A 288,358-nucleotide genomic window follows, 5' to 3' on the forward strand; every position below is an offset into this window, starting at 1 on the left:
AATGTCATCAAAATTCTAGGCCCTGAGATGGAGGCATTGAAGATACAAAGATGAAATAAGACACTGGCCCTACCCACTGGGAATTCATAATCCAGTTTATATGCAAACATTCTTAGAAATTATTACAATATAATGTGATAAGTGCTACCTAAAAAGATAGGCCACACAAGAGTATCATGTGTGAGGCAAGAGAAAACTATATCTGCTAATTGTGGGAACTGTAGGAGTGAAGGAATCAGAAATGGTTTCCAAAGGAAGTTGTGTTTATCATGAGGCTTGGAAATAAGTAGGGAGAAAATTTGTTAAAGGGTACTCTCAAGAAGAGAAAATAGTGTGTGTGAAAGTACAGAGAAACATTTTATAAATACTCGACCAAGAATACTTCTTTAAGTTCTCTTGTTAATGCATTTTACATAGAAAAAAGTGAAATAGCCTAAATTTGGGCCAAAGGATAAGCAAATAATGTATCTTGCGTGTCACATGAGTGAGATCAAGCCAAGAAGTAATGAGCCAATGATGCAGGTCAGTGTAGGGGTAGACAGAGCAGGAAGTTAAATATGATAGAAGTCAGCTTCTCTCGTTTCTCCTCAATCAAAGGCTAAGCCTCTTTATTAGTGGAGGATGTCATGTAAGTGTAGTAAGTAGTCTGCTATATAGTGTGGTCTGGGGACACCAGAGCAACATTTCCAAGATTAAAGCAACTCTCTTTGTCCTACTGATACTTCCTAAAGTTTCATAAGAATTTCTCCATGCTACTTTTGTAAAACTCTACAATGAAGGACTGGACATGAAAACATCAATATATCAGTATAAATGCATTTTGCTTAGGATACTTTCTTGTAGTTTGCTAAGTTCAGGGCACCAGGAAAAAGCAGTTTCCAAGGGGGTGGAGCAGGTCATTTAGGACTCTGGAGTATCGTTGGAGGGGGAGTCTTGGGTAGACTCCCACACTGGATGATTTTGTGCTTCCAGAAGAAAGCAGGAGAGAACTGAGTAAGAGATGGGGGATAGAATAGGAGAAATTATTGCAGTATAGAGATACAAGGAGGTTTTTCACAACTGTAAAATATACTTTGATGTTTGTGTCTGTTGATGGCCCTCATACATAGTCAAACAGAATCCTGAGAAAAAGTTAAATGAATCTATTGACTTCTTTCAGATTGCATAAAAATAAAGATAAAGAAATCATAAATTCCAAAATATCCTGGAAAGGATTTTAACAAAGATTTGATAATGAGAGGGAAGGGGAATGAGGGGGAACTGCCACATCTCAATACATATTTTGAATTTAAAAAGATTAACTAAAATTGTTTGCTTCATTCAATTATGTTAAAGGGAATAAAAATGAGAGACAGGTAGTCATCTCATTGGATGATAACAGTTAATTTTTAGTTGCCTATTTTAATGAGCCTCTGTCACCAGTCTGAGTTAGGTGAGTGTGAAAAAAATCAAGATTTTGATATTCCTCTTAAAAATAACAGGGCTGAAATTTACAATTTATTCTTTCTGACTACCTTAATTGGTGAGTAGGCTTTTACCTTTTACCACCTAGTTTGCATGGGGCCAGTCTTTTTATGGACTCACAAATCAGTAGCTTTCTAATAAATGGTGACTACCTTAAGTTTCTTTTGAAGTAAAGAAGGGCATAAACAAATAGTTGGTGAATCAATTAAGTCAGGTCCAAATGAAATTGATCTAAAGAGAGATTTCATCAAGATGGTGGCATAGGCAGACTCTGAACTCACCTCCTCCCACAAACACAACCAGGTTACAACTATTCTTAGGAAACTCAACCTGGAGAGAAAAATGAAAACTACATAAGAAGAACCCCCACAACAAGGGACAGTCCTGACTGAGGTGGAAGAGGGAGAAATTCCTTCTGGAGAGAAAAAAAGCCATCTTCACGAGCAGCAAAGCTTCACAACCAGCCAAGTGGGAGCCCGCCTAAGGTATGCAGCATTCCCTGGAGAAGTGGGGACCTTAGCAGCAGCACAATACTTCTATAAGCTTACTTCAGATCCAGCACAACTGAGACGAGTGTCCTATTATTGGGCTTCACAGCTTATTAACTGCAATGGGGGAATACCCCCAGAAAAGCTATCAGACAAAAGCTGAAGAAACCTGGCTTTTAAAGAGCTCATGCACAAATTCATCCATCTCACAGAGCAACCTAAAATCACCAACTAGAAGCTGCACAGTCCTTTGGTGAAAAGAGACAAACCTGATACACTCTGGGTGTATCTCAGTGAGAGGTAAGACCTCTCCAGAGACTGAGACTTTGGTGTGGTCATTGTTGTGACGTAGTACAGGTGTGCTGACACAGACCCCGGCAGATGCCATTGAAGTTCTTCCCCTGGCCTGATAGCCCAGGGGTCTGCCACATCCACTAGAGTGCAGATTTAATCCAGTTCAACCAGGGCAGCCAGCCCACCTTAGGGATTAGCCACACCCAACATGAAGCCCTCAGGCTACTTGTTGGCCTGCTTAGAATGGGTGCCTTGATCCTCTATGGGCAGGTGAGTGTGTCTGCCTCTCTGGTGCAAGCCCTGTGTGACGACCAGATAAACTGTGGGATTTGTTGGTGGAGAGGTGGGGGCCTCTGCAGTGAGGCAACAGGGCATGCTCTAGGGGGTTGGGAAGTGTGCATGGACCAAGGCTGCATTGATGATGTGTATGGACCTGTGGGGTGTGAGGCTTATCAGTGGCAGAAGACCTGTGCTTCACAAACAGCCAAAAATGGGAGCAGCCCCACCTTCCAAAGCCTGAAACAATTGGGTGCTCCCATGCATAGAGCCAGCCCCATTCAGCTGCAATCCTAAGAGAGATGACAACAGACTTGTAGGCCAGAGGCCTATGACAACTGTAAGTCCCTGAGCCCAGCAACCACCTAGACTGGGTACATACTCAATTAACAAGAAAACTGCAACAGGAATATGCTATTAGACCTTGTAGCCAGTGGTGCTGGGGCTCCCCAAACCCGTTTTACCAACAGTCAGCCAGGGAGGGAAAGACTAGACTCCCTGGGTACCTGCAGTAAGAGCAGCCCTGCCACAGCAAAAGGACACAAATAACAAAACTCCTGGGTCACTTGGACTGGTGACAAGAGGAAGGAACACCTCTAGGCCTCAAAAGTATCTCTTACATAAGGCCACTTCTCCAAGATCAGGAAACATAGCTGACTCACCTAATACATACATCAAAGCACAGGGAAAGAGGCATACTGAGGAGGCAAAGGAATACATTCCAAGCGAGGTAACAGAAAAAAATCCCAGAAAAAGAACTAAATGAAACAAAAATAAGGAATCTACCTGACAGAGAGTTCAAACAAAAGCTCATAAGGATGCTCACTGATATTAGGAGAAGACTGGATGAACACAGTGATAACGTCAATAAAGAATTGGAAAATATAAAAAAGAACCAATCAGAAATGAAGAATAAACTGGAAATGATAAATTCACTAAAGGGGCTCAATAGCAGAGTAGATGATACAGAAGAATGGATCAGCGAGCTTTCTAGATAAATGGATCTAGAAAGAGTAGAGGAAATTACCCAAGTTGAACAGATAGAAGAAAAAGAATTAGACAGAATGAGAACAGTCTGAGGAAACTCTGGGACAATATCAAGCATGCTAACATTCATATTATAGGTGTTCCAGAAGGAGAAGAGAGAGACAAAGGGGCATAGAATCTATTTGAAGAAATAATAGCTGAAAACTTTCCTAACCTAAGGAAGGAGACAGACATCCATGTACTGGAAGCACAGAGAGCGCCAAATAAGATAAGCCCAAAGAGGCCCACACCAAGATACATTATAATAAAACATCCAAAATTAAAGATAAAGAGATAATCCTAAAAGCAGAAAGAAATGGCAACAAGTAACATACAAAGGAAAGCCCATAAAGTTATCGGCGGACTTCTCAGTCAAAACTCTAGAGGTTAGAAGAGAGTGGCATGACATATTTAAAGTGCTGAAAGGAAGAAACATACAGCGATGAATACTCTAGCCATCAAGGTTGTCATTCAGAATGGAAGGAGAAATAAAGAGCTTCCCAGACAATCAAAAATTAGAGGAGTCTATTGCCAAGAAACCAGTTTTACAAGAAATGCCGAAGGCACTTATTTAAGTGGGAAAGAGAAGAGCACAAATAGGGATAAGAAAATTATCAAAAGAAAATCCAGACCATAAAAGCACTGGTAAAGGCAAAAATATTGTAAGGGTAGCAGATCAATTACCTGTGAAGATAATATAAAGGTTAAAAGACAAAAGTACTAATATTACATATTTCAATGATAAGAGGGTAACGGACAGACACACAAAACGTATTTGAAATGATTTCAAAAACATAACATGTGGGAGAAGGGGAGTAAAAGAGTAGAGCTTTTAGAAAGAGGTCAAGCTAAAGAGATTATCAACTCAATATAGATTGCTATATATGTAGAATATTATATAGGAATCGTACGGTAACCAGAAACCAGAAACCTATAAAAAGTAAACAAGTAAGAAGAAAGAAATCAAACATATTACTAAAGAAGGCCATCAAACCACAAAGGAAGAGAACGAGAGAAGAAGAAAGGAACAGAGAAGAAGTAATAAAACACCCGTAAAAAAAGTAATAAAATGCTTTGAAAGCTTAAAATGCCATAATGCTTGATGCATAATACTTAAAATTGTCATTTGGAATGCAAAATGGCCATAAATACATATTTATCAATAACCACTTTAAATGTAAATGGACTAAATGCTCCAATCAAAAGACATAGGGTGGCCAATTGGATGAAAAAACAAGACTCATATATATGCTGCATACAAGAGACACAATTCAGACCTAAAGACACTCACAAAATGAAAGTTAAAGGATGGAAAAAGATACTCCATGCAAATGGCAAAGAAAAGAAAGGGGGAGTGCCAATACTTATATCAGACAAAATACACTTTAAATCAAATACAGTAACAAGACATGAAGAAGGCACCACATAATAATAAAGGGAACAATCCAACAAGAGAATATAACACTTGTAAATATCTATGCACCCAACATAGGAGCACCTAAATGTATAAAGCAATTATTAACAGACATAAAAGGAGAAATAGACAGTAACAATAATAATAGGGGGCTTTAACACTCCACTTACACCAATGGATAGATCATCCAAACAGTAAGGGAACATTGGCCTTAAACAACACATTAGACCAGCTGGACTTAGTAGGTATATATGTAGAACATTCCATCCAACAACTGCAGAATACATATTCTTTTCAAATGCACATGGAACATTCTCCAGGATTGATCACATATTAGGCCACAAAACAAGCCACAATAAATTTAAGATCAAAATAATACCAACCATCTTTTCTGACCACAAAGGTATGAAACTAGAAATCAACTATAGGAACAAGATCAGAAAAGCCACCAAAATGTGGAGATTAAACAAAATGATCCTTAACAACAATTGGGTCAATGAAGAAATCAAAGGAGAAATAAAAAATATCTGGAGACAAATGAAAATGAAAATACGACATGCCAAAATCTACAGGAAACAGCAAAAGCGGTTCTAAGAGGGAAGTTTATAGCAATTCAGGCCTACCTCAACAAACAAGAAAAATCCCAAGTAAACAATCTAACAGTGCATCTAAAGGAACTGGAAAAAGAAGAACAAACAAATCCCAAAATCAGCAGAAGGAAGGAAATAATAAAAATCAGGGTAGAAATAAATGAAATAGAAACTAAATAAACAATAGAAAAGATTAATGAAACCAAGACCTGGTTGTTTGAAAACATTAAAAAAAAAATTGACAAAACTTTCACTAGACTCACCAAGCAAAAAGAGAGAGGATTCAAATAAATATAATGAGAAGTGAAGTAGGAGTAATTATTAGAATCATACAACCTCCCAAAACTGAATCAAGAAGAAGTAGAAAATTTGAATGGACCAATCACCAGTAAGGAGATCAAAACACTAATTAAAAATTTCCCAAAAAATAAAAGTCCAGGACCAGACAGCTTCCCTGGTGAATTCTACCAAATATTCAAAAAAGACTTAATACCTATCCTTCTCAAACTGTTCCAAAAAATTGAAAAGCAGGGTGGTCTTCCAGAGTCATTCTATGGAGCCGACATTATCCTGCTACCAAAACCAGACAAGAACAACACAAAACCCAACATCACTGATGAACATCGATGCAAAAATCCACAACAAACTACTAGCAAATCGAATAAGACAGTACATTAAAAAGATCATACATAATGATCAAGTGGGTTTCATTTGAAGGATGCAGGGATGGTTCAACATCCACAAATCAATCAACATTATACACCATATTAACAAAATAAAGAATAAAAACTACATGATCATCTCAATAGATGCAGAGAAAGCATTTGACAATATACAGCATTCATTTATGATAAAAACTCTAAATAAAATCAGTGTAGAAGGAAAATACCTCAACATAATAAAGGCTTTATATGACAAACCCACATCTAATCTTGTTCTCAACAGAGAAAAACTGAAAGCTATCCCTCTAAGAACAGCAACCAGACAAGGATGCCCACCCACAACTCTCATTTAAGATAGTATTGGAAGTCCTAGACAGAGCAATCAAGCAAGAAAAAGAAATAAAAGGGAACCAAATTGGAAAAGAAGTGTAACTGTCACTATCTGTAGACGACATGACTTTATATCTAGAAAACCCTAAAGAATCCACTAAAAAACTTTTAGAAATAATAAATGAATACAGTCAAATTGCAGGATACAAAATCAACATACAAAAATCAGTTGCATTTCTATACGATGAGAACAATGCAGCAGAAGAGGAAATTAAGAATACAATCCCATTTACAATTGCAACAAAAAGAATAAAATACCTAGGAATAAACTTAACCGAAGAGGTGAAAGGTCTGTACACTGAACACTATAAAACATCGTTGAAAAAAATTGAAGAAGGCACAAAGAAATGGAAAGATATTCCGTGCTCTTGGAAGAATCAACATAGTTAAAATGTTCATACTTCCTAAAGCAGTCTATGGATTCAACCCAATCTCTATGAAAGTTCCAACAACATTTTTCACAGAAATAGAACAAAGAATGCTAAAATTTATATGGAACAAGAAAAGACCCCGAATAGCCAAAGGAATCCTGAGGAAAAAGAACAAAGCTGGAGGTATCACACTCCCTGATTTCAAAATATACTGCAAAGCCATAGTAACCAAAATAGCATGGAACTGGCACAAAAACAGACACACAGATCAATGGAACAGGATCCCGAGCCCAGATATAAATCCACACATCTATGGACAGCTAATTATTGACAAGGGAGCCAAGAATATACAATAGAGAGAGAAGAGTCTCTTCAATAAATGGCATTGGGAAAACTGGACAGCCACATGTAAAAGAATGAAAGTAGACCATTATTTTACACCATGCACAAAAATCAACTCAAAATGGACTAAGAACTTGAATGTAAGACCAAAAACCATGAAACTTCTACAAGAGTACATATGCAGTACGCTCCTTGACATCAGTCTTTGCAGAATTTTCTCAAATACCTTGTCTGACCATGCAAGGGAACCAATGGAAAAAATAAACAAATGGGACTACATCAAACTAAAAAGCTTCTGCACAGCAAAGGAAACCATCAACAAAACCAAAAGACAACCTAATAATTGGGAGAAGATATTTGCAATCCATATATCAGATAAGAGGTTAATATCCAAATTATACAAAGAACTCACACAGCTCAACAACAAAAAACCCAACAGCCCAATTAATAAATGGGCAAAAGATCTGAACAGAGATTTCTCCAAAGAAAATATACGGATGGCCAATGGGCACAGGAAAAGATGTTCAACATCATCAGCTATCAGGGAAATGCAAATCAAAACTACAATGAGATATCATCTCACTCTGGTCAGAATGGCTATAATTAACAAGACAGGAAACAAGTGTTGGAGAGGATGTGGAGAGAAGGGAACCCTCGTACACTGCTGGTGGGAGTGCAAACTAGTGCAGCCACTATGGAAAGCAGTATGGAGTATCCTCAGAAAATTAAGAGTGGATCCACCACATGATACATCTATTCCATTGCTGAGTATTTATCCAAAGAACTTGAAAATGCAAATGCATGAACATACATGCATCCCTATGTTCATCACAGCCTTATTCACAATAGCCAAGACTTGGAAGCAATCTACATGCCCATAAAGGAACGAATGGATAAAGAAGTTGTGGTATATACACACAATGGAATACTACTCAGCCATAAGAAATTATGAAATCCGGCCATTTGTGACAACATGGATGGACCTTGAAGGTATTGTGCTTAGTGAAATAAGTCAGAGGGAGAAAGTTAAATACCATATGATCTCACTCATAAGTAGAAGATAAAAACAATGACAAACAAACACATAGCAACAGAGATTGGATTAGTGTTTACCAGAGGGGAAGTGGGGAGGCAGGAGAGTGAAAGGGATGATTAGGCACGTGTGTGGTGATGGATTGTAATTAGTCTTTGGGTGGTGAATATGATGTAATCTACACAGAATTCAAAATATGTTATGATGTACACCTGAAAGTTATATAATCTTATAATCCAATGTTTCTGAAATAAAAAATAATAAAAAACTAAAAACTAAAATCTAAAAAGATATTGTCCCTATGCTTTAAGAATGCACGCTCTAACCAGAAAGGCAAAGAAAAGGGAAAGTCATGCAAGAATTGTGTTAGATATTATGGTTATAGTAAAGCGCTGGGCTTCACAGGAGCACAGAAGAAAATTATTACCAGTTAGCATTTTTTGGCAGCAAGTGACCAAAACTAATTCTGTCCACTTTAAACAGAAAAGAAATTTATTGAAATGATATTAAATAAGAGAAGCTTAAATAACTAGGCTTAGAAATGAGAAGAACCAGGACAAGGAAGGAGTCTAGGTAATGAGAACTAACCAACAATCTCACCAGGAAACTACAACTGGAAAAGATTAGCACCATTAATTTTTTAATAGTGTGTCACTCTCTTCAAGATTCAAAGTTATGGGGGAAGATTATCTGATTGCTTCATGTGCACATCTTTTGGCCAGAAAAGGCAGGTTAGTGTGGTCTTATGGAAAATAGTATACCGTGGAGAAGAGGTACTTCTTCAAAAGGAAATTGTGGTGTGTTACCAGAAAAGGGGGAAATTGATGTTGGCTGGTCTCTAAATAGGCAATGTCCATCACGGTATCTAACCCAGACGAGAGGATAGGTGGTCAGGGAAGCCTTCTAAATAATAAATATTTCTAAATGACAAAAATATAAATAACCCAATTAAAATGGGCAAAGGATACAAATAGACATCTGTCTAAAACTATACAGATAGTCAATAAGCACATGAAAAGGTGTTCAACATTATTAGCCACCAGGGAGATGCAAATCAAAACCACAATAACATACCACTTCATGCCTTATAGGATAGCTATAATTTAAAAAATGGAAAGTAAGTCTTGGCAAGGATGTGGAGAAATTGGAATCATCATATATTTCTGATGGGAATGTAAAATAGTATGGTCACTTTGGAAAACATTTTGGCAGTTCCTGAAAAAGCTAAATGTAGAATTACCATATGACCCAGCAATTCCATTCCTAAGTATATACTCAGTACAAATGACAATATATGTTTATGGAAAAACTTGTACATGAATGTTCATAGTAGCAATATTCATGATAGGCAAAAAGTGAAAGCAACTCAAATGTTCCTCAACTGGAGAATGGATAAACAAAAAGTAGCATACTCATATAATAGTATACTGTTGAGCCATGAAAAGCAATGAAGTACTGATGCATGCTACAACATGGATGAACCTTAGAAACATTAAGTGAAAGAAGACAGACACAAAAGGCCACATATTATATGGTTCTATTTGTATGAAATATCCAGAACAGGCAAATCCATGGAGACATAAATTCAGTTAGTCATTACCTAGGTGGGGAGTTGCAGAGACAGAGAGAGTGATTGCTAACAGGTGTGGGGTTCTTTTTGGGCTGGGGGAAAATGTTCTAAAATTGATTGTGGTAATGGTTTCACAACTCAGTGAATATACTAAAAAGCATTGAATTGTACTTTAAATGGCTAAATTGTATGCTATGTGAATTGTATATCAATAATGCTGTTACAAACAAAGGAATGCTTACATCTTTATCTGAAGCATCTGCATTTGGTTCAGTTTTTTTTCTAGTATTTGTCTTACATATGTGTAAGGACCTCAAGTTATTTCATATCTTCACTGACTTAAACCAAACTATTAGCCACACCTCAAAGAGCAGTTTTCTTGCTAAACCCAAATAGTAAAAGAAGGGTAGAGAGAGGCAAGAGAGGAGAGGAGAGGGGATAGAGGGGAAAAGAGCTGAATGAACAAATGCATGCACTCTGGAGTTACAGACCTGTGCTTTTGAAAGCATAATGTTAAATCCAAGATAGAGCAATATCTCTGAGCTCTAATTGTACTTATTCTTACAAATCTGAACATTTTTATTTTATAGGAATCTCATTTGTCTTTTGAAATTTCAATAAATTAAACCGATGTTACTATTTCACCTTAAGGACATTTCTTAGATAGAAACAGGTGATTCAGAACAGTAAAACTTAGCTGTAAGGAAGGCAGGATTTTTCAAATTTTTCCATTCAAGTAGCCTTAAAGGCAAAAGAGAATCTACACAGATCTCTTGAAAGGAGGTAACCTAAAATAGAATATCTACAAGCACAAAATTTCTTTGAATCTTTGGTTTTACCTTTAAAATTTTTTCAAGTTTTATGGTTTAGTTCATAACACATCCATCTTTGTTATGAAATTTAAAATCTTATTCTCAAATCTTCTATACTTCTACAGGAAATAATGCCATATTTACCTCTTTAAGTATATGCAAGATATTCTGAAGTGTTAACCTAGTAATTTGGACACAAAGAGTAATGACAGAGAGGGATGAAGTGGGAAAATGCAACTACTGGTACACACTGTTGATAAGCAAGCTAAATCCTCTTCTAATTTCACTTACTTTCTCAGTAGCTCCACAATAAGTCTGAAAGACTGTGAGGTCCATTCTTAACCTTGGAGTTGAGGGGTAAAATCTAAGGCAGTCTAATGAAGAAAATATGTGGTAAGACTGAGTTAAAGTCATTTCAGCCAATTTAAGACATTCTTCTCATCTCTATTCAATTGCCCACTCCTCCTCCTTGTACTTAAAACACTGTTATCCACTTATTTTAATCTGCAGTGCAAATAAATGGCTTACAGCATAATAGAATTGAAAGATTTGGAAACTGAGGCAACAACTTTTTGCAGGCCTTCCATTGCAAATAGAACCATTGTACCCTGGAGGGAATGGGACCAATGTCTAATTCAGCTGCAGTCAGGGGTAGCATGCTGCTCTTAATCCTCATCCTAGATGCTTTTCTCACAGCCAACGTGATAATTTTCCTTCAAAGCTGGCATCTTAGCTCTAAGTTATCAGCTAATCTTTGCTGAGATGATAGTTGGTTGTGGGAGCCCCTCTCCTTAGTAGAGTAACCAGGTAAAATACAAGACATCCAGCCAAATTCGAACTTCAGATAACAAGGAGACATTCTAAAAAATCATTTATTGTTTATCTGAAATACAAATTTAAATGGGCATCCTCTATTTTTATTTGCTATATCTGGCAATACTTCCTAGAAGAGGTAGGCATGTGTTTAAAGTTTAACAGAGAACTCTGGGATACTGAGAAACCTTCAAGACCAAAATGAATCAATTCCTAAGGTGACATTTCAGAAATGGTAGCAGACAGTGGGAGAAATATTTGGGGCAGCCATACCCTCTTCAACACCCTCGAATGCCACTGAGCAGCTACTAACTATTTTGCTGACCACATTTTTTTTACTAGATTTGTCAAATTTTTGCTGCATTAATACATTTGTTGGCCACATTAACTCCTTCCTCTTAATTTCTCTCTTTCTCTATACCCCTTGCAAAGTAGAGTCACTAGCTTAGTTTGTCCTTCCTCCCTTTTCAAATAACTCTCCTCCTGGTTGGTCTCCACTGAGTTTTTGCAACTGAATCCACACATCACTCTATATTCTCTAGGAGAAACATTTTTTCTTATACAGCCAATGTTATAATATTATAATACATAGTTTAATGTAACAAGCCCTCAATATTGTTCAAGGGAAGTGCTTTATTCTGCTAGACAGAGAGGAAAAGTTTTCTGAGAGACTGTTATTTCTTAATCTCTCTTTTAGCCTGCTAAAAAATCATTGTTTGGGGGTTCCCTGAATCTCTAGGTATTTATTCTCTCAAGTCCTCTGTGAAAGTGATTCACAAACTTTTGGATTTAAAAAGAAAGTGAAAACTCTCAAGGAACTGCCTGCTTGGGTTTCTCAGTTATCTCCCTTCAATACTGTAAAATGCAATTATTTGTTTGCTCCTAGGAAAGTACACTCACAGCTGTAGGGCTCAGCTGCTAGTGGTCATATGACGTCAATCAGAGCAACAGAAAAAACCTCATGGCTCGGTAGATCGGCTGCCAGGTTCCACCTGCAATGAAAAATGTTTTCCCTCCCCATTAAGTGTATACATCACAAATCCCAATAGATTAAAGGCACAGTTGTAGGTAAAATGTTCCACTTGGAAAACTCACTTCTTGAGGCTTCTAAGACTTCGAGTTTTATTTCTTATATATGGAAACATCTATTCCTGTTGCTCTGCCTGAAGGCAAATTCTGAACATTTTCACAAAAAAAGATTAGTTGGGTTTCAAACAACAATGTAAAATTGCTGGAACAAAGTATTCTTTTACACCAGGTACAGCCATGCACTACAATACAGTCAAAATCTTCCTTTTCACTTTTCTTAGAACCTGGAAAGAAGGGCACAAAGAGCAGGAAAGTGTAAAATGAAAGAAATTCATAAAAAGCACATCCCTGAATGGGGGTGAGGGTGGGGAACACCCTTCTGATTTCAGACACTTGATGGCAGTAGACTGGGTCCACTCTAGTTTAGGAAATTTTCTGAGCCTGTAGACTGTGTTTGTGACTTTTATCAAGTTACTTTAACCTCTCTGGGCTCAATCACCTCATCTGTACAATGGTGATAATAATATGTACCACACCAAGGTTGCTCCAGAGATTAAGACAGACAAATAGGAATGTGCCTAGCACAGTGCCTGGCAGGTGACTAGTACTCATTACATATTAGATATAATTATTTGACTATTGTTAAGAAAAATTATTTAGATCTTGGAAATAAAATCAAAAAAATACTGCCTTTCAAAGTTATATTAGAACATTGTTAACCAGTTTTTAAAGCAACTTTGCATTTTATGCCACTGTTTTCCACTGATTATATACATGCATACATATATGTGTGTGTGTAATTATTTCACCCTCCTTTGAACCAGCTTTGCCACCCTGTTGATTTCTTCTTTAATGACTTAAATATACTTTTTGTTTGAGATCACTATACATATTACATATTTTTATATGAGTCATGTTTTAACTTTTTGACAAGTATATTTTGACAGTACTCCTCTCTTGATCACCTCACTCTACATTTAATAACCTTTGATGCCTCCCATTACCTACAAGATAAAGTCCAAAACTTTAAGTCACCATTTGGTTCTAACATACCATTCTCAACTTTGACCCTGCAGCCACACTGAACTACTTCCTGGATACCAAACACACCATACTTTTTCACTCCTCTATGCCTTTGCTCATGTAATTCCTGCTATCTGTCCTTTCCTTCCTCCACCCTCAATTTATCCTTTAAGACCAAGATCAAAGTTTGCTGTCTTAATTCCCCTATTCAGAATAAATGTCTCCTTCCTTTACAATCTTTTCCTCAATAGAGCCTTTGCTTGTGACTCTAGTGTAGTACTGGTGGTGAGTGTGCCTTATATTAGAAAAATTTGTATGATTGTCTCAACCACTAGACCTAAAGTTTCTTCCTCTCAGAGATGGTGTCTTACTTATTTTTGAACCCTTGATGATGCTTAACACAGTTATTTGCCCACAGAAGGTCTTCAGTGTTTGCTGAATCAAGTAAATATTACTCGTGATCATTTAATGCCATAAATAGTTATATTTATTTTCCCCAAAAGGAAACATGGTCTTTTTAATCCCAGTTAACCTGCATTGCTTTGTTAGAGGACAGATTACTAACCTGGATTAGTCCCAGTCAAGAAAGCATTTTTATGGGTTTCATCATCTACACTGTATGTGGAATGGATCTGGGGATCCTGGACATCTCCAGAGATAGTATTGAACTTAATATGAGATCCTCTTTAGGAATTTGGGTTTATTTTCTCCACAAAGGAGATATTTTCCAGGTATTTCTGAGCAAGGCCTACAAATAATACAGTATAAGGAGAATAAAATCAGCATGTTGGCAACACTGAAAATACAGCAAGCCCAGGGGAAGAGTATGAATTGTGAGAAAATAAAAATGCCAATAACCTAAATCAGTGATTTTATTTTATGGCAAATCTGCACTATACTCTTCTTTATTCTGTGATGAAAATACAAGTACAAGGCAAGCAAGACAAATTCTTTATACTTCCCAGACATGTCTGTGTAGTCTGGCAGATTCAATAGATGAATATGGCAAATGGAAGATTTGATTTTTGACTTAAGCTCTTTTACTCTATTTGCACATTCAGGTTATGAGAACAAACTTGTGAAATGCAAGTTATATTGAAGCGAATGAAATGGAAAAGAGGCAGGGGGGAAGAAAGACTTATTTTGTTGCCGTTAATTGGGTGTCTAGATTGTTCCAATTTAAATCTCTTTGTCTGGTGCATTTGTGAGAGTCAGCCCCACTCACCCAGGGAAAAGTAAGAGAAAAGCAGTACACAAAATTTCTAGAGATATATTATCACAGTTACAGTTTTTCAGGAAGATGAGTGGAATGGAAGGCTCATTCCCAACTTTCTATAGATTAACAATGAATTAAGCATCCAAATAGGTGATTTCTGAGTTAACCAGAGATAAAGCAAAAGTCAGCTGCTGAGCTTTATTAAAACTTTTTTGCCCTGTTAAATGAGTAGAAGATGATCTGGTAGGGAACAAAGAGAGGTATTAGAGGAAATAACATACTTGTTGGCATCTAGCACATGTACCTTTAATTCCCTTGTCTATGAATACTGTCTGACTGAACAAGTGACAATCTCTCAGAGCCTTAGTTTCCTCACCTGTACAATGGAGGAAATCAAAATATGTACTTCAAGGAGTTTCTATTATGAAACTAACACACAGCATGCAATAAATGAGACATTCTTTCCTCTTCCGTTATTTTGTTCAGTTTGACCCACACAGGAAGGATAATTCAAAGGCTGCGTATTCCTGGGAAGCCGCCCTTCACAGGAAACACTGAAAAGCAGTATCTGAGAAAGGACATAAAACTACATTTCCCTTCTTTATGGAGGAAGTAAAACACTCACTGTGAGGGAGGTTTCTTAAATTTGCCTCTGCATCTCTATCTCTCCAATCTTTTGTACTATTTTCCTGCTGATATGCATCTCCTTTAGCAACAATGAAAATTCTTCAGGCCCATGGGAAGAGTAGGAACTGTGAGAAACTGCAAATGCCAATAATCTCAATAAGAGTTTTTTTTTGGCATGCCAAATATACACTATTTACCTCTTTATTCTGTAATGCTGAAGCCAATGAGTGACACCAAAGTGCTTAACTGAATATCAGTCAAGAAGGTTGGGAATTTGGGGCATGTTAGAGAGAACAAAAGAGGGAGAGAGTGAGATAGAAATAGACAGCATGTGATCTGTTAGGTGAAAAGCCACTTGTAGACACTGTTAAAGAGTGGAGTGACATTTTAGGCTCTCTTTAGATGTCAGAAATCTTTGGTTCTATTCCCATCTTTGTCACCACTTAGGTGGACAATCTTGGGTAAATCAAAGGGCCAGGACTAGGGTGAGGTGAGTGAGACATTCACTTTCAGGTGCAAAATTTAAGGAGGCTCCAAAAAATTCAGTAATCAAGATAGATAATACCTTAATGCAATATTTCTAAAAATCAAAATTTATGCAAAATTCCATGATGAACAAATATCAAAATTTTAAATAAAGACAGGATCAATATTACTAATGTTCCCTTTTGCCTCAAGCTCCAACATAGCCCAGCACAGCACTGGTAAGTCATGTTCCCTCTCTGGGATCCACCTTTCCTCTGTTAATTTGGGTTTTGGACAAAATGATCTTTCTATTACTGTCGGTTCTATGATGCTGATATTGTGTCTTTATTTGGCATGCTCAGTGTTATGGTTTGAGTGTTTGTGTCTGCCCCATATTTATATGTTGAAATCCTAACCCCTAAAAATTATGGTATTAGAAGGTGAGGTCTTTGGGAAGTGATTCAGTCATGAGAGTGGAACCGTCATGAATGAGATTAGCACCCTTAAAAAAGAGACCCAACAGAAATCCCTACCCTTCTACCATGTGAGGTCACAGGAAGAAGGTGCCAGCTATGAACCAGGAAGAGGGACCTCACCCAACAATGATGGCACCTTGATCTTGGATTTCCCAGTCTCCAGAACTGTGAGAAATACATTTCCGTTATTTATGAGCTACCCAGTTAGTGGTATTTTGTCATAGCAGCCTAAATGGACCAAGAAATTCAGAGTACTACTTTATAGTTAACAAGTGTTAGGCATCCTTGGGGGGGGGGGGGGGCGGTGAGGAAGGAAGGGATATTGCTTGCAAATTCCATGTAGTTCATAAAGCACAAACAAAACTGTATTTTGTAGTTTCTTGGCCTTTGAACATTGAGACAAAGGATTAAGGCAAGACTGTTCCTGTCCTGTCCCACTTGGGGCTTTACCAATGAGAGAGTTCTACCGAGAATTATCTGCCAAGGAAGTGGTCTTCAAAGTGGGGAATGGGAGAAAGGGATATGGGAATTATTGCTCAATGGGTACGAAGTGTTTGTTATACAAGAAGAGTAAGTGCCAGAGATATACTGTACGACACCTTGCCTGTAGTTAACCATAAGGTATTGTGTACTTAAAAATTTGTTAAGAGACTTAGTCTAGCAGATGGAAGCATAAGAAGTCTCTGAAACCATCTCCTCCCACGAACACAACCAGATTACAACTATTTTTGGAAACATTACCCTTGAAAGAAAATGGAAAACTGGATAAAAAGAACCCCCACAACAAGGGACAGTCCTAACTAAGGCGGAAGAGGCAGAAATTCCTACTGGAGAGAAAAAAAAGCCACCTTTGGGAGCAGCAGAGCTTCTCAGCTGGCCAGACTGCAGCCACCCTAAGGTACACAGCCCTCCCTGAAGGAGTGAGGTCTGGAGCGGGGGACGACATGGCTCTAAGCATACTGCAGACTCAGCCCAGCTGAGACGAGGGTCTTACTGTCTGGTTTCAGTGGCTATTAACTGCAGTGAGGAGACCCCCAGAAAAACTATCAGATGAAAGCTGAAAAGACCCGGGTCTTAAAGGGCCCACACACAAACTCACTCATTGCAGCAACCTAAAATCACCAGAGAGAAGGATGACAGTCCATTGGTGAAACGAAACTCACCTGGTGGGCTCTGGGGGCATCTTGGTGAGAGGGACCTCTCTGGAGACTGAGACATTGGTGGGGGCCATTGTTCTGACCTGGTCCAGGAATGCTGACACAGACCCGGGTGGGCACCATTGAGGCCCTTTCCTTGGCCTGTTAGACACACCCACTAGAGCAAAGATTTAATCCAGTTCAGCGAGGGCAGGCAGCCCACCCTAGGGATCAGCCCCACCAAACAGCAAGCCCTCAGGCTACTTTTCAGCCTGCATTGACTGGGTGCCTTGATCCTCTAGAGGCCGGTGAGTGTGTCCACCTCTGTGGGGCAGGGCCTGTGTGAGGACCAGGTGAACCATGGGGGGCATCGATGGAGAGGTGGGGGTCTCTGCAGTGTGGCATTGGGGTACGCTCCAGGAGGTTGAGAAGTGTTCATGGACCAGGACTGTGTTGACTGTGGTGTATGTGGTCCTGTGGGGGTGAGGCTTATCAGTGACAAAAGACCTGTGCTTCACAAATAGCCATAAAAAGGATCAGCCCCAGCTTCCAAAGCCTGAAACAATTGAGTGCTCCCATTCCTAGGGCCAGCCACACACAGCTGCAATCCTAAGAGAACTGACAACAGCCTTGTAGGCCTGAGGTCTATCACAACTTTAAGCCCCTGGGCCTAGCAACCAGCTACACTGGGTACCAACCCAATTAATAGGAAAACTGCAACAGGAGTATGCTGATAGACTTTGTAGCCAATGGTGTTGAGGCTCCCCAAACTGGATTTACAAACAGCTGGCAAGGGAAGGAAACACTACACTCCCTGGGTACCTGCAGTAAGATCAACCCTGACACAGCAGAAGGACACAAGTAGCCCACAAAGGGGTCACTCCTGGATCATTTGGACTCGTGACAGGAGGGAAGCACACTGCTGGGCCTCATAAGGCATCTCATAGGGGACAGAGCTGACTCACTTAATACATATAAATAAGCACAGAGAAAGAGGTATAATGAGGAGACAAAGGAATATTTTCTAAGCAGAAGAATAGGACAAAACCCCAGAAAAAGGACTAAATGAAACAGAAATAAGTGGCCTATTCGACAAATAGTTCAAAGAAAATCTCATAAGGATACTCACAGATATTGGGAGAAGACTGGATGAACACAGTGAGCTCATCAGCAAAGAACTGGAAAATATAAAAAAGAACCAATCAGAAATGAAGACTACAATACAGGAAATGAAAAATTCACTAGAGGGACTCAATAGCAGAGTAGAGGATACAGAAGAATGGATCAGCGAGCTAGATGAAAGACTAGAGGAAATCACCCAAGCTGAATAGAAAAAAGAAAAAGGAATTAGACAGAATGAGAACAGTCTAAGGGAACTCTGGGACAATGGGCTCAATTCGGATTATAGATGTCCCAGAAGGAGAAGAGAGAGATAAAGGGGCAGAAGATTTACTTGAAGAAATCATAGATGAAAATTTTCCTAACCTAAGGAAGAAAACAGACATCCAAGTACTGGAAGCACAGAGAGCTCCAAACGAGATAAGCCCAAAGAGGCCCATACCAAGACATATTATAATTAAAATGTCCAAAGTTAAAGATAAAGAGAGGATCCTAAAAGCAGCAAGAGAAAGGCCACAAGTGACATACAAAGGAAAGCCAATAAGGCTATCAGTGGACTTCTCAGCTGAGACACTACAGGTGAAAAGAGAATAGCACAACATACGTAAAGTGCTAAAAGGAAAAAATCTACAGCCAAGAACTCTATCCATCAAGGTTGTCATTCAGAATGGAAGTAGAGATAAAGAGCTTCCCAGACAAGCAAAAATTAAAGGAGTTTATCACCAAGAAACCAGTTCTACAAGAAATGCTGAAGGGACTTATTTAAGTGGGAAAGTGATAACCACAAATAGAGATTAAAAAATTATCAAAAAAAAACAGGCAATAAAATCACTTGTAAAAATATAGTAAAGGTAGCAGTTCAACCACCTTGAAGATAATATGAAGATTAAAGGACAAATGTATGAGGGGCTGGCCCAGTGGCTGAGTGGTTAAGTTCGCGTGCTCCGCTGCAGGCACCCCAGTGTTTCGTTGGTTCAAATCCTGGGTGCAGACATGGCACTGCTCATCAAACCATGCTGAAGCAGCGTCCCACATGCCACAACTAGAAGGACCCACAATGAAGAATATACAACTATGTACTGGGGAGCTTTGTGGAGAAAAAGGAAAAAAATAAAATCTTTAAAGAAAAGACAAATGTATCAATATCACCTATTTCAATGATAAGAGGGTAACAGATAGACAAACACTAAACAAGAGACTATATGTATGAAAAACATAAAATGTGGGAGGAGGGGAGTGAAAAAGTAGAGCTTTTAGAAAGATGTCAAGCTAAAGAGTCTATCAACTTGATATAGACTGTTATATACATAGAATATTAAATAGGATCCTCATGGTAATCACACATCAGAAAAATACAATAAGTAAGCAAAAAAGTAACACAAAAGAAATCAAACATATTACTAAAGAAAGCCATCAAGCCAAAAGGGAAGACAGCAAGAGAAAAAGAAAAGAACAGAGAAGAGCTACTAAAACACCAGGAAAAAAAGCAACAAAATGGCAATAAATACATATTTATCAATAGCTACTTTAAATGTCAATGGACTAAATGCTCCAATCAAATGCCATAGGGTGGCCAGTTGGATAAAAACACAAGTCCTATATATATACCGCATACAAGAGAGACACTTCAGACCTAAAGGAACTCACAAACTGAAAGTGAAAGGATGGAAAAAGATATTCCATGCAAATGGCAAAGAAAAGAAAGCTGGGGTAGTGATTCTTATATCAGACAAAATAGACTTTAAAATAAAAACTGTAACAAGAGAGAGTTTGTACTGTCTACTAAAGACAGGCACTACATAATGATAAATGGAACAATCCAACAAAAAACATAACACTTGTAAATATCTATGCACCCAACATAGGAGCACCTAAATATATAATGCAATTATTAACAGACGTAAAAGGAGAAACAGACAAGAACAGAATAAAAGTAGGGGACTTTAACACTCCACTTACAACAATGGATAGATCATCCAAACAGAAGATCAATAAGGAAACACTGACCTTAAATGACACATTAGAATAGATGGACTGAGTAGATATATATATAGGACGTTCCATCCAAAACCCACAGAATACACGTTGTATTCAAACGCACATGGAACATTCTCCAGGATTGATCACATATTAGGATACAAAACAAGTCTCAATAAATTCAACAAGATCGAAATAATACCATGTATTTTCTGACCAAAAAGGTATGAAAGTAGAAATCAACTACAGGAAAAATCCCAGAAAAGCCACTAAAATGTGGAGATTAAACAAAATGCGGCTGAACAACGATTGGGTCAATGAAGAAATCAAAGGAGAAATCTAAGAATTCTTGGAGACAAATGAAGATGAAAATATGACATGCTAAAATCTACGGGAAACAGCAAAAGTGGTTCTAAGAGGGAAGTTTATAGAAATTCGGGCTTACCTCAACAAACAGGAAAAATCCCAAATGAATAATCTAAAAGTGCATCTAAAGGTCTTGGAGAAAGAAGAACAAACAAAGCCCGAAATCAGCAGAAGGAATGAAATAATAAAAATCAGAGCAGAAATAAATGACATAGAGACTAAAAAACAACAGAAAAAACTAATGAAACCAAGAGCTGGTTCTTTGAAATGATAAACAAAATTGACAATCCCTCAGCTAGACTCACCAAGAAAAAAGACAGCAGGTTCAACTAAATAAAATCAGAAATGAAAGAGGAGAGATTACAACGGACATCTCAGAAATACAAAAGATAATAAGAGAATACTATGAAAAGATATATGCCAACAAATTGGATAATCTAGAAGAAATGGATAAATTCTTGGAAACATGCAACCTTCTGAAACTGGACCAAGAAGAAGTAGAGAATTTAAATAGACTGATCACCAGTAAGGAGATTGAAACAGCAATCAAAAACCTCCCCAAAAATAAAAGTCCAGGACCAGATGGCTTCCCTGGTGAATTCTACCAAACATTCAAAGAAGACTTTATACTATCCTTCTCAAACTCTTCCCAAAAATTGAAGAGGAGGGAAGGCTTCCTAATACATTCTATGAAGCCAACATTATCCTGATACCAAAACCAGACAAGGACAACACAAAAAAAGAAAATTACAGGCCAACATCACTGCTGAACATTGCTGCAAATTCCTCAACAAAATACTAGCAAATCAAATACAATGATACAATAAAAAGATCATACATCATGATCAAGTGGGTTTCATTCCGGGGATGCAGGGATGGTTCAACATCCACAAATCTATCAACGTGATACACCACATTAACGAAATGAAGAATAAAAATCAAATGATCATCTCAATAGATGCAGAGAAAGCACTTGAGAAGATACAGCATCCATTATGATAAAAACTCTAAATAAAATGGGGATAGAAGGAAAATACCTCAACATAATAAAGGTCATAGATGACAAACCCACAGCAAATATCATTCTCAACGGAGAAAATGGAAAGCTATCCCTTTAATAACATGAACCAGACAAGGATGCCCACTGTTACCACTCTTATTTAACATAGTATTGGAAGTCCTAGCCAGAGCAATCAGGCAAGAAAAAGAAATAATAGGGATACATATTAGAGAAGAAGAAGTGAAACTGTCACTCTTTGCAGATAACATGATTTTTATATGTAGAAAACCCTAAAGAATGCACCAAAAAACTTTTAGAAATCATAAATGAATACAGTCAAGTAGCAGGATACAAAATCAATGTACAAAAATTGGTTGTGTTTCTATACACTAACAAGGAAGTAGCAGAAAGAGAAATTAAGAATACAATCCTATTTACAATTGCAACAAAAAGAATAAAATACATAGGAATAAACTTAACGAAAGAGGTGAAAGACCTGTACACTGAAAATGATAAAACATTGTTGAAAGAAATCGAAGAAGACACAAAGAAATGGAAAGATATTCCGTGCTCTTGGATTGGAAGTATTAACATAATTAAAATGTCCATACTTCCTAAAGCAATCTATAGATTCAATGCAATCCCTATCAAAGTTCCAACAACATTTTTCACACACATAGAGTAAAGGATCCTAAAATTTATATGGAACAACAAAAGACCCCAAATAGCCAAAGGATTCCTGAGAAAAAAGAACAAAGCTGGAGGTATCACACTCCCTGATTTCAAAATATACTACAAAGCCATAGTAACCAAAACAGCATGGTACTGGCACAAAAACAGACACACAGATCAATGGAACAGAATCAAAAGCCCAGAAAAAAACCCGCACTTTTATGGACAGCTAATATTCGACAAGGAAGCCAAGTGCATACAATGGAGAAAGGAGAGTCTCTTCAATAAATGGTGTTGGGAAAACTGGACAGACACATGCAAAAGAATGAAAGTAGACCATTCCCTTACACAATGCACAAAAATCAACTCAAAATGGATTAAAGACTTGGATGTAAGACCCAAAACCATGAAACTTCTAGCAGAAAACATAGGCAGTACGCTCTTTGACATCAGTCTTAACAGCATGTTTTCAACTACCATGTCTGACCGAGCCAGGGAAACAAAAGAAAAAACGAACAAATGGGACTACATCAAACTAAAAAGCTTCTGCACAGCAAAGGAAACCATCAACAAAATGAAAAGACAACCTAACAATTGGGAGAAGATATTTGCAAACCATAGATCACATAAGGGGTTAATATCCAAAATATACAAAGAACTCGTATAGCTCAACAACAAAAACACCAACAACCCAATTAAAAAATGGGCAAAAGATGTGAACAGAGATTTCTCCAAAGAAGATATACAGAGGGCCAACAGGAATGTGAAAAGATGCTCAACATCATTAGGTATCAGGGAAATGCAAATTAAAACTATGATGAGATATCACCCCACTCCAGTCACTATGGCTATAATTAAAAAGACAGGGAACAACACTTTTTGGAGAGGATGTGAGAGAAGGGAACCGTCGTACACTGCTGGTGGGAGTGAAAACTGGCACAGCCACTATGGAAAGCAGTATAGAACATCCTCAGAAAATTAAGAATAGATCTACCATATGATCCAGGTATCCCACCGCTGGGTATTTATCCAAAGAACTTGAAAATGCAAAAGCATAAAGATACATGCCCCCCTATGTTCATTACAGCATTATACACAATAGCCAAGACTTGGAAGCAGCCTAGGTGCCCATCAAGAGACAAAGGTATAAAGAAAATGTGGTGTATTTATACAGAATGGAATACTACTCAGCCATAAGAAATGATGAAATCTGGCCATTTGGGACAACATGGATGGACCTTGAGGGTATTACGTGGAGTGAAAGTAGTCAGAAGGAGAAAGTCAAATACCGTATGATCTCACTCATAAGTAGATGAAAGAAACAATGGCAAACACATAGCAACATAAATTGGATTGGTGGTTACCATAGGGGAAGGGGGGAGGGCAAAAGGGTTGATTAGGCTCACATGTGAGGGGATGGACTATAATTAGTTTTTGGGTGGTGAACATAATATAATCTACACAGAATTCAAAATATATTATGATGTACATCTTAAAGTTATATAATGTTATAATCCAATGTTACTGCAATTAAAAAATTAAAAAAATTGATTAAAAGACAAAACATAGTGGGGGCAGTAAACAAAACTCAGATTTTCTGAGCTAGGGCAGACCACCGTAACCTAAGTTTTGAAAACACACTGAATGATGTCAGAGACCCAAGGCTGCACAAGTGAGCAATAATGACAATCTCTCTCTGTTTAACACCTGTGCTAAGTGGTTGCAAACTCTAGTGGCAGGTGCAACCTGTGACAAAGGGATCATGAACCACAAAAGGGCTGGTGATCCAGGCCCCAGTTGTGGCACCTCTGGCACCAGCTCTACCAGCACTGGGGGCTGCTTACAAGTCCCTGGGCCCCCAGCAGAGACAGCAACATTTTTGAATCCAGTGCCCCTGGCAGCAGTGCAACCAGAACCCACAGAAAACCCGGGAGCAGCCATGCAGGTGGTCTATGGGGCAAAAGCATCAGACCCTGTGGAGAGCCAGTGAGGAACATGAGACCCAGGCAACCCTGGAAGCAGAAGTTCTTGCATCCTGGTCACCATAGTGGTGACATCTGAGACTGCAGTGACCTCATAAGCAGCAAGAAACCAACAACTTGACTGACAGGTTTTGTCTTTCAGTATTTTGACTATATCATTCCACTGTCTCAGAGGCACAAGTAGCATAAGGAGGGCACTGAGATGGCTCTAGCAGAGGCAGTGGAGGGTGGAAAGTGTAGGCTCTTAAAAACAACCAGAAGCAACTCAGAACCAAAGTAACCAAAGACATATATAAATAAGAAAGGTAGTTAAACCACAAACGCACTGGCAGAGAACAAAGTCATCAAGTACCATGAAAAATTACAGTAACACAGTAGCACAGAAAGAAAATGACAACTCTCCAGAAACTGAACTTGAAGTCACAGAACATTACAGTCTAAATCACAGAGAACTAAAAAAAAAAAAAACTACCATGAAGAAACTCAATAAGTTACAAGAAAACTCAGAAATACAGTTCAATGAGCTCAGAAATAAAATTAATGAACAGAAGGAGCACTTCATCAAAGAGATTAAAACACCACCAAAAAAGAAATCAGAGATTCTGGAGATTAAGATCCCAATTAATGACATGAAAAATAAATTATAAAGCAGACCAACTGGAAGAGAGGATTGTGAGTTCAAAGATAGAAATCTAGAAATGATCCAGGTGGAGGAGGAGAGAGAACTAAGATTTTTAAAAAATGAACAAATTCTATGAGAAATATCTGACTTTATTAGGGAAATGTTTAAGCATAACAGGTGTCCCAGAAGGAGAAGAGAAGGAGAAAGTAGCAGAGAGCTTATTTAAAGAAATAATGGCTGAGAACTTCCCAAACGTGGAGAAGGAACTGGATGTACAATTACACGAAGCTAATAGAACTCCTAATAGTCTCAACACGAAAAGGCCTTCTCCAAGGTGTATATTAAAGCTGTAAAAGTCAATGACAAAAAAAAAAATACTAAGGGCAGCCAGGGAGATGACAATAACCTGTAAAGGAACCTCCATCAGCCTTTCAGCAGATTTCCCAGCAGAACCCCTATAGGCTAGGAGACAGTGGAATGATATAGTCAAAATACTGAAAGACAAAACCTGTCAGTCAAGAATATTCTAGAGAAATAAAATCTTTCCCAGACAAACAAAAACTGAAGGAGTTCATTGCCACTAGAGCTACCTTATAAGAAATGTTGAAAGAAGACCTCCTACCTGTAATAAAAAGGTAAAGGTTTACAAATCTTTGAGCAAGGTGATAAATGAACAGACAGAATCAGAAAACTGCAACACTATATATAAGAACACATAAATAAACACTTAATTATAACAAAAGAGATAAAAGGAAAGAAAGTATCAAAAATAACTATAACCACTTCTGTTTGGTCACAAAATTACAACACAAAAAAAGAATAATTTGTGGCACCAAAAACATAGAATAGGAAGAGGAAAAAGATAGAACCCGCATATGCTAATGGAGATAAGGTGGTATCAGCAAGAAAAAGGACTATCTCATTTATAAAATCTTTTAAACAAAGCTCATGGTAAGCACAAAACAAAAAATCAGAGCATAATCACAAATAATAAAGAGAAAATTGAGGAAAAACATCACAGAAAAAAATGAAATGACAGACAAAAACGCATACAAGGAAAAATAAACAATGGAAATACAGAACAACCATAGAACAAATGATAGAATTGCAATATTAAGACTTCGTATATCAATAATCACTCTAAATGTCAACGGATTGAATTCACCAATCAAAAGACACAGAGTGACTGGAGGGCTTATAAAACAAGACACAACAATATGCTTCCTCCAGGAGACATATCTCAGCTCTAAAGACAAACATAGGCTCAGAGTGAAGGGATAGAAGATGATACTCCAAGCAAATGGCAAACAAAGGAAAGTGGGTGTAGTTATACTTATATCAGACAAAACAGACTTCAACAAAAAAGATAAGAGAAAAAAATGGCCATTATATAATGATAAAAGGGACACTACACCAAGAAGCCATAACACTTAAATGCACCTAACACAGGAGGACCGAAGTGTATAAAGCAACTATTAACAGACCTAACAGGAGAAATTGACAGCAACACAATAATAGCAAGAGACTTTGACACCCCACTTACATCAATGGTTAGATCATCCAGACAGAAAGTTGACAAGGAAACACTGGCCACAAATGAAACACTAGACAAGATGGACTTAATAGATATATATAGAACATTCCATCCAAAGCCCCAGAGGACACATTCCTTGCAAGTGCATATGGAACATTTTCAAAGATAGACCATGTGTTGGAAAACAAAGCAAGTCAAAATAAATTTAAGAAGATTGAAAATACATCAAGCATCTTTTCCAACCATAATGGTATGAACTAGAAATCAACTACCAAAAAATGCTGGAAAAGTCACAAATATTTGGAGAAAAAACAACATGCTACTGAACAACTACTGGATAAATAAAGAAATCAAAGGAGAAATCAAAAATACCTGGAGAGAAGTGAAAATGAAAACACAACATACCAAAACTTATGGGACGCAGCAAAAGTGGTACTAAGAGGGAAGTTTGTAGTAATACAGGCCTATCTCAAGAAACAAAAGAAAATCTCAAATATCCAATTTAACACTACACCTAAAAGAACTTATAAAAGAACAAACAAAGCCCAAAGTCAGTAGAAGGAAGAAAATAATAAAACTCAGAACAGAAATAAACAAAATAGAGGCTAAAAAATCAATAGAATGGATCAAAGAAACTAAGAGCTGCTTCTTTAAAAAGATAAACAAAATTGACAGACACTTAATCAGATCACTAAGCAAAAAAGAGAAAGCTCAAATAAATCAAGTCAGAATTGAAACAGGAGAAATTACAATGGATACCACAGAAATAGAAAGGATTATAGGAGAATACTATGAAAAGCTATAGGACAACAAATGAGATAACCTAGAAGAAATGTGTAAATTCTTAGAATCATACGCCCTCCCAAAATTGAATCAAGAAGAAATAGAGAATCTGAATAGACCAATCAGAAGAAAAGACATTGAAACAGTAATCAAAAACCTTCCAAAAACCAAAAGTCCAGGGTCAGATAGCTTTTCTGGTAAATTCTACCAAACACTCAAAGATTTAATATCTATCCTTCTCAAACTTTTCCAAAATATCGAAGAGGATGGGATGCTTCCTAACCCAGTCTATGAGGCCAACATTACCCTGATACCAAAACCGGACAAGGATAATACAAAAAAGGAAAATCACAGGCCAGTATCGCTGATGAACATAGATGCAAAAATCCTCAACACAATATTAGCAAATTGAACACAAGGATACATGAAAAGGGTCATACACCATGGTGAAGTGTGATTTGTTCCAGGGATGCACAGATGGTTCAACATCTGCAAATCAATCAGTGTGATACACCACATTAATAAAATGAAGAATAAAAGTCATGATCATCTCATTAGATGCAAAGAAAACTTTTGACAAGATCCAACATCCATTTATGATAAAACCTCTCAATAAAATGGGTATAGAAGGAAAGTGCCTCAACATAATAAAGGCCATACATGACAAACCCACAGGCAACATCATACTCAATGGTGAAAAACTGAAATCTATTCCTCTAAGAACAGAAACAGGAGAATGCCCACTCTTGCCACTTTTATTCAACATAGTATTGGAAATTTTAGCCAGAGCAATGAGGCAAGAAAAAGAAATAAAAGGCATCCAAATTGGAAAGGAAGAAGAAAAACTGTCACTATTTGCAGGTGACATGATTCTATATATAGAAAACCCTAAAAAATCCAGCCAAAAACTATTAGAAATAATTCACAAATACAGTCAAGTTGCAGGGTGCGTAATCCACACGCAAAAATCAATTGCATTTCTATACACTAATAACAAACTTACAGAAAGAGAAATCAAGAATGTAATCCCATTTTTGATCACAACTAACACAATGAAAAACCTAGGAATGAATTTAACCAAGGAGGTGAAAGACTTATACACTGAAAACTATAAGACATTATTGAAAGAAATTGAAGAAGACACAAAGAAATGGAAAGATATTCTGTGCTCATGGATTGGAAGAATAAACATACTCAAAATGCCCATATTACCTAAAGCAATCTACAGATGAGATGTGATACCTATCAAAATCCCAATTACATTTTTCATGGAAATAGAACAAAGAGTGCTAAAATTTATATGGTACAACAAAAGAATGCAAATATCCAAAGCAATCCTGAGAAAAAAGAACAAAGCTGGAGGTATCACACTCCCTGAATTCAAAATATACCACAAAGCTATAGTAATCAAAATAGCATGGTACTAGCAAAAAAATAGACACACAGATCAATGGAACAGAATTGAGAGCCCAGAAATAAAACCACACATCTATGGACAGCTAATCTTCGAGACAGGAGCCAAGAACATACAATGGAAAAAGGAAACTCTCTTCAATTAATGGTGTTGGGATAACTAGATAGCCACATGCAAAAGAATGAAAGTCGACCACTATTTTACACCATACACAAAAATTAACTCAAAATGGATCAAAGACTTGAATGTAAGACCTGAAACCATAAAAATCCTAGAAGAAAGCATAAGAAGCATGCTCTTTGATATCTGTTTTAGCAGTATCTTTTTTACCACCATGTCTCCTCAGGCAAGGGAAACAAAAGAAAGAATAAACAAATGGGACTACATCAGACTAAAGTGCTTCTGCACAGCAAAGGAAACCATCAACAAAATAAAAACACAGTCCACCAACTGGGAGAAAATATTTGCAAATCATATATCTGACAAGGGGTTAATTTCCAAAACGTATAAAGAACTCATACAGCTCAAGAACAAAAAACTTAACAACCCAATAAAAGTGGGCAGAAAATCTGAACAGACATTTTTCCAAGGAAGATATACAGATGGTCAACAGGCACATGAAATGATGCTCAGCATCACTAATTATCAGGGAAATGCAAATCAAAAGTACAATGAGATATCATCTCACTCCCATGACAATACTAAAATGACAGGAAATGACAAGTGTTGGAATGGATGAAATGAAAACAGAAGCTTCATACACTGCTGGTGGGAATGCAAACTGGTACAGCCACTAGGGAAAACAGTAGGGAGATGTCTCAAAAAGTCAAAAATAGAAATAGCATATGATCCAGCTATCCTACTTCTGAGTAACCATCCAAAGAACGTGAAAACACTAATTCAAAAAGATACATGCACCCTTATGTTCATAGCAGCATTATTCACAATAGCCAAGACATGCACGCAACCCAAGTGCCCATCAATGGATGAGTGGATAAACAAGAGGTGGCAAATATATACAATGGAATACTACTCATCCATAGAAAAAGACAAAATCATGCCACTTGTGACAACACGGATGGACCTTGAGGGTATTATGCTAAGTGAAATAAGTTAGACAGAGAAAGACAAATACCATATGATTTCACTCATATGTGGAAGATAAACACATAAATATGGAGCACAGATTGTTGGTTACCAGAGGTGAAGGGAGTGGGGGAGGGCAAAATGGATGAACGGGCACATATGTATGGTGATGGATTAAAAACTAGACTATTGATGGTGAACATGATGCAGTCTATATAGAAGCTGAAATATAATAATGTACACCTGAAATTTACACAGTTATAAATCAATGTGACCTCAATAAAATATAAAAATAAATGAAATTAAAGAATAACATCAATCCTTCTTAAACACCTGTAAAATATTTAAGAAGAGAGAATACTTAAAAACTCATTTTATGAAGCTAGTATTAGCCTGATATCAAAGCCAGTCAAAAACACTACAAGAGAAGAAATCTATAGACCAATGTCCCTGATGAACTTTGATATGAAAATCTTCAACAAGATACCAGCAAAGTGAATTCAATAGCACATCAGAAAGATTACCAAAATGACCAAATGGGATTTATCCCTGGGATGCAAGGATGGTTCAACATGTGAAAATCAATTAATGTTATATACCACAGTAATAGAATAAGGGATAAAAATCAAGTAATCATTTCAATAGACACAAAAAGATTTTTGATAAAGTTCTACACCATTTCATTATTATAACTTTCAACAAATTTGATATAGAATTTATGGACCTCAGCATAAGAAAGCTATATATGACATGCCCCAGATAACATTATACTCAACAGTAAAAAGCTGAAAGCTTTTCTTCTGAGATCAGGAACAAGACAAGGGTGCCCATTTTCACCACTTCTGTTCAACATAGTACTGGAAGTCCTAGCCAAAACAATTAGGTAAGAGAAAATATAAAAGGCATTCAAATAGAAAAAGGAAAAGGAAAATTATGTTTATAGGTGACCATGATCTTATATGTAGAAAACCATAAAGACTCCACAAAAAACTGTCAGAATAAACAATTTCAATAAAGTTGCGGGATACAAAATCAACATACAAAAATCAGTTGCACTTCTATACACTAATAATTAACTATCTGAAAAGGAAAATAACAAAACAATCTCAGTTATAATGGCACCAAACAGAACAAAATACTTAGGAATAAACTTAACCAAGGAAGCAAAAGACCTACACAACGAAAATTACAAAACGCTACTGAAAGAAATTAAAGAAGACACAAAGAAATGAAAAGGCATCTTGTGTTCATAAATTGGAAGACGTAATATTGTTAAAATGTTCATATTACAAAAAGTGATCAACAGATGCAATTCCATCCTTACCAAACTCCCAATGCATTCTCTTTAAGAAATATAAAAAAATTCAAAGCTTATATAGAATCACAAAAGACCCCAAATAGCCAAAGCAATCTTGAGAAAGAAGAACAAAACTGAAGCCACCACATTTCCTAATTTCAAATATATTACAAAGCTGTACTAATCAAAACAGTATGATATTTTCATGAAAACAGAAATTTAGACCAATGGAACAAAATAGAGTACCCAGAAATAAATACATTCATATGCAGATAACTAATCTTCACCAAAGGTGCCATAAATGGAGAAAGGATAGTCTCTTCAACAAATAGTGCTGGAAAAACTGGATATCCACATGCAAAGGAATGAAAGTGAACCCTTATCTTACAACATACACAAAAATCAACTAAAATGAATTAAAATTCAAATATAAGATCTGAAACTATAAAACTCCTGGAACAAGACATGTGGGCAAAGCTTCATTACATTAGTCTATGCGTTGATTTCCTGGATATGATACTAAAAGCACAAGCAATAAAATCAAAAATAGACTAGGGGGATTACAACAAACCAAAAATCTTCTGCACAGCAAAGGAAATAATCAACATAGTGAACAGGCAACCTATGGAATGAGAGAAAATATTTGCAAACCATATATCTGATAAGGAATTAATATCCAAATTATATAAGAATGTCCTACAACTCTAGCAAAAAAAAACCCCAGAGAATAAATAACCCAATTTAAAAATGGGCAAAAGACAGGAATAGACACTTCTCCAAAAAAGACATATAAATGGCCAATAAGTATACGAAAAGATGCTCAATATCACTAATTATCAGGGAAATGCAAATCAAAACCACAATGAGCTATGGAGCCAGTCCAGTGGCATAGTGGCTAAGTTCACATGTTCCACTTTGGCAGCCTGGGGTTTGCCAGTTCTGATCCCAGGTCCAGACCCATGCACCACTTATCAAGCCATGCTGTGGCTGGCATCCCACATACAAATGGAGGAAGATGGGCACAGATGTTTGCTCAGGGCCAATATTCCTCAGCAAAAAGAGGAGGATTGATGGTGGATGTTAGCTCAGAGCTAACCTTCCTCAAAAAGGAAAAAAAGAAAAAAGTACAAAAACCCACAATGAGTTATCGCCTCACATCTCTTTGAGTGACTATTATCAAAAATTAAAACAAAAGATAAGTGTTGGCTAGGATGAGGAGAAATTGGAGCTCTTATACATTGTTGAGAATGTAAAATAGTTCAGCCTCTATGGTAAACAGTATGGAGGTTCTTCAAAATATTAAAAATGAAACTATTTGATCTAGCATTCCCTCTTTTAGGTATATATCCAAAACAATTTAAATCAGGATCTCGAAGAGGTATCTGCACTCTCACATTCATTACTGCATTATTCACAATAGCCAACATATGGTAACAAACTAAATTCCCATCAATAGATTAATGGGTAAAGAAAATGTGGTATATACATATAATGGAATAGTATTCAGCCTTAAAGAGAATGAAATTCTGCCACATGTGTCAACATGGATGAAACTGGAGGACCTTGTGCTAAGTGAAAAAGGCTAGTCACAAAAGGACAAATACTGCACAATTCCACTTATGAGGTTTCTAAAATAGTCAAACTCATAGAAACAGAGGGTAGAATGGTTGTTGACAGAGATTGGGAGAAGGAGGAAATGGGTAGTGGCTGCTCAACAAGTATATAGTTTCAGTTATGTGAGATGAATGGGTTTTAGAGATCTGCTGTACAACACTGCGCCTATAGTTAACAATATTGTATTTTACACTTAAAAATTTGTTAAGAAGGAAGATATGTTGTGTTCTTACTATAATAATGATAATAAACAATATGAAAACAAACAGCCCAATTAAATAATGGGACAAGATCTGAACATATTCCTGACCAAAGAAGATCTACACATGGCAAATAAGCATATGAAAATATGCTCGACAACATATGCCATTAGAGAATTGCTAATTAATACAATGAAATACAAATACACAGCTATTAGAATGGTGGAAATCTAAAACACTGAGAATTCCAAATTCTGGTAAGGAAGTGGAACAGCAGGAACTCCCACTCATTGCCGATTAGAGTGCAAAATGGTACAACCACTTTGGAAGTCAGTCTGGTAGTTTCTTACAAAGTTACATATAGTCTTGCCGTATTATCCAGTAATTACATTCCTTGGTATTTACCCAAATGAATTGAAAACTATGTCCACACTAAAATCTTTACAAGAATGTTCATAGGAGCTTTATTCATAATTGCCAAAACTTGGAAGCAAGCAACATGTCCTTGAATACGTGAATAGATAAACTATGGTACATCCATACTATTAGAATATTATTTGGCAATAAAAATAAAGAAGCATTTAAACCATGAAAATAATAAAATTGGGACCCTTACCTCTCACAAAAATTAATCTAAATATACAAAGTACCTAAATATAAGAGATAAAACTATAAAAATCTTAGAAGAAAATATATATGTAAATTTATGAGACCCTGGATTTGATAGTGGATTCTTAGGTATAACCTTAAAACCACAAGAAACAAGAAACAAAAAATAAATAAATTGGACATAAAAATTAAAAACCTTGTGCATCAAAGGACACTATCAAGAAGGCAAAAATACAACCCACAGAATGGGAGAAAATATTTGAAAGTCACATATCTGATGTAATAGTCTAATATCCAAAATAAATAAAGAAATCTTATCATTAAACAACAAAATGACAAACACTCCAATTACAGAAATGGGTAAAAGACTTGAATAGACATTTATTCAAAGGTGTACTAATGGCCAATAAGCAAATGAAAAAACGTTCAACATCAGTCATTAGGCAAAGGCAAATCAAATTACAATGAGACACCACTTCACACTCACTGGAATGACTATAATTTTAAGAAATAGAAGGGATTGATGTCATCAAGATTGTGACATAGGTCATTCTCAACTTCAGCTCCCCACAAGAAGACCAACTAGCAACTATCCATAGACAAGACACCATTGTGAAAATCCCAGAACCTGAAGGAGAGGTTGAAGCACGCCCCTAGGCAACAGAGACTGAGAAGGACCACATTATAAGGGTAAGAGGAGCAGTTTCATGTTGACTGCATCACCTCTCCCCCAGGCTGCGACAACGTTGCCCCAAGAGGACCCCGGGACTAAGTTTTCTTCAGTGGGAAAAAGAGAATCCAAGGTGAACTTTCAACTTACTCAGCATTGTAGGACACTTTCGTGAATGCTCATTCTGGACTCACTTTACAGGGATCACTGGGAGAATATATGGGGCTTGACCACTGGGGATTTAAGAAAGACCAAGAAGGGGGTGGGGCTTATAGAAACCTGCTCTCAGATATTGGTAGGCTGCATTCCTACTTGCAGCAGCACCTGAGCAGAGATCCCAGCCAGCAGCTCTACTCATCTGTGGAGCCAAGCCAGTGGCCCCATCTGGACAGGGATATTAGTTGGAAGTTCTGCCTGATTTGGACCCCCAGTCAATGGGCTATACCAGCTATGGAGTCCATTCTACTTTTCTGCCCAAGTACAGGAGAAAATTCCCAGTCCTGCTCAGCTGCTCCACATAGCCTCCAGTCCCATGCCTCCAGAAAGCATAGCCACAGACACCTAGCAGCTGTGAAGCACACCCTATGGCACACCTTGGCAGGGAGCCAAGCCGGCAACCCTGGCTGCTCAACAGTTGAGCATGGCCTCTGGCCCTGCATAACCAGGGACCCTGAAGAGTGACCCTAAGCAGCCTCAGAGCCCAGCTTACAGCCCCATCCAGCAGCAAAGCCTAGCCTATATCCCTACCCAATTGCTATAAAAAGAACAAACCAAACTCAAAGTTAGCAGAAGCAAAGAAATAATATGATTAGAACAGAAATAAATGAAATAGAAAATAAGAGAACAATAGAAAAGATTAACAAAACTAAGAGTAGGTTCTTTGAAAAAATAAACAAAATTGAGAAACTTTTAGCTAGGCTAGCCAAGAAAAAAAAGGACACTTGAATAAAATTATAAATTAAAGAGGAGAAACTACAGTAGATACCACAGAAATACAAAGAAACTTATAGAATACTACAAATAATTATATACTGAAACATTGGACAACATAGAAGAAATTGATAAATTCCTAGAAACATGCAGCCTACCAATTGAATCACGAAGATATAGAAAATCTAAACAGTCCAATAATGAGTATGGAGATGGAGTCAGTAATCAAAAACTCCCCAAGAAAGAAAATCCCAGGACAAGATGGTTTCATTGGTAAATGCCACCAAACATTTAAAGAATAATTAATGCCAATCCTTCTCAAATGTTTCCAAAAAATTGAAGAAGAGGAAACACTCCCAAACTCATTCCGCAAGGCCATCATTACCCCATTACCAACGCTAGAGAAGAATACTACAAGAGAAGAAAACTACAGGCCAATATCTCTGATGAATATAGATGCAAAAATTCTCAAAAAAATGCTAGCAAACTGAATTCATCAGCCCACTGAAAAGATCATACATCATGATCAAGTGGGATTCATACCTGGAATGTAAGGATGGTGTGACATATGTAAATCAATAAATGTGATAGATCTTATTAATAGACTGAAAGATAAAAAATCATATTACCATCTTAATAGATGCAGAAAAAAGCATTTGACAAAATAAATTATCCTTTCATGATAAAACCTCTCAATAAATTGGTTATAGAAGGAATGTACTTCAACATCATAAAGGCCATATACGACAAGCCAACAGCTAACATAATACTCAACAGTGAATGGTAAAAAGCTTTTCCTTCTAGGATCAAGAATGAGATAAGGATTCCCACTCCTATTTAACATAGCACTGGAAATCCTAGCTTAAGCATTCAAATAAGAAAATGAAATAAAAGGCATCCAATTCATAAAGGAAGAAGTAAAATTAGCTCTGTTTTCAGATGACATGATCATGCATATAAAAAACACTAAAGACTCCAACAAAAAATGGTTAGAACTAATCAACTAATTCAGTGAAGTTGCAGGATACAAAATCAACATATGAAAATCATTGCAATGAGATTAGGAAAAAGATACATGAGCAAAGTGAATTGTTTACAAAAGAAATAGAAACCACAAAAAAAGAAACAAACAAACAGAAATGCCAGAGTTGAAGAATTCAATCAATAAGAAAAATACAATAGAGAGTATCTGTACTAGGGCAGAGGATATGGAAGAAAGAATGAGTTAGTTAGAGGATAGAAATTTTGAAATAACACAGTTACAAGGGAACAAAAGTAAAAGAGTGAAGAAAGTCAGCATGATTTATGGAACTTGATAAAAAAAAAGCCAAATATAAGAATAATTGGGATTCTTGAAGGGAAAGAGGGGAAGAAGGGGGCAAAAATTAATTTAAACAAATAATAGCTGAAAACTTCCCAAGCCTGGGGAAGGGATTGGCCATCAAAGTTCAAGAAACTAATAGATCACCCTATTATCTCAATGCCAAAAGCCCTTATCAAAGACAGATTATAATGAAATTATCAAAAATCAAAGATAAAGAAAGAGGACAAAAGGCTCCAGGAAATAAAAAAGTGTACTCTGCAAGGGAATCCCCATTAGTCTATCAGCAGATTTCTCAGCAGAAACCCTACAGGCCAGAAGAGAGTGGAATGACATATTCAAAGCACTGAAAGATAAAAATTGCCAGCCAAGAATACCACTCACAAAAATTAACTCAAAATGAATCAAAGACTTAAACATAAGACTTGATACCATAAAACTTCTGAAATAAAATGTAGAGAAGAAGCTCCTCAACATCAGTCATGGCAATGATTTTTGTGATATGACACCAAAAGCACAAACAACAAAAGCAAAAGTCAACAAGTGGGACTACATCAAACTTCAAAGCTTCTGCACAGCAAAAGAAACAACCAACAAAATGAAAATGCAACCTACAGAACGTGAAAAAAATTTTTCCAAACTGCATATCTGATAAGGTTTTAATATTAAAAGATATATAAGGGACTCATATAGCTCAACAGCAGAAAAACAAAATAAAAGCAAATAATCAAATTAAAAAATTGTTAAAGGACCTCAATAGACGTTTTTCCAAAGAAGATATGCAAATAGCCAACAGGTACATAGAAAGATGCTCAACATCACTAATCATCAGGGAAACACAAATTAAAGTTACAATGAGATACCACCTCTCACCTGTTAGAAGGGCTATCATCAAGAAGACAAGAGATAACAAGTGTTGGCAAGGATGTGGTGAAAAGGGAACCCTTGTACTCTGTTGGTGGGAATGTAAATTGGTGCAGCCACTATGGAAAACAGTATGGAGGTCCCTCAATAAATTAAAAATAAAACTACTGTATGATCTAGCAATTTCACTTCTGGGTATAAAGCCCCAAAAAATAAAATCAGGATATCAAAAGGGTATCTGTACTGCCATGTTTATTTTAGCATTATACACAATAGCCCAGATATGGAAACAACCTGAGCATCCATCAACAGATTGGACATCTGTTGTCCAATGGATATCTGTCCATAAACAGATGAATGGATAAAGAAAATGTGATATATATATATATATATACATATATATATATATATATATATATATATATATAATGGAATATTATTTAGCTATAAAAAAGAAGAAAATTCTGCCATTTATGAAAAACTGGATGAACCTGGTAGGCATTATCTTAAGTGAAATAAGACAGAAAAAGAAATACTATGTGATCTCATTTATATGTGGAATCTAAAGAATAAAAACAGAATTAACAGCAACAAAGAGTAGCTGATCGTTTCTAGGCTCAGGGGGATGAGAGAAATGAATGAAGATGGTCAAAGGGTACAAATTTACAGTTATAAGATGAATTAGTTCTGGGGAGCTAATGTACAATACGATGACTACAGTAAGTTATCAATACTTATTGTATACTTAAAATTTCTAAAAGAGTAGATCTTAAAACTTCTCACCACACACATAAAAGATCACTATGTGAGGTAATGATATGTTAACTAATTTTATTGTGGTAATCATCTTGCAATATATACATATATCAAATCATCGTATAGTACACTTTAAGCTTACAAAATGTTATATGTCAATTATATCTCAATAAACCTGAATAAATATCAAAAAAAAGAAAAGTAGGGTTGACAAGGATGTGGAGAAATTGGAGTTCTCATATATTGCTGTTTGAAATGTAAAATGGTACAGCCACTGTGAAAAACATTTTGATAGTTCCTCAAAAATTTAGATATATTACTATATGACACAGCAATTCTACTCTTAGGTATATACCAAGAAGAATTAAAAACAGGTGTTCAAACAAAAACTTGGACATGATTGTTCATAGCAGCATTATTTCTAATAGCCAAAAAGTGGAAACAATGCAAATATTCACCAACTGATGAATGAATAAGCAAAATATAGATATACACATGCAATGTAAAATCATTTAGCAATAAAAAGAATTGAAGTACTGTATATGCTATAAAATGGATGAACTTTGAAAACATTATGGTAAGTAAAAGAAGCCAGACACAAAAAGTCAAATGATTCCATTTATATGAAGTGTCCAGAATAGCTAAATCCATAGAGACAGAAAGCAAAGTAGTGGTTGCCAAGTGCAGAGGGGAGAGGAAAATAAGTGGAGAGTGACTAATTAACTCACAGGCTTTATTTTGGGGGTAATAAAAAATGTTCTAGGATTAGTAGAGATGGTTGTGTACTTCTGGAAGCTTCTGAATTGTAAACTTTAAAATATTTTAAATTGTTTTATGTTATGTAACTTTCCCTCAATAAAAAAATAAGAAAAATCTCAAGGCAATAACCTAGCCTTCCATGTTAAAACACTGGTAAAGGAAGAACAAACTAAATCCAAAGCAAGAAGTGGAGTGGAAATAATAAGCATTAGAGGGGAAATTAATAAAAGAGAAAATTGACAAAATGAAAAGGTGGTTCTTAGGCAAGTCAACACAATTGAGAAACTTTTTGCTAGATTTACCAAGAATAAAATGAGAGTAGATGCTAATTATTAAAATTAGGAATAAAAAAGGGGACATTAGTACCAAGTTTACAGAAATAAAAAGGATTATAAGGGAATACTTTGAACAAGAGTATGTCGACAAATTAGATAACTTACATAAAGTGGATAAATTTCTACAAAGACACATAGAATGTATGAGCAAATCTATAACAAGAAAAGAGAGTGAATTAGAAATATAAATACCACAAAGTAAAGAGCTGGCCCAGATGCTTCACTGGTAATTTCTGGAAAACATTTAAAGGATAGCCAATACTAATTTTTCACAAATTCTTTCAAAAAATAGAAAGGAGGAAACACTTTTCAAGTCATCCTGTGAGGCCAGTACTACCCTGACACCAAAATCAAAGGATGTCACAAAAAAAGAAAACTACAAACCAATATCTCTTATAAATATAGACGCAAATATCCCAAACAAAATACTAGCAAACCAAATCCTGCCCTATATGAAAAGGATTGTACACCCTAATCAAGTAGAATTTATCCCAGGAAGCAAGATTGGTTTTACATCTGTATGTCAATCAATGTAATACATCATATCAATAGACTAATGGACAAAAACTACATTATCATTTCAATAGATGCAGAAAAAGCATTTGACAAAATTCAATACCCTATCATGATAAAAGCAAGAAACAGAAAAAAAGGGAATTTCCTCAATGTGATTAAGAGTCTCTATGAAAAACTTACAGGTTGAATCATACTTAATGATGAAAGAGAACTGATGAATGGATAAATGAATAAATGTAGTCATATACATACAATGAGATATTAATAGGCAATAAAAAGAAATGAAGTACTGCTACATACCAACAGTGTGGATGCACCTTGAAAAGGTTATGCTAATGAAAGAAGCCAGAGACAAAATATCACACTTTTGTATGATTCCATTTACCTAAAATGTTCAGAGTAGGCAAATGTTTAGAAACAGCAATTTATCTAGGGCTCATAGTGGTTTGGCAGTGTGGGTTGCGGGTAAATGGGGAGTGACTGCTAATAGGTACTGGGTTTCTTTGGGAAATAATGAAAATGTTCTAAAATTGATTGTGGTGATTGTTGCACAACTCTGTGAATATACTAAAAACCATTGAATTATATGCTTTAAATGGTTGAATTGTATGTTATGTGAATTATATCTCAAAGATATTAAAAAGGCTAAAATAATAATTATATCACAATAAAGCTGTTACTTTTTAAATGGATGAACATAGTCTTCTGAAAAACAATCTTCAGATATAACGTCATAATCCTGAGGCAATATTTACCACAAATATTCCAAGAATATAGTTAGAATATACCAAGAATATATTGAAAATATGAAGTAAATAGATTCTATAAGTCTGGAGTAGGCCTTAAACATTCGTATATTAGTAAAATTCCACAGGTAATCATATGATGTGACTCTTCAGTTGGAAACTACTGATATAGAAGTTGCTAGATTCAAATTGAAGAATTAAAGCTGTGATAAAGCTAACATTTTTTAAAAATCTGAAGTTATGACTGATAACACTATACTATTATTGTCTAATTACTGGCAAAGCAGCACAAACCAGGACTCTGATAAATAGAAACATATCATTGACAGTGAAGGCATTAACAAATCTCTAGGAACTTCCTATACAGCACACAATTTCTAAAATATTTATACCAATAACATTTACCTATACCAATTTAACCTAGAAAAGTCTAAGCATCTCTACTAATTTGAAAACTCTTGCTGTGCAACTCATCAATCATTACATAGCAAATAAGCCTAATTATTATTAGCACCTCTCTTTTAACAAGGTAAAAAAAAAAATCCTTTGTGATTTTCCAGGGGCTCTCTAGGAAATCTCAAAGACAGTTTTAGGTGCAAGAGATCCTAGAATTCAATTTGGGGATAGTAAAAGATCAGAAGTTGTCAGATTTGAACACTTAATTAAGATAGGATTATGGGCTGCTGAGAAACAATATTTGGATACCTATTTAACCACAGTGACAATAAAAGATTTTAAAAGGAAACATGGGAATTAACATGATTGTAAAGAATCTTACTTCTTTCCTAAGTGAGCAACTTTGGTTCTCTTAAATTATCAAGGGCATAATAAAGTCAACAAAAGCCGTAGAATCTTTGCTATCTAGGCATATCATGCAGAATAAAGAATAACCCTCTACAACTTTTGTTAAGAGCGAAATAATAAATTTTGTCAGTTTAACAGAGAGGAAAAGTAAATTCTAGTTCTGCATCTATGTAATATTTGATATTAAAGGAAACACAGCTCTTTTTGAAAATCTTATGAAGAGATCGAACAAATCTTAGCCAGCTTTGTTCATGGTAAATAATATTTCCTTTCCATGAACCTTCTACAACTTTCTATTTCCACTCAGGTTTTGTGTTACACTTTGCTCTTTTTCATTTTGGAGAAACTATTTTACTCTAGGACAAACTGCTCTATTTTTCCCTCAACAAAAACACATCCTGCGAGCCAGCCCTGATGGTCTCGTGGTTAAAGTTCTGCACTCTCACTGCTTCAGCAGCCCAGGTTTGTTTCCCAGTCACAGAACCACACCAGCCATCTGTCAGTTGCCATTCTGTGGCGGCGCCTCATACAGAAGAACTAGAAGGACTCACAATTAGGAATATACAACTGTGATCTGGATTTTTGGTGAGAAAAAAAACACATCCTGCATACCTTACATACAAAATTGTACCTCTCTGCCACTGTTGCTCCCAGTAGAGTCTTATCTGTGTATACTGATTATAATTTTTAAAAAGTAATGTCTATTTTGCAGAAAAAAACTAGAAGGCAGACAATTGTGACCTGTCACACACCAGCATTTTTCAGCAGACTAGCACAGCTCACAAATACACATAACTTAGCTTTATATAGCCACACATATCCTTTATACAACTTCTCACAGTGGCAAAAATGAACATTTTCATTAACAGACTTAAAGATATAGCTTCTCTGTAGAACATAAAAATAAAAACCAAAGTATATAAACTTAAATTTTGCTTAGTAATCAATGTTTCTGCACTCTTCTTACTTGCAAATGATATAACTATCCAATGACTATTAATCAATCAAGTTAATATTAGTACTTTTTTTCCTTCTTCTCCCCAAAGGCCCCCAGTATATAGTTGTGTATTTTAGTTGTGGGTCCTTCTAGTTGTAAATTTTTAAGTTACCTAAAGATCTTGGAAATTATCTTTTAGGTAACACACTACAAAACATAATTATTGTTGAAATAAAGTTTGTCAGAATAATAATTTAATTTGGTTAAACATAAATTTACGTTTTTCATAATCTTAAACATTTAGTAGAACTAATGATAGTTTATTCAATCAGTAAACCTGCATAAGTCTAGGAAGAACATCACATGTTATATTTATCACTGATTATCAGAGAAGACATGGGGTTTTTATTAAACCAAAAATATTAAACTAATATCATTTGCCTAAGATTTACCTAAATTATGTGTACTCGAGTTCTTAAAACATTTCTGAATTTGTTTCTGTAAGTTTATTTTTTATTTTTTAACACACTGAAAATATTGGAAGTTAATGCCCTTATTTTCTGGGAATTTTAGGAATATCCCTTTTATATAAGTACTTATTTATCTCTAAACCAATCAGAGTAGATCTGTAAGATTTTTTACAACCTAATTTGGTAATACCATATGGAGGTAGGAGAATATTACAAACTTGCACAATGAGAGGTGAGAAACTTTCTGAATTACAGACACATAAACAAACACATAAGGGGTAGAAATCATATTGCTTCAATTCTACTTCATCCCTGAGTCAAGAATAAACACAAAATTACAAAACTCACCAACCTTTATCAAAGAGCCATTCTCTTCTCAGTGGATAAGAACCTTTACTTGTTTTGAGCTGAAAATAATTGAGAAACATAAAAAGAAAAGACTAACAAAGCAGATTCCCTGCCATCTTTCACTCAAGAGACAAGATCTCTATAAATAATTAATCAATTTACAGAGATCACTGAATGGTCAGACAAAGAAAACAAAAAGAAGCTGGCACCAAAAATAAAGTGAGTATTTAGAAACAATCAAATCCTTATTGAGCTACCATGGGACAAGAGTCTGAAACACAGGACCAAGAATCAGACTCACCATTGGACATCCAGATCACTAGTCAGGAATAGTATATAAAAGAGCTCTGAGGGGCCAGGCTGGTGGTGTAGTGGGTAAGTTTGCAAGCTCCGCTTTGGCAGCCTGGGGTTCCCAGGTTCAGATCCTGTGTGCAGACCTATACACAGCTCGTCAAGCCATGCTTTGGCAGCATCCCACATACAAAACAGAAGAAGATTGGCACAGATGTTAGCTCAGGGACAATCTTCCTCAAACAAAAAGGAAGATTTGCAACAGAAGTTAGTTCAGGGCCAATCTTCCTCGTGAAAAAAATGGGGCTCTGAGATGGCTGGTTACCTGGGTGGAATAAAGAGGGATCCAAACCAAGGTGGAATCCCATCAGAGTCGTGGCACTAACCTGTCTAAGACGCAATGCACTGGACAACTAAGGACTTGATTTTATTCAGGCTATTTCAACAGAGAGAACATTCATGAATGAGGAACATGTCAAAGAAAAGGAAGTAAGTCTGACATTTTATACAGGCAGGTAGACAAATGAGTCATGAAGAGGGTGGACAGAGAGGCATATCTGAAGGTTGGAGGCAGTTAGATCTCAGAATACACCAGGGCAGGGTGGCCCTTTATGGTTAACTGTTTAGAACATAAAAGGGTAGGGGGACTTCTCAACTGTCACTGCTTTCTGGGAGCACAGGGCTCCGATAAAGTTCAATAATGCCACATAACATGCTATCTTTCTCCTTTTTAGGGTGAGGTGGAAAGGGGGGCTCAATTTCACAAAGCATCAAAAAAAAAAAAACAAAGATACAGAGACATGTTCAAAGACAAACTACTTATACACCCAGCAATGCCAGAGAAAGAGACAGAGCTATTTCAGTTTTCCAAAATGTGTTATTAATGTTTATTTTCCCAGCAACTTCTAGAATTACCTCATAATCTGGAGTGAATGTAGATTTAATAAAAAAATCAAATGACAATCATTTACTCACTCTTGCCTCCTCATTTTTGAATCCACTAGTAACTCTATATCTTCCAAGCAAGTACACAAACTTTATTATATTTCCCTCAGTTAAACTCAACAAACAATGTTCTCTCAGCCAATACCTCATACAACCTTGAAGAAGGTGATTAGCCCCAAAGAAAAGTAAAGACATTTTCACTTGGTGGCAAGTTGTCAATCACACCTCTCAGCTCTGTGCATATGTTCATGCTGTTCTCCAGTCAAATATTGTGATAATTAAATCCATTACATTGTCCAAATATCTGTTGTGTAATTAATTTGTTGAAATAAAATATATAAAAACTTAAACATTTTCCCCCAGCCGGAAGAATTCCCAGAGCATATGACAGGAGAATGTGGATATAGAAGAAATTAAACAGATGTAATCATCACTCTGGCTTGAAATTCCTTTCTTCTTTTTTTTAAAGAACATTTTCATTTTCATCTCAAATTTGAAACATCATAAAAACAGATCCTGAATGGATGGAAAACATTTGCTCATATAGTTGCGTGTCTTGAAAGATTTTGTGGGTTTTGGTAATGACAAAAACAGAGGAAAGAAGCAGAGTGCTTTCCTAAAAAATACCACGATATAAACAAAAGCCATATGTAGTCTTCAAGGCATATCAAACTCTAAGTTTATTAAAATTTCTATTTTGTACAGTGGTTAGAACAATATATATTCTGTCATGTACCTGACTTGTCTTTTTCCCAGTGGTGACATTACCTTCTACCATAGTGACATTTCCTAGGGAAGATAGTTTCACACAGACTTCAGAAGGACACCAGAGCCTAGAATCTCAGGTCCAGGAATTTTAACCCAGCTCTGATTAAAGTTTCTCTACCCTTACCAGCTCCTTGAGTAGTCACCCACATACTCTGATCTAGGCTTAGAATCAAAGACCTTAGACAGCAGGTAAATCCTTTTTTTTTTTTTTCAGAAAGTGTATTTGTTGACAGAAGCTGAATGGTTAAAGAAAAGATCAGTATATTAAGCGCTGGACATTATTACACTTTGAAGAATTGGCTTGATACACCATAAAGGTATGTATCAGTATAAAGAATTGGATTTACTACTACAGCCAGAGCATATTTAATAGTGCTTTGCAGGAAGGGTCATGGTACTGCTCAATATAGGGAGAGGAAGGAATCCATATCTAGTGTGGATTCCAATCAGATAATGATACTTCACAACCAAAGGAGAAGAATAAATAAAATTTATAACTATCTCACTTGACTCCAGACCACTCCATTCCCACAGCATTTTAATAGCAGAGACAAAAGAACACTCACTGTTTGAGAGGAACTTAGGTAGGAAGTTAGGTTAGATGGAGAGTTGCAGAACCAATGAATAAAGACCTGAGCTGTTTCCCTAGTTAACAAGGAAAGGAGAAAACAAGGATTTTGCAGAAGATATTGAAAGGAAAAAATCTCTTGTGGAAACCTAATGATAAAAAATGTGCTTAAAGAGAACTTTGAGGAATTATCTAAGTAAAGTCTGAGAATAATTTGCAAATTATCTGAGTAATTCTAACACAAATCTTTGAGAAACATGAAATTCAGGGACATGTAAAAGGTTCAGGAGAATCAGGATGAAAAAGATTCCGGACTGGACCAGACAGGCCTTATTCTCTAATTATACAGGCTTAGATTCTCACCAGATCCTTAGTGACGAGGCACTCGAAGCCCATCTCAAAACTCTGCTCAGCATCTTTATAGTGATTATAATTATACCTATTTAGTCTAGTTGGAATAAATTGTATCTAATCCTCACTTAAAAGTTTTAAGGAATTCTTTGAATTCTTGTATTGCCTTCATAAAATCTCAAATTAAAAAAGTTCCTTCAGGCATTATCATATATAGGCACCTGGGACAGGTGGGTCCTACCAAATTATACAAAGGTGAAAATTATAGCACTCAGAATGGATAAAAGTAGGTAACCAGTCCCTGTTCAACCACACCCCACCCCATCACATCTTTCAGAATGCTGTCTTAAAGAGACTAATTTCTTGCTAGATGTGCTCTGATAACCCAGACAGTCTTTATGTTGTGAACATCCTGCTTATAATTTTTTCTTACACAGTGCTTTTTCCTCTCCCATCCATTCAGAATCTGTTTTTGTAAAGTAGCGGTACTACTCTGATAATTTAGTACACTTATGGAAAGTGAAGAATGCTTTCTTTCTAGGCATATTCTTTTTCTCCAACCTGATCATACACACATTTTATTTCTTCTTTTACCTCTACCTTTAAGCTCACTGTTGTATTAATTCCAGCTTTGGCAACCCCTTTCCCACTTGTCCACATGAATCCCTTTTAGCCACTGAGCATAGTGCTTGTCATAGAGTAGGTACTTAATAACTTATTTTCTCTCCCTTTTCTTTCTCTCTCTTTTCCATATCTTTCCCAGTTCCTGGCTTTAGAAAATCTCTCCCTCTTTCTCCTTTCTATTGCTTCACTTGTAGGTTAAAAAACACCTGAATCAGATATTATATGCATAATTACATTGTAGAATTTCAACAATAGTATCTCAGGCCTCATACTCCACTAATTAAATCTGCTCTTAACTGCTGATGGACATAAGGTTCATTTCTAGTTTAGGCTATGATGAATAAAACTGCTATGAACATTACTGTGCATGTCTTTTGTTAGATATATACATTTATGTCTCTTGGGTATATACATAGGAATTGGATAAGGATTGTGGGGTAGGCATGATCAAAGTTACCTTAAAGCATCTATCTGGTAACTCCAATATCTAGATAATTTGTTTATACGTTTCTATTGTGTGTTTTTATCTCTTGGTTTTCTCTTATTTGGTCTTGAAATATGAATGATTTTAGATTACATGTTGGACATTGTACATAAAAACTTGTTTGGGATCTGGATGTTATCTTATTCTAGGTAGAATTTAATTTTTTATGGCTTGCAGTTAGGGTAGGGACAGAACACCTTAGTTCAATGAGAGACTGAGATGGTTCTAGGCTTGTTACCTAGTATTTTGAAGGATAGTCTATTTCTGGTTTGCCCTTACTCATATGGTGAAACCCTTCAAGGATCTCAGCTGCAATCCCAGGGGTTTTCTGTGGCCCCCTCCCCTTTGGCAAGCCCTGAATTTTAATTTTTGTTTTTCCTGTTTTGTGATAGTGTTGAAAGTTCTGCTTAATTTCTTAGCATATGCTTTTTTTGCTTGATTTCTTGACTCTCGCCAATTCCCATTCCCATCTCACTGGTCATACAGCTAACTTCCCTGCAATTCACTCTTCTCCTTAAGTTTTTAACTTTGATTTTTGTCTCCCTAGCCTCATGAGATTACAGAAAACTTTATGCTAATTTTTGTTCAGCTTCCATAGCCCACACCAGGTATAAGCAAATGTCCCAAAATAAAAAGGATCAGATATGGTTTACCTCACTTCAGTATGTTTCCCTCTCTCTGGGATTTTGGCCTCTCAAATCCCAAATGCCTTGATTGCTCTGTGAAGCTTTCAAACAAGCAAGGTATTTTAAAAAATTTTATCCTGTATTTATAATTGTTCTTAGTGGGAGGGTTAATCTGATACAAATTACAACATCATAGACAGAAGTGGAAGTCCTTGGCTTCTACTCATTCTTTTCTTCTGCCATCTTAATTCAACTTTTTCTCTATGTTACATTTAATTATCCAGGTCATGACAAAGTCCAAGATGTGACCATCGTAATGAGAAAAATCAAGAGGTCTACATCTGGACATGTAACATTAACTAACGAAGAACCATTGTACTTTCCTATTATGCATTCCAGATTTCTGGCTCCATGAGAGGGTATGAATAATATCACTTGCCAATTATTTAGACCAAATAGTAGTTGAGTTAGAGTTTTTTAAATGTATTTACCCAAAGAATTCCATCATTTTTCTTTCCCAAGTTTCACTAGCATGGCTGAAGAAGTAGGTATTTTAAAAGGCTATGATGAATAGGAGTCTGGTTTCTCATATCATATTACAGTAGTTAAGAACATGGGTTCTGGAGTCAGATCGCCCAGATTAGCATCTAAGCTTTTTTAAAAATCTAAGGTTTTAACCTGCTGCTTGCATGACTTTGGCAAAGTTACTTAACAGCCCTGTGCCTCATTTTCCTTACTCCTCACCTATAAAATGGGAATCACAATCGTACCAACCTCTTTGAGGATTACATGTTAGTGTATTTAAATTTCTTAGAACTGTACCCAGCACACTGAAAAACATCATTAAATGTTAGCTATTATTTTCTGTTCTATACTCCCACTGGAATGGAATAACTTACACTCTGCTCATCTCTTTCTTTTTTTTATTCTTTAGCTTCTCTTTCTTTCTCAGTTTGTGATGTCTTCTTATTTCCATTCTTTCACTAAAATATAATTTTATTTTCTTCTGGAATAATTTTTGACAATTTTTTGTTTTATATATTTTTTCACCATTTTAATCATACACACAGATGTTCAAACTGTGAGTAATTTGTGTCCAAAGCCTCTGAAACAGAAGAAAAATATCCTGCCACAAGATAAGAAAAAAAATTATAGACACAGACACTCCAAATAATTCTTCAGATCGATAGCTCACAAAATCTTGTTCTCTTTAAAATTTGTGTTTTTATCATATCATGCACATTCATTCCTTTCTATGATTGAAGAAAATTCCCCCAAACTCCACCTCCCGCTATACTTGCAATATAATTAAATAAAAATAAAGTGCAAGTAAGACTGACTCTGACTTTCTAATCCCAAAGGACAATTGTTTTCATTTTATCCACATCAAGCCATTAATCTTCCATTTAGGGTGGGAATTGGATGGGTATCAGTCAGACCTTTCATAAGTAAGACAAATGAACTGGTGTAACCAAAGCCCTGGGTTGAATTTGTTCTTGAACCCATGACAGGAGGCATCCAAAAGTGTTAATGACACAAAGCCAGTTTTGGAGTTCATTTCATGTCAGTAAGCACAAAATGAAGAGTGTGCCATGTCGTATTCACCATCAGCCCCTGCTTTACCTCCAAGCTGGTACTGGTCACAGTTGGGTAAATCAATCTGCTCAAAAGCTCTTTCAATGAATTAGAGGTGTGGCACATTTCTCAAACAGTGCATGACGAAGATCACTTCTGTTATTTGGGACAGATTTACCCTTTCGCCTTCTTTTAGGTCCACACATTAGCATCAATGTTTCAGGCAAGGCTTTCACCCTGAAGTTAGCCTCAGAAGGACTCTAATCTTCCATTCCTTCTTCTTCCTTTTGTCACCTAACTTTGGGCAGCCTCCTGTTAAGCCTCCAACAACGCTAGAAAGGTCAGAGAAAGTAGGTCAAACACCAGGCAAGGCACTTGATTATTCTTAGCTGTTTTGGAACAGATTCAACTGGGGAGAAGTTCTGGATTAACTATGGCTTGCAAGTAGCCATATTTGCTTTGTTCTTTGTTACTAGGGATAATTTAAAGTTAGTGGTACTTCACAAATTTTTTCTTTCATTTCAAGTAAAAAGAAGATCTAATACAACCAAATGGTAATTAGAAGAAGAATCTATGAGACAATTTTGAAAGAAATCTGTAAGTTTACAAATCATTGAGTTTTGTCTCAGGCAAGCAATCCAAAACAACCAACACCAGATAGAGATTTAAGCCATCAGGATAAATATAGCTTAGGCAGGGAAGACAACTGAATGTTTTATTTACCATGACCTAACTTTGCCTAATACACAACTTATATTTGCTGTATCAACTGGAACTCTTTCTTAGTACATTTTAGTTAATTATGGGCAGATGTATATTTGTCATCTTTGGTGTCTAGTTAATGAGATAGGCTTCCATGCAAACAAATTTTTAAAATGTTTTCCCTCCATCCAAGAACAAATATTTCTTTTCATTGTTCATTTACTTGTTCTCAGAGAGCAAGAAATGAATTAAAATGCCTCCCTTTCCCTAAAAATGTATATGGATTCAGCAGCCAAGAGCAGGAACATTGGCTGGAACATTTTTGCTGTTGAGGGGACCATCAGCAACTATTATCTCTTACTTTCTTTTTATCTTCCCTCTCTAACCTATTCCATTCTGTGGAATAAATGCATATCGCTACTCCCCAGTAAACAAGGTCATATTCACAGCTCAAATTATATACAGGCAAAAAAGGTAACTACCCCCTGTATATGAAGGGCTCCCATAAATTTTGTACCCAAATGTCTCCCCCTTTCGTCCCCTGACAAAATACCTGGAATTATTCCCTTTCAGATTTATTCCTTTGAGTATAAATTCTCTGTTAAACTACAACTCCCTCTTCTCTCTCTGGGGAACACGCTAAGCTATTCTCAGCCACTACCACTGTTGTGACTCAGTACTTAAGACTAGTCAGTTATTTGTTGGAATTGAGGGAATGGGACAACAGATGGATAGGCTTTGATGGGAGAGTGACAGGTTCAGACAGAAAAAGCTATGGAAACAAGACCAGCCTGGGTAGATAATGGAGCCTTGAGTCCTTAAGAAGGAGGTAGAAGAAGATATGGGCAATTTCACAATATCTTCAAAGCCTGGGACTGGGGATAGCAATCCCTTCCTGCTCTACCACTAAATTCTGATTTAATTAGTCTAGAGAAGGGCCCAGCCCCCTGTAGTTTTTTAACACTCTCCAGGTGATTCAAAGTGCAGTCAGGTTTCAGAATCATTGCTCTAAATAGAACTGCAGAGGAAGCAGATCTGAATCTCAGAAGAGTGTAAGCATATCCCTCTTCTTTTTGGGGCCTTAGAGCATTATATGAACGTATCTTCAGAATTCTGCAATCTTGTTTCACATGAAGCTTAACTCTGTGCAGGAAACAGTGGTCCAAAGCATTCTATTCTTATTCACCCAGCTCTGAGAGTTTGTAGAAAACTAGCATCAGTGCATTGATGGTCATCCAGATGTTCCAAAGCAGTCATCACCTCTTAGAATTGCAGTTAGTTATCTTTTATATCTATTAAAGAATCATAAATGAGCCAACAGAACTTTACTGTTTATAAGCTAGAAAATCTTGTTGTCCAAATAGCTACATTGACATGGAAAGCAAACAGCTTTCCAACTTACTGGAGTCTAACAATTTTTTTTCACCTGTTTTAAAATTTATAAGTTCTATTTTTATCATATACTCTTGAAATTTTACTATGTATTCCTAACTTAAAATATCTAAAAGTAATATCTTAACCTGCTTCTCAAAAAACCTTAAACACTTTTACTCCAATTGCACACTGTCTAAATTATTGATTTTCTGTGATTTTAAAATCCCATAAATTAGACATCATTCTTAATTTTACAGACTGCTTATTTAGATTTATCTATCTGTTTGCCAGATTCTTTGATTCTTATTTCTTTTTGCAGTACTGTCCAAACTTCTGGGATTACCTTTTCTCTACCTGGGATATATTCTTTAGAAGTTCCTTTAGTAAAGGTCTATTAAGGTAAATTATTCATAGGTCTTTATTTCACACTTGTCCTTAAAACATAATTTTGTTGTTTACACAATTCTATGTTGAAACTTATTCCCTCTCAGCACTTCGAATATATAATTTACCTTCTGTCTTCCCTTGTTGCTTTAAGATGCTGGCTATTGGTTTAATTGCTTTCCATTGTACATGATCTATCTTCCCTCTCTGACTTCTTTTAAAAATTTCCTCTTGTTTTAAGAATGTCACAAACTGTCTGGATATGTATTTTTTAATTGACATATAACATTATACTAGTTTCAGGTGTACAACATAATCATTCAATATTTGTATATATTGTTAGATGATAACCACAATGTCTAGTTAACATACATCACCTTCATAGTTACAAATTTTTTTCCCTGTGATGAGAACTTTTAAGATCTACTCTCTTAGCAACTTTCAAATATGCAATACAGTAATATTAATTATAGTCACCATGTTGTACATTATATCCCCATGACTAATTTATTTTATAACTGGAAATTTGTACCTTTCGAACCCCTTCATCTATTTTGCCTACTCCTGATCCCCCACCTCTGGCATCCAACAATCTGTTCTCTGTATCTATGAGCTCATTTTTTTAGATTCAACATATAAGTGAAATCATTTGGTACTTTTCTATCTTGACTTATTTCATTTAGCATAATGCCCTCAAGGTCCATCCATATTGTCACAAATGGGAAGATTTTATTCTTTCTTATGGCTGAATACTACTTCATTGTGTGTGTGTGTGTATATATATGTGTGTATATGTGTATATATACATATATATACACACATATATCTCACATTTTCTTTATCCATTCATCTGTCAGTGGACACCTAGGCTGTTTCCATATCTTGGCTATTAAGAATGCTGCAATACACATTGGGGTGCATATATCTTTTCAAAATAGTGTTTTTGTTTTCCTCCGATAAATACCCAGAAGTAGATTGCTGGATCATATGGTACTTCTATTTCTAGGTTTTTGAGGAATCTCCATACTGTTTTACATAGCGGTTGCACCAACTTACATTCCCACCAACAGTGCACAAGGTTTCCCTTTTCTCCATATCCTCACTAACACTTATTTCTTGTCTTTTTGATGTAGCCATACTAACAGGTGTGAGGTAATATCTTATTGTGGTTTCAATTTGCATTTCCATGATAATTAGTGATGCTGAGCATCTTTTCATGTAACTGTTGGTCATCTGTATGTCTTCTTTGGAAAAATATCTAATCATACCCTCTTCCCATTTTTTAACAGGATTTTCTTTTTGTTATTTAATTGTATGAGTTCTTTATGTATTTTGGGTATTAACTCCCTATCAGATGTATGAGTTGCACATATTGTCTCCCATTCAGTAGGTTGCCTTTTCATTTTGTTGATGGTTTCTTTTGCTTTTCAGCAGCTTTTTAGTTTGATGCAGTTTCACTTGTTTATTTTTACTTTTGTTGCCTTTGCTTGTGGTGTCAGATCCAAAAAATCATCACCAATACTGATGTCAAGGTCTTTACCGCATACGTTTTCTTCCAGAAGTCTTATGATTTCAAGTCTTTAATCCGTTTTGAGTTAATTTTATGTATAGTGTAAGACAGTAGTCCAGTTTCATTCTTTTGCATGTGGCTGTCCAGTTTTCCCAACAGCATTTATTGAAGAGATTGTCCTTTCCCCACTTTGTATATTCTTGGCTGCTTTGTCATAAATTAATTGACCATATATGTTTGGGTATATTTCTTGGCTCTATATTCTGTTCCATTGATCTATGTGTCTGTTTTTATAATACCATGCAGTTGTATTATTATAACTTTTTAAAAATATAGTTTGAAATCAGGGAGCATGGTGCCTCCATCTTTGTTCTTTCTCAAGTTATCTTTGGCAATTCAAAATCTTTTGTGGTTCCATACAAATTTTAGGATTCTCTGTTCTGTTTTTGTGAAAAATGCCATTGGAATTTTTATAGGTATTGCATTAAATTTATAGATTATTTTGGGTAGTATGGGCATTTTAACAATATTAATTCTTCCAACCCATGAGCACGGAATATCTTCCCATTTATTTGTGTCTTCTTCAATTTCTTTCATCAATGTTTTACAGTTTTCAGTGTACAGCTCTTTCACCTCCTTGGTTAAATTACTTTCTAAATATTTTACTCTTGTTGATGCAATTGTAAATGGGATTGTTTTCTTAATTTCTCTTTCTGAAAGTTGTAGAGAAATCAACTGTAGAGAAATTAGTGTAGAGAAATCAACTAATTTTTGTATATTGATTTTCTATCCTGCAACTTTACTGAATTCATTTATTAGTTCTAACAGTTTTTCGGTGGAGTATTTTGGGTTTTCTATATATAATATCATGTCACCTGAAAATAGTTACAGTTTTACTTCTTCCTTTCCAATTTGGATGTCTTTTATTTCTTTTTCTTGCTGAATTGCTCTGGTGAGGACTTCCAATATGATGTTGATTAACATGGCAAGAGAGGACATCCTTGTCTTCTTCCTGATCTTAGAGAAAAGCTTTTAGCTTTTCACTGTTGAGCATGATGTTAGCTGTGAGTTTGTCATATATGGCCTTTATTATGTTGAGGTATGTTCCCTTTATACACACTTTGTTGAAATTTTATCATAAATCATAAATGTTGAATTTTGTCAAATGTTTTTACTGCATCTATTGAGATGATCTTATAAATTTTATCCTTCATTTTGTTAGTGTTGTGTCACATTGATTGACTTGCAGATGGTTAATCATCCTTGCATCCCTGGAATAAATTCCACTTGATTATGGTTTATGATCCTTTGAATGTATCATTGAATTCAGTTTGGTATTATTTTGTTGAAGATTTTTGCATCTATGTTCATCAGGGATATTGGCCTGTAATTTTCTTTGTTGTAGTATCTTTGTTGGGTTTTGGAATCAGGGTAGTGCTGTCCTCATAAAAAGAGTTTGGAAGTGTTTCGTCCTCTTCTATGTTTTGGAAGAGTTTGAGAAGGATTGGTATTCATTCATCTTTGAATGTTTGGTGGAATTTACCAGTGAAGTCATCTGGTGCCAGACTTTTTTTGTCGGGAGGTTATTGATTACTGATTCAATCTCCTTATTAGCAATTTGTCTATTCAGATTTTCTATTTTTTCATGATTCACTGTTGGTAGGTTGTGTGTTTCTAGCAATTTATCAATTTCTTCTAGGTTGTCAAATTTGTTGCCATATAATTGTTCATAGTAGTCTCTTACGATTCTTTATATTTCTGTGGTATCAGTTGTAACATGCTCTCTTTCATTTCTGATTTTATTTATTTGAGTCTGCTCTCTTTTTTCTTTGTGAGTCTAGCTAAGAGTCTGTCAGTTTTGTTTATCTTTTCAAAGAAGCAGCTCCTAGTTTTATTGATCTCTTCTATTGTGTTTTTTTTAGTGTCTATTTCATTTATTTCCATTCTGATCTTTGTTATTTACTTCCTTCTACTCACTTTGGGCATTGTTTGTCCTTCTTTTTCTAGTTCCTTGAGGTGTAAAGTTAGGTTGTTCATTTGAGATTTTTTAAACTTCTTGATGTAGGCATTTATTGCCATGAATTTCCCTCTTAGACTTGCTTTTGCTGCATCCCATAAGTTTTGGTACGTTCTACTTCCATTTTCTTTCTTTTTTTTTTTTTTTTAAGATTGTATTTTTCCTTTTTCTCCCCAAAGCTCCCTGGTACATAGTTGTGTATTTTTAGTTGTGGGTCCCTCTAGTTGTACCATGTGGGATGCCACCTCAGTGTGGCTTGATGAGCGGTGCCATGTCCACGCCCAGGACTTGAGCCGGCGAAACCCTGGGCCACCAAAGCAGAGTGTGCAAACTTAGTCACTCAGCCACGGGGCCGGTCCTCTACTTCCATTTTCATTTGTCTCAGATATTTTTTTGATTCTTTCTTTGACCCATTGGTTGTTCAGTAGTCCACGTATTTATGAATTTTTCAGTTTTCTTCTTGTAATTGATTTCTAGTTTCATACCATTGTTGGAAAAGATGCTAGATGTGATTTCAATTTTCTTAAATTTATTGACTTGTTTTGTGGCCTAAGATATGATCTATTATGAAGAATCTTCCATGCACACTTCATAAGAATGTGTATTTTATTGCTTTTGAATGGAATGTTCTGTATATATCTGTTAAGTCCATTGGGTCTGCTCTAGTGTATTTTTTCAGCTCAGCTATTGTATTCTTCAGCTTTATGAGTTCTATTTGGTACTTTCTTATGTTTTCTGTCTTTGTAGAAGTTCTTACAGTGTTCATCCATTCTTCTTCTGAGTTTGGTGAGCATCTTTATGACCATTACTTTGAACACTTTATCAGGTCAATTATTTACCTCTGCTTCATTAAGGTTTTTCTCTAGGTTTTATCTTTTTTCTTTCCTTTGGAACATATTCCTATATTTCTTCATTTTTCTTGGCTCTGTGTGTTGGTTTCTATGCATTAGATAAAACAGCCACCTCTCTGAATCTTGAAAGAGTGGCCTCCTATAGGAAATGAACCTTATCATTTGACCCTGTCCTAGCTCTTTGTTGTGTCTGAAACCTTTGTGATTGTCCAAGAAGCCTATTTTATTTTTAATAGCTCCCAGTACTTGAAGGTGTGCCAGACCAGTCAGGGTCCCAAAGGGGAAAATTTCAGTCAGCACCTAGATTCAGGCTGATTGGAAGCCAGACTCTCAGGCAGCAGCTTTTAAAACATGCACATATATACAGTCCTATGTGACCACAAGTGTTAGCCTTAGTGGTCAATAGTGCCAGGAGATCTAGAGGTGTCTCCTAGGTGACAGTCACAAAAATTGAGGCTCCAGATGAGTGTTTAAGCTCCTGTCTGGGAGATACCAGTGAGCTTTAGCAAGGCAGAGGGAAAACACAAAGATGGGATGCACTAGCCTATGTTCCCTGTGAGTATGTCCATGTATCCCTAGATGTATGCCAAGCCTGAAGCTTGCCCCTCAGGACAAAGTTCCAGGAAGAGCAAATAGGCCACTTTCACAAAAAGACTGGGGGTGTGTTTCAGTCTACTGTCTGTGCAGTTCCCTGGGGATGGTATCCTGCCAAAAACTATCCCCTTGTTACAGTCTCATAGGATCCATAAATGCAAGCTCCCTTGGCCACCAGTGCCAGGCAATCAAAGGGCACCCCCTGGGCACCAGCTGCAAAGACGAGAGCACCAGAACCAAAATTGGGGCACTAGACCCATGTAAAGCTTCCCTGTGGGAGATACTGGCACTTTGGACCATGGCAGAGCGACAGTGCAAAAACAGCTTCCCTGTAGGAGATACTGGCATTCTGGAGTGCAGCAGAGGAGAAATACAAAGATAGCACTTACCCTCTGAGGTCTCTGGAAAGGATTACAGCCAGCCCTTAGATGTGTGTTTAATTAGCAGCCTGCCCCTCAGACGGCAGCTATAATAAGTTAATAGCCTTTTTTCACAGAAAGACTGAGCTTCTGGGTCCATTGCTTCTTGCTGTGCACCAGAGATGGTAGCCATCTAAAAACTCTTTCCTTGTTGTTTACAGCCCTGTGGGCCCCACAAGTGAAAGCCTCACTGGTCACTAGAGCCAGTGATGTAGAGGTGTCCCCTGGTGGCACCTACCAAAACTGGGGCACCAGACATAAAACTGAGGCACCAGACTGTATAAAAAGCTCCCCTCTGGGAGTTACTGGCACTCTGGAGCACAGCAGAGGGAAAGTGCAATGATGGCACTCACCAGCTGGATCAAGGCAGAGGGGGATTGTCAAGATTGCACTCACCAGGAAAGAAAAACGAAAAAAAAGGGATAAAAAAGCCTAGAGTTAAAAAAAAAAAAAAAAAAAAAAAAAAGATGATGTCTGCCAGCTGGAGTGAGGCAGAGGGAGAGCATAGAGATGGCAAACGCTAGGAAAGAAAAAAAGAAAGAAAAAAAAAGCCTAGAGTTGTTGTTGTTTTTTTTTTTTAAAGATAGTGTATGCCATTTGGAGCAAGACAGAGGGGGACTGCAAAGATAGTGCCTGCCAGTCTCCGTCCCTGAGAGCACTCCAGCAGGCCCCCAAAAGGGTGTCAAATCAGATGTCTGCCCCTAAGGCTGATGCTCAAAGACAAGTAAATGAGCCTCTCCCACACAAAGTCTGGGCTCCCTTGATTGGCCACATCTGTGTTGGGCCCTGAGTTGGGTGAGCCTGAGTGCATATGCCCTTTAAAAGCCATTTCTCAGATCGCTAGTCTTGTGGGTCTCATGGACACAAGCCCTGTTGGTTTTCAAAGCTATATGTTTTGGAGACTTGTCTCTCGGGTGCAGTTCTTTTTTTTTTTTTTTTTTTGAGGAAGATTAGCCCTGAGCTAACTGCTGCCAATCCTCCTCATTTTGCTGAGGAAGACTGGCCCTGAGCTAACATTCATGCCCATCTTCCTCTACTTTATATGTGGGATGCCTACCACAGCATGTGCCACGCGGTGCCATGTCCACACCCAGGATCCAAACCGACGAACCCCGGGCTGCCAAAGCAGAACGTGTGCACTTAACCGCTGCGCCACCCAGCCAGCCGTGTCGGGTGCAGTTCTTAAAAGTTGAGAGTGCCTGATAAGGGGTTCAAACTCATCACTTCCTGGGAGAAGTTCCAGGTTTTGAGTTCCCTCCCAATCATGGATCACCACACCAGGGGTGAGGTTTCTGGTGAGATTGTGTCCCAGCCTTTCTACCCACTTTGATGTAGGCCTTTTCTCATTCACCCAATGTGAGTAGGAGTCACTCAGTCAGGTTTTAAGGTTTTTTTTCAGAGGAAGTTGTTTTATATGTAGCTGTACATTCAGTGTGTACATGGGAAGAGGTGAGTTGAGGATCCTCTTACTTCATCCTCTTGAACTGAAACTGCATTTTTTATTTATCCTGTTTTGTACACATTTTGCTTCCAATATCTGTAGATACATGTCTTTCACGAGGTTTGGAAAATTCAGTCATTAACTTTTCAAATGTTACCTCTCTTCCATTCTCTTTATTCTCTTCTGGGATGTGTATCATTCTCTCATCAATATCTATAAACTCCTCCTTCACGTTTTGCATTTTCCTCTGTTGCATTATGTGTAATTTCATTAGATTGATTTTCTAGTTTAATACTTTAACTCTGTGTAATCTTCTGTTTAGCACACACACTGGTTTTTTAAACAATTAATTTTTTTTAATGTTATAAGTTCTGCTTTGTTCTTTTTCTAATTTTCCTATATATATATAATTATGTTTCTTACTCATGTTGGATTTCACATTGTATTTCATAAAACAGGTCATACACAGGTATTTCATAATCTGTATCTGATTGTTCCAATAACTGAAGGACATATTTGGGAGTCTAAATCTGTTGTTTGCTTTTATCTGTTGACACTCACCCATGATAGTTTTGCCCTTGTGTATTTGTGGCCTTCTGTTGTGAGCTCATATTTTATTGGTCTTCATCTGTGGGACTCCAAAGAGTTTAAATTGAAGATACTTTCCTCCAGAGAAGATTTGCTTTTGTTTCTGGGCATACCAGAGTATACTACTAACCTGGGACCACTTTGCCTCCTTTTTAAGTAGGGGGTCATGGCTTAATGCCCACAGCCTCAAATTCAGCTTCCCTGCTTGATGCTGATCCAAAGTTAGTCTCCTGATGAATTTCAGTGCTGATAATGACATTTGCCTTCATATCTAAGCCATCTTTCCGCTTTCTTGTTGCCATCCACTCTAGTTTCAGTTTACTCTCATTTTAGCCAGCAGGGAGGGTGCCTCAAAATTTTCTTTTATTTTCTAAGTCCAGTAAAACATTAAATATCTGTTTTATTCAGGATCTAACTCATGCATTTTGAGAGGGCCCCTCTATATATCTAGTCCACTACACTACTGAAAGTTCTCTTCTCATTCTTTCTTCAACTCACTGAAATCTGGCTTTCTGCTCTCACCGTTTATCTGAAATTGCCATTATCAAGATCACCTAAGAGTTTCATAAAGCCAAATCTAAGAGATGTTTCTGTCTTTGTCAGCACTTCATCTTCTATCCACTCTTATCTTTCTCTTAATTTTCTCTGTGAGTTATTCCTATATCACTCATCCCTTAAATGTTGATGCTTCTTGGGGTTTTAACTTTAACCTTTTACTTTTAAACCTACACACTTTCTATGATCAATCTGATCCATTCTTGAGATTCTAGCTACCACTTATATCTTGATATATATATATATATATATATATATATATATATATATATATCAACACTGTGTCTCTATCCCAGACAAAACGTATATATTCAACTACTTGAATGTTTCATAGTTACCCTATATCCAGCATGTTTAAAACTAAATTTATCATCCTGCTTTCATACTCCCAACTTCTTCTTTCTCCTGTATTCACTCTCCAAGCTGAGTAGTCAGAAACCAGTCCATCATTCACAATGTCTCCTTCTCTCAAGCTTCCACATTCAATATATAACCAAGTCTGACTGTTTCTACATCTCTGGATCCATCTACCTTTCTCTAGCTTCAACGACACTGCTCTAGTACAGACAAGTCACTTTTATCTCTTGCTTGGAGTATGGTGACAGCCTCTTAACTGGTTTCTCTACCTGTCCTCTTGAATCCTCCCCTCCCAACCAGCCAATCCAGCTTCCATACTATAGTGAGTAATCTTTCTAAAATTTTATCATGTTATTATTTTGCTTAAGCAATGATTAGCCATTGATTACAGGATAAAGTTCAAAATTTTCCAAGGTCCTTCAACACTTGGCCTCTGCCTATTGCCTCATCCCTCTGTCACACTATGTTCCCTTTCCCTGGCTACCACAGTTCTCAAGGAATATCAAATTACTTGCAATTTCTCAAACAGGCTCTCTTAACAGAAGCGCCTTTGTACTTACTCTTCCTCTCTCTCTATAGTCCCTTTACTTGCTGTCTCCCATTGCTTGGGTAAGGTGCTCCCATAACACCCTGAATTTACCTTTAGTAGTATATATCTTATTGTACTGTACATATCTTCTTTCTTCCTCGTTAAAATGTGAGCTCCTTGTGGATGGTCTATGTCTTATTTATCACAGTGCCTAAACATACTAGGTGTTCAACAAATGAATGTTTGCTGGAAGAAAGCAAAACAAAGCTAACCTGCAGCCTTAGCTTTATTTATAACATACTGTCGCGAACGTACTGGAAAAGGGAAATAAAGGAATGTACAAGAGGTTCAAAGCCATCTGGCCAACTATCAATTCTACTTCCAACCTAAATACACGCATATATTGGCATGGTTTATATTAATCTTGGCCCATTGCTTCTCCACCATTAGCTACAGAGAATTCAATTAACATCATCCTGGAGTGCCAAGAATACTAAGGGTATGGTGCTATAGACCTTATCCGGCTTGTATCAGTACTGGAAAGTAGCAGAGTCTTGGCAACTGTTTACTTAAGGGGTTCTGGTCCTATCTTTTAGCTTCTACTTTAATTTGTTTCTTCTGCTCATAAAGTGAAGAGGGCTTATTAGATTGAAGTTGCTTAAATATGAAGTTCTTTAGATCTAAAAATTAACCTAATGAATTTTCTAATAGTGAATACGGTTTTGTTATGAAAGCAAGGTGAGATTTTATGCCATGGGGAAGGGAAAGGGAGAGCAGGGGTATCCAGCCCTTTTTTCTGCTTTTCAACCTTTCTGCTGCTGCCATCTAGTGTTCTGTCTGTATTGTTCGCATTTGCTTTTAGCATTAGCTGATATCCCTCTGTATACCTAAATGCCACTGCAGGAAGAGATCTGGATATTCTGACTTCCCTGTCCAATGCTCTTTCCACTTCAACACATTTGGTCAAGTTCAAGTAGGACAAAATCATAACAACTCTAGCTTTCATTTGGGATGAAAGGTGCTTTCACACACTTATCCCAGATTGCTCCTAATAGGCAGCATTTCAGTGATCCAGAGACTACAAATTCTCTAAGGCAAAGAATCATAGAATGTCAGAAGTGAAAAGGCTATTAGAGCACAGCTATCCAAGTAGGCTTTAAACCATGTTATTCTCTCCCAGGTGAGTGAATAAGTGTTCCAGGTAAGTGACTTGGAGGTGGAGGTAGAGTTAGGGGTAATGGGACTTCCTCTCCCCACTCCCACAAAATGCACTTACCTCTGACAAGAGATTTTTCACATATGGAGGTATATGGGGTAACTATTTGGGTTCAAAACTGATTCGGCTTGAACTACAAAGCCTGACTTATGACCTATCAAACATACATTGTACATCTGCTTAACCATGCAAGTAAAGAATGCACTCCCTTAAGATAAGAATGCACACTTCCCCTGCTATGCCCTATTGGTAACGCCCTAATGGCAAACGCCCGGATTAGTCCCTTTCTTGACATCAGGGCCATGTAGACCTGCTAATTTGCAACTAAATACCTTTTTGAAACTGTGATGAAAATGTATCCTGGGTGTGTTTAATGTATGTTCTTTGTTCTAAAAAGATATAAGACTGTACTGAAAACCATACTTTTCTGGAATGCTTTCTAAACCTTCCTGGGTTATAATCCTCACTCGGGCTCAGGTAAAACTCACCTTATTTTTCTGATCTATAGAATGACTATTGGTTATTTGCATTGACGTCTCCATTATATATAGCACTGTTTCACTGCTTTTATATGTTTGATCAATTTGGGTTCCATATAAGATATTTTTCTGTATGAGATTTTACCCAGAGCAAGGATTCTATTCCTTAAAAGTAAAAATTGAACATCCATTTTACAGATGACAAAACTGAAGCTCAGAGAGGTTCAGTCATGAGTCAAAGATCACACAGCTAGTAAGTAGCAGAGCAAGGTCTGCCTGATTCCAAGGCCCAAGTTGGCTTCTCAGACTATGGAGTTGCTTGTAAAAAAAGGGATTAAATCCAGATAGTTAAAGCAAATGAAAGATCAGACAAAAAAACCAGGGAGTTAAAAAAATTGTGGTAAAATATACATAACATAAAATTTACCATTTTAACCATTTTTGAGTGTACAATTAAGTGTCATTAAGTACATTTAAAATGTGTATCCACATTGTATCCACAACTATCTATTTCCAGGATTTTTTCATCATCCCAAACAGAAACTCCATATCCATTAACAACTCCCCATTCTCCCCTCTATCAAGCCAGTAGAAACTAACATTTATTCTCTCAGTCTATGAATTTGACTGCTCTAGGTACCTCATATAAGTGGAATCATACAATATTTATCCTTTTGTGACTGTCTTGTTTCACTTAGCATAATGTCTTCAAGGTTCATCTGTTTTGTATCATGTGTCAGAATTTCCTTCCTTTTTAAGGATGAATATTACATGGTACATATATACCACATTTTGTTTACCATTCATTCATCAATGGACACTGGGTTGTTCCCATATTTTTACTATTTTCATTAATGCTACCATAAATATTGGTATAAAAATATCTGTGAGCCCCTGCTTTCAATTCTTTTGGGTATATACCTCAGAATGGAATTGCTGGCTGCATCATCTGATATTTCTATATTTAACTTTTTGAGGAACCACCAAATTGCTTTCCACATTGAAGTCTTTTCAGAAGCTTTGGATTATAAATTCAGACAATACATTTTCCAAATAATTTATTTACCATTACCAAAAAATATTTTCCTTCTAAATTTAAATGCTTCTTCATAGAACGTTGTCGTCTATAATCAAGAACACCTTATGAGGTTTTATCCCTGCTTATACAGTAAGTAGTCCCCCTTTATCCATTTCTTGGAGCTTCCAGTCTAGTGCTACAAGACTGACAAAACATAAAAAAAAGAGCAAAAATAATTTCAAATAGTGATGAGAACTAGATGGAAACGTCTATTCTTTAGATAAGATGGCTAAGGACAACTTTTCTGAAGAGATAAAATTTGAGCTGACACCTGAATGACATGTAGGAGGCAGCCATGCAAAATATGATCCAGGTAGAGGGAATAGAGAGTGCAAAGGCCATGAGAAAAAGAGGAAATATATACATATAACAGATCATGTAGGGTCTTTAAGTCTTGGTAAGGAGCTTAGATTTTATCCTTAGCTAAATTTATACCAATACAATTAAACCATCATGAACAATCTACCAGAGAAGACTCTAAATCTTGATTCAGAATTTTATGGGAGAATTAAGCGACAATTCTTTCACTCCTGCGATGGAGGACAAGCCATTGGAAGTAAATTCTATGGTAAGTCCAGTAAGTGATCATATCCTCTGTACCTTTTATACTACAAATTTATGATTTGAATAACAGCCTCAGACACTACCGATGAAAAGAAAGGACAGTGGTTGAGTGATATTACTGCATTTTTGTGATGCTTTCAAGGAAAGTATGTTGCAATAGAACAAAACAGGGAATATGATTTTTAAGAATTTTAAAATCGCATGCCTTATGGTTTTAGGGGTCCAGCTTGAGATACTTTGTGCCAGGGGAGGTAGTAACCCATGCATGAATTGCAATAAAAACCTAAAGGTTTCACCATGTTCAAGCTAATCATTATTCTTTGGAAAAAATGAGGTTTGGAGTCAGAGAAAGGGAATCTGGACAGTCACTGGGGTCTTGCCAGTTTTGGGCCACTTCCCCAACCCTTCCATCCAAGGCTGCTTTCTGTACTGCTTCAGGAGGAAGGATGGAACAATGAGTGTTTGTAGTTCAAAATGTGACCATAGAAAAGGGTCAGAGCTCCTAATAACCAGAGAAATGCCACTTCATCTGTTTGATGAGGCTCATTAGCAATCTCACATCACTATATTACAAGATGAACGAGGAACCCCCCTCTAATATTTCCAAAAGGGTGAGATACAGGGGTGACCCACCTAAGAAGGCCCTGGTGTTGCTGCCAGGCGATGACCCTCTGCTGTATCCCCCAGGAAGATAGAGATGGAAACAACTCTTGTCACAGCTCAGGGTAGCATCTGAGTCATGGAAGTAGGCCTCCATCTTGTGATTAAATGATAGATACCCTCAGGCCAACATCCCACTCCTCAAGTCATTTTGGCCTGGATTTGAACATGCAAGGGTATCCTTCAGCAAATTATATGCAGTAGCTAGAAACCCATTAGTATTTTCCACACACCTAACTCTGGACACCACTCATATTTCTTTCATACTATTATTGGTGGTTGACTCAGATCTGGTGGAAGATGTGGGATTGAGGTGATGGTGGTAAATTATCAATAGGAAAGGGTATTCCTCTAAGTTGTCACTTTTGTTTTGTTTTGAATTTTTCAATTGTGAGTGGGAGAAAAAATATTAAGATGCTAGAATTGTGATTTAAATCTATTAAACAAAAAATCTTTTCAATTTTGAAAGAAAATCTGATTTTATTGGTTTATCCTTATTCAAGGCACTATACATTTTCTTAACAGCTCTTTAAAGACACCATACCCACTAGCACACCCCAACTTTCTCTCCATTCAAACCCTAAGTAACCACTAATTTACTTTCTGTCACTAAAGATTTGCCTGTTCTGGACATTACATATGAATGGAATCATACAACATGTGGCCTTTTGTGACTGGCTTCTTTAACTTAGCATTATATTTTTAAGTTTATCCATGTTGTAGCATGTTATCAGTACTTCATTCCTTTTTATGGCTCAATGATATTTCATTGTACGAGCATATAACATTTTGCTTACTTATTAAGCAGTTGCTGGACATTTGTGTTGTTTTTACTTTTTGGCTATTATGAATAATATTCCTGTAAACTTTTGTGTAAAACTCTATGTGTGGACCTATATTTTCAGTTCTCTTGACTATATACCTTGAAGAGGAATTGCCAGAAAATGCTAACCCCATGCTTAACTTTTTGAGGAATTGCCAAACTGTTTTCCAAAGTACTTGCACAATTTTACATTCTCATCAGCAATATATGAGTGTTCTAATTACTCCACATCCTCATGATTATTTGTTATTGTCTATCTTTTTAAAATTATTACTGCCATCCTAGCAGATGGAAAGTAGTATCTCATTGTAGTTTTGATTTGCATTTCCCTAATGACTAATGATGTTGACCAACTTTTCATGTGCTTATTGGCCATTTGTTTACGTTTTTGGGGGAAATATTCAAATCCTTTGCCCATTTTTTAATTGGATTGCTTATCTTATTGTTGTTGAGCTGTAAGCGTTCTTTATATATACTGTATATAAAGTATATATACTAGACTCTTCAGATACATGATTTGCAACTATTTTCTCCCATTTTGTGGGTTATCTTTTCACTTCTTGCTAATGTCCTTTGAAGAACAAAAGTGGTTAATTTTGACAAAGTCCAATTTATCTACTTTTTTTCCTTTGGTTGCTTGTACTTCAGGTGTCATACCTAAGGTAACAAATATTTACACCTAGGTTTTCTTCAAAGAGTTTTATAATTTTAGCTTTTACGTTTAGGTCTTTGATCCATTTGGAGTCAATTTTTGTATGTGGTATGATGTAGTGGTCTAACTTCATTCTTTTGCATGTGGATATCCAGTTGTCCCAGCACTATTTGTTGAAATTATTCTCTTGAATTTTGTTGAAATTCTATTTTTCCCCCATTGAATTGTCTTGGCACCACTGTCAAAAATCATTTGATCATAGATGTATGGTTTATTTCTGGACTCTCAATTCTATTCTATTCATTGGTTACATGTCTATCTTTATGTGAGTACCACAGTATTACTTACATTAGCTTTTAGTAAGGCTTGAAACTGGGGAGTGTGAGTCCTCCAACTTTATTCTTTTCAGGATTATTTTGGCTATTCTGGCTCTGTCGCATTTCCATATGAATTTCTGCAGTTTCTGCAAAAAAAGCCAATTGGGATTTTGCTAGAGATTGTGCTGAATCTGTAGATCAATTTTGGAGTATCACCATTTTAATAATATGCCTTCCAAAGCATGAACACATGATATCTTTCCATTTATTTAGGTCTTTAATTTCATTCAACAATATTTTGTAGTTTTCAGTGTACAGGTCCTGTACTTCTTTTGTTAAACTTATTCCTAAGTGTTTTATTTTTTTATGCTATTGTAAATGGAATAGCTTTCTCAATTTTATTTTTGAATTCTTCACTGATAATGTATAGAAATATAACTTATTTTTGCTTATTGGTCATATATCATGCAAGTTTGCTGTACTTATTCATTTGTTTTAATACTTTTTGCATGTATTCTTTAAGATTTTCAATATACAGGCTAACAATCTGCAAATAGAGACGATTTTACTTCTTCCTTTCTACACTGGATGCCTTTTATTTCTTTTTCTCTACGAAATGCCCATGTTAGCTCCCACAGGACAAGGTTGATAGAAGTGGAGAGAATAGAAATCCTGTGTGTTCCTGATCTTAAGGGTAAAGTATTCAGTCTTTCAGTACGATATTAACTGTGGAGTTTTCATAGGTGCCCTTTATCAGGTTGAGGAAGTACCCTTCTGTTCCTAGATTGCTGCCTGCTTTTATCAAGAATGGGTGTGGAATTTTGTCAAATGATTTTTCTAATTCTAATGGCAAGATCATGTAGTTTTTATTATATTCTATTAGTATGGTGTATTACATTGATTGATTTTCAGATTTTAAATCAAACTGCTTTCCTAGGGTAAATCCCACTTGATCATGGTGAACATACCTTTTTATATGTTACTGGATTTGGTTTGCTCACATTTTTTACAATTTTTATACCTACACTCATAAGGAATATTGGTTTGTAGTTTTCTTGTGATGTCTTTGTCAGACTTTGGTATCCGTGTAATACTGGCCTCATAGAATGAGTTGGAAAGTGTTCCTTTCTCTTCTATTTTCTGCAATAGTTTTTGAAATATTAGTGTTAAGTTTTCTTTAAATATTTGGTAGAATTCATCAGTAAAGTCATCTAGGACTGGAGTCTTCTTTGTGTTTTAAATTATGAATTAAATTTCTTGTTTTCTTGGTCAGTTCAGGCTGTTATAACAAAAATACCATACAGTGGGTAGCTTAAACAGCAAGCATTTATTCCTCACAGTTATGGAGGCTGGGAAGTTCATGATCAATGTACCAGCAGATTCAGTATCTGGTGAGGTCTCTCTTCCTGGCTTGCAGACAGCTGTCTTCTCATTGTATCCTCATGTGGCATGTGGCAGAGAGAGCAAGCTCTAGTCTCTTTTCTTATAAGAACATTAAATCTCATCATGAGGGTTCCACTCTCAACCTCATCTAAATCTATTACCTCCCAAAGGCCCCACCTCCTAATACCATCCCATTGGGGGTTGTGGTTTCAACACACACACAGACAGACACACACACACACATATCTTGGGGGGAAGATTGGCCCTGAGCTAACATCTGTGCCAATCTTCCTCTATTTTGTATGTGGGATGCCGCCACAGCATGGCTTGATGAGCAGTGTGTAGGTTCATGCCTGGGTTTCAAACCTGTGAACCCTGGGCTACCAAAGCAGAGGGTGCAAACATAACCACTACGCCACCAGACTGGACCCTGAACACATGAATTTTTGAGAGTACAAACATGCAGTCCATAACACTTGTTATAGGTCTACCCAGATCTATTCATTCTTAGTCAGTTTTAGCAGTTTGTGTCTTTCTAGGAATTTGTCCATTTTGTGTATGTTATCTAATTTGTTGGCATGCAGTTTATTATGAACTGAATTATGCCCCCCCACCCCCATATGTTGAGGCTTAAACTGTCCCTAATATGACTATATTTGCAGATAGGATCAAGGAGGCAATTCACATTAAATGAAGTCATAAGGATGGGGCCCTAATCCAATAAGATTGGTGTCCACCTAAGAAAAGGAAGAGACACTAGGGATGCTTGCTCACAAAGAGGCCCTGTGAGGAAACAGTGAGAAGGCTGCTGTCTGCAAGCCAAAGAGAGAGGCCTCAGCAGAAGTCAACTCTGCCAGCACCTTGATCTTGGAGCTCCATTCTCTAGAACCGTGAAAAAATTAATTTCTGTTGTTTAAGTCATCCAGTCTGTGGTATTTTGTTATGGCAGCCCTAGCATATTAATACACAATTGTTCATAGTATTCCCTAATAATACTTTTGATTTATGTAGGTAGGTAGTGATGTCTTCTCTTACACTGATTTTAGTAACTTGAGTCTACATTCATTTTTTTCTTAGTGTAGCTAAATGTTTGTCAATTTTGTTGGTCTTTTTGTAGAGCCAATTTTTGGTTTCATTAATTTTCTCTATTGCTTTTCTATTCCCTATTTCACTTATTTCCACTCTAATCTTTATTATTTCCTTCCTCCTGCTTGCTTTGGGTTTAGTTTGCTCTTCTTTTTCTAATTTCCAAAGGTGGAAGGTTAGGTTATTAGAGAGCTTTCTTCCTTTTCTATATAGGTATTTACAACTATAAGTTTTCCTTTGAGCACTGCTTTTGTTGATCTCATAGGTTTTGGTATGTTGTGTTTCATTTTTATTCATCTTAATGTATTTTCTAATTTCCCTATGATTCCTTCTTTGATCTATTGGTTATTTAAGAGAGTATTGTTTAACTTTCACATCATGTAAATTTTCCAACTTCCTCCTGTTCGTTTCCAATTTCATTTCACTGTACTGGGAGAACATACTCTGCAGGATTTCAATCCTTTTAAATCTACCAAAACTTGCTTTATGGCTTGGCATATAGTATATTCTGGAGAATATCTCATGTGTACTTAAGAAAAAATGTGTATTCTGCTGTTATTGGATAGAGTGGTCTACAGATGTCTTTTAGGTTTAGTTGGATTATAGCGTTATTCAAGATTTTTATATCTTTGATTTCCTTCCCAGTTATTCTATTCATTGTTGAAAGTGAGGTATTGAGTCTCCAAACATTATTGTTTAACTGTCTATATATTCTTTCAATTCTGTCACTTTTTGCTGCACGTATTTGGGGTTGTTGTTAGGTGCATATATGTTTATAATTGTTTATCTTCCTGAGTGACTGATACTTTTATTATTAGAAAATGAACCACTTTATCTCTAATTAAAGTTTTTGGCTTACAGTCTACTTTTGCTTATATTTATTATACCCTCTCCACCTTTTGCCATTTACTTTCCACCTATTTGTATCTTTAAATCTAAAATGTCTCCTGTAAATAGTGTATAGCTTTTATTTTAATCCAGTCTAGCATATCTACCTTTTGACTGTATTGTTTAATCCATTCACATTTAACGTATATGGTTGGATTTACTTTTGCCATTTTCCTTTTTGTCTTCTATGTCTCATGACTATTTTGTTGGAAACTGGACATTTTAAATAATATACTGCTGCACCTATGGGTACTGACGTCTCCCACCCAGGGCTTGTTATTGTTATCTGTTTATTTGCTTAGTGACTAGCTGGATTGTTTTAGTGAGGTCCATTTCTCCTCCCACAGTTAAGAGTCTAATGTTGCTCCTCAGGATTCAGTTCTGGTATGCCCACAGTCACCCTGGGGTGACAACAATTTGGGAAGAAATCTCTTCCTCTTTCTGATTGCACCCAGTTATTAAACTCCACTAATTACAGGCTGATTGCTCAATTGTTTTCAACAATGCTCTGTGGCATAAATTGGTCTACAAACTCAGGTTTTTGAGGTCTGTGTTTGATATCTGTTCCAACCTTAAGAGGGCTCCTCTCAAATGTCTTATTCCCTGGTTCTCTCCTGCAAACTAGCCTGCCTACAGTTTGGCCTGTTTCTTGAATCTCCTCTCATTTGCCTTTCACCACATTCTCCACTGTTCTTAAGAGCAGGCTTATGCCTGTTGCAAATAAATTGAGTTCCTTTGGGAAGAGATTAGAACCTGTTTTATGGTCTGTTCTCCCCCCAGGCAAAATCTCTGAACCAGGGCTCTGGAGCTGGTGGTGGGGACAATGACAAGCTTCTCTCTAGGTCACACCCCCACTCTAGGAGTTGAGCATTCAGTGGGGGCAGGAGCAGCAGCCTTAATTCTTCTCCTGACATAGAACCACCATGTCATAAGCTGGGGCAAGGGTGCTAAGGGCCTGTCTTCTCAGCCCACAGCACCAAAGTAGAGCCTCCGTTCCACGGAACAGAGCTAGGCAGAAGGGAGACCCCACCTGTCAATCTCACTCACTGGGCCTTAACCTCAGTAACGCATAGCTGAAGGAAGGATGGGAAATGCTAATGTCCTGCTCCCTCTGGAAGAAAGCTCTTGGCCTGGGAGCTAAGGGGAGAGGGAGCCTGTGTTCTTGGCTGCAGTGTCTGCCTTACTTACCTGGGATGGAGTAGGGAGACCCCTTCTTGGTGGTCGTGGTTCAAATACCATAGATTCTCACCTTTCTTACAGACTTTTAATAGATTTTCCTGAAGAGATGGTTTTTTTTCCATTTGCTGTTTGCCATTAGGACCATTTCCAAAGCTTTCAATTGTGTTTTATTTCAATAGCTTTCACCAGTTCCACTGAGAAGTGAGTCAGTGGAGCTCTCACGTTGTCATGTTAGAAGTCAATCTTTCTAATTAGCTTTTTATACTTCCTAAGTTGCATTTTGTCAGCCTTCCTTTATGAAAACTGAAATCTCCTAAAGTCGTTCAGTTGGGATGTTTGTCTCCAAATGAATAAATTTAATCAGTAGGATATACGGCTTATCAAGATTCCAAGAAAATCAAGTCTCCAATTGAAGTATGTCTTGGAGATTAGGAAGATGCATAAAGAAAGAATAAGCAAGAAATTTTTGATCAACTTCAGCTTTATACAGCTAAAGACAACTGAAACCAAGGAAAAAACAGAACTTGGCTAAAGCCACTCTGGAAGTCTCTGACACAGTTAGGGCTAAAACTAGCTCAATGGAAGTGGCATGTGTAATAATAGTTAAGCCCACTGGCTTTAGAAACTGAGAATAAATACTGCTATTTATTAACACTGTGATCTTGGGCAAGTTTCTTTGCTTTTCTACACCTCAGTTTCCCCATCTGCAAAATGGGGTTAATAATACCTTCCTAATAGAGTTAAGCTCTCAAGAAATATAACTATTATTACTAATACAGAAATTTTAACAGTAAAATCCCACCATCAATCCCTTTGCAACCCTCCTCTTCCCCCAAAAACAAAACTCATGTGAGGCTTCCCCTAACCTGTTTCTGAGGCTACTCTGCTTGAAGACATTGACACGCAAAACCCTGAACACAAGGGGATTTCATTCCTCATTAACCCTCCAAACTCCATTCCTCTCTCTCCTCTAGTTATGACGGATCTTAGAAAGATCTTCAAGTTTACCATTAGCTTTCCTTTCTCCCCTTACCCTCCACCATAACCACAGCACCTGACTCCAGGTCAGGCTACTTCCATCTAAATACACACTTTCAAGCATACAGATCAGGCCACAGAATGGTGTCCAACTACAGCATAAGACTCCAATCCAGGTTTCCAAGTTATATTCTCCTAATACAGCAGAGATTAGTCTATGTACAATTAGTTAGCCAAACCTTACATGTTCTATCTAGCTAGACAAATAAACTCTCATATTTTGAAGCCCAAAATAAAACAGAACTGACTTACTAGAAATTAGGCAGCAAGCCCAGAGAAAATGAATATACTCTATTTTGTTCTCCTTTTCTGTTTGAGTTTTACAACAATCTTTGTTGACAGAAAAATCCAATAGTCTATCTGTAAGAAACCAACATTTCTGTTCCTTGGATGACAATCAGAATGAGTGAAAGGTGGTTAGAAGAGAAAAGGTGGCATTGTAAAATGTGAATGAAATCAATGTAAACGCCATGACCCAAATGCAACTTAGGCAATCCTAATGGCTTTTCAAAACGCATTGCAAAATGCCCTTCCTTAAGAATAGAGGGGAAATCTACCATGTAACAAACACATGAGTACTGAATTAAATTATTTGAAAATTTTTCCCTAATAACCACATATGTTGTAACAGAATTGTTATAAAATTCAAATTAGTAAGAGTTCAAATTCAGTTTTACTGTATTTATAGGTCTACCGAACCCCATCAACTACCAACTCTGCCCCAAAGTCTTAATTAGAAAACGATCCACATCATTAAAATGATACCAAGGAAGGATTGGTATATGAAAGCTGAGATGGGAAACTCTTTCTTTCTGAAATGGTCTTATTTTCCCTGGATATTTTGGATTTGGGGCCAATTTTTAAAATGAGAATGTAGGGGCCAGCCCTGTGGCCGAATGGTTAAGTTCGTGCACTCTGCTTTGGCGGCCCAGGGCTTCACCGGTTTGGATCTTGGGCGCAGACATGGCACCGCTCATCAAGACATGCTGAGGTGACGTCCCACATAGCACAACCAGAAGGACCCATAACTAGAATATACAACTATGTACTGGGGGGGGGGGGGGCTTTGGGGAGAAAAAGAAGACGGGAAAAGAAAGATTGGCAACAGATGTCAGCTCAGGTGCCAATCTTAAAAAAAAAAAAAAACGAACGTAAAGGAAGAGTGACAACAAGTAAAACTGAAAACTCAGAGGTAGTTAAAAGAATGTAACAAAAACCACAAAAAACAAAAACCCTAAACTAAATTAAACCCATGGATTAAGTCAGAAACCATGCTGCATTCTCTGAGAACTGTACCTGAAATCCATTTAAACTCAGAAGGGAAAATAAAGTTCTAGGTTTTGCAACCGGCAAGAGCAGAAGATAGCAATAACTGATAAATTTTGTATCATGTGCTGTAAAGCACGCTTGTGTACATTATTAGCAGAATTAATCCTCACAGTAGATAAGATAGGAGTAAATTCTCTACATTTTTCTTGGACATTTACCCGTGTGCAGATTGACACAAGATATGCACTTTAAGAGCTCCATTCATTTTTCTGCTTCCAAACCTGCTATCTTCAAAAATTTTAGCTCCTACTAACTCCCCAAACTACTAAAAGGCATAAAGATCCACATCTCAGTGTCCTCTTTATTAAATGATCTTAGCCAAAAACAAAAGAAGATGTGATGTTCAAGGTACACATGCATGACTTTGGAGTCTCCATTTCATGGAGAATGGGAAGGAGGAAAATGGAACCAAACAGCATCCCCTTAACAAGATATAAAAGCTAAGACTAGAAATCTGGAAGCAGATATTCTGAATACATAAAGGCTTTAATATTTATTAGCCATGTGATTTTTGGTAAATTGACTGATTTCACTGAAACTCATTTTTCTGATCTGAGAAATGGAATTTATTTATGGTGTCATTCTGGCGAGTGAGAATATGTTTGAGAGATGGCCTTTGTAAATCATAAAGCTCTTTATAAAATTACAGTGTTTGGTACATGGAAGGTACTCAGTAAATGTTGAATGACTGAATAAACAAATAAACAAGTCTGGGAAGCAACAGACTAGTTTTTCTTTAGCCATCTCTTATCACTGATATAAAGAATATAGGCTACAATTACTGCTGGTAAATTTCTCCTTCTATGAAGGAAATCCCAATTTCTAGAACATAACATCATCTCAGATTGTTCTCTGATAATTTCTGCTTGAATAATTATAAGCAAAGCAATAAAAGATTAATATTTTTACAGTGTTAAAAACTTATCGTATTCACCAATCTTATATTTTTGAGGCCAGTGGAAAGCAAAAGTGTATCTACCATAAACTTGAACTATTATTTTGATTTAATAACTATTTTTCTTTATCATGAAAACTACTAACCACAATTACAATAAAAACGAATAGGAACCTACAAAACTGAAAAGACTACTTGGCAATGTGACTATGAGAATGTCAAGGGTATGGTATTTTCTGTTCCATGGGATCAGACTAGACAAAATTAACACTTATGTTTTCATATACAAGGTTTGCTCTAATTTATAAATTAAAATTTAAACGGAAACAATTCAGAACCACCAGATCTTCATTATTAATACTTTAGATGAACAATACCCAAGGGTAACAAAATATCCCCCTAAAAATATCCCCCTATTATACAATTTGGGCTGCAAATTGCATTTTAACATGATATTCTACACTTTTTTTAAACGTCAAAACAAAAACACCTTAAGTCAGTTTTACTGCCTTAAATTACTTGACAGACTACACAAAATTCCTAATATAAATTAACATGTTGCTATACAAATTCTATTTAGGATTGTAACGAGAAAAATCAACCACAACAACATTCCTAAAAATGAGCAAATTCCACCAAGTAATATTAGTAACCTAAATCAAGCAATTGAAATGTTTCAATTTCTTCATGTATTTATCACAAAACTTATTCTCTGAAAAGAACCATAAAGATGCTGAGCAGGCAAGCCGACAATTCAAAATTTACAAATTAATGAAAGGATACTAGCTGCTGAAAGCTGTTTTCAAAAGTTCTCTAACATCAAATTAAACTTTAATTTGTTAATAATCAGTAACTTATTTAAAATTATCTATTAGATGTTCGTAATCTCCAGATGAGAGGTAACTTTATTAAGGCAATTGCCATAGGTGGCAAAGAAAAACATACTAAAGTTACAAATAAAGGAAAGAAAAAGAAAAAATGTTTTCTCAAAACTTTGGGAAAATATTGACACCATAAAGTTGATTTTATTTAGTGTTATATTTGGTTTGCCAGTAATACGTAGCATAAAAAAATCCTTTCAAGTACTTACATTGAAGACCTAAGACAGCAACTGTAAGTGTATGGGCTTAAATATCCCAAGAAAACCAACTCACAGGTTCAATATATTGGTTTCAATTTATTTTGTGCATTTCTGTACAACAGACTTAAATTGTCAGTGGCATATAATTGAGAAAGAAGGTAAAGAGTACTCTGCTCTTGACCATCTCATCTAGGGAAAAAGATGGATTTTCCTAACAACTTGAAGGACCTACAACTAGAATATACAACTATGTACTGTGGGGCTTTGGAGAGAAGAAAAACAAAAAGATTGGCAATAGATATTAGCTCAGGGCCAATCTTTAAGAAGAAAGAAATGGGTTTTCTTCTTAATACTGCTGTAATATTTTGTTAGACACATTCTTTACTTTTTTATTTTAAAAACCTAGCAGGTAAAGTCAGAAAACATCAAAGCCTGCTAATAAAGAATTTTTAACATACACTTTTACATCTTTAAAGAGGGCTGTCTTTAACCAATCAAGCAATTCAACACAAATACCAAATAATGTATCTCCACCTCAATCTCCAAATATTGTGAAAATCTGGGTTACTTTCACAGCCATAGGATATAATGCCAGAAGACAAAGGTGATTTTTTTTCTAAATACCTTATTTCTTGATTTTAAATACACAAAACAGTGTATGTATGAAACAGTATATATATGTACTCAGTCCCAGTCTTTGGCCAGCTTACTTACCTTGAAGCAAGTGGAATTCTCACCATTGGATAAAGGGTTGACGGTAACTACATAGCTGCAGAAGTAGGAGGAATGTTCCTGGTAGGGCATTCAGCTCCTGGCTCAAAAGTTAACTCTCACCTTACTTCTCTCCCTCCTTCGCTTACACTCAATTAAAGAACCGTTCATAATATAGTTAAGCCTCTGTGGGCAATTTTACTATAAATAAAAACGTCAGAGATTCATAGCTCAGCTCTAAAACTTATAATCCATAAACAAATTAGAAATCTATTAATTTCAAAAAGCTCTACACAACAAAATGTTGACTAAAGCTCTGCAGGCTGTTATTTAATGCACCAAGCAGCCCACATTTAAAATGTTAACATATTTATTACCAAAAAGTGACCCAAAGAATATCTGCAATGACTACAGCGAAAAAAAAGTCTTAATTTTCTTTGATAGGAAGAAGCACCCTAGTTTCTCAGATTAAAAGGTAATAATAATAAAATATTATATGACAAAGAAACAGAAAGAAAAGACACAAGAGTTACATGGTTACAATCTCTGAAGCTGGATAATGGAAAGGTAACTCAGTATTTCTTTCTTGTTAATTTATCTCCAGTACCTGAGTTAAGGCATAAAGCATCAAGAGTGCAATTGATTCCAAACAACTTGGAATTTTATTGTAAACATCCCATAAAGAATGGCAACAAATTAGTCCAGTTTTTTATCTTTGAAGATAATTGCTTATAATGACTGATAACTGCCAAACAAAACATCTTTTATAAACGAAGCCAGTTTAGTTTACCTTTCTTTACTGAATTTTAGTTTAATGGACATTTTGTCCATATACAACATCACATCAACTATTAACTGAATGATTTTCCATCTTAAAATTTATGGATACTAAGAACAAACATAAGGTACAGTTTGTTAATATTTTGAAAGAGATTACAAAAGACAAGGATGATAAGTTACAGGACAAAGAAATAAATTACTGATTGCCATCACCACAGTATTGTTTAAAGAATTAACATTTGTAGTACTGCCTAATGTGTATCTGGTGGCTTATGTAAAAACACATTTCCCAACTGGGTTTCAAAATATTTTTGTATGTGATTTTAAAAGTCAATTACAATGGCGATTTTAATATGCATCAATAGTTTTATCTTTTAGAAAATACTTATCATGCTTTTATATGTCAAAGTCTCATATTCTTGATTTAATTAAGATAGGTATAAGAACAACAAATGGGCATACATATAAATAAACAAACAAACCTTAACTCTAAACTGCAGGGCCTTTCTACTATACTTCTCCCATCAATAAATCATAAATTTCCAGTCTTGTTGAAGCATGCTAAATTAGGTGCAATCTTCATTGCAGAAAGAGAAGTGAGGATAAAGATAAGCAGAAGAGAAATGACGGAAAAGGAAATAATCAAGGATAAGGCTATATAAGAAATAATAAATGTTAAGAAACTTGAGGGCAATCCATATTCCACAAAATACAGCACCATGAAAAAAATTTAGCTTTGTATTAGAATTTAATCAAAACTTGGTAAACTTGATAATTAAAACTTGGTAAAGAAACTTTACTAACAGGTGAAAAGCAAAAAAGCATGAAAATATTTTCACACTAATTTTTAAAACAAGCTTTAAAAGTGATCTTGGAATATTCTATTTTCAACAAAACTTTCATAAAGCCTCATGTACCACAAAAATGTTGGGGATGGGGTTACTATTTAAAACAATGAACTTTAAATGTCAAAGTTCCATTTCTTCCCCCAGAACTGAACTATTCATTTCGAAACTCAAAATGGTGATAAGCGTTTAAAAGGCTGGACATCAAAGTAAACTGCAAATTATACAGGATGTAAGTTTCCTTTTTGTGGATGTGAAAATTACGACTTTAAAGATAGGTACCAGTTGGTAAATGTGCATAAAATAATTCCCGAGATATATAAGCGATTAATAAGGTGTTTAATTTATCACACCACAAACATACAAATTTTGAAAAATGCTCAAAAAAGTTTTTATCAAAAAGTTAGAAGTGGCATTCACATCTTTCTCTTTCAATGATTCTATTATTGTCTGATGACAATCTATAGGATTATGACAAAAACAACAAAAAGATAAATCACTCAAATGTACTTCAAAGTATTGGAAGGCTGAGTTAGATATCTGAGCACACAGTTATGTAGAATGAGATTTATGAATTTTACTCAGTTTCCTAGCTGCTGAGTGAAACAAAGTGCTGTATGGAAGAATTCTAGCACAAGCCTGATCTCTGGGAAGGGAAACAGAAAAAGAAACAAATGAAACAAGGGCAAATTAAATTAAAAGAATAGAGGGACACGTGTACACAACAAAATCTAGATTGTTTACCTAGAAGGCATAATGAAATGGAGGATCAAGCAGTATATATACAGGCTAAGCGCTTTACAACAGAGGCAAAGAATCGGTAGACAGTGAATACGGCTGTCTTCTATACAAAATACTCTTTTTAATGTCTGAGATAAAGTGTGTCAAGTTGGAAAAAAAATCTACATACATGCGTGCATGTGCACGCGTGCACACACACACAAACAAATGTAGTCATTAGGCTAATAGGCTAGTGAATGTTTTGGAGAGCATCCTATTGCTGGAAGAGATACACACAGCAAGCCATAGAAGAAACACACAATTCTGTTTTCATAAACAGATACACATGCTAAGATCTTAAAGCTGGGAATTAAAACATTATTAGCATTCATGAGAAATATTACAGTTCACTGACTATTAATATCTAGCACAGAATTAAGCTCATACATGTGTATGCTTTGATGGACCATATGTAACAGTGGTTTTTCTTAGCAATTCATCTAAGATTTAGACTTTTCTTCAAAATTCTTAGTTCATTTCCTATTTGCTTTGCTATGGCTGAACCCAGATCTTATTCAGGTTTAAAGGGCCTCTAAAAAATTAAAGTGATAAGATACTCAACGTGATACAAATTACAATACATTCACAGGAGGAGGTGTTACAAAAAAAGCAAAGTATAAACTGGGGGGGGAAAGTCCAGATATAAAAGTAAAAACACTATCTTCCAAACTTTTATTTTTACACTCATTAAAATAATTTGCATGCAAACAGAAACTGATCTGTTTGTTTTGTAATAAATGATAACTATGCTCATCTAACATACCCTGGTGACTAATTCTTTAAATTCTAATAACTGAAATCAATGTTACAGCAAAATGCTGTTCACTAGTATTTTCACAGTATTTCACTACATATAAAATATGCTTAAAAATGTCTTCAGCCTTATTATTCTAATTATCTAAACCTAGAAAATCTTGACATTTGGGGAATAAATGTGGCATTTTTGTTTTTAAAAATAAATTATAAATAAAGCTTGAGATAGCTAAAATCACACAAATGGCAATTCTTCTACATGTCAAGAGGTCAGCTCTTCATAGAAGAATGTCAACAAAAATTTCACACTAAAATGATACACATGACACACATTTGGGTATATCCATGAATTTAAATAACTATGTTACTTTGATTAGGGGAGGCCAAAGTGTTACTGATTCCAGGAAAACACAGGCAAAATTTTAGTCTAAATGCCCAAGAGATGAATAACTAAAATTGTACATTTCAGCAAAAATCAAATGTAGAGTTTCAAATATGAATGTTTTTGAATCTATACTATGGTTAAAAGTGGCAGCTGAGTTACAACCAGAAGTAGTTTTGGTATAGCGAAAAAAAGGCTATTAAAAAAAATCAGCTTGATCTACTGTCCAGTAACAGAAGTTAGTGCCTTAACAATTCACAACAATACTTTCTTAAAGCCTGAACATCATTTCTACTGCAAGTGAAAATTGTTTAAAGATGTCAGTCCAAGAATAACCTTCACCCAACCCAACCAAAAAGCAAAGTTATGTGTGTACTCCTTCCTCTGCACTTAAGGATTTTCAGATGCATGAAATGATTGAAAGCATGAGACAAACATATTAGGTTAAGAAATATCCTGGGATTACTAAGCATACATTAAGAAGTTTCTTTTATCCCACAAGCCTGATCTAAATGCAACAAATCTGCTGTTACAAAAACAGAGATCAATATTCTCTACTCACTTCAAAAATTTAAGTATCTAACAAATTAGCAAATTTGCAATCTCTCAAATTTGAGGAGTAAAATTGATCTTGGAACTCAAGCTCACTTATGGAACCACGTGCACTCTACTGCTGTAAACAAGACCAGAAAGGTTTAAAAATTTTTTTCATCTATAAAATAATGACTCAAAATATCAGTGTGCAGTGCAATGAGGTTCTTTTCTGAAAGATTTTAACAGAAAAAAACCCTTTGGAATGGTATGAGCAGAACCTGTTAAAGTTGATTCAAAAGACTAGCTAGCCAACACATTCCAACTCAAACTAGGTGCTTTGTTACATTTTAAAATTCAAATGAAAACCAGTCACTCACAGCTGTTAAATAGTAAGTGCTAGCAGAGATATATAAGCAGTAGACCAAGTCTACTCACATGAATATGTTCTAAGAAAAGCCTAGAGTAGAACATACTATACTTCTGAAAGTTAGTTAATTACAACTATTAATTTGAGAGCCAAAACAATTATTAACAACCTCTCCGCTTATAACTTATGAGTATTCATTCCTACCAAGCTTGTTCTGTTTCTTCTTAGTCAGTAATGAATAATAGCATCTATTTTCCTTAAGATTTCCAGTAGTTGTAGTTAATAGAGGTAGCTGAGCTACTATTCAAAGAAGTTATTCTTTGTGGATGAGGATTTCTCAAATGTTTAAGTTATTCTTTAAGCTACACAAGTTTCATTAATGCAATAAAATATAATAGGAAAAAGAAAATGGATGCAAGAAACTTTTGCATTTGGCACCTTGTCTAGATTGATACCTCAAGTATTCTTTTTTAATAAAGTTAATGCACACATCAGGACACACCACAAAGATTTGCTACATATTTACAAGGCACCAACCCTTTTCTCACCTTTAACATGAATTAAGCAAATCAATGAAAAGCATATCAATATTCCCCCCACCCCCCAAAAAACTGTAGTATAAATATATACTTCAGTTCAGTACAATTCATGAAAGTTTGGCCTGGGAAGAGTAAAATAATCCAGATCGTTCTTACAATATAGAAACTGTAAACATTTAATAGCTGCCTTTAGGATTGGTGTATTGTGCAAAAGTTATTATTACTGGGTACAGGAATCAAAATGGCAAAAACAAACTATATAAAACTCTGTAAGAAGGTGCTATACTTCTGTGATACAAAAGCAAAAGAGGGATATTCCATTGAGATAAAAATGTCATGCTACTCTTAAGAAGCTGAATGCTCCTTTAATGTAGTAAATCTGTAGTGTGTATGTGTTGTTTGTGTGTGCGCGCGCGTGTGTGTGTGTGTGTGTGTGGGCGCAGAATTTTTTTTAATTTAAGGCCTAATGAGTAAGGCTTGTTTGAACAAATGAAGTGTGGAGATCAAAAGTCTTGAAACAAATGTATACTGGCATAATGGAAAAAGCACCAATGTGAAAGGAAGCAGAAGTCCCCACACAACTTGCTTTGTAGATTTCCTGGTAAATTCCCTGCAGTAGAAGGCCATTGAATTTTTTAAATTATCCTAAATTTATTAACTGTCAATAATTCCATCCCATGAGATGGCTAACCCTGGCTTTTTCTGTCATTTTACGCACTCTGCCTGATCTGGATGTACCAAGATTCAGAGGATCTTCAGTGGACACAAAATTGTCATTATCAGAATCATCATTATATAAAACAGTCCTCCTGCCTTGGTTTCTTGTTTTAATTCGAGGCAGTCTACTGAAACGTCCTGAAAACATGGTATCAAATTCATCATCTGCAACACGTGCACGTTTGGCTCTGGTGGCTCCTCTAGAAGCACCTCTTCCTCCTCTCCCTCTCCCTCTCCCTCTAGTGCCACCTCCACCTCTTCCTCGACCCCCTCGTCCCCTGCCTCCTCTTCCTCTGCCTCCTCTACTCCATCTACCCCATCTGCCCCATCTGCCCCTTCCTCCTGTGCCTCTCGTCTTCCAGTTTCTTTTTCCATTGGCATATTGCTTTCTGAGTTTTCTTTTAGGTCTAGTTTGTATGAATTTGCTATAATCATGGTCTCCATCTACGTAATCTTGATCTGTTCTGGAAGTTGATTCAGAGTCAGAATCAGAACCACAGGTACTTTCAGAACTTAAACTGGATCCTAACTCTCCACTCTCTGAGGAGGATAAATGTGATTTCTCTTTTGCTTCTTTTTTCTCTTTCTCTTCTCTTCCCACGCTTTCATCTTCTTCTGACGCGCTAAGTAGTTTTCTCTTGATTCCTGTCCGGGGCTCTCTGCCATCACCATTTGTAAGGGGTCCATCAAGGGAATGATCTAGATCAAGATAATGATTTTTTCAAGTTAAGCTTTGACTTTGATAAGATGGTTACTTAGGTTCAAAAGTAAAATAAACAGTCTATCAAAAAATATTTACAACCCAAAGATAGATGGGGGAAAATCATGGATAGTGCTAGAATATGAACTTAAATCTGATGGGAATGGAAGATAACTAAAGTTTGATTTTTGTCTGACTGCTTTTTCAAAGGGAGATGGGGAGGAGAGTGTGGAGGGATATCTGTGGTAAGGTAGATGGGCAGAAATTTTAAGGGCTTGAACTCTAGAAAGAATTATCTGGGAACATGTTTCAGAATAATCTTATTCATTCATTCACCAAATTATTTACCAGTTACCTGCTATGAGCCAGGCATTGCTTGGAGCTTGGAATACAGCAATGATGAGACAAAGCCCTTGCTCTTTGAATTTATGTTTTAGTGGGGAAAGCTTGACAGACAATGAAGTGAACAAATAAATAATTTCGAGTAACAATACCTACTATAAAGAAAAAGAAAAGAGGGTTAAAAAAAGAGTACAAGTGTATGTTTGGGGGGACTATTTTAGATAGGGAAGACTTTTCTGCAGAGAGAGTATTTGAGAAAAGAACTGAATGAGTTGAGATCTGGAGAAAAGAACATTGCAGCGGAAGAAAGAGAAACCTAGTGTAACCAGAGTGAAAGAGAAAAACAGGACGTAGTAGGGAGATGACTGCCAGTGAAGAGTTTTAAAACTGGACAATGACAAGATCTGATTTAGATTTTGAAAAGAGTGCTGTGGCTGCTGTGTAGAGAACAAATTACAGAAAGAACAAGACAGGAAGCAGAGATCAGTTGGGAGTCCACTGCAATAGTCTAGGTAAAACATGATGAGGGATGTACCAACAGAGGTGATGAGAAGTGATTAGATTTGGAATACTTCCTTAGAGAGGAGCTACCAGAACCAACTTTTATTTTTAATTTTTTGAGCAAGATTAGCCCTGAGCTAACATCTGCTGCCAATCCTCCTCTTTTTGCTAAGGAAGACTGGCCCTAAGCTAACATCCGTGCCCATCTTCCTCTACTTTATATGTGGGACGCTGCCTCAGCATGGCTTGACAAGTAGTGTGTAGGTCCACACCCGGGATCCAAACTGGTGAACCTCAGACTGCCAAAGCAGAACATGCAAACTTAACCACTATGCCACCAGGCAGGCCCCAACCAACTTTTATCTTTAAACTTCAAACTGACAGAAAGTGCTGATGGATTGGATGTCAAGTGTTAAGCAAAGAATGAGGGTCAACTCCTAGGGTGTTTTTTTGGTGTGTGTGTGAAGAAGATTGGCCCTGAGCTAACACCTGTTGCCAATCTTCCTCTTTTTGCCCAGGGGATGCCGCCACAGCATGGCTTGACGAGCAGTGTCTAGGTCTGTGTCTGCAAACCCTGGGCCTGCTGCAGCAGAGCATGCAAACTTAACCACTACACCACCAGGTTGGCCCCAACTCCTAGGTTTTATGGCCTGAGCAACTGGGTGAATGGTAGAGATACATTGCTAAGTTGGAGAACAATGAAGGATGAACAGGTTTGGGTAGGCTTGTGGGAAAATCAAGGTTCCAGTTTTAAATATACTACTAGAGATCCAAGTAAAGACACTAAAGAAAGAAAAAGAAAAAAAGCAGGTGGATATATCAGTCTAGAGCTCACGGGAGACTTGGATAGAGCTGGAGATATAATTTTGGAAATGTTCAGTAAAGAGACAACACTAGGGTCAAGAGAACTGAGAGAGCTCATTAAGAGAGCAACTAAAGAGAGAGAAGGTGGCTGAAGAGTGAGACTTGGGATAGTCCAACATTTAAAGATAAAGAAGAACTGGCAAAGTGAATTGAGAAAGAATAGCCAGTGAGGTAGGAGGAAAACAGGAGAGTGGACTAGAAAGACTGGAAGAAGCAAAGACTAGGCTTGCATAGTAACAAAACTTACAAGATTAGTCTAATAGTCTAGGTGTTATGGACTGAACTGTGCCCCTCCAAAAGAAAATACCTATGTTGAAGCCCTAACCCCCAATGTGACTATACTTGGAGATAGGGCTTTCGAGGAATTAACTAAAGTTAAATGAAGTTATAAAGGTGGGCCCTAATGCACTAGGACTGGTGTCCCTACAAGAAAAGGCAGAGAAACCAGTGCTTGCTCTCTCTCTCCCTGTCTGTGGATGCAGAGAGAAAAAGCCACATGAGGACATGGTGAGGAAGCAGCCATCAGCAGGTCAGGAAGAGAGCCCTCACCAGACACTAACCCTGCTGGCACCTTCATATTGGACTTTGAGCATCCAGAAAATAAATGTGAGAAAATAACGTCTGTGTAAATACGTGAAAAAGTGCTCAACATCTCTAATCATCATACAAATGCAAATCCAGACCATAATCTGATATTACTTCACATCTGTTAGGATGGCTATTATCAAGATAAAAGAAGCGTTGGGGGCTGGCCCCGTGGCCGAGTGGTTGGGTTCCTGCGCTCCGCTGCAGGCGGCCCAGTGTTTCGTTGGTTCGAATCCTGGGCGCGGACATGGCACTGCTCGTCAAACCACGCTGAGGCAGCGTCCCACATGCCACAACTAGAAGGACCCACAATGAAGAATATACAACTATGTACTGGGGGGCTTTGGGGAGAAAAAGGAAAAAATAAAATCTTTAAAAAAAAAAAAAAAAAGATAAAAGAAGCGTTGGAGAGGATGTGGAAAAAAGGGAACCCTTGTACATTGTTGGTGAGAAGGCAAATTAGTACAACCATTATGGAAATCAGTATGGAGGATCCTCAAAAAATTAAAAATAGAACTACCATTTGATCCAGCAATCCTAGCTCTGGGTAAATATCCAAAGGAATTGAAATCAGGACCTTGAAGAGATACCTGTATTCCCATGTTCATTGCAGCATGATTCACAATAGCCAAGATACGGAAACAACATATATGTCATTCCACAAATAATGAATGGATTAAGAAAATGTGGTGTATGTACGTGTGTATATATGCGTGTGTGTGTGTATATATGCATACTCATATATACAATGGAATATTACTCAGCCTTAAAAAAGAAGGAAATTTTGTCATTTGCAACAACATGGATGGAGCTGGAGGACATTACGACAGGCAAAGTAAGCAAGATACAGAAAGAGAAATATTGCATGATGTCACTTATACATGTAATCTAAAACAGTCATACTCATAGAAGCAGAGAATAGGATGGTGGTTGCCAGGGGCTGGGGGGAGGGGAAATGGGGAGGTGTTCGTCAAAGGGTACAAAGATTCAGTTATTCATGATGAATAAATTCTGGATGTCTAATGTACAACATGGTGACTACAGTTAAAAATACTGTATTGTATACTTGAAATTTGCTAAGAGGTTAGATCTCAAATCTTCTTAACACACACATGTACATGCTGTAACTATGTAGAAGTGATGGATATGTTAATTAGTTTGTGGTGACCACATCACAATATATACATATCGAAACATCAAGTTATACACTTTAATATATACAATTTTTATGTCAATGATATCTCAACAAAGCTGCTTAAACAATAAGTATCTGCTGTTTAAGCCACCCAGTGTGTGGTATCTTGTTGTGACAGCCCAAGCTGACTAATATATCAAGGTTAGAGACTAAGGAGATAGCAATAGAAACTGTAGACAAGAGATTTAAGTGATATTAAAGAGTTGTAGAATGCACAAAACTTAGCAACTGACTGGATATAAGGGGTAAAAGGAGAGTCAAAGAACACTGCAAGATTTTAAGTGGGATGACTAGGAAGATGGTGGTGCCATTAACTAAAATAGTGAGTGCAGAAAAAGAAGCAAGCTGAGACAAAAAGATAGATGATAAACACCCAAAGGAAATTTCTTTTTAGGAAACACTTGGAAATGAGACTGGTAGAAAATGAGATGTAAGGGCTAGATATATGAATTTGGAGAGTTATCAGCATAAAGATGACTGATGTAGCTGTTAGATCCTTTATTTGTAGAAGACAAAAAAAAAAGGACAAAAAAAAGAACAGTGGGCAACTCTGCAAATAGGAGGCAAGTAGGGCCAAAGAAAAGAAACAGAAAATATAGGAGAAACAGATAAGAGATATAGAAGAATCAGTAGAGCAGAGAAGCCAGGCAGCAGAGTTCCTACAGCGGGTGGTCAATAGCACCCAAAGAGATAGAGTGACCAAGGAGACACCGACTCAGAAAAGGACACTGGCCGGTAACTGAAGATTACTGGTGATTCCAGGGAGAAGAGCTTTTGTGACAGTGGTGGGGGCAGAAGTCAGACTACAAGGAATAAATGAATGTCTTGATGGAAAGAAAATAGAAGCAGGAAGTATAAGCTACTCTTTTTAAAAGCTTGACAGTGAAGGGAAGGACAAAGAGAAAAGGAAGTGGCATGAGCATGCAATGTACAGCAGGACAAAGGAGAGATTAAAGATACAAATTTGGAAAAATAAAGGCACTATTTTAAAGTAATCAGACATATTTTAATATTTCTCAAATAACAAATACAAAATATCTTTAGAAAGTCTATTTTTAAGTTATTTGATACTTCAATGACAATGGAAGCTACCTAATCTTTCATTAAAAATTTATATAAAATTAAACTACATATTCCAGTAAAGATATTCGTAAAAGTATATTAACTATTCTTTACAAACTTCCAATAGATGAACATATTAGAACTCTCTTTGAAAATGTTCAGGGTCCATAACATAGGTCTAAGTATAAGAAAAAAGTATGCATATCAACAATAACCTTCAAGTATTCACAACCGATTCCCTCTTATGTAGTCCAAAACGGATGCACATGATGATGAATTATGAGGTCAGTGATTTCTTTTTAAGCAGTGAAAATTTTTCTTTAAATAAAAGTTAGATGGAAGTTCATTACATGAAATGAAAAACTAAGGTGTTCTGGTTGAATGAAGAAGGCTCTTCTGAGAATTCCTAAGTATCTCTATGGATTATCCAGAAATAGGCAGAGTACAGTCTGAAAACCATGGAATTATTGAGAGAACAGGACTTGAGGGAAGAGAAAACCTGAGCTATGTAACTGGAAAACCAAAGGAAGGTGGCAGAAGTGGCTGTTGACTAAAAGAAAGCTCATTTTTCAACCCAAATCCTTTCCATAAATTGAGGTAGCCCTTAAAAATATGAGTCTTATTTAAAGATGATTTAAGAATTTTTTTCCTTTCTTATTAATATGGTTTAATATATAAAAAATTCTTAATGTGTCTAACAGTCTTGTTTTTATGTGCTTGAGGAAAGATCTCATTTAGTTTTTCCTCCCTATTAATTTTACAATTTATTTTAAAAGACTAAAGACTAAAATATGTTTGGAAATAGTTATTGGAAATCTGTTAACAGCCTGTTTCTAGTTGTGGATATGAAACTCCGTATGATTCAAATTTGACAATATTAAAATCCTCATTAGCTATAAAGAAAGACATGCTAATTTTTACTACCAAAACACATCAGCTTTTAAGTAATTCGTCTACCATCATGAGGGAACAAAGAATAAATGCCCTGTCCATATTTATTTCCTACCTTGTTTAATTGGCAAGACCCTACTCCGAAATGATTTGGCTTTCCCTGGGTCATGGCAATTTCCACTTCGGCCATAGCCACTGAAGCTAGATGAAGAAAATGGCCCGTCCAGTTCATCATCGAGTAAATATAGTGAAAGCCCTTCAGCAGCATCTGAAACTTACAATTTAAAAGACTGTAATGTTAACACAATTATTATATATTCAGGAAAGATAAACAGGCTGTTTTTAAAACTCTCTCTCATTCAGTTATTTTACTCTAATATCAAAATGACAAGTTGTTTGAAGAAGGAAATATAAATATTTTGAGAACAAATGTTTTAACACATCATTAAACTTTCAAGCACAGAAAGTCAGAAAAACTTGTCCAAAGACACCATCTGCCCATATAACGAATCCTCAAGTCTTATGTTGGCAAATCTATTGTAGATGAGTACTCTGAGATATTACAGATGTTAAAAATCATAAAGTCACAGAATTTTAAACCCAAAGAGACTTTAAATTTCATCTATTCTGAAGATCTTCAATTTAAAAATGAAGAAACTGAATACTATAGCCTACTGTCTTACCCAGAGCCACAAAGCTAGAGAGAAGAATTAGGACTACAAAACAACATTTCTAAATCCAAATCCTTGTTCTTTGTGCTATAAACCATACTGCCTCTTCTATATCCTAATATCCGCATGAAAATGAAATACACAACAACAAAAACAAAACACATATTTACCAGGAGACGAGAAAGGAGAGCTAGTCCTGGCATAAGACACTGAGGTATTCTGGTCATTTTTAGGCTGCAACTTCATTTGTTTCTGTTTCCCTTTTGGACTACAAATAAAAATATATAACAATGAACATTTTTTCTATTAGTAAGATATTATGATAGATAGCATGATATAAAATGTTTAAATTGACAAAAGAAGAAATGCTGCAAATTGGTAATATGAAAAAAGTAATGATTAAATGACATAAAATGACAAAAAAAGAAAATTATAGGCCAATATCACTAATAAACATAGATGCAAAAATCCTCAAGAAAATACTAACAAATTGAGTACAACAAAACATTAAAAAGACCACCCTCAATGATCAAGTGGGATTTATTCCAGGGATGCAGGGATGGTTTGACATCCAGAAATCTATCAATGTGATACACCAAATTAACAAAACGAATAATAAAAATCACATGATCATCTCAATAGATGCAGAGAAAACATTTGACAAGACACAACAATCATTTATGATAAAAACTCTGAATAAAATGCATACAGAGGGAAAGTACCTCAACATAATAAAGGCCATATATGATAAACCACAGCCAACATCATACTCAGTGGTTAAAAACTTAAAATTATCCCTTCAAGAAGAGAAATAAGACAAGGAAGCCCACTTTCGCCACTCTTATTTAACACAGTGTTGGAAGTCCTAGCCAGAGCAATTAGGCAAGGAAAAAAATAAAAGGGATGCAAACTAGAAAGGAAGAAGTAAAACCGTCTCTATTTACAGATGATATGATTTTATATAGAGAAAACCCTAAAGAATCCATCAAAAATCTATTAGAAATAATAAATGAATAAAGTTGCAGGATAAAAATCAAGATATAAAAATCAGTCGCATTTCTATATATGAACAACAAAATAGCAGAAAGAGAAATCAAGAATACAAGAATCTCATTCACAATCATAACAAAAAGAATAAAATGCTTCAGAATACCTAGGAATAAATTTAACCAAAGAAGTGAAAAATCTGTACACTGAAAACTATAAGACATTATTGAAAGAAATCAAAGAAGACACAAAGAACTGGATATCCCATGCTCATGGATTCTAAGAATTAAAGTTAAAATGTGTGTACTTCCTAATGCAATCTACAGATTCAATGTAATCCCTATCAAAGTCCCAATGACATTTTTCAAAGAAATAGAACAAAGAATCCCAAAATTTATGTGGAACAACAAAAAGACCCTGAAGAGCCAAAGGAATCCTGAGGAAAAAGAACAAAGCTGGAGGTATCACAGTCCCTGATACTAATCAAAACAGTATGGTACTGGCACAAAAACAGACACACAGATCAATGGAACAGAATCCAGAACTCAGAAATAAACCCACACATCTATGGGCAGCTAATTTTCGACAAGGGAGCCAATAACATACAATGGAGAAAGGAAACTCTTCAATAAATGGTGTTGGGAAACTCGGCAGCCACGTGCAAAAGAATGAAAGTAGACCATTATCTTGCACCATACACAAAAATTAACTCAAAATGGATTAAAGACTTGAATGTAAGACCTGAAACCACACAATTTCTAGAAGAAAACAGGCAGTTCACTCTTCGACATTGGTCTTAGCAACATCTTTTCAAATATCATGTCTCACCAGGCAAGGGAAACAAAAGAAAAGACAAACAAATGGGACTACATCAAACTAAAAGTCTTCTGCACAGCAAAGGAAACCATCAACAAAACGATAAGACAACCTAACAATTGGGAGAAGATATTTGCAAATCATATATCTGACAAGGGGTTAATTTCCAAAATATATACAGAACTCATACAAAAAAAAAAACAACCTATTAAAAACTGGGCAAATGATCTCAACAGACATTTTTCCAAAGAAGATAACCAGATGACCAACAAGCACATGAAAAGATGTTCAACATCACTAATTATTAGGGAACTACAAATCAAAACTACAATGAGATATCACCTCATGCCCATCAGAATGGCTATTATTAAAAAGACAAGAAATAACAAGTATTGAAGAGGATATGGAGAAAAGAGAACCCTCATACTCTCCTGGTGGGAATGAAAACTGGTGCAGCCACTACAGAAAACAGTACGGAGAGTCCTCAAAAAATTAAGAATAGAACTGCCATATGATCCAGATATTCTACTTTTGAGTATTTATCCAAAGAACACAAGAACATGAATGTGTAAAGATACATGCATCCCTATGTGCATTGTAGCATTATTCACAATAGCCAAGACTTGGAAACAAGCTAAGTGCCCAACAATGGATGAATGGATGAAGAAGGATGAATGCGTAAAGAAAGTAGAATACTACTCTGCCATAAAAAAGATGAAATCTTGCCATTTGCAACAACAAGAATGGACCTTGAGGGTATGATGCTAAGTGAAGCAAGTCAGATAGAGAAAGTCAAATTACCATGACTTCACTCATCAGTGGAAGATAAAAACAACAACAAAAACAACAAACAAATACATAGATATAGACATTAGATTGGTAGTTACCAGAGGGCAAGGGGGGAGGGAGGTGGGTAAAAGGGGTAATAGAATAGGGCACCTGTGTATGGTGACAGATGTCAGTTAGTCTTTCATTGGTGAACACACATGGTCTACATAGAAACTGAACTATAATGATGTATGCATGAAATTTACATAATGTTATAAACCAATGTTACTGCAATAAAATAAAATAATGTAGGTGAGAAATGATAGCTACTTGAGAGAAGACAGTAGCAGGGAAGTGGTGAAATTTATTAAAGTCTAGATATATATTGAAGAGTAGAGCTAGGCAGAATTTGTTGGTGAATTAGATTTGGTGAATAAAAATAAAGAGCTGTCAGAAACAATTCTAAGCTTTTTCGCACAAGCCAAAAAGAAATGGAATTGCCATTGATAGAGAAGGGAAATTCTGTGAGAAAGAAGAAATGGGGGATAATATGTGAAGAAAAGAAAAAAAAAGAAATGCTTTGAATTGGTAATAAGACAACATTAAATTTCAATCATTAAAATTAAAAAAAATTTTGGTATAGTAAAATCCACATAAACAAAGCTATAGGTTACCAACTGTATCTTTATACAGGTGCAAGAGTTCTAGAAAACATCCCTTGGGTCTTGGGATCCCCTTAAACTATTCAATAAACTTTAAGAAATGAGGTAAATCATACAAAATGCTTTGAAAACATAAAATGTCACATCAATGTAACATACCTAGGAGCTCTGCTACTAGATAACGAACTGCTGCTGCTTCTTAGACGTTTTCTGTACCGTGGCCTTCTCCTCTTCTGACTCTGGATTGCTGACTTGTATTCAGATATGATATTTTTAATATGACTTTCAAATAAGGCAGATAATCGCAGTGTCATGCTATAAATCTGAAAAGGCAGAAATTAGTCTTATTTTACCAACTAGTTGATTATATAAAAATCAAAACACATAAACATGCCTGGAACAATATCAGCATCATCCTTTCAGACAAAACATACACACTATTTCATATACTTGAAAAATTCTACCTGAAGAATTAAAACAACATACCATTTTCACCTAAAAGTTAACACAGATTTTTAAAAGATAATACCTAATGCTGGGAAGGGTAGGAAAAAAAGATTCTCAGACATTGCCAGTGGGTATTCTAACTGGAACAACATTCTAAAGGACAATTTGCAATATGTACCCAAAACCTAAAAATATACACATATTTTGTCTAATAATTTCACTTCTGGGAATTTATGCTAAGGAAAATAGCAGAGAATTGCCCAGAGAAAATAATTATGTTCAAGAACGTTAAAGATGTTACCATAGCATTATCCATGTAAAGTGAAAAACTAGAAACAACCTAAATCTATAGCACCAGGATACTGGTTAAATAACATAAAACCTCCACACAACGGAATACAATGGAGACAGTAAAATTCTTGTTTTCAAAAAGTAATAATGACATGGAAAAATGTTCATTATATATAAGTTAAAAAAAGGCTTCAAAATATAAAACCTACTGTTTTAAAAAATATATGAACATACGTAAGTATATATGTAACGGTAGGAAATGAATGTGAAAAAAGTATGTCTGCAGAAATTAGTGAAAATTCATTTTATATAAAGGGGAAGTGGGCAAGTATATACCTATTGTGTAACTGATTCAAAAGTTAATCAGATATGAGTGATTACAAAACACAAAAATTGTTACTATTATTTTTGTTCGCAAGATATTTTAGTTCTGAGAAAACATAAAGTACTAAATGGGAGTACAAATAAACAGTTGTAACTTCCCAATATGGTTCACTACTTGTATAGTAAGGGAATATAAGTATTTAGAGCTAATCCAAATATTTCATACAAATTAATACTGTCAACCACTTTTATTTACCAAATTATTTATTGGCCATATTAAAGGGTACTTAAATTACCACGTTTTCTTTCCTTAACCTCTCTCTGGCAGATATAAGTATTACTATAGAGTAAAGAAGAGGCAGGTAGAGAAGGGAAGAGGTGCTTACTTTCAGAATGAATATGCTAAGTGTATCTTTATGCATGCCTAATAAACTGTTTTAGAGAAGATACTGAGAATCAAACTTCAATAACTATGTCAGAATTATAGTACATACTTGTTTAGCAATTTTAAAACTGGTGAAAGAAAACTGCTTGATATATATAAGGAAATGCTTAGGTAATTAATCCACCTAATATTGGTTTTTCATACCCTTGACTTTTTATTAGAGGTATAAGCTTTGGAGTTGCTGAATATTTGGCGGACGTCCTTATAAAATTCCAGAGGACTACCATAGTTTCCTGCTTCCAAAGTTTCTTTCACAGTGCTAAAGTCCATAGGAGTGTCTATAACATCTTGGTAATCCTACAAAAAAGAATGTTATTAAATACACAGTCTGGGTAACAATACTACATAATACAATGGGACCAAGATTTGCATTACCAGTTACCCAAGAAATAAACACATTGCTTTTCAATCTGTCAACTACCTCTCCCCAACCTCAAACCATCCATTTAACAGAGCTTTTTTGGAAATGAAAACAGCAGGGGTCTGTGGGAGGGCCTTAGCCCTCACCCTGCGATCAATAACCATATGACTCTCTCAAGGGACAGAATAGAAAATACAAAGCCACTGGCTTCAGCCTTACAGAGTGCATAATACGGAATTCCATTTCTTGCTTAAAGGTTGATGCAATCCCCAATTTCCCAGCTAATTGTTCAATGGAAGTACAAGATGGGATTATTCATATATAATTAAATAGCTGCATGTCACAAATTAGCTACATATTTCCAAGCTATCTCCAGTTATGAGGACATTCTACCTAAGGCATCATTAGTAAGAAGGTCAAAGTCAAACTGGCTATGTCTGTGTCTCTCTCCTATCGTTTTGTTTTTTAATGAATGTGACACTTTTGCTTCATCTAAGATCTTCAGTCTCATAGATTCAGAATTAGCTTGATTTTGATTAGGGAAGGGGGAAGATTTTTCTCTATTTTAACCTAAATCAAGTCTACTTAAGATATTACTAGGTTCATCATATGGAGTTACACCTGAAAGTTATACCTATATATACCACAACCACCAATAAATAAACATGAGTGAAATCACAGTCAGTATTAGATCCCACATCCTATTTAGAATCATTAAGAAGTAAAATCACCACATTTCTCTTGAAGGAGAAACTAAAGAGCCAGAAAAAGGGGCAAAGGAAAGCTATTATAAAAGGAGAGAAAATATTTTTCAAAGTATGAGAAACCACAATTATTCTTAATTTATCTTTTTAATTCTTTTGCTTAAATCATAAAAATCAAAAGTGTATTCCAACACGGCATGGCTTATGAAACAAAGATTTTCACAGAGGAAAAATGTGAGAACTTTGTGTAATATGATGACCAAAACTCAAAAGACCCAGTCAGCTGCTGAAGGAAGTCCCAATGGGAATAATCAGCCACAATACAGACATAATTATAAGGTGTAATTGATGTTTTCTATCCTGCTACAGTAGTTTTAGATCTATAGAAACAAACATCTATGCAGATGCTACAAAGAACACTCTTGAGAACACGTCTTGATTTAAAAAGCAAAAAATAAACCAAAAAATCAAACAAAGGTAAAAAAGAGAGTGAGCAGAATTGGAAAACAGCTTTACAAATTATGAAAAGTTCACTTACAATATGGAGATTTTAAAAAGTAAAACAACTCAAAAAAAAAACAGTATATGTCATTTCAGAGACCACTAGGCCTACCTCAGAAAGAGATCCATCTTGTTGTCTTTCCGGAACAACTGACTCTGAGGATTCTCCCTCTTGTTCTTGATGGCCCTGTTAGGGTAAAGAAGATCTATTGTGTTTCCAGACCACCACAACAAAATATCAAGACTTGAAGTGTTATTATGATTTAAGGCTCAAAGATCCATAAATAGGAATTATGTTTTTACTGATTGTACTTTAAGATGAAGGAATTCTATGCTCACTATTCTTCTTGATATGAAAAACAGAAGACTAATTTATTCTATTCAAACTCTGTACAAACAAACAAAGCAAGCTTTGTTGAACATAATTTTGTTCCTTATTTGAATATTTTTTTCTCAACTGAAATCTGTGTATGCAGAGAATATTGATGTTTACTAATTTCAGAGGAGGGTCTGAGGTATTTCTGAAATATTGCTGTGCCTTTCCTATGAAAAAGCTGAAATAGATTTGTTATCTATACTAAAAGGTTATTCAACATATAAATAGATATACTCCTAGAAAAAGAATCCTATAATCTAAGTTCTCATGCTTTTATCTTTGATGAAAATTAATATGGTATATTGGTTACTCTAAGTGACCACATTGAATAACATATTGAATATAAATTAAACAGGGCTGACATATGTCACCAAGGGTCTATACGGTGTAGAAGTGTATTAGAATTTATTAAAATGTATTAAACAAATATCTGAAATAAAAGCAAGAAGGAATCACAAAGGTATTTAGATGCAAATTTGGTTTAAAACTGCATGATTTACACACAAAGTGCATGACAGGCATTTTAAAAAGTCATGACTAATCATACTACCCACTTTCACCATTCAAAGATACACAAAGAAGAGGAAGGAAGGAGAGAGGGAGGAAGGAAGGGATGAAGGGAAGGAGGGAGGGAGGAAGGAGGAAGAGAGGGAGGGAGGGAAGGAAGGAAGGAAGTAAAAAAGGGGGAAAGTGGCTCTTAACTAGATCTTAGCATGGACATATTTGGGAAATTACACTTGGGCAATTAATTGAACAACTGTATGCTTACTGGATAAGAAAGATGATCAACTGGCTGTCGAAATGGCTCTGAGTCTTCACGTTCATAAATGAGGCTCAACAGTTCTTTGCACTGTTTTCTCCAAGCATCAGGACTACACTTTAAAGACTGTCTTCTGCCTCGGCATTTGACCTGTAGATTTTAATAGAATTATACCTAAAAGCTCTTTCCTTAATTATTCATTGATTTTCTCGTTTTACTAATGTTAATATATCTACAGAGGATAGAGCACCTATTTAAAAGTTTCTTAGTTTAGATTAGACATCATTCTCCCTGGCCAAAATATGAACAAATAGAAGCTAGATATTATATTCATGGAAAGAGCAAGAATTCAAGTGTTCTGAAATTTCATTTTAAGAATATGTGAACCTCAAATAAAACACAGACGAACAAGTTTTTTCCCTCTACCAGGTTCATAATTTTAAGGCCTTAATATTTTCTGGTAGTTAAGTATATTTGACAATGGTACCATATTTTTCTTTAAATAACACTTGAATGATATATTTTGTTCTTTTAGTAAATCCTTTGTGGTCATAATAAATTCTGACCTTTCACATTTGATGTCTTTATTATATGATATCTTTCAGTATTTTAAAGAAAAGTTTTCATTATATAGAACAAATATTTGTCTAATTATCATAGACAGGAACTATGCAGAAGAGAATTAACATAACAGACCTAAGGTTGCTATCTTTTAGCAGGGATTGCTTGCAAGGCTGGCCCTTGGCTGGCATCTAGTAATTTGGCACTTGAACTGTTTCTTTAATAATAAAGGTGGTTTACCGTGCCTACACTGTTTGTACAATGTGATTAGTGCTGAACACCTGCTTTCCTGTACATTTCCTATGCTTTCCTGTTTTCTGGCAGTCTAGAATCTTGGCATGTGCTAGTCAGATGGTGTCTTCATAACCGGATCCCAATAAATTCCTGGGAGACTGAGTCTCTAATCACACACATGTTGCTACATTTTCATTGCAGAGGGAAGGGTGTGCTCTGTGTGGCCCATCAAAGGAAAGAGATCATAAAGAAGTCTGCAAATGGATTCCTCCAGACTGCCTCTGTCTTTTTCCCTGTGATCCAGCTGTGTACGACTGTAAAAAACCCTACCTACTGCATCACTGTAATAAATCCTAGCAATGAGTAACAACTGGATATACTTAGTTTCCAGAGTCTTTCTAGCAACTCTCCAGACAGGTACAGTTGGTGTTAGGGATCCCACAACACAGGACGCCTGAAAACTTTTCTTATCAGCAGTTCATTTGTTCACTCACCCTTCTTCCAGATGAAGTACCAGGACCATCCGAATCTAAATCAACCATTTCTGTATCCTAAAATTAAAAGGGAGGAACAGGAGAAGATGTTAAGTTACATTCAAAGTCTTACAAATTAGATGAATATTTACAAAGAAATGGCAAATACAACCACAATTGCTCCATCATTGGACCAGGCAGCAGAACAAAGGTCAGAAAGAGACTCACTTCTCACTTCAAATGTTGCCTACATGCTGTGTACAAGATGGAAAATATACTGGGAGAAGAACAGTAAACAAGGTTCCTCTTTAAATCAGAATAGGAAATGAAGGAAGAAGTACAGAGATACCTTCCTTTTATTGACCTTTGCTTTATTGAGCGTCACAGATACTGTGGGTTTTTTTACAAATTGAAGGTTTGTGGCAACTGTGTGTTGAGCAAATCTATCAGCACCATTTTTCCAACAGCATGTGCTCACTTCCTGTCTCTGTGTCACATTTTGGTTATTCTCACAGTATTTATTTGCTATGGTGATCTATGATGTTACTATTGTAATTGTTTTTGGGCGCCACAAACTGTGCCCATATAAGACAGTGAACTTGATAAATAGTGTGTGTGTTCTGACTGCTCCACTGACTGGCTATTCCCCCATTTCTTTCCCGAGTCTCCTTGGGTCTCCCTATTCCCTCAGATACAACAATATTGAAATTAGGCCAAATAATAATCCTACAATGGTTTCTAAGTGTTCAAATGAAAGTAGGAGTCACACATCTCTCACTTCAAATCAAAAGCTAGAAAGATTAAGTTTAGTGCGGAAGGCATGTTGAAAGCTGAGACAAGCTGAAAGCTAAGCCTCTTGTGTCAATTAGCCAAGTTTTGAATGCAAAGGAAAAGTTCTTAAAGGAAATTACAAGTGCTACTCCAGTGAACACATGAATGATAAGAAAGCAAAAACAGCCTTATTGCTGATATGAAGAAAGTTTTAGTTGTCTAGAGAGAAGATCAAACCAGGCACAACATTCTCTGAAGCTGAAGTCTAATCCAGAGCAAGACCCTAACTCTCTTCAATTCTATGAAGGCTGAGAGAGGCAAGAAAGCTGCAGAAGAAAAGTTTGAGGTTAGCAGAGATTGGTTCACGAAGTTTAAGAAAAGAAGCCACCTCCACAACATAAAAACGCAAGGTGAAGTAGCAAGTGCTGATGTAGAAGCTGTAGCAAATTATCCAGAAGGTCTAGCTAAGATAATTAATGAAGGTGGCTACACTGAACAGCAGATTTTCCATGTAGACGAGACAGCCTCCTATTGGCAGAAGATGCCATCTAGGACTTTTATAGCTAGAGAGAAGTCAATGCCTGGCTTAAAAGCTTTAAAGGACAGGCTGACTCTCTTGTTAGGGGCTAATGCAGCTGGTGACTTTAAGTTGAAGCCAATGCTCATTTACTGTTCTGAAAATCTGAGGGCCTTTAAAAATTATGCTAAATGTACTCTGCCTATGCTCTATAAATGGAACCTCAAAGCCAGATGAAAGCACATCTGTTTACATCATGGCTTAATGACTATTTTAAGTCCACTATTGAGACCTACTGCTCAGAAAAAAAGATTGCTTTCAAAATATTACTGCTCATTGACAATGCACCTGGTCACCCAAGAGCTCTGATGGAGATGTACAACAAGATCAATGTTTTTTTCATCCCTGCTAACACAACATCCACTCTCTAGCCCATGGACCAAGGAGTAATTTTGACTTTCAAGTCTTATTATTTAAGAAATCCATTTCGTAAGGCTATAGCTGCAATAGATAGTGATTCCTCTGATGGTTTTGGGCAAATAAATTGAAAACCTTCTGGAAAGGATTCACCATTCTAGATGCCATTAAGAACATTTGTGATTCATCAGAAGAGGTCAAATTTTAACAGGAGTTTGGAAGAAACTGATTCCAACCCTCCTGGATGACTTTGAGGGGTTCAAGACTTCGGTGGAGGAAGTAACTGCCGATGTGGTGGAAATAGCAAGAGAACTAGAAGTGGATCCTGATGAGGTGACTGAATTGCTGCAATCTCATGATAAATGTTTAACAGATGAGGAGTTGCTTCTTATGGATGAGCAAAGAAAGTGGTTTCTTGAGATGGAATTTACTCCTAGTGAAGATGCTGTGAAGAATGCTGAAATGACAACAAAGGATTTAGAGTATGACATAAACTTGGTTGATAAAGTAGTAGCAGTGTTTGAGAGGATTGATTCCAATTTTGAAAGAAGTTCTACTATGGGTAAAATGCTATCAAACAGCATCACATGCTACAGAGAAACTGTTCATGAAAGGAAGAGTCAATCGATGCAGCAAACTTCATTGTCTTATTTGAAGAAAGTGCCCCAACCACCCCAACCTTGAGCAACTACCACCTTCATCAGTTAGCAGCCATTAACATCAAAGCAAGACCCGCCACCAGCAAAAAGATCATGACTCAGTGAAGGCTTAGATGATGGTTAGCATTTTTTTAGCAATAAAGTATTGTTTAAATAAAGTATGTATATATTTTTAAACATAACGCTATTGCACACTTAACAGTCTACAGTATAGTATAAACATAACTTTTACATGAACTGGGAACAAAAAAATTTGTGTGATTTGCTTTATTGTGCTATTTGCTTTGTCACTGTGGTCTGGAACTGAACCCAAAAGATCTCCAAAGTATGGATGTATAGTGACTGGTATCTAAAGTTGTACCTTAATAATTTTTGTTGCTAGTGCCATCGACTCCTACTGACCCTGTATACAGCAAAGCGGAACTGTCCGATCTTTTTTGCGCCATGCTCTCAACTTCCAGCACTCTATCAGACAATACTCCACTGTTATTCAAAGGATTTTCATGGTCAATTTTTTCGAAAGTGGTTGGCCAGGTCCTTCTTCCTACTCTGTCTCTCATCCTGGTACTAACCAGATCCAACACTGCTCCTTCCTAGTCTGTCTTAGTCTGGGAGCTCTGCTGAAACCTGTCGACCATGGGTGACCCTGCTGGTATTTGAAACACTGGTGGCATAGATTTTGGCATCACAGCAACAGGCAGCCATCACGGTACAACAACCAACAGATGAGTGGTGTGGTTTTCTGACTGGGAAACAAACTTGGGCCACAGCTATGAGTGCTGAATCTTAACCACTAGACCACCAGGGCTGACTACCTAAATGTTAGTATTGAAAAAAAAAACAACTTATTCTATATCACATGCTAGTTTAATATAATATAATCATGAATTATCCATGATTAATCTTTTGCTATTTCAAGAAATACATCTCTTTTTTATAGGGAATATATGAATGTGCATTAAAATCTAAGATTCAGTAAAGTACCCCTCTGACGGATAGTTTTTCAATACAAAGAGGCAAGGTCCATGCACCACTATTTACTTGGTGATGGTACAGTACATAGGTAATGCCTAGGAGAAAGCAAAAGTAGCTCATGAGCTATTGGTACCCCTTTCTAATAAAATAAAGTTGTCGAATTACATTTTACTTTAATTTTCTAACTCAGGGAGTGCTAATCTAAAAAGAGCAACATCCATTTATGATAAAATGTCTCAACAAACTAGATATAGAGGGAACGTACCTTAACATAATAAAGGCCATATTTGACAAGCCCTAGCTAATATCACGGTCAATGATGAAAGCTAAAAGCTTTTCCTCTAATATCAGGAATAAGACAGGATGCCCACTCTAGCCACTTGTATTTAACATAGTATTGGAAGTCCTAGCTAGAGCAATTAGGAAAAAAAAGCAAAAGGTATCCAAATTAGAAAGGAAGAGTAAAACTGTTTCTATTAGCAGATGACATGATATTACATATTGAAAACCCAGAAGACTCCATCAAAAAATTGTTAGAAATAATAAACAAATTCAGTAAAACTGCAGGATACAAAATCCATATACAAAAATAAGTTGTTTATTAACTATCAGAAAGTGAAATTAAAACAACAATCCCACCTGTAACTGCATCAAGAATAAAATGTCTAGGAATAAATTTAACCAAGGAGGTGAAAGCTGTACACTAAAAACTGAAGATGACACAAATAAATGGAAAGATATTCCATGCCTATGGATTGTAAGAATTAGTATTATTAAAATGTCCATACTTCCCAATCTACAGATTCAATGAAATCTCTATCAAAATTCTAAAGGCATTTTTCACAAAAAAAGAAAAAATAACCCTAAAGTTTGTACAGAACCACAAAAAAAGACTCTTAATACCAAAACAATCTTGAGAAATAAGAATAAAGCTGGAGGCATCATATTCCCTGATTTCAAACCATATTACAAAGCTGTCAAATCAAAATAGTATGGTATTGGCATAAAAACAGACATGCAGATCAATGGAACAGTTGAGAAGACACAGAAATAAACAAATACATATGTGGTAAATTAATTTACAACACAGGATCCAAGAACAGACAATGGGGAAAGGATAGTCTCTTAAATAAACAGTTCTGGGAAAACTGGACAGCCACATGCAAAAGAATGAAACTGGACTCCTATCTTAACACCATAGGTAAAACTCAACTCAAAATGGATTAAGGACTTAGATGTTAAGACATGAAACTATAAAACTACTAGAAGAAAACAGACAGTACACTCCTTAACCTCAGTCTTGGCAATGAATTTTTTGGATTTGACAAAATCTAAGGACAATAAAAGCGAAGGCAACAAAAGCAAAAATCAACAGGTGGAACTACATTAAACTAAAAAGCTTCTGCAGAGCAAAGGAAACCATCAACAAAATGAAAAGGCAATCTATGGAATGTAAGAAAATATTCACAAATGACGTATCTGATAAGGGGCTAATCTCCAAAATATATAAAGAACTCATACATCTCAACAACAAAAATACTAACAATCCAATCAAAGAAAGGGCAGGGGACTTAAAACAGACATTTTTTCCAAAGAAGACATACAGATGGCCAACAGGTACATGAAAAGATGCTCAACATCACTAACCATCAGGAAAATGCAAATCAAAACCACAATGTGGTATCACCTCACATCTGTCAGAATGGCTATTATCAAAATGACAACAAATAAGTTTTGATGAGTATGCGGAAAAAAGAGAATCCTCGTACACTGCTGGTACGAATGTAAATTTGTGAAGCCACTAAGAAAAACAGTACGGAGTTTCCTCAAAAAATTAAAAATAGATGAGGCCGGCCCGGTGGCATAGCAGTTAAATTACACGCTCCACTTCAGTGGCCCTGGGTTCACTGGTTCGGATCCTGGGTGCGGACTCATGCACCACTTCTCAAGCCATGCTGTGGCAGGCATCCCACATATAAAGTAGAGTAATATGGGCACGGATGTTAGTTCAGGGCTAATCTTCCTCAAAAAAATGGGGGGGGGGCTTTATGTAAATTAGATTTAGGGCTAGGTGGGGAAATCAGATATATGAAAAGTCTGTTGACAATATGAATTTCACTTCATTTAGAAAAACTGGTTTATGTTTGCAAATTTCCATAAAGGAAACCAAACAGTAATTGCATAAAAACTACTAAAAATGTAGACTTTCAAACCTGAACGAAATTTTAAACTACTTTAATATTTTACATATATTGTAAAGAAAAAGAATCTCTACGAAAATTTCCATCAATCAACCATTTTTTAAAAATATTTAGTGCTTTGTCCCGTTTTTAAGGGCTGGAACATGAAGTGTTGATTTCTCATCACTGAAACCCACTAAGTCAAACAGGATGACTGGCCACCTGTCTCGGACTAACACTGTAGCAGCACTACATTTTTGGTATATGCTATCTAAATACAGGTTAAAGAATTTAATATAAAAAGATGCAGGTGTTCAGCCAGTTTTTAGAAATCAGCTTCACTGCTCATAGCCAGTTATAATGCTTACATGTAATATTTACTGTCCTTCAAATAACAGAAGAGGAATTCATGCCTACGAATCATGCTGCGATTCTTACCTCCTCTGCATCAGTACTGTTTAGTTCTTCTGCTTTAACTTTATTGTAAGTATCCAGGATATCAGTACAGCTCTGATCCCTAAGAAATAAGGTAGGTCAAAAATACATTTCAAAAAATTTAAAAAATCAGAAGTCAGCCCCTATCAAAGATAAAACTGCTTCTTACCCAATAAATCGAAGTAAGACATCAGTTACAATTTTGGCTGCTTTAACTATAGGACTGTCTGGCTCATTGAAAGTCCTGGCATTGTGCTCAATGTAGCGTACCTCCCACATTAATGCTGATATTCTCCTATGAAAGAAAAAATTCCCTCTGTTACTCTTGGTTGATACATTTAAAGTCTATTCTAGGAATATACAATATAGAAAAATGAAGCACTTAATCGTGATATGTCAAAGGTCTTCCAATATTTGTATTGACTCAATACACGGGTGTGACTGATGGGCACTAATGAAGGTATATAGTTACAGTATTTGAAGCACAGGCAAGAATTTAGAACCATTGGACTGCACATTAAAATTTGGAAAAGAACTGACCCAGGACACTATGAAGTAAACAGTAATCTGACCAAATACAAATAAACAATGCTTTGATAAAGTCAAAAGAATGTTTAGTTTTCAGAAGAGATGAGAAGAGCAAGAATAAAAGAAACCAGTCTGTAGAAAAGGACAAATTTTTATCTAGTTACTTTTATGATATATATTACCAAATGAAATTATAGGTAATGTTATAAAATACACCTACCTGGTTATATTTATAACCAGTTCATGGAATAACTTTGGTTAGGACACAGTGGATTCTGGGGTGAGAGAGGTACCAAAAGGTGCCTTCCACCACTGTCCCTTAACCACCCCACTTCCAACCAAAACCAAGGAAAAAATAACTTGGCTCCTTTTCTATATACATTTCAGGGCTGGTAATTAAATCTAATTAACTGCTGCCTAATTCCCCAACAGGGGATTTAAATATACTCCAAGTCTCTGCAGCACCTTAATCATGATGAATCTACAAACCATTTAATCTGATTTTAATAAACTAAAGTTAACTGTAGTTTTTGTTTCACGCATGATTTGTGCTGCTCATAATTTCCTCCATGTTCTTTATTCCACATCCCTTCTTACCCTGAAGATTGAGAATCTACTGAATAAAGGGAAACTAGTGTTTCAAATTTTTACAAGAAATTCTGGAGTGGGTCTTTTGAATGATTATTTTACACTATGAAATAACAGATCTGGGGCCGGCCTGGTGGCGCAGCCGTTAAGTGCACATGTTCCGCTTTGGCGGCCCGGGGTTCGCGGGTTCAGATCCCGGGTGCGGACATGGCACCAGTTGGCAAGCCATGCTGTGGCAGGCGTCCCACGTATAAAGTAGAGGAAGATGGGCACGGATGTTAGCTCAGGGCCAGTCTTCCTCAGCAAAAAGAGGAGGATTGGCAGCAGATGTTAGCTCAGGGCTAATCCTCCTCAAAAAAAAAAAAAGAAAGAAATAACAGATATTAGTGTATCATAATGCAAAAAGAAAGAAAAGATGGAAAGGTATAAACTTTCTAGTAAACGATAAAACTAAACAGACCTGTAAAAGCGATTTTCGAGTCTCCGCCTGATAGTGTTGAGGTCAGTTGGATAAGCAACAACAGTACAATACAAAGGATAGGCACTGAGATCCACTGGAACAGCAAAAGGGCTGGCAAAATCTACAATATTACCAAAATCAAAACAGGTAGTTATAAAGGACATTAAAATTTTATGTTAACAAAAACTCACAAATAAACAAGAAGGGAGGGCAACATATTACACTGTAAAATGATAATGATTCAATTATGCAAATATTAGACCAATATTGTTATTATGTTATTCTTTTTATTTGGACATAATATCTATGAATCATGCATGATACACTGGTTCAAATCAGGTAAAACGAGAAAAAATTATAGGAATACCATGTTTAACTTCAAATTTATGTCTTTTCTGGGTAAATGCGAAATATCTCAAGTGATATGCTTTAGAAAATATAACTAGTAATGTGAGTAAAATACATTACTCACCCACTGTCTTTACCAAAGAACCCATCCAAAGTCAGGCTCAGGGAACAGCTAGAGAGCCAAAATGACGCAAGAAAATAAAAGATACCTATATGCCTGCCTTCTCTATTACAAGCCCCCAGAGAATCGAAAAAGTTTATCAGTCATTACTCGGGCCAAGCATATAAAGATGTTAATATTAAAACTAGATTCATTGTATCTCTTAAGTTAAAAGCATACATTGAAAATAAATGCATTTCCTTTCGTAGAACTTAAAATTCTGCTGGTTTTCCTTGTTCCCTCCCATCCTTCTAACATTCTTTCACATTCACCATACCCAGGGAAAGAAGGTGGTTGATGCCCTGAATAACCCGTTCACATTCCTCATCTCTGGAATGAGCCCCCCACTCTCCTTCCTGGGGTTTGTATAGTAAAGCAGTCAGTTCCTCCTGGGACACAGGAACACCAGCACCGACTTCATCTGGAAAGGCAGCTATGTATAAGATGAAAAATCAGAAATGATTAGTTTCCAGTATCATGCTATTGCCATTTTTCTTTCAGAAGAATAATAATTCAGTTTTAAAAGCATATTTACTTCCTTCTGGAATTGGCTCCATATCCCAGGGGCTCATCTTTTCTCTCTCGTTATTGTCCCAGCTATTAAAAAATAAGATACAAATCAAATTCACATGACATTTACTTTTATTTACTAGCATAATTTGCATGACTTCTTAGGGGTGCAATGTGGAAAGGGACAGTACAGTTTTCCTTAAAGTACAACTCTGCTTACCTAAAGATAATAATAAACCTCTAATAGACAAAACACGGTCCACTAATATGTAACTTAAAGAGCAATAAGCTTACTCTTAGTTTTACTTGGCTTTTTTGTTTTTAATTCCAATCAAGGATATATTCGATATTAAGCCAGGGTACAGAACAAAAATTCTTTGGAAAATTCCTTTCAGGTTAAAAAAGTAGATTTAATAGATCACTTCTTTCTGTAAGATCGTCTACTTTATCCTAGAGCTTAAGTATTATAGCATTTCCAAAGTTTTATTATTCCCTTTTGATCAGTAATATGGAGACTAAAAGTCAATCTTCATTTTTTTTTATCATTTTTGAGAAGAAAGCTGCATTCATTAGGAATGTTACAACTCTGGGATTTCATGAAGAACTTAAAGTAAAAGTTGCAGACAAATAGTACGTTCAAACATAATGCAGTCACCTCTGCTTCGAATTCAGACCATTAAAGACTAGGTACTAACATACATTGCTATATTCCAGCTGTAACAATTACTTTAAACACTGAATTAATTTCAGTAGTCTTCATAAAAAAATAGTTGCAATTCGTGTCTAAAATAGAAATACTTAAGAGAAAAAACAGTCATTAAGGGAGGTAGAAATAATTCTTCAGTTCCTGCTTTGTCTTAGCACGTATATTGGATCAAATGGTTTATTATCAACTCCTTCCTCACAGGCACTATTGCTTCTTTATAGGCATAGGTCTCATAAGACTAGATAAATCAGATAAAAAAGTATTATTCCTGGTGGGGTTTATAGAAAATCCGGATAGTACTCCAATAATATATCAGGCATAAAAGACCATAAATGTACTTACTGAACACTGTAACACTGGAAAGAACTATCAGGATACTCTGGTTGAAAAGGCTGCTGACTCTCCACAGTCCCAAACCACCAGGCGTCATCTATTATACTGCGGAATCTATCACCTATAATATTTTTAGAAATTCTTAAAGGGTGCTCTTGAGAATAAAAGCTCTGTTCCTCACTCTAAATTGCTACTTTTTGTTGAATACAGAAATAGCATTATATTTAGCATTATTAGAGGTTTCAATCTAAGTTTGCCAGATAAGTGAATTTTACATTTTACCCTCTTCAAGGATTTTGATTGCCAAGTGCTAGTAATCTTTCTGAAATAAACCATATATGTCCAAGTCTTCTTAAATAAATGCTACCACATATAATTTAACTTTTATCAATTACTTGGGATCATCATTAGGCATACCCCTTGCACCGTGCATATATTACTACAGTTATTTCTTACTTTCCTTCTTTTTGCTTTCAGCTTTTTGCCTTTAAAAATGTCTTCACACTAGTTTTCTGTCTCTCAATGGCTAAGGATTACAAATACAAACCATTGCAGACAAAAATGTTTCTTCCACATAAGAAAGGAAAATTTAAAAGCACTGATAGCAAACATTTACATAGTGTTTACTCTGCATCAGGTACCATTTAAGTGCTTTCTATATATTAACTCACTTATTGTCCACAGTAGCCTTATAGGTATGTCCTGATGTGATTCCCATTTTAACGATAGTAGAAGTGAGGTACAGAGAGGTTAAAAACTTGCCCAAGATCAAATAGCTAGTGAGGGGGGAAAGGAGGGAGGCAGAGAGGGGAAAGGAAAGGGAGGAAAGGTAGAGGCAGGGAAAGAGAGAAACAGAGACAGAGAGAGAAAAAGAGAGACAGAAAGGAAACCACAAATCGGTAATGGCCTGTTTAAGAGCCTAAGTGTTAAGTACTCCACTCAGGGCAATTGATATTTGATGATTTTCTTTTTAATTCAGATTTGTATACTAATAGAGTAGGTATTCCCAGAAGGTTTAGAGGTTATATGTCACACACAATGTGTATAAAATCACCTAAACGTAACTGAAAAAGAAAATTTAATTTTTCTAATTTAGCTAACATCTTTTTCCAGCTACATGTTAAACTAGTCTCTTTCTCATGAACCAGAGATAAAAAGTTACTTACTCTACTTTGAACTTAATAGTTATTAAGTGAGAATTCTATACTTACCAATCTGCCAGTTCCTTTCTTTGGCTTCATTATAAAACTGATGTAGCACAAGGAAGTCAATGACATCTGGCATGTCATGATACCTGTACAGAAAATAAGGCACATATGAATCAATATTTAGATATAATAGTATAGGTTACCTACGAAATATCCAGGGATATGTGTCTAATGTGGACCCATTAAGCAAAATGCTGCAAACCTCAAGGTCTCTCTACAAATACCTTTAGATAAATTAAACCTCATCTGCTTTGATCTGTTTGGGAGTGCCCCGCCTACTGTTGTATATCACTTCAGTAACATAAAGACGCCAATGAAGGTTATTAAAGGTATTTTATATTAAAGATTGTTTTAAGAAAAGTATGAAATGATGTTCTTTCATCTCCTTAGATTTCAAACTCAACCTCAAGAAATGTGTTATTGACTAATTATTCCTATTATTATTAACAGAAATAAAAGCAACTACCATGTTTCAATCATACTGTTAGGCACTTATAAAGGTTTTTCTTTTATTCCTCACAACAATCCTGAAAAAGATACTATCATTTTTATTTTAAAGATGAAGGCATAAATTCCGAGACGTGCTTATAGATATAAATACACACACATAAAATATATATACATTATATTACATACACATTAGCTATATGTGCGTGTATTATATTACATATATAATACATATACAGACACGTACACATTAATAGCTATAAATATACATATAGTTATTAAGTGGAGAAACAAACGAGGAATTAAAAATTAAACCTCAGTCTTCAAAACTCTAAAGCCTGTAGTGCTATAGTTTTTTCTCTATCAAGGCTTGTACTCTGCAGCACACAGGAGAGGGATTAAAACACACACATACACACACAAACCAGAGATAGCTACTCACTTAATGGAAAAAGATTCTCCAGTCATTTTGCCTGAAATGGGGTCCAGAAATGCAAGCTTCAAGCAGCACAGTGTAGGTGGTCCAACCTCATATTTGATTCCTACAATCTTAACAAACTCTTGTTCCTATTCATGGGAATACCAATAAATTATTACTTTCAATAGAAATAATTACCTAACATTTGCATATTATTTCATTATGATTTGCACAATTTAAAAATCACCTGAATACCCAGGAAATACTAGGCACTCCACTAAGTGTTAAAGGTAATAAGACATGGCTCTCGACCCTTAATAGCATGTTGTAGCTTAGCACAGGGCTCTAAACCAAGGATAAGCAGCAGAATCCCCTTAGGAACCTTTTTAAAATTTATGTTCCTAAATTCTACTCCTGTAGAATTGAATTCAGTAAAGGTTTAGGATGCAACCCAGTTATATATATTTTGAAAAACCTCCCAGGGGATGATGATGCTCTGCCTAGTTAAGAATCACTCCTCCAGCAGAAATACAGTCTGTATATATGCAGGTGGACACATACATGTATGTTCAGGGAACAGACTCACATTTTTTACTGTTCACAATATTATTTTACAATACCACTCTTATACATTGATTATAAGTCATACTTAACAGATGACAAAACTGAGCCTCGTGCGTACAGTGACTTGCTTAAAGTTACACATTAGTATACAGCAGAGCTGGGATTGAAATCAAGGTCTTATTCAAAAGCCCAGGCTCTTGCAGCACACATGTGCTGCCTCCTAAAACTTCCTAGAAATACAGAGTTAGAATTTAAATAAGAAATCACACATTTTCTTCATTCCCCTGATTCTAGGGAAAAAAAACCCACTCAACTTTCACCTGATTCAGAATAAAGTAGCATCCCTATCTCGCAGGAGATGGTTATGTGAAGTCCACATGATAAGATACTTTAGCACCTTACAACCTTAATACAATTTTTTACAAATTTCTCAATCTTTGTTTCAATAAATATACACATTCTTTCTTGTACCCTTCCTGCTAAGCATCATCACACAACAACCTTTCATTTACCTGGAAAATCATCGTAAAATTGCCCTTTTGTCTCATTTTCCAAGTGGGAAAAACAAAAGAACAAAACACATGTAAACCTAAGTAGAAATGATGTTGTGTGTATCCCTACGTCTGTTTGTCTATGGACATATGTATGAATGAACAAATGACTATGTATTTATAGTCAGAAAGACCTCTAAAGAATACATACCCATTTTACTCAATACCATGTAGCTACATAGGTAGAATATCAAAAGAGAATTCATAAAGCACTACAAAATTTTGAGATTCTTGGGATTTAAGATATTTACTATATCCTAAAGCTGCTGGAACCTCGAGAGCGCTCATAGTCCGCACCCGCAGTTAGTTTATAGAGCCTCTGGGATGTACAAAGCTGCTTAGGAAAAGATCCACACCAGGGAACTATGGCTTTGTTCCAATTATAGAATGGTGTACACTAGAGGAGCTGAAGCTTAAAATAAATTAGGTCAAATAATCAAGACAATACGTGCCATACAAATTTCAGGAAACTTAAAATGTGATCCATAACACCCAGCTGTTCAAGAATATGGTTTATCACCTTATCTTGGATACACAATCAACATGAAACTGAGAAAAAGTCTACAGGCAAGTAACTTAATTCCAAAGCTACTTCAATTGAATAGCTTATGAATTTGGCAAACTTACCCTGAGATCCATTTTATTCCATGGCTGTTTTTGTAAATTAACACTATATATTTTTGATTTCCTTACAGCCCGCACATAAGCTTCATGTCCTTGCCTAAAATAGATAAGCTAAAACAAAAAATATGAGGTATTAAACAGCAGCATCCTATTTAACAACTCTATACATCCCAATATATATTCCTACAAACATCCTCTTGTGTTTACAACAAACATAATTTTTTAAAAATTTGTATAATAAATGTACTTGTCACTATCAAATAACATTCATTCAGTACTCATGGCTATGTAGCCCTGAACTAAATAGTGCATAATATAAACACTGCACACACAATCCTTTTCTCTCTAGCAGCTTAATAAATTTCTGAAGAAACAGAAACTAATGATAAATGTACACAAAACCAGTTATATCTTAAAGTACTATATTTCAAATTGTAATTGATATTCTAAATATCAAAATTTTAATAGTCAGTGTATGCTTTTTTGTTGAGGAAGACTGGCCCTGAGCTAACATCCATGCCCTCTTCCTCTGCTTTATATGTAGGACATCTGCCACAGTATGGCTTAATAAGTGGTGCGTAGGTCCATGCCCGGGATCTGAATCGGTGAACCCTGGGCCAGCAAAGTGGAGTACACAAACATAACCACTACGCCACCAGGCAGGCCCCAACACATTTTATATATATTTATATACAGTTCTCACCACAGGCTACGAAATAGAGTAATTTCCAGACAAGTTAAAATTTTTCTTTTGCAAGAATTAACATCAGAACTAGCAATGGTATGGAAAGAAAATGAATCCAAGAACTTGGTAAGACCCTTCACCTCCTTAAGACGGGATTCACTACCATATTCTGATTCATTAAAAAAATTTTCCTTGTCACAATAATTCTAAAGTGGTGGTAGAAATAAATAAATATAAGAAAGTAACATACAAAATATCATACTATGAGATTTTTAAAATACACCGACATATTCTACCAATCAATATTCTCTGTCAGAATTCCCAATAGCTAAAAATACAAGTAGAAATTTAAAAAGACTTAAAGATTAGTATATAAACATAATTGTAGGGGTAAGGGTAAAAAAGTCAATAATAAGCATGTTATTCTGATATGCTTTCTTATATATTTATTCCTATACTGAACAAATATTGATCAAACATGTATGTACACAGCACTGGGTGCTGTGGAAACACACCAAAATAAAATCTTTTTCCCTCAAGGATATGGACAGACATGTAGATATATGAGTACAGTGCAAGGCAGACTGCAATATGTATCAAAAAATAGAAAAATAAAGAAATAATTTAGGTGGCAAAGCTCATTAGAAGGAGTGGCAGGCAAACAAAAAGTAGGGATAAACATCCAGGAGAAGTTGGCATTTAAGTTAGACCTTAACGAATGAGCATTATGAGAGGCAATGATCTGTGGGTAGGGGTATTCCTGCCAAAATAATGAGGGCTTAACACTTAGAAAAAGTAAAAAGTAATGCAGTCATTAAGAGATTGATTATATAAAAAGCATATTTCCGCCTTTATGAGTTCTTTACATTGTTTCCATTACCTAAACTCTCATTATCTAACACACATTAGTCTTGAAGCACATAAGCATGTGCTAAGTTTAACAAAATAGAGGGAAAGTGATTCCAGCAAGGTAAATATGGAACAGAGAGGAGTCTCATCAGATCACAGAGTACACAGATCCTCCTTTTGTTCTGTAAAGTTTTCCAAGATTAAATCAAAATTACTCTCTCTTAAGCCTCCATAAAAACAGGCAATAAACATAAGAAGTCATAATTTTTGGATATGCCCCCCAAAAAACCCTAAGTTTTTTAAATACAGCATTCATCAGAGCATGCTCTACTAAAATAACTACACAAACAAGCATTGCTCAAAAGTCCAATCTTACAAGATGACACACATATGAAAGGAAACATTTTAATAATATCAAGATAATCAGCAAGTAATAGCTTATTCATAAGGCTACTTGATAGCTATCTCTGGTACGAGGTATCTATAACAGGCAATTACAGAAATGTCTGGTGAAATTTTTACTGGTCTCAAGACTTTTAGATCCATTTGCAAGGTTTTACTCCTTCTTTTATTACGATGACAACCTTATATTCCTACTATTAGTCTTAAATTGAAAATTGTAAGCATTTAATCACTCAAAAATGAATGATTATTCAGTATATCAAAGACTATACTGGCTAACTAGAGCTCAAATATTATAATGCTACCAGAATTTTCATAAGAAAACGAAAATTAAAAACTTTTCATCAGATAGAATTTAAATCAGTTTTTGACTCACCAACCATATATATCGTTATGTTATTCAATCATAGGCTCAGCAGGAGGCCTTGTTTGTGGTATGACATTTCTCTAATCATTGAAAGGGGTAATTATCCTCTATTATATTTTCTATCAGGTTGAGCATGGGCTGCTTTTTTTTTCAAAACAATATTAGGACTTGAATCAGGCCTCATAATACCAATATATTCTACTAAGTTAACAATTAAAATGAAAATCAAGACAATTATTTTCACGACTTCACAAGCCAATCAATTTATCTCAGTGTTCACTGAGCATCTACTATATTGAAGACTCTGTGTTAGGCCTACAAAGGATACTAAGATTAATAAAATTCAGTCACCGTCCACAAAAAAAAATATCACTAAGCAGAACAGCTAAAATAGTGCACATATAACTATAATATAATTGAGAATATAAATGCCCTAAGACTGATTAAAGTGAGGGCTCTTGAGATTCCAAAAGAAAAAGGTTGTAACAGGTAACAATTACCTCATCTCCCATCTGTGGGACAAATGGGGAACGTCTTGGTATGGTATCCAAGATCCACTGTGGGGCAAACCATTCTTCACTGGGCTCACCTGCCATAGAAACCAGTCCTCCTTTCTAAAATATAGTTCACAAATATATAAACCATAAATATATGAACAGTAGTATGAAAAATACCAGGTACAGAATGTTAAAAATATCAGGTTATAATTAAAGCTAAAATATACAAATTTTAAACATTTTCCTTTACCATCTAATTGTGCACAATTTTTGTATGAATAAAATAATCAAGTGAGGTCTTCAACATGTTTGTTCAACTATGGCTGACACATAATATGACACTATACACTATCTAAAAACCACAAATTTTACTCATGTCCCTAGAATACCACATGAATTCAAATACAAGTAACACAATCACCTTTTGCCAATAAAATAGTGACAATCAAGAAGATAATTCTGCCTACTAAAGCAACAGGCTACAGAATGTGTGCATAATAAATTCTTAAATTAATATTCAAAGAACTATGTGGATTAAGTCTTTACATCATCCAAATGAAATTATAGTGGGGAAAAGAAACCATCATTGGGATGAAATAAAAATAAAGAAATCTACGTGATTTATCATATCTTTCCATTTTACAAGTCAAATATGTATAAAAATTTATGAAAGATGACATGACAAGAATAGCACTTTTATACTATAGAGGCTTATTATTTAAAACGCTACTACATTTTAACAAACAATTGCAAATATGTTTTAATTTAATAACAATTAAAATAATAATGAAGAAATTCTAGCCGTTACTTTTAATAACAGAATAATTTCAAAAATTCTTGTCATTTTAAATAATTTTACTTAGCTTCTCAGATGGAATGCTATTTTTAGAGAAAAGTCAGGTGTTAACGTTAAATATTCAAGTATTAAAGGCAAAAACAAAAAACAACTTGTAAACTTAAAAACCTTCTTTCTAGTCTGTTTCGGTTTCTTTTGCCTTTCTTCTAGTGACTTTAAATTTTCTTCCTCAGAGCTGCTGCATATTTTCCGTGTTGCCTGTCTGGTTTGTCTTTTTGGGGGTTGCAAATTTATTCCAGCATCTGCTGTCCAATCAGAATATTCACTTGATGAATCACTGTAAATAAATAAAAATTATGAATACGTAAGTTTAGAAAAGGAATAGTTTTGTCTCATAATTGAATGATGATCATTTTGTAATCAAACAGTATTATAAATGACATGGTTTGATTTTGTTCTAACTGAAGAGAAAAAATATCAATATAGAATTTTGATCGTTACCTAAGTGATTTTAATGAAATGCTTCTTGGATATAGTAATGTTTAGTTTCCCATTACAGGATTTAAAATTCAAAATTCCTGTCCAAATCACAAAAGCTTCTTTAAATAAAGATGCTCCTTATCCCTGGAAATGGTTAAATGTAGTTGTTTTAAAACTGAAATAAATACATATAGCCTGCCAAGATATAGAATCTTGGATTTACAAAGGGTCTTATTTTACAGATAAGGGAACTAAAGCCCACGGTGACATGCCCAAAAAGATATTGGCAGAGCCAGGATAAAACAACAGGCTTCCAACCCAGTACTCTTTCTACTATAAAATATTATTTTAACTCTGGTTTTAGCAAATTCCTACAACAACGTAATTTAACATCAAAACTGTCAAATAATTTTGACCAAACCAAAACCATGAAAACTACCTGGAGGAACTTTCACTTTGCCATTCAATAACAGGATCCTCTACAGAAGCATCACTTGTGCCAACTGTTTCATCTTCCTGCAACAAGGAGCCAGCAATTGAGATATATGGTTATTATTAACTAGCATATTATTAATTAGCACACACTACCTGTTTTATAACATTTTTTTGTATTTCCCCTTCTGCCTACAAAAACTTTTAGTTAAAAATGTACATAATCATTTCTCTACATACATCTTTAACTCACAACTAAGCCTCCTAGGTATTTAAAAAATTTCTAGCATCTGCTATCTTATTGATATGAGGCATCTTTTATTATTTCAAAGACTGAAATAGACTCCCTACAACTGAATAAGTCCTAAGACTCCAAATATAACCTTCTTAAATGTTAAAACCATTGTTTTAAAAATATCTATATGCCTCCACCAAGGTAATATAATTATTATCTATAAAAAGTTTAGTAATTGGGGCTGGCCCCGTGGCCGAGTGGTTAAGTTTGCGCGCTCCGCTGCAGGCGGCCCAGTGTTTCATTGGTTCGAATCCTGGGCGCGGACATGGCACTGCTCGTCAAACCACGCTGAGGCAGCGTCCCACATGCCACAACTAGAAGGACCCACAACAAAGAATATACAACTGTGTACCCGGGGGCTTTGGGGAGAAAAAGGAAAAAAATAAATTCTTTAAAAAAAAAAAAAAAAGTTTAGTAATTATTTTACTATCTAAAATTTCAAACATACCAAAGTAGACGGAACAGATAACCCTTGTGTACATAATCTCCAGTTTAGACAATACCTCACTGCCTATCTTTTTTTTTTATCTGTATCCTCACTAACTGCCTCATACCCCAGGAATTATTTTGACGTAAATCCTGACCAAAAAAAGCATTTTAACTATAAATACTCATTAAGATTAAAATCCTGTTTTTCAACACAACCACAATACATGATTATGTTAAAAATGTAACATCGATTCCTAAATACCTGATCATTCTTTTCAGATCAAGATTTTCATGGGTGGGGGAGGGAAGGAGGGACATCATTGATAAAAGTTAAAGAACTGTGAATGGTGGGAGAAGAAGGGGGGGCCATATACTGCCAAGGCAAAATTAAAACCTCATTATTCACTTAATGACTACAGTTGTTAAGAGAAAAGAAGGAAAGGACTAGAGAAGAGAGGAACGTGAAAAGAACTGCTATACTCTTTATTCCATTACCATAAAAAAGGTGGGACTAAGAAAAACCATCATTCAGTAATCTTCATTACTGGTGAAGTTAACAGCAACAGAAAACTGTATATTCTGTTGATTACACAGTCAACCAGTTCTGAGACTGTATAACTAGTTATCATTGCTTATATTTCAATTCTTTCCATTTCTAGGCAGATTTCCTTTCACTCTCTTTTCTCACTGTCCCAAAGCCAAACTTTTCGGATCAAGATTTTCTGATCTTGATCAGAGATACCCTCAACTAAGATAATATCTTAGGTACATATCAGAGAAGATACCTAAAGGAATTCAATACAATGTTCAGATTTGCCTATTTAAATGCCTCATTAATGAATAATCCTCTTATAAGAAAATCACTAAAATAATTTCCTATTAAAGAAGTAAACCTAAACCAATGATACTAACTGGGAAACAAAAAATACACTGAGTAAACAAACATCAGCAGATATCTAACCTCTGAGGAGCTGTCTGAGTCTTCCTGTACACCCGAATTTTGACATGATGCTTGTGAATTATGCTCTATGTTGGACCGTGTTTGGTAAGTATGCTGACGTTTGCGTTGTGTCCTTCGTAAAGACCGCCCACAGCTAGGCTGATAATCATTCTGTAAAACAGAAGGAAAATAGATTTAAAAAAATGAAAGGCTCAGTGAACATACACAAATGAACATATATAAAGCAAGTCAATTGGGCAAGGGTGGGGTAAGAGTGGAGGTGAGGGATAGGAATTAATCCCCAAAAAGAAAACCCAAGATAACTATATTTACACATATTTAACACATTTTCCATTAATATTGATTAATTTCTTATTTTGAGAACTGTGATCAAATTGTAAGACAGTGCTGAAAGCTTGGGCTGCAAGAGTTTGCCCACTCAAAATTTACATATACTATATTATTCACAATTTATTAAAGGATGAAGCAAGATAACTGCATCATATTTGTGTATATATAATTCTTAATATAATATGTACTTCTATAAAAAACTACATTTAGTAAAGAGATCAAAATAAAAATTTCATTTTTAATAACTGAAATGTAAAGTGAAAACTATTTTATTATAACCTTTACAAGTATAAAATATTATTACTAATATACCATATGTCAAAGCTACAACCCTAATATGTTATCAGGAGTAAACAAGTCTAGTGGCCGGCCCCGTAGCGTAGTGGTTAAGTTTGACATCCTCTGCTTCAGCGGCCCGGGTTCACAGGTTCAGATCCCCGGTGTGGACCTGTGGCGGCAACCTACACATTAAGTGGAGGAAGACTGGGATAGCTCAGGGTTAATCTTCCTCTAGCAAAAATAAAGCAGGTCATATGATCTCTGTTGCAACTACTCAAGAGTGTATAGTGTAAAAGCAGCCACAGACAATATATAAATAAGTGTGGCTGTGTTCCAATAAAACCTTATTAAAACAGGAATAGACAGTAGAGCACATTTAGCCCATGGGCAGTAGTTTGATGAGTCTGATGTTTGACAAATCAGCTTTGCAGGAAAAAAGAATATAAATCATGGATCTGAGTTATTCAAAATCTCTAAGAAAACAATCTTATCAGAGAACATCAAATAAGCCAATGACACCTCAATAGAAATTAAGAAAGTGGGCATCAAAATGATCTAAGAATACTTGGAGATATTCATATGATAATTCCCTAAAAGGCTGTTCATAAATACTGAAAAAACATTTAAAATTCAGCGTCCATCGCCTAGATTTCTTTAATAAAACTGAAATCATCCTAGACTTTCCAAGTTACCATACTTTTCAGGAGTTACAGTTAGATCTTGGAATAAAACCACACGTTCTTATGCCACTAATTCATTCAACCTCAGAGTACGAGTAAGGGGCATAACATGTTCTTAATGGAGTACATGAATCTTACTTCCTGCTTAGCAGTTTCTACTGAGAATAGGAATCTTCCCAAAGTATAGATCAAAATTTTGCTCTTGTATGATTAGGTAGGCCAGTAGTCAGCAAACTTTTTCTGTAAAGGGCCAGAGTGTAAGTATTTTTGGCTTTGCAGGTCATATGATCTCTGTTGCAACTATTCAACTCTGTATAGTGTGAAAGCAGCCACAGACAATATATAAATGAGTAAGTGTGGCTGCGTTCCAATAAAACTTTATTAAAATAGGAATAGGCAGTAGAGCATAATTAGCCCATGGCAGTAGTTTGCCAACCCCTGGCCTAGGGTATCTGAGCATTTGTTTTACATTGTGATTAGTGATGAAGCCATAATTTCAAGGTGCTAATTTAACCAAATGAAAATGGTATTTTAACACAAATATCCTATACCTACAATGACCACACGTCCTAGATTTTTGGGGACAGTTCTGACTTTGTATAATTTTATCCTTATTAATAATAACTGTACATCTCAATTTTGAGTTCAAAAAATAGGTTCCCTATACACAGGCACCTATCCAAATAGTCCCTTAATATCTAATTGCCACCTTTCAAAAACCTGGTATTTGCAAATAGTGTATTCCAAAGTACTGTAAAACTAAACTTACCCTTTGGGTAGTATAAGATGGCTTTTTCTTCTTTTCAACTGTATAAAGACTGATTTCTATGTCACCTTTTGCAGTTCGACATTCTTCCTGAACCCTAACAACAAATCAAAGGTCAAAGTAGCAAAAAATCATCAAAAAGTAAACCAATAGTTTAAAAGTCAGACAGTAAAAATACTTTTAAAAGTAAAATTTGCCATTTTAACCATTTTTAGGTGCACAATTCAGTGGTGTTATTGACATTTACAAAGTTGTGTAACTATCACCACTATTTCCAAAACTTTTTCATCACTCCAAATATAAACTTTGTAACCATTAAGCAGTAACTTTCTATTTCTCCTTCCACCAGGCCATTAACCTCTAATCTACTTTATGGCTCTATGAATTTGCCTATTCTAGATATTTCAGACAAGTGGAATTATATGCTATTTATCTTTTCGTGTCTGGTTTATTTAACTTAGCACAATGTTTTAATGTTTATCCACGTTGTAGCAGGTATCAGAACTTCATCCCTTTCTATGGCTGAATAATATTCCACTGTATGTATATATCACATTTGTTTAGTCTTTCATCTGTTGACAGACACTTGGGTTGTTTCCACTGTTCGGCTATAGTGAATAATGCTGCATAGAACACTGACATGCAACTCTCTGAGTCCCTGCTTTCAATTCTACTTTTAACTTTTTGAGCAAAGAATTATTTCAAATTGCTCTACTACCATAGGGTAGCATTCAGTTTATAAATTAGCTATGTTGCCTTTTTACTTATTACTGCTGAAGAAAAAAAGGTGAACCCAAACTAATTTTGCTACTTGTTGGCTGAGCTCATAAAAGGCTTGTTTAGGGAGATAACATAATTAAAAGGGATTTTATATGTTCTCTGTCAGTGTCCTTTCTCTTTTCTAAATATATTTCCAGTTGCTGTGGATTATCTGGAGTTGATATTACAATAAATGTTAGGGTTTACAAATTAGGATAGGGAGTCTAAATTTGAAATTCATCCTAATGATATCCTTTCATACAAGGAAGTCCACTTAAATGACACTTCTAAACATACCCTAAGCACTGGAGTCTACTACATATCTATATTGCACTCCCACACTGCTCCAATATAGAGTTGATGGCCTTTTCCTCAAAATCACTGTTGAATTTGGAGTCCATATATCACAGACATATCTAATCACATACAGCTTCATGTTCTTATTTAATAGAATTTGTATTCTTATTTGCTAACCTAGACTATAAACTCTTGGAAGACAGAGATCATGTCTTTCATTTTTCAGTATTCCCCAAACCATTTAGCATAAAGCTAAGCAAAATGAAGATAACTGTTAAATAGTTGTCACAGAATGAACTAACTGGAACAATACAGAAAAACTAATGCACAACTCAGCTGGATAAAAAATACCATAGTTACTAGGTTAACACAATACATTTTAATTTACTTACTAAAAAATAAAGCTCTCAATTTTTTCATCAGTGTTACCTTACTGACTCACCTACTAACCCCATTATTTAATTCATTGACCACCACTCTTCTGCTCCATGCCATGAGATCTCGTTCAGTGGCCATCTGGCTCCGAGGAGCATTGTTATGCATTTGTCGGACACCTTCAATTTGACCACTACGTCGAAGCCCAATATTGGGGGAAGAAGATATATCCATATTTGGACTTCTCAGAGCTAAAATAAAAACAAAGAAGGGTACTACTTTCTGAGCAAAGTCACCAAAATTTTCCAGATCACAGCTCTAAAACAGGAGATTCAAAGATAGTACTGCTGGACAATATTGCTATCCCTTTGTTCTACATTTTCTGTATCCCTTTTGTGGTTTTTATAGTGTTATGAATAAAGCAGGCATTCAATAAATGTTTAAAGTTTCTATGGCTCTTTTAATTTTTTTAAAGCACTTTCACATCTGTCATCTACTAAACGCTCAGTAAATACAAAAAGTGTATTTAACATGATTTGGTAGACTCACAAATGTTTATTAGTAGTAGATCAGAAAGCAGCTTTTTAATCTAAATTTTACTTTTATTTAGCCCATTAAAAGGTTTGTTACATTTGCAAATAAAACAAAAATGCAAACTGAAACATTCAACTGTTAAAATAAGCAAGAGAAAAACCCCAAAACAAATGAAAATTGCAAACAGAAGTCAATGGGGTCCCTCTAACTAATGGCATTTCAAATTTATCCATAGAAACCTAGTATTGAAGGTAAAGCTGAATGCTGATTTCATTAATGGATCTCTAAATCAGGGTTCTACGAAAGTTTTATTTCTTAGGAACAGAGAGCCCAGATACATAGCATTATCAGCTCACTTCTTATCTTGTTCCAGGTTAAGAAAAGCTTATGAGTTTGGTCCTCCAAATGTCCTGAACAAAGAACATTTTTATTTTAATTTTCTGGGATACTAAAGAAATCAGGAAATGAGTAAAATACCCTGTGAATCACCTCAAATTTAAATCATCTTATTCATTTCTGTGGACTCCAAAATTTCATGATATCCAAATAAATGACCTCAATTAGATAAATGTAAAAAGAAACACATTTGCCAAAATCCCATAAGAGGACTGCATTTTAAAGGAGAATAATTCTTGATAAAAGTAAAACAGACACAAGCTAAGACTGACATAAAACTCAGATGCATAGGCACATTCCACATTAAGTGAAGAAAGAGATACAAAAGATTAGAACAATACTGGTAATTAAGATGAAACTGTTCTAAGTCAATTTAGAAGTTGCATCTGTATTCCCTAAGAAGAGGGCTGCTTGTCTTTCAGTGTGTTTTTGTAAACTCAAGAGAGAAAGGTGATACGTGGCTTTCTTTTTAACCAAGGAGGGTAAACATTTTGGGTAGTAATTTTTAAACACAGTGGTTTTAATTTTGAAAACTTTATAGGTTGGTTCCCATACAAAACAGCTGGACTTACTGCAGCACATCGCTTATTAGAACAAAAGTAAAGACTGCAAATACATTATTGAGGTAAAAGAAAACGGTGTATTAAAATATACCACCTGTATGTACTTCTTAGGAGATGCTAAGTCATTTTAGGCACAAATGATAATGAGATTATGGCACTTTGGTATATCTGATATCACAACTGTAATTAATAAAAATGCTTTTAATGTTGTTTTTATTTAAAAACCTAAAATGTTCCTCACATATAATTACTTGGTACAAGTAAAATAAAATACATTCATCATATCTTTTACAAATATATACGCACTTACCACCATTAGCAGAATATGATCTATTAATTGGAAAATGTGGAACATCTCCTTCATTAATCAGTCTCAGATCTTGTTCTCTCTGTAGCTCCCTGATTATTCCATCAAGAATGCTCTCATCTTGGTCATTGGTTTGTTGCCCAATTACCTGTTCTACCACCTCACCATCACCTTAATGAGACCAAAGATAAAAAGCCACAAAATTACTTACATTTTAGTATACCCCTAAATACAGTAAAAACAAGCTTAATCTATAAATTTCTATATAAATAATAAAAAAAGATTAAAATGAAAGTAAAGCATATATCAAACAAAATGTTTTTTAAAGAATTTTTAAATTTTTCAGTATGTCAGCTTGTGTGTGACTTAACCAATGTCCCCAAATTAGACATTGTTATGAGGGCCTTCTTATCTTAAAGAATAATTATTAAATTGTTAATTTAAAAATGACTTTTCTCCATAGAATACTCCAAGCTAAAAATCGAGAGGAGAGATCTGAGTAAGGTTTAAACAAGTTCAGTCATAGATAACTAAAATGTTCTGCATCTTTCTTTCAGGAGAATTTCCTTTCTGAAAGAAATCAAAATTACGGCCTTTCAAATATTGTCTCTTTTGATAACATCTCAGTGTACTGATGAGTAGAGAAATTATTTCTTATTATACACTGAAATTCAATGATTACTTCTGAATAAAAACTTTACTTCTATGATCTTTTTCTTTCTTAAATACATCTTAGACCCGTTTTGATCTTGCCTTCTAGTCAGATTAAATGGTATGTGATAGAGTAGCCAAGTGATCAGGTCTTACAGGAAATGAAATGTGATGAATTACAGATTTTTTTATTCAGATGTTTTTAGGTTTTTTTGTTGTTAGTACCATCATGAGTCAATTCTGACTCCTCGCAACCCTACGTACAGCAGAGCAGAACCCTGTCCAGTCTTTTTTGCGCCATCCTCTCATATTCCAGCACCACATCAGACAATGCTCTGCTTCTATTCATAGGGTTTTCATAACCAACTTTTTCAGAAGTGGGTTGCCAGGTCCTTCTTCCTACTCTGTCGTAGTCTGGAGGCTCTGTTGAAATCTGTCCACTATGGGTGACCCTGCTGGCCTTTGAAATACCTGTGGCATAGCTGTCAGCATCACAGCAACGGGTAGCTGCCACAGTATGACAAATGACAAATGGGTGGTGTGGTTCCCTGCCCAGGAAATGAACCTGGGCCGTGTTTGTGAGATGGTCGAATCTTAACCACTAGACCAACAGTTTTTAGTTTCATCTCCTATTTAATATTCATGCTTTTCTCCCTTGTTTAATAAGTATGACATCACTAAAGTAACTACCAGCACATGTGTAACACATCTCATTGCTCTACAAACCTTTATGAGAAACAACATAAAAAGATGTGTAACATTTTACTCTATAATGATCAATTTAAGTCTTAATTCCCTAGTAAGGAAATAAAATTCCATTTACAAATCAGTAACTCACCACGACACACCTGGAAGAAAACCTACAAGAAACAAACTAAAATATAAAGATATTCTGGTATATGTGGGGGGTAGGAGTGGAAGAGGCAGTATACTTAAGAAGAATATGTCAACCAGGAGAGTTGTTTTGATAGAGAATAGTTTATTTCAATGTCTTATTCTACTATCTTCCCATCATGCATCACACTCATCACTACTTCCACAATATCCTCTAAGATTGAGTGTTATTTAAACACTCACACCCCCTCCCCAACACTCAATAATTCTTTGCATTTCAACCATGAGGATGGGTAAATAGCCACTTTCCAGTTTGTGGTTTTTGAAATTTCCTCTTCTTGGCTCCATTAACTATGGACTCTCAAATTAAAATACCAACATTATGAGCAGTGAAATTTCAATTATAAAACCCTGACACGTTAAAGTTAGTACATTTAATCATTACTAGCAGTCAATACTATAAACAATAGGATCATACATTTGTTCAGGATTCTAAGGCAATAGGCCAACACATTCTCTGCTTGAGAATATGATTACTTGTCCTAATCCATCTATCTGTATCTAGGTGAGAAAAACAATGTAAAAGTACTCTGGTAAGGTAAAAAGTATTATGAACTGAAAATTAATAGAATTAGTAGGTAAAATGTATTATCACTTACTACAGAGTTTAGCACAGGGCATATATCATAAGAGAGAACAGTAGCAAGTACAACATTTTGCAAAATGTTTTAAATTTAATTTTGGAGAAAACATACCATTAGCCACATATCCCAGCTGTGGTATAAGTTGTTCATCTTTACAATTTTCCCGTCCGGGTACTAGTCTTTGGAATTTTGTGGGATGAGGATTTCCATCAACATCCACCAAGAATGGGGGAGGCATGAGGTGAGGAGCTTGTTGGGTTTGTTCATCCAATACATAGTTGTTAGCATCACGAATGAGAGGTCGATAATCCGTGTGGAAGAACATCTGATCTGGAATCTTTATGATAGATTTTTAGTAATTAACGCACACAGGGAATTTATAGATAAGCACATATTTTCATTCCTAGAGCACATGTATTTTTAAAATCAGACAATTTTTGCATTCTCTTATAGCCCTCTATTGTCATATGCTCCCTCTAGGTAGAAATGAATCACCTAGGTCATAATCATATCTTTCTCCACAAAATCCTACCATCTGTATTACTTTCTGGCACTATATCCTATTTCTCCAATTAGGACAGGAAGAAGTAAAGCAACAGATAAAGTTAGGTATTTGTATTTAAGTCACAAAAATCATACAAACCTTTATAACTATTTTTTCTTGCTTATTTTTATTCAATTAAGGGTAGATGGAGTATAATATAAATGGAAAGGCAGGTAAATATCAGTCGCATCAAAGACATTCAAAGGTGAGGAAAGTACTGAGCTGAACTCAATGATTATGAGTTCTCTTCCGACTCCAAGATTCTATAATCTATTCCAAGTTCATAGCTAATAACATATAAGGAACCAATTAAGTTAGCTTCCAAAGTATTTTAACAAGATCAATAATAGGTAAAGTAGCCAAGCAAGAAAATAATCATTTGGTCACCAGCTGTTTATTCCCAATTTATGGTAAGTAGAGGATGCTGTCTGGAAAACTGTTCTCCTATTCACCTGAAAGGCAGTACAGAGAATATCTTCCAAGCAAAATGATTTCCTAATGAATTTTTATATGTATATCCCTCTACATCTTAATAGTGATTCACACTGCCAAGTCTTATGTTCTGATAGTGATGAAATATTTTACCACAAAAGGTGATTTTGTTATTTTATATCTATTGACACACATCAACCCTTATTAACTGGAAGCCTTCAAATAAAATTTATGAATGATACAATCCAAAATTGCAGTCTACAACAAAAATTAAATATACTAACCTTTTCATAGTATTTACTGCATCCAAAACCAAAAAGCAGCAAATGCCCATGAGAATCTGTGCAGGCAAAATGGTTTCCATCTGGTGAAAATTTACAATCAAACACTGCACCATGGCCTTGGCCTTCAATCTGAAATTTAGAGGAGTCACTTTAAGTCATTTTAAGAGGTAATTTTCAAATAAAAAGTAGGCAATAGCTTCTGCTTGTTCATATCTTGGATTCTATGATGCATCAATATTCCAATGTACTCTCTGGCTTCTATACCCAGAACCCAGAATGTAATGGATGGCATCAAACATTACCAGCAATGTCACATCTCAAGAAGTACTAAATAAGTGACAGAGAAGAATTAAAAAAATACCTAAACACAACCAAGTTGACAAAGGTGCTATCTCAGAAAGTCAAGATATTATTTTCACATCTTAAATTGTAATGAAAGTAAGCTTTAAAATAACCATCCCAGAATTAAAGCACACAAATCAATTTTACTAACAAAAGACAGAGGGTATTATCAATAATCTGAATATGTATAAAACCTATAAAAGGGAGCTCAAAGGCCAACAATTTAGAAACGTTTAGTCAGAACTATTCTTCAGAAGGGGACACTAAATATGGAGGATGAGTAGTCTCATCACCACAGGAGGGTGGTCTACTGGGAGAACAGAGAGGTCACCAGATTTTTGCATGGTTTGTATGAAATATATCTTAGTACCCATATCTCCAATTCCATGTTTGCAAAACAACTTCTTGATTACTAACTAAGCCATATGGGGTTTACCAGAGGCATATACAATATACTCATTGCTGTGATTCATAAATTAGGATTATGGTTTAAACATTAACCTTTTCGTGATTTTCGTTAGTGTGAGCTCCAAATGCTTATTAAATTTAAATTTCTAGAGTTTAAAGTTGGGGACCAGAATTTAGAAAATGCTAACACCACGATAATAAAGTTACAAGGCATAATTCTCTACTGGCCTTACCCTCAGGTATTGAGTCAATCTCTAAGGTATTGTATGAATTTAAACACAAGATGACAAGGGGTTCCTTGGTACTAAGTATGCTTTTAATTACCAAGTTTTCATATAAGAGAAGTCTGTTTTAATATAAACTAAGCACAGATTTTCCTTACCATGTTAAAATAATTCCGAATTTTGGTCCCCCGGTCAAGGTCCCAAATAAAAATGTTCCCATCGTGACCCGCCGAAAGTATGATCCTTTGATCAAATGGATGTGCTTCCAAAACAAACACCTCATCATCATGTCCCTGTGATAAAATCAATATTAATAATGAAAAGCAACACCGAGTATCTGGTTTACTTGGTCAAAAGATCTTGAGAGTATGCCATCAATCTGGTTCAGATGAATTCATGCACACCAATTTAACAGCAATTTAACATGGACGCTGAAAGAAATAGTTCAGTTAGAGTTCCTTACATGTTTAAGTGGTGATTTCATAAAGTATTCAACAGACAGAAGACCTGAAAAGGTGTTTAAAATAATGATAGTCCAAACAGTTGCAGTTCATTAACCAGGCCCCTGAAATAGAATTCATATTTCTAGGACTCTGCTATTTAAAAGGCCAAAGAAAATGTGACAAGCACAATCTTTCATTAACACCCAATTCTGTCACAGTGACGACAAACCTTCACTGTTCTTCATCCAGCACTTTCTATCACTGGTATTCAAATTGTATTTTGGAGGCCCCAGGACACATTCAAACAACAAAGTATAATGGCTCTGCCCTTTATCTACTTTCTATTTGAAGATTTCATATAATATGCTATCTGAAAAATGGGTTTGCTGCCAAAAGCTCTAAGTTTGAAAACCAATGCTTTATGCATACATTTCACTTTCAATAAATCTATGAATACCAGTATATAGACACCATAGATCAGGATTCTACAAACTGCAGCCTGCCAGCCAAATCCAGCTCCCAGACGTTTTTGTACACACAGCCTGTGAGCTAAGAATGGTTCTTACCATTTAAAAGGTTGTAAAAAACAAAGAATATGCAACAGAGACCATACGTGGCCTGCAAAGCTAAAATATTTACTATCTGGCCTCTTAAAGAAAAGGTTTGCTGACACCTGATTTAGATCATTGTTGATTTTCCTTAACTCCTGGCTAAAGAGTACACGATTAACAACAGGCTCCAAGTCTTAGAAAGCATACAGGACATTCTGAAGTTGCATTTCACTTAAGAACACATCAGCAGCTTACACATTAGGAGCTTCTACAGTTGATCATATATTGTGAACCTAAGAAGTGCATTTTATTTCAAATCATTGTATTAAAAAATGGAATAATAGAGTATCCTACCGTTATGGACAAAAATACAGCTTATCAAAAAATAACTGTAGACTGGCTCAAAATGCAAAATGTTAAAATTAGTAGGTAAAATCCCATTACAATAAATTATGTTAACAACTGAAAGTTTATCAAAACTCTTTTCTCAGCAACTACGAAAAAATTCTTTCTTATAACAAAATCTCTTGCTGAATAATCAATGATATAGTAAATACTTTCTCAGATTCCTAACCAGTAAACAATAAAATTACTTTATTAAACTCAAATGAAAATGATACAACTACTTAAGGGTACACTGGGAAAGAGAGGATTTTAAATAGAGGATTTTATTTTGTTGGTCACCTGACTTAAGATAGGACATTGTCACTGGATCATGGGGAACAAAACCTAGTCAAATTCACTAATGTCTTATTATTTATCATCCGCCCTATTTTTATTTATTAAGCACACTCTATTTCCAGCACAGCTACTCAAATCTAAATTATCACCATAGCCCATTCTACCATAGACTCCTACAGTGTGCCAGAGTTACTCTTATCTCCATTCGAATCTATTCTCTCTACTCTGTCATCAGAATTATAAGGTATTTTTCAAAAGCAAAATTCACATGTCACTCCTTTCCTTTTAAACCCTTTAATGTTTCCAATTGGTCTTCAGATAGATCCTACAAGACCTTGAATAGTTTGGCCCCTGTCCATCTCTTGAGTCCTATCTGGTGACACTCTGCTCTCTGCTCTAGCCAGAAATTGGTTTTCTTTCACTTGATCTTAGCCACTTATAAAGGCCAAGAAACAACGTAAATTGGCTTTCTTTCAACTCCCTTCTACCTCAAGACCTTTGTATATGCTTTTCCCTCTTCCTGGAAGAACCTCCCAACCTTCTCACATACGTAATTTACCAAATATTAATTGACCCTCTACCATGTTGAGACAGAAAATAAAAAAGAAGGAAACATCAGGTCGTGATAAACACTATGATGAAAATAAAGCAAGGTGATGTAATGAGGCAGACTGGGAGGCTATTCTAGATTGTTTGATCAGGGAAGGCCTTGTCAAAGAGGTGACATTTAGGCTGAGACCTGGGTGATTTCTACCTATCCTTCAAATCTTAACCTAAACTTCACTTCCTCAGGAAGCTTCCTCTGACCCTCCCAGACTAGGTTTGGTCACCTTATTAGAAATGTGCATTGTATTTTGCATATTTCTTTCTTAGAATTTGAGCAAATTTTTGTTTTCTCTCTCTCTCTTCTTCAGGAGGACAGGCACTCTTTAATTTATCATTTATTGCTAACACCTAACTCAGTGGCTGGCACAAACTAGATGCTAAATAAGTATTTGCTGAATGGAAGGAAGAACTTTACACCCCATTAAGACGCTGATATACAAATTATTAACACAGAATATATAAGTCCTATACCCAAACTAAGTAGATTTGATTGATATAAGGATCAAAAATAGTCTGTTCTAAAATTTCTTCAGTAAAATTCACTGAAAACAGATGACCCATGGGAAGAGTGCCACTAAAAACAACTCTAAATTAAGGTACTTATTAAAACATAATTTTACTTGGATTTATAAAACCAATGGCTACATGGCCTTTGAAATCGTGATTTTTAGAGATACAGACTTGTGCTGTCTAATACTGCAGCTGCTAGCCACGTGTGACTACTAAGCATTTGAAATGTGGCTGGTCTGTAAAGAGATATTCTTTAAGTGCAAAATATAAACCAGATTTTCAAAGATTTGGTACGAAAAAAAACGCAAAATATTTCATTAATAATTTTTCTATTAATTACATGTTGAAATGCTACTATTTTGGATATACTGGGTTAAAGAAAATATATTACTAAAATTAATTTTGCCTGTTGTGTTTTATGTTTTTATTGTGGCTACTAGAAAAATTAATATTACATATGTGGCTCAAATTATATTTCTATTGGAGTGTTCTGACACAAACATTTCCTAAGAAAGAACCAAGCAAACAGCATATTTTTTCCCACACATATTAATAGAAACTTGTATCAGGGCATAGGGAAAGCCAGAATGAAGTAAGCACTGGTTTAACAGACAAAAGGAAGAATACAAAATTCCACTAACACAGTGTTAGGGCTTTATTTAGGAAAGAGGACGTGGGGGATATATGCAAGATAAATTGGAAATCTTCCCAAAATTAAACAAATCTTTAGAAACCTCAGAGGCTTTGAATAGGATTATCTCACAGAGGAGTCAAATAAGGATGATACCATGGTATACTACACAGAATTGAGTCATGAGAATTTGTTTCTAGTCCCTATCACTTACTACTAGGTAAACTATAGGACAATCACTTGGCCCTTCTCCTTAAAGTACTGATGAACTGACAATTCAACCAGATAGGAAATAAGGCTCTTATGCGGAATTTAACCTGAAATCAAACCACACCACGATAAACATCAACCCTACTCATGTGATTTCTGCTATCAATCACATCAACTTTTCACACCACAAATACTGGAGCCTTTTACTATGACAAATAACATTTTTTAAAAGAAAGAGGAAGAGGCATCTTTTTCTTCTACTTCTTCCTCTTACCTCTACTTCTTCTAAACTAACTCCTGAAGACAAGAGAATACAGGAGACCCATCAAAATAAAGTTAGCTCTACTCCTAAAACAATAACAAAAAATCCCAACTCATGCTAAAAACAAAATAATGTATATAACCTTAACTGCATACAATAACATAATAGATAAATAAATATCAGACCTGGAAATGATCTTGAAAGGTTTTTGTGCCTACTTTTAGCAACTATACCATGTATCATCCCCGTTTTGCAGATATGGCAACAAAGGTACCTCCAAGAATTACCTCTCCAAGGGACAGTAAGTCACAGAAAGTAAACTAGCACTTAAATTTCCTTTCTTCTAGAATATTGAACTTTTTGACCATTTTAATTTTTATAAAAATAGAATACTTACAGATAAAGTATGAAGAAGTTGCCCTGTGATAGAATTCCATACTTTCAAAAGGAAATTGTTCACTGCAGTAACAACTGTGGTGTCATAGCGATCCCAGGCCACCATAGTCACCTTAAGTTTAGTGACCTTGTCTTCTCCAGATGGCAAATTATTCCTAAACAAAATAATTTGCAGTATTCATACACTGTAACCTTTTAACAAAGGTACATCTGAAGTAGCAAATTATGACAAAGATCTCTCCAGAAGCATGTAAATTTTTAGATAAAAAAATTCTAAACTATACTTTTAAGTACTCACAAAAGAAAATAATAAAAACTAACTACTTGGGTACCCTTAAATTTATTTTAGGGAGAGAAGCAGACAAAATGGCAAAAATTTTGCAGTTACCCAAGAACAAGAAAAAAAGGGAAACGAGAAAAAAATCTACAAATATTTTGAAAAATAAAACACAAGGTCATGTTGGCTACCAGAAAATATGAAGAAAACACATAATGGACACTTTGTTCCCTTAAATATTAAATTTTTTTAAACTAATAGATCTTGTAAGAGAGCAGTAAGAAATTTAGTAATTTCTGACTTAACTGAGTATTACATTATCAGTAGCTGATATAGAACTGACTATAAAATCAGTTCTACATTGTTATTAATGGGAAGGTAATTATTTCAGGGTCATACCCTAAAGAAACTGTAGTGTCCCAAAGAGGAAATTATATATCTTCCAATCAACAGTGAAGATGATGAAATAGAATGCTGATTAAGTAGACTCACAGTCTTGAGCAGTAAAACTTCTAATATGAAACATTACAAAGGCATTCTCAATAAATTAGAGAAATAGTTAAACATATGATGACATTTAATAGGGACAACCCTCAAAGTAGAAAGTAGTATAGATAGATATAAAAACATGATCTATGGAAAACCAAGGCAGAGAATGACGCTATGGGTATTAGTAGAGCACAGAGATCTTTGGGTCACAAGTGAACCAGAATTTTGAACAAATCAGCAATGTTCCTATCATCCAGTCTGTCAATCAACAGTAAAAGGCAATTTACTTAGAGACTAAATACAGATGCAAACATCACATCTACCAATTAATTCCAAACAATTTGCTAATCTAAAAGGATATTTTATTTTCATTATTAAGTACAATTTAATAAAGTAAAAGATACTATACCATATGAGAACCACTGAAATATCTAACATCCAATCTTACCCAGTCATTTTGGTAGCCATATCTAGTACTATACTCTTCCATTCTTGTTGCTGATATTGCCAAATTCTCGCTGTTCCATCTCTACTTCCACTAACAAATCTTAAACTGCAAAGAAACAGTTAAAATATCCTTATTATTTTCCTCCTAAATGAAAATCACTTTTTTTCTAATTATAAAAGTAGTATGTTCATCCTCATACACTACTGGGGGGAATTAAAAATGGCACACTTTAAAAAATAGTTTGGGAATCCCTCAACATGATACAGTTACCATATGACTCAGCAATTCTACTCTCAGATATATACCCAAGAGGAAAAAACAAAAACTGGTACACAAATATTCATGGCATTATTCCTAAGTCAAAAAGTGGTAATAATCCAAATATCCATCAGCCAATAAATGGATAAACAAATTGTGGTATACCCACACAATCAAATATTATTCACAATAAAAAGAAATGAAATAATGATACATGCTGCGACATGGATGAATCATGTAAACATTATGATAAGTGAAAGAAGTCAGTCACAAAAGACCACATATTATATGATTCCTTTTATATGAAATGTCCAGAATAGGTAGATCTATAAAGACAAAAAATGGATTAACTATTGCCCAAAGCTGAGGGTGGAAGCATAAAAAGATTGAGGATTGAGAGCTAAAGGGTATTGGATTTCTTTTGGGGATGATGAAATGTTCTAAAATTGACTGTGGTAAATGTTATACAACCCTATGAACATACTAAAAAACAGTGAATTATATGTTATGTGGATTATATCTCAATAAAACTGTTACAAAAAAATACATTCATTCACCCATAATTCTATCACTCTTCACACTTCAGTCTCTATTCTTGCAGACTTTGTCAAAGACATACATACATAGTTATATATTTCGACCTATAGGAAATAGAATTATACAACATATAATGTTTTATACTATTTTTCCCTAACTTAAGTGTATTTTGTAGATACATTTATATGCTTACAAATATAAAACTACCCATTACTTTTAATAAGTGTTCAACTATATGGATGTATCAAAATTAAATCAACCCCCTACTGATGAATATTCATACCATTTCCAGTCTTCATCATTATAAACAATGTAGTGATGAATATCTCTATGCACATCTTTGTACAACCTTATACATATCTTTGGTGAGTCAAGGGAGGCACATTTTTAAAGCTTTATTTGACACATACTGACAAATTACTTCCCTGAAAAATATTGTTCTTTTTAACAATTTACAATCTCAACAAAAGTTGTGGTAGAGTGCCCATTTTCCCTATAACTTGACAATATTGGATGTTATCATTCTTCTTTATCTTGTCATTATGAAAGAAAAATATTGTTTGTATTATTCTAAATTGCATTTCTTTGATTATTAGTAAAACTGGGCATCTTTCGATGTGTTTATTGGCCACATAACTAATTAAGATAAAATAATGCTTCTCCTTTGAGGAAAAAAACAAGGAATTAAAAAATTCAGATTCTTCTAGCATGAAAGAAATACAGTTGTACAAATTTTTAAGTGTATAACTCAGTATAGTGCAATAAACCAACCTTAAAAATTATTTGCAGGTTTTTTGATTCTTAATATAAATGTCATTCTTTATGGACCATGATTATTTACTCTTGCATTTAAAAAGATGAACAAATTCATCATAGTAATCACCCACTGTCCGAAAAATATTTTAAAATAAAACATGGTCAACCACATAAAGTCCTTACAGACATATGTGGATATAAATTTATGTTAATTGGTTAAATTTTTAAATCTATTCTAGGTCAATTTGCAGGCCAGGGTAGAAGATTACTACCTTTTTGAGATCAGATATTTAAGAGGGTGTATAAATACCTATATGTAATTTCTGAGTTTACAGATAGGAAATATGTATCACGAGTAAAACAAACAATAAGTGATACAGATGTTCACTGGAAGACAAGATAGCTAAAATTTTTAGTAGTCAGGAAAGGTGTCAGGCAGGGCATAAACTTCAAAAGGAAGATAGGACTTAGAAAAGAAGAGATACAGGAAGGAGAGGGAAAATAGACTGAAGGAGAACGGAAGGGATAGAAAGGATATAGGAAGGAAAGAGGAGTGAAGAGGAGGTGGGGGATGATATTTCTGGGTAAGAATGGTATAAGGTAAAGTATAAATAAAGGAATATATGAGAGAATATATATGGGATGTAACAGGAACAACGACTAAATCAATTAGGCTAAATCTAAGGGTTTATATATATGGGGAATAGTAGATGAGAAGAAAATGTAGGTCTAAGTCAAGTTGTAGAGATTTCTGAATGCCAGACTAAGATATTTGTCTATAGACAAAGAGAAAACACTAAAGATATCCAAACAGAGTAATGTTGATCTGGCAGAGATGGACAGGATATATTTAGAATGGAGAAGAAAACTGAAGGTAATGGGTCAAATAATGGAATCCTTGACTAAGGTGAGTGATAACAGAAATGGAAAAAGCAAAATAAACAAAAAAGAAATCATTCAGAAAGGAAGAACTGATAGACTATGGCTACTACTTGGATAGGAGTTTAGAAGAGATGGGGTAAGGACGTCGTCAAACATAGATAAGGGCTTTCAGATCTAAGTGACTAGACAGAAATAAAGTATCTAGAGTAGAGGTAGCTACGTCTGAGGGAAGAGAGGTAAAATATGTCAAATATCTGTTTACACAGATAAGTACTACATAGTTACCTGTCTCCATTGTTACAGAACTGAACAGCAACAACTTTGTCCTAAGACATAAAACAACAGATTTTTGGTTAGAATTAATTTATTTGTGAAATTAATAAAGTACTCTTCTCCTCATATTCACATGTAAAAGCATCATGGAGCAGATTTTTAATGCTATAATTTTCTTTTAAAAGACCTAGAATTTTCTTAAAAAAATTAATGAAGGCTGAAACAACTTATTGAGGAAGAATACTTTATCAGCAGTAATTTGAGACAAACCAGACATAAGCAAACCTGTTTCTAAACCACAATCTCAAGAGACAGATAGTTCTGAATAGGTATTTGTTTATTATGTCCCTCATAACAAGGCAGCACATTAATCTGAAATGCCACCTTAAAATAACTGATTTAAAAGTAGTTGAATTAAATGTCCCCACTTAACTTTTTTAAAGTTAATTTTTTAAATTTCAGAAAACAAATCAATCATTTCCTATTTTTTACATGGTTTATTTAATTATTTTACAATGGATTCATCTGACAGTCTTTGGGTACTACAATTTAGATACTGCTATTTGAATATTCCTTTATAAAGATTAAATCATACTTTGACAAATATGTGTATTGTAGTGATGAGAAGATTAAAGCGTAAGCCAAAATGTGTGCTTTAGTTCTCTTTATTCCTTGATAATAAAGCTAAAACATATCCTCAAACGTTGTACACATTTTCACAAATCAGTCAATTATTGAACTGCATTCGAACTTAAATTTTTAATAAAAAGCTCAGATACCAGATGTCTTTGTATTTAATTATTTTTCATTTTTAAAAATCGTTAAACTGTTTTTATATCCATGATTCACACTGTTACATAATTTCACTGTAGTATTTATCTGACAGATTCTGGATTCTCACTGCCACTTGCAATAATTAGTTTTAGATTTTCTGAAAGGACATCTTATTTTCAATTACTAACAAGTCGCTGTTGATTTCAAGCGAGAATATGTAAGTTTTCTGACATTTTTCTTTGCTGGGCACCTGTAAAAAAAACCTCTGCTAATCAATTTTTCTTCATATTTTCCCCCCTCAATTCTTTCTCATTCATTTATTGCCTCCTTCTCTCTCAGCTCTCAATAGACTTGACTGCACTTATGTACACACCCTGCTTGGGTGGTAATTGTAAAGATGCCTTTTTGCATGCTCTAGCACAAATGGATTTCTCCCACTGGACAGTCTCAGATTGAGATCTTTATTATATTTCTAAGTTCTTCCTTTCAAAATTTACATACTATTGCAGGATTTTACTATCTAGGAGCAAGTAACATCAAGGTGAGAGCTCAGTTTGGTTAAGTAACTCTTCACAAGGAGACTGTCCAGTTATGTTTATATGATAGGACAAAAAGCAGGAGGCTGTTTCCAAAAGAACAAGGAGAAGGTTTCTAACAGGGGTCTTTTTTACTACAAATTTCAGGAACATGATTGATTCTGCAACTCACAAAATATCTTTTTATTAAGGTCATCTTTCAGGGAAACTGTGTGTGTTTTATTGATGCGCACTAACAGTATTCCAAATGAGGTGTCAACAGTAGTAAGAACAGTAACATTAAGACTTGTAAAGCTGACTGCTTTCAAATGCTAACTATATAGCTTTGACAATGAATCACGTGACATGTACAGTGAGCTGAAACAGAAATATTTCCATTTTCCACAATAAATAATTATCTGGAAAAGAAGGTAAGGAAAGAAAGAGGAGGAAGAGATGAAAAGTGCACAAGGATATGAATAAACAATAGTGGCTCCAAGCTTCCTAAAAAAGCCAAAAGGGAGTGAAGATAACTTGAGAGGAAAAGTGCCAGTCACCAATGACTGTCACTCCAAGCATAAAGCTGTTACCTGTATGGAAGGCTGTTATTGATAACAAAGTGAGATTAGATTTCAGGAGTCTTTGATGGCATTCTGGAAACACTCATACTAAGATCAACAAGCTAAATTGAATAAAAAGAACTTTTTTCCTAAGGCATACTTAATATGTCTTTTAATAAGTGTGTAGATTTTAAAGTAACAAACAGCTTATATAATTAATAAAATACAGCAGGATGAAAGAGGATTTTCATAAACTATTACTGTAATATATATTTTTTTCCTTTTCCATATAGTCAAATAGAACTCGTCTTTAATATAAACATACTAAATCTAAAATTTCACACTGATCTTCATTACTAAAGAGACATCTTACCATATGGGTTTTAGCACCAATCTATATTAAATTAGGGTACAGATCAGCAAAGAAGAAATAAAACTGATTTTCCAGGGGTGTTAAAAAAGAAAGCAATATATTTAAATTTCTCATTTTGCTCTTACCGTATGTGACTCTAATTCAGCAATTTTTTCAGGGATCTCAGAACCCAAATAATAGATTCTAATCACATGGTCAGTGCTACCTGTTGTAATGAACATACCACCTGGAAGATTAAAAAACAAACAAACTTTGTACCAAGGAACTTTGACAACCCTCTGATTGCTTCCTTAGTTATATGCTACCTTATATTAACAAAAAGGCAAGAAACACAACATTACCTTCTAATCATTAAAGACATACTAACATTTCAGAGATAAATAAGTAAAATTCAAGAAAAACAAGAGAAATATTTAAAGGACAACTATACTATTCACCTAATAAAAACTCACCAACTATACACTAAATATAGGCCTTTGGATCATAAACATTAAGGTCATGGCTTGAGGAATCTCACTTCTTTCTATTTTATGTAAAAATACAACGTTCCAAAATTATTTATAAAATATATACATATATATATATATATATAACCTATATCTACAATTCTTTTTATAGTAGCTATAGTGGTTAAGTGTAAAAACTCAACCGCTTCTGGGATGATGAAAATATTCTAGAGATAGATGGTGGTAATATATGCAGAACAATGTGAATATGCTTACTGCCACAGAACTGTACATTAAAAATGGTTATTAAAAAGGTAAATATTATGTTATACTCTACTATAATTAAAAAAAGACAAGGTTAACTACTGCACGATTCTTAGCACTAGAAAAGCACTGTTTACACATTGTAAAACTGTCTTCTATACGGAGCCACAGTAAATGTTTTCTGAAAAGTCAGGGCAGGATTTTAATGATGGGGGGGGCGCTATACATTTTACCAAATAAATGCTGTATTATATAAAAACATATTAATTGTAAATAAGGAAAAAAACTCAACAGCTATTACATGTTAATTAGAGTCCACAAAGGTCCATCTATCATAACATATGGTTCACATTTTTGGTATGCTTCCATTAACACTGAAAGATATGCATTTTTTTCCTCCACAAAACTGCAAAGATATACCTTTCACAACTGGATCACTTAATATTTTGAGTACTCAAAACATTCAATTTTTACACATACCAGAACTGAAAGATGAACAAGATATCTGAACTCCAGGTCTGGATCTCTCGGTAAATTTCACTGGGCGATCTCTAAGAGAAAAGAAAGATGTTTTTATTTTTCCTCATGTTCATTAAATATGCAAGAATTTTAGCACATGGCTGGATGTTGACTGAATTACCATCAATATTACAGAAACCACCAAATTGAACTGGTCAATAAGTACTATTCCCATCATTCAGATTAAAAATGCATTTAACCTTGCAAATATAATTTATGATATCAGTATTACTATTATAGCTTTACAAATTACCATGTTACTTGCTACTACCATTAAGAGAAGTTCGAAGTCCTCTTATCTGAGTAAGAATTGAAACAAATACTCCTTACCAAAATTTTGTGTATAAATTAGACTTTAGCACTGGTTTCAGAAAAACTTTATTTTAAAATGTCTAACATCAAAGTAGGTATGGATGTATATATACATCAGCACACATACATTTATATACTTAAATACATAGACTATTAAAAATCTCTCGAGGGAATAAAGAAAAGTGAATATGCTTGATTTTTCATGGAATTTCTAACCCAATTCTAAACTTACCTAAACTTCATTGTTTTTACATGCCATTGCCAGAAACAGATTGTTCCATCAGCACCAGTGGAAGTGAGGTATCTGGTTGTGCCTTTAGTTGATGGACAAAACTAAAAACAAAAAAAAATTCTAATTCAAATAGAAAGCTTTCATGTTGAAACTTATTTTAAACATAGCATGTTCTAAAATTATAATCACTTTAACAAATATACTTTAAATAAATTCACTTAAGAATTTCAGTTTCAAGAAATTAGTTATATAAATTTCTTAATGAATACCTTAGAAAAATTTAAAATATCAAAAAACTGCAAAAAAAAAGTCAGTCATTGAATTTAAGATAAAATATTTTAGTCCTAAAAGACAATTATTTTAAAATTATTCAACATCATCTTTTAAGATTATTATTTCACTACTTTGAAGGAAGATAAAATTCACAAAGTCATTACTAGTTAAACCATTACAAATCTGCTAAACATATGTTTATATAGCAACAATGGTGGAATTTTTATAGCTCATATGAATAGGGCATTAGAACTAAATCTAAAACCAATGATTAGGATGTTAAAAACCAAGTATTTGAGTTTTAATATTACTTCAAACTTCAATGAAGTATGATGGCAATTTTGTCTTTTTTAAATTTAAATAATTTTCATGAATAATGTAAAATAGGTCATCTCTGTTTGCATCATTGTAGAAAAGACAGATTAATAAATATACTTAAGTTGCCAATTTAGGGGACGACTACTATCCTAGATGGGCCGTGGATGGCCTTTATCACATAGGATTCTTAGGCTCGGACTCTCAGTATTTTACATGTCCTCAGAAGAGACTCACACAGAAAAGAAGAGCCACTGGGCTCCTGATGCCTGGGACACAGGAAAAAGTTGAAAAGCAAGCTAGGGTCTCTAGCATGCCTGTGAGTTTTAAAAATCCCAAAAGAGATAATAAACACCTTCCACTGAGATGAAGATTAAGGATCAAGATGCATAGGGTTTTGATAAATTTTGAACTCAAATCAAAAGAAAGTGATCATTATAGATACTAGAAGTCACTTATTTAGTTTTCTTGATGGAAGCACAGAGCTTCTAAAGACTGCAGTGTTTAAGTTAAACAAAAATTATCAATTAATATTATCCATTATTAGTGGATGCATAGTAAAGAAACCAGCGCTCAGGTAGCATGCTTATATTTTCATTTCTGAGATACAGAAGCTTGCATTAGAAAGCTTAATACATAAACTATAGCAGGAGTCTGCAAATTATGGCCCACATGCCAAATCTAGGCTGCTGCCTAGAAATAAAATTTCTGTAAATAAAGTTTTATTGGGACACAGTCAGTGTACACTGTCTATGGTTGCTTTTGCACCGCAACAGCAGAGTTAAGTAGCTGCGACAGAGACCACATGGCCTGGAAAGCCTAAAATATTTACTATCTTGCCCATAAATATGCTGATCTCTGATCTACAGGAATGAGACAATTAAGTATGAAATAATATAATTTCATAATTATTTCATTTTATTAAGTTTATGTAAATGTCACTTTCTCAGGGAGCCCTTCTCTGTCCACCTTATCACTCTAAAATTGTAAATTGTTCCCCTCACCAGCACTCTGTATCTCTCTTTAGTTTCATTTTGTCATAATGATCACTATTCAGTATGCATTCTGTATACTATATATAAAATACATACATATTTTATTAAGTTTAAAGAAACTTTTATTATCCCCATTATATTTAAACTGCTTCATCAGTCACAAAGGGGGATCTGGCCTATTAATATACCTTAATTGGATTGTCTTTAAATGAGAAATCATGTTAGAGATTATAAAAAACAAAAACACTATATATATGTACATTTCTGAATACAAATTAATACATAGGTATTGAAGAAAATTTAGGAAATATAGAAAAAACAATCAAAACTACTTATAATCTCACCACCCAGAGGCAATTATTGTTAACATCATGCCATTTTAACTCAATTTTGTTACAAAAAGAAAAACAAAGAACCCGGAAGGATAATACACCACGCTGTTAAGACAGACAGTTAATTAGCAAAAAATAAATAAATAATACAGAATGCACACTAAATGATAATCATTATGACAAAAATGAAACTAAAGAGAGATACAGAGAGCTGGTGAGGGGAACAATTTACAATTTTAGAGTGATAAGGTGTTCAGAGAAGGGCTCCCTGAGAGAGTGACATTGGCACAAAGTGGTTAGAAAGTAAGGGAACGAGCCATGTGAATATCCAAGGGAGATCATTCCAAAGACATGCAACTGCAAGAGCAAGGGCAAGAATGTAACTAGAGTGGTCTAAAAAGGTAGAGTGGACAGCAGCTAAAGCAGAATGAAAACAGGAAACAAGTAGTAGGAGATGAGGTCAAAGAACACAAGGGGCTGAGAATGTAAGGCCTTGCGGTCGTTGTAAAGACTTTGGCTTTAACTCTGAGTTTGGAAACTATTTAGGGTTCTGAGCACCAGTGACATGATTTAACTTCCATTTCAAAATCACCCAGGCTGCTATGCAGAGGCTACACTAGGGCAAGAGAGAGGGAAGAGAAGAAGCAGGAAGATCAGTTAGAAGTCTGTTTCAGTAATCTAGGTCACAGATGAGAGTGGTTTGAAAAAGGGTAGTAATGATGGAAGTCATGAGAATTTGTCAGATTCTGGATATGTTCTGAGGTTAAAGTCAACGTGATTGCTAACAATTTAGATATGAGATAGAAGAGGAAGAAAAAAGTCAGAGACGACTACTCTGAGCAATTGGAAGGATGAAACTGCCATTCGTTTAGATGGAGAAAGCTTTGAGAGATCTGAGGAAGGAAGACAGGAGTTCAATTTTGAATATGTTGCGTTTGACATGCCTAATAGATATTCATGTGATGATACCAAGTGGGTAGTAGAATACACAAGTACGGAGCTGAAAGATAGGATGGAAATATAAGTTTGAGTCATGAGCCTATGGATGAAATTCAAAGCCATGAGACTTGATGAGAGCACCAAGGGAAATAATGTGATAGAAAAGAGGTCCATGGATCTCTAGGGTACTCCCACATGTAAATGAAATGAGGTAGAAATTAGCAAATGAAACTACAAAGGAGCCAAACAGTATCATAAACATTTCTGAGTATAAACAAAAGGTCATATTTTTTTTTTATGTTGTATGAGAGTATCTCCAAATTCCAGAAATAATCTGCCAGATAGGATAGTGGGAACACAAGTAACTCCAAACAAAATTCATAAAATGATTTCAACTGATCAAAAATTTGACATGAAATTTTTCAAATCCAATAGGCACTGAACCCAACTTTTGCTAGCACCTCATAAACAGGAGATATGTTATTTAAATAACACAAAAAATTGACTGGCATACTTATTAGCAACTGAAGAACAAGGAAAAGCAAATGGGAGTGATTATCTCATCCACTAAAGTGGGCGCCTTGATCAACATGTAAAAGACAGTTTCAGAAGGGTTCCTCTGTTTTGTTCTCAACACAAAGAAACAGAACAAAAGTTCTGCTTAGTTTTATTAAGTTCTTTTGGGGGTATCCAGGACTTTCACTACCAACATCTGGTAAAAACACTATATGGGTAAGTATTTAAAAGAAGTCAACGTATTGTATGTCAAACATCAAGTTGAAACAGGAAATTACTGAAACTAAGAATAAAAATTTCCCTAAACTACACACATACACACAAAAAATCTGACTGACAAATACCCTACATTAAATATTAACACAAACTATGTCAACATTCAAGTTTAGAACCTGTTTATATCCTGACTAACAGGTATCAGTTTTGCTCCTTAAGGCATTTACAAGTCTTCTCCCTTCTTCACAAATATGAGTGAGATGCATAAGATGTCTCACACCCTATTTGAAAAACCTTTTCAATGATCTTTTTACTTATTTCTAAAGAGAACAGATTTATATGAAAAAGGAACTTTAAAAAATACCTGTCTGCAGGGTAGGAACTAAGCCCTTAAGAGATCAACATCTTTCTGTTGCTATTCTTTATATTATCCACATAATGTTAACAAAAATCAAGAGAATTCTCATCCTTATTACCTATGTTAGAAGTGTCTTTTCATTTTTTTTTTTTACCTGTATGGAAGTAATAGAAGCTGAATGTCCTTGAAGGACTGCAACTGGTGCACAAGTTCGAAGACACCACACCCTTACAACCTTATCACAGCTGCCTGCGGCAATGAGAGTGTTTTCATAGTTAACAGCCATGTCAGAAATTTCAGCAGAGTGCCCTCGAAGAGTAGCAAGGAGGCGTCCATCATCTGTTGCCCAAATTTTCACTAAACAGTCATCTGAACCCTAGAATAACACAAAAGGACAGAAGATTTACAACACAGCAGAAATTCGTAACCCCTCCCCAAAAAAAGACAAAAGACAAAGGGAGGATTTTATTGTTACTTCTAAGCATTTACTTTTAGTGACTTCTCTCCATATAATATGGATCTAGCAGGAAATATAAACGATGTCAAAATGAAAGCACTGACAAAGCATTGTCCAAATTGATAATGGCATTTGTGAAGAATTCCTCAAAACTACTACCAATCCTGATAACTCAAAATATTTTTAAGTCACTTTTAAGTGATTTGGCATCAAGTATCTCTGCCATTATTTCTTTCCTTAGGCCTTACAGCCTTTTTTCTTAATTGCTTGAATATTTTTTCTACAAGTACTTAAAATTTTAACCTAAAGTCTATATGTATTTCTCAGTAAATATGAGGCTTTGTTAATAATCTCTGATGGAAACATTGTTAAACTCCCTAATGAGAATTTCAAAAAAGATTTAAAAATAGTAAAGAGCAATTCTACTCTAATGTGGTAGATAAGTTATTTAATAATTATCTGTTTATAAAAAGACGGCAATCATCATCCTCATCATGATCATCAACATGCAAATACTTAGATGATGTATTTAGAGTCATGAAAATGTCAACTGAAGAATCTATAATGAAGGCCAAGGAGTTTAACTTCTCAAAATACAAACCACTTCCTTTGTTGTAGTATACAAATTTAAAAAGAAAATTATGCCCTTACCTACACTTCTATGTTAACTTAGTACTGAAGCAATGAGAATAAGCTTTTTCTTGGAAATGGTAGTGTGCTACAATTTTGTACTAAAAAGCACACAACATGATCTGGTTAATAAAAACCTAATTTTAAAAAATAGTACTAAAATCAAAGAAAGATATACACAATTACTGTAATCTTCATTACTAACTGTGTAGTTCAACTATTCAACCATAAGGATGATGTAATCATTAATTATGCCGAACTGGCACCAATTCCACTAAGTGACAAATGGAAAATGCATTTTAATAAATGATTGCTAAAATGGAATGAAATGAAATTGAGTAGGTAAATTTTTTTCACATAAATTAACCATCACTAGAGTATAAGGCCTTCTGAAGATTTAATTTTTTTAATTAGATTTCCCAAAACATAGAGGATATTATAGTCCACCCTTTTACTTATATAGAATGAGAAAAGATTTTCAATTTCCACTAATCTTTTCTTGTATTCATGTACCTGAAAAGGATGAACTGCTTACAGAGCATAATTGAATGCCATGAAATCTAACTTCAATTGTTGTAAATCTTTAATATGCTACAGTATCATAAATTTTAAACTCACTGTAAAAATTCTTCTCCCACTTCGATCAAATGCTACACAGTAGACAGATGACAAGTGCCCCAGAATTCTCTTATGCATCTTAATGTGCTGGTAAGCAGATGAAGGGAAAATATGGCTGAAGCGACTACATCCGGTTAATTGCCTGGCAGAGGTGATACTCACTGGAAAACATAAAATAGGAGATTCACTGCTTAAAACCTAAAGCAAAATCTACTTCATGAATAAAAAATGAATATTAAGATGAGACAAAACAGGGTACACACACCACAGCAATTCTATCCTGTGAGAAGTCTAAATTCTATTAGACATTTCATGATTTTATGAACTCAAATCCACTACTGCAAAGCACTAAGAATACTATTCTTTAAATCCCACAAGTCTGATTTTCTGTTTGCCTTACTATGGTTTCTCAAGTTCATTCCCGTTTTGCCTTTCTTGGTAGACTATAGTCAGACACTGTCACTTTAAATATATAGGTAAATCTTACTAGAACATGAAGAAATTTTAAAATAAAGACTATATTTAGTTAAGTATAATACATCTTAAAAATTATATAGGGAAGTTTATGTACTCCTGTCTTACCTCCTCACACCCATCCACCCCATGTACAGCTGTCCCTAAAAATTCAAGAGTAATACAATAGATTTACACAGTGAAAAGAGAAAGGAAGCTATTATACCACATAGGTTTTCAGTAACATACAATCCTTTCTAGGCTTGTCTGTAGGTTCTCCCCTTTTTGGTTTCTGAAACTGGAGGTTCCTCCTCTGGTTACCAATGAACTTCTGAGGCTTCATCTCCTATGAGGTCATCTTAGATCCCATCTCCTTTCTTTTGTTTGTTTTGCCCTGTTCTTAATTTTCTTAAAAAGTAGCCAGAATAAATAAGTCTACAATTCTCCTACAAATATCATCTGGATTCTGCTCACTTCCCTAAAATGGAGATCTTGATCCCCATGTAAGAATTTACAAGCACTCACTTGCTCTGTGAAATTCCTTGAGCCTTCCCTTATACACTGAAAATATTTAACATCCCACACATTATATTTTAATCAAAATATAGGGTCCTTCTAAGTTCAAAGTCACCTTGAGGTAAGGGGACAATTTACCCTAGTGCATAAATAATATAGTACAAATGATAATAGCTTTATGTTGAAGCAAGGCAAAATTAAGGCAGGAACTGAGCTGTAGCTAGATTAGCACAATTAGAGCCATGCCACAATCAAAAGTACGAAACCTTTCAATGTCTCAATCTTAAGAGCAATGAAGTCTTTTTTTTTTTTCCTGGCAAATGTAGATCCACTGGCCATTTTAAACTGACAAAATGACAAAAAACGAATGATGAATAGCAAAACCAATGAAACGTTGAATGCAAATCATAAGAACACATTAGAGATCTGAGTATTTATGTAATATCATAAGATGTTGAATAAATAATGGTAGAAAACCCATAAGCATCTGTACCAGGTTAGAGGATTTCTCATTGGTAGCGTCTCCCCATTTCAACCTCTAGAAATTTCCACAACTCTAAGATGGAAAGAGCAGGCACCATAACTTTGAGACTTCAGAATCTTCCTTCTCCAAACATTTCTTACTGCTCTGAGTTCCTTGGGATGATCAACTATTATTTCTGCTCTGCTTTTTTCTATCCACACTTTGCAAATAGATAGAGGAAAAGGTATGTTACTTTAAGGCAAGGTTTCTCAACCTCGGAAATATTGGCACTTTGGGCCTGGTTGTTCTTCATTGTGGGAGACTGTTAGCCTATTGTAGAGTAGTTAGCAGCATCCCCAGCTTCTACCCACTAGATTCTAGTATCACTCCAGCACCACCAAGTCCTGACAAGCAACAGTATCTCCAGACATTGCCAAACTCTCCTGGGGGAGAAAACTGCTTCTGTTTGAAAACCACTGCTTGAAGTATAAAGAAAAAAAAACAGTAACATCAACAGGAAGAAAAAAATCAGACAAGCAACTTTAAGAGGAGGAACAGAGATAGAAAGAGAAAGAAGCAGTGAAAGACAGAGAGGAAAAGTAAATCGCTACCAGAAATCCAGTCATTCATCCAACAAATATCTGAGTTACTCAATGAATGAAAGAACACAACTTAAGCATATAAACAAAATATTCTTGACCCAATTAAAAGTTAGTATCTCAGGCCCAAACTTTTTTTTTTTTTTGAGGAAGATTAGCCCTGAGCTAACTACTGCCAGTCCTCCTCTTATGCTGAGGAAGACTGGCCCTGAGCCAACATCGTGCCCATCCTCCTCCACTTTATATGTGGGACGCCTACCACAGCATGGTGTGCCAAGTGGTGCCATGTTCGCACCCGGGATCCGAACCGGTGAACCCGGGACCGCTGAGAAGAGGAATGTGCAAACTTAACCGCTGCACCACCGGGCCGGCCCCTCAGGCCCAAACTTTTTTTTTTTTATTAAGATTATGATAGATTACAACCTGGTGAGATTTCAGTTGTACATTATTGTTAGTAATGTTGTGGGCACACCACTTCATCCTTTGTGCCCTCCCCCCACCCCCCCTTTTCCCTGGTAACCACCGATCAGTTCTCCATGTCTATATGTTAACTTCCACCTATAAGTGGGGTCATCTAGAGTTCGTCTTTCTCTGTCTGGCTTATTTCGCTTAACATAATACCCTCAAGGTCCATCCATGCTGATGCGAATGGAACAATTTGGTTCTTTTCTATGGCTGAGTAGTATTCCATTGTGTATATATACCATATCTTCTTTATCCAGTCGTCAGTTTCTGGGCATTTAGGTTGGTTCCATGTCTTGGCTATTGTAAATAATGCTGCAATGAACACAGGGTGCATGGGATTCTTGGGATTGATGATTTCAGGTTCTTAGGATAGATACCCAGTAGTGGGATAGCTGGGTCATAGGGTATTTCTATTTTTAACTTTTTGAGAAATTTCCATGCTGTTTTCCATAGTGGCTGCACTAGTTTGCATTCCCACCAACAGGGTATGAGGGTTCCTTTTTCTCCACAACCTGTCCAACATTTGTCACTTTTGGTTTTGGGTATTTTTGCCCATCTAACGGGTGTAAGGTGATATCTCAGTGTAGTTTTGATTTGCATTTCCCTGATGATTAGCGATGATGAACATCTTTTCACGTGTCTATTGGCCATACTTATATCTTCTTTGGAGAAATGTCTGTTCATGTCCTCTGCCCATTTTTTGATTGGGTTGTTTGTTTTTTGCTGTTAAGCTGTGTGAGTTCTTTGTATATTATGGAGATTAACCCTTTGTCAGATAAGTAGCTTGTAAATATTTTTTCCCAATTAGTGGGCTGTTTTTTTGTTTCAATCCTGTTTTCCCTTGCCTTGAAGAAACTCTTTAGTCTGATGAAGTCCCATTTGTTTATTCTTTCTATTGTTTCCCTCATTTGAGGAGTTATAGTGTCCGAAAAGATTCTTTTGAAACTGATGTCAAAGAGTGTACTGCCTATATTCTCTTCTAGAAGACTTATTGTTTCAGGCCTAATCTTTAGGTCTTTGATCCATTTTGAATTTATTTTTGCGAATGGTGAAAAAGAATGGTCGATTTTCATTCTTTTACATGTGGCTGTCCAGTTTTCCCAGCACCATTTCTTGAAGAGACTTTCTTTTCTCCATTGTAAGGCCCAAACTTTTAAGTCAGGAAAAATTACTGAAAACTTTTTGCATCTCTATAGTGTATACAAATTAGCTTTTACTTTTAAGACTCCTTTACAAAGAAAATTATAGCTAATTGAAAAGAAAAGATGGAAATTATTTGCAACAAATATGACAGTCTTAAAATTTTAAAACACATATAAAACTATCTATAAGAACACCATCAAGATCAAATAGATGAGTGGATAAAGGAAATTAACAGATAAGTCACAATGTAGGAAATACAAATAATAAACTAAGTTACAGAAAATACTCAACTTTCTTGCCAACTATCAAAAGCAATTTAAATGAAAATAAGATAATACTTTATACCTAATAAATTCGAATTTTAAAAACTCTAAAACCTAATGTCAACAATTACTATTTGAAACTGGTATACATCTACATTTCTAGATGTGCCATAAAGTGACATGATCCCTTTGAAAAATAATTTTGACAATACAGTTTAAGAGTCATGAAAATATGCACACCCATTGCCCAACCCCTGAGAATCTATCCTAGGGACAAAACTGATTAGCAAAAAGGAGTTACATGTACAAAATGTTTAACGGAGTACGATTTGTAAGAACAAAAGATTATAAATAACCTAAGTCCAAAAACAGGGAAATGGGTAAATTACGGGATATATAATAGACTATTCTGCAGGAATTAATAATTAAAATATGAAAACTACAGCAATGTGGAAAAATTTAGGAACTATAAAGCCAAAAGTATAAAATGTTAACTTGCAAGTATAATATCATTTAAATTAGGTAAAGATACACATTCATATATGGATAAAGACCAAAAAGAAGTGAGAAAAGAAACCAACTGCTTTGTGATAAAAGTATAGGTAAATTTTTAAAACCCTCTTAACAATACAATCTTTATGTTAAACACAAGTTTTCTACTAGGTTCTTCCTAGTCATCACTAACAGTTATTCAAAACTTCTAATATAAGGTATGTTGCATATGGACAGCAGCATCATCAAATATTCCTTCCCTCCCATCTCAGTAATATTTTTTTATTCATCTAGCACCTGAGATGATAACATTTATACATTTTTCTCAGTCATTTGGTGATGTCAATAGGTCTTAGGCTCTATACACTAAGGAGTTCTATCAACACTCTCTTTATCACTTATCTTTATCTATAGAGCACTTCATCAGGAACATTTTCCCCAATTGTTAATGGCTGATAACTAACTATAAAGATACAATTAAAAAGAGTTCATTTTTGACCAACTCTCAAATATTTTACTCAGAAGTGGATCTCATTCTTCTAGCGTGAATAGTATATAGCTCGTTTGGGGGAGGGGGATGCTCAAAGTCATTATTCCTTTTCTCAAGAGTAACAATAAAATAAAGGGACACTCAATTATCATTATGTATCTGAATGTCTCTAACAAATGTACTATTTGCAAAAGTGTATTGTTTCTTCTTCTACTATAAGCATACTTCAAGTTTAGAAATGAGCAATTTAACTTTCATCCTAACAAAGTATAATGAAGAAACAACTACAAATAAGAAAAAACTTACCACAACCCTATGACAATATGTTCACTATAAAGTCATTATTGCATTCTAAAATCTACAGTACTTCAAAGTATGTGATAAGTTTTAGTACATATAATTAATTACCTTGATTAATTACTTAAGTATTTCAAAAACACTACAAAGGGTAAGTAATGTTATCTTAGCCTCTATTTACTAGGTAATTAAGCCCCAAAGAGCCACAAAAGTAAAATGGCAATACAACTCTAAAAACACAGGTTAAAACAGGACAACCAATCAACATAATTTTAGTCAGAAAAAAATGCCTGTTTCTCCATCCACTGTTGTTAAGGATTCGGCAACCTTAGAAAAATAGTATACTGTACATAGTTAATGACACCTGTTCATTTGGGAAGCTGAGATAGTCAGGGTCAGTTTCCAACAATCAACTACAGACCATTTTCTCTTTAGAAGTGATGTGAACATGCCAACTTTGTCTTGAAATATGTTAAGAACTTCCCTTTTGAGAGAAACATCCTTGATGTCATGATACATTTCTTCCTATTTAGCAATGTTGACAAATTCAACTAGTAGATAAATTAGACAAATGTATATATGTAAAAACGTATTTGAATACAAAATATTCTATTCAGAATTAATTACATCTCCTAAATTTTTTCTTTGAAATTTTGTAGGATAAGCTTCTAACTTATTCTCTAAAAAAAGATAAGATGTATGAACTAATTCATCAATAGATCAAAATGCGTAAAGATTCAAGTAAGAACAAGATAGGACTTATTATGTGCATTTACAAATTTATTAAGTAACAGAGATTAATCAACAGCTATCAATGGAATAACTGCTTCCTTTCTTTAATACATATGTTTGTTGACCAGCTACTATGAGCTAAGCACTGTGATAGACACTAAAAATACAGTTTATAAATAAGTCATACAAGATCCTCATCCAAGTGGAATTTCTATTCCACGGGACAAAACTTTCATCATTTACCCGATTTCAGAAATGAGTAAGATACTTTAATGGGAAAAGTGACCTACAGAAATATATACAGCTCTCAAAGTGTGTTTTTCTAATAAGCTCTGCAGGTGATGCTGATACTGTGCCAAGTTTGGGAACCACCAATTCTAGCCCAACCTCCCTACCCCCAAAGTTATCCTTTCTATAACGTATGTGGCAGATGGCCATTCAGCCTCTGTCTAAACACTTCTAGTAAACAGAAGATTATTATTTCTCAAAAATGGCCAATTCACAGGTTGAGCTGGTCTAATTTTGGGGAGAGTCTACCTTTAATTGAGCTCAATCTCTCCGTAACTTTCAGTCATATAGGTTCTGCCCTTGGAAGCTACACTAAAAAAAGTCAAATCTCTTTTGTCACCTGGTAATCCATGAAATATTTACAGATATCTTACAGTTGTGCCTTAAATCTTCTCTCAAAATGTGGGGTCCCCTCTAAATCATAGCCATAATTTACAAACACCTCTCTTTCCTATCATTCCCCCATAGAAAAACACTCTTTCACCATAAACACCACTGTGTTTGCCTTTTCTCTTTTTTTTGAGAAGTCTCTAGTTCATCAATGTCTGAGCCTCTTAAAATAACAAGAGCTGAGCAAAACTTCCAGTGGTCCGATCAGCAGAGTACAGTGGATTATTTCCAACTATACTTCTACAAATGCAATTTAAGACTGCAAAGTCTACATCAGTTTTCAAAAACAGCTTCTTTATACTACTATTGATCAGCTTAAAGAGGAAATAAAGTTAGTTTGGCATTCTTTCTTTGTAAACCTATGTAAGTTCCTGATGATCATCTCTTTCTTCTCTAAGAGTACACAAAACACCTTGTTGAATAAACCTGTCTAAAATTTTGCCTGGGGTTAAAGCTAAGTTCACCAATCTAAACTTTCTAGAATCTTATTCTTTGTTTCCTTTTGTATACTTGTCCACTCTGATTTCACAAAAAATACCCGCCAGTGAAAACTATTTCAGTATATCAGGATTTAATTCACTTGAGCCTCTTTAAGTAGTTAGGTACTCATGTATCTTGGGTTTTCTTTCCTTTAAACATGCTTGCTCTACCCTTTACAGTTAAGAGATCATTCTCTTTGATAGAGAAAACTAAAACAAAATATGGTTATCTCCAGCTCTTATATTTTACCTATGAATTTATACCATCTATTCTTTTCTAAAGTCTACAACTTCTTTCTCCATATGTTAATTTGAACTTTAAAGATGTTTTTAGGGTATTCCTATATGGGTCAAACCATATAAAATTGTGATAGTCAACCATTTTCTACATAAAAAAATAGTAATTTTAAATGGTTCAATATAATAGCTATAATTGCAGTGGTGGGGAATGGTGGGAAATCAAGCATTAGTTTGATCTAGGTATTCTGCTTCTGTACTTCTCCATGAGGAAAGCATCATCCATAATGTCCAGTCTATAGTATAATCTCATATAAATTTATCACTTCTTTTATCTCCGCCCACTGTTTTTCACAGTATAGCTATATTTTGGTATATGGATTTCTAAATATGTTCAACATGCACCGCTACTCCTCATCTTCGAATTAGATCTGTTTTTTTACAACCAATTATAGACACTCATTACAGTTTAAGCACTGATACCATTTCAGGTTTGTTTTCTCTCTCTCTGTTAAATTTTCTAGGTCACTTTGCTGCATTATACTTAGTAATTATAAATATCCTGCCCAACCTTAATGTTTTCTCTTGTGAACTACTGGACACTTCCTCCTTTACGGATCTTTTCCTTATGTTATATCTTCATCATATCATTTTTTTAAAACTAGGTAATTTATGGGGCCAGCCCCGTGGCCGAGTGATTAAGTTCGCACGCTCTGCTTCGGCGGCCCAGGATTTCACTGGTTCGAATCCTGGGCGCGGAGACAGCATCGCTCATTAAGCCACACTGAGGTGGCATCCAACATGCCACAGCTAGAAGGACCCACAACTAAAAATATGCAACTATGTACCGGGGGGCTTTGGGAGAAAAAAGGAAAAGTAAAATCTTTAAAAAAAAAAAAAACTAGGTAATTTAACCAGTGTCCTTAACAAACAGTAAAATTAACTTATTTCAGTTTAATTTCCTGTGCTTTCTCAATATGAATTTAAGTGTTAATAAACAGTAAAAGGGAGAGAATATAAAGTCACAGTTATCCTATAAGAAGCCTTAAATTTTATCAAGACTATATTAAAGAATTAATTAAAATTGAATAAAATTCATATAAAAGTTCTCCTGAAATTCTTCTTTTTATCTATTAACATTTTAAATGCTATTGAATTGCCTTTAGAAATTAAGAATACTGAATGGACTTTGAAAAAAAGGAAAAGAAAAACATCATAATTTGAAGTATATGATATTCTAGTGTATGTTGGATATTAATACACCATTTCACATATTCAAATTTTATGTTTCCAAATTACAAGATGTGACACTGTAACCCAAATTAATAAATTTCAGACCAGACTGACTCTTCATGTAGTCTTCATTAATAGCTTTGTCTTTCTCACTCTGTGGCATCCTGAATTTATTACAAGGATGTACTTCTTTTCTTATGCTACTCCTGTCTTCATTATTCTCTCCATTACTGACCCATTCCATCATATTATAGAAGAAAAAAAAAACTACCAATAACCTCTTAAAATCCTAATGTTATAAAAAAGTGCATCTATTTTAGAACATTTGTTGTGTGTGGCACAAGATATACTATTTACCATCCTGACTTAAAAGCTTAGCACTAGACTCCAAAATATGAAATGATGATTTAAAAGAACCAAAAAGATCCACAAGACTCAATAACAAAGGACACTTAGCTTAATAACAATAAATTCAAATCAAGGATTTATTGCAGGGTTATTGCACTAAGAAAATTTTATTAGTACATCAGGTTATTACTACAATAGTTAAAGACTACAGTCTGTTCTCCTAAATTCAGTCAATCACATCAAAACACCTAGGTCAGTAACCAAGAAGAAACACAGGATCATTGCAAATACATAACTTCTCTGAAAAACACCTCAAAGCACATTCCCTTCTATTATCTTTATACATGAAAGATAGAACATTATTAGACCAAAAGAAGATCAGAAAGCCTATGCTGAAACATACTGAAACAATTATATAACACGTAGAAAGGACAGAAATTGTAAAGTAGTAAATAATTTAAAAATTGAGGAAAGTAGAAAACTGGTAATAAAGTATAAAATATTTGTTATTTAATACTAAATTTAAGGTTTGATATTTTATATACTAAATAAAGAAAATTTTGAATTAGACCTCTAAAGTAAATTAAGAGTGCTAGTTTATTAGGAAACCTATTTAAAAATGTGGTTCCATTTTAGAATTAACATGAGTATTTCTTACAGAATCTCATACTCCACATGATTTCTTGCTAAGATACAAGTATCAATAGCAGAATCCCAATTTAAAGTGCATTAGGGGAATGATGTCAGCATCATGGCAGATGAATGGTTCCTATTTTCTCTCCCCTTTGATTAACAACTAATTGGACATTCATAGCTGAACAAAAGTGTCTCTGTACATTATGCCAGGACACCTGTGAGGTTTCTACCCAACTGTACATCGAAAAGTAGGCAGACAGGACCTAAGCGAAAGTTGTGGATCCAAAGAAAGCATAAAATTCTCGAGAAATTCTAGAGCTAAAGAATTCAATGAATAACAATAAGAATGCAATAAAGAGCATTGGTAACAGGGCAGATCAGACAGAAGAAAGAATAAATGACTTGGAAGATAGGAATATAGAAATAATTCAATTAGAAAAGAAGAGAGAACTAAAAATTTAAAAGTGAAGAAACCTTACAACAGTTATCAGATTTACTCAGAAAGGCAAATATAAGAATAATTGGTGTACCAGGAGACGAAAGAGAAAGGGGACAGAATTTATTTAAAGCAATAATAGCTGAGAACATCCCAAGCCTGTGAAAAGACTTAGATATGTAAGTCCATGAAGCTGATAAAACATCTTATTATCTCAATGCCAAAAGACCTTCTACAAGACACATTATAATAAAAATTTCAAAATCAGTGATAAAGGGGGGCCGGCCCAGCAGCGAAGTGGTTAAGTTCGTGCAATCCACTTCAAAGGCCCAGGTTTCACAGGTTCGGATCCTGAGTGCGGACCTAGCACCACTCGTCAAGCCATGCTGTGGCAGTGTCCCACATACTAAATAGAGGAAGATTGGCAACAGATGTTAGCTCAGAGCCAATCTTCCTCACACATAAAAAAATAGAATAAATGATAAAAAATATTAAAAGCAGCAAGGGAAAAAAATGAAAGAAACCTACAAAGGAATCCCCATTAGGCTATCAGTGGATTTCTCAGTAGAAACTCTACAGGCCAGAAGAGTGTGGAATGACAAATTCAAAGTTGAAAAATAAAAATTGCCAGCCAAGAATACTTTATCTGGCAAAGTTTCCTTGAAGTATGGAGAAACAAAGGTTTTCCCGGGAAAAATAAAAACTAAGGGAGTTCACCACTAGAACTCTGCCTTCAAAGAAATACTGAAAAGAATTATTCAAGTTGAAATGAAAAGACATTAATAAGTGGCATAAAAATATTAGAATGATTTGGAATGGTGCATTAATCACTTAACTACAATAGAAAGGTTAAAGAAAAAGACTACTAAAAATAACTATAGCTATTATAATTTGTTAAGAAATACACAGCTTGAAAAGAGGTAAATTGTTACATCAAAAATATAAAAGTAGAGGGGCTGGCCCCGTGGCCGAGTGGTTAAGTTCGCGCACTCCGCAGCAGGCGGCCCAGTGTTTCGTTGGTTCGAATCCTGGGCGCAGACATGGCACTGCTCATTGGACCACGCTGAGGCAGCGTCCCACATGCCACAACTAGAAGAACCCACAACAAAGAATACACAACTATGTACCGGGGGGCTTTGGGGAGAAAAAGGAAAAAATAAAATCTTAAAAAAAAAAAAATATATAAAAGTAGAGGAGAAAAGGGGTGGAAAATTTACAGGTGAACAAATATAAGTTGCTATCAGCATAAAATGGACTGTTTTATTTAAGATATGTTTGATGTAAGCCTCATGATAACCACAAGCAAAATCTAAAACAGATTCATGAAACTAAAAATAGGAGAGACCGAGGACATACACCACCATGAAAAACCAACAATTAACAAAGGCAGGCAGAAACAGAGGGAAAAAGAAATGATGGAGACACAAAACAACCACAAGGCAAACAATAAGATGGCTGTACTTAGGCATTACATATCAATAATCACTCTAAATGTAAAAGGATTGAATTCAATCAAAAGGCACAGAGTGGCTGGATGGATAAAAAAGCAAGTGGATAAAAAAGCAAGACTAAACTACATGCCTACAGAAGACCCAATTCAGCTCTAAAGACACATAAGCTCAAAGTGAAGGGATGGAAGAAGAAATTCCAGGCAAGCAGAAACCAAAAGGAAACAGGTACAGCCATACTTATACCAGACAAAATAGACTTTAAGCAAAAAACAGTAACAAGAGACAAAGAAGGTCATTATATAATAATAAAAGGGTCAATACACTAAGAAGATGCAACAATCATAAATACATATGAACCCAAGATGAGAGCACCTAATATATTAAGCAAATACTAACAAATCTGAAGGGAGAAACAGACAATACAACGCTAGGGGACTCCAATACCCCACTGTCAACAATGGATAGATCATCCAGATAGAAAATCAATGAAGAAATGTTAGAATTGAACCATACTTTAGACCAAACAGACAAACCACACACACACACACACACACACACATATCTCATTTCATCCAACAGCAGCAGAAAATACATTCTTCTCAAGTGCCCACAGAGCATTCTTCAGGATAGATTATGTGATAGGACACAAGGAAATTCTTAGCAGATTTAAGAAAACTGAAACCACACCAACCATCTTTTCTCACCACAATGGTATGAAAGTACAAAGTAATAACAAATGGAAAGCTGAAAACTCTACAAGTATGTGGAAACTAAATAACACACTTCTGAACAACCAATGTGTCAAAGAAGAAATCAAAAGGAAATAAAAGTATATCTCAAAACAAATTAAAATGGAAGCACAACATACCAAAATCTATGGATGCTGTAAAACTAGTTCTGAGAGGAAAGTTTATGACAATAAATGCATATATTAAGAAATTAGATGATCTCAAATAGACAACATAACTTCACCCATCAAGGAACTACAAAACAAAGAACAAATTAAGCCCCAAGTTAGAAGGAAGGAGATAATAAAGATCAGAGCAGAAATAAATGAAACAGAGACCAGAAAAACAATAGAAAGGATCATCAAAACTAAGAGTTGGTTCTTCAAAAAGATAAAAAAACTGACAATTTATGTAGGCTAAGAAAAAAAAATGAGAAGAGTCAAATAAAATTAGAAATGAAAGAGGAGAAATTAAAACTGATACTACAGAAATACATGGTACCATAAGAGACTAGCAGCAACAATTACACGCCAATAAATTAGATAACCTAGAAGAAATGGATACATTTCTACAAACACATAACCTACCAAGACGGAATCAGAAACCAACACAAAATCTGAACAGACCAATATTAAGTAAAGAGACTGAACTGGTAATCAAAAACATCCCAATGCAGAAAATCCCAGGACTTCACAGCCTTCACAGGGAAATTCTACCAAAAATTTAAAGAAGAATTAAGGGCAATCCTTCTCAAACTCTTTCAAAAAATTGAAGAGGAGGGGACACTTCCAAATTCGTTCTATAAGACCAGCATCACTCTGATACCAAAGCGAGAGGAGGTCACTACAAGGAAAGAAAACTACAAACCAATATCCTTGATAAATATAGGCACAAAAATTTTCAACAAAATATTAGCAAACCAAATTCAAGAACACATTAAAAGGATTATATACCATGAGCAAGCACAATTTATTCCTGGGATGCAAAGATGGTTCAACATACACAAATCAATAAATGTAATATATCACATTAATAGAATAAAAGAAAAAAATCACATCATCTCAATAGATGCTGAAAAAGCATTTGACACAATACAACATCCTTTCACGATAAAAACCTTCAACAGGTTAGGTATAGAAAGAACACACCTCAACATAATAAAGGTCATATACAACAAACCCACATCTAACATTGTACTCAATGGTGAACAATTGACAGCTTTTCCTCTAAGATCCAAAATAAGACAAGGATAAACCATGAGAAAAACAAAAAGACAACCCACCAATTGGGAGAAAATATTTGCAAATCATATATCTGACAAGGGTTAATTTCCAAAATATATAAAGAACACATACAACTCCACAACAAAAAAACAAACAACCTAATCAAAAAATGGGCAGAGGATATACACAGACATTTTTCCAAAGAAGACATACAGATGGCCAACAGGGACATGAAAAGACGTCAACACCACTAATTATTAGGGAAATGCAAATCAAAACTACAATGAGATTTCACCTCACTCCCGTCAGAATAGTAATAATTAACAAAACAAGAAACAGCAAATATTGCAGAGGATGTGGAGAAAAGTCAACCCTCATACACTGCTGGTAGGAATGCAAACTGGTGCAGCCCCTATGGAAAAGAGTATGGAGATTTCTCAAAAAATTAAAAATAGAAATATCATAAGACCCAGCCATCCCACTACTGGGGATTTATCCAAAGAATATGAAATCAACAATTCAAAGAGATTTATGCATCTCTATGTTCATCACCACATTATTCACAGTAACCAAGATGTTGAAGCAACCCAAGTGCCTATCAATGGATGAATTGATAAAGAAAATGTGGTACATATATACAATGGAATACTACTCAGCCATAAAAAGAACAAAATTGTACCATTTGCAACAACATGGTTGGATCTTGAGGGTATTACGCTAAGTGAAACAAGCCAAACAGAGAAAGAGAATTATCATATCATTTCGCCTGTATGTGGAAGATAAACAAACACATGGATAAGGAGAACAGATTAGTGGTTACCAGAAAGGAAGAGGGTGAGGGGAGGGTGAAAGGAGTAAAAGGACACATGTATGGTGACAGATAAAAACTAGACTATTGGTGGTGAACATAATGCAGTCTATACAGAAACTGATAAATACACCTGGATGTATACCTGAATGTACACCTGAAATTTACACAACGTTATGAGGCAATATGACCTCAATAAAATAATTTTTAAAAATTAAAAAAAAATAAGACAAGGATGCCCACTCTCACCACTCTTATTCAGTATAATACTAAAGTCCTAGCAATTAGATAAGACAAAAAAATAAAAGGCATCCAAATTGAAAAGGAAGAAATATAATTGTTATTTGCAGATGATACGATTTTGTATATAGAAAATCCCAAAGACTAAAGCAAAAAACTGTTGGAACTAATCAACACATTCAGTAAAGTTATAAGATATAAAATTAATATACAGCTATCAGTTGCACATCTACATACTAACGATGCAACATCTGAAAACAAAACTAACCCATTCATGATAGTATCAAAGGCAATAAAATACTTAGGAATAAATTTAACCAAGGAAGAGAAAGATCTGTACAATGAAAACTACAAGATTTTGTTGAAAGAAATCAAGTAAGACAAATGGAAAGACGTTCCGTGTTTATGGATCAGAAGAATGAATATTGTTAAAACGTCCATACTACCCAAAGCCATCTATAGATTCAATAGAATTCCTATCAAAATTCCAATGGCATAATTCACAGAAATAGGAAAAAAACGCTAAAATGTATATGGAACCACAAAAGACCCCAAATAGCCAAAGCAATCCTAAGAAAGAACAAAACCAGAGGTATCACAATTTACAATTTCAAACTATACCGCTATATTAATGAAAACAGTATGGAACTGGCATAAAAATAGATATATAGACCAATGGAACAAAGCAGAGAGCCCAGAATGAAACCTTACGTATACAGTAAACTAATATTCAACAAAGAAACCAGAAACACCCAATGGGGAAAAGAAAGTCTCTTCAACAAGTGGTGCCGAGAAAACCGGATAAACAGATGCTGAACAATGAAACTGGACCCCTATCTTATCTTACATCACTCACAAAAATTAATTCAAAATGAATCAAAGGCTTAAACATAAGACCTGATACCATAAAACTCCTAGGAGAAAAGGGAGGGGAGACGCTCCTTCACACTGGTCTTGGCAATGATTTTTCAAATATGACACCAAAAGCACAAAGAATCAAAGCAAAGATAAACAAGTGGGACTACATCAAACTTAAAAGCTTAAGTAAAAGAAACAATCAACAAAATGAAAAGGCAACCTACAAAATGGGAGAAAACTTTTGTACACAATGTATCAGACAAAGAGCTAAAATCCAAAATATATAAAGAACTCATAAAACTCAATAACAAAAAAAACAAATAATCTGATTAAAAAAATGGGCAGAGGAACTAAATAGACATTTTTCCAATGAAAACATCCAATTGCCCAGCAAGTACATGAAAACATGCTCAACATCAATAATCATCATGGAAACACAAATAAAGACCACAATGAGGTATCACCTCACATCTGTTAGAATGGCTATCATCAAGAAGACAAGACATAAGTGCTTGTAAGGATGTGGAGAAAAGGGAACCCTTGTTCACTGTTGGTAGAAATGTAAGTTGGTTCAGCCACTACAGAAAACAATACAGAGGTTCCTCAATAAATTAAAAATAGAACTACCATATGATCTAGCAACTCCACTTCTGGGCATATACTCAAAGGATAGGAAAACAGGATGTTGAAGAGATATATGCACTCCCATATTTATGGCAGTATTATTCACAATAGCCATGATGTGGAAAATACCTAAGTGTCCATGAACGGATGAATGGATAAAGAAGATGTGGTGTGTATATATATATATATATATATATATATACACATACATATATACACACACACAATGGAATATCATTCAGCTATGACAAAGAACGGCATCCTTCCTTTTGTGACAACATGAATGGACTTGAGCACATTATGCTAAGTGAGATAAGTCAGACAGAAAAAGACAAGTATGTATGATATCATTTATATGTAGAATCTAAAACAGCCAAACTTGTACAGAATAAAACGGTGGCTACCAGGGGCTGGGAGGTGGGGGCACAGGACCAATCTTGTTTAAGGGTACAAACTTGAAACAAGTAGTAAATAAGTTCTAGGGATCCAATGTACAGTATAGTGAATACAGACAATTTTGTATTATACTCATCAAATTTTCTAAGGGACTAGAACTTAATTATTCCAACTGTTAAAAAAATGATAATTATATAATGTGATAGAGGTGCTAATTATTGCTACAATGGCAATCACATTACAATATATAATTGTATCAAATTAACATGCTGTACACCTCAAATTTACAGTTATATGTCATACATGTATTTCAATTAAAAAGGCCTTTTTTGTAGAAAGCATAGGTTCAAATAAGCATTCAATTCAATCATATTAAGAAACATTTGCCCACAGGTGCAATTAGAAATTTAACATTTCTACTCATTTTCTCTATCTTGATGAAATTTTCATTGTGATTTACCTTTACATTTAGTCCTCTTTAATTCTAGACATAGGAAATGTAGGACACAGGAAAAACACCTGCTTTTGACAATAGGAAAATGCAGACTTACCATCTACAACAACATGGATGAACCTGGTGGACACTATGTTAAGTGAAGTAAGTCATACAGAGAAAAACTATCACCACATGATCTTACTTATGTGCATAATATTTAAAAAGAAGTTCAATTCACAGTAACAATAAGTAGGATGGTGGTTACTAGAGGCTAGGGGATTGGGGAGAAGGGGAGATACTAAACAAAGGGTAAAAATATTTGGTTATAAAATGAAAAAATTCTGGAAACCAAATACATTGCAATGTAACTACAGTTAATGTACTGTATACTTGAAATTTGCTAAGAGAGTAGATCTCAAGTGCTCTCATCACACACAAACAAAAATGTTAACTATGGTAGGTGAGGGACGTGTTAATTTTTTTTATTGTGGTAATCACTTCACAGCATAGCCATATATCAAAACATCATGTTGTACACCTTAAAATATACAATTTTGTCAAAAATAAACAAAAAGAAAAAACTGCAAGTCAACACTAGTGAAGATTCTGAAAGGCGAATCACCATTTCTGAGGTCCTAGGAAGTAGTCTATAGGTAACTGTGTTTTGCCTTTCTCTCATTGAACTAGTGTCTATTACAGAATTGTGCTAGAGCTTGAAGGGACTTTAAAGATTAATTTTTAGTCCAACCACTCATTTTACATACAAAAAAACTAGGATCCAGGTTGGTGAAGCAAGTTTTCCAAAGTCATACAGGTAATAACTGACAGAGAAGGAAGGTGCCTGAATTTGGGTCCAATGTTCTTTTTCTTAATCCACAGCTGCCTCCTAGTTACTGCTTTACGTTCAAATATATCAGCAACGTTTACCTCTCACCAAATAAAAGATATTGATGGGTCTAAAGCAGTAAACTTGCACCCGTTTTTCTGGGTACCAAGTTGCTATTCAATACAAAAAGGTGAACCATGGGACATATGATTGGGCTGGGGCGGGGGCCGTGGAAGCAAAGGACATAATACATAGTAATCCTGTGGGAAAATCAATAAGCCAGGCAAGTAGCTCAATAGGTGCTGGCAGAGTTGGCTCTGACTTTAGCAAATCCCCCTATTTTGGCAGCATGATGTAGTAAAAAAGCAACATAGTATTGAGAAAAGAACAAGTGGCATAGCTTCTTTCTTATCTATAAAATCTATAAAATAGGCATAACACCACCTATCTTGCTAATTAAGTGAGGTGAATTTTGTGGAATATCTAGCACAGTAGGCTTAGTTCCTGTGAAGCTTGGTTCCTTCTTCCTCTTCCCTCTCCTTTCCTCTCTGGGATCTATGCTCTCACATTCCAAAATGAGTGGGGTAGAGGGAAGGGGAAAAAGCTTGGTATTTAGATTAGTGACTCTAATGGATAGTGATCTCTATGCTAAAGAAAATGACAAAACACATACAAAAATATTACCCATACTTTGCTGACGAAACTGGACCAAAAAAAAAATCCCGTCTTGTATAATAAAACTTAACATTTATTTAACGCTTTCTATGTGCCAGGCACTGTACTAAGCACTTTAAATGTTTAACTTATTTAACCATATGAAGTGAGTACTATTAATATCCTCTTCTTAAAGATATGCAAATGGAGGCATAGAGAAGTAATTTCTCCCAGATCACAAGCTAGTAAGCCACAGAGGCAGGATTCAAATCCAGGGAATCTGGCTACAGAGGCTGATCTCTTAAACAGTATTCTAAAACACCTTTCTTGAAAATTTTAAGAGACAAAAATTTTTAAAAATTATCATTTGCCCCAATAGGTAAAATTACAGTCCGATGACTATGACATGTTTCACTCCAAACCTTAAAATTCTAGCCCAAACAAACCCAGAACATAATTAACATCCAATTCCAAAAGTGTCGTATAAGAAAAGCAGGATGAAATATGTTTAAAAAGACATTGAAAACTCCTAGAAATAATAGGTGAGCTCAGCAAGGTTGCAGGAAATAAGATCAACACACACAAATCAGTTGCATTTCTATACACTAACAATGACCATGCAGAAACCAAAATTAAAAACACAACACCATTTATAATCACAACTAAATACTTGGATATACACTTGACAAAACATGTACAATTCTGTATGCTATAATTACAAAATCTTGATAAAAGAAGTCAAAGAAGACCTCAATAAATGGAGAGAGATACTATATTCACGGATTGAAAGGCCAAACGTAGTGAACATGTCAATTCTCCCAAACTGATTTACAGGCTTAATGCAATTCCTTTCAAACGGCTTTTGCAGACATTGACAAGATTACTCTAAAATTTATATGTAAAGGCAATGACCCTAGAATATTGAAAACAATCTTGACAAAAAATAAAGTGGGAGGGATTACTCCTTCCCGTGTCAATGCTTACTGTATAAATACCTTGGAGATATTGCGGGTTTGGTTCCAGACCACAGCAATAAAGCAAGTGTTGTAATAGTCACATGAATTTTTTGGCTTCCCAGTGCACATAAAAGTTATGTTTACACTATATTGTAGCCTATTAAATGTACAATATGTCTAAATAAAGTACATACCTTAATTAAAAAATATTGATAAAATATGCTAACCATCATCTGAACCTTTAGGGAGTTGTCATCTTTTAACCACCCCCAACACCTTTGCTTATGCTATTCCTTTAACCTTACACTTACCTCTGCCATTTCAGGTTGGTAATATCCTTCCTATCCTTAGAGGCACAGCCTAAAATCACCTCCTTTTTCATGAAATCTTTCTCAATCACTTTAGCTAAAAGTGAACTCTCCAGCCTCCCTTCTGAACCTTACCATGGTCCTTGTATTAGTTATCTGTACATATCTCTGATCTGTAAGCACTTTTATGATAGAAATTAATGTCTAATGCATCATGCACTGACCTAGCTCAGTACCCTGGAAGTAAAAGACAATCAAGTATTTGTTTAATTAATCTGGTCCAATCTTTCCCAAAATATCCAACTGTAATTCCTTTTCCTCCGGGGCATAAATTTTCCCCTTGAAATCAAACAAGGCTTCTTTTTTTTATTTTTTTGAGGTAACATTGATTTATAACATTATATAAATTCCAGGTGTACATCATATTTTGATTTCTGTATAGTCTACATCATGTTCACCACCAAAAGTCTAGCTGCCATCATCACTGTACAAATGTACGCCTTTACCCCTTTTACCCAATCCTCACCTCCCTTCCCCTCTAGTACCAATCTGTTCTCCATATCTATTTCTTTGTTTATCTTCCACATATGTATTAAATCATATAGTATTTGTCTTTCTCCATCTGACATTTCACTTAGCATAACAGCCTCAAGGTCCATCTATACTGTTGCAAATGGCAAGACTTCATCTTTTATTATTGCTGATTATATATATATATCACATCTTCTTTATCCACTCATCCATCAGTGGGTACTTAGGTTGTTTGCAAGTCTTGGTTATTGTAAACAATACTGCAATGAACATAAGGGTGCATATATCTTTTTGAATTAAGTGTTTTCATGTTCTCTGGATAAATACCCAAAAGTGAAATAGCTGGATCATAAGCTAGTTCTATTTTCAATTTCTTGAGAAATCTCCACACTGTTTTCCATTGCAGCTGTACCAGTTTACATTGCCACAAGCAGGCTATGAAGATTCCCTTTTCTGTACATCCTCTCCAATACTTGTTATTTCTTGTCTTTTTAATAACAGCCATTCTGATGGTAATGAGGTGATATTTCATTGTGGTTTAAATTTGCATATCCCCAATAATTAGTGATACTGAACATCTTTTCATGTGCCTGCTGCCGTCTGTATATCTTCTTTGGAAAAATGTCTGTTCAGATCCTCTGCTCATTTTCTATTAGGGTTGCTTGGCTGCTTTTGTTGAGTTGTATGAGTTCTTTATATATCTTGGATGTTAACCACTTATCAGATATAAGAATTGCAACTATCTTCTCCCAATTGGTAGGTTGTGTTTTCCTTTTGTTGATGGTTTCCTTAGCCATGAAGAAGCTTTTTCATTTGATGTAGGACCATTTGCTGATTTTTGCTTTTGTTTCCCTTGTCTGAGGAGACATGTTTAAAAAAATACCTCTAAGACTAATGTCAAAGTACGTGCTGCCTTTGTTTTCTTCTAGGAGATTTATGTTGTCAAGTCTTCTACTCAAGTCTTTAATCCATTTTACGTTAATTTTTGTGTATGGTGTAAGATAGCGGGGTCTACTTTCATTATTTTGCATGTGGCTATCCAGTGTTCCCAACACCATTTATTGAAGAGACTTTCCTTTTGTTATTGTATGTTATTGGTTCCTTTGTCAAAAATTAGCTATCTATAAATCTGTAGGTTTATTTCTGGGCTTTCCATTCTGTTTCATTGATCTGTGTGTCTGTTTACCTGCCAGTATCATGGTGTTTTAATTATTATAGCTTTGTAGTATATTGTCAAATGAGGGAGCGTGATACCTCCAGCTTTGTTCTTCTTCTCTCAGGATTGCTTTGGCTATTCAGGGGTCTTCTGTTGTTCCATATAAATTTTAAGAGACTTTATTTCTCTGAAAAATTTCATTGGGATTTTTATAGGGATTGCAGTGAATCTGTAGACTGATTTAGGTAATATGAACATTTTAACTATGTTAATTCTTCCAACCCATGAGCACAGAGTATCTTTCCATTTCATTGCATCTTCTTCGATTTCTTTCCACAATGTCTTACAGTTTTTAGTGTACAGGTCTTTCACCTCCTTGGTTATATTTGTTCCTTGGTATTTTAGTCTTTTTGTTGCAATTGTAAATGGGATTGTATTCTTGATTTCTCTTTATGCTAGTTTGTTGATAGTACAGAAACACAACTGATTTTGCTCTGTTGATTTTGTACCCTGCAACTTTACTCTAATTGATTATTTCTAATAGTTTTTTGGTGGATTCTTTAGGGTTTTCTATCTAGAGAATTATGTCACCTGCAAATAGTGATAGTTTTACTTCTTCCTTTCCAAGTTGGATACCTTTTACTTCTTTTTCTTGTATAATTGCTCTGACTAGGACTTCCAATACAATGTTGAATAAGAGCAGTGAGAGTGGGCATCCTTGTCTTGTTCCTGTTCTTAGAGGGACAGCTTTCAGTGTTTTACCATTGAGTATGATGTTGTTTGTGGGTTTGTCATATATGGCTTTCATTATGTTGAGGTACATTCTTTCTATACCCATTTTACTGAGGTTTTCTCATAAATGGATGCTGAATACTGTCAAATGCTGTCTCTGCATCTATTGGGATGATAATGTAAATTCTACTCTTCATTTTGTTCATATGGTGTATTACATTGATTTGCAGATGTTGAACTATCCTTGCACCCCTGGAATAAATCCCACTTGATCATGGTGTATGATCTTTTTAATGTATTTTGTTTGATTTGCTAATATTTTCTTGAGAATTTTTGAATCTATGTTCATCAGCAATATTAGCCTGTCATTTTGTTTCTTTGTGTGTGTTGCCCTTGTCTGGTTTTGATATCAGAGTAATGTTGGCCTTAGAAAAGGAGTTAGGATGGGGGTCGGCCAAGTGGCACAGTGGTTAAGTGCGCACGTTCCACTTCAGCAGCCCAGGGTTCGCCAGTTCGGATCCCAGGTGCAGACATGGCACCACTTGGCATACCATGCTGTGGTAGGCATCCCACATATAAAGCAGAGGAAGGTGGGCATGGATGTTAGCTCAGGGCCAGTCTTCCTCAGCGGAAAGAGGAGGCTTGGCAGCAGTTAGCTCAGAGCTAATCTTCTTCTTCAAAAAAAAAGAAAATGAGTTAGGAAATGTTCCCTACTCTTCAGTGTTTTGGAAGAGTTTGAGAATGACAGGTATGAAATTTTCTTTGAATGTTTGGTAGAATTCACCAGAGAAGCCATCTGGCCCTGGAATGTTTTTTGGGGAGGAGGTTTTTGATTACTGTTTCAATCTCCTTACTAGTGACTGGCTATTCAGATTGTCTATTCCTTCTTGATTGTGAGGTTGTATGTGTCTAAGAACTTAGCTATTTCTTTTTTTTTTTTTTTTGAGGAAGATTAGCCCTGAGCTAACTGCTGCAAATCCTCCTCTTTTCGCTGTGGAAGACTGGCCCTGAGCTAACATACGTGCCCATCTTCCTCTGCTTTATATGTGGGATGCCTACCACAGCATGGTGTGCCAAGTGGTGCCATGTCCACACCCAGGATCTGAACCAGTGAACCCCAGGCTGCCGAGAAGCGGAAGGTGCTCACTTAACCCATGTGCCACCAGGCAGGCCACAGAACTAAGCTATTTCTTGTAGGTTATCCAATTTGTTGGCATATAGCTTTTCACAGTATTCTCTTATGAGGCCTTGTATTTCTGTGGTGTCCGCTGTAATTTCTCCTCTTTCATTTCTGATTTTATTTACGTGAGCCTTCTCTTTTTTCTTAGTGAGTCTAGCCAGAGGTTTGTCATTTTTATTTTTTTCAAGGAACAGGCTGTTAATTTCATCAATCTTTTCTATTGTCTTTTTAGTCTCCATTTTATCTATTTCCACTCTGATTTTTATTTTATTATTACTATTATTATTATTTTTTTGGTGAGGAAGATTGGCCCTGAGCTAACACCTGCGCCAATCTTCCTCTACTTTGTATGTGGGATGCTGCCTCAACATGGCTGGACGAGCAGTGTTCAGGTCCGCACCCAAGATCCAAACCCATACACCTCAGGCCACCAAAGTAGAGCATGCAAACTTAACCACTATCCCACCGAGCCTGCCCCTACTATTTCTTTTCTTCTACTGACTTTGGGCTTCATTTGCTTTTTCTAGTTTCTTAGGTAGAGTGTTAGATTGTTTGAGATTTTTCTTCTTGCCTAAGATAGGTCTGTACTGCTATATACTTCCCTCTTAGTACTGCTTTTGCTGCATCCCATTGATCTTGGTATGTTATGTTTTCATTTTCATTTGTCTCCAGATATTTGTTGATTTCTCCTTTGATTACTTCATTGATCCAACAGTTGTTCAGTAGCATGTTGTTTAATCTCCACATATTTGTTTCTTTTCCAACTTTCTTCTTGTAGTTGATTTCTACTTTCATACCACCGTGGTCAGAAAAGGTGCTTGCTTTGATTTAATTTTCTTAAATTTATTAAGACTTGTTTTGTTTCCCAACATATGGTCTAACTTTGAGAATGTTTCATGTGCACTTGAGAAAAATGTGTATTCTGATGCTTTCGGATGGAAAGTTCTATATATATCTATTAAGTTCATCTAGACTAGTGTTTCATTTAAAGCCACTGTTTCCTTGTTGACTTTCTCCCTGGATGATTGCTCCACTGATGTAAGTGGGATACTAAAGTCCCCTACTATTATTATGTTGCTGTCAACTTCTCCCTTTAGGTCTATTAACAGTAGCTTTATATACTTTGGTGCTCCTATGTTGGGTACATACATATAAGTAAATATTACGTCTTCTTGATAGACTGTCCCCTTTATCACTATATAAGGTCCATCTTTGTCTTTTGTTATTTTTTGGCATGAAGTCTATCTTGTCTGATACAATTATCACTACACTTGCTTTCTTTTGGTTGCCATTTGCTTGGAGTATCATCTTCCATTGCATCTCGTAGATTTTATGTTTGTATTCAGAGCTCAGATGCATCGCCGAGAGGCAGCATACTGTTGGGTCTTGTCTTTTAATGCACCTAGCCACTCTGTCTTTTGATGAATTCAATCTATTTACATTTACAGTGATTATTGATATATGAGGACTTAATATTCCATTTTATCTTTTGTTTTCTAGTTGCGCTATATTTCCATTGTTTCTTTTTACTTGTGTTTCTCAGACAAGTCTTTTTTTCCCCCATCCTATGCAGATATTCTCTCTCCTGGAATGTCCCATCCCTCAAGTTATAAATAATCCTTCAAAGTTCATCTCAAATGTCATTTATTCCTTAAAATATTTCCTTGCTTCTCTTAATCAGTTTCATCTCTCTTTCCTGAATTCCCATTACCCTTTGTATTTCCCTTAAATCACTTAGTCTATGCCTGCTATAGATTGAATGTTTGTATCTCTCCCCCTAATTCATATGTTGAAAACCTAAAGTCCAATGTGATGGTATTAGGATGTGGGGCCTTTTGGGAGGTGATTAGGTCATGAAGGCTCTGCCCTCATGAACAAAATTAGTGCTCTTATGAAAGAGGTGAGAGAAAGCTCTCTTGACCCTTCCTCCATGTGAGGCTACAGTGAGAGAGCACCATCTATGAACCAGAAAGCAGGTCCTCACCAGACACTGAATCTGCCAGAGCCTTGATCTTGGACTTCTCACACTCTTGAACTGTGAGAAATAAATGTTTGTTGTTTATAAGCCACCCAGTCTATGCTATTTTGTTACAGCAGGATGAAAGGACTGAGGCAATGCCCTGTACTACCATCATATTCCAGCATCTGTCTAAACCTCCCCAATCAAAGAGTAAAATCCTTTATAGCAAAGACTTCCTTGAACACTTAGAAAAGGCTTTGCATATATTTGGTGTTCAAGTATTTTCTGAACTGAATAAAAATTATTTCTAGAAACTTAAGGAATTTTTCTTATTATTCAACTCTCCAAAACCACTGAGAATATAACCTCCATAGAGCCAGTAGGTTTCATAAGGAATATTGATCAAATCTGCAATTCCCTTCTTATGACTTATAAGATATCATTTCTGATTCTACCCATGCCTCTCTAAACCTTGCCTTTTTAGTTTCTTATATTGTTTTTTCTACTCTGACTCACCCATGATGAAATTCTAATAGTTCATTCAAATTCTATCAAGAGCTCTCTTCTCTGTCTTCATGCAGTCCCTGCAATCTTACCTACCCACATACTAATTACCATCAAATCTTTATCTCTAACCTTTATCTTTAACGTTAAGTCCTGGTCCACACTTTCAACCACCTAATTGACATGCATCCCCTCTATCTAGATGTACCATAGATGAAGATTTCCCAAATCAAATTTATTATCCTTCCATCACAAGTTTCCTATATTCTCCCTCTCTTCAACTTTGTCACTAACAAATTATTTTTTACTCTTCTTTTATGACTCATATCCAATCAAACTGTAGTATTAATCCCACCTCCAAAACTTTGCTTGAATCAATCCAGTTATCTCCATTTCTAATCATCTCCCATCTACATCTACAGTAATAGCCTTTCCTCTGATTTCCCTGTCTGCCTCCTCCAGCCTCTCTCCTCTCCAATTTATCCTACACTCTGCCACCTGAGTTATCTTTTCAAAATAAAAATCCAATCATGTAATTTTCCTACTCAAAAGTATCCAATGGTTCTTCAGCACCTATAGGACAAAGTCTAAACTCATCAGTATAGTGCAGAGCAGGGGTTGGTAAACTAAGTCCCAGGGGCCAAATTCAGCCTACCACCTGTTTTTGTAAATACAGTTTTATTGGAAAACAACCATGCTCATTCATTTTCATATTATCTATGGCTGCTTACACACCACCACTGAACTGAGTATTTGCAACAGAGACCAAATGACCCAGAAGGTTGAAAATTTTTCCTATCTGGTGCTTTATAAAAAATTTTACAGACTCCTAGCATGGACTGTTCAGAATAATTGGGCTTCAACCTCCCTTTCCAGTCTCATCTCCCACTTTAAAATCTAGGCTACTATTTTATCAAATAGGAAATTCTATTCTGAATAAAATCAGTATTCATTTTTCAAAGAGGTGTACTTGATACAGTTGGACCTCAAAGTATATTGAATAAAATGATGGTGTTTACCAATACCCACCATATTCTCTCATGTTTTATTTAAAACACATACATCAATGTGAAAACTATGATTCTAAACATAAATCAGAGGCTGGAAACTATTTGGGAAAGTGATAGCAAATATGAATATTATAAATATCTCAGAGCAGTTACAATGGTTGACAGGATGTTCTATTATGTCAACTAGGAAATACAAATTATTTACTTTGCTGAGAATTTTGTGGGAAGAGCAGTGTATTTGGAGTCAAGGGTCAGGTCTGAGACTTAGGTTTAGATATTAAAGTAGTGCCCCACTATAGTTGCATGTGAGCTGGAAAATCTTTTCATGAAAACTCAAATACTGGATCTTTAATCTATAAGTCATTATTATTATTATCAACATTATCAGCATCTGTGACCCAATTTCATAATTACAAATTACATTGGCATAAAATGTTAAGGTTTATAAAGTAATTCCACAGACATCTCATTTGAGTTCACAGTAATCCTGTGACATATGAAGGCAAGCATTTTCTTCACTTTGTAAACAAAGAAATTAACCCCAAAGAAACTAAGTGACTTGCCTAATATCACAGAGCCAATAAATGGCAGAGCCTAGGATCAATCCAGGTCTCCTGATTCTAGTTCAATAGTCTTCCCCCTTTTCAATGCTATCTATTCAATGACATTATAGAAAATATAATCTGCTATGAGCCTGAAATAGGAAATCACTTTTAACAACAAAAATTCTACATTATATTCCTCAGTCTTCCCTCTACTCACAAAAGACAATGAACAAAATCAACACTCTGCTGTCTACTAAATTGGGGTGTACTAAAAAGTTCCCCAAGATCCAAAGAGTATTCTAAGATGGCCACATCTGAGTTGTCAGACAACTAGTCTACTCCAATCATTCTCTATTTACAGTGGAAAAAAATCTGTTTGTATTAAAATCATTTAACACTGGCATGGAACTTTGAACTGGTGTCAGAAAATGTTTCTAGGCTAAAACAAAGGATTTTCAACTCAACAGTCTAAGAACATCCAGAAAAGCCCTTAAATACAACTAATAACAAACTGTTGTATGCTGACAAAGTGCTTCTGGAAGATTTTTAAAACCACACGTTAAAAGAATCAAAATCTATCTGGGCCTGAAAGAGTGAATATCAGCCAGGACTGAAAAAGAAAAAAGCAGCCTTGCAATTAATCAGGGGGAAGGACAGAAACAGATAAAGCCAGCTGCAAAGTTAACAGGAAAGACTGTTTTCCCAAGGTCATGAAGCAGTTGTAAAATATCATAACAACCCCCTCTTTGAGTGATTACTGCTTTCTTACCAATAACGCCCCCAGACTCATTTTGCTATTTTAATTTATTACTAGAGGGAGATACCCAATTTCTAAACTGCCCTGTTTCATGACAGCACCCTATCTCTAGTTAATCCCCACTTCTCTCAATCTGCCTCAGAAGGAGCCACCAACCCAGAATTAATCCTGGCTTCCTTCAGACCCTCCTCAGAATTCTTCAGTAGTAAACCAAAACTTAAAAAAGACACTTCCCTCCTCCCTCTTATCCAGAGGCCTTCTGTGATTCCTAGAGAGTGTAACTCCCTCACTATGAGTCAATAAATCTGATTTTGTCAGGCTTGTTCCTGGTGGTCTCTGGTTGACAAGTCTTTACCAAGGTAAATTATTTTGAATTGCCCTACAGATTCAGCAGTTTAGTACTGACAAAAGCCCTCCCACCCGGAAAAAAAATTTTCTAAGCCTAAACCAGAAAATCACTAACCATAAGAGATTCTCACTGCCAAGAAAGATGAATACCTCACTGAATTCTACTGCTCATATCACGGGAAATATCTGATCAGTGATGCTAAGTGATATAGTACTTAACCAAAGCCAGGCAAGTGCTGTATGTGCTGGGCGAAAGAGGGTATGATCAACTTGGCATCAAGATCCAGATAAAACCAGAAGCATACAAATTGATGATATTAACCGATTTTTAATACAAATGAGTCACATAACTCTTGAGAAATTTTATCTGTCACAATCTAATAATATGCTATACATAGTGTTGATGAAATCCTTGTGTAATTTTCTAACTTTTAATTTTTAAACTTTAATACAGATTATATAAAAAATAGAACGTTTCCAATTCTTCCATAAATAGCATTGAAAGATATACTGAATTAATTCTTTTAACCACAGGTCAAGCAAACTTCACATCCATCGAAGCCATAAACAACCCAGAGAGTTTAAAGGCGCCTCGTTACCAATAATGCTTTGGAAAATAGCAGGTCTAGGTATTTTAAAGAATAATCTCAACCCAACTTTGCTAGGTCAGCCTTGTGAGGGACATGAAGGACAAAGGACACAATTACCAAAATCACATTCTAGTATGATGCCTATAGGATCAATAAGTAATGTTGGAAAATCCACTAAAGTAACTACAAAATAATGAAGCAAGTTTTTAACTTCTAAGAAACAGTAGTTACACTCCTACCTCAAAGACAAACCTCAGGAATGTGAGGGTGGGGTGGAGAATGAAACGGGGAGAGGGATGCTTTCAGCAAAAGCTTAAGACTGAATCAAAAACAGTACCAGGCTCAGCCAATAAACTGCTAACCAAGTAACAGTTTTAAGGCTTTATACACACAAAGCAGAAAGGACTATTGTTCACAGAACAAGCTTCTCGTAGCATGCCCATCACCATCAATATCATCTTCAAATACAAAGTTTCTCAGAGAACAAGTTGTATTTAAAAAGGGCTAAAATAATCTTGGATTAGTCTTTTCTCTTTTACAAAAAAGTCACTTGGTCAACATCCGTAGCTTCATTTTTTTAAAATTTTAATCAAAAATAGAATAATAGCATACATGCAACCTTCTGATTGGTTAAAATGCAGTTGAACGTATCAGCTCCTGTAAGTAGAGAGGACAACAACAGACTAAGAAAATACTCTGTCAAGAACACTGCAGGGGTTGGCCCAGTGGCACAGTGGTTAAGTTCACACATTCTGCTTCGGTAGCCTGGGGTTCGCCGGTTCGGAACCTGGGTGCGAACACGGCACCACTTGGCACGCCATGCTGTGGTAAGTGTCTCACATATAAAGTAGTGGAAGATGGGCACGGATGTTAGCTCAGGGCCAATCTTCCTCAACAAAAAGAGGAGGATTGGCAGCAGATGTTAGCTCAGGGCTAATCTTCCTCAAAAAAAAGGAACCCTGCAAAGTGACTGAAGAAATTCAGTGTCAATTCTAGATTTACAATGACTAGAAATGTTTTCTATGTGTAGCCTGCAGGGTTTCCCAAAAAAGATCTAACAACTAAACAAATTAATATAAAATCTTGAAAGATGCCAGGAAAAGAATAAAAATGAATTTTAATAAAACCTGAAAACTGCAGCAAAAGCACAAGAGAATTATTTCTTTCATGGGTTTGATGCTACTATGGATCAAAATATGTCTCTGAAATCTTGACCACACAGAGTAACAGCTTTACAGTCTGTAAGGCTGATGCCATTCCTACCCCCATAACACCCATCCACAGTACAGTTTAAATAACACTGTTAAGTCCTACAAACTATTGATATTCATGGTCATTGAAAGTTTTATTGCTAGGACAACATTAAGTGAGATATGGTAAAGACACAGTATTTCTAATTCCATTCAGCCTTTCTGCCAAGTTCACTTAATATAATTTGAGAATAAATATCATAAATCTTTATTTTACTATCTTCTTCTAAACGATTTAACCTGATTTGGTTATTATACACAGATGTTTTAGACTGCCTTTTCCTTCAACTAAACAAATTCAAAACTGTTTACAGATTCCTTTTATGAACTGTAAATATAGAGTTCTATTTCTACCTGGTACTAAGTAAAATGTATAGAACAAATACTAAAAGATTATTTTAAAATACTTTGGTCTATGTTGAAAGAAAAAGCTAAAGGAATGACAAAGAATAATGATGAAAGGAAAAGAATGTTCATAATAGGATTAAACCAAGAAATTCTTTTTTCGTTATATTTTATATGATGATACTAAGGCTCATATAATAAAATCTGTTTTTTTAAATAAAAAAATTAAATTAAACCTAATATTAATACAATATTAATTCCAGAAATTAATAAAAGGGGCTAGAAACTCATATGAGCAGTATAAAACCATATAAATGTCTTTAAAAGGGATGCTTCCATTTCCATGTGGCAGCAATTATAGCACTTCCATTCATTTAATATTTAGTGAGCACTCACAATGTAGCACACACAAAAGATACTAAGTTTATATTCCAGTTCTAATTACTTGCAGGTGTGACAAAAATCCCTTGCTCCTCTCCAGATATGTAAAAGTAATGACTTTGGGAGCAACTTGTTTCATGCACAATGATATGAGTACAAAAAGGAGGAAGGTGGTTAAGTCAAGAAAAGCAGGCAACAGAAAGCAAGGCCTGGCAAAAGTGTGATCCATGGGCAAGAGATAAGAACCACACAAAATTAGAGTGAGGATGACAAATATTCCTGGCAGAAACCCAATCACTCAGCCAAATAAAAAGTTTAGATTAAACTACTTTCTTTCAATTTACATTTACATACTAACAAGAGGCAGGTTTCCCACCTCCAAGTGAATTCTGGATTTAAGTGTGACATATAACCATACAATGGCCAAGAAGTCAAATGCCAATCAATGATAAATGGAAGCTTATGGCAACATATAAACATTAATTTGGCTACAGAGTTAATGCAAACCTCCTGAGCATATACAGTATAAATTACAGGCCTACTATGTACATTACAGGACACTGCTATATGTCAATTGTACTAAAAGATAAAAGGGGGAACAAAAAGTTTAAGAATAGAATCTTAACGCATCATGCCCTTGACTCAGTTTAGAAATGTAAGTATGTACATTTGTTCCTTGGGTATAATGTCAGTCTCTAACTCAAATGAACAAGGCATCTTGCTGCCATTTCTACAGATAATTTTATAAAAATTGTTTAGAATATGATAATGTAAGAAATTGCTGAAACCTTTACCATAACAGATAATAGCTGAAATACTAGTTCTTCCAAATATTCATTTCAAACAGACATGAAACAGACTTTTAAAATTACTTCTGTACTGACAAACTAGCTCAGCAGCAGAGTTGTGTTTGCGTGAAATTTTATTTTCAAGTTTTAGTGTAACTACTACAAAGTTTCCAAAACAAATACTAATCTTTAAAGAGATGAAAAAATAACAATACATAGTCATTATAGTGCAAGATCTCAAATAATACTACAAATAATAATTACATATGTCCCAGAATTTCTTTGAGTGGCATCAGGTATTAATACTGTTTCCAATTTAGTTCAGTTTTCTTCCTCTGATTTGATTTAGGCACAATGCAAAACCAATTAGATTAGTCAATCATACAGCTAATTAAATGGCATGACTGGAGCTTAGACCTATAATAATATGAATATTATAGGCATCTCTGCTTTTGCCCTATAGGAATTTGGAAATTCACCCTTAGTAATTTAAAGAATTACAGTAGTTACTTTGGAGAACGGAAACTGGGAATTAACTCCCAAATTCCATCCACATGTTCCCTCACCTCCATTTCATTAAATTACTAAATAATATTGTTAAGTGCATAAAGGATGGTGAACATTTGAATAAACAAGCCAATATAGTCGAGAGTCTAGATAAGGTCAGAATTTACTGTTTTGGGCCAAAGATAATTACAAAATTTTCATTGGAAAGAAATGGCACAATGTGATTTTTGAAGAGAGAGACTAAAATCAAAATAGGAAAAGCTAAAAGTAGTTTCTAAGTACAAAAACAGGTAAAATTTCTGGTTAAATTTGTAAAATGAATCATTACTCAATACATTATTACCAAATTATGCACCTATCCAGAAAGCTACTTACTGTTTTCTATATTGTTCTAGATCTGCACTGTCCAATATAGTAACCATTACCATATGTGGTTACTGAATGTCAAATTACTTAAAATTCCATAAAAATAAAAATTTAGTTCCTCAGATACAATAGTCACATGTGGCTAGTGGCTACTGTTTCAGATATCACAGGACAGAACATCTCCATTATCACAGAAAGTTCTACTGGGTAGCACTATTATACATAAAATATCAGTTAAAATGAGCCCCAAGAAATAACTGGCATAATTCCAACTATAGTCGATAAAATAAGACAATGGGACATATCTATTTATGATAAAAATTCTATGCAAAGTAGGAACAGAAGGGACATCCTCAAACTGATAAAGGGCATCTATGATCATACTTAATAATGAAAGATTCTCTGCTTTCTCCCTAAGATCAGGAACAAGGCAAGGATGTCCAGTCTCACCACTTCAATTCACCATTGTACTTGAGGCACTAGCTGTTCAAGAACACAAGAAAAAGAACTATAATGTGGAAAATATTAGAAAGGAAAAAGTAAATCTGTCTATTTGCAGATAACATGATCATCTATGTAGAGAATCCCAAAGAATCTCAAAAAACAAAAGCTATTAGATCTAGTTAGTGAATTTAGTAAGGTCAATATACAAAAGAAAAAAAAAACTGCTTCCACTTACTATCAGCAAACAACTGGAAATTGAAATTTTAAAATAAACAATTTAAATAGCACCAAAAACCATGAAATTTTAAAGAAAAATTTCACAATAGATGTGTAAGACCTGTACACTGTAAACTACAAAACACTGCTGTGAGAAATTAAAGAAGATCTAAATAAACGGAGAATTTTACTATATTCCTGGATTGGAAAGCTCAATGTTTTTAAGACATTAATTTTCCCCAAATTGATCTACTATATACTATGTACTACAGATTCAATGTAATCCCAATCAAAATCCCAGTTGCTTTCTTTGCAGAAATTGAGAAGCTAATTCTAAAATTATACCTTGCTGATGGGAATACACAATAGAATAGCTACTTTTGAATAATTTGGCAGTTTCTTAAAAAATTAAACCTGAACTTACTGTATGATCCAACAATCCCACTACCTATTTACCCAAAAGAAATGAAAACAGATGTTCATGAAAAGACCTGTACAAGAATGTTTACAGTAGTTGTATTTGTAACTGCCAAAATCTGGAACAACTCAAATGTCCATCAATTGGTGAATGGACAGATTGTGGTATATCCATACAATGGTACACTACTTGGTAACAAAAAGCAACAAATTACTGATACATGAAATGACACGCATGAATCAAAAAAGTATTAGGTCCAAGAGAAATCAGACACAAAAGGCTATATGGGTATGATGTCATTTAGATGACATGCTAAATAAGGCAAAAGTACAATGACAGAGATTAGTGGTTTCTAGTGGTTGAGGGACAGGTAGGAGACTGACTGCAACGAGGCATGAAGGAAATTTCGGGGCTGACAGAAATGTTCTATATTTTTACTGTGTGGGTGATTATACAAATATATACATTTCTCAAAACTCATTGAACTGCACACTTAAAAAGGGAGAGTTTTATGTGAATCTTTGACATAAAAAATAAATGTAATGTGGCTAATCCTCTATCTTTGGAGCTCTATAAGTGTAGATCTGTTAGAACAAGTAAGTATGGTGACATCTGACCATGAAATGGTTTAGAGATAGACTGTTTGGAGGGCAAGCAGTGCAACTCATGGCAGTCACATATTTCTCTGGGCTTTGGGTTTCTGCTCTAAACAGGGGTTTACAATCCAGTTTCCCAAATCTGTTCCCAGCAAACTTTCAGAATGTCACAGGTATCCTGGGAAAAGAATTTCCACTGTCAAATTAGTTAGGAAATGCTCCCCATCAGGTGATTAACAATGCCTTTTAGCATATGAAAGGCTCTGAGTAGTCCTACACAGCATTCATTTTTTCCCGTATTTTTTAAACTCATTGTTTCCCACATTTACTTGACAAAGAAACCATTTTATCAAGAAATAGTGTTGCTAAAATTCTTTCTAATCCTAAAATTCTTTGAAGAAACTTTCAAGATTTACCTTAAGTTTTATTTTCACTGGAAAAGTAAAAAACATTGATTTTTAAAGCGGCTGTGGAGAACTGTAGCCCACAATGACAAAACCGTGTCAAATCACAAATTTAAAAAGATTTCTTCTTCATCTTGCTTACTTTCCTAGTAAACTACTTTGAGCTTTCATCAGGTTCTGAATTCTAAATATCCTAAACTTAAGGATCTTAACTGGTATATACTACACAAAAAGACATGATTGAATTATCTCTATTCTAACAGCTCCTCCTCAAATAACAGGGCAGATTTAAGGCGTGAAAGCATCAATGCCAGGGTCTAAAATTCCTAAATAATTACTGTAAGAACAACAAAGTGATTTAAGGGAGAATGTAAAGCATTTACTGCACAAAATCAGCAGAAGTTTGAATTTTTGTGCATAGTTAAAAGACTTTTTGAAAAGGGAAGAAAGAATAAAGAAAGATTGAAAAACTAACACTTCAAAGGCTAATAGTGCTTCACCTGTGACCACTGAAGGACATATAAAGCATTACAAATAATGTTGTGTGGCGAAAAATATTCTATCTTTTGAACATAAATAAATGCATGACTAATAAAAGCTATCTCAATCCAATTCAATAAATTAATTATGAATAAAGCTTTAAGGAAAAAGTGAACACTGGAAAATTCTGAAGGGCAGATGAACTAACTCTAAAAACAAAAAAAGAAGTGAAAAAGACCAAGTTCAATTAGACCTAATCCAGTAGTGTACTTTTCCCCAGTAATATACAAGCTATGGAAGAGTACTGTTGGCAATATACATTAAAGTACCCAATTTACCTTAATAACCCTTATGAATCTAAATATCTTTTAAAATTACTTCTAGCCTAAATTTATTTAACCTCAGGGTAAATAAGTTCTATAAGCTTATTACATAAAATTGAAAAAAAGTATTATTTTTCAATTTAAGGCAGATACTCTAGGCAATAGGCACTATATGAAATAACAATGTTTTAGAAGAGTGAGAAACTAGGGAAGTAGAGTGGCAGTTACTCATCTAGATGCTTGGTTTTGTACCTTCTTTGTAAGAGTTAACTTTAGTATATATGCTTTTGTAGCTAGATCTCCTTGGGAACCACTACTAGTATTTCTTCATAATGGTCTGATCAGAGATGTCCCAGAAAAACTCTGAATCGGACATGTGAATTTTAGTAAACTATAAGTGGGACAAGTGATTTTTCATTTTAATAAAGACATATAAAATTTATTACATCATTATAAATTTGGCAAGCAGATATAAGCAGAATGTACTTTTGTTTCCTTCTGAAAGCAATCTTTACATAGTTTCCTGTAAAATTTTTGAGCTTAGCACATAGATATGTAAATAGACATTCATACGGTTAAAAAACACCTGTAGCACGTAAAAAAAGAAATGCTTCTGCTAAGAAAAAAGAAAGAAAGAAAGAGAGAGAGAGAGAGGAAAGGAGGAAGGAAGGAAGGAAGAAATGAAATAAAGAAAACAAGGTCACCTTTTATAAAACCATGATTATATTTGCTTAAAGTAAAAATGCTATAAAATATCTGGACCCACCATGAAACTCCTCAAGAATGTAAGCAGTTTGTTTATACTTGGAATTTAATTCTGGTACCTATTTTTGGCTTTATAATGAGTTCAGGAAGGAACAAATCAAGAATATGTTTATAACTCACATGGACATTACTCACCCACGTTTGGAGGTTTCACATAATTTACAGGTAGTTCTGGAGGTCTGCCTCTATGTAGAGCTGCAAAAGCAGACCCATTCCATAGTGTACTCTTACAGTCTACAGAAAAAGATTCAAAAGTCAGTCAAGGAATAGAACAGTGTTCGTTTGTCTTTTTTTAACTATACCTCAGAGGCAAATGTCTATTTTCAATTTCAGAATACATTTTTAACTATTAAAACACCACAATAAAAAGTAACATGCAGAGGCCAGCCTGGTGTCATAGTGGTTAAATTTGCACGCTCCACTGGGGCGGCTCAGGGTTCACAGGTTCAGATCCTGGGCACAGACCTAAACATCGCTCATCAAGCCATGCTGTGGTGGCATCCCACATACAAATGGAGGAAGATCGGCACAGATGTTAGCTCAGGGCCAATCTTCTTCACACACACACACACAAAAACAAAGAAAAACAAACAAAAAAGTAACATGCATAAGTTTAAATGTGTTATAAACCATGTTATGACTGGTAAACAGCAACACCTTAATATATCACCAGAATAATTTATTTCTGTGCTGATCTAGAACTAAAGCTTCCATTGTACATATATTTGAATCGTATGTAATTATGCCATGGATTAATAAGGTTTTAAGTTTACATTGCTCCTTCTTGATCTTTAGGCTTATACACATCTACTCGTATAAAACTGTATAAGCAAGGATATGACTACAGCACAAATATGCTGGGTAAAATTCAGAATCATTTATACTTGTTACATGCTCATGCTATGGAATGCCTGCCAATTGTGACACAACAGGTTTCAACATTGCAAATCAGATGATAACCAACTATAAATAGTTGTGTTTTTTGTCTTTTAGGTTTATGTCAAAAAACTCAAGCAAATATGAAATATTCCTAATAATTCAACTTTGAAACAAAAATATTCTACTATTCTCTTGAAAGCATCCAAATTAACTGAATAGGAGAATTTCCTTAAATGATAAAATGAGATGTTTAAAAACCGGTATGATTTATTCAACTATTTATCTTTGTGAATTAGGATTTTTAAAAACATTATAATAAAATTAAACATAGAAATAAACTGGTTGCTAGACCTGAAGTATTATTCACTAAGAGGCATCATTAACACCTAATCTCACATTTTTATGTTCATAAAATACTACTTTATATATTACATATATAGGGGTTCCGTGTAAAACTTTGGAGAAAATCTGTAAAAGCCTGAGAAATAGTGGAAGAGAGAAGCTGTTATTGAACAGTCACTGACGGGTTGATATTTTTGTCTAAATATTTTCAATTATAAAAATTTTTACGTATCATCATTTTTATTTACCCATTATGAAATATACAATGTGATTAGGATAATATCAAGACTCATAACAATTAACATTAAAATGTAATGAAAGAATATCTTAAGCATTTATACTATAACTAATAGAGTAGTGATCTTTTGAGATCTCTATTCCACAGGATTACAAAGAGATTTTATATTCTTTACCTCTACAGTATCACTGTTTTACGGAAAAGGGCTCCTTTTTAGGCCTCTAAAAGATTACTTGTAAACTAAGAACAAAAACACAAGATTGGCAAGATAAGAAAAACTAGAAGAACATTAGTATTTAGAAAAGCATGGGAACATTTACTTAACATAAAAATATGCTGCTCTCCACTCCCTCTTATTAAAACTGTGAAAATCTTACCTTTGGCATCCCTTAACAGAGACTGCCGACCAACACCTAGCAATGTCTGCACCCCAGGAACGCTCTGAGGGATCTCCTTATCTAGTAAGGGACCAATCCGCTCACAAATTTTAAGGAGGTAGTCTGGAGGAATGTGTGCATTGGCTGCCACCTAAAAAGCATACATAAAACACAGGAAAACAAATGTGGTTTAAAGGCCTTAATCTATTCCATTACCAAACTGTTCCATCACGGAGCAAAGTACAATTATAAAATATGGAATCAAGAAAATAACATTTAAAATATTTAATATTTAAACTAAACTTAAGAAACAGCTACAAAAATTAAGCACATTTAGATGACATAAGATTTAAATGACACAGCACTCTAACTTACTTTTGCATGCCTTGATTAAATCATTTGCCTAGCTGTTAATCTTAGGAAATAAGTATTACAAAACAGCAAAAGTCAGCATGTCTAAAATTAAAGTACAAAGATGACAGGTCAACTCTACCAGTACTCAATTTATTCAATAATGATGAACTGATAAAAAATCAGAGGCTCTAGATTCTATACCAATGTTAAGAACGCAAACAAAAAGTATTACTTACACCAAACTTTCACCTAAGTCCCTTTAGGATTAACAGGACACATTTGCTTAATAAAGCACAACTGTTTTTCCTAAGAAAGTTAACTAATTTCCAAAATAGTATCAAATTAATGATTTTATAAATATCATGCCCTAAACAACTATGTGCTCAAAGTTCATTGCAACATTAACTCATTTTTAAAACACACAAGTAAATTCCTGAAGATGGTTAACATAGGTAGATAGTGATGAGACAATAAAACAACAAAATTTTTCATTTTTTATCTAAGCTAATGTTCAAGTCCCTGATGTGTTTCATAAATACCTAATTATTAAAACAGTAAGCAGAGAAAACTAGAATATTAAAAATGCTTAGATAAAAAAAAAATCTACATTCTCATCCTGACATAAGGTCCTGAAATCAATCTATTTCTGGCTACAATGCCAATTTTAATAATATTTTATATAGAGAGAGAGGAGAAAAATATAAATACATATGTCTATCATCACATACAATACAGAGAACCACCACCAGGTCAAGAACAATACAACACAAAAGAATAATTTTGTAAAATCATTCCTAATGATTACCATGAGAGAAGAGATTGTGTGTTCTCGATAAATATTTGATCATCAAATCAATGATGAATAGAAACCAAAATAAAGTCTATTTATAAGCAATATCACATGAATACATAGAGGAAAAATTGTAGATTCTCACATTTGAGTGCCTTTTCTTGTTTTCTTAGCAAACAGGTCAAAGAACTACAATCCAACATGTATTCAGAATTCTAGGAATAAGTGATTCTATTGTGATTTTTAAAAATTATTTCCCGCCAATTATGTTTTGTAAGTCCTTACAAAAACCAATTTTAATCTACCAAAATAAGCACAGCCTGGGGTCCAGCCCAGTGGTGCAGCAGTTAAGTGCACATGTTCCACTTTGGCGGCCTGGGGTTCACCGGTTCGGATCCCGGGTGCAGACATGGCACCTCTCATCAAGCCATGCGGTGGCAGGCATCCCACATATGAAGTAGAGGAAGATGGGCCCGGATGTTAGCTCAGGGCCAGTCTTCCTCAGCAAAAAGAGGAGGATTGGCAGATGTTAGCTCAGGGCTGAGCTTCCTCAAAAAAAAAAAAGTACAGCCTGGGCAACTGTCACAATGCTCAGGAAGAATGGCAACTTAACCTGCTTACTGTATTATCTGCATCTACAAGGTTTAACTTCTGAATGGGAACAAAGGATCAAGCAAATTCTCTCAGTTATTTCTCACATCTCTAGTTTTTTTCTCAAGCAAATAACTATATAGAAGTATCTTTCAGTAAAATATACAGGTAATATTAAACCCAAAGCAGCTGATGTTTCCATCTAAAAACCATTTCTTGTTATCTACAGACACTGATATCCTAAAATCCTAATTTGTAATTCATTCCCTCTGTATTAGGGCATTTCCTAAACATGCCCACATGAAAACATAGTTAATACCCCTAAAAATATATATCTCAAAGAAAATACTTAAATATTGCATATTAAGATCTATAATAACTTATGCCATTTTCCCCCCCAACACTGTCTTGGATAAACTGGGCTTCTGATATCAGTCATTACTTTTTAATCAAGTAAATGCTATATGAGTCTTTTCATAGGATGGTAGTTGATGTCTTTACTGGCATTTTCTTTTCTAAAAATTTTCTTTTCTTCATCCTATTACCATCTCAAGAGTTATTCACCTGTTACAAAAATCTAAGTAACTATCCAAGAAATTGCAATATATCCAGCAATATATAATCCAGAAAATGGGAGTTCTCTTATATGAATTTTTAGAATTATCCTCTTACAGAAAATCTGTCAGAATTATATCTTAAACTGACATCTTAAGCCCCCTGGCTACTTCATTTCATAGAAACAATGATGTTTGATCTTCAGCTAATTATATAAAATTTTTTTATCAATTCTTCACTAATAATTTAAAACTACAAAATCATTAAACAACTAAAACAAGGCTTATCTAATCCCAAATTCTCCCCTTGAAGATTTGTATTGTAAACTATTAAATAAATTTCACAAGTTTGATTTTCACCCTACAATAGAAAATTGCTCAATTTCTAAGTGGTCCCATTCAGACAGTCCATTCCTCTGAAATCAAAAAAAATTTGATTATAAAACAGTACTAGAGAAACACAGAATCTATCAACACAATAATAAAAATACTTTTGAGTTTAAACATGATAGTTTCTCTTTTTTAAACAACACTAACAGGCTTCCAGACTATATCAGCGTACTTCTTGCAATAATAATTTCTTCTAAATCAAACTTCAGAACTTATAAGTGGTAGTTAACATTTACTTCAATCCATTTACTTTGATTAAAGCTGGAATTTTTTAAAGGCGATCTTTTTAGGCATAAGCACTCATCTATCCTCAGTAATTATTTTTTAAGTTTTTAAAATTCTACATTAGAATTATGTATGAATACAATGTAATATATAATAAAATGTATTATTAAAAGTATGTATTTAAAATATTCTATGAAATTTGTGACTTAATGAGTCACTTTTCAGTTAAAGTTCAAATATTCTAATTTCAGTTATTTAGCCATATTTCTCTTTCTGAAATATAATGCCAACAAGTAACAGGACAAGTGCTTTCAGATCTGCAGAAGAAAAGTATTCTCTAAAAACAAACTTCAAGAGTATAAGATAAACTTCTATGTTATTCTAGAAAACAGCTCCAAAAAGTTAAATTACAGAATCCCTGAATTGGAAGGATCCTTATACATAATCAACCTAACTCCACATTTTACAGTAGGAAAAACAGATCCAGAAAAGTGAAGTCCAATGGTCACAAGGAATGAATCTGGGTCTCCTTGCCCACTGCTCTATTACTGTCCTAGTAGGGCAGTTAAAAAATTATGAAGACAACACAAAGACTGCAAAAAGTTAAAACTATAAATTTGAATAAACTGAAATAAATTAAATGAAACCTAGAATATATACCTTCTTGGTAGGAAGATTGGCTGACCTAAAGAGAAAATCAAACTGAATTATCACACATCAGAATCATGACAACTGAGAAGACCAGAGGGCTCACTGAGATGATCCTACTCATCATAATTAGTTAAAAGGAGTCCAGCTGGGCACTGAATAAAATGCAAAAGGCACCTAATCTCAGGGGGCCAGGCCTATACCAAGAACTATATTTGAAATACTAATTTTCAAATGGCAATGATATCATTTTTACTTTAGCTTTTAGAAATAATACGATCAGACAAGTAACTCTAAAACACAAAACAGAGAATTGTTTATGTGTTTTGTTTTCTAAGATCATGCCTACACAGGTAAAAAGAATAATCAAACTGGGATCATATGCTTAAGAAGTAAAAGGCAACATTTTATCTAAAAAAATTTTTATATTTTTTTTGGTGGGGGAGATAGAAGAAGTACATACAGAAAATTAGTCGCATGATTTTTGATATTTAGGGACAGAAAACAAAACAGATGTTGAAAAATATAGCAAGGTTTTAAATACATCGATATAAGTATAGTATAGAGACAAGCATGGTACTCTGAAGTCTGAGAGCCTGGATTATTCAGGCTCTAAAATTTACTAGCTGTTACTCTTTCTGGCAGTGTGATACAGTAGAAAGGACCTAGATTTGAATTTTTCCAGGATCCTCAGTTCCTACTTTCTTGACCTGAAAAGTTACGCCGTCTCTTTGAGCCTGAGCTTCCTTAGCTGTAAAACAGGGAGTAATGATAACCACCTCATATGATTTGGTTAAAACCAAAACAAAATCATTCACTCATGCATTCATTAATTCATTCAGACATTTAAAGTATAGGGATGCAATGGAAAGGAGATTGAACTGCTGCCCTCAGGGAACCCATAGTCCCAGTGGGGTAAATAAACTAGTACTAAATAGAAATAAATCAAAGCTGTAAATGCCCAGAGGTTTGTTCAGAGAGCTAAAGAAGCAAAGAAGTACAGTACCTAAATTTGGCCTGGGGGTACGGGTTCATGTCCATTCTCGCACTTGAAAGCTAAGTAAAAGTTCACAAGACAGATATAGGGAAGGGAGGGCATTCCAGGCAAAGAGAAAGGCACCCCCCCCACCCAATAAACGCACTTTGCTCAGTGACTAGCACACAATATCTCCTCAATGTTTAAGATGCTCCTCTACAATGCTGTTAAAAAAAGAAAAAGTATAAAAACTCTATCCAGAGTTATCATCTGATATTGAAGGAAAAAACTACACGTACAAAAAAAAAAAAGACTGGAAGAAAACAAAAAAATTAATAGTTTATTTTCTTCTTGACATTTTTCAGTAAAATATAAATGTCTGCAATAATCTGATATTATATCTTTATAGTTTAAATGTTGTTTTACTGTTTGCTAAATTTGAAGGAGGAGAGGGGGAAAAACTGGGCAGAAAGGAAAAGAAAACAGGTAAGCTTTTCTATTGTAGTGATACTACTGGTTAGCAGAGTGGGCTATAAAGTGTTAAGACTTCCTATCACTTTCCTTTGAAAATGTTAATCATTGTTCACAGCATTTTTCTTTTTATTAGTTATAAGATTTCCTCATAAATGAGCCAGCCAGAGCAACCCACAAAGGCTCAAGTATTCTCTGGGTTACACTGCCTCAAGAAAGCACTACAAGTACTATAACCTTGAGGACAGATGATATTAAGACAAGGACAAGAGACTCACCCACATCCTACAAGTTTCTCAGTAGAGAAAGGTCCAATAAAACAACTCAGTACCAGCTAGCAGATTAAATAAGCCTAAAAAAATACGTCATGGAATTCTTCTAACAAAAGTTAAGAAAACTGAATAAATAATAACTGAGGACCAGTTAAACATAAAGCACTATGGTAGATAACAAAGGTCATGAGAAAACATCTTCAACAAGGTAAATTCAAATACAACAAATTATCGATAATGTATAGAAAATAAATTCAGGATAAGAAGATATCAATCAAAAGGGTTGAGGATCCCTGCAACAAGACATCAAAAAGACATACCTCCCACTTAAAAAAGTGAATACTATACCAGTATCATAGGGAATTATTTTTCTGTAATTCATAAAAATGCAAACACTAAATATATTTTGACATAATTATCATTTCTTGTTTGAGTTAACACAGATGCACTTCAAACACGCATTTTGGGTTCAATTCTGACACTTTCTAAATACTCTTTTTTTAATGGTACTATTTTATATGTCCCTTACCTTAATAAAATATTAGGAAAACCAGGTGCTAATAATTAGCTAAGAAAATGTAAATTCTTGGGTCATAGTTCTCCAGATTTCCATGCTAGCCATTCAACCTCTCTATCCTATTTTTTAAATGTAGTAACCAGGGACCAGCCCGGTGGCGCAGTGGTCAAGTGCGCACGGTTCACTTCTTGGCAGCCCGGGGTTTGCTGGTTTGGATCCCGGGTGTGGACCTGGCACTGCTTGGCAAAAGCCATGCTGTGGTAGGTGTCCCACGTATAAAGTGTATAAAGTAGAGGAAGATGGGCGTGGATGTTAGCTCAGGGCAGGTCTTCCTCAAAAAAAAAAAATGTAGTAACCAATTCATTTGCACAGCATTTCAATTAATAAAATGCATTCTTTCATATTTATCTCATTTGGTTCACAAAACAACCTTGTAAAATAGGTAAGGATTTTTATTATATAAACGAGGAAATTAAATCTCTGAAAGGCTAAGTAACTTGCCCAGGGTCACTCAGCAAAAAACAGCTATCTTACAGATTGAATCTTATGGTCTTTTCTACTACCCACAAAATCATCCTATGTGAGAAATGTTAAACAAGGCTATCTCTAAAATATGGTACAACTACTAAATTGGCTTTAAATTACTATTTTGCTCCCTACCAAAAAAAATTATTCATTAATCAGTAATCAACATCAGTAAAACAAGAACACAAACACACAAACTAAAGTAATATTCAAATTTGACAAAGGTGCTTTCAGAACAAAATTTTACTAAGAACACTAACCCAATCCAAATTCTTTGTCCCTAACAGCAGCTCTCTTCACTTTCTTAATCCCATCTCATGTGTACTCAGATACTAGTTCTCCTAGGACTAATGATAAATCTCTAAAAGGATTTTAATCATTTAAAGTATGTTCCTAGAGCCTAAGGGTGAAAAAAAAAGCCAAGGATCAATCCAGACAAATAGCTAAAGCCAGCATATTACAGATAGCAAGAGTGCACACATGGCTCAAGCAAATCAGTACTGAGGAATACTAGTTTCCAGACACTGATTGCTCTCTGCCATATACCTATCAGCATTATATCCACACCAGGGTTGAGCAACACATGCTTTCTGGCTTCCCATGATGCATTCTGTTCTTCCTAACTATGGCTGTGTATCCACATAGCAGTTAATAAATCACACATGCTTAAATTGCTTCCACACTTAGAGATGCAATAACTATGCTACTAGCAGTCAAAGATCGTTCTACTGTTCTATTAGACAATTTAAACTATTACTAGTAATTAGAGAACATGAGCAGAGTAAGGTAAGAAAAAAATACAGGTATGTCTGGAATTCAAATACAGTGTTTTAAAGTAGTTGGTAAGGGTCAAATGAGACAATGTGAAAACAATTTTAAACTCCAATATGTTATATGCAGATGCAAGTTCTTATAATGACATATATCATCATAGATGTATGTATTCTTTTTAAAGATAGTAGTGAACAAACAATCTTGATAAAAGCTTTTTTCAATAGCATAAAATTGCTTTCTCTTTTGTATATAAAATGAAGGTAATATAATTTCTATCATTCCAAATGTAAGCACTAATTGGTTCTTTCAAGTCTATGGATGAAAAATGCTGAATAAATATAAAAATATATACCACACTTAAAGATAATTATGCCTTTGGTTCACTCTTATGATAGGAGTGTCTTTAAAATGATTCAAAACTCTTAAAATGTGTCTTTAAAAAAAGTTTCCAAGTCACCATTTCAATATACAAAATTTGTATATTAACAAAACCTGTCTATTTATACACACACACACACACACACACACACACCGCTCATTACTATGTTTGTTGTCCCCAGTAAAGGTCCAAGGAGGAAGCAATAAAATAGCCAACAATTCAACAGGGTCACCACAAATGAAAGGACATCTGTAATTATTTAAATTATCTACCTTAAGATGAATTCTAAGAAGTAAATCTAATTCTATTATGTTGTAACTAACAGTCAAGCAGAAATAAAGAAAAATGCTCAGATCAAACTTCAAAAACAATCACAATAACTTGAAATTTCTCCCTATATCATTACTTAAAATTCTGAAAATTAATTTAGAATGTTTTATTTTGAATGCCATATTCAAAAATCTTACGGTTCAACGTAAACTAACAAACATTTCATGTAAGGACTCACTTTTTGAAAGGCACTTCAGATCTAGAAATGTCAATACTTGCCTGTCAGTAGCTTTAACAAAAAAGCACCTTCCCTTGGGTTCCAAATTATAAGTAAAAACACTAAATCAGATTTATAAAAGAAAAAAGAGGGTTTCTAGAATACGTAATAGTAACAGTATAATGAAGTGTTGAAGAAATTGAACTTATTATCTTAATATTCTTCTGTATAAATGAAGTTAAGCAGTACAGACAATTCAAGTGAAAGTATACATATGGACTGAAAGGCAGGACTTTTGTTTCAAATATGTAGTACACATGGCTATGCAACCCCAAGTCAGTATGTTGATATCCTTGTTTGTAGTCTTTCACCTCATCATTATGCATTTGTAGTCTTTCCTTTTCATAAGCCAGTACATCTTAAATTTGAAGTGTTGCTATAGAAATTAACACACCAGATTATACTACTTACAAATACTTTGTCCTAAATTTCAATTCAAAACATTTAGCCAAATCAAACATCACACTGTATAAATCCATTGTTCTAATAGCATTTTAAGAAACACGTACCCCAAGGAAAAAGATCCATCTTGCCCACAAAGAAGCCACTCAAAATCAGAGGTCAGATGTGAAATAATTGTAATCAACAATACAACTGATGAATCTAGCAATCAATCTACCACTGCACACTTAGTTCTCAGCCTCTACATTTCTTTTTCTTCTGTTCAAATTCTCACTCAGCCCTGCCCCATCTTCCCTTACAATGAAATCTATAGGTAGAGAACAGACATTTGACTTAAAATAAGGCTATATTGTCAAAATGTAGTATCACTAGAAAAACCGGATCCCAGTGTGGGAAAAAAACAATCTAGGTGTACAATATAAAAGCTAAATTAAAAACAAAAAAAGATACTCTATTTATCCAAACTACAGATAATGTTCAAAGAGAAGAAATTCTGCGTATTTAAAAATTTTGAAATGTATAAGGAAATATAAAACAAATAAAAGATAAAGGTGAAAATCCAGTATATGTGGGGATATACAAATGGATTAACAACAATTAAAAAAAAAATAATTGGTTAAAGTTTAAGCCTCGCTAATAATGGAAAAAAGTGCTAATTAAACCAACTAGAGGCTATTTTCACCTATTAAAGCCACCAGAAGATTAAAAAATATTTTAAAAAACTCACTAAGTACCAAGTGACATTATAAACTAGTACAATCTTCTGGAGAGCAATCTTACAATATATAACAAGAGCTATAAAACTGATGAGACCCTTTGACCTGATAACTCCACTTTAGGAATATAGCCCAGGACAATAACTCAAAAGAAAAAAGAGAAAAGAAGAAAGACTACTTAACTATGCAAAAATATTAGTGAAAAACTGGAAGCAACCCAAATGCTTAACTGGAAGTTGAGTTCCAACCACAGCAACTTAAATACAACTGAATTTCTTCTTACCATTAAAATAACAATGACCATTCAAATACAGATAAGTATATGCAAAAGTGTTAAGAACACATAAAGCATAAAATGGACATTGATTACAATTACATAAATACGCCTTTACAATACAAGGAAAGGAAGTCTTGTAAAATGAGTTTTGTTTTTTTTGTTTTTCTGTGTGTGTATGGTTAGGAGACTGTATTTTTAATTATTTTGACGTTCATTTACTTTTTATCACTGTCAAGTTAATTTAGGAAAGCTTTTTCCTTTTAAGTCTCCTTTTGCTACTTGCTTAAAATGGTCCACTTGGAGACAAATGTAAACAAAAACATTTTCAACACACCTAAGTATAAAATTGTATTTTCAAAACCACATAAGTCATAAAGTGTCAAAACACACATTGGTAGGCACTGTTGTTTTTTGCCCTTTTTTTCGGCAGGACTTAAGTCCAACAAAAAGTCTGACTACAAATTAAATAAACTAGTAATACATGTGGTTTTTCAAAAATAATTTTTATCCATCTAAGAATTTTTTACCATTAATAGTACAGCTGGTAGAGCTTCTCCTTACTACAATTATACCATTTTCTGTGATTTGCAAAAATTAATAAAAAAATTTAGTAATAAAGTGCCCTCTGTAATTTAATACAAAGAGAAATACCAAATGCACACCAAAGCAAATTACATATTATCTTATTGTAAACAAATTTTAAATCATTTAATTTACATTTAGAATCTACGGTACCCCTCCAACTTTCTTTAACTTTGTCCGATTTTCCTCCATTTGGATCTTATTTCAAGGGAAGATAGCTGAATTTAGATTTTAGTAACACCACCCCGTTCTCCTTTCATTTCCTTCCAATTCACTGTGCCAGCGGCTAACACAAGGGAACATCCTCCCCAAAATAAAAAGGATCACCTTTTTGTGGGTGTCAATGAGGAACAGAAGGTGCATTTACACTACGAATTATACTCGTAGGAGAAAGAACACAATCAATCCAATGCCTCCTTTACTAAAGTACGGTGTATTTTAAAACATGACTATTGTTGTCTCCTTGCAAAATTGTGTTTCGTCAATTCTCAAAAAGGTCATAATCCATGGCTGTTATTTAGTGAAAACGTATCTGCACAAACGCGATTTAATAATGATTTGATGAGCTATTTTCTAAAATCTGAGATATACAACGACTATGCTTTTTATTCGGTAGTCAAATATCTAAATCCGGCAAATTTTGGAATTCGCTTGATGTTCCCTATTATTTTTAATTGTGTGGTTTTTCTCAATCCTGGGTCGGTCAACTCCGTTCCTAAGCCCCCTCCCCCGTATGCCCCCCCTCCCCCCGCCCCAAAAGACTAAGCCTGGCCTCAGTTCCCGTATTTCAAGCCAGGACCAACCAGAAACCAGTTTTCTTCCACTAATCCGGAACTCCGGGTTGTTACCAACGCTGTCATTGGCCAGCGTCAGTCCTTGGTACGTGCCCCAAGATAACCCCCTGGTTTCTCTCCGTTTTCCCCCTACAATGGGCCTTTCCCGATGTTTGTAACGTATTTATAATCCACAATACGGCATTTCTGATAACCAACTCACATTCTTCAAAGTTTTCGGGTGGAAACAAGCGAGGCCAAGGGGAGGGCAAGGTACCCTTTCTCCGACTCGCGGGCAGGGGGGAAGGGGCTGTCGTTCTTGGGCTCAGCGGCGAGCTCTATAGCCCTGTTGGCTGAGGGGTCGGGGGCGGGTTGGGGGAACAAGGTGGGGAGCGAGTGGAGAAAGAGTTGGGTTAAGTTGAAACGAAAACTTTACTCACCAGATCCTCGAAGCTTCTTCGGTGCTCTTTCCCCTCCCAGTCTAAGCGGCGCGGAATCAGCTGGGGGCCGGAGAAAAGAAAGGGGGTGGGGGGGGCAAACGATAAAAGCCAAGCCTCCGCTCCCCATCAACCCGACCCAGCCTGGGTCCCGATCCTCGACCCTTTAGCGTCTTTATTTCTCTTGGCCCGATAGCTGTTGCCTCAGAGCGAGACGAGTGTGGGGGGGAGGAGGCCGAGGGAGAGGAAATCCTGAAAAACCGCCTCCCACAGGCATAAAGAGGGGGCGAGTTAAGACCCCAGCGATATCCGCCCCTTTTGAGGGAAGAAGCCGGTTCACCCCTGTGACAACGGCCATGAGTGCCCAGATCCAAGCCTCCCTCCCGGCCGCTGCCCTCCCCCCCGACTTGCCCTCCCCTTCCTCCAGTCTCACCCCAACCCTCCCCACCTCTTCCCGAAGGGGCTCCGTACCTGATGCTCCTCGAGCTCCTGCACTAGCACCTGAGCAAAAGGGAAACGGATATGAGGAGCAGCTCGGGCCATCAACCCATTCCTCCCTTCCCACTTCTAACCCAGCCGCTGACGCTAAGACTAGTCAAGGCCGGCCTTTCCCTCACCCTCAGCCGAACCGCGCACCCCGCTGCCTCGATTTCCCCATTGGGACCATTCCCCCACGACTCCCAGATCTCCTCCTGCCTCTCACCTGAGCAGATTTGTTGCAGGGTCCGGACTGCAAGAATCTAGCAATCAGGTAATACAGCTCTGAGGAAGAGGGGAAAAAGAGGTTGAGAGGGAGGCAAAGAGAAATAGAAGCTTTTTCAAAAGAAACTGACAGCCGTCTCCCTAAGCATCTATCCCCTTAGCCCCCCGGACACAGCTACCCACCGGCTTCGATCTGGGTAGGTGCCGCCGCCATCCTTTTCCCGAGGGGGTTTGGGGGCTTCGCTCCGGAGGGGCTGGCGGGGGCGGGTGGGGGCGCTGCCTCTATTGTGGTGAAGCCCCCATGCCCAGGAGTCCCGCCGCTTCCGCCGCACTCCTCGTCCCAGTTTCAGTCTCTCTCGGATTCATCGCATCACGTTTCGACCCATAGATATTCTAGCCCAAGAGCTGAGGAGGCGGAGGAGGAAGGAGAGGGAGAGAGAGAAGAGGAGGGAGGAGCCAAAGTGGCGGAGGGGGTGGGCGGGGGCAAAAGGGGTGGAGATAGGGGAGGGTAAAAACTGTGAGAGGGGCCTGCAGCGCTGGTAGTTCGCCGCCAGAGGCACTAACGCAGCTGCCCGGCCTCCGCTCTCCCAGATGGCCGACGGTTGCCTAGCTACCGCTCCCGGAAGGAGGGGGAGGTGTGAGCTGACGGCCGACGCTCTGGCAGCCGCGTAGAACTCAGTGGTAGCGTTCTCTTCCGCGAGCTCCCCAGCCGGCTGCCCTTCCTGTGAGGGCAGTCGGCCCTTTCCTGTTGAGGAGCGCTTCTCTCTGGCGTGATCGTGAGGAACGTGTGAGGTGCGGGCTCGACTTAGCTGCTTTCTTCGTTTTCCTCCCGGCCGCCAAGAGGCTTTGTTTTTTTGTCTCTCCTCCGCGGACGGGAGGCTAGGCGCTACAGGATCTTGGGACTGAGGGAGGGAAAGAAGCCCCAACTTGGTCGTCCCTTATTTCTCTTTAAAATAATTTTTGTACCTGGTGAAAAGGCTGTAATTCCCAGTCCAGAATGCAGAGCTCATATTGTTACAGAGAAAGACCAGTTCTGAAAATGTCCCTCAGTTCTGGTAAATATATGGGAGGAATTTGACGAAAAAAAGACATGAAGCCTTTTTTTTCACCTTCTGAAAGTTCCATATTCCGTTCCTATAGGATAATATTAAGTTGTATTTTCAAATACTGCCAAAGTATTTTACATTACCGTGGATTTTTATGTGTTATTCCATGTTTGTATGCAGGGTAGTTTCTGCAAGTTTGGGGCAGCTTTTGGTGTTTAATGTATAGCCCCAAGCTCTTAGTACAGTACCGACTTGTGGTATTTGCTCACTGAAATCTTAAGTGATCAAAGGATTTGTAGAGTAATTGACACAGGTATAGTAAACTGAGTCTACTTCCCTACTTTCCCTTAATATCTTGGTCCCACTTGAAGCTTTGACCAAAGAAGTCACTAATAGAAGCTGAACGTGATGAGACCAGAATGCTGATTAAACTGAATGTACTATTTACTTTCAAATTAAAAGGTTTACCTTTAAGTTTAGGGCCGGATTCTTAGGAATTTGGTTTCCTCGCTCAGAGTTCAACCATAGACCACAGTGGACCTAGAGCTGCATTATGCTGACGTAAACTTGGCCTAGGTTGGTTAGCTCTCACTGGCCACTTTTTCCCCTAAGAAAGAAATAGCCGCACAAGGTAATTGTGATATGATAGGGCTGTCTTTGGTCGTTATGCTATAGCACGGGATAAAACAAATCACATTAACTGAAAAAAAAATTAGATATTGAAAATATATATAAGCCCTAGATACCTAATTGCAAGTAGTTTAGCAAAACTGCAGGGTGTCTGAATATTTTTTACAGGTCAAGTATAATGTATGTAACAGTGAACATTTATCAAGCCATTACCATGTACTAAGTACTTTACATACTTGACCTCACTTAATCTTTATCATGACCCTAGAAGTTAGGTTCTATTGTTATCCCCATTTTATAGATGATAAAATTGACTATGTGACTTAGGACAACTCACTTAAATTCTGTGATCTTTATTCCTCATCTATAAAATGTGAATGTGGTAGTCTCCCCATTACCCATGAGGGATACTTTCCAAGATCCCCAGTGGATGCCTGAAACTGTGGATAATACCAAACCCTATATATATTACGTTTTTTCCTATGCACACATACCTATGATACAGTTTAATTTATAAATTAGTCACAGTAAGAGATTAACAACTAATAATAAAATAGAACAAGTATAACAATATACTGTAATAAAAGTTACTGTAGATCTCAGAAACCTCAGCATATGACTTCTTTCTTCCCTTATTAAATTGAGAACTTTCACTTTTTCACTTAAAGGAAGCACTTTATGGCTTCTCTGTGGCATATTCAAATTGCCAGCATCGCTACTCTTGTGCTGTGGGGGCATTATTAAGTAAAATAAAGGTTGTTTGAATACAAGCGCTGTGATACTGCGTCAGTCAATCTGATGACCAAGGCAACTACTAAGTGATGAACAGGCAAGTAGTATACACTGTGCATACACTGGACAAAGGGATGATTCACATCCCGGTAGGATGGAGCAGAACAGTTCGAGATTTCTTCATGCTACTCAGAATAACACACAGTTTAAAGCTTATGAATTGTTTATTTCTGGAATTTTCCATTTAACATTTTTGGACCATGGTTGACTACAGGTAACTGAAACTGTGGAAAGTGAAACCATGGATAAAGGGTGACTACTGTAATAGCAATTGCTGTACCCACTTCACAGGAATTGCTGTAAAAGGCATGTGAATATATTTGTGTCGTATTTCAAACTTTATAGAGCATTGTTAGATTGTTAGTCCAGTGATAACTTCCATATTAGTTTGGGGGCAATCAGGAGAGAAAAAGCATACAGAATTTAAATAGAGAAAGTTTAAGATACAGAATTATTAACAATAACAGGAGATTTGTGTAATGAGGGATTGCCTAGTAAGGAGTAAAGAGAATACTAAAGAATATAGGGCTAGTTATATAATATAATAGCAGATATAATAACCACTACCCTTAGAGCTGAGAGAGAGTACCATCAATCCCTACTCTCTACCCAGGGCTAAGATTCAGACCTTGCTGGGGAGGACAGAGCCAGCCGAGGCTCGTTCAGTGGCAGGAAGGATGCTGTGGTACCTTACCTGCAGAACTTGCTGAAACTCCATCCTCTGGAAGTTGCTGGAACACTGCCCTCTGGAACTTGTTAGAAGCCTACCCTCTGGAATCAGCACTCTAGGGTGATTAGGACATATGTTCACAGGGAGGTGTCTCACTGGAAGCACTTTACTACAAAATCGCCAGAGGGAGGGTGCCAGGGGAAGCTGTTGGGTGTACCAAAACCATGCAGTATAGGAGCCAGGCACTGGAGAATGTTGCACAAGTTGCAGGGGCAGCCTGCCCAATAAGCACACTGGAAGGGAAAGCAAAACCCTTTCTTCCTCCACTGTCCTTCCGGTTCCCTCTACTGACAAAGCTTCCATTCTAGCTGACCAAAGGAAAAATGTTTAAATCGCCTGGATCCATTTTCATAGAGCAGTCAGTAAGGGAGAATTTGGAGATGATAAGTCACAAATCAATAAACTGGCCCAACTTCCCTGCTGTTTTCTTTCTTTCTTTCTTTCTTTCTTTCTTTCTTTCTTTCTTTCTTTCTTTCTTTCTTTCTTTTTCTTTCTTTCTTTCTTTCTTTCTTTCTTTCTTTCTCTCTTTCTTTCTCTCTTTCTTTCTCTCTTTCTTTCTCTCTCTCTCTCTCTCTCTCTCTCTCCCTCCCTCCCTCCCTCCCTCTCTCTCTCTCTCTCTCTTTCTCTCTTTCTTTCTTTCTTTCTTTCTTTCCTTTTCTTTTTCTTTCTTTTTTTTTTTGAGGAAGATCAGCCCTGAGCTAACTGCTGTCAGTCCTCCTCTTTTTGCTGAGGAAGACTAGCCCTGAGCTAACATCCGTGCCCATGTTCCTCTACTTTATATGTGGGACGCCTGCCACAGCATGGCTTGATGAGCAGTGCCATGTCTGCACCTGGGATCCGAACCAGCAGACCCCAGGCCGCCAAAGCGGAACGTGCGCACTTAACCGCTGTGCCACTGGGCTGGCCCCCCTTGCTGTTTTCTTGACTGTAATGATGAGGTTGATAAAAGGAAAGTTATTAAAATGTATATGTTAACATAAAAAGTGTTCATTTGTACAAGATAAGCCTAATGCTTTGAATTACTTTATCACAATTAAAATCAGTAATCTTAACCCTGTAGCCAAATTCTTAATTGGGAGAGGAAGGAAAATTTTATAAACTAAAACAAATATGGATTTACATAGAAAAAAATCTGGAATGTTTATCTTATACGTGTATTAATTTCCTAGGGCTGCCCTAACAAGGTATCACAAACTAGGTGACTTAAGACAGCAGAAATTTGTTCTCAACGTTCTGTAGGCCAGAAGTCTGAAATCGAAATTTCTCCATGGCCGTACTCCCTCTAAAATCTCTACTGAAGAATCTTTTTTGCCTCTTCCAGCGTCGGGTGGCTCCTGGCATTCCTTGGTTTGTGGCAACATAACTCCAATCTCTGCCTCCATCTTCACATGGCCTTCTTACTTATGTGTCCCTGTGTTAAGTCTCTGTCTTCTTTTTCTTATAAGGACACCAATGATTGGATTTGAGGCCCACCCTAAATCCAGGATGATCTCATCTTGAGAACCTTAACTTACATCTGTGAAGAGGCTATTTTCAAATAAGGTCATATTCACATGTACTGGAGGTTATGACACGGACATATCTTTCCGAAGGGACACAATTCAATCTAATAAATCATTTATTTTATTCTGGCTCTTAAAAAAATCACAAGGTTCAAAATTTAACAATCAAGGTTGAAAATTTAACAGTTCTTCCTAGAATGGCAAAAAAAGTAGAAAATCCTGAGATGGAGGGACAGAAGTGGTAAATAAGAAGATTAATATAACACACTGTATAAATAAATAGTTGCTTTCTTTGCCTATCTTGGTTTCTTTAAAAAACCCAAAATTATATAATGTAATGATTAAAATAATGTATTAAACTTTAAACATATCACATACATTATGATATGTTAAATATTTTAACATATTGCATAGGTGTAATATGCATAACAAAAATAGCAAAAAAAAGAAGGAAGAGGGAATAGAGCTATATAGGAGTAACATTTGTATATCTCAAAAGGACTAAGTTAGTATAAAAGTGAACTATATTCATTAAGTTAAGAAATATATGGTAAGCTCTAGAGGAACCACTGAAAAAACGTAGGGAAAAAACAAAAGAATTAAAAAGTTTCACTAGAAAATGTTAATGCAAAAGAAACTAAGAAAGGAGAAGTAGAACAAAAAAGACATGAGACAAATAGAAAACAAAATTAAAATGGCAGACATAAATCCAACTACATCAATAGTAACATTACATGTGAATGGATAGGTTCCACTTCCATCATGACAGCATGAAGAGCTTTGTGAACTAGCTCCATAGTGAAAATTATAAAATGTAAACAACCATTTAAAGTCTCTGGAAATGGTGCTAATGGCATAAAACAAGTGAAAAAATCATGTACTCAATAAAATCTACTAAAAGTTTAAGAACAGTGAACGTCTATGGTATTTGAACCAAGACCCACTTCCCCTCAAACTTACCAAGATGGAAACACCATGGTAGAGCAGAACAACCAAGAAAACAAGGTTTCCTCTCCCCCTAGTTCTCAGTTGAAAGGCTATGTTCTTGAGTGGGACAAGACATAAGTGTTTCTCATACTAACTCCCAACTACCTGTTGAGGCTAAGTTGTAATACAGTGCAGCCAAGAAGTGGGGACTTCTATCTTTCACTAATCCTCCACCATGGGACAAGGCTAGATCTTGGACATGATGTCACTAAGAGTACTGGGGCCTCAATCACTCTTGCACTGGGTCGAGGCACAGGAGATATGTGCTAAGAGAGGCAAGGCAAAGAAACCTAGGCCTGCTGCCCCCCTCCTATACTGAGCACTCATATCCAAAAGCAGAGATGTCAGAGAGAAGTTTGCCATTGTCCTGGTCCCCAGTACCAGAGCTGTAGCTCAGAGATTTTGCCCAAGTTGGGAAGCAGGGCTTAGAAGAGAGAGCTCTGAATCTTTCCCCAGAGGAACTGAGTTTGGAGAAATTCAAGCCTAAGAGCACTCTTAAATACAGTGAAAGTTGTGGTAAAACACAATTGGAAGGAAATTCTTAGATTCATGGAAATTATGGGCTAAACCTTAGGCTGGTTAGTTTGCTGGATGGAAACAGAGGAAAAACACAACTGAAAAGAGCCCTCCTAAGGTCAGAGCAAATCTCAAAAACTGACCTAGGGAAATATTCCTTTAAAGGAGCTCAAATTTGACTGGATCAGACTGTGAAGCAATTTATGCTCCAGGGCATTGTTGAAAACAATAGAGAAAACAACAGGCAAGTTTCTTAAGAGAAACTTAAGAGCTGGGAGTGGTTATGAATAAAGACAAAAAGAGCCCTGCAAAAATTGTCTTCCCAAGATGACTGTGTGCATACTCAAGACTGCAACCTCTGAGGGGCAACATCAAGGGGCTTCACACAGTGAAGAAAACAAGCACATAACAATAACAAGACCTGGGTGGGGAGGGGACCAGTACCAAGGGTTGCTACAATATATTATCTAAAATGTGCAGTTTCCAAAAAAAATTTATGAGATATGCACAGAAATAGGGAAGTATGAACCATACACCAGCAAAAAGGGGGCAACAGAAATTCTGTGAAAATGACCAGATGTTAGATTTAATAGACAAAGTCTTCAAAATAGCAATTATAAATATGTTCAAAGAACTAAAGGAAACTATGATTAAAGAAGTAAAGGAAGGTATGACATCAATGTCACATCAAATAGAGAATGTAGAGAGAAATTATTTTTAAAAAGAACCAAATGGAGACTCTGGAGTTCAAAAGAAAAACAACTGAAATTAATAACTCACTAGAGGAAACAAGAGTAGACTTGAACTGGCAGAATAAAGAATGAACAAACTTAAGGTAAAAATAAACAACTGAGACTGTATCAGACCAAAAAGCTTCTGCACAGCAAAGGAAACCAACAAAATGAAAAGGCAACCTACTGAATGAGAGAAAATATTTGCAAATCGTATATCTGATAAGAAGTTAATATCCAAACTATGTAAAGAACTCATACAGGGGCCAGTCCTGTGGCGCAGTGGTTAAGTTTGCACATACTGCTTCTTGGCGGCCTGGGGTTCTCTGGTTCAGATCCTGGGTGTGGACATGGCACCGCTTGGCAAAAGCCATGCTATGGTAGGCGTCCCACGTATAAAGTAGAGGAAGATGGGCACGGATGTTAGCTCAGGGCCAGTCTTCCTCAGCAAAAAGGAGGATTGGCAGTAGTTAGCTCAGGGCTAATCTTCCTCAAAAAAAAGAACTCATACAACTCTGCAAAAAAAAACCCAAACAATTCCTTTTAAAATGGGCAGAGGATTTGAATAGATATTTTTCAAAGAAGACATATGAATGGCTAACAGGTACATGAGAACGATGCTCAACATTACTAATTATCAGGGAAATGTAAAGCAAAACCACAATAAGATAGCCAGCCCAGATGGCCTGGTGGTTAAAGTTTAGTATGCTCCACTTTGGCAGCCTGGATTCAGTTCCTGGGCACAGAACCACACCACTTATCTGTCAGTGGCCATGCTGTGGTAGTGGCTCACATAGAAGAAATAGAAGGACTTACAACTAGAATATACAATTATGTACTGGGGCTAGGGATGGAAATGAAAGAGAGAGAGAGGAAGATTGGCAACAGATGTTAGCTCAGGGCGAATCTTTCCCAGCAAAAAAAAATACCACAATGATATGATCTCATACCTGTTGGAATGGCTATTATCAAAAAGACAAGAAATAACATGTGTTGGTGAGGATGTGGAGAAAAGTGAACTCTTGTGCACTGTTGGTGGGAATGTAGATTGGTGAAGCCACTATGGAAAACAGTATAGAGGTTCCTCAAAAAACTAAAAATAGTTGGGTCGGCCCAGTGGCATAGTGATTAAGTTTGTGCACTCTGCTTTGGTGGCCCCGGGGTTCGTGGGTTCAGATCCTGGATGTGGACCTACACACTGCTCATCAAGTCATGCTGCAGTAGCATCCCACATAGAAAACAGAGGAAGATTGGCACAAATAATAATAAATAGAAGTACCATATAATCTAGCAATTCTACTTCTGGGTATTTATCTGAAGGAAACAAAAACACTAATTCAAAAAGATATATGCACTCCCATGTTCATTGCAGCATTATTTACAATAGCCAAGACAAGGAAAAAACCTCAGTGTCCACCAACAGATGACTACATAAAGAAAATGTGGTGTGTCTGTATATACAATGGAATCTTATTCAGCCATAAAAAAAAAAAGAATGAAATCTTGCCGTTTGCAACAACATGGATCAACTTTGAGACTATTATGCTAAGTGAAATAAGTCAGACAGAAAAAGAAAAATACTGTATGATCTCACTTACAAATGGAATCTAAAAAACAAACACAAAAGCAAGGAAAAAACCAAGCTCATAGATACAGAGAATAGATTGGTGGTTGCTAGAGGTGGGAGTTGGGGGTGGGCAAAGTGGATGAAGTGGGTCAAAAGGTACAAACTTCCAATTGTAAAATAAATAAGTCATGGAGATGTAAGGTATAGCATGATGTCTATAGTTACTAATACTGTATTGCATATTTGAAAGTCACTAAAAGAGTAGATCTGAAAAGTTCTCATGGAGCCAGGCTGGTGGCACAGTGGTTAAGTTTGCATGTTCTGCTTCAGCGGCCCGGGGTTCACCAGTTTGGATCCTGGGTGTGGACCTACGCACCACTTGTCAATCCATGCTGTGGCAGGCGTCCCACATGTAAAGTAGAGGAAGATGGGCACAGATGTTAGCTCAGGGCCAGTCTTCCCCAGCAGAAAGAGGAGGATTGGCAGCAGATGTTAGCTCAGGGCTAATCTTCCTCAAAAAAAAGTTCTCATGGCGAGAAAAAATTTTTGTAACCATGTATGGTGATGGATGTTAACTAGACATTGTTGTGGTCATTTTACAATATGTACAAATATCAAATCACTATGTTGTATACCTTAAACTAATGTATTTTTTATTTGAATTATACCTCAATAAAAAATTAACAACCGATGAATAATTGATACAAAATTATGAACTCTGAAGAACAGAGAAAAAAAGAATGAAGAAAACCTCAGAGAAATGTTGGACAATATTAAGAGTACCAACATATGGAATGGGAGTATTAGTGAGAAAGGAGAGCAGAAAAAAATATTAGAAGGAATGATGGCTGAAAACTTCCAAAATTTATTGAAAAACATTAAACATTAAGAGAACTCAATGAAATGCAAGTAGGAAAAATGCAGAGATCCACAAATAGTCATATTATAGTACAAATGCTGAAAGACAAAAGAAAAATCTTGAAAGCAGCAAAATAAAAATGATTTCTACCTTACAAAAGAAGATTGAAAATTGATTTCTCATTTAAAACAATAGAGACCAGAAGGCAGTAAGATAACATCTTCAGTATGCTCATATTAAAAAGAAAAATCAAACAAGGGGCCAGCCCCATAGCCTAGTGGTTAAGTTTGGCGAGTTCTGCTTTGGGGGCCCGGGTTTGGTTCCTAGGCATAGACTTACAACACTCATCAGCAGCCATGCTGTGGTGGCAGCCCACATGCAAAATAGAGGGAGATTTGCACAGATGCCAGCTCAGAGTGAATCTTCCTCAAGCAAAAAGAGGCAGATTGACAATGGATGTTAGCTCAGGATGAATGTTCCTCAGCAAAAGAAAAAAATCAATCAAGAATCCTGTATCCAAAAGAACAATCTTTTAAAATGAAGATGAAATAAAGACTTTGCCAAATGAACAAAAAGTGAGAGACTTTGTTGCCAGCAGACTCACATTACAGGAAATATTAAAGGAGGTTATTCAGGCTGAAAGCTGAAAGCAACTGAATCCAGACAGTAATTCAAATCCATAGAATAAACAAAGAGCAATGGAAAAGATAACTATGCAATGATAAAAGACAATGAAAATACATGTTTTTCCTCTTTTCTTACATTATTTTTCTAAAAATTGTATAAAATAATGTGTATATAATGTATTGTTTTGTCTATAACCTATAGAAATGTAATATATTTGCCAATAACAGCAAAAAGGAGGTGAATGGGAACAAAGCTGTATATTGGGCTAAGGACGCAATACCGTATGCTAACTCAAATCCACAGGAACAAATGCAGAGAACAAGAAATGACAAACAATCAGGTTAATATAACAAAAGCTGTAAATATATACCAGCTCTTCTTTCTTCTTTTAGTTCTTTAAAATACATTAAATTATACAAGCAATGATTATAATAATAGATAGTTTGGATTGAAACATTTATAGATGTAGTATGTTTAACATTAACACCACAAAAAGGGGGAAAGTGGAATAATGTCAGAGTAACATTTCTATATCTCAGCAGAATTAAGTTAGTATAAATTGTAAGCTGATTCTGATGAGTTACAATGAACATATTAAGCTCCAGAATAAACACTAAGGGAATAACTCAAAAAATATAGAGAAAGAATTTTTAAAGAAATTTAAATGCTCTGTTAGAAAAGATTCACTTAATGCAAAAGAAAGCAGTAAAGGAAGGAGAGAGGAACAAAAGGGCAACACATATATAGAAAAGAAAAAGTAAAATGATATAGCGGTTGGTGGGTATGTGAATTGATACAGCCACTATGAAAAGCAGTTTGAAGGTTCCTCAAAAAACTGAAGATAGAATTACCATATGATCCAGCAATCCCACTTCTGGGTATATATCTGAAGGAAATGAAATCACTGATTTCACAGATATCTGCACCCCCATGTTCATAGCACTATTACTCTCAATTGCCAAGACATGGAAACAACCTAACTGTCCATAGACATATGAATGGATAAAGAAAATATGACACACACACACACAATGGAATATTATTCACCCATTAAAAAAGGAAATCCTGCCATTTACAACAAGATGTATGAAGCAAGGCATTTTGCTAAGTGGAATAAGTCAGACAGAAAAAGACAAATACTGTATAATCTCACTTATATGTGGAATCTGAAGAAAACAAACTCATAAAAACAGAGTAGAATTATGGTTGCCAGGGTCAAGGGAGTTGGGGGAAATGGGGAGATGGTCAAAGAGTACAAACTTCTAGTTATTACATAAATAAGTTCTGGGGATCTAATTGTTGTGACTTCATTAAAGTATCATTTGTTAAGTAGAGTCCCGGGCTGTGGAATGGTGAGCCTCGGTTCAACAAAAGACCACAAGGGAATTGAAATCGAGAAGTTTATTACTCACAAATCCTGGAGGAGGGGCCATGTGGGGAGATCAAGGCAAGGTGCAGGCAGAGAAAGAGTGACAGGACCTGGGACACATGCCTTTGTTAGGGTCCAAGTGTGGAGTAGTTTGGGGCTCCTGGGCTAAAGCCAGATTGGTCAATTTATTTGTTTGGGTTTTTTTGAGGAAGATTAGCCCTGAGCTAACATCTGCCACCAATCCTCCTCTTTCTTGCTGAGGAAGACTGGCCCTGAGCTAACATCCGTACCCATCTTCCTCTACTTTATATGTGGGACACCTACCACAGCATGGCGTCCCAAGCGGTGCCATGTCCCCACCCGGGATCCAAACCAGCGAACCCTGGGCTGCCATGAAGCAGAACATGTGAACTTAACTGCTGCACCACCGGGCTGGCCCCAGATTGGTCAATTTAAACCCAAAGGAGGAGGTGTTTGGTAAGCTGCACAGAAGTTTTATCTAAGGGGTCCACAAAGGGAAGGCTCTGGCAAGCAGTGGAGACTGTTTATCACAAGGGCCTTTAGGGGAGTCATATCAGGAACATATATTTACTTGTGACTCTGCAGGCTGTTATATACGGCATGTGCTCCTAGGAGAAGCTAAGGTCAGTTCAAGGGCCCTGTAGGCTGCTTGCCTATACAAAATGGATACTGAGGCAGCAATATTGTGGAGTAGTTCAGCTAAACTCCCAACACTAATGTACAACATGGCAATTATAGTTAACAATACTGTATTGTATATTTGAAAGTTGCTAAGAGATTAAATCTTAGATGTTCTCACCATAACAGCAATAAAAATTGCTAATAATGTGAGGTGAACGATGTGTTAACTAATATTGTATGGTAATCACTTCACAATGTATAGTTGTATCAAATCATCACATAGTACGCCTTAAACTTACACAATGTTATATGTCAATTATATCTCAATAAAGTTGGAAAAAGGTAAAATGACACATGTAAATCCAAATATATTAATAGTAACACTAAATATGAATGGATTAAAAAACACAATGAAAAGACATATTGTCATACTGGATTAAAAGAAAACATTATCCTACTGTATGCAGTCTATAGGTGAAACATTTTTGATATGAAGATACAAATAGATTAAAATTAAATGATGGAAAAATATATATCATACAAACAGACCACAAGAAAGCTGGAGTGTCTGTACTAATATCAGAAGAAATAAAATTAAAACCAGGAAATGTTACTAGAGATAAAGAGGAACATTAATGATAGAAGGTTCAATACATCAGGAAGAGATATAACAATTATAAACATATATATACTTAATAGCAGAGTACCAAAATACATGAAGCAGAAACTGACAAAAATTAAGGTAGAAATAGACAATTCAATGATAATAGTTGGGGACTTCAATACCTTATTTTCAGTAATGGATGAAACAACCAGGAAAAATATCAACAAGGAAATAGAAGACTTGAACAATACTATAAGACAACTAGACCTAATAGACATCTGCAGACACTCTACCCAACAACAGCAGACTATACATTCATCTCAAGTGACATGGAAAGGAATGAAATTAGAAATCAATAACAGAAAGAAAATTGGGAAAATTATAAATATGTGGAAATTAAACATCACATTCCTAAATAACCAAAGAGGAAGAAATCAAAAGGGAAATTTAAAAATTCTTTTAGATGAATGACAATGAAGACAAAACATAACAAAACTTATGAGATGCATCTAAAGTAGTGCTTAGAGGGAAATTTAAAGATGTAAATGCCTTTATTGGAAAAGAATAAATGTCCAAAATTAATAAACTAACCTTCCACCATAATACACTAGAAAAAGAAGAGCAAATGAAATGCAAAACACATAGAAGGAAGGAAATAAGAAAATTAAAGAAAAAATTAATAAAGTACTGGGAAAATGATAGAGAAAATCAGTGAAAGCAAATGTTGTTAACTTGAAGCAATCAATAAAACTAGATTTGCTGACCAAGAAGAAAAGTAGAGAACATTCAAATTACTAAAATCAGGAATGAAAGATGAGATATTACTGCCAAGCTCAGAGAAACAAAAAGTAATCCAGAAACTTCCAAAAACTAAAGCCCAGGCCCAGTTAGTTTCACTGGTGAATTCTAGCAGATGTTATTTTTCTTTTTTTGGTGAGGAAGATTGGCCCTGAGCTATCTTCTGTGCCAGTCTTCCTCTATTTTGTATGTGGGATGCCACCACAGCATGGCTGGATGAGTGGTGTGTAGGTCTACGCCTGGGATTCAAACCCATGAACCCTCGGCTGCCAAAGCGAAGCACATGAACTTAACCACTATGCCACTGGACTGACCCTCCAGCAAACATTTAAAGAAGAATGAATGACAGTTCTTCACAAACTCTTCCAAAAAAAATAGAAGAGGAAAAAATACTTTGTAACTCATTCTATGAGATATTACTTTGATATCAAGAGCAGACAAACACATCACAAGAAAAGAAAACCATAGTCAATACCTCTTGTGAATGTTGTAATGGTTACTTTTATGTGTCAACTTGACTGTCCATGGGTATCCAGATTAAACACTATTTCTATGTATGTCTATGAGGGTGTTTCTGCATGACATTAACATTTGAAATGATGGGTTAAGTAAAGTAGATTGCCCTCTCCAGTGTGGGTAGACATCATTTAATCCATTGAGGGTCAGAAAAGAACAGAAGGAGGAGGAAGGAGAAGATTGATCATTTTTTCCTTTTTTTAAATTTGTTTTTAAATTTTTATTTTTTTCGGATGTACATCATATTTCAAATTCTGTATACATTACATCATGTGCACCACCCGAACACTAATTATAGTGCATCCCCTCACATGTGACCCTAATCACCCCTTTTACCATCCCCTCTCCCCCCTTCCCCAATGGTAACCACCAGTCCAATCTCCAATGCTATGTGGGGTTTTTTTTGTCATTTTTATCTTCTACTTATGAGTGAGATCATACGGTATTTGACTTTCTCCCTCTAACTTATTTCACTCAGCATAATACCCTCAAGGGTCCATCCATGTTGTCACAAATAGCCGAATTTCGTCATTTCTTATGGCTGAGTAGTAGTCCATCGTGTATAAATACCACATCTTCTTTATCCATTCGTCCCTTGATGGGCACCTAGGTTGCTTCCAAGTCTTGGCTATTGTGTATAATGCCGCAAGGAACATAGGGGCGCAAGTATCTTTATGCCTTTGTGTTTTCAAGTTCTTTGCATAAATACCCAGCAGTGGAATAGCTGGATCATATGGTAGATCTATCCTTAATTTTCTGAGGATACTCCAAACTGCTTTCCATAGTGGCTGGACCAGTTTGCACTGCCACCAGCAGTGAACAAGGGTTCCCTTATCTCCACACCCTCTCCAACATTTGTTGTTTCCTGTCTTGTTAATTATAGCCATTCTGACCAGAGTGAGGTGATACCTCATTGTAGTTTTGATTTGCATTTCCCTGATAGCTAACGATGTTGAGCATCTTTTCATATGCCTGTTGGCCATCTGTATATCTTCCTTGGAGAAATGTCTGTTCAGATCTTTTGCCCATTTTCTAATTGGATTGTTGGTGGTTTTTTGTTGTTGTTGACTGTATGAGTTCTTTGTATATTTTGGATATTAACCCCTTATCTGATATGTGGTTTACACATATCTTCTCCCAATTGTTAGGTTGTCTTTTCGTTTTGTTGATGGTTTCCTTTGCTGTGCAGAAACTTTTTAGTTTGATGTAGTCCCATTTGTTCATTTTTTCTTTTGTTTCCCTTGACCGGTCAGACATGGGACTTGAGAATATGCTGCTCAGACCAATGTCATAGAGCGTACTGCCTATGTTTTCTTCTAGAAGTCTGATGGTTTCGGGTCTTACATTCAAGTCTTTAATCCATTTTGAGTTGATTTTTGTGCGGGGTGTAAGGGAATGGTCTGCTTTCATTCTTTTGCATGTGGCTGTCCAGTTTTCCCAACACCATTTATTGAAGAGACTCTCCTTTCTCCATCGTGTGCTCTTGGCTCCCTTGTTGAATATTAGCTGTCCATAAACGTGTGGGTTTACTTCTGGGCTCTCAATTTTGTTCCATTGATCTGTGTGTCTGTTTTTGTGCCAGTACCATGCTGTTTTGGTTACTATGGCTTTGTAGTATAATTTGAAATCAGGGAGTGTCTTACCTCCAGCTTTGTTCTTTTTTCTCAGGAATCCTTTGGCTATTCGGGGTCTTTTGTTGTTCCATATAAATTTTCGTATTCTTTGTTCTATTTTTGTAAAAAATGTTGTTGGAACTTTGATAGGGATTGCGTTGAATCTATAGATTGCTTTAGGAAGTATGGACATTTTAACAATGTTAATTCTTCTAATCCAAGAGCACGAAATATCTTTCCATTTCTTTGTGTCTTCTTCGATTTCTTTCAACAATGTTTCATAGTTTTCTGTGTACAGATCTTTCACCTCTTTGGTTAAGTTTGTTCCTAGGTATTTTATTCTTTTTGTTGCAATTGTAAATGGGATTGTATTCTTAATTTCTCTTTCTGCTACTTCGTTGTTAGTGTATAGAAACGCAACGGATTTTTGTACATTGATTTTGTATCCCGCAACTTGACTGTATTCCTTTATTATTTCTAAAAGTTTTTTAGTGGACTCTTTAGGGTTTTCTAGATATACAATCATGTTGTCTGCAAAGAGTGACAGTTTCACTTCTTTTCCAATGTGGATCCCTTTTATTTCTTTTTCTTGCCTGATTGCTCTGGCTAGGACTTCCAATACTATGTTAAATAGGAGTGGTGACAGTGGGCATCCTTGTCTGGTTCCTGTTCTTAGAGGGATAGCTTTCAGTTTTTCTCCATTGAGAATGATATTTGCTGTGGGTTTGTCATATGTAGCCTTTATTATGTTGAGGTATTTTCCTTCTATCCCCATTTTATTTAGAGTTTTTATCATAAATGGATGCTGTATCTTGTCAAATGCTTTCTCTGCATCTATTGAGATGAGCATGTGATTTTTATTCTTCATTTTGTTAATGTGGTGTATCACATTGATAGATTTGCGGATGTTGAACCATCCCTGCATCCCAGGAATGAAACCCACTTGATCATGATGTATGATCTTTTTAATGTATTGTTGTATTCGATTTGCTAGAATTTTGTTGAGGATTTTTGCATCAATGTTCATCAGTGATATTGGCCTGTAATTTTCTTTTTTTGTGTTGTCCCTGTCTGGTTTTGATATCAGGATAATGTTTGCTTTGTAGAAGGAGTTGGGAAGCCTCCCCTCCTCTTCAATTTTTTGGAAGAGTTTGAGAAGGATAGGTATTAAGTCTTCTTTGAATGTTTGGTAGAATTCACCAGGGAAGCCATCTGGTCCTGGACTTTTATTTTTTGGGAGATTTTTAATTGCTGTTTCGATCTCCTTACTGGTGATCGGTCTATTCAAATTTTCTATATCTTCTTGGTCCAGTTTTGGAAGGTTTTACATTTCTAAGAATTTATCCATTTCTTCTAGATTATCCAATTTGTCGGCATATAGCTTTTCATAGTATTATCTTATTATCTTTTGTATTGCTGCGGTGTCTGTTGTAATCTCTCCTCTTTCGTTTCTGATTTTATTAATTTGAGTCTTCTCTCTTTTTTTCTTGGTGTATCTAGCTAAAGGTTTGTCAATTTTGTTTATCTTTTCGAAGAACCAGCTCTTGGTTTCATCAATTTTTTCTATTGTTTTTTTAGTCTCTATTTCGTTTATTTCTGCTCTGATTTTTATTATTTCCTTCCTTCTGCTGATTTTGGGCTTTGTTTGTTGTTCTTTTTACAGTACCTTTAGGTGCACTTTTAGATCGTCTATTTGGGATTTTTCTTCTTTGTTGAGGTAGGCCTGAATTGCTATAAACTTCCCTCGTAGAACCGCTTTTGCTGTATCCCACAGATTTTGGCATGTTGTGATTTCATTTTCACTTGTCTCCAGGAATTTTTTTATTTCTTCTTTGATTTCTTCATTGACCCAATCATTGTTCAGTAGCATTTTGTTCAATCTCCACATTTTTGTGGCTTTTCTGGTTTTCTTTCTGTAGTTGATTTCCAGTTTCATACCTTTGTGGTCAGAAAAGACGCATGGTATTATTTCGATCTTCTTAAATTTATTGAGACTTGTTTTGTGGCCTAATATGTGATTAATCCTGGAGAATGTTCCATTGGCATTTGAAAAGAATGTGTATTCTGTGGTTTTTGGATGGAATGTTCTGCATATATCTAATAAGTCTATCTGCTCTAATGTGTCCTTTAAGGGGAGTGTTTCCTTATTGATCTTCTGTTTGGATGATCTATCCATTGGTGTAAGCGGAGTGTTAAAGTCCCCTACTATTATTGTGTTACTGTCTATTTCTCCTCTTATGTCTGTTAATAATTGCTTTATATATATAGGTGCTCCTATGTTGGGTGAATAGATATTTACAAGTGTTATATTTTCTTGTTGTATTGTTCCCTTTATCATTATGTAGTGCCCATCTTTGTCTCTTATTACAGTTTTTGATTTAAAGTCTATTTTGTCTGATATAAGTATTGCTACCCCCGCTTTCTTTTCTTTGCCATTTGCATGGAATCTCTTTTTCCATCCTTTCACTTTCAGTTTGTGAGTGTCTGTAGGTCTGAAGTGTGTCTCTTGTATGCAGCATATAGATGGATCTTGTTTTTTTATCCAATTGGCCACCCTATGGCATTTGATTGGAGCATTTAGTCCATTGACATTTAAAGTAGCTGTTGATAAATATGTATTTATTGCCATTTTGTCACTTTTTCTTTTTTTTAGTTGTTTTAGTAGTTCTTCTCAGTTCCTTTCTTTTTCTCTTGCTCTCTTCACTTGTGGTTTGATGGCTATCTTTAGTAATATGTTTGATTTCTTTTGTCTTACTTTTTTTCCTGCTTGTTATAGGTTTCTGGTTTGTGGTTACCATGAGGATCCTATTTAATATACTATGCATATAACAGTCTACATTGAGTAAATAGCCTCTTTAGCTTGACCTCTTTCTAAAAGATCTACTTTTTCACTCCCTTCCTCCCACATTATACGTTTTTCACATCATATATAGTCTTTTGTTTAGTGTGTGTCTATCCATTACCCTCTTATAATTGAAATAGGTAATTTTAGTACATTTGTCTCTTAACCTTCATAGTACCTTCACAGGTAGTTGATCTGCTGCCTTTACTATACTTTTACCTTACAAGTGATTTTATTGCCTGTTTTTTCTTGTTGTTGTTTTGGGTTATTTTTGATAATTTTTTTCCTTTTATCTCTATTTGTGGTCATTGCTTTCCCACTTAAATAAGTCCCTTCAGCATTTCTTGTAGAACTGGTTTCTTGGTGATAAACTCCTTTAATTTTTGCTTGTCTGGGAAGCTCTTTATCTCTCCTTCTATTCTGAATGACAGCCTTGATGGATAGAGTATTCTTGGTGGTAGGTTTTTTCCTTTTAGCACTTCAAATATGTTGTGGCATTCTCTTCTTGCCTGTAGGGTCTCGACTGAGCAGTCCGCTGACAGCCTGATGGGCTTCCCTTTATATGTCACTTGTGGCCTTTCTCTTGCTGCTTTTAGGATTCTCTCTTTGTCTTTAATTTTAGACATTTTGATTATAATATGTCTTGGTGTGGTCCTCTTTGGGCTTCTCTTGTTTGGAGCTCTCTGTGCCTCCTGAACTTGGATGTCTGTTTCCTTCCTCAGGTCAGGAAAATTTTCCTCTATTATTTTGACAAATAAATTTTCTGCCCCTTTGTCTCTCTCTTCTCCTTCTGGGACCCCTATAATCCGAATGTTAGCACACTTGATATTGTCCCAAAGTTCCCTTACACTGTTCTCATTCTGTCTAATTCTTTTTTCTCTTTTCTGTTCTGCTTGGGTGATTTCCTCTAATCTTTCGTCTAGCTTGCTGATCCATTCTTCTGCATCCTCTACTCTGCTATTGAGTCCCTCTAGTGAATTTCTCATTTTGAGTATTGTATTCATCATTTCTGATTGGTTCTTTTTTATATCTCCCAGTTCTTTGCTGATGTGCTCACTGTGTTCATCCATTCTTCTCCATATATCTGTGAGCATCCTCATTATATTTTGTTTGAATTATTTGTCAAGGAGGTCGCTAGTTTCTGTTTCACTTAGTTCTTTTTCTGGTGTTTTGTAGTGTTCTCTTGCTTGGAAAGTATTCCTTTGCCTCCTCATTATGCCTCTTTCTCTGTGCTATTTTCTTTGTACTAGGTGAGTCGGCTATGTCTCCTGATCTTGGAGAAGTGGCCTTATATATGAGATGCCTTATGAGGCCCAGCAGTGTGCTTCCCTCTCGTCACCAGACCATAAGAACCAGGAGTGACCCCTTTGTGGGCTACTTGTGTTCTTCTGCTGTGGCAGGGTTGCTCCCACTGCAGGTACCCAGGGAGTCTGATCTTTCCTTCCCTGGCCAGCTATTTGTAAATCCAGTTTGGAGGGGCCTCAGCACTATTGGCTACAAAGTCTATTAGCATACTCTTATTGCAATTGTCCTCTTAATTGCATTGGTACCCAGTGTAGCTGGTTGCTAGGCTCAGGGGTGTACAGTTGTGATAGGCCTGAGGCCAGCAAGGCTGTTGTCAGTTCTCTTAGGAGTGCAGCTGAGTGGGGCTAGCCCTTGGCATGGAGGCACTCAGTTGTTTCAGGCTTTGGAAGGTGGGGCTGATCCTTTGTATGGCTATTTGTGAAGCACAAGTCTTCTGCCATTGATAAGCCTCACCCCCCACTGGACCACATACACTGTCAACACAGTCCTGGTCCGTGCACACTTAACCCCTGGAGCGTACCCCAATGCCACACTACAGAGGCCCCCACTTCTGCCCCAATGCCCCCCACAGTTCACCTGGTCCTCACACAAGCCCTGCCCCACAGAGGCAGACACTCTTGCCTGCCTGTAGAGGATCAAGGCACTCAGTTAATGCAGGCTGAAAAGTAGCCTGAGGGCTTGCTGTTAGGTGGGGCCAGTCCCTAGGGCAGGTTGCCTCCCCTGGCTGAACTGGATTAAATCTGTGCTCTAGTGGGTGTGGCAGACCCCTGGGCTAACAGCCCAAGGGATGCACCTCAATGGCCCTCACTGGTGTCCATATCAGCACACCTGGACCAGCTCAGAACAACGGCCCCCACCAATGTCTCAGTCACAGGAGAGGATCCTCCTGTCAAAAAGATGCCCCCAGAGCCCACCAGGTGAGTCTTGTTTCACCAAAGGACAGTCAGCCTTCTCTCTGGTGATTTTAGGTTGCTGCAATGAGTGAGTTTGCGCATGGGCCCTTTAAGACACGGATCTTTTCAGCTTTCGGCTGATAGCTTTTCTGGGGTGTCCTCGCTGCAGTTAATAGCCAGCAAAGCCAGACAGTAAGACCCCCCTCTCAGTTGGGCTGAGTCGGAAGGATGGTTATAGCAGTATTGCCCCTGCTCTGGACCTCACTCCTCCAGGGAGCGCTGCATAGCTTAGGGTGGCTCCTGCCTGGCCAGCTGAGAAGCTCCGCTGCTCCCAAAGGTGGCTTTTTTCCTCTCCTGCCAGAGTTATTGCCTCTTCTGCTTTTGTCAGGACTGTCCCTTGTCGTGGGGGTTCTCTTTATCCAGTTTTCAGTTTTCAGTCCAGGGTGATTCTTCCCAAAATTGTTGTAACCTGGTTGCGTTTGTGGGAGGAGGTGAGTTCAACGTCTGCTCACAGTGCCATCTTGACGAGATCTCCCCTTGTTTCCTATTTTATTGCTTGAGTTAGAACACCTCATCTTATCTTCTTCTGCCCTTGGGCTGGAATTTACACCATTGTCTCCCCTGGTTCTCAGGGCTTCAGACTTCAGTGAACTACACCACTGGCTTCCTTGAGTCTCCAGCTTGAAGAGGGGTGGATCATGGGACTTCTTAAACCTTCATAATCATGTGAGCCAATTCCTAAAGGAACAGAATTTTATGGATGAGTATTCTGAATTGGCTCTGGGGTTTGGGGAATTGACTCTCTAATCTGATTGGATTAAAAATGCTAGTAAGCAAGGAGGTAGGTAACTCTTGACAAGACATTTTCACATATTGAGGCCTATGGGTTAACTATTCAGGTTCAAAACTGATTTTGCTTGAATTAAAGATGCTTGACTTATGCCTTATCAAAAATACATTGTACATCAGCTTTAACCATTAAGTAAAGAACACACTCTCTTAACATAAGAATGCATACATCCTCTCCTACACCCTATTGGTAACACTTAGTCCCTTTCCAGACATGAGAATCATGTTGACCTGCTAATTTGCAACAGAATACCTATTTTAAACTTCGATGAATATGTATCCAGGGTGTGTTTAATGTGTGTTCTTTGTTCTAAAAATGTATAAGACTGTGCTGAAAACCATGCTTCTCCAGAACACTTTCTTCCTTTCTGGAAAAGTCCTTCCTGGAATATAATCTTCAGTTTGGCTCAAGTAAAATTCACTTTATCTCTCTTATCTGTAAAATGGTTATTGGTTATTTTGCATTAATATTTCTTGGCATAGGATGCAGGATTTCAGAGAAACCCCCTGGACACCACCTTGGATCTACTTTGAACTGCTGCTTGGTAAAACGCACCTGAAGTACTCTTCAGGTGCCCCTGGTGAGTTTCTCCTGAAAGCCAGACCTCTTTATTTAAGTCATAGGTCCTGATTTTTACTTGAGCTGTTTCAAGTGTTAAGACTACGTGTCTTAAAGGACTACTGGTACATTTGCTAGGTAAGAGAAACCTAGGGGGAATTTCCTAGGCCAGGGGAGCCTAGGAGGGACTTTGAAGTGAACAAGGCATACTGATCTTTAATTTGTCTTTAAATTAGAAATAATTGTGTCTATAATGTCTGAACAAATTATTTAATAGAAATTGTTCAGACTTTGCAGTAAAATGAAACTAAAAGAAAATGGGAAAGCAGGCTTGTAAAAGCTGACCAGTTCCTAAGTGGGTAGCCTCCTCCTGGAACTCTGACTGGCTTCATGTACAATACATATGGAGCAAACACTTGCAAGTGCTTAACAAAATGGGGATAACGGTAAATGGTTGGATCTTTTGATCAAGATAACCTAGGATAATTTTAAATTACAGTGGCCACTTTGGGGCTCCTTTGAGCCTCCAAAACTTGTACATTAGCCATTAGAGGGAACATTTCAATTGGATAAGTCATTTAAGAACTGCATTTAAAACCAAAAAGTTCAAAATTCCAAAGTAACCTTATTACAAATATTGTTGCAAAAAGCTAATAAAAATTGTTATAAATGGTATCTGAAAGAAAAGGTTATTAAGTCATGGCTTTATTGACACCCCTGTATTATACCTTTGGAGGAGGGCCCAATATAAGGCCCTCCCATAGTTAAGGAGAGTCTGCAAGACTTTCTGTGAAACTGCTACTGATAGTGTATCACGTTGATTGACTTGCAGATGTTGAACCATCCCTGTGCCCCTGGCATAAATCCCACTTGATCATGGTGTATAATCTTTTTGATGTATTGCTGTATTCAGTTTGCCAGAATTTTGTTGAGGATTTTTGCATCTATGTTCATCAGTGATATTGGCCTGTAGTTTTCCTTCTTTGTGTTGTCCTTGTCAGGTTTGGGGATCAGGGTGATGTTGACTTCATACAATGTGTTATGGAGTGCTCCATCTTCCTCAATTTTCTGGAATAGTTTGAGAAGGATAGGTATTAAATCTTCTTTGAATGTTTGGTAGAATTCTCCAGAGAAGCCGTCTGGTCCTGGAGTCTTATTTTTGGGGAGGTTTTTGATTACTGTTTCTATTTCTTTACTTGTGATTGGTCTATTCAGATTCTCTATTTCTTCCTGATTCAGTTTGGGGAGATTGTAAGAGTCTAGGAATTTATCCATTTCTTCTAGGTTGTTCAATTTGTTGGCATATAGTTTTTCATAGTATTCCCTCATGATCCCTTGTATTTCTTTGGTATCCGTTGTGATTTCTCCTCTCTCATTTCTGATTTTATTTATTTGAGACTTCTCTCTTTTTTTCTTATTGAGTCTGGCTAAGGGTTTGTCGATTTTGTTAATTTTTTCGAAGAACCAACTCTTTGTTTCATTAATCCTTTCTACTGTCTTTTTTGTTTCAGTATCATTTATTTCTGCTCTCATTTTTATTATTTCCCTCCTTCTACTGACTTTTGGCTTTGGTTGTTCTTCTTTTTCTAATTCTGTAAGGTGTCTTTTGAGGTTGCTTATGTGAGATTTTCCTTGTTTTTTGAGGTGAGCCTGTATTGCAATGAATTTCCCTCTTAGGACTGCTTTTGCTGCATCCCAAATGAGTTGGTATGGTGTGTTTTCATTTTCATTTGTCTCCAGATAATATTTGATGTCTTCTTTAATTTCTTCAATAATCCATTGTTTGTTCAGTAGCATGTTGTTTAGTCTCCATATTTTTGCCCCTTTCCCAGCTTTATTCTTGTAATCGATTCCCAGTTTCATAGCATTATGATCAGAAAAGATGCTCGATATTATTTCAACCCTCTTGAATTTATTGATGCTTGCTTTGTTTCCCAAGATATGGTCTATCCTTGAGAATGTTCCATGAGCACTTGAGAAGAATGTGTAACCTGCTGTTTTGGGATGAAGTGTTCTATATATATCTATTAAGTCCATCTGGTCTAATTTTTCATTTAATTCTATAATTTCCTTGTTGATTTTCTGTCTGGATGATCTATCCATTGGTGTTAATAGGGTGTTGAGGTTTCCTACTATTATTGTATTGATGTTGATCTCTCCTTTTAGTTTGTTAAGTGTTGCTTTACAAATTTTGGTGCTACTATGTTGGGTGCGTATATATATATTTTTTTTTTTTTTTTAAGATTTTTTTATTTTTTCCTTTTTCTCCCCAAAGCCCCCCGGTACATAGTTGTGTATTCTTCGTTGTGGGTTCTTCTAGTTGTGGCATGTGGGACGCTGCCTCAGCGTGGTCTGATGAGCAGTGCCATGTCCACGCCCAGGATTCGAACTAATGAAACACTGGGCCGCCTGCTGTGGAGTGCGCGAACTTAACCACTCGGCCACGGGGCCAGCCCCATGGGTGCGTATATATTTTTAAGTGTTATGTCATCTTGGTGGAGTGTACCTTTTATCATTATAAACTGCCCCTCTTTGTCTTTCTTTATCTGTTTTGCTTTGAAGTATACTTTGTCTGATATAAGTATGGCAACACCTGCTTTCTTTTGTTCATTATTAGCTTGGAGTATTGTCTTCCATCCATTCACTCTGAGTCTATGTTTGTCTTTGGGGCTGAGGTGTGTTTCCTGGAGGCAGCATATTTTGGGGTCTTGTTCTTTGATCCATCCTGCCACTCTGTGTCTTTTGATTGGAGAGTTCAATCCATTTACATTTAGAGTGATTATTGAAATGTGGGGGCCTACTGCTGTCATTTTATCACTTGTTTTCTGATTCTCTTGCATTTCCTTTGTTTCTCATCCCATGATTTTTGGACTACTAATTCAGGTAGGTAAATTTCTGTATTGGTTTTCTTCTTATTTGTAATTTGTGTCTTTATTCTTGTTATTTGTTTAGTGTTTACCAGGTGGTTTGTGTAAAGCATCTCATAGATGAGATAGTCCATTTTCTGATAGCCTCTTATTTCCTTAAATTAAAGCATTCCATCCCTTTTCTCTTCCCCTTCTAGGTTGTTATTGTCAGATTTTTTTCTCTCTTCCTTCTTGTGTTGTGAGTTTGTGGTTAAAATGACTGGATTATATTTATTCTTGGTGTTTCCCTTCCTTTTTTCTTTAATGTTTTATTTAACTTTTGCTAACCTGTTGTGATGGAGAGCTGCTACATTCTGTTATTGTCCTTCTACTTATCTCCATTGCTCTGGGTTTTCTAACCCCATTCCTTTTTTTGATTTTTCAGGTATGAGGGTATTCCTGAGCATTTCTTGAAGAGGAGGTCTTGCGGCAATGGACTCCCTTAACTTTTGTTTATCTGGGAAAGTTTTTATTTCTCCATCATATTTGAAGGATATTTTCACTGCGTAGAGTATTCTTGGCTGCAGGTTTTTATCCTTCAGAGTTTTGAATATATTATTCCACTCTCTTCTAGCCTGTAAGGTATCTGCTGAGAAATCTCCTGATAGCCTTATGAGGGTTCCTTTGTAGGTTATTTTCTTCTGCCTGGCTTCCCTTAGTATTTTCTCTTTGTCATAGACTTTTGCTAGCTTCACTACTCTATGCCTTGGGGTTGGTCTTCTTAACATTGATAAAGTTTGGAGATCTATTGGCTTCTGTCAAATGGAGTTCCATCTCTCTCCCCAGGTTTGGAAAGTTCTCAGCCATTATTTCTTTGAACAGGCTTTCTGCCCCCTTCTCCTTCTCTTCTCCCTCTGGTATACCTATAATCCTTATGTTGCATCTCCTAATTGAGTTGGATAATTCTCAGAGAGTTGCTTCATTTCTTTTTAGTCTTAGTTCTCTCTCCTCCTCTGTCTGCAGCATTTCTATATTCCTATCCTCGAAATTGCTAATTCTCTCCTCCAGATTATCAACCCTACTGTTCAGAGAGTCCAGATTTTTCTTAATCTCCTCCATTGTGTTCTTCATCTCCAGTATTTCTGATTGGTTCTTCTTAATAGTGTCAAGCTCTTTTGTGACATAGCTCCTGAACTTGTTGAGTTGTCTATCTGTATTCTCTTTTAACTCGTTGACTTTTTTAATAATGGCTGTTGGAATTCATCATCATTTAGGTTATAGATTTCATTGTCTTTGGGATTGTTTTCTGGGTACTTGTCATTTTCCTTCTGTTCTGGAGATTTAATATATTTTTTCATACTGCTTGATGGCATGGATTTGTGCCTCCGCATAGAGATAGAGTTTAGTCACTGCTTCCACTTGTTTCTACTGGTGTGTGGGGTGGAGCAGCTGTTTAGACTGCACTGACCAGGAACTCTGGCAGCTGTTGCTGACTGGACCTGGGCCCCTCCTTGTAGTCATTGTGGTCCTGTGGGGTCCCTCGTCAGCTGTGGGGCCAATCGCACAGGGGCCTCAGGCTGCTGGTGTTTACTGTTGCAAACCACCTAGATGAACTCCCTCCTTAGGGTCTGCAGCGATATTATGCGTTTTCCCTGCTGCCAGGAGCAGGATCACCTATATTCATAGCTCTGTCACTGTCAGAGCCCACAAGATCTCACTTGTCCACTATAGTTCAGAGCAGAGCTATGGGTAACTTCTGCAGTCTGTGGTTAGCTCACCTAGCTGTGCTACTTTTGCCCCAGTGCCTTCCAGCCTTGTGATTGCTGCTCAGGGCCTCTCCACTAGTGCTGTGCAGAGGCTTTTGCTGTGGCTGTTGTGGGACTGTGGATTTTCCCCCTGGGCTGTGGAGCCAGGACGCTGGAGCTCCACCCAGCCCCTGGCCACTCCCATGGGATCACTGGGTGTCTCTTGCCCCCTCTGGGACACAGCTAGAGTCTGTGAGTCAGAGGTGGCTGGCGGGCTGCTGCCTTGCCTGGGATCCTCCTCTCCTGGAGACTCCCAGATTCTGAATGCTGGGCAGGGCTTCTCCACTAATGCTGAGTGGAGGCTTTCCCTGCCGCTGGTGCAGGACCATAGAGTTTCCCCCTGGGCCATGGAGCCAGGCCGCTGGAGCTCCACCTCGCCCCCAGCCATGCCCATGGGATCTCTGGGTGTCCCTTGCCCCCCCTGGGACACACCTGGAGACCGTGAGTCAGAGACAGTTGTGGGCTGCTGCCCTGCCTGGGATCCTCTTCTCCCAGAGCCTCCCAGTGTTCTGAATGCTGGGCAGGGCCTCTACGCTAATGCCGAGTAGAGGCTTTCCATGCCACTGGTGTGGGACCGAGGAGTTTCCCCCTCGGCCATGGAGCCAGGCTGCTGGAGCTCCACCTAGACCCTGGCCATACCCATGGGATATCTGGGTGCCCCTTGCCCCCTCTGGGACACAGCTGGAGTCTGTGAGTCAGAGGCAGTTGGTGGGCTGCTGCCCTGCCTGGGATCCTCCTCTCCCAGAGCCTCCCAGCCTTCTGAATGCTGGGAGGGGCTTCTCCACTAATGCTGAGTAGAGGCTTTCCCTGCCGCTGGTGTGGGACCTTGGATTTTACCCCTGGGACGTGGAGCCTGGCTGCTGGAGCTCCACCCGGCCCCCGACCACTCCCACAGGATCTCTGGGTTCCCCTTGCCCCCTCTGGGACACAGCTGGAGTCCGTGAGTCCGGCGGAGGCTGGTGGGCTGCTGCCCTGCTGAGGATCCTCCTCTTTGGGAGTCTCTGGGCGTTCTGAATGCTGGGCAGGGCCTCTCTGCTAATGGTGAGTAGAGGCATTCCCTGCCGCCGGTGCAGGACTGTGGAGTTTCCCCCTGGGTTTTGGTGTAATCGCAGGGGGCTTAGGTAGGGCTGTAGTCACCTGTTTCCACTGTTGCTCCACCAGTGTGTGCACACTCCTGCCCTTGGTGCATGGCGATACTCTTGGGGAGTCCGCTGGAAGAAAGCTGCTTGCAGGTACTAGGCTGTCTGGGGGTTGGGTGTCGGAGAGTTTTCAACTATCTCCACCTCCTCCCAGGGGGAAGTCTGTGCACCTTCTGATGCATAGCAGCACGGGTCTCTCAGGTGTCCTGAGATGCTATATGGATATCCTTTCTTAGCTGATGAATGTCCAATTAGTTGTAGATTCAAAGAGGGAAAGACAAAGAAGACTACTCACTCCGCCATCTTGGTGACATCATCTCCAGACATGCAGTTTTCATTCTACCTGTGTTATTAATCAAATAAGCTGATGTTATCTCTGTTACAAAATTTGTCAGCAGAAATAAAAAACTTAAAATGAGAGTTGATTTTATCTAATGTCTCATGAAGTTTTCATGAGTAATCTAAAGATAATTTTAGGAGAAAATGATTTAGGTAGATGTAAATGAGATAGTTTAAAGGTAAACTTTTTAGTTATAATTATATTTTATGGCATGTGTACTTAAAATAGCTTCTAAAACCTCTGTGGTAACTTAAAAATTTAGAGTTTTGCTAGGTTAAATTAAATGATGGAAAATTCATTTAAAATCTAGATTATTTTCAAGTAAGATAAAATACTGAAGTATTAGTTGCTAAACAAGTCTAAGTTTACCACATTTGCCTTCTTATTGCAGAGAAAGTAAAGATGTTTGGATCTATTAGTAAAGGTGTCTTATGCTTTTTTGAAAGATTGTACTATAGAGTAGCATACATTTCTAGAAATTATGAAAAGTATTTATAAATTTGCCAAGCCACAGAATGCTAATGTAAAAGACAGTCTATAGTTATTTACTCCTTCATTTTTCACTAGAAATTAAGATTTCTAAGGGTTAAATATTCTAATTAATATATGTAATTAAACTACTAAAATAATAGGAAAATAAAATGTATTTTCAGTAAAACATATATATATTTATGTGGAATTTATATAGATAGAATGGAAATGCATTTTGTTAGGGAAAAAAAGAGGAAAGCATAGGACGAAATCTGAATGTAAGAAGAAAGCTATAGAAGGTTTGTGAAAGAGGAACCTTGATAAGAGTTTTAAGCATGGTCAAACTGGCTGAGATTGTAATATATTTAATTAAGTAAATGAGTTTTAATATCAAAAGTAAGCTGGTGCAAAATTAGAATTAGATTTTCTCTTTCTTAAAAGGACAATTTCCTGGGAATTCTCAAAGAATTTGTTTTCTCTTCCTCTAAAGAGGGAGATACTAAACTAATTAGGTTTATTTGGTGTGTCAAATTGCATGGGAAGCCTTGTTAAGTAAATGATAATACACCTTAGGTTATATTGTGTGGGTAAATCTTACTCATTATCTTAACTCTGCCACTTTGCTCCCAGCACCACAAGAGGAAAACTACCATCACTGCATTTTTATTGTCTAATTTGGTTTACAGATGGGTCTTACTTAAAAGATAGGCAGGGACATTATCAGGCTAGAAATCTTGTCCAGACTTGAGAATGTCCTCTTCTCTGTTAACCCTGCTAACCCAGTGAAAGATTTCCTTCTACAGGCTCAAGAAATTACCATGGAGGAAGAGAAACAAAGAGCAATAGAAAAGGAGAAACTTTTTTTAAAGATTGGCACATGTGCTAACATCTGTTGCCAATCTTCTTTTTTTGTCTTCTTCTTCTCCCCAAAACCCCCAAGTACATAGTTGTATATTCTAGTTGTATGTCTTTCTGGTTCTGCTATGTGGGACTCCACCTCAGCATGGCCTGATGAGTGGTGCCATATCTGTTCCCAGGATCCAAATGGGTGGAATCCTGGGCTGCCAAGGTAGAGCTCATGAACTTAACCACTTGGCCATGGAGCCGGCCCCAGGAGAATTTTTGACACTACCATGCAGATGTGGTTCAGGCCCAATAATAAACCATAGTGTCTAGTGGGGTAAAATTGCTACTGCTCCAGCGTATACATCAATAAACCCATTTGACACCTGAAAAGATGATTTTATGGGGACAACAATATTTTTGGAAACTTTATCCCAGAATGGCTCATAAAGCATATGCTTCTTGTAGTATATGTCCTAAATATAATCCCAGGAAAACACTTCATGGGTTGCAAGGTCACTTTCGCCTTCCTAAGGGACCTTTTCAGGTACAACAATTGAAATTTTTTCAGATTCCACCATCTCAAGGATATAAATATGTTAGTAATGATCTGTGTGTTCTCACATTGGGTTGAGGCCTTTCCTTGCAGAAGAGTGATAGCTTTAGTAGTAACCAAATTATTGGAAAGGATAATTCCTGTTTGGAGAATTCCTACTGAGTTATTCAGTGACCAGGGAACTCATTCCACTTGGCAAATAATTAAATCTATTTGTGCCATTTGGCCAATAATGCAACATTTTGACTAATGGTACAACCAAAATAATTGGAAAAGCTTTCAGAAGTATTTAATCTCTCATGCCCAAAAGCTCTTCTGCTACTACTTCTCAATTTCGATCTACACCTTTTGGTAAACAACAGCTGTCTCGGGACTGGCTGGGTGGCGAAGTGGTTAAGTGCACATGTTCTGCTTCAGCAGCCCAGGGTTCGCCGGTTTGGATCCTGGGTGAGGACATGGCACCGCTTGGCAAGCCATGCTGTGGTTGGCATGCCACATATAAAGTAGAGGAAGATGGGCACGGATGTTAGCTCAGGGCTAGTCTTCCTCAAAAAAACCCCAAAACAGTTGTCTCCTTTTGAAATAATAACAGGATGGCCTATGCTATTAGTTGAGGAAATGTGTGAACTAACTTTGCTTAAAGGAGATATATTACACTGTTGTCAGGGTCTCATTGAGGTACTTAAAAGAAATGAAAGGTTAGTAGTTGATTCCTTTCACAGAGAGCTCCTGGGAGACAAAGACTTTAAAGATCATGGACTACAACCTGGAGATTTTATTTATTGGAAGAGGCATCAAAAAAGGCTCTCTGCAGCCCTATTGGAGAGAACCATAGCAGGTACTTTTAACCAATCCATGTGCTGTAAAATTAAAGGGCATAGACTCGTGGATTCACATTTCTCATTATAAAAGCCTCCTCTGCCTGAGTGGATTTCAACTCCTGTTTCTGACACCTGACTTCAACTGACAAAAACAAGTACCTTCAAACCAGATTGAGAAGAAGATGGCATCTGTTGTAGACAGCCATCCCGAGACTCCAGACCAGGCCTGTATTCCCAACCTTATATCTCCTCATTTAAACCCACATAATACTTAAATCATATATCCATTTTATAATTGTTCCATTTAAGGTTTTCGGAATATTGTCATACTTAAAGAAAGGGATTGGTTTGGAATAGACTGGTCTTGAAGATCAGGCATTTACTGGGTGGTTCCTAATTGAACTCAATGGTTATGTGGAACAAACCTCTGGCCTTGGCTACAGCCTGGATAGCTAGGATGCTGCACCCTGGGCTTCCCTTGGATGCAGGGAAGAATTTTCCCTGAGCTAACATCTGTTGCCAATCTGCCTCTCCTTAAGTCCAGATGGGCTCATTCAGTGTTCCACGGGTATGACCACCTAGAAGCTATCTTTGTTCCTTCCTTGGGGCTAGAAGATATCGTGTCAGAAGCCCTGACTAAATTTACTCAACAAGCCCTTAATGATAGGCAACAGGAATAGCTTTATTAAATACTGAAATTGATACAGGCCTAAAGCAAGATTGACAAGAGGGAAGCCATGTTGTAACTTAGAATAACCTCTAACAACTCACCTAGCTGTATGTGTTTTAACTTGCACATAGCCTAGGTGACAAAAAGGTACCCTCTAGGAAATATGCAGATTTTATATTCCTGGTTGATGCATGCACCTCCCTATAGTGATAGATGATGACTTTGTTCTTTTGAGTTTCTTAGGAATATGACAACCTCCTCAGAGAAGAACATCTATGCTGTCATCCATCATCAATGAAAACTGAAAGACTTGGTGTGGCATCTCCAGTCATTGATCCCAGTCAACATTCCTGAGCCCCTCCTTCATAGCCCACTAACCCTATTTAACTGCTTAAACTCTGTGCTTGTTTAAGATGGTCTTTGGGACACAAGTCCACCGTCTTTCAAATTTGCTGGCTAATTGAATAAATCCTTCTTTCGACCACTGACTCACCCTTGAAATTGACTGACTGCAGGGTTGTGACAAGCAGAATGAGCCCTTGCTTTGCTACAATTTTGGTGACCCAGATGGAACTAGACTCTGCCTGTGGCTAGTCAACTCCAGGGAGAATCTCAGGATGCTCGCAGAAGCTGCCAGGGTTTCATCTTCTCCCGAGGACTGTCCCTTGAGTTTCCCCAATTGCTGACTGCCTTCAATGCTTTCTTGGTGGGTAGAGAAATGGACAAGCATCTGTGAGTTGATGAACTCATATCTGGAGTAAGGTGAGTTGCTTCAGAGTGCACTTCTGAGAAGTTCCTTCCCTCTGTCTGGGGGCCTAAGTTGTCTTGGGTCCATCAGTTCCTTGGTGCTGTTTTAAGAGGGAATAGTTATAGGACTACACAGAATATCTGGTGGGCTAGTCTCTGTTAACTGGTGTGTGTGATATCTGTGTGGTGTGTGAGTATGGATGCTGCACCATCTGTGCCCAAGAAAAGTCCCCTGGGTCTCATACTGACCCAATGGGCAGATTTTGGTTATGAGTCAATGTCAAAGAAAATGATGATATTTTATTGTAATACTGCCTGTCCTCAGTATACTCTAGGCTCTGGGGAAAAATGGCCAATTAATGGATCATTAAACTATTACGCCATATTGCAGCTAGAACTGTTTTGCAAGAAGACAGGTAAAGATGATGAGATCCCATATATACAACCTTTCATGTTATTATATCAAGATGAAAAAAAGGGGGCCAGCCTGGTGGTGCAGCAGTTAAGTTTTCACATTCTGCTTCAACAGCCTGGGGTTAGCCGGTTCAGATCCTGGGTGCGGACCTATGCACCACTCCTCAAGCCATGCTGTGGCAGCCATCCAACATATAAAGTAGAGGAAGATGGGCACAGATGTTAGCTCAGGGTCAGTCTTCCTCAGCAAAAAGAGGAGCACTGGCAGCAAATGTTAGCTCAGGCTAATCTTCCTTAAAAAATAGATGAAAAAAAGGAAGGAAAAGATGATTTAATGGTACAGAGACCCCCTGTGTTACAGAAGGGACAAAAGGATGATGAGGATGTAATGATTTTACAAACCCCAAATCCCTCAGTGACACCTCAATGGTATCCACTCCTCTGAGGCCACCAGCTGCTCAGGGAGGGGGGTCTGACATGACACCAGGGCTAGGAGAGGGGGTTTCCCCTTCTCAGAGCAGACAAGGGACAGAATTTGGTCAGGGAGCTCCTATCGGAACAGGACAATTTCCACTGCACCAATATCCTGTAGGAGTAAATGGCCACGGCCAGCCAGTGGGATTTGTATGGATGCAGAACCCCTGTTCCACTTCTGACTTGTTCAATTGGAAAAACAATAACCCACCCTACAGGGCGGACTCCCAGAGAATGACTGAGTTAGTTTCTTCTATTTTTACCACTTACCATCCCTCCTGGGTGGAGGTTCATATCCTGATGAACATGCTCCTAACGAGATGAAAAAAGAATAGTAATTGACAAAGTGAGAGAGGAAACACACAGGTTCCATCTAGCAGATCCTACTGGTACCCCTGAGGCAAATGCCACCATTCCTATTGCTGAGCCAGCATGAGTCCCCAATGATGCTTCAAGGATACTCATACTAGAACAATTTAAGAGATGTGTTCTAGCCATCTTGAAACTGGGGGTTCCTAAACAGAAAAGTTGAATAAGATACAGGCCATTCAAAAAAAACCTGATGAGGATCCTTCTGAATTTCTAGAAAGAATCTACCAAGCCTATAGGTGTTACACAGATGCAGATCCAGAAGCTCCTGAGAACCTTAGGATAGTAAATATGACTTTCACAGGACAAAGTGCCCCATACGCTAGAAGGAAACTGCAGAAACGGGATGGGGCATTAGGTATGCATCCATCTCAGCTGGTAGACATTTCTCTTAAGGTATATAACAACAGGGAATAATGGATCAAATAGGAAGATCTCAGAAGAAATGCTGCTTTTCTGGCATCTGCTCTCAGTGGACAGAAACCAAATCATCCCAGAGGAAGGCCCCGCCAACTGAAGGGAGGTAAGTACCCCTTGGGAAAGAAGCAATGTGCTTATTGCAAGGAGGAGGGACATTGGAAAAAGGAATACCCCAGGAAAGATAAAAAGAGTGTGAAAGAAAAGAAAAGGGAAGCCACCCAGACGGTTTATAAAGAGGAAAACTGTGATGAGGATTGAAGGTGCCTGGGGACTCTCGGACACAAAACACCTTATCCCGATTTCCCCACAGAAGCCCTGGGTAACACTGACAGTGGGGAACAAATTGACTTTCTAGTTGATACTGGAACTACATATTTGGTTTTAAATACCAAATTAGCACAAAAAATCTTCAAACTCAACCCCTGTCACAGAGGTCTCTGTAAAAATCCAAAATCTTGCTTTCCTAAAACTATTGGAATGTCACATAGGAGAGTTGACCTTAAAACACAGTTTTCTGTATAGACCAGAATGCCCTACTTCCCTGTTGGGCTGAATCTCCTTTGTAAACTGGATGCACAAGTGACTTTTCCTCCAAGACAACTCGATATACGAGCGCCTCTGGAACAATCTCTGAGGTTGCAGATAGCTTTACTGGGTATCCTGGAACCAGAATCAGAACTATTGCCGCTCAAAATCTATGAGAAGCCCCAATGTCTGGGTATATGGGAATCCAGGAAGAGCAAAGAATGCTCAGTCAACACATATACCCCTAAAGGAAAAGAGAAGGAAGCATAACCTGAAACAAGAGACACAAAGAGGCATCTGGCCTATTTTTAAGAAATTCCTGGAGGCAGGATTGATTAAGCCCTTCCAGTCTCCATACAACACCCCTGTTCTCCCAGTAAGGGAGCCTAATTCCAATGAATATCATTTTGTCCAGGATCTGCATGCCATAAATGAAGTGGTTCAGTACTTGCACCCTGTGGTACCCAGCCCTTACACCATATTAACAAATATACCAGGAGAATGTGATTGGTTCTCATCCTGGACGTAAAAGATGCATTTTTCTGCATACCATTGGCAGAGGAAGCCCAACAGTTGTTTGCTTTGAATGGCATGATCCAGATACTCAGACAACTCAACAATATTGTTGGGCAGTCCTCCCCCAGGGATTTAAAACTTCTCCCACTCTATTTGGGTAGGTCTTGGCCAAAGACCTAACATCTGGAATTACAAGAGAGACTGTTATTACAACACATGGATGACTCACTGATAGCAAGCCCCATTTATGAACAGTGTTTGACCGACACGATAAAGACTCTAAATTACCTGGCAGAATGTAGATATAAAGTCTCACAGAAGAAAGCCCAAATCTGTAAATAGAAAGTCACATACTTGAGATTTACGATATCCAAAGGCCAAAGAGAATTATTATCAGATTGGAAGAAGGCTGTAGCATGTTTAAGTCATCCCAAAACCTGCCAACAACTATGAGAGATTTTGGGAATGGCAGGCTTCTGTAGGATTTGGATTCCTAATTATGGACCCATTGCAAAACCCCTCTATGAGGCTCTGAAGAGTCGGGACTCAGAACCTTTAAACTGGACAAAAGAGTGCCATTTGGCATTTGACACTGTTAAGGCTAAACTGATTTTAGCCCCAGTCCTGGGATTGCCCAACCTGGACAAGCCCTTCAGTCTCTATGTACATGAAAGACAGGAGATAATTCTGGGAGTGTTAACTCAAAAGTTGGGAACCACCTCTAGGCCTGTAGCCTATTTTTCAAAACAGCTGGGTCAGACAGTGAAGGGCTGGCCCCCTTGCCTCCAGGCAGTAGGATCCACATGTGACATTCTTTAAGAAGTTGAAAAGTTTACTTTAGGCTGACGCACCACAGTATATGTATCCCACCACGTCCTCACATTACTGGAACAAAGAGGGGGATATTGGCTCACATCAGGAAGGATGGGCAAATACCAAACCATCCTACTGGATAACCTGAATGTGATACTACAAGTCAACTCAGCTCTGCACCTGTCCACCTTGCTCCCCAGTGAAACCTCACAAGCCTTAGAACATGACTGCTTACAGGTCATTGAGACAGTTTATTCCAGCTGGCCAGATTTAAAGGGCCAGCCATTGGAGGAACCTGACCTGGAACTCAAGGATGGTAGTAACTTCATGGACCAAGTTACGAGATGCACTGGGTACATGGTTGTGACTTTGCAGAAAATCCTGGAGGCCAAGGCCTTGCCCCCAGGGACTTCAGCACAGAAGGCTGAACTCATCGCCCTCACCAGAGCTTTACTCTTGCCACGAGGGGAAAATGTAGATGTCTATACAGATTCCTGGTATGCATTTTCAGTAGTACATGCCCACGGGGCAATCTGGAACAAAAGAAGACTCCTAACAACAAACAAAAAAGAAATTAAACATGATCTAGAAATATTACAAATATTGTAAGCTATTAATGAGCCCTCTCAGGTGGCCATAATACATTGCCCTGGCCATCAAAAGGGACTGGCTGACCAAACAGCCAAAAGGGCTGCTAAGACAAAGATCCCCACCATGAAGGGCCTCTACTGCCACAGATAGATCTATCTGGATATCAGGAAAGAGATTCAGAGAAGGACTTGGACTGAGCAAAAGAATAGGGGTACAATGGTGGACACCCAGCAGGCTGGAAAAGTAATATCCAAGGAATAATTCTGATCCTTGAGGCCCTCTTGTACCCCATCTTAAAATATGTATATGAGAGCACCCATTATGGAAGGATGCTACCCTATAACGGGTCCAGAGATACAACATAGGGCCTCATTTATAAAAGACTATATAGCAGGTGACCAAAAACTGCACGATTTGTGCAAAAAACAACCCCAAGACAGTCCCAAGTCCCCCTTATATAGGAGCCCAATATAAAGGGGACTGGCCTACTGAAGATTGGCAAATAGACTTACTCGGATGAAACAAGTTGCTGTAAATTTCAGGTATTTGCTAGTGTTTGTAGATACTTTTTCTGGATGGGTGGAAGCCTTTCCCACCTAAACTGAAAAGGCATCAGAAATAGCTTATGTTCTGCTAAAATAAATTATTCCTAGATTCGGCCTGCCTAACACTTCGTAGAGAGATAATGGACCTGCTTTTGTTTCACAAGTCACACAACAAGTCTCTAAGGCACTAGCCATCAAGTGGATACTCCACTCTGCCTAGAGACCTCAATCAATGGGAAAAACAGATAACATGAACCAAACCTTAAAAAATGATGTTGCTAAGATCTGCCAGGAAACACAAGTAACTTGGGATAAGGTGTTGCTCCTTGCCCTGCTACGAATCAGAGTAGCCTCCTGAAGTAGGCTTCAATTAAGCCCCTTTGAAATTCTGTACGGTAGACCATTTCAGGCCTCCCCCCTTAGAAAAAGTTCTCCAGAAGCCTTATGGGATATAATGATCATCGATCATGTAAAGTCTCTAAATTCTGTACTAACCTCTATCATGAGTTTCCTCCAAGAGGTCAACCTATCCGTCTGATATTCCATTGCACTCTTACCAGTCAGGTGACCAAGTTCTTCTTAAAATTTGGAAAGAACAAGGTCCTAAGAAGCAACTGTCTGCTAAGTGGACAGGCCCCTTTGACTTTCTTCTCATCACCCATTCTTCCTTGAAACTTGCTGGAGTAAAACCATGGATATATCATACCCAGGTGAAACAAGCTCTACCAGAAGAGATAGTAGAGCAAACTAAGACTCCAACATAGATCTGTGAGCCCATAAAGGATTCAAGATACATATTCCATAAAGCTTCCTAATTTATCCATCTATTCTGATCTGGTCCTCTTCAGAATGTTAAACTTTCCTTTTCTGACTATGCTAAATCTCATTTTTGTGACCCCTTGTTCTAATATCTGCCTTAAGAAGCCACCTCCCTTCTTAGATGTTAATTCCTTTTCCTGCAAAACAGATCTCTCCCTGGACCCTACTTATAGTGGCTTAGGAAAACCTCCCATTCAAGTTAATTCCAAACTGGCGATCTTATGGTACAATAGGTACACCCAGTCTTTGGGGGAAATTCAAACTAAAGACCCAGTTTTAGACTTGCTTATTAACTCAGATTTTATGGAGTATATTTTTAAAGCCAGAATCGGCCCAGGAAAAACATCCTGAGAGCTATTTCCAGGGAAACACTAATGGTAGGGAAATAACCAGAACTAGTACCACTGACCAATACTAGCAGTATTATGTTGCCATTGGAATTGATGATGAACACTTAGAAAGGGCATCTGATTATGATAGTGAGTATCTGATTAAGCCCTGTGTCTCCTGTCATAGTTCAAAGTGCCCCGACTCCCCTGAACCATGCTTCTTTGGTTGGGTGCCACCTAAAGCCAAATCCTCTGACAGGTGATGAAACTTACATCCAGTCAGAGTGAAATGATGACCACTACTGATAACCAGCTCCCTGCCCTTCATGAGGGGTGACTTTAGGAAGCTCTCTGGTCCTCCCAGACCACCTTGTACTTAGGAGTGACAACAACACATTTGAGTCTCATATAGTGAGCTCAACATTTCTGGATTAACACACTGTACCCAAATTGCAGCAATGTGATCATGCCCCAATGGGAACAACATATCTGGTGGTTAAAACAACAATGGCCCCAATGGAAAAAAATAAGATACTCTAGAATCAATAGGGGCAGAATTAAGTATATTGGTCCAGGCAGAGGCTGCCTTTAGGGAATATCACCAAGACCAAGAAAAGGGGTATTTAAGAGAATAGGGAAAACTGGGGGGACTCTTGTTCCAAGAAGAAAGTAGATGATGGAAAGTTGCTTGGAAAACTACCCAGGCCTTAAGTAAATGGATAAACCAAACCTGGGACATTATGACACAATATGCAAAAACCCAGTTATAGGAAAATGCTGGTGGCTTAACCCAGCAAGGCCTAACAGACATGCTCCTCCAAATGGAATCAGAAGTAGCTATGAAACAATGACCAACTATTTTAAAGGTAAAAGCTCAAGAAACCCTCTTATGGGAAATGTATGGGACTCCAAATATGTAGGAAATAATTGAAGGAACTTGTAGTTTATATCGATGCTCCCTGACTGCTCTAGTACCTAGATTTGACCCAAGCCAAAGGCATGACATAATCCAACCTGTTGGGATAGGTGCCATCCATGACAACTATTGAATACTTCCCTTTGGGGACCACTCAGCTCTTTACAGTAACACTAACACAACCTCTTCCCAATGGGAACCAATTTCAGTCTTAGGATGAAAGCAGCACAGTGAGTTATGGTTGTGCCCACAAAAACAGTAAAACTCTGAGATTACTTTAACTTTGCCAATAGTAAGGATCCCTATCCAAAATAACATTTGGTATAGAGGATGAGGATGATTTTGCTGGGAAAGAATAGCTAACTGCTACACTGTACAATTAGCAGATTATTATTGTGACCACAGTACATTTATAATGAAACTCTTCAAATGTCTGGCGCAATATAGAAGTAATAGGAAAAGTATACCTACCTGAAATTATCAAAACCTATGGTAATACTGGTGAGGAAGATTATGTCTATTGAGAATTAGAATTAAGATCCCCAACAAAGGTCAGCTTAATGGAAAATGAGTGGCCTGAGCAAAAGCAAGATCTAGTTACTGATGAAATCCAGGATGCTCTTCAATGGACAGGTATAATCAAACATTGGGTACACGTAACCATAATTGAGGGAGGGAAAAGGATCATTCAATTAGTCCAAAAATATGCAGATATCTGTTCAGGGTTTATTGGGTAGTTATCTTGCCTATTTAATTCTGCCTTACGTGGCAATAACATTGCAAAGTTTCCCTTCCCTATCATACTCCTAATTGTATTAGCTCTTCTCATATTTTGCTGCTATACCCAATATCAAAAAAAAAAAAACCCCTAAACAACCACATGTCATATTTATCAGCCCCATAACTCCTGAATGTTTCCAATTCAAGTTTCATCAGTTCCATTCCTCTATTCCCATGAAGGTCCTTGTCAGCAGGAAGTAGCCAGATAGAAATTATGGCCATATTCCCTAAGATTATGGAATGGATAACTGACAGTGGGGAAGTGATACAAGCCTAAAGCAAGGTTGATGTGAGGGAAACCATATTGTAACTTAGAACAACCTCTAACCAACCCACTCAGCTGTATATGTTTTAACTTGCACATAGCCCAAGTGATAAATAGCTACCCTCCAGGACATATGCACACTCAGTAGATTTTATAATACCGGTTGATACCTGTACCTCCCTGTAATGATAGATATCTTTGTTCTTTTGTGTTTCTTAGGAATATGGTGACCTCCTCAGAGGAGAACATCTATGATGGCATCCAGCATTAATGACAACTGAAAGATCTGGTGTGGCATCTCCAGTCACTGATGTCAGATAGTCAACATTCCTGACCCCCTCCTTTATAGTCCACTAGCCCTATATAACGGCTTAAACTTTGTGCTTGTTTAAGATGGTCTTTAGGACAAAAGTCTGCTCTCTTCCAATTTTTTGGCTAATCAAATAAACTCCTTCCTTGACTACTGATTCATCTTGCAATTGATTGGCTGCAGGGTTGTGGTGAGCAGAACAAGCCCTTGCTCAGTTACAAAATGTCTTTAATGAGAAAGGCTGTAGTTCAAAATAGAATTGCCTTAGATATTTTAACTGCATCCCAAGGTGGTATGTGTGCAATCATTCAAACCGAGCTCTGGGTTTTTTTTTTTTGCCTGATGTATCTTCCAATGTGTCATTTCTGCTAAAGCATGTGAAAAAGCAGGTGAATGCCCTAAGCAACCCTATTCTCAGTCTTGATATTTTTAGTTGGCTCCCTTCCAGTATTGGCTCCCTTTTGTGATCTGGATTGCAATTTCTATTTCTATTACTCCTCGGAATTCTTGTGTTAGTCATAATATTCAAACAAATTACTCTTGTCTTTACTCAGTGTTGTAAGACTAGCATGCAGGCTAGAGTGATGATTGCTTAGTGACTTGAGATGGTTGATCCATCTTACAACCCTGGATGAATTTCCTTTTCTGATAAAGAATATGCCTAAAAACTCATTTTTAAACAAATCATTTTGAGGGTTGAATTATCTGTTCTATAATTGTTATAAACAATGTAACTATAGGAAGTCATGTAAAATCACATGTACAATGTTTATGTGATAATGTAAAAATAATTGACAAGTTACATAACCTATGAAATGTTTCCCTTGTTATATATAACACTATGCTTGTCCCTATATCTGAGTATTTCCTCCAAATTTGGATAAATGGGCAAATCAATAAAATAAAAGCCTAGCACTGAGGGGCATGATGGACTCAGGGCAAGCAGCAACAACCCTGGCACCAAGAGGCAATACTTGGATAACCAATGCTTTCTATCACAAGATTATTGATCAAGAGGGAAAAATGACAGGAGATTTTCACAAATTGAGGCATATGGGGCAACTAGTCAGGTTCAAAATTGATTTGGCTTGAATTAAAGAAGCCTGGCTTATGGCCTATCAAAGATACATTGTACATCTGCTTTAACCATTGAAGTAAAGAATGTACTTTCTTAAGATAAGAATGCATGCTTCCCTTCCTATGCCCTATTGGAAATGCCTAGTCCCTTTCCTGACATCAGGGTCATGTTGACCTGTTAATTTGCAACTGAATACCTCTTTTAAAACTTTGATGAATATGTATCCTGGGCATCTTTAATGTATGCTCTTTGTTCTAAAAATGTATAAGACTGTACTGAAAACCATGCTTCTCCAGAACACTTTCTTCCTTTCTGGAAAAGACCCTCCTGGAATATAATCCTCAGTTTGGCTCAAGTAAAATTCACCTTATCTCTCTTCCCTATAGAATGATTATTGGTTATTTTACATCAACATTTCTTGGCATAGTTGTGAGGATTTCAGAGAAACCCCCCTGGAGACCACCTGAAATCTTCTTTGAACCACTGCTTGGTACAGCACAGGCACACAGAGCCCCTCTGGCTTCATGGCATTCTTCAGGTGCCCCTGGTGAGTTTCTCCTGAAACCCAGACCTCCTTATTTAAATCATAGGTCATGACTTTTACTTGAGCTGTATATACATTCCTCTGTATATGATACTTTCCACCATTTTGAGAAAACTAATGAATATAATGATGTTGATTGGTTGCTCCTAATGTCACTGGACAAAATAGTAAAAGAAAAGGATGAGCTCAAGGATTCAAATTCACAGCTCAAGAACCACATACATGACCTAAGAACTTCTATGTGTGCTGTGTAGAAGACTACTATCTCTCATAGCTGCAGAGCTGAAATTGCTTAAAATCGAATGCAGAACCTCATCCTGTCACTGGCTGAATTACAATGCAAGTTGAACTCCTAGCCTTGCAGGGTGTCTACTGTTAAAGTGAGGGCATGGGTTATGAAAGAATGAGATCCTATGAGTTGGGATGGGTACATGTGGGAAGACATTGATGAAACTGGGGATATTGGGCCCCTAAATTCTGGTTAATCTTCTTTTCCAGCGGAAGAGACCTCTCCACCACCAGTGGAAAGTGGCCTCTTCTATTCCAGCAGAATTGGCCAACCAACCCCTAGCAGAAGTGGCCTCCTAAGCCCTCATAGAAGCAGCCTCCCCACTTCCAGTGGCAGCAGCATTCCACCCTGATTAGTATCAGCCTTTTCACCTGCAGCAGTATTAGCTTTTCCACCTCCCTCTAAGGAGATTAACCATGCATTGCCCAAGGAAACTGTAAAGGCATCCCCTAAGGCATTTTCCATTGAAGACAATGGTGATTCTCCTCAGGACCCACCCCCATCGCCACTCTTTGTTTCTAGACCTATAACTAGACTCAAGTCCCAGTATGCCCCTAAAGGTGAGATACAATGTGTGACCCCTTAGGAAGTGTATGTACTCCAAAAGAACTACTCAAATTTTCTACTTTATATGAACAAATCCTGGGAACATGTGTGGGAATGGATATGAAAGGTGTAGATAATGGTGGACAAAGTTGGATCAGCCCTAATATGGGCTCACTAAGAAGAAACTCTGTATTTAATATTGCAGCTTGGGGAGTTAGTAAGGGCCCTCACAGTTTGTTTGGTTTGTTTGGTAGAACTGAAAGGTAACCAGAATGAGTAAATTGGAAATGCTGGATATGTCTTGGTTTAACGTATAGGAAGGGATACAAAGTCTTAGGGAGATTGGAATGCTGGAGTGGATTTGTCATTTAAGGCCAACTCACCCAAATTGGGAGGGTCCAGAAAATATACCTTTCACCAATACTCTGGGGCATAAATTTATGATGGAAGCCACAGCATCCTTGAAGAGCTCTGTGGTCACTCTTTTCTGTAGGCCAGACCTCACAGTGGGAACTGCAGTCACTGAATTGGGAAACCTAAATACAATGGGAATGATTGGATCCCCAGCTGGCAGAGACCAACTAGTGGCACTCAACCAGCAGAGTTAAAGCAGCACTCACAAAAGCACATGACTTTCCCAGACCTATGGCATTGACTAATTGATCATGATGTTCCTAGAAGTAAAAGAGAAAGGAAACCTACTAAATTCTTAGCTGATCTGTCAGAGCAGAAAAGTTCTAGGTAAAGTGTACCAAAGTCTAACCTGAATCATAAAAACAGAGAGTCATAATCCCTCAATCAATTCCCAGACTTTAGCCAGTCTACAGACCCAGAAACCCTTGAATGAAAGGAATGCCACATACCCTCAAGGAAGGAACTGGAATACTACTGAAAATTTATACTGTTAATATTTCTCTCAGCCTTCCCTAAAGGGAACTATGGCCTTTTACCAAGGTAACTGGGCATTGAGGAAAAGGAAATAAGTAGACTCTTTTGGGACAACTGGACTCTGGCTGTGAACTGATGTTGATTCCAGGAGACCCAAAATGTCACTGTGGCTCTCCAGTCAGAATAGGGTCTTATGGAGATCAGGTGATCAATGGAATTTTAGCTCAGGTCCATCTAATAGTGGATCCAGTGGGTCTCCAAACCCATCCTGTGGTTATTTTCCCAGTTCCAAAATTCATAATTGGAATAGACATACTTAGCAGCTGGTAGAATCCCCACATTAGTTCCACAGATCTGTGGAGTGAGGGCTATTATGATGCAACATCACATTCCCATTCAACTCTTCTATTTGGCTTGTGCAGAAGACAGATGGATCTTGGAGAACGACAACGGATTATGATAAGCTTAATCAGGTGGCAACTCCAACTGCAGCTGCTATACCAGATGTAGTTTCATTTCTCGAACAAATTAAAACATCCCCTGGTACCTGGTATGCAGCTATTGATCTGGCACATGCCTTTTTCCCCATCCTTGTCCATAAGATCCACCAGAAGCGTTTTACGTTCAGCTGACAAGGCCAGAAATACACTTACACTGTCCTATCTCAGGAATATATAAATTCTACAGCCCTATGTGATAATTATTTCTCAGGAATCTTGATCACTTTTCCCTTCCACACGATATTACTCTGTTTCGTTAAGTTGATGATATTATCCTAGACATGATGCATACATGATCACTAGATTGGACCTGGCGGGCAAGAAGAAGCAACTACACTAGACTAGTCAGTAAGACATTTGTGTGTCAGAAGGTGGGTAATAAAACTGACTAAAATTCAAGTGATCTCTATCTCAGTGAAATTTCTAGGGGTCTTGTGATATAAGACATGTTGAAATACCCCTTCTAAGGTGAAGGATAAGTTGTTGCATCTGTCCCCTCCTACAACCAAGAAAGACGCACAACACCTAGTGAGCTTCTTTGGATCGTGGATGCAACATATTCTTTCCTCATTTGAGTGTATTCTCTGACCCATTTACCAAGCAACCCAAAAAGCTGCTAGTTTTGAATGGGGCCCTGAACAAGAGAAAGCTCTGCAACAGGTCTAGGCTACAGTGCAAACTGCTTTGCTACTTGGACTATATGATCCTGCATATTCAATGGTGCTTAAAGTATCAATGGAAGTTAGAGATCCTGTTTAGAGCCTTTGAGAGGCCTCTATAAGTGAATGCTTAAAGGCACAGGTCTTTAGGATTTTGGAGCAAGACCCTACCATGATCTGGAGATAGCTATTCTCCTTTTGAGAGATAGCTCTTGGCCTACTGCTGGGCCTTAGTAGAAACTAAATGCTTTGCCATAGGCCACCAAGTTATCATGTGACCTGAGCTTCCCATCATGAACTGAGTATTATCTAACCCATCAAGCCATAAAGTTGGGCATGCACAGCAACACATCATCATTAAATGGAAGTGGTATATACATGATTTGGCCCAAGTAGGACTTAAAGGCACAAGTAAGTGATGTGAAGAAGTGGCCCAAATGCTCATGATCTCCACTCCTCTTATAACACCTTCTCTCTCCAAGCCTGCACCTTAGGGCCTCATGGGGAGTTCTATATGATCAGTTGACAGAAAAAGAGAAGACTTGGGCCTGCTTTACAGATGGTTCTGCACAATATAATGGTACCACCCAAAAGTGGACAGATGCAGCACTAAAGGCCCTCTCTGAGACATCTTTGAAGGACAGTGGTAAAGGGAAATTCTCCCAGTGCATGGAATTTCAGACAGTGTACCTGGTTGTCCACTTTGCTTGGAAAGAGTAATGGCCAGATGTGTGGTTATATACCAATTGATTAGCCATAGCCAATCCTTTGTCTGGATGCTCTGGGACTTGGAAGGAATGTAATTGGAAAATTGACAACAAAGGCATTTGGGGAAGAGATATGTGGATAGACCTCTCTGAATGGGAAAAAAAGGCAAAGATATTTGTGAATGTTCATATGAATGCTCGCCAAAGGGTCAATTTAGCAAAGCAGGATTTTAATAATCAAGTGGATAGGATGACCCTTTCCCTGGATACCAGTCAGCCTCTTTCCGTATCAACCCGTGTCATCACCCAATGTGCTCCACAATCATGGTATACTGCATGGCATTGCTGCTGATCAAGGAACTCACTTCACAGCAAAACAAGTGTTGTAATGAGCCCATGCTCATGGAATTCACTAGTCTTACCATGTTCCCTGCCATCCTGAAGCAGCTGGCTTCGTGGAACAGTGGAATGGCTTCTGAAGACTCAATTACAGTGCCAGCTAGGTGGCAATACTTTGTAGAGCCATGGTAATATTCTCCAGAAGGCTGGGTATGCTCTGAATTAGCTTTCAATATATAGTGCTGTTTCTCCTATAGCCAGAATTCATGGATCCAAGAATCAAGCTGTAAAAATGGGAGTGGCAACACTCACTATTTCCCCTAGTGACCCACTAGCAAGATTTTTGATTCCCATTATCATGACGTTGTGCTTTGTGGGCCTAGAGATCTTATTTCCAGATGGAGAATGGTTCCACTATTAGACACAATGATTCCATTGAAAAGGAAGTTAAGACTGCCACCTAGCCACTTTGTGCTTCTCATGCCTCTGAATCAACAGGCAAAGAAGAGAATTACAGGGTTAGCTGGGGTATTTGATCCTGACTGCCAAGGGGAAATTGGGCTACTACCCCACAATGGAGGTAATGAGGAATATGTCTGGAGTATAGGAGATTCCTTAAGGCATCTCTGTTATATCATGCTCTGTGATTAAGATCAATGGAAAACCACAACAATCCAATCCAGGAAGGATTAGTAATGGCCCAGACCTCTCAGAAATGAAGGTTTGAGTCATCCCACCACGTAAAGAACCCTGATCAGCTGAGGTACTTGCTCAAGACAAAGTGAATATAGAATGAATAGTAGAAGGTAGTTATAAATACCAGCTATGACCACTAATCAGTGACAGAAATGAGGATTGTGATTGTCATGATTATTTCCTCCTTACTTTGCTATGAATGCATTTGTATATGTGTGTGTGTGTATATGTAAGGTGTATTGATTTTATATCATGGTATTTAAGTATTGCTAATTTTCCATCATAGTATTTAAGTCGTGGGATATCAAGAAGAGTAAATATCACTCAAGGACTTCACCTTCTCTGTAAGGGAGGGGGGTCAATGTGTTTTTGGTTATATGCAGGAAAATTTTATCATGTTAGGAAGAATTATGAGCTTGTTATTGTCTTTATTTGGTGATTAAATATGTTTTAAGGAGATGCATATGGGTGCCAAATTGACAAGGAGTGGACTTTTGATGGTTAATTTTATGTGTCAACTTGAGTGGACAAAGGGGTGCCCAGATTAAACATTATTTCTGGGTGTGTCTGGATGAGATTAACATTTGACTCAGTAAATTTATCATCATCCTCAATATGGATAGGAATCATCTAATCCCTTGAGGGCCTAAATAGAAAAAAAAGGCAGAAGAAGGATGAATTTGCTTGGACGTATCATCTCATCTTCTCCTCCCCTGGACTTGGATTTATACTGTTGGCTCCCCTGGTTTTTAGGCCTTCACGCTCAGAATGAATTACACTGCTGGCTTTCCTGGGTCTTCAGCTTGCAGATGGCAGATTATGGGACTTCTCACCCTCCATGACATAACTATGTAAACCACTTCCTCATAATAACTCTCTTCCTGTATATATATATCCCACTAGGATGGCTATAATTAAATCAACAGATATTATTGAGTGTTGGTGAGGATGTGGAGAAATTGGAACCTTCATACAATTGTGGTGGGAAGATAAAATGGTACAGCTGTTTTGGAAAACTGATGATTGCTCAATAATCTAAACATAGAGTTACCCAATAGTTTCACTCCTAGATATATACCCCAAAGAATTGAAAATATATGTCAACTCAAAAAATTGTACTTGAATTTTTTTATCAACATTAATCATAATGGCCCCAAAGTGGAACCAACTCAAATGTCCATCAACTGGTGAATGGATAAACAAAATGTGGCATATCCACACAATAAAATATTATTCCACAATTAAAAGGGAAGAAGTGCTGATACCTGCCACCACATAGATGAGACTTGAAATCATCATGCTAAGTGGAGGAATCCGTTCACAAAACACCACAAGTGTGATTCCATTGATATGAAATGTCCATCTATTGAGACAGGAAGTAGAATTGTGGTTGCCCAAGACTAGGGGACTTGAGGGCAAATGGGGAGAGACTGCTAATGGGTGCAGGATTTTGAGGGAGTGATGAAGTGTTCTAAAATTGATTATGGCTATGGTTGCATAATTCTGTGAATATACTAAAAACCGTTAAATTGTATACTTTAAATCGGCGAAATGTATGGTATTGAATAAAATAATTAAAATAAAGATTAAATGGATAGATAAATAAAATAGGTAAATAATAAAAATTAAAAATGAATGGATAGCTAGATATTCAAATAAGGAATACATTTGCTGCAGTATATGGGGAGCCAGTGGCTACTAAAGGAAATAGGCTATGACAAAGCCTTTGAAAGAGAAGGATGTTCTTACTAGCTTTAACACACTAAATAATGACTAACTTGGGAACTAATAATGCCCTCTTTAAAGGAATAGCAAAATTAACTTTAAGGAGGTATTAATATTACCCTGTTATTCCCTGTTCTCTAGAGCACATTTTCCAGTAATTCTTTTCTAGTTTGTTTTAATAGTATAAACATATTAACCAGATCATTCATAATTATAGACTATATAATACAAAGACTATATAATCCTTACAACTCTCCTCCTCAACATACCCAAAGAAAAAGAATTTTGTTTTGGGCCATCTTTGTTAACTAGCCCTATTGAATTATGATTCTATTTCAGTCTTTTATTGCTGTAATAATTTATAAGGGAGTGTTCCAAGTTGAAGTTATTTTTAAAAATAACATTTTAACTGCTTTTTTTTAGTATAGCTCATCTTTCTCTAGACTCACTGTATTTTGTTGCCCTCTAGCATGTTACTACCTACAGCTCTACTTACAAATTATAAAGTTAAATGAAGCAGAATCTCTTAAAATCAATCAACTACTTCATGGACATTAGCATTACAACTACCCTACCTAACAAATTAAAAGATTTAGAACACTAAAATGCCATATGGGCACAGAGTAGTGCCAGTGTACAAATCATCCATAGCTAAGCTATCTTCCTGAAATGGCTCTGCTACCAGCCAAGGCCTCCATGGTATTCCTGGAGGCATAAGAACACAGGGAGTGAGTCTACAATCATGGTAAGAGTCTTTGGAAAATCTATATGCTTCATGGTTTACTCACAAACTCATTCTCTTTCCTTAGGCCATTCCAAGCCTTCATATTTTGAAGTTAGGGGACCCATCTTTCATGATTATGTTCCTATATTTATTCAATGAGTAAGAGATGCTTCAGTTCCATCATAATCCCTCAGATAACTAGTGCAAACATAAATAAGAAGTGGACCTTTCCTCTCCGTGCCCTCTCTGGTAGAAGCAAGCCGTAGCAAGTGTCTTAAAACCCAGTCATCCAAACGATCACCCTTCAGCGATACATTTTGGGTTAATTTCACTCAGAGATCATTCTTTCCCCATTTGACTGTCAAGTTTACCTTTTACTTAATTCCTTTTTTATATCAGAAGACTGGTATACTAAGAACCTATGTTTACCTAATTCATCTTTACAATAATAAAAACCAGTTAATGCCAAAGTGGAACACTCAGTGAAGTATGCTATCATGTTTACCTTCTCTAGACATGAACATTTTTGAGAAGTAAATTAAAGTAATGCTACCTGTGCCACTCATCTTCACCCATCCACTAGAACATAGCGGGGTTGGAAGGATATATTCTGTTTTTTTCTTTTTTACATAGACCTGCACACTTTTCCTTCATTCTCTCCTGTGTGCCTTCCACTGCTGCTTCAAAGAGTAACAGCATATAAACATTTTAAAACTTATTTTTGGACATTATTTTTTTGACAGGAACACTACATCCTGGAATGTCAGTTCTTTGAGGAAGAGATTGGTGGGTTTTTTTTTTTCCCGGAGATTGGCAACTGAGCTAACATCTGTTGTCAATCTTCTTTATTTTCCTTCTTCTTCTTCCCAAAGCTCCCCATTACATCTTTGTATATTCTAGTTGCAGGTCCTTCTGGTTGTGTTATAGGGGATGCCACTTCAGCATGGCTTGATGAGTGGTGCCATGTCTGTGCCCAGGACCTGAACCAGCAAAACCATGGGCCGCTGAAGCGGAGCACAGGAACTTAACCACTGGGCCACAGGGCTGGCCCCAGAATGGGTTTTGGGACTGAAATCTATAGACTCCTCTAAGTACCAGGTCTCTAGTGGCTTCTCAGCTATTACTAAAAATTATTAGGCCCTAGAAATGTTTAATAATTACCTGTTGCTATTTCTTAAGGATAGCAGATGAGTGAAGATTGCTGAGGTGAGAAACAGACACACAAAAAACCTAAATAGCCTAGAGCCCTCTATTCACTGCAGGCTTTAGATAACTTCTCATTTATAAAGAGGAAAACAAAAGTTTAAAAAAGCAAAAAGAAAGAAAAAGTGCAATTCAAATACAGAGTGACAAAGAAAGCACCTCGAAGATGCCTCCTTCATCTGAACACTTCTCAGTTGCTATTTTATCCTTTAAAAGTACTCCGTTGTTTCAAAGTCAGTCACATTTATCTGTGCCTCCTCTCCTCTTTTTGATATGCGTCTCCTTAGGGCATTGGACAATGTTGACTACATTCTTTTTTTTTTTTTTTGGAAGGAACATCGGCCTCTGAGCCATCATCTGTTGCCAATCTTCCTCTATGTGCTTGAGGAAGATTGTCACTGAGCTAACATCTGTGCCACTCTTCCTCTATTTTATGTAGGATGCTGCCACACTGTGGCCTGAGGAGCAGTGCTAGGTCTGCACCGGGATCTGAATCTGTGAACCCTGGGCCACTGAAGCAGAGCATGCGAACTTAACCCCTATGCCCCTGGGCCAACCCCTACATTCCTTTTTTTTTTTAAAAAAATATTTTATTGCGGTTACATTGGCTTATAACATTGTGTAAATTTCAGGTGTGCCTTATTATATATCAGTTTCTGTATAGACTGCATCATGTTCACCACCAATAGTCTACTTTTAATCCGTCACTATGCATATGTGCTACATTCTTTTTAGCTCTGCAGAACATTGGACAGTATCATTCACGAAGTCAGAGCAGTTAATAAACCCTTCTTTATGTTTTCCTGGGAACTAGATGGAAGTGTTCTAAGTAAGGGAATAACAGTTAAAAAGTGGTTACCTAGTGCATTGCTTTTTGTATTTTAGTATCAAGTACCTTAATCCTGTAAAATCATATTGCAAGTCTTGAGTAAAGTAGCCATGGTAGTATTTCATAATCCCAATCATGTACCATAACATCCTCAAGGGGCAAATTATTATAGTTATCTCCTCAATATTTGCTTGTGTGAAACAATTATTAACACCTTTTATAGATAACCTAGTCTGGAGAGAAAGTAGTGAGAATACTAAATCTCTACATTAAAAGCACAAAACTTTATCAGTTTGTATGGTAATCTGTGTTTGCTCTTTGATGCTTGTTTCTCAATAAATCTATGAAGATACTCGCCAAGGATTTCTGACAAGTTAGAGTAAATTAAAGGGGATGCAGTGCAAATTATAAGAATTCAATACAGTAACAATAAGGAAATATAATGGATTGTTAGTTAGGGAATGACGTAAAGAGAAATAATCTAAATAAGGCCTATATTATATTTGTTAGCTGACTTACTGAATAGACTAAAGTGCACCTGATATGTACTACCACTCAATTTATTTTCATAGGCATTGAGGAGGTATGTTTATTCACCTTCAATAGTATGTAAACTATTGTACAGAGCCGAAAGATAAAATTATTCCCAAAGTCATAAACTGATTTTATCATATTTATAATGTTTCCAATTTTTGACCTATTTTGCTGGTTGCATTTCAGTTTGTCAACAGCAGTCTCTAAAGTTCATATACATAATGGAAAGCATGCAAGTAATTTGGGGACATGTTTTTACCCCAGCTTTCTCTTATCACTGCAGCACACAGTTAATTGTACTCTATCAACAACTTAAAAAAAAATCAAAACATGTTTCACATTACAACTGATTGTAATTGTTATACTTCATAAATACAGCATGATCTGTAACTTCAGGGGAACCTTTTCTAAAATGAATTGCCTTTTAAATAGCTTAATCTTTAAATCAGTTTTCTTTTAACTTTTTTTAAAAGAAGATTAGCCCTGAGCTAACATCTGCTGCAAATCCTCCTCTTTTTGCTGAGGAAGACTGACCCTGAGCCAACACCCATGCCCATCTTCCTCTACTTTATATGTGGGACACCTGCCACAGCATGACTTGCCAAGCAGTACTATGTCCTCACCAGGTATCCGAACCAGTGAACCCTGGGCCACCGAAGCAGAATGTGCAAACTTAACCACTGCGCCACCAGGCTGACCCCTGGAAACACTTTTGAATATACTTTTTCAATATTTTATATTTACCATATTGTTTCTCAGGGCATTTCTTTTGATATAGGATAAATATTCAATATATAATGTACTGTGTGTTTCTATATAATTTTCCAAAATGTAAAAACGTACAGTCAAACTAAACTAGTGGGCATGTAAAGGAAGAGGGCATTTAAATTCTCAGTTAGCTGAGTAAGTGCTTTGGTTCAAAACCTTCTGGCTAATTTGGAGATATAAACACCACAGTTTATACTCCTAAAAAATAGAAGGTTAGTAAACTGGTACTATTATCTGTATTCTCTTGAACAAGTTGGAGAATGAATTTATAAATGGGTGAATATGTAATGCAAGTTTTAGAATTAGTCCTAAAGATGATGCTAAAAGGTAATATTAAATTTATACCCATTTTGAAAATAGTTTGTTGATATTTCAGACTTGAATAATGGCGATTATAAAAATATAAGTTTAAAGTTGGGAAGTAATAGTAAATTTAGTGCAACAAGTGGGCAATTTGTGATTCAATCTTAAAAGTAAGATTCCAATTTAGGAGTCAATTACTGTGTATTAAGCCAGGCACAGTGCAACTAAAATGGCCTTTAAAATCAACAAAATGACAAAACCTATTCTCCTCTTTATGATCCCCTCTATTGTCAATGATAGCTATCTCTCAGAAGTCTAAACTAGTGTGGAGAATCCAAGATTCAGAAAAGCAAACTTGGAATATAACATAGAAATTATTTATATTGGATTTTGTGATTCAGTCATAGTCAGTCAGTCAGCCAGTTAAGTATGTACACGCTCACATTGACACATATTTCCTCTGTAACCTTTACTCTCTCACTTTGGTCCTTTCCTATTATTGTTGCTTTGGGCCCCAATTGAATAATGAAAGAAATAAGTTAAGAGAAAACACACAGAAAGGATAAACAACACAAAGTTGACTACAATTTGATTATTTTTAAAAACTATATTGTTTTAATGCACTGAGTCTCTGTGTTCAAGGAAAATAGACATAAATTGGTGCTATTTTTTGATTCATTAAATCAAGGAAATATAAAGCTAGAAGTAACAGTGGAAATCATTTAATCCAGACCCCTTATAGGTTTACAGATAAAGAAAATGAGGCCAAAATTCTTGAGTGCTCAAAATCACACGTATAATTATTAATATTGGCAGAACGCAGACAAAAAAAGTTTCACTGACTATACAAAATTAATTCAACACATACATTTTCACTTTTGTCAGTAGTAACTGGTATGACTCTGAAAGGAATTAAATACTGTACTCTGAGACAGTAGAAATATAGATTGTAAACTGCTGTACAACGATGACCAATGCTAATCTGTTCAATAAAGTAATCTCCTAAGCATGTAGAATAAAACAAGGGTATACCAAAGTCTTTCATAAAGATAATATTGTGGATACAAGTTTACTTGAAAATATAAATAAAAGTATCATAGTTTTTAATATAAATTTATGATAAGGGATGGATCTTTTTTACCCTCAATTTTAGGAACAAATATTTGCATGATAACATTTTTGTTTTATTTGTTATTATAAAATAATATATATTTTGTATATGTATTTAAAATGTTTAGAAGGATACACAGGAAACCTTACAGTAAGAACTTCTGAGAAGTAGCAGGATGTGGAGTAGAAAGGAAACTTTTCCTCTTCTATTTTAATATTCTGAACTGTTCAAAATATTTTTTAACAGTAAGCCTGTTTGCTCTTTTAATGTGAAAAAATATTTCAAAACTATTTGGAAAACAGATAAATTCCACCATTCAGAATCACCGCTTTTAATATTTTGCCATATTTCTTTCCAACCTGACATTTTGCCATATTCATATCCAAAAATGGCTCATTTCTGCTTTTTTTCACTTAAAATTGTAACATAAATGTTTACTCATGTATTAAAAGCTATTTGTTAAATATCTTAATAGCTGTGTAGAATTACATTGTTTGGGTGTATAATAACTACTTTAACAATTCCCTTAATACTCTATATTTGGTTTCTCTCTCCCTCTTCATCATCGTAACTAAAGCAGCATTAAACATCTTTGTGCACAATTAGGATTATGTCCTTAGGATAGATTCATAAAACTGGAATTTCTGGGTGAAAAAGTATGAACATTTTTAAAGACCCTCCAAAAATAATGTTAAATTACTTTTCAGAAACGCACTAATTTATACTCCCAATAATTTTTTCTGCGTGTGTGAGGAAGATTGGCCCTGAGCTACCATCTGTTGCCAATCTTCCCCTTTTTCGCTTGAGGAAGATTGTCCCTGAGCTAACATCTATGCCAATCTTCCTCTATTTTGCATGTGGGATGCTGCCACAGCATGGGTGGCTTGATGAGCCGTGTGTAGGTCTGCATCCAGGATCTGAGCCCACTAACCCTGGGCCGTGGAAGTGGAGTGCATGAACTTCACCACCATGCCACTGGGCCACCCCTACTCCCACTAATTTTAATATTTCTTCCAGCAGTGCATAAAAGTGCCTGTATCACCAAACCCTTATGTGTGTGTGTATATATATATATATATATATATATATATATATATATGTATATTGCTAATTTGTTAATTGAAATTGTTACTGTTTATTTTTAGTTGAAATTCTTTGGTTTAATGAAATTAAACATTTGTTACTTATTTATTAGCCATTTATATTTCATCTTCTGTGAATTGTCTGAATCACCTATGTCCTTCACCCCTTTATCTACTAGATCTTTGCTATTTTTCTTATCAATTTGTGTGAACTACCTATATACTAAGAATATAACCATTTTTTGTCATATTTGCTGCAAGTCTTTTCCAATTTTGTTCTTTTTTAAAATTGATTTATGTTGTTTTTAAGGGTGGACAGTTTGTTTTTTATTTATTTATTCTTTTGAGGAAGATTAGCTCCTGAGCTAACATCTGCTACCAATCCTCCTCTTTTTGCTGAGGAAGACTGGCCCTGAGCTAACATCTGTGCCCATCTTTCTCTACTTTATATGTGGGATGCCTACCACAGCATGGCTTGCCGAGCGGTGCATAGGTCCACACCCGGGATCCTGAACCAGCGAACCCTGGGCCTCCGAAGAGGAACTTGCGAACTTAAACGCTGCGCCACCGGCCGGCCCCCAAGATGAACAGTTTAAAAGTCAAATTTATCCATTTCTTTTCTTTCATGATTTATTTCCCATTGTTCTTAAACTTAGAAATTAATCCTTCATCTTGAGATTGCATAATCAACCTTTCTTTTCCACTAGTTTTATTTTTTTTTATAATTTGATTTTTTTCATGTAACTACCTTTTTTTCAACTGGAACTCATTTTGTTTGATGTGAGAGGACTGTTTACAAAATAGCTGACCAGTCGTTCTAGCATTATTTATTGAATATCTTTACTTTCACAATTGTATCTTATTGCCTTTATCATCTATTAAAATGTTATAATAAAGTGTATTTCTTTGCTATATGTTCTATTCCATTAATCTTTTCATTCTTCTGCCAATATCAAATTGATTTAGTTGTTTTAGATTATATTAAAATATAACCTAATTGTATTAGTTATACTAAACTAGCCTGCACACACATCATTTTTTCTGTTTTCCATTTTTTAGCTAATATCTCCTATTTATTTTTTCAGAGGAACTTCAAAAAATTCTGTCACACTTTCCCTCTTTACTCACAAATTTTACTTTGGGATATTGACTGCAATTGTTGTGTTATGTATGTCATTTTTCTTGACTCACACTATTACACATTCATACATCTTAGTAAAGTTTCCTTTATAAAGATTCTACATAGTCTCTGTTAACTTATTCGCTCTATAATCTTAATTTCTCTGGAATCCAGATAAATAGTACATTTTGTTTTATACTTATTATGTGTTAAGCATTGGGCTAGATCTACATATGTATTATCAGTAGTACTCACAAGAACCCTGCAAAGTAGAGGTTTATCATCCCCATTTTAGGGACAAGGAAATGAAGACTCCAAGAGGTTTAATGGCTTATCCAAGGCCACAAAGCTATTAAATATCAGGGTTCTCTTGATTAAGTATTTTATTTTCTTTCATTGTGAAAGACTTCTTCCCCTCTTCCCCCCACCACACACACTTTATATTGGTTTAATTGGCTATTGCTGGAAACTAGAAAATCTCCTTAAAGTATATATATGTGTGGAATACTACTCAGGCAGAAAAAAGAGGAAATTGTGCTATTTGCAACAACATGGGTGGATCTTGAGGGTATTATGCTAAGAGAAATAAATCAGAGAAAGGCAAATACCATATTATTTCACTCATATGTGAAAGATAAACAAACACATAGATAAGGAGAATAGATTGGTGGTTATCAGAGGGGAACGGGGGGGAGGGCAAAAAGGGTAAAGGGGCTCATATGTATGTTGACTAGATGGAAACTAGACTTTGGTGGTGAACATGATGCAGCCTTACAGAAGCTGAAATATAATGATGTGCACCCAAAATTTATACAACGTTATAAACCAATGTGACCTCCATAAAATAATTAAAAAAATAAAATATATATCTTTCATCCAGCCTATCTGTATTTATGTTTTTCTATCACAAATCTATATCTATAGCTATGTCTATTTCTATATCTATATCTATGTCTACATCTAACTATATGCATGTACGTGTTTATTTACTTTTGGTAGCAAAAAGGTTTACAATTTCCACTTGGCCATGACCTGAGAGAGGGTTCTGGGGTGGTTAATAAGCTGTGTTATGCTGGAGGAAGAGGCGCTGGCAGAACCTAGTTCAGGAGAATTAGGTGGTGGCTGTAGCGGGGTGGGTATCACAGGCTACTGGGCTTGGGAGGCTTCTAGTTGTCTTGCTTGAAGGTGAGTTTTTCCAAGAGGTTCTCAATTAGACAGGCTTGGGACTGACCAGACTGTGGAGGTTGATCAGGTGGTGGTGCATCTTCTTGATGAGTTTCACCTCCTTTTAGGAAGTAGTCTTCCAGGAAGTCACAGAGATGAGGGTCTGTGGGGTTTAAGAACCCAGGATATGCTGATCCAGCAGGGCCTGCTTCAGGTTCTTCTCCAGGCCACGGCAGCCTCCTGGACATCCAGGGTACAACGTCACTCATGTTGGGATGGCTTCTTCACATCCTGGAAGAGGGCTTGGCCACCACACTGGCTTTGTAGCTTTAAGAGACACTTCGGGCTCTCATGCTTCTCCACTAACTCGTGGAAGAATTGGTCCATGCTCTCCCCCAACCACATCTTCACCATCAAAACAGAAGTCCAGAGAGAGGTAGGTATAGGAAGGCAGTAGGTGCAGGTTGGCCAGTCAGATGACAGCAGCTTTGACCTTGGTGGCATACTTCTGGAAAATCTGGGAACTCATTGTTGGTCAGTGACATGGAGCTAACCACAAAAAAATGGTGTTAGCTGCTCCGGAAAGCAGGAGATGGCTGAGAAGATTGTTCCAGAGGCTGCGGCTGGGAAGAAGGTTGGAGAGTGTTTCAAGACTGTTGGAGGCTGGAAGTGGGGAGTCCTCTGGTCTGTTGAAGCTAGAGACAGATCCGAGGACTGCCTAGTAGTGCAGTGCCTATATATATATATATTTTTTTTTTTCTTGGTGAGGAAGATTGGCCCCAAGCTAACATCTGCTGCCAATCTTCCTCCTTTTGCTTGAGGAAGATTGTCACTGAGCTAACATCTGTGCCAGTCTTCCTCCATTTGTATGTGGGATGCTGCCACAGGATGGCTTGATAAGCGATGTGTAGGTCTGCACCCGGGATCCAAACCTGTGAACCCCAGGTTGCTGAAGCAGAGTGTGCGGACTTAACCACTACACCACTGGGCTGGCTCCTATATACATATATAAAATATATATGTATATAGGGGGCTGGCCCCGTGGCCGAGTGGTTAAGTTCGCGCACTCTGCTGCAGGCGGCCCAGTGTTTCGTTGGTTCGAATCCTGGGCGCGGACATGGCACTGCTCATCAAACCACGCTGAGGCAGCGTCCCACATACCACAACTAGAAGGACCCACAACGAAGAATATACAACTATGTACCGGGGGGCTTTGGGGAGAAAAAGGAAAAAATAAAATCTTTAAAAAAATATATATATATATGTATATAAAATATATATATATATATTTTAAATTCTAACCTCTTTATTAATTCTGATGCAGTATAGTGTAGAAATGAATAGCATTTGCTATAGAGTCAAACTATCTTGAATCAAGCTGTGTCTGAATCTAAGCTCAGATACTTATTATGTGATCTAGAACCAAGTTATTTAGTCTCTGATCCTCAATGCCTTCATCTGTGCATTTGGCATAATAATAGTATCTATCTTATAGAATTGTTCTGAGGACTAAATGAGATGAGGTGTAAAGTACTTAGAACAGTAACTGGCACATGGTAAGCACTAGGAAAATGTTATTCATTATTATTGGTATTGTAATAATTTTCCAATTAGTAGGTTTTAGGTAGAGAGTTAATTCATCTATTAATAGTGATTTAATCTTCTTTTCAATCTTTATACTTCTTCCTATTTCCTGTCTTATCACATTGGTTAGAACTTTCTAAACTATGTTTAATAACAATGGTTATAACCATTATAATGGTTATCACTTGTTAAAATTCATTGTCTTAATGGGAGTACATCTAGTATTCAGTACAATATTGACTATTGATTTAAGATTGATTTTCTTTGTCAGATTAAAAAAAGTATACTTATTCTTCATTTTCTTTTTTTTTTTTTAAGAACTTTTGTTTATTTTTTAAGATTGGCACCTGAGCTAACATCTGTTGCCAAACTTTTCTTTTTCTTCTTCTTCTCCCCAAAGCCCCGCCAGTACATAGTTGTATACTCTAGCTGTAGGTCCTTCTGGTTGTACTATGTGGGACACCCCCTCAGCATGGCCCAATGACCAGTGCTAGGTTCACTCCCAGGATCCCAACTGGTGAAGCCCTGGGCCGCTGAAGTGGAGCACACAAACTTAACCACTTGACCCTGGTGCCAACCCCTATTCTTCGTTTTCTAAGAGGTTTTTTTTTTTTTTTTTTTTAAACTATGGGAATGGATTTTGTTTTTTTTATTAAATACCTTCTTAGTACCTATTAAGATGATCATGTTGGTGCCATTTTATATTCCATATTTTACTTTTTTTTTCCTACTCACTCTTCATTTATCTTATCAGCTGTATTTTATATACTCTTTTGAGCCAAATAAAAATCTTTCTGGAACATGAAACTATAAGAATAATATAGATATGATGTATTGTACTAATAGATTTACTAATATCAAACAACCTTTCCATTCTTTGATTAAACCTTATTTGTAGATGGTATATTATTATTTGAATATACTGTTGAAATAGGATTTTTGCACCTGTATTCTTAAGTAAGATTGGTCTGTTGCAAGGGTTGTAAACTCAAATGATTATATAATTGATGGAGGCTATAACTCCAAAAGAAGTGATGGAGACTGTGACAAACAAAACAGTTCATACCCCATTTAATGAGGCTGCCACAACTCAGTGCCAGCTGACTGTTGTAAAGTGGGAATGTAGACACAGTGTGGCCAGACCTGACTTTCCAAGAAGCCATAAATCCATAATTTTATGCTAAATTTCTCAGGTTTTAAATGTTGCCATCTAATTCTAATTGTTTTAAAACCCTATATAGGCACATCAAAATAAAACAAAACAAACGCAAAGCCCCACAGCATCTGAAAGCTGGATCTGGACTGTGACTGCCAGCTTTCCATCTCTGGAGTAGAGATTTTCTTTTTTGAATTTTGACTCGTTTTTTTGTTTACTTGGGGACAAATTATATAGCATCATTCAAAAATGTAATAGTCACAATTTAAGGATTTCTCCCTTAATTTAAATTTAAAAATTGTCCACTTATTTAACTATTAATTGATTGTCTATAAATACAAACATAACAAGTCATACTAAAGTCACATTCATATCCAAATGAGAACCCTCATTATAAAAAAAACATATTTATATGAAATTCTACTTTTAGCAAAAAAATGTTAAAGAAGAATTTTGTTTTACATTTAGGGAATATCTGAGAGTCAGCACATATATAATCCAATCTCTGTATGTAGTATGAGTCTGTAGAATGATATCCCACTAAACACAGTCATAATCCAAGACACTACTACAGAATTTTTAGTCTTCAAATAAATATTGTTGATTTCAGCATTCTTATTTACTTATGTAAGACAAATTTTCCACAGTAAATATTGGGGAATTCTGACTAATCAGGTGCTATGAGCCGTAAATCCTCATTCCCCTAGCTTTCTGATTAAAATGAAAATTTTACTGTAATTAACTTATAGATGCATCAAAGTCCGTATAGCTCATTCAGTTTATTGTTTCACATTTTTAAACAGTATAGCAGAAATTAAATTACCTAGTCCCCAAATACCTACTCTTTCTCTAAAGTGCTTCACAAACAAAAACTCACTCCAAAAACGTCTAATGTGAATTTCTTAGTCTGATTAAACTTTCTTTCCACCTAAGCTAACATCAAAGTACATTTTGTCCTTTGGAATTCTGATGTATTCACTAGTAGTTTTATTTCTCTCAGAATAGCTCTTTCCGGCATGATGCAGTAGAAAGAATAATCAATGATGTGAGAGCCAGAAAAATTTTATTCTAATTCTGACTCCTTCATTAACTATGTGACCTTAGGCAAATCACATAATTTATTTAAGCCTTTTTTAAAAACCTATATAATGATTGTACTCCTTCTTGCTATAAAATTCTGTGACTATAATCTTTACTTCTGTCCCATTACTTCCTGCATTTCAGTTTTCAATATCCATTCAGTGAAGATGTAAGTCTCTCATTTCTATTACGTCCTTTAAGATACAAATACTCATCCCACACATCCCTACCATACTCTATTTGGCTCTTAATTCTCCTACATTTTCTCTTTTTCTTTCTTCTAGGGTGCTTTGTGGAGCCCGTGATCCCCGTAGACAAATTCCACTTTATTCTAACCCTGTTTATCAGCCCAACAAAATATGGTTCTCACACGAGGACATCAGCTTCTCTCCAGTCTTCCTCACTGGAGATTTCGTTTGCAGGCTCCCGTAGTGCATGTGGCTTCCCCAGTGCCTGGTTTCTGCAGCACGGACAGCTTCTTCAGTGCTTGGATCCTGTAGCACAAGCATCTTTGCAAGTACCTAGCTCCTGCAACACAGATGGCTTGTCCAGCGCTCAGCTCTCACACCTGCTCCTTGGGCATTTTCTAGATGAAGCCTCCATATGATCAGCTTTTCTAGTAGCCTAGAGGATAGTTTTCTGGCAAGCTTTAAAGAGCAAATTTCTAGCAAGTTCCCCCAGCCTGATATCAGAGTGACTTCTCTGTCATGATAGTGTCTACTCCAGTAAGGTCCGGACCTCAGCCCTGGGCAGGAGGCGGGTGGGGATGCTCTTCCTTGGGCTCTCTATCTCAGCCCCAGGAGTAGTATAATAGCTATTCCTTATTTCTGATATTCTTATATTCTTTAAAAGTCTCCTTACCTCTTCTTCTTCTTAACACAGTGTTCTTTTCTTTATTGAGGTCGTATTGCTTATAGCATTGTGTAAATTTTCATTATTATGTTTCAGTTTCTGTATAGACTGCATCGGGTTCACCATCAATAGTCTAGTTTTCATCTATCACCACACGTGCATGCCCCTTTATCCCTTTGGCCCTCCCCTCACTCCCTCCTCCTCTGCTAAGCACTAATCTGTTCTCTTTATCTATGGGTTTGTTTATCTTCCACATATGAGTGAAATCATACAGTATTTGTCTTTCTCTGTCTGACTTATTTTGCTTAACATAATACCCTCAAGGCCCATCCATGTTGTCACAAATGCACGATTTTGTCTTTTTATATATACTACATCTTTATCCATTCATCAGTTGATGGGCACTTGGGTTGGTTCCACATCTTGGCTACTGTGAATAATGCTGTGATGAACATAGGGATGCATAAATCTCTCTGAATTGTTGATTTCATGTTCTTTGGGTAAATACTTGGTAGGGGAATATTTGGATCATATAGTATTTCTATTTTTAATTTTTTGAGAAATCTCCATACTGTTTTCCATAGTGGCTGCACCAGTTTGTATTCCCACCAGCACTGTATTAGAGTTCCCTTTTCTCCACATCCTCTCCAATGCTTGTTATTTCTTATCTTTTTAATAATAGCCATTCTGATGGATGTGAGGTGATATCTCATTGTAGTTTTGATTTGCATTTCCATAATAATTAGGGATATCAAACATTTTTTCATGTGCCTGCTGGCCATCTGTGTATCTTCTTTGGAAAAATGTCTATTCATATCTTCTGTCCATTGTTTGATCGGGCAAGCCCCTATTTCTCTTCTTGAAATAACTCATATTCTCATGGCTTCAGCTACCATCTCTTATCTAATTACTTCCAATCCATGTTTGTAGTCCTCGCATATCTCTTAACTTTAATTCTATATCATTTGTTCTTTTATCTTACAAATAGTTACTGAGTGCCTACTATGTGCCAGGCAGTGGTAAATACTGGAAATACAAAAATGAGCAAGGCAGGGCTTGCCCGGTGGCACAGTGATTAAGTTCACACTTTCTGCTTCAGCAGCCTGGGATTCGCCAGTTCGGGTCCCAGGTGCGGACATGCACATCGCTTGTCAGGCCATGCTGTGGCAGGTGTTCCACATAAAATAGAGGAAGATGGGCACAGATGTCAGCTTAGGGCCAGTCTTCCTCAGCAAAAAGAGGAGGATTTGTGGCAGATGTTAGCTCAGGGCTAATGTTTCTCAAACAAAAAAAAAAAAAGAGAAAAAAACCCAAAAGTGAACAAGGCACATTTCCTGCACACAACAGGCTTATTGACTGGTGTTGAACACTAACAAGTAAACGGAATATTACTCTACAGTGTGATCAGTGCTGCAGTTGAAGTAGAGAGTACTACAATAGCATAAAAGAAGGACAGCTATCCTAATATTGGAGGAGGTCAGGGAGGACTTCCTAGAGGATGTGATAGGTAATCAGAGACCTGAAGGATGAGTAAGAGTTAACTAAGTGAAGGGGCCTTGAAGCGGAGGAAGTGGTTGGAGAGACAGTTTCAGGCAGAGGGAATGATATGTGCAAAAGCCTAGATGTCATAGAAAGCATAGTGTTTTTGAGGAACTTCAATTAGTTGAAACCACAGAATTGCAGATCAATTAGCCAGACGGTAGAGTTTGAGGGAAGAGCGATTAAAGTTAAGCAGGAGCCAGATATTAAAATTGTGTGCTTCCTAGACATTTTTCCTGTGATGTTCTGCCAACCTCGAACTCACTATGTACAAGTAAGGAAAAAAAACACATTTCAACATCTTTCTCTTCCTTAAAATTCACCTTCTCAATTCTAACCTTTTGTTTTTCTGTTCCTCTACAGAAATCGTATCCTTTTATGCCAATTTTCTACAATCATGATCAATGCTATTCATTTGCCTTGACTATATTGTTTCCACTCTGAAGCACCCACTCTCATTCTCTTTAGCAATCCAATTTTATATTTTATTTAACATCTATCTCTTTAAAAAAATTTTCCTGACCTGTTTTCAATACTGTAATTATACTTATTTTTTCCCTTCTCTCAATTCTAGACTTTTAGTTAAGCATTTCTCTCGACCACATACTGTTGTACCTTGTTCGTTGATTGTTTTATTTAGGTATTTAAAATATTTATTGAGAACTTTCTATTGCTAGGAGCTGTGCTTAGCACAAGAGCCCCAGGAGTGAACAAGATAGACAGGACTCATGCCCTCGTGCAGCTCGTAATATAATAAGGTTTTCTGAATGCATGTCTTACCCTTTCAGCTACACTGTAAGCTCCCTGAGGTCAGGGGTTGTGATCTAAAGTTTTGTGATCAATATATTTCAGTGCAGAATAACAGAGACGAAAAAAAATTCCAGACGAATGAGAGAAGGGCTTAAGCCAAACAACGTTCTTAAAAATATTCCTAGGTGGTATGGACACATTTTCTAGAAAATGGGACATTTATCTAAAGCATAATATATTCTGAGTTTTTAATACTTTACAGACTTTAATATTTTTATTTAATTTTATTTTATTTAATACTTTAATACTTTTATTTTTCACGTGATTATCACAGCAAATGCTTTAAACATTTATCAATTAAACATATATTCATCTATTAATTTCTGAGAAACTCTAACTTCATTATATTAATCCAGGGTTTCTCAACCTTAGCATTATTGACATTTTGGGCAAGATAATTCTTTGTTGTGTACACACAACAAAGTCAGGTGGAGTTAGGTAGAGACTGTCCTGTGCATTGTAGAATGTTTAACAGCATCTCTGGCATCTTTCCACTAGATGTCTGTAGCATCCCCCCACCCCAGTTGTGACAGCCAAACATGTCTCCGGATATTGCCACATGTCCCCTGGGGAGAAAAATCACCCTGGTTTAGAGACTCTGCAATCCTATTCTGAGATTCATGGTACACAGTTGTATGCTGAAGATAACCCTCATGACCTCTACCCTAACGTTCAAAAGAAGACCCCTACGTTTACATTTTAGCAAATCTGAGGATTCCCCACACACAAGTCACAGCCACTTTTTCTACAGGGTATCTTTATATCAAGAAATCTTCATATTTTTAGAAATGAATGTGAAATTTACTTCATTCTTTGGCATTACTTGTCTTTCAATTAAAAAGTAATATTTACCAGCTATGCATTGTAAGTGTTTTCTGCATGTATTACTCACTTTAATTCGTATAACAACACTGAGAAGTTGGTATTACATTTACAGATGAGGAATCTGAGGTTCAGTACACTTAAATAATTTGTCTAAATTTATGCAGTTTGTGGTGTAAAGGGGTTTCAAATTCAGAACTCTGACAGCATAATCAGTGAATTTGCTACTAATTATACTGACTGACCTTTCTTTCATCTCAGTAATTTCACCAGTAGGAATGAGTTATAGAGTAAATTTTACTACCAGCAGAGAGTGGAGGATTGAAAATTCCTGTTCTTACTTTTATTCTCAATTTTCTCTCTTTTATGCCCCACCATCTCAGTTTTCATGCTTTTTAATGATACAACCTACCAAAAACCTATCAGTTTCTGATAACAAGTAGGTTTCTAAACTAAAAGAGGAAAGAGATTGATCTTCATTACACGCAAATAAATCAATGGTATTGGAAAGATAAAGATATAGTCACTCTGATAAACACTTCAGTAAGATTACAGAGGTCTCAGTGGTGTTGTTGATCTTTTGTCTAGGCAAAAGTAACGTACGTTTACTTGTGATACAGTTAAGTTCCTCATTTGTAAAAGGAAGGGGAGTAGTCCATATGATTTCTAAGGTCTTTTTAAGCTCTGACCTTCTAAAAATATCTGCGTTGTAGAAAGTTCCTCTGAAAGAAATAGAAATCATAAATAAGATATCATATATGACGTTATTAAGACTTCACTGTTTAAGTAAAAAATAATTGGTATTTGGATGATAGTAGAACTTCAAAGTTATATATAATCCTAAAGGTGTTAGTTCCTTAGGGTTTTTTTATTTGATTGTTTTTAATTTGATTTTTATTTCACTCCATTCTTACTTAAGGACTTGTTTTCTCATGTTTCCTCTAGATGGTGCTCCATAGCCAAAAATTACTTTTTAGTCCAGAAGTTATTGAGAAATATTCTTAGTCAAGAAGACACTCCCCTTTGTCTCTAAATTCTGTGTTATACTTTATCTATGTCATAATTTATAAGATACTGGCTCTATAAAGTATAAATATATTTTTCTAAGTTTTACAAATTTATTTAATATAGTACAAAGCACCATCTGTATGGAATAATACCATCTGTTACACTGTGTACCAATCTCATTTCTCATATTTGTGTTATGGCAGTCAGCCATTAATTGGTGTTAGATGTTCAGTATCCTGTTGATCTGCTAGACAGTACGTGCGTTTTTATAAAATGAATCTTTTAAAAGCATAGGACACCTGCAGTTAAATTTTCTTTAAACATATTTCACAGCTATATAGTGAATATTTTAAAGATTGATTTTAAAGATTTTAAAGATATATAGTGAATATTTTAAAGGCAATATTTTACTTATATGTTATGTATTTCTTGTTATAATATTTATTATTTCACAGAAGTATTAAAACTTTAATTCATACATAAGAAATATCCTAGATAACATTTTTGACATATTTTTAAAAGATCACAAATGTTTTTCAATTTAAAAAAATTACTCTTGCATTTAATTTCTTTATTCTTAAATATTCTATCATTCTTTAGTTCTCTAGTCTTTTTAAGAAACTAATTATCTCAGAAACTCTAATCCCCTACTATTCCTCTGCTTTTCCCTTTACCCCTGAAGGTCAATGATGCCAGTTCCTTGGTATCTCAACTTATCGAGACTACCAACTTGAAAGATAAGATGAGCTGTCTCTGAAGATTTTGTGTATGGGTTTTATCAGCTAAGACTTTGTATTTACCTGTCATTTTAAAAGAATTACTCAGCAAATATTTAAATGCAACCAACATTGAATGCTTTATTTTTTGTGTGCATCAATTGTTAGTCCTGAGAATTTTAAATATAATATAATTAATTTCTTAATAGCAAACCATATAAGGTCTATTTTTTAAAACAAATGAACCATGTGACAAATGGGAAAAGATCGGAAATGAATTTGGAATAAAGTGAAAGTTAGGATTTCATATTTCAGAGGCTCTTTTTGTCCTGAAATGTTGCTAAGGTAATGATAATATTTAAAAATTTTACACTTTGTATTTTATTTCTTGAGGTAAAAACATATACGTGAGAGACAATGCATTTGGCCATTAAAAAATAGCCAATAACAAAATTACAAACTTTAAATTATTATTTCAAAGTATCACTTAATCAAAGGACACACTTAAACTTGTGAAGTTGTGATGTCACTTTGGGAGGGCAACGAAGGTATCAGAATTCTAATAGTCTCAGAATATTAAAAGGGAATTTAGGATCAGTTGAGGTCAATTATAGCACTAAGTTATAGTTTTTAAAATTAAACCTACTTTTTCTATCAGATTTTTTTTTTGTTTTGAGGAAGATTAGCCCTGAGCTAACTGCTGCCAATCCTCCTCTTTTCGCTGAGGAAGCCTGGCCCTGAGCTAACATCCCGTCTTCCTCTACTTTATATGTGGGACGGCTACCACAGCATGGCATGCCAAGCGGTGCCATCTCGGCACCCAGGATCCGAACTGGCGAACCTCTGGCCGCTGAAGCGGAACGTGCGCACTTAACCGCTGCACCACTGGGCTGGCCCCACTTTCAGACTTTTATGCATTATTTTATTAAACTTGGCAAGACCATTGGTGTTTCATACCTGAGTTATGGCCATTTAAGTTGACTACCACCTTGTATATATTGGAAGTGGATTTTCTTTTAAACAAAAACTATAGCATAAAGATCCAATTGTTTAAAAAATATTTATTTATTTATTTATTTGAGGAAGATTAGTCCTGAGCTAACATCTGCCACCAATCCTCCTCTTTTTGCCAAGGAAGACTGGCCCTGAGCTGACATTCATGCCCATCTTCCTCTACTTTATATGTGGGACGCCTACCACAGTATGGCTTGCCACTAGGTGCCATGTCCGCACCCGGGATCCGAATTGGTGAACCCTGGGCTGCGGAAGTGGAACGTGCGACCTTAACTGCTGTGCGACTGGGCCGGCCGCTAAAAAGTATTTAACAGTGTTTTCATATTAGCAATTTGTTTGATGGACTTATGATCCCTTCCTTGAAAATAAGGCTATTTTTAAAACAGAATAAGCCTCATAGTAATTAAAGGTTACTGGACTAGGAATCTAGAGGCCAGTTCTGAGCTTGGTTCAGCTCTACAGATTAAGCCAAAGCTGTGTATCCATGGGCAGTTGATCTAATCTCTTTATTTCACTTTCTCTTTTTTTTGAGGAAGATTGGCCCTGAGCTAACATCCGTGCCCATGTTCCTCTACTTCATATGTGGGACGCCTGCCATAGCATAGCTTGACAAGCAGTGCATAGTCCACATCCAGGATCCGTACTGGCGAACCCTGGGCCGCCAAAGTGGAACGTGCAAAGTTAACTGCTGTGCCACTGGACTGGCCCCAAAATTTCACTTTTCTTGCTTGGCCAACCACAAAGCGTAAAACACTAAACAAATGCAAGGTATCATTATTATAGGAAAATATTTACCCTAATCATCCCCTCATAAATGCAAAGCATGCAGCAATGCACCTACCATAACTGCCACGGGCAGAGAAATTCTTTCTCTCTACAAACACCACAAGATTTTCTCCTCAAACTGGGCTTTTGCCAAACCAGAGTAGATAATCTCTCAGCAGGAGTTGGTGCCTTTTTAGGTTGCTCTGGCAGTTGCCACATTAGGCACCTAAGGGTAGTGGCTGCACACTTGGGAGACTACCTGAGCATAGATGTTTCTAGCCTTCCACTTCCAAAAAAGAGTAGTATAGCTCCATTTTCATTTATGTTGTACATATACATTATCTTATTGTTCATGCCCAGAGAGCAGGAGAAGGAGAAGAGGAGGAGGAAGAAGAAAACATGACAAAAAATTCTGCTTTTCATAGACACATAGAATTTCAAATATGGAAGCGATCTTAACAGTCATCTTGTGTAATCACTCATTCTTTTTCTTCATTTTACTCCAGCTTCTCTAGAGCTAGGGAGATTTTCCCCTATATTTTGTAAATTGCATAGAGACCAAAAAGAAAAAGTATCTATGCCTCGGTTATCAGTGAAAAAGATACTATGTACGGACTTTCTAAGATGTATAGATTTAGCCTAAATAAATGTTAGAAGCTTAAAATATAAATACAATTAAAATGACACTACAGCTCATAAAAACAAATCGGTGAAATGTGGAAATGAATGAAAAAAGTGAAATGAAATCTGGACCCCAGGAAATCACTACTGTAGGGATATTATTGGTTTTGGGAGCTGTATTAGGTATCTATTACTTTGTAACAAATTACTCTAAAACTTAGAGTCTTAACAAACAAATATTTCTCTCACATTTTCTTTGAATATGGATTCTGGGCACAGTGTAGCTGGATGCCTCTGGCTTAGGGATTTTCACAAGACTGCATTCAAAATGTTTCCTGGGGCTGCTGTCATCTTAAGCCTTAATTAGGGGAGGATTTGCTTTCAGTATCACTCATGTAAATTTTGGAAGGCCTCAGGTTCACACTGGCTATTGGCTAGAGATATGAGTTTATTGTCATGTGAATCTCTACGCAGCGTGGCTCACATGATAGTCGGCTTCTCTCAGAGCAAGTGAGCTAGATTGCAGAGAGAGTACATGAGATGAAAGCCACAATTTCTTTGTAATGTAATTTTGGAAACGACATCCCGTCACTTTTTCTGTATTCTGTGTGTTAGAAGAAGGTCATGAAGTTATGCCTACACTCAAGGGGAGGATATTACACACAAGGACATCAATAACAGAAAATGAGGATCATTGAGGGCCTTCATAGGGGCTGCCTACCACAGTAGTTCCTTGAATTCTCTCATTTTAAAGGAGGAGGGCAAACACTTTGAAAATGTTTTACTATAACTAATTGAACATAGCAAATTCCACTACATCCAGAATGGTTGGAAGTAAGGATATTCTATTAATTAACTGAATATTTATATTTTTGGTATTATCATATAGTTCACATAGACTGTTAAAGTTAAGTATTGAGACTTCCAGTTCCAGCCAAGATGGAATAGCTCCACTTCTCAGTAGACCTCCCTCTTGCAATTAAAAAGCCCTGGACATAACGCAATAAATAACTATGAAAGGTGAAAGAAGTCAGACTGGCTAGGGACCTTGGCACTTGAGGAGTAACAGACAATGAGCTAATGAGGTGGTATGAAGCAGTGCTATTGGGCACCCTGCCCCCCCTAACCTCCCATGATATCAGGACCCAGTGTGGAGCTGAATATACAGCCCCCACCCAGCAGCAACAAGATGGTACAAATCACTGCTCCGCTTTTGCCAGAGAGGTGTCAGCATAGCTAAACGGGAGGGGCTGAACTTCCACCCTCAGCTGGATATGCACACTACATTCAAAGTGACTGACTACTTGCAAAAAAGAAGATAAATGGGATCCAGAGTCTCACAACATAATCTCAAAATGAGGATTCAGAACAATTACAACTTGAATAAGAAAAGACAATCAAGAGACACCAACACCAAGACAACACATGGAATTATCTGATAAGGATTTTAAAAATTGTTGAAAAATGCTTCAGTGAGAAATTACAAACACATTTGAAACAAATAAAAAGTCAAAAGTCTCATCAAAGAAACAGAAGATATAAAGAAGAACCAAATGGAAATTTTAGAATTGAAAAATACAATAACTGAATTTAAAAAATGGACGGCTTCAATAGCAGAATGAATATGACAGAGGATGGAATGAGTCAATTTGAAGATAGAACAATAGAATTTACTCAATCTGAGCAACAGAGAGAGAAAATAGACTAAAAAGAAATGAAAAGAACCTCAGGGACCTGTGGGACAATCACAAAAGATACAACATTTGTATCATTGGAGTCCCCAAAAGAGAGAAGAGTATGGAATAGAAAATTACTAGAGAAATTATAAAAATGAAGAAGAGATTAATGATTGTCAAGGATTAGGGATGAGAGGAAGAAGAAAGTGGGGTCGACTTGACTATAAAGAGCTAGCATGAAGTATCTCTGTAGTCACAAAATAGTTCTGTATCTTGATTGTGGTGATGGGCATACACATCTACACATCATGAAATTGCACTCACACACACATACATAAATGAGCATGTGTAAAAGTGGTGAAATCTAGATAAAATTTGTGCATTGCACCAATGTCAATCTCCTGGTTTTGATCATACTATAGTTACCTTGGGGGAAACTTGTCGAAGGAAACATTGGATGTCATCGTGTTAATTTTGCAACTTCCTATGAGTCTGCAATTATTGAAAAATTTAAAAGTTAAGAGTTACGCACTACATGTACTAGGACCAACTTGTGATTGGACCAGAAAAAAGATAAATTTCAAAATTAAAGAGAAAGTTTCTTGAGAAGGAAACCCACACAGGCTGTTTATCACAACAAAATGAGAGAGCCTAAAACAACCAATAATTTATGACATTATTAGAAACCTCGTTCTCAAATTCCTGTGATACTTCGTTCTTAAATTCCTGACTTTATTTTTTCTTCTTTGTGTACATATATCATAGTGGACGCTTTTGTTACAAACTATGTATGTGACATTGGGCATGCTACTTGCTGAAACTCTAAGAATCTCAGCATCTTAGTATTCTTATCAATAAAATGGCAATGACAAAAGAATACCTATTTCACAGTTATTATGGGGCTTGAATAAGATAATTCATGTGAAATGCTTTCAGAGGGCTATATTCAGAGAAAACACTCAATAAAGTTAAGTAAAATTAAAAGTAAATGTTAAACTAGCATCCTGTTTTTCCTTGCTTTGGTCAGCAAGAGTTTTGGAGTGAAATTAAATGTTAATTTTGAGGAATTAAATACAATAAAACACACAAAACTAAAACTTTAAGAAACACGATTGAGGTTATTCTAGTGCTTTACGATGAATAAATGAACACCAGATTTCATTATAAAGTACAGAAATTTGGATTTTTATCTCTATGGACCCAAATGACATCTCTGGGAAAATGAATTATTTTGAAAATTATAACTCTGATATGATATTATTTACTGGTTATCTCTCTTTTTATGTAACTAGTACATGAGACACTTCCTATTTAATTGAGCCTACCATTGATTTGATTAGAATAAACAGGAAACTATTTTATAATTGCAATTTCCCCTTTATTCTCTCTCCTATATAGTAAGTATTCAATTGGCAACATCGAAAAGCCAAGCTATCATAATCTGAGATATGAAATTCCTCACTCTCTCTTTTGAACCTTCATCATCCAACACAGTGAGATGCTATCTTCACAAACATTTTCCTTCAGATAAATGTTCTTTTAGGTATAAGTGGGAAATTATATCTTATTTGTAAGATTTTATTTAGTTCACAGTAAAATCTTACAATCTTAGTAGACATATTTATATTTTACTGAAGATGCTGCAAAATGTTTTCTTTGGAACAAAAGTGATAATGTCTCTGATTTATCAAAAATATATTTATCCACTGATCTATGACTCATTTGTAGGTCAGTAAGTTTATTGTGAATCACTATATAGAATAATCCATGCATAAAAAGTCATACCACCTTTGTGTTGTATTAAGATTTTATATAAAAAAAGTACATATCACTTTCTAAAACTGCCATATACCAAGTGCTTACCATGTACCAAACACTAGTAAAGTCTTTAAATGCATTATCTCATTAAACCTTCACATCACCCTATGGGTTAAGACCTATTTTTATTCCCATTTCCTGATGAAGACATTGAAGCTAATAAAGATAGCACAGCCAGAATTCAAACCCAAGAGTTTCTGATTCCAAAATCCATGCTCTTAACCACCCACATGATACTGATTTCCACATTAATATAAATGACTTTCAATGTTGTGGAGCAGTCCAACTCGACTTGGGTTGTTTTTATAATAGGTATTTGCCCGGCTGCTCATGTGCCTTGGTTGTGGTACGGCTAGGGGTTTGTTTGCTTGTTTGTTTAACAGCTCAGCTTGTGATTGGTTGCATCTTGTATAACGTTCCCAGTATTCATACTTGCTCTCTAGCAGGGTTTCTTTTTCCTCTTAGAGTGGAACTGAATGCCTACAGTTTATATGAAAATTTCATTCCAAGTATATTTATTCTTTCTGTATTCATAAAAGACCAAGATTCCATGTAACAGCCAAAATTGAAAGAAAAACTGGAAAAAAAAAAAAACCTTAAAAATCTGGATATTCCTAAACATCTAGAAATTTGATGTTATTTAGCCAAACATCTGGAGGTTTGATTGAATTTTTCAGCTTTCAACCAGATGCCTGGCAATATGCAGACATAGCCTGAGGCTGATCAGGTTTAGAACTTTTTAGTAAGGCTTACTTTAGTACCATCAGCTCTCCTCCAATTTCAGATTGAAAAGTCTAAATCAGAATAATTCAGAATGTTGTCCTTTCTGTTTGAACTTGCTTGCTGATAGGATCCTTCACCCCTTACTGACTTGGTGTCACCAAGCAAACTTTTGAAAGTAAGGTAGTTTCTAATAAAGTCTTTCCAAAAGGAGATTAAATTATCTTGGCCTCCCTGGGAGGTATTTTCTCATTATAGATGAAAACCTTAGCATCTTGATTAACACAGCAGTCTCTCGTGAGTTAGTTTGTGTGAATCACATGCCATGACTCTTACCAATTGTGTGTTGACAGATCAAGTCAAGTTTCTGAACCTGCGAAGTCTGGCTTTTGACGACCTTACCACAGAGTACATTTTAAACACCTTAGCATGTCATATAAAGACTTCCATGATTTGGTTCTAACCTACCTTTTTAACTTCATTTTCTGACATTACCTGGGACCCTTAACCCCACCCAAGTGCAGTTATTCATTATTCTTCAAACTCAACATGTATTACCACACTTATATGTTGTTTCAGTTACCTCTTGTGTGCCACTTCAAATCCTCTTGAATCTCTTCCTTCAGGCTCTGTTGCAGTGGTCAGTTCCACCCAGGCTTCAACCAGCTTTCTGTGGGTGTATCCTGATAGTGCACACCTTGGCTCAGACTATGGGTATACTTCTCATTTCCTATACCAGTGCTTCTTTGACATGGTGAGAGATGGCTGTGGGAACCTGCTTGGAAGTCATAGATGTGTAAACCAGAAGTATAAGGGAGCTAATACTTATGGGGCCACCCTTAACCAATAAGAGACAGAATCCAATGGATAAATGCTTCCTCCTTTTGTCTCCTGGGTGAAAAGTTCTAAAAGACTCATTTCATAAGGCTCCTCAGATGTACCCTGGGGTCAAGCATTCAGTTACTGATAGTGATAGACAATAAATCCTTTTATTAGCTCTTCTTTCCTATGTCACTTCCCCTGTCCCTCATTCTCATTCCCTGGAATCATTTCCCAAAAAAACTAACCAAATAAAAACTTCAGACTCTGTTTTGGGGGGAACTCAGGTAAGGCAGATGCTTTTTAATTTTTATATCTCTCCTCTGGACAGTCTTGTCTTCTCACTTTTCTGTCTGGCAAACTCCCATTTATCATTCAGTACATACACAAATTGTTTTCCCTCCTCTCTGAGACTTTCCTAGAGCCTTATAAACAGATTTAGTGACTCTTTCCTCTGTTTTGCCATAGAACTTTGCTCAAATATCTATTATAAGGCTTTTCTCATTGCATTGTAATGATTTATTTATCTCTCTCCCCCACTAATTGTGATATCCTTGATGACAAAGAACATGTCTTCTTCATATCTTATCATTCACTCATTTGTTCATTGTTTCCTTAGATTTAAGTGCCACATATGTACCAGACACTGTGCTAGGCACTAGTGATATAATTATAAATATGACACCATCTCTGACTTCGTCTCACACGACCTGCATATAACAGGTGTTTAATCAGTTTAATACATCTGATTAAAATAATTTGAAAAATGACCACACTACCAACATATGTGAAGGAAACACTTTTTTAAATTGTGGTAAAATACATGTAACCATCTTAATTTATTATTAAATTATTAAAATTTACCATCTTAATAATTTTTAAGTGTACAGTTCAATGGAATTAAGTACATTTACATTGTTGTGCTACCATCACCACCATCCATCTTCAGAATGCTTTCATCTTAGAAAAAACTGAAACTCTGTACTCATTAAGCTATAACTTCCTATTTCCCTCTCCCCCCACCCCTGGTAATCACCATTCTACTTTCCACCTCTCTGAATTTGACTACTCTATGTATTTCATATAACTGGAATCCTATAGTATTTGGGGTTTCTTTGGTGACTGGCTTATTTAACTTAGTATAATGTCTTCAAGTTTCATCCATATTGTAGTATGTGTCAGCAGTTCCTTCCTTTTTTAATTTTTTTGAGGAAGATCAGCCCTGAGCTAACATCTGCCAATCCTCCTCTTTTTGCTGAGGAAGACGAGCCCTGAGCTAACATCCGTGCCCATCTTCCTCTACTTTATATGTAGGACGCCTACCACAGCATGGCTTGATGAGCGGTGCCATGTCCGCACCCGGGATCCGAACCGGGGGACCCCAGGCCACCAAAGTGGAATGTGTGCACTTAACTGCTGCGCCACTGGGCTGGCCCCAGAAGTTCCTTCCTTTTTAAGGCTAAATAATATTCCATCGTGTGTGTGTGTGTGTATGTGTGTGTGTATATATATATATAGAGAGAGAGAGAGCACATTTTATTTATCTATTCATCCATCGGTGGATACTTAGGTTGCTTCCACATTTTGACTAACATGAATAATTCTAAATTATCACTGTAGGGCATACCAATAATTAGCTACTTTTATATATTCTTTTGCAATATCCTATGATTCTCTGTTGAATCTGTCAGATATTATCTTCATTTTACTCAGATTTTCCTATTTATTAAAATTTGACATATTAAAAGAATGTTGGTATAATGTATTTGTTTTGTTATTGCCATTATTATCTAATGTGACTTCAGATGCCTGAAACGGAGATTAGTATTCTAATTCATGATTTCTTTTCCATAGCCCAAATGTTTTTTTAACATTGTTTAAGAGCCATAAACTAACAAAGTATTGTCCATAAGACAGCATTCATTAAAATGTATATATTCAGGAATGCTTAAAGAATTAACTTATTATAATCATTATAGTCATACCTCCAACAGTATTGTTAATGTAAATCATCTAGCAGATATGCTATGAAGACTTCTTTTAGGGGAAATTCTCATTGATCTTAATTTTATAGCCAATAAAATTATAGCAATATTATTTTTTATTGTTAGTAATGTCTTTTTTAAACTTGCAATCTGTTTTTAACAAAAGACATTTGATTTTGTCTTTAAGAGTCTTTTAATAAAAGACACATGAGGGGCTGGACGAGTGGTTAAGTTTGCATGCTCTGCTTCAACGGCCCGGGGTTCACCTGTTTAGATCCTGGATGTGGACCTACATACTGCTGGTCAAGCCATACTGAGGTGACTTCCCACATAGAAGAACTAGAAGGACCTACAACTAGTATATACAACTATGTACTGGGGCTTTGAGGAGGAAAAAAAAGACACTTGAGATGGTCTTTAATTTCAAGATATTTTTACATATTTGAGGCACTTATAGTATAGAGAAAATGACTTGGAATACTGACCATTTATGTAAGAACTATCATAACATTACAGGATAGGAGGATGTTGTTATGGTAACAATATAATTTACTTTTAAATTGAGCCATGTATCTCAAAGCCAGAAAAATTGCTGCATACTACGACTATTAGAATAAATACAAGCTATTTAGTAGTCTTGACTTATTTACTAGAATCAATCTAAAAACTCTTCTCCTAAAAGTGTCTGAAATTGAATTCAAGGGAAAATTTTGTTATTCTCCAAATGTGAAATAATATAGAGATTTCAATCTCATAATTGCATTTGTAAAGCTAGGCAACTTCAAACAATTTATTTTGTAATAAAATGGTAGAAAGTTTCTTCGAAAAATGTTGAAGGGTTAAAAAAGCTCTAAAGTCTCAGAAGTTTGGAATGTATTAATATCTGAAGATTGAAGTGCTAACAAAAACCTTTAAATCCTTCAATCCCTTTTCTCTTCTCTTATCAACCTTTTAATTTTTTCCACTCTCTTCTTAAACCTACTAATAATTTTGGGGAATGTTCACACATAATATCTAAGTGGGTATGTTGTTGATATAAGTAAGTGTATGGTTCAAATTTTAAACATTTATGATGCTTATGTCTACAGACCTGTACATTCTGCCTCTGACTCATCTTTTTAATTCTTTCTTTAACTCTCGATTCCCATTGATATTTTCCTAATCTAAGCCCTTGTCATATCACATCTAGGATTATGTAATATTTCCATAATAGAACTCATTATCTACAACCTCTTCCTACTTCAGTCCATCCTACATAATGCCACCAGGAATTTCCAAAGCACAATCTGATGCTCACTCTCATTTGCTCATAAGATAAAGTTTAAGTTCTTGAATATAGCCAGATAGCCTGCAAGGCTCTTCACCATCTGGCTCCAACTCACCTTTTCAGCTTCATCACCTTCCAGCTCTCCCCTCCCCCCAACAAATTCATTCTCTCTCTCTCTGTCTTTTTCTTTCTCTTCCCTATGGCAACATCAGGCTTTTCCATTTCCTGAACATTTAAAGAACTTTTCTAGCTCTATCTTTGCTCATATAGTTCTCCTTCTCAGTCTGAGAAACATCCTTCAAGATGCTGCTCAAATGTCAGCTCCTCTGTCAAGAAGACTTCTCTAACTCTAGCACTGATGTGCACTTGCCAGTTGTGTGAACTTCAAAAAGTTACTTAACTTCTTTAGGTTTTAGTTTCTTCAATCTGTATAAGGAGGATAATCAAAAGTAATTTAGAGAGTTGTTGTGAAGATTGAATGAAATAACCACTAAACACAGTGCCTGGTAAATTATAGGCCTTCCAAAATGTTAATTCCTCCTAGCAGTTACCATATGTCATTCAGATATAAACTCAGTCTTCAGCGCTCTTATAACACATTGTGTATATATCTATTGTAGCACTTATCATCCTGATTGATAATTAGTTTTTCTTTGTCTTTCCAGCTAATTATGAGCTTCTGAGTGGAAGGGAGCTTGTTTTATTGTTTGTCAGCTGCCTATTATGAGCCAGATGCTATTATAATCACTTTTACATGTTTATTCCTGTGTCCTCTGAATTACTAGTTCATGCTATTTAAATAGCTCATGTACAGATTCAGTTTTCAGAAAGCAGTGATGTCTTTAATAGTAATATGTTACTTTTTTCACATTTTTTTATTGAGTTCATAATAGTTTACATCATTGTGAAATTTCAGTTGTACATTATTTCTTGTCTGTCACCACATCAGTGCTCCCCTTGATCCCCTGTGACCATTTCCCAGCCCCCTTTCCCTGGGAACCACTGAACTGTTTTCTTTGTCCTTGTGTTTGTTTACATTCCACGTATGAGTGAAATCTTATAATGCTTATCTTTCTCAGTCTGGCTTATTTCACTTAGCATAATACCCTCAAGATCCATCCATGTTGTTCTGAATGGTGTGATTTTGTCTTTTTTATGGCTGAGTAATATTCCATTGTTTATATATACACCACATCTTCTTTACCCAAACATCAGTTGATGGGCACTTGGCTTGCTTCCACATCTTGACTACTGTGAATAGTGCTGCAATGAACATAAGGGCACATATGTTACTTTGGATTGTTGATTTCAAGTTGTTTGGGTAGATAACCAGTAGTGGGATAGCTGGGTCATATGGTATTTCTATTTTTAGTGTTTGGAGGAATCGCCACAATGTTTTTCATAGTGACTGCACCAGTTTGCATTCCCACCAGCAGTGTATGAGGGTTCCCTTTTCTCCACACCCTCTCCAACATTTGTTATTTTTAGTCTTAGTGTTATAGTCATTTCAACAGGTGTAAGGTGGTATCTTAGTGTAGTTTTGATTTGCATTTCCCTGATGATTAGTGATCTTGAACATATTTTCATGTGTTTATTGGCCATCTGTTTATCTTCTTTGGAAAAATGTCTGTTCATATCCTCTGCCCATTTTTTGGTCAGGCTGTTTGCTTTTTTTTGTTCAGTTGTATGAGTTCCTTATATATTACGGAGGTTAATCCCTTATCAGATATATGATTTGCAAATATTTTCTCCCAATTGGTGGGTTGTCTTTTTATTTTGATCCTAGTTTCTTTTGCTTTGCAGAAGCTCTTTAGTCTAATGAAGTCCCACTTGTTTATTTTTTCTTTTGTTTCCCTTGTCTGAGAAGACATGGTGTTTGAAAAGATCCTTTTAAGTTCTATGTCAAAGAGTCTACTACCTGTACTATCTTCCGGGAGTTTTATGGTTTCAGGACTTATCTTCAAGTCTTTGATATACTTTGATTTTATTTTTGTGTATGATGTGAGATAATGCTCTACTTTCATTCTTTTGCATGTGGCTGTCCAGTTTTCCCAGCACCATTTATTGAAGAGACTGTCTTTTCTCCATTGTATGTTCTTGGCACTTTTGTCAAAGATTAGCTGTCTGTAGATGTGCAGTTTTATTGCTGGGCTTTCAGTTCTGTTCCATTGATCTGTGTTCCTGTTTTTGTACCAGTACCATCTATTTTGATTACTATGACTTTGTTGTACATTTTGAAGTCAGGGATTGTGATGCTTCCAGTTTTGTTCTTTTTTCTCAGTATTGCTTTAGTAATTCGGGGTCTTTGGTTGCCCCATATGAATTTTAGGATTCTTTGTTCTATTTCCGTGAAGAATGTCATTGGGATTCTTATTGGGATTGCATTGAATCTGTAGATTGCTTTGGGTAGCATGGACATTTTAACTATGTTTATTCTTCCAATCCATGTGCATGGAATCTCTTTCCATCTCTTTATGTCATCATCTATTTTTTTCAATAATGTCTTATAATTTTCATTGTATAAGTCCTTCACCTCCTTGGTTAAATTTATTCCTAGATACTTTATTCTTTTTGTTGTGGTTTTAAATGGAATTGTATTCTTGAGTTCTCTTTCTGTAAGTTCATTATTACAGTATAGAAATGCAACTGATTTTTGTAAGTTGACTTTGTACCCTGCAACTGTACTGTAGTTGCAAAATATTTCTAACACTTTTCCAATGGATTCTTTAGGGCTTTCTATATATAAGATCATGTCATCTGCAAACAGAAAGAGTTTCATTTCTTCACTTCCAATTTGGATTCCTTTTATTACTTTCTTTTGCCTAATTGCTCCTGCCAAAACCTCCAGTACTATGTTGAATAAAAGGGGTAATATTTATTATTTGTGTCTCTGTTCTGCTTTTTTGTTTAGTGGCTACCATGGGGTTTGTGTTCAAAATCTCGTAGATAAGAAAGTCCCTTTTCTGAATTGCCTCATTTCCTTAGACTAAACTGATTCAGTCCCATTTCTCTTCCCCTCCTAAGTTGTTTTTCTTACATCTTATTCCCTTTTGTGTTGTGAGTTTCTGGTTAAAATGACAAGATTATCTTTGTTTTTGGTGCTTTCCTTCTCTTTTTTAATGTTATACTTGAGTGTTTGCCAACCTCTTCTGATGTGTAGCTACAGTTTTCTGATTTTTGTCTACCTATTTATCTCCTTACTCCATGCTTTGTAACCTCTTTTTCCTTTTTTTTTTTCAGGTATGAGGGCGTTCTTGAGGATTTCTTGTAGTGGGTGTCTTGTGGCTATGAACTCCCTTAGCTTTTGTTTATCTTTGAAAGTTATTATTTCTCCAATCATATCTGAAGGATATTTTTCCTGGATACAATATTCTTGGCTGAAAGTTTCCTTCCTTCGAAGATTTGAATATGTCATTCCAGTCTCACCTATCCTGTAAGGTTTCTGCAGAGAAATCCACTGAAAACTTGATAGGGGTTCCTTTGTAGGTTATTTTCTTCTGCCTTGCTGACCTTAGTATTTTTTCTTTGTCATTCACTTTTACCAGTTTCACTACTACATGCCTTACAGTAGGTCTTTTTACATTGACAATTTTAGGAATTTTGGTAGCTTCTTCCACATGGACTTCCATCTTCTTCCCTAGGTTTGGGAAGTTCTCTGCTATTATTTCTTCAAAGAAGCTTTCTGCTCCGTTCTCCTTCTCTTCTTCCTCTTGAATACCTATAACTCTTATGTTGCATTTCCTAATTAAGTCAGATATTTCTCAGAGACTTTCTTCATTTCTTTTTAGTCTTAGTTCTCTCTCCTTTTCTATCTGGAGCATTTCAACATGTCTATCCTTGATTATGCTAATTAGCTCCTCTATGATGTCTGCTTGAGCATTCAGGGAATCCATATTTTGTTTTATCTCCTCCGTTGTGTCTTTCATCTCCAATATTTCTGATTGATTCTTCTTTATAGTTTCAATTTCTTTTGTGAAGTAGCTCCTGAACTCATTGAATTGTTTCTCTAAATTCTCTTTAACTCATTGAGTTTTTGATGATAGCTATTTTGAATTCTCTGTCATTTAGATTACATATTTCTCTGTCCTCAGGACTGATTTGTGAGTACTTGTCATTTTCTCTGTGGTCTGGAGATTTAATATAGTTTTTGATACCGCTAGAGGGCGTGTCTCTGTTGTTCCACTCCTTGGTATTATTTTGTCACAGTTGCCACCTATTGCCACTGGCTGGGGGGTCAAGAGCCACATATTCTGTGCCCTCTGCATTCTGTTGAGATCTCAGACACTGGAGCTGGTGCTGGGCAAGGCTGGGGGAGGGGTGCATTCTTCTGTGTGCTCTTGGGTTTTTTTCACTCTACTTTCACTGTCTACTCTCCTGTGGTGTTGGCTCAATGAGGCCACCCCCCACAATAACTTTCACCTTGGTAGAGGGCTTCCCTTTAGGCTGAAAGGGCCCTCAGAGATCTTTGATGTTCCCATGAAAGAACGTCCCCACTCCTGTTCCTCCTCTCTCAGAGGCCACCCACAGTCCTGGATTGTGGTCTTTTGGGGAGGGAGCAAAGTTTTCTCTTACCCTATTCCACCTCCTTCCATGGGGATTCCAGCCTCTCCACCTTCTGTCATATGTCTGCTTGGGTCTCTCAGTCATCTTTTGTGTTGTGTTTGGATGTCTTCTGTTGGAGTATGAATGTCTTTTTCATTATATGGTGGAAGGGAGAGATTACCAGGAGAACTCTGCCATGATGCTGACCTTGTGTGTCTAGTTTGTCTTGTCAATGTCCTCCAATGATTTGTGTCACTTGTCTAGTTGATCAACTCCTTAACCAGATTCTGGTTATGACTTTCAGGACTTGGTTACTTTTATTTTTTATTTTTTTTAAAGTTTGGCACCTGAGCTAACAAATGCTGCCAATCTTTTTTTTTTCCTGCTTTATCTCCACAAATCCCCCCAGTACATAGCTGTATATCTTAGTTGCACATCCTTCTAGTTGTGTCATGAGGGACACGGCCTCAACATGGCCTGATGAGCAGTGCCATGTCTGTGCTCAGGATCTGAACCAGCAAAAACTTAGGTTGCTGCAGTGGAGCACATGGACTTAAATGTTCAGCCACAGGACCAGCCCAGGATTTGGTTATTAATTAAGATATTCTGGTGATTGTATCTAGAATGACTCCTTAAGATTTGGCACCATTATTTGGAGAAATTGTGATGTCACTCTTAGAAGAAAAGTTTGAGGAGCATATTTAGGTGAACAGAAGAAAGTTTTGGATTACCATGTTTTGCATTTAAAAATCCCATCAAGATGTTTATGAGTCATTTTAAAGTATAGCATGGAGTCTGGGCTGATGATATATTTTTGAGGCTTATTGGCCATTTACTAACTGCATACTATGTTCCTTTGAAGTTGACCCAGAAAGGGTCAATTAACTTACCCAAAACCATAGCAAAGAAGTGGAAGAGTCAGAGCTCAAAGTTAGGTTTGATTGATTAAAAAAAAACCCCTGTAATTTAAAAAATTAACATACAATAAATAACACATATGCTAAGTGCTCATTTTGTTAATTTTAAATATATGTATACACCCATGAAGCCATCACAATCAAGATAGTGAACATATCCTTCACTCTCAGAATTTCCTTGTACCCCTTTGTAATGTTTTTCTTCTGCCCCTCCCTGCTTCCCCCATCCTTAGTCAACTACTATTCTGCTTAATTATAAATTATTTTGAATTTTCTAGAGTGTTATATGAAATAAATTATATGGTATATTATTTTTTATGGCTTCTTTAAGCTTAATTATTTTGAGACCCATCCTTTTGTTGTGTGTATCAAAATAGTTCATTCCTTTTTATTGCTGAGTATAACATAATTTGTTTATCCATTCACCCATTGATGGGCATTTGGACTGTTTGCAATGTGTAGCTGTAACAATTAAAGCTGTTTAAACATTCATGTACAAATCTTTGTATGAACATATACTTTCCTTTCTCTTGAGTAAATACCCAGGCATGGAATGGCTGGATTATATAGTAGAAGTATATTTAACTTTTTAAGAAATTGCCAAACTATATTAAAAGTAATTTTACTATTTTACATTCTCATCAGCAATGTGCGAGTGTTCCAGTTCTTCCACATCTTTGACAACATTTTGTATGTTTAGTATGTTAAATTTTAGACATTCCAATATATGTGTAGTGATATCTCATTGTAATTTTAACTTACACTTTTCCTATTGCCTAATAATGTTGAACATCTTTTTTTGTGCTTATTTGTGATTTATATATTATCACTTGTGAAGTGTCTCTTCCAATATTATGCCAAATTTTTATTAGATTGTTTTCTCATCGTTGATTTTGGAGAGGTCTGTTTGTGTTCTGGATAGAAGCCCTTCATCAAGTATATGCTTTGCAATGATTGTTTCCTAGTATGTGACTAGTTGTTTTATTATCCTAACAGTGTCTTTTGAAGGTTAGAAGTTTTTGACTTTCATGAAGTCTAATTTATCATTGTGATCATTTATGGATAGTGCCTATGCTGTCATGTCTAAGAAATATTTGCCGAAATAAAGTGATAAAGATTTTCTCTTATGTTATCTTCTAGGAATTTTATAGTTTTCAGTCTTACATTTAGGTTTATGATTAAATTTGAGAGCTTTTAAAAAAGATAGTTTGAATTAAGTGTTGAAAATTTTTGCTTCTGTGTTTTTTTACACATGGATATCTTGTTATTTCAACATAATTTGTTGAAAGAACTATCCTTCTCTACTGCATTGTTTTTGCACCTTTGTCAAAAATCGGTTGCCGTTTATTTGGGAGTATATTTCTGGGCTTTGTTTTCTGTTCCAATGATCTACTTGTGTATCTTTTTCAATATTACACTGATTTGATTACTGTATCTTTAGTAATGTTTTGAAATCAGGTAGTTTTAGCACTCCAACATCGTTCATTTCAAACTTTTTTAGGTCGTTTGCATTTCCATAGGCATTTCAATCTGTAAAAAAATGAACGCCGAGATTTTGATTGGGATTGCATGGAATATATAGATCAATTTACAGAGAATTAAGATCTTAACCATGTTAATATTCTGCACATAAATAAGGTATGTTTTTTCCTTTTTTTAGACTTTCTTAATTTCTCTCAGCAAAATTTTGTAGATTTTAGTGTACATGACTTTTGCATCTTTTCTCAAATCTAATCTAAGTATTTCATATATATATATATATTTTTTTTTTTTTTAGGAAGATTAGCCCTGAGCGAACTACTGCAAATCCTCCTCTTTTTGCTGAGGAAGACCGGCCCTGAGTCAACATCCGTGCCCATCTTCCTCCACCCTATACATGGGACACCTACCACAGCATGGCCTCTGCCAAGCAGTGTCATGTCCACACCCGGGATCTGAACCGGTGAACCCTGGGCCGCCGAGAAATGGAACGTGTTAACTTAACCACTGTGTCACCAGGCCGGCCCCATAATCTAAGTATTTAATATTTTGATGCTATTGTAAAGGTAAATTTTTAAAAATTTCATTTTCCAATTTTTCATTGACAGTATATAGAAATGTAATTTACATAGTATATAGAAAGACAATTGACATTGTATATTGATCTTATATCCTGCATCCTTACTAAATTCACTTATTAGATCTAGCATAATTTTTGGTAAATTTTATCAGATTATCTACATAGACAATCATGTCATTTGCAAATAAAGATAATTTTACTTTTTCCTTTCCAATCTGGATGCCTTTTATTTCTTTTTCTTTTCTTCCCTCTCCTACTTCTTCTCTTCTCTCTTACTCTCCTTTCCTTCCCTTTCCATCACCTATTTACACTGACCAGAGCCTTTAGCACAATGCTGAAGAGAAGCAGTGAGAGAGGATATATTTTTATTTTTCCTGAACTTAGAAAAAAAGCTTTCAATCTTTCACCACTAAATATGATGTTAGGTGAAGATTAAACCCCTTGTCAGGTTAAGGAGGTATCCTACGACTCTTAGTTTGCCAAGAGTTATTGTCCAAACTGGATCTTGGATTTTGTTAAATGCTTTTTCTTCCTCTATTGAAATTATCTTATACCTTTTCTTTTTTAGTTGTTTATGTGATGAATTATATTGTTTGATTTTCAAAATGTTTAATTCTGCATTTCTAACATAAATTCAACTTAGCCACAATGTATTATTATCTTCTTAATATATCATTGGATTCAATTTTCTGACCTCATAAAATGAGTTGAGAAATATTCCTTCCTCTTTAATTTTCTGGAAGAGTTTGTGTTGAATTGATATTATTTATTTTGTAGACATTGGTATAATTCACCTGTGAACATTGAGTTTTCTCTATTAGAAGGTTGTTTTTTTTTTTGTGAGGAAGATTGACCCTGAGTTAACATCTGTTACCAATCCTCCTCTTTTTGCTTGAAGAAGATTGTCACTGAGCTAACATCTGTGCCAATTTTCCTCTATTTTATGTGGGATGCCACCACAGCATGGCTTGACGAGTGGTGCTACGCCCATGCCCAGGATCTGAACCTGTGAAACCTGGGCCACCAGAATGGAGTGCACAAACCTAACCACTATGCAATTAGGCCAGCCTCATAAGGTTTTTAACTAAAAATTAATTTTCTTAATAGATGTAGGGCTATTCAGATTATCAGTTCTTTTTTTAGTGAGCTTTGGTTATTTCTGTTTCTAATAAATTTTTCCATTTTTTTCTGGTTTGTTAAAATAATTGTCATAAAGTTATTCATAATACACCCTTATTTTTCTTTTATACGTGTAATATCTTTAATGATGTCATATTTTTCCTGGTATTGATAATTTGTGTATTCTGTTTTTTTCCTGGTAAGTCTGACTATAATTGTGGATTTGCCTAATTCTGCCAGTACTGTTTGTTTTTGATTTATGTATTTTGAAGCACTGCTATTAGGTGTACAAATATTTGGGAGCATTATATGCAAAGAAAATAAGATGTATGTTTGGCTAGAAAAGATGAAGTATGGTGATACATTTTTGTTGAAGAAAAGGAAAGTTGTAAAAGGTTTGTGAAACAGGAATCTTTGGAGAGAAATTTTCCATGTGATCAAGCTGGATAAGATTAAGCAAAATTTTTATAAGCATTTTAAAATAAGCTTTAATATCAATAATGTACTTATTTAAAAATTAAACAATTTTTGTCCTCTAATAAAAGGACAAAGCTTGCTTATGCTATTGATCTGATCCTGATAAGAGGTTATGAGACGTTTTTCCTTACATTTTTGGGTTTTATCAAAATTACCTGCTGTGCTTTATGTTAAAACTGAGTCTTTTCTATTAAAAAGAGCTAAGGTTTTTGCAGCTTTGTAATCTTCTATATTTGCCTTTGAAATCTATTTGTTACTTTGGTTTAATGGATAAAGTATTGTTTTGTAACTTTCTGTGATCCTATTTGGTCAAATGTTTGAAATTTTTCAATATTTTTTTGCCTGCCCTGAAAAATTCATATTCTAAATAAAGTCTTTTTGTGTGTGTGCAAATTTCTTTTCTTTTATTGTGGTAACATTGGCTTATAACATTATATACATTTCAGGTGTACATCATTATGTTTCAATTTCTGTGTAGACTACATCATGTTCACCACGCAAAGACTAATTACCATCCATCACCATGTCAATGTGCCCAGACACCCCTTTTTCTCACCTTCCTCCCCCATTCCCCTCTGGTAACCACCAATTTAATCTCTGTGTCTATGTGTATGCTTGTTGTTGTTTTCACTTTCCACTTATGAGTGAAATCATACAGTATTTGCCTTTCTCCGTCTGACTTATTTCACATAGCATAATACCCTAGGTCCATCCCTGTTGCTGCAAATAGCAAGATTTAACCTTGTTTTTATAGCTGAGTAGTATTGCATTAGGTATATATACCACATCTTTCTCCATTCATGTGTTGATGGCACTTACATTGCTTTCAAATCTTGGCTACTGTGAATAATGCCACAGTGAATATAGGGATACAAATATCATTACATATTTGTGTTTTTGTGTTCTTTGGGTAGATACCCAGAAGTGGAATAGCTGACTCATATGTCAGATTTATTCTCTTATTTTTTGAGGAATCTTCATACTTTTTCCCATAGTGCCAGCAGCAATTACATTCCCACCAGCAGCGTATGAGGGTTCCCTTTTCTCCACATCCTCTCCAATACTTGTTATTTCTTGTCTTGTTAGTTATAGCCATTCCGATCGGCCTGAGGTGATATCTCATTGTAGTTTTGATTTACATTTCCCTACTAATCAGTGATGTTGAACATCTTTTCATGTGCCCGTTGGCCATGTGGATATCTTCTTTGGAAAAATGTCTGTTCAGATCCTTTGGCTAATTTTTAATTGGATTGTTTGTTTCTTTGTTGTTGAGTTGTATGAGTTCTGTATATATTTTAGATATTAACCCCTCATCAGATATGTGGTTTGCAAATATCTTCTCCCAATTTTTAGGTTCTATTTTCATTTTGTTGATGGTTTCCTATGCTGCATAAAAGCTTTTTAGTCTGAGGTAGTCCCATTTGTTTATTTTTTCTATTGTTTTCCTTGCCTGATAAGACATGGTATTCAAATGGATGCTGCCAAGACCGATGTCAAAAAACATACTGCCTATGTTTTCTTCTAGACGTTTCATGGTGTCAAGTCTTACATTCAAGTATTTAATCCATTTTAAGTTAATTTTGTACATGGTGTAAGATAATGGTCTACTTTCATTCTTTTGCATGTGGCTGTCCAGTTTTCCCAACACCATTTATTGAAGAGACTTTCCTTTCTCCATTGTATGTTCTTCACTCTCTTGTCAAAATTTAGCTGTCCATAGATGTGTGGGTTAATTTCAGAGCTCTTGAGAATGTTCCATTGGTCTATGTGTCTGTTTTTTGTACCAGTACCATGCTGTTTTGATTACTATAACTTTGTAGTATATTTTGAAGTCAGGGAGTGTGACACCTCCAGCTTTGTTCTTTTTTCTCAGGATTCCTTTGGCTATTAGGGGTCTTTTGTTGTTCCATATAAATTTTAAGATTCTTTGTTCTATTTCTGTGAAAAATGTCATTGGGACTTTGATGGGGATTGCATTGAATCTGACAGTTGCTTTAGGAACTATGGACATTTCAACTATGTTAATTCCTGCAATACATGAGCACAGACTATCTTTCCATTTCTTTATTTCTTTTCTGATTTCTTTCAATAGTGTTTTATAGTTTTCAGTGTACAGGTCTTTCACCACTTTGGTGAAATTTATATTATATTCTTTTTCTGGCGATTGTAAATGAGATTATATTCTTAATTTCTTTTTCTGATATTTTGTCGTTAGTGTGTAGAAACACAACTGATGTTTGTCTGTTTATTTGTATCCTGCAACTTTACTGTATTTGTTTATTATTTCTAATAGTTTTGTTGTCTATTCCTTAGGGTTTTCTATATATAAAATCATGTCATCTGCAAATAGTGACAATTTTACTTCTTCCTTTACAATTCGGATCCTTTTTATTTCTTTTTCTTGCCTGATTGCTCTGGCTAGGACTTCCAACACTATGTTAAATAAAAGTGGTGAAAGTGGGCGTTCTTGTCTGGTTCCTGTTCTTAGAAAGATAGCTTTCAGAGTGTTTTTCAAAAATGGATAATATATCTTGTCGAATGCTTTCTCTGCATCTATTAAGATGATCATGTGATTTTTATTTTTCATTTTGTTGATGTTGTGTATTAAGTTGATTTATATGCAGATGTTGAACCATCCTTACATCCCTGGAATAAATCCCACTTGATCATGGATCTTTTTAATGTATTATCATATTCAATTTTCTAGTATTTTCTTGAGGAGTTTTGCATAAATGTTCATTATTGATATTGGCCTGTAATTTAATTTTCTTTTTTTTTTTGAGGAAGATTAGCCCTCAGCTAACATCTGCTGCCAATCCTACTCTTTTTTTTTTTTTTTTTTTTTTTTGCTGAGGAAGCCTGGCCCTGAGCTAACATCCGGGCCCATCTTCCTCTACTTTATATGTGGAATGCCTGCCACAGCATGGCTTGCCAAATGGTACCATGTCCACACCGGTGATCTGAACCGGTGAACCCCGGGCTGCCAAAGCGGAATGTGCAAACTTAACTGCTGTGCCACCAGGCCAGCCCTGTAATTTTCTTTATTTGTGTTGTCCTTGTCTGGTTTTGTTATCAGGGTAATGTTGGCCTCATAGAATCAGTTAGGAGGTTTCCTCTCCTCATCAATTTTTGGAAGAATTTGGGAAGGATAGGTATTAAGTCTTCTTTGAACTTTTGGTAGAATTCACTGGGTAATTCTGGTTCTGGACTTTTGTTTTTTGGGAGATTTTTGATTACTGTTTTGATCTCCTTGCTGGTGTTTGGTATATTCAAATTCTCTATTTGAAACTTGATTCAGTTTGGGAATATTGTGTGATTCTAAGAATTTATCCATTTCTTTTAGATTATCCAATTTATTGGTGTATAGCTTCTCATAGTATTCTCTTATAATCTTTATATAAAACATATCTGTTGTAATGTCTCCTCCTTCATTTCTGATTTTATTTATTTGAGCCTTCTCCCTTGTTGTCTTGGTAATTCTAGCTAAATTTTTGTCAATTTTATTTTTTCAAATACCAAACTGTTAGTTTCATTGATCGTTTCCATTGTCTTTTTAGTCTGTATTTCATTTATTTATACTCTGATGTTTATTATTTCCTTACTTCTACTGATTTGGAGCTTTGTTTGTTCTTTTTAAATTCCTTTAGGTGCAGTGTTAATTTGTTTATTTGAGATTTTTCTTGTTTTTTTGAGGTAGGTCTGTATTGCTATAAGTTCTGGCATGCTGTATTTTCATTTTCACTTGTCTCCAGGTATTATTTGGTTTATCCTTGATTTCTCTGTTGACTTAATAGATGTTCAGTAGCATTTTGTTTAATCTCCACTTATTTGTGGCTTGTCCAGTTTTCTTCTTGTAGTTGATTTCTAATTTCATACCATTGTGGTCAGAAAAGATGCTTGGTATTATTTCACTATTTTTACTTTTATTGGGACTTGTTTTGCATCCTTATATGTGATCTATCCTGGAGAACATTCCATGTCCATTCATAAAAAAATGTAATTTGTGGTTTTTTAATGTACTGTTCTGTATATATCTACTAAGTTCATCTGGTATAATCTGTCATTTAAGGCTAAGGTTTCCTTATTAATCTTCAGATGGAATGATCTATTTATTGATGTAAGTGGACTGTTAAAGTCCTCTACTATTATTGTGTTACTATTTCTCATTTTATATCTGCTAATAATTGCTTTTGATAATATTTAGATACTCCTACGTTGGGTGCACTGATATTTACAAGTGTTATGTATACTTGTTGTGTTGTTCCCTTTATCAGTATGTAGTGCTGTTCTTTATTTCGTTACAGTTTTTGTTTTAAAGTCTGTTTTGTCTGATATAAATATTGTTATCTCAGCTTTCTTTTCATTGTCACTTGCAGGGAGTACCTTTTTCCATCCCTTCACTTTCAGTTTGTGAGTTTCTTTAGGCCAGAAGTGTGTCTCCTGTATGCAGCATATATATAGGTATTGTCTTTTTATCCATTCAGCCACCTCATGTCTTTTGATTGGAGTATTTAGCCCATTGAAATTTCAAGTAGGTATTAATAAGCATGTAGTTACTGCCATTTTGTTACCTTTTTCTGGATGTTTTGGTAGTCCTCGTTCCTTTCTTCTCTTGCTCTCTTCCTTTGTGTTTTGGTGGCTTTCTTTATTATTATGTTTGGGTTACTTTCTCTTAATTATTTTTGTATTTATTATAGGTTTCTGCTTTGTGATTACCATGAGGTTTGTATATTATAATCTATGTATATAGCAATCTATACTAAGTTGATGATCTCTTAAGTTTGACCTCTTACTAAATGCCCTGAACTTTTACTCCCCTCTTTCCACATTTTATGTTCTTTTTTTTTAAAGATTTTTTATTTTTTCCTTTTTCTCCCCAAAGCCCCCCGGTACATAGTTGTGTATTCTTCGTTGTGGGTGCTTCTAGTTGTGGCATGTGGGACGCTGCCTCAGCGTGGTTTGATGAGCAGTGCCATGTCCGCGCCCAGGATTCGAACTAAGGAAACACTGGGCCGCCTGCAGCGGAGCGCACGAACTTAACCACTCCGCCACGGGGCCAGCCCCCCACATTTTATGTTTTTGATACCATATTTATCCTCTTGCACGTGCGTGTATCCCTTAACCTTTGTCATGGAGATAGATATTTTCAGTACATTTGTCTTTTGACTGTCATATTAGCTTTGTAGGCAGTTGATCTTCTACATTCACTGAATATTTTCTTTCCCAGTGATTTTATTCTTTGATAATCTTCTTTTTTCTATTTGCAGTCTTTTCGTTTCTATTTAAATAAGTCACTTTAACATTTCTTGCGAGGCTGTTTTTTTTTTTTTCGTGATAAATTCCTGTAGTATTTGCTTATCTGGAAAACTCTTTATCTCTCCTTCCATTTTGAATGATAATCTTGCTGGGTAGAGTATTCTTGGCTGTAGGTTTATCCCATTCGTCAGTTTAAATATATCATGCTGCTCCCTTCAAGCCTTTAAGCTTTCTGTTGAGAAGTCAGCTGATAGCCTTATGGGGTTTCCTGTGTACATAACTTGTTGCCTTTCTTTTGAAGCTTTTAGGATTTTCTATTTATCTTTAATTCTTGACATTTTAATTATAAGGTGTCTTGTTGTGGGGCTCTTTGGGTTCATCTCGATTGGTGCTCTCTATGCTTCCTGTATCTGGATGTCTGATGTCTGTTTCTTTCCTTAGATTAGGAAAGTTTTCAGCTATTATTTCTTCAAATAGGTTCTCTGCCCCTTTTTCTCTCACTTCTTCTGGGACATCTATAATATGGATGCTATTACACTTGATTTTGTCACAGATGTCCCTTAGAGTGTGCTCATTCTTTTTAATTCTCTCTTCTTTTCTCTGTTCAGCTTTGGTGATGTCCTCTATTCTTTCATCCAGCTCACTGTTCCATTCTTCTATGTCACCTACTCTGCTATTGATTCCATATAATGAATTTTTCATTTCCATTGTTGTATTTTTCGGTTCTCATTGGTTTTTTATATTTTCCTATTCTTTACTGAAGTTCTCACTGTATTCATCTATTCTTCTCTCAATATCAGTGAGCATCCTTATAAGCATTAGTTTGCACTCTTCATCAGGTAGATTGTTTATCTATGTTTCATTTAGTTATTTTTCTGAGAATTTGTCCAGTTCCCTTAATTGGAATGCATTGCTTTGTCTCCTCATTTTTCTTACTTCTCTGTGCTTGTGTCTATGTATTAGATAGATCAGTTATGAGTCCAAATCTTAGAGATGTGTCCTTATGTAACAGATACTTTATGAGGCCCTGCAGTGTGTTTCTGTCTTGTCACCAGTTCCAAATGTTCCAGGAGTATCCCCTGTGTGGGCTACATGTGCCTTTCTGTTACTGAAAGGTTACTTTTGCTGCAGGCACACTAATAGGCTTGGCTGGACCCAGGTTGGTTGATTATAAGGCTCAGCAATGTGCAGCTTCTATGGTCACTTTAGCCATATTGTTGAGTGGGGCAAGCCCCAGCACAGCTGTCTGCAAGGTCTAATAGCATACAATTTTTCTGTTATGTGTGTCAGAGCATGTGTGTCCAGCATGGCTAGTTGCTAGGCTCAAGGGCTCACAATTGCTGTAGGGTTCTGGCCTGTGAGCCTGTTGTCAGCTCTCTCAGGAACACAGTTGGGTGTTGCTGGCCCCAGATGTGTCAGCACACAATCTTTTCTGGTGTTGGAATGTGGGGCAGATCTCCTATGTGGCTGTTCAAATGGCCAATGGCACAAATCTGCTGCAGCAGACACATCCCACCACCTGTGCCCCCCAACCTACCCCACAAACACAGTCTGTTGAGGCGGACCCACTTGCCCCACTGCAGAGGTTCCACACACCTGAACTTTGTAGGCCCAGAAGTTCCCTGAAGGCCAGTACCTAGGGTAGGCTGTCTAACCTGGCTGAGCTGGGTTAAATCAGTGCTCTATAGGGCAGCACAAACCCCTGTGCTAAGAGACCAGAGTAAGAAATCCAATGGCCTCTGCCAGCATCTGTATCAGCACACCTGTATTATGTCACAATAATGGCTGTCACAGGTGTCTCAGTCCTTGTGGAGGTGGGCCCAGATCCCTCCTGCCTCTCTGAGATGTGGCCAGAGCTTAGCAACTGAGTCTTTTTTATCAAAGGACTATGTACCTTTCCTTCTGGTGATTTTTTGTTGGTTTCTGGAATGGGTAAATCTGTGCTGGACCCTTTAAGAGTAGGCTTTTCTTTCTCTTATGTTTGACAGTTTTTCTGAGGGTATTCCCCATTGGTTTTAATAGCCAGCAAAGCCACATATTATGCCAATCATCACAGTTGTGCTGAATTCAAAGGCTGCTTATTGTGGCATTCCTCTCCCTCTCAGATCCCCGACTCCTCCAGGAAAAGATTTCTACCTTAAGATTGTTCCTAGCTGTGAAGTTCTGCAGCTAGAATGTGTTTTTTTCTTCAGCAGAGGAGTATTTCTGCCTCTTCCACTGGTGTATGTTGTCTTTTGTTGCAGAAGTTCTTTTTATGTAGTTTCCAGTTCTCTCTCAGAAGTAGTTGTTCCACAGGTGGTTGTAGAGTTGTTGTGTTTATGACAGAGGTGA

At 36.2% G+C, this 288,358-nt stretch overlaps 1 protein-coding gene and 1 pseudogene across 2 annotated transcripts; both read right to left on the minus strand.

The window, feature by feature from the left end:
• Positions 1-76,819: 76,819 nt before the first annotated feature.
• BRWD3 (bromodomain and WD repeat domain containing 3) lies at positions 76,820-194,932 on the minus strand. 2 transcript variants are annotated; one of them, XM_023633968.2, is made up of 41 exons: positions 194,479-194,932; positions 194,297-194,355; positions 194,065-194,094; positions 193,597-193,656; positions 182,394-182,544; positions 180,693-180,791; positions 144,494-144,654; positions 142,943-143,164; positions 138,845-138,945; positions 138,262-138,332; positions 137,197-137,297; positions 134,862-134,902; positions 132,144-132,248; positions 130,931-131,084; positions 126,798-126,932; positions 125,666-125,794; positions 124,517-124,742; positions 122,280-122,447; positions 120,544-120,727; positions 119,049-119,142; positions 116,991-117,140; positions 115,313-115,389; positions 114,562-114,730; positions 113,601-113,714; positions 110,801-110,908; positions 109,083-109,207; positions 108,197-108,279; positions 106,995-107,106; positions 105,972-106,033; positions 105,714-105,869; positions 104,929-105,049; positions 103,522-103,647; positions 103,356-103,434; positions 97,420-97,476; positions 96,140-96,280; positions 95,107-95,181; positions 93,573-93,725; positions 92,081-92,244; positions 88,859-88,956; positions 88,133-88,291; positions 76,820-82,576 (listed from the first exon to the last, which is right to left on the minus strand). In XM_023633968.2, exons 1-41 carry the CDS (start codon positions 194,507-194,509, stop codon positions 81,822-81,824), a joined length of 5,406 nt encoding a protein of 1,801 aa, XP_023489736.1. In that variant the 5' UTR covers positions 194,510-194,932; the 3' UTR covers positions 76,820-81,821. The 2 variants fall into 2 exon arrangements, with proteins under 2 accessions (XP_023489736.1, XP_023489737.1); XM_023633969.2 differs by having other exon boundaries at positions 88,133-88,285; positions 194,479-194,903.
• A 56,475-nt stretch (positions 194,933-251,407) lies between these two features.
• Positions 251,408-251,934, minus strand: LOC102149847 (ferritin light chain 1 pseudogene; annotated as a pseudogene).
• Positions 251,935-288,358: the final 36,424 nt, after the last annotated feature.

Source organism: Equus caballus, chromosome X, assembly GCF_041296265.1.
Source record: "Equus caballus isolate H_3958 breed thoroughbred chromosome X, TB-T2T, whole genome shotgun sequence".
Lineage (NCBI taxonomy): Eukaryota > Metazoa > Chordata > Mammalia > Perissodactyla > Equidae > Equus > Equus caballus.

Excerpts from the sequence above, each read along its gene's own strand:
- BRWD3 (XM_023633968.2), bottom strand. The coding sequence starts at position 194,509 with ATGGCGGCGGCACCTACCCAGATCGAAGCCG. Across the intron at positions 193,657-194,064 it reads AGGAGCTCGAGGAGCATCAG|CTGATTCCGCGCCGCTTAGA; the intron begins GTACGGAGCCCC and ends TCCGGCCCCCAG. Across the intron at positions 132,249-134,861 it reads TTCTGTAACAATGGAGACAG|TTTAAGATTTGTTAGTGGAA; the intron begins GTAACTATGTAG and ends GTTTCTTTGCAG.